The 253,237-nt window shown below is 44.2% G+C and overlaps 1 protein-coding gene and 1 pseudogene across 5 annotated transcripts; both read left to right on the plus strand.

Annotated features, from left to right (window-relative positions):
* Nucleotides 1-39,832: 39,832 nt before the first annotated feature.
* Nucleotides 39,833-241,050, plus strand: LOC309523302 (fragile X messenger ribonucleoprotein 1-like). Of its 4 annotated transcripts, XM_082207092.1 has the most exons (16): nt 39,834-40,084; nt 40,130-40,213; nt 91,905-91,957; nt 110,907-111,000; nt 112,324-112,395; nt 126,799-126,947; nt 151,460-151,553; nt 151,648-151,764; nt 152,632-152,802; nt 165,278-165,356; nt 166,548-166,657; nt 199,860-199,946; nt 206,819-207,014; nt 238,209-238,388; nt 239,019-239,098; nt 240,493-241,049. In XM_082207092.1, exons 2-16 carry the CDS (start codon nt 40,163-40,165, stop codon nt 240,652-240,654), a joined length of 1,695 nt encoding a protein of 564 aa, XP_082063218.1. In that variant the 5' UTR covers nt 39,834-40,084; nt 40,130-40,162; the 3' UTR covers nt 240,655-241,049. The 4 variants fall into 4 exon arrangements, with proteins under 4 accessions (XP_082063220.1, XP_082063218.1, XP_082063219.1 ...); XM_082207093.1 differs by having other exon boundaries at nt 39,834-40,213; nt 238,245-238,388; XM_082207091.1 differs by having other exon boundaries at nt 39,835-40,213.
* On the plus strand, nt 127,564-128,954 carry LOC309523305 (rab-3A-interacting protein pseudogene; annotated as a pseudogene). The gene has a single exon. The product of its transcript is annotated as a rab-3A-interacting protein pseudogene (transcript).
* Nucleotides 241,051-253,237: the final 12,187 nt, after the last annotated feature.

A 253,237-nucleotide genomic window follows, 5' to 3' on the forward strand; every position in this document is an offset into this window, starting at 1 on the left:
TACATGTTTGTTCGTGTGTTTGTTTGTTTGTTTGTATTGTGTATTGTTTGTGTTTATAAAAACTGTGAAAAACCAATAAAAAAATTTATTAAAAAAAAGAGTTCTGGAACTGATTCAAGAATTTGGTCAGGTAGCAGGTTTTAAGTTGAACAAGACGAAAACTAAGGTTTTAGAGAAAAATCTAACTGAGATCGAGAGAGATAAGTTTCAGAAGGAGACAGGATTAACACTGGTTAAGAAAGTGAAATATTTAGGGGTTAATATGACCACTAAGAATGTGAATTTATTTAAGGATAATTATGAAAAATGTTGGACTGAAGTGAAAAAGGACACAGAAATATGGTCAAATTTGAAGTTATCGTTGTTAGGTTGAATTGCTGTGATAAAAATGAATGTACTGCCAAGAATGCTGTTTCTGTTTCAAACATTGCAAAGTTTGGACAAAATGGACTGTTTCAAGAAGTGGCAGAGAGATATCTCTAGATTTGTCTGGCAGGGCAAGAAGCCTCATATAAAATTTAAGATATTAACTGATACTAAAGAAAGAGGTGGATTTGCCCTGCCAGACCTTAAACTTTATTATGAATCAGTCGCTTTTTGTTGGCTGAGAGAATGGATGCTTCTTGAAAATACTGACGTGTTGGATTTGGAAGGTTTTAACAATGTATTTGGTTGGCATGCATATCTGTGGTATGACAAGGTTAAAGCACATAAAGCGTTTAAAAACCATATTGTCAGGAAAGCACTGTTTAATGTCTGGATAAGATACAAAGACCTGTTAGAAAATAGAACCCCGAGATGGCTGTCACCAATGGAAGCAAAGACTCAGAAAAAACTCAATATGGAGGCCAAATGGCCCGAAGTATTGGGAAATTCTGGAGCAAGAGGGAGATAGACTAAAACTGCAGAGCTTTGAAAAATTAAAAAACAGAGTGCGAGACTGGCTCCATTATTATCAAATAATGGAGGCATATAATTTGGACAAAAAATTAGGCTTCCAGGTGGAAAAATCAAAATTGGAAACAGAATTGTTAGACCCCAAAGTTAAGAATTTGTCAAGAATGTATAACTTGCTGTTGAAATGGAATACTCAGGATGAAACGGTGAAATCTGCTATGATCAAATGGGCACAAGATGTTGGACATAACATTATGATGGCTGACTGGGAACAGTTATAGACCACAGGTATGAAGTTTACGGCATGTAATGCCTTAAGAGAGAATCTAATGAAAATGATCTATAGGTGGTACATAACACCAGTCAAGCTTGCAAAAATCTACCATTTGCCTGATAACAAATGTTGGAAATGTAAGGAGACTGAAGGTACATTCTTTCACCTTTGGTGGACATGCCCAAGGATTAAGGACTTCTGGGAGATGATTTATAATGAAATGAAAAAGGTATTTAAATATACCTTCCTGAAGAAACCAGAGGCCTTTCTCCTGGGCATGGTCAGCCAATTGGTGCCAAAGAAGGATAGAACTTTTTTTATGTATGCAACAACAGCAGCAAGAATACTCATTGCAAAGCACTGGAAGTCACAAGATTTACCCACCCGGGAAGAATGGCAGATGAAGCTGATGGACTACATGGAATTGGCGGAAATGACTGGCAGAATCCAAGACCAGGGAGAAGAGTTGGTGGAAGAAGATTGGAAAAAAATCAAAGTATATTTACAGAAATATTGTAAAATTAATGAATGTTAGAAGGATGCTGGAATGAAGTTACATGGTTTTAGCAGAAATGTTATAAAGAACTAAGTAAAAATAGATTGTTAATGGGCCAAAGTGTAAAATTTAAGGTCAGATTGTGTTAAGATAAATTATAGAACAAAAATTGAGAAAGATGGAAAGGATTTGCTGAAATAGCTGATTGAAGAAGAATACAAAAAAGGGAGGTGTGAGGAGGTTGATGATACAAGTAAATGAAAGGTAGAGATATAGAGATATTGGATGTGTTTTTTGAATGTTTTTGCTTTTCTTGTTGTTTTGTTGTATTGTTTTTTTCTTTTCTCTTTCTTTTTGATGTATTGTGAACTTTTTGCTGTTTTTTTTCTTTTTTCTGTAACTATTAAACTTTTAATAAATATCTTTAAAAAACAAACAAACTACACATAAACTCCATCGGGAGTTCAGCGGAAAAAAACGCAAATTGTATTCTTAAATTCTTCAGAGCACAAGGGGACTTCTTTGTCCCCACAGCTGTAAAATTATGCAAGGCCAAAACTTTGGCACAACTCCTGTATCGTTCCTTTTTGGGTCCGCCTTCCTCTGCTTTCTCCCCCCTTGAGAGAGTTCAATCTAGACTTCTTAGAGCTCTCCTCCAAGTCCCCAGATGTGTCTCAAACACATGGGTGAGATTGGAAACTGGGATGATGAGAGTGGAGGCTAGCATTTGCTTAACATCAATTTACAAATGGCTGACATTGAGTCTGCTCCCCCGAGGGATAGCCCCACTGATCCTCTGCTACCAATTCTAGTCAGGCTGGCAGACTGCAGTTCTGAACACCCTCCAGAAACTGGGTTTTGCCCCTCAAGCCCTTCTAAGTCTGGGCTTGGGCCAGGCAAAAGCTACAGTCAGGCAAAGAATATTAGATACCGAAAGACAACAGGACTGTGCAAGGTGCCCAGACTATAAAATTGGAGAAATCGAGAGATATATAGCCGCACCGGCAGCATATCTCTTCTTTCTCGTATCTAGAAATGCAAGAAGGGTCTTTACACTCGCCAGAAGCGCGGCTCTTCCCTCGCCGGTCCTGGATGGAGCCTTTAGAAAAGTCCCCTATGCCCAGAGACTTTGCACCTGTCCATTGGGAGAGATAGGAAGCCCAGAACACTTGTCCTTTAATTGTCCCTTTTACGAAGAGGCGCGCAGTAAGTTCATTGATCCCCTACTGGTGAGGCTCGCCTACCTCCCGCAAAAGCAAAAATTTGACCTTTTGCTGTTAGGCAAAGATCAGAAGAAGACCTGAATGGTCGCCAGATTCTGTGTACAAATCTGTAGGCGCAGACCATCGCCCAACTCAAAATAGTCCAGCATGAAAATCCCCAAACTCAGTTCCATGGGTGGCTCTGAGTCAACTCCCTGGGATAGTTTATTGTTGCACATTGTTTCTAAATTTATTGTTATACATTGTTTTAATTGTCTGTTTTAACCATATTTGCACATCAGTTTCTAATGCTGTGTCATCTATTTCAGAGGCTTCTACTCTGCAGCCTCTTATAGTTGTTTATTCAAACCCTGCCAGTGAGTCCAATTCTTTATGTTGTTTCTTCATATATGTTGTAAATGGTTCCCATTCTCTTTTAAAGTCTTTGTTATCTTTTTCATGCAATTTATCTGTTAATTTTGCCAGTTCTGCATATTCCATAAGTTTCCCTTGCCATTGTTCTTTCGTTGGCATTTCTTCTGTATTCCAAGCTTGTGCTAATAAATTTTTTGCCGCTGTTGTTGCATACATAATTTCCAATTTTCTTTTTAAAAATCTTGATCTAAAATTCCTAGCAGGAATGCTTCTGGTTTCTTAATAAAAGTCTTTTAAAACATTTTTTTTCCAATTCATTATATATCATTTCCCAATAATTTCTAACCCTTTTGCATTCCCACCACATATGATAAAATGTACCGTCTTTTTCTTTACATTTCCAACAGATTTTAGATCCCTTTTATACATTTTTGCCACTTTCTCTGGCATAATATACCATCTATACGTCGTTTTCATATAATTCTCTTTCAATAAGATACAATCTGTAAATTTTAAATTCACCTTCCACATCTTTTCCCAATCTTCCAGTTGTATATTACGACCTAAATCCTGAGCCCACTTTATTTGTGCTGACTTTACCATTTCATCCAGCGTTTCCCCATATAACAAGAGATTATACATTTTTTAAAGTAATTTTGTATCGCTCTCAATTACCTCTTTGAAAGTTTGACACTGTGTAGCTGAATCCTTTCTTATTGTCTTCCTTAAACTGTTCATTCAATTGTATGTGATGTAACCAACTTTGCAATGTAATCTTTAGCTCCTCATATTCTTTCAGCTTTAACCCCTTTTCAGCCTCTATTAATAGTTCTCTGTACATCAGGCAATTTTTTCTCTTACTAAGAGGTTTTAATGCTAATGCTTCCACCAGCAAGAGCCACCATGGAGTTTTTGTTTCTAAAAAAACTTTGTTTATTCCACACTTTTATGAGTGTTTTTCTTATTATATGATTATGAGTTGTGATTTTTTTCTTTCCCATACCATAAATATGAATGCCGACCAAATCTATTATCATGTTGTTCCAAATCTAATATTTCCTCTCTTTCTAATTTAATCTAGTCCTGAATCCACGTGATGCAAGCTGCTTCATAAAGCCTTTCCTCCTCCGCCCCCTGCTTCAACTCCAGGGCTGGCGTGCCACGCCCCTCCGCGGTTGGGCACCCAATAGGGAAGCTCGGCGGGGGCGTGGCTTGCTGCTCGAACGCAGCCGCGCCAGCCATCCCCACCATTGCACACACATTTTCTTCGAGTCACCCACCCTCCACTCCCTTTAGATTAGCTGTTCCTGAGACTTTGTTATGGACCTCTGGTTGGTCACCCTGTTTAACCAGGGGGCCTGGTAGGAGTTTTTTTCCAATTGGCAAAATTAGCCCGGCCTCTTGGTTTTTTTGGCCTACCTTGTAGCAACCGTCACAACTTTCGTGGTATTTGGCGGTTAGGCATTGGAATGTGCTGTTGGTGTTTCGGGGGGCAAGGTGTGGCCATCGCCTTCCCCGACAATTTTGGGTATTCCGCTAAAGGAATCCGGCGGTCGTGGATCCTGTCCGATGCCCGTGTGGCGGGGGGCCATGGCACGACCCTCGGTGACATCAGGAAGAGAGCCTATAGTTGGATTAGCATCAACAGGTTCCCCTACTGGTGGTTAACCCCTCCTCAGACTCACTCCTCTACGAGTGGGTTGAGTCTAATGTTCTGTGGTCCAATGCCTAAGCCATTACCTTCTCACATGCTGTAATCAATAAAGTTGTGGCCTTTACCTTACCCATTAACTTTACATTCTGTGTCCACGTGTCTTTATTCCCCAAGCGGGGATCGGGTCCTCGAATCACAATACAATTTTAGGTCTGGAAGAGAGAAGCCACCTCTATCTTTAGCATCTATAAGTATTTTGTATTTTATTCTAGGCTTTTTCCCATTTGAGACAAACTTAGTAATATATTTTTGCCAGTTTTTGAAGCAGACAAAGTTACTTATCGGTAGTGACTGAAATAAAAATAACATTTTTGGTAGTGCATTCATCTTTATTGCTGCTATCCTTCCCATCAGAGAAAGATTCATTCTGTTGCAAATTTCCAAATCTTTCTTAATCTCATTCCCAACTTTCTCATAATTATCCTTATATAAATTTAAATTTTTGTTGGTAAACCAAATTCCTAAATATTTGACTTTTTTTGTAAATTTCTCTTTTTGTGATCTCCTACAATTCTTTTTTCTCTGATTCCTTCATGTTTTTGTTAATATTTTTGTCCTGCTACTCACCCAAACTCTTGTATTTGCAAGTGCATGCAAATGCAAGGATTGTTGATGGAAGGGGATCTCTTCTGATTAAGTATATCTCGTGGCCTGTGGGAATGGGAATTATCAGATGTTTCTGAGGCATACGAATGCAAGTATGCCATCAGTTCTAAGGGCAAAACGAGACTGTGAAACACAAGATTGCCACAGGAACTTGCAGCAGGGCAGCAATTGTGACCTCCTTGTGGGAAAAGCACCACAGGGGCCAAATTTGGATTGGTACCACAGTGAAAGGGGAGAATGGGCTTCAACCTTCTCCCTGGCCCTTATTTAAAAACAATAATTATAATAATTCTTATTATTTATTAGATTTTTAAGCTGCTCTAGTCACCAAAGCGGGCTCAGAGCAGTGTACATAAGAAATTCAATAAATGTGATGGCCTGGGATTCCGAGTCTGAGAGCGATCCGGAGGAATCCCAGCCGGCACAGGAGTCCCCGCCTCCAGGGCCGGCTGAACTGGGGCAAGGCCTAGATGCTGAGGAAACTCAAGAGCAGGCACCAGGTGAAACCATTCTGGCCCCAGAGGTGCTGGATGACTCAGTGGCCACAGGTGAGCCTCCTTCAGGGCCCAGTAACCCTTCGGCCTCTCCTGATCTGCAGAGGCTTAGGGCAGAGAGGCGAAGGGAACTGGTTGCCCCCAGGAGGAGTGCTCGCCTTAAGGCCAGAGGAGGCGGGGCTCCTGGGGGTCGGGACCGCCCCTGACCTTAGAAGAGGATAAAAGCCCAGTCAGGCCGGCCCCAGGTTGCGGGAGCAACGTCGTTGTTGGCTTCGGACCTTCCTGTGTTCTTGATCTCTGCTCGGCCTCCTGTTCCTGACTATCCAGTACTCTTGTTCCCTGCTCGGCTTCCTGTTCCTGACTATCTAGTACTCCTGTTCCCTGCTCGGCCTCCTGTTCCCGTCCATCCGGTGTTCCTGCTACCTACTCAGCCTTCTGTTCCAGCGTTCCTGTTCCCCGCCCGGCTCTCTGCATCGGACCTCGCCCCTCTTCGTGTGGACTCTGCTACACTCACGGTACCTTACCCCTGGGACCAGCACAATAAAACAGATAGACCAAAAGACAATTCGACTCCAATAACTGAGGCACCCTTATTACCAGCTACTATCCCAGCAAGGGTAAGGATAAAAGGGGAAGAGGGAAAGGACCAACAGGAAGAGGCAAAGAGTGAGAAGAAAATAAAAAGGTAAAGGTAAAGGTAAAGGTAAAAAGGTAAAGGTAAAACCGCTGCTGCCCTCAACCATAGTGTAGCCTTTCAGACTTTTCCCATTGGTTGGGTGTGCGTTGCTCCCGGGCGGGAGGAAGGAGTCAATAGACACCAAGGGTTGGTTCAGAGAAAGAGTTTATTTCTGCTTTCCGGATAGCAGAAAGGCACTGTGTGATCAGTCACAGCGAGCACACTTAAGGAGCAGTTACATTCAGCTTATATCCTGATATATACTCAGAGTCGCAAAGTGATTTCATGCTCTTTATTCAGCTCATAGTGGTGAGGAGGAATGAATGAATGTCCCCTCAAAGTATCTGCTTTATATACATTATTTACACAATGGGCTGCACATGATTGGCTAATTCTGGAATTCTACTGTAAGCCAATCAGGTTGTGGATTCACTTATATCTGGAGCATGATTGGGTGGTTCCTGCCAACCAATCATACTGCTGCATTGTTCTAGGACCAATCAGACTGCTGCATTCTGAATCCTATTGTTCTAGGATCAATCAGACTGCTTCAGTTTGGATCCTATTCAACTCAGTACATAACATATCCCCTTCAGGTCCGCTTTCCCCCCTCCCCAGGAATCCAGCCTCATGAGTTTGTACACGTAAGCTTACACCCTTGAGCATGAACAGAAATTCCTGTTTCTGTACTCTTATCTTGGGGTAAGAAGGTCACCCAACTATAGGAGTACTCCTGGTGCCATCCCCGGGTGCGGGGGCTGACAGGCCTGTCTTGCAAGGTCTATGTGTTAGCGTGGTCAGGATATTTACAACCTATAAGATAAGATAAGTCCAGGTTTGGGTAAGAAGAAGAAGAAGAAGAGTTTGGATTTGATATCCCGCCTTTCACTCCCCTTCAGGAGTCTCAAAGCGGCTAACATTCTCCTTTCCCTTCCTCCCCCACAACAAACACTCTGTGAGGTGAGTGAGGCTGAGAGACTTCACAGAAGTGTGACTGGCCCAAGGTCACCCAGCAGCTGCATGTGGAGGAGTGGAGACGCGAACCCGGTTTCCCAGATTACGTGACTACCGCTCTTAACCACTACACCACACTGGCTCCTGGTGAAACAACTCGGTCTTACGAGCTCTACAGAACTGAGATAGATTGTGCTGAGCCCTGGTCTCATTAGACAAAGCGTTCCAAAGGCTCTGGCTCTGGTTGGGGACAACTGGATATGTTTTGGGCCAGGGACCACCAGTGGGTTGCTGTTAGTTGAGAGTTGTGCTCTTTGGGGGGTGTATTGGGAGATAATTCTAACAGATAATAAAGGTCACATACTGTTTAGGGCTTTAAAGGTTAGCCCCAAAACTTTGAACCTGATTCGATACTTGTCAGCTTTTTTCCGGAGCTGACAGAGGCTAGGAATGAGGCCAGACAAAGAAAGATAATAACACTGGAATGTGGGAAGGAGGACAGAGAGCAGGCAGCAGATGGCTACAGTAACCTGATCCCTGAGCATAGTGGACAAGGAAAGGGGGGCCAGAGCAGAGATATACAGACTAGCAGTTTGAGCTCAGAAACAGAGGGAGGGAGGCCAGGAATAGCCAGCCCAAAAACGCGAAGGCGCAAAAGGGTCAGTGAGAGGGAATTCACAGACTTTTGGCAACAGGACCTGGGGAAAGATGAATTCAAGATAGTGAGTGCATTCAGACTCGGCAAAAGACAAGGAAGGAACAGAGCAAGAGACTGTTTGATCACTTTAAGAACAAAAGCAGAAAGAGATAAAATTTTGAATCTGCACTACCAAAGAACCTTGGAAATTGAAGACTCATTTGTTGAGTTCTTTAAGGACATACCTAAACACATTTTGGATATAAGAGCTAACTATAAAGATATTGTTGGCCTACTTAGAAGAAATAAAATACTTTTCAGGTGGGAATTTCCCCAAGGTCTATCATTTAAATACAAAGGAAGGAAAATAAGAATAAGGACAGTGAATGATAAAGACAAGTTTTTGAACGACCACGAGGAGGACTTACAGAAGGAAGTGGAAGCAGGAGAGGAGCCGACTGCATCAGGAAAAGGAATTCTAGACATAGCAAATCTATCATTTGGACTCCCTGGCCCAGGGAAAGACACACTACCGACAGAAGAACAACAACAACTTGGTGCAGTTGGAGGGAAAGCTAAGTAACCTACCATGGCTCTGCAACTTTTAAGTTGGAATTGTAATGGACTGAACTCCCCTCGGAAGAGAAAATCTGTTTTTCATGTATTAAGGAAAGAACAATTGGACTTTATTTGTTTACAAGAAACACATGTAATGAGGTCACACAGGAAAATGCTGATTAACAAAAGATTGGGACAAGAATTTATTTCGTCGGACAAAGTCAAAAAGAGAGGTGTGGTGATATATGCAAAGGAGAAATTGCTACCGAAATTTATCTTTAAAGATGAACAAGGAAGATATTTGGCAATTGAAATTCAACTGCAAGGAGAGAAATTTTTGCTTGTAGGAGTATACGCGCCGAACGAGGGGAAATCTGAATTTTTTAAGAAGTTGCATGAGATCTTGTTGGACTATATGGACTATAATGTTGTTCTGATGGGCGACATGAACGGAGTAGTATCTACAAACATGGACAAGGCACAAAAACAGGTAGTCACCAAAGATGGTAGACTACATAAAACTTTCTTTGAACTAACTGACAATATGGACTTGATTGATATTTGGAGGATCAAGAACCCTTTGAGGAGAGAGGGAACTTTTTTCTCTGAAGCTAAGATGACTTGGACTAGAATTGACCAAATTTGGATTACTAGAGGAATGGCACCTAAAATAAAGAAAGTGGAAATCTGCCCAAAAACTTACTCGGACCACAATGCTGTAAAGATGGAGATGAACCAGATAACAACCGGCTTTTAGATGGAGGATGAATGACACCCTTTTTAGAGAGGAAGAAATATATAAGAAGGCCCAAAAAACTTTGAAAGATTATTTTGAAATAAATATGGCTACCAACGTTGAAAAAAGAGTAATCTGGGATGCAAGTAAAGCTGTGATGAGAGGGTTCTTGATACAACAGAATGCATTAAAGAAGAGAAGTCGAAGTGAGAAAAAAGATATAATTTTGGAGAAAATAAAAGAAGGGGAGAAAAAACTGAGAGCAAAGCCAAAGTCACAGGAGATCTTGAGAGAAATAAAACTATACCAAGTACAGTATATGGAATTAATGAATCAAGAAATAGAATGGAAAATTAAACAAATGAGACAGAAGACTTTTGAATCTGCGAATAAATGGGGGAAATTACTGGCTTGGCAATTGAAAAAGAGACAAAAATTAAATACCATCACAAATCTGGACGTAGACGGGAAAGAGGTACATAACCCAAATGAAATTAGAAATTGTTTCCAGAAGTACTTTAAGCAATTGTATGCACAAGGGCCACAGAATGAAATGGACATTGACCATTTTTTGGAAACAAATGGACTACAAAAAATTTCACAAGAAAGTAAGCTAATGTTGAACTGTAAAATATCTGATCAGGAGATAGAAGGGGGCCATTCAAAACATGCAATGGGGCAAATCTCCAGGGCCGGATGGTTTGACTTCCAGATACTATAGATCTTTGAAGGACTGGTTAATACAACCTTTGAAGGAAGTCTGCAACGAAATTTTGGAGGGGAAAGGGGCACCAGAAACGTGGAAAGAGGCTTATATTACACTCATACCGAAAATAGAGACTGAAAAGACTCAACTTAAGAACTACCGTCCCATATCCTTATTAAATGTGGATTACAAAATTTTTGCTGATATTTTGGCTAAGAGGCTGAAAAAAGTATTGATTGAAGAGATTCATAAGGACCAAGCGGGCTTTCTCCCGGGAAGACATTTATCTGATAATCTGAGGAATGTAATTGACATTTTGGAAAAGCTAGAAGTGAATATAAACACTAAAGCAGTTTTGATATTTGTGGATGCGGAGAAAGCCTTTGATAATATATCTTGGAGTTTTATGAAAAAGAACCTACAGGGTATGGGGGTAGGCCAAGGTTTTGAAAATGGTATAGGTGCAATATATTCTGAACAAAAGGCTAAACTAATTGTAAATAATGTGGTTACGGAACAATTTAAGATAGAAAAAGGGACACGACAGGGGTGCCCAATTTCCCCATTACTTTTTATATCGGTCCTGGAGGTTTTGCTGAATATGATTAGATGAGACCGGTTGATTAAAGGTATACAGGTCGGAGCTAAGCAGTATAAATTGAGAGCATTTGCAGACGATTTGGTTTTGACATTACAGGAGCCAGAATATAGTACTAAAAGAGTATTAGAATTAATTCAAGAGTTTGGTCAGGTGGCAGGTTTCAAATTGAACAAACTAAAAACTAAGGTTTTGGAGAAAAATTTAGCATCGATAGAAAGAGAGAAGTTTCAGAATGAAACAGGTTTGACTGTGGTTAAGAAAGTGAAATACTTGGGGATTAACATGACAGCTAAAAATGGAAATTTGTTCAAGGATAACTATGAAAAATGTTGGACGGAAGTTAAAAAAGATTTAGAAATTTGGTCAAATTTGAAGCTTTCCTTGTTAGGCCGAATTGCTGTTATAAAGATGAATGTATTGCCAATAATGTTATTTTTGTTTCAATCATTGCAAATTTTGGACAAAATAAACTGTTTCAAGAAGTGGCAGAGAGACATTTCTAGGTTTGTCTGGCAGGGCAAGAAGCCCAGAATAAAATTTAAAATATTAACTGATGCAAAGGACAGAGGTGGATTTGCCCTGCCAGACCTTAAACTCTATTATGAATCAGCGGCATTTTGCTGGCTGAAAGAATGGCTGCTTCTTGAGAACACAGATATTTTGGATTTAGAAGGTTTTAATAACGTTTTTGGGTGGCATGCATATTTGTGGTACGACAAGGTTAAAGCTCATAAAGCATTCAAAAATCATATTGTTAGAAGAGCATTGTTTAATGTCTGGATAAGATATAAGGATTTATTGGAAAATAAAACCCCAAGGTGGCTGTCACCGATGGAAGCAAAAGCCCAGAAAAAGCTCAATATGGAGGTCAAATGGCCAAAATATTGGGAAATCTTGGAACAAGGAGATAAATTGAAACTGCAGAGTTTTGAGAAACTGAAAAACAAAGTGAGAGATTGGCTCCATTATTACCAGATAATGGAGGCTTACAACCAGGATAAAAGAATTGGTTTCCAGGTGGAAAAAATCTAAATTGGAAACAGAACTGTTAGAACCTAAAGCTAAGATTTTGTCAAAAATGTATAACTTGCTGTTGAAATGGAATACTCAGGATGAAACGGTTAAATCAGTCATGATTAAATGGGCACAAGATGTTGGTCATAATATTATGTGTCCATTAAACTTTAATTAGTTTAATGTTAAGTAAACGTCCAGTGCGCTTCCAACGCCATAAATCCTATCTCAGCAGAGAATTTAGTGCAGCGGTTGAAGGAGGTAGGAGAGTACCTTTCAATGAAGAATCCTGGAGCAAGCACTTTGGAACTCAAAAAAAACCCCTTTATTTACAAAAGAAAAACACTGGCGATAAAGCACACATGCTTTTATCTCCGGCATAAAGAAAACCTTACTCTAAACTTAACTCATATCAGCAAACACGGGGGGAGGAGAAGAAAACACTCGGGTGAACTGACTATTTATACAAACTAACTCACATTCCTGGATACTTAATGACTTCCAGCTGCTCAGTGATTAGAGCGACTTGTTACCTCTTAACCCTTTAGTACCAACATTATGTTTGCTGACTGGGAACAGTTGTGGACCACCGGAATGAAATTTACGGCATGTAATGCCTTGAGAGAAAATATTATGAAAATGATATATAGGTGGTACATGACCCCAGTCAAGTCTGCAAAAATCTATCATTTGCCCGACAATAAATGTTGGAAATGTAAAGAAACTGAAGGTACATTCTTTCACCTTTGGTGGACGTGCCCAAGGATTAAGGCTTTCTGGGAGATGATATATAATGAACTGAAAAAGGTATTTAAATATACCTTCCTCAAGAAACCAGAGGCCTTTCTCCTGGGCATAGTCGGCCAATTGGTGCCAAAGAAGGATAGAACTTTTTTCATGTACGCTACAACAGCAGCAAGAATACTTATTGCAAAGTATTGGAAGACACAAGACCTACCCACTTTGGAAGAATGGCAGATGAAGCTGATTGACTGTATGGGACTTGCAGAAATGACTGGCAGAATCCGGGACCAGGGAGAAGAGTCGGCAGAAGAAGATTGGAAAAAATTTAAGGACTATTTACAAAAATATTGTAAAATTAAGGAATGTTGAATGATGCTGGATTGAAATTAAGTGGTTTCAAGCTGTAACTATGATAAAACGACTTTCTTTTTGTAAGCAAGAATTTAAAACTACAATAATTTAAGATGTTGAGATAAGGATTTGCTGTATAAACAATTCAAACTGGGTATACAAGAAGGGGAGGTATGAGGAGGTCGGGGAAATAAGTCACAAGAAAATAAGTTGTGAAATTTAAGTGTTTTTAATATTTTTATGTTTGTTTTTTCTTTTGTTTGTAAAAAAATGGAAACTTTAATAAATATCTTTTTAAAAAAAAACCAAAAGGGTCAGTGAGAGGAGGGGAAAAGAGCAAAAGCGAAAGGGCTCCCCCCCCCCCCATTGGCGGAAGAGGAAGGGATGGAGTTTAGACTCGACAACTGCAAACTTGGAGTCAGACATGGAGTGAAAGCGCTCCGGAGTGATTTATGTGTTTGAGCAATAAACCTGAGAGAATTACGACCGGTATCTCGTTTCTGTGGGAGAGCCAAGCCATTACAATACTCCACCTGGAGTCAATCCAGCAGATGAACTGCCAACTGAATGTTGGCTCTCCACAAAGTCCCAGTAAGAACTCGTGTGTGGAGGTAATGCTCCGCTTTGCGAAGGCAAACCTTGCACCAGACATGCAACAGTATGTCAAGGAGCATTGTGCCTGCTTTCCCTGACCTTTTGCCTTCCTGGCTAGAAAACAGGGTTTTCCACCTGACCGTTTGTCCTCTCACAAATTGTTTGCTAGACATAATGCTTGGCTGGAGCATGACCCGGGACACAGATGTAATCAAGTATCGGGGAAAACATTTTAGGGAAACACCTGCTGATACGTGTATTTGCTAATGCTGGAAATGTGCTTAGATGGAAATACGTCATGTTCAGGGTGGTTTCACTACTGTTTCCAACTGCTGACTTCTGCTAATAAAAGGAGCCTCTACAGAGCTAGCCGGCAACTTGTTTGGAGCAGTCTTGCTGGCGTGCTTCTGCACAGCTCACCGGCATCCAACCTCCTGTCATCCCCGTTATTCCTACACTCATGCACCTGCATTTTAGACCTTTTGGAGTTTTTGGAGCAGTCTGTCAGGAGTGCGTGCAGGAGCCGGGCCCTATGACTGGTAGGGCCTCTCAGGACTGGGGCCTTCCTGCGTTTGGCCTAGAAGGGCAAGGCGTGGTCGCACAGGTGAGGCCTGACAGAAGACTCGTAGCACCTGATGGCAAGGGCCGGGAGGGGTATATAAAACCAGCATTTTGCCTTGGCTTTTTGCCACAGCAACATGGTAGCCACCTAGCTGTGCTTTGGCTTCCTTACTCCTGGTATCCTGATTCTTGGACCCTAGGCTTCCTGACTCCTGGTTTCCTGACCCTCGGACTCTTGGCTTCTTGACTCTTGGTTTCCTGATTCGTGGAGTCTTGGCTCCCTGACCCCTGGACTGCTGATTCCTGACCTCTACCCCAGTCCTGACGTACCAAGCTGGGACTCCGACTGCCTGTAACCCAGACCGTGACAGTTTGCTGTGGCCAATCTATGTCCCGGCTGGGGTGCAAGATGGACGGTGCCCGGTCTACAGATCTCACCATGGTGCTGCAGAAGCTTCACACAGAGGTAGCTATACTCCAGGTGGAGGTTGAAGAGCTTTGAGCAGTCCCGGCTGTGGCCCTGGCTCGACGTGCCCCCGTCGTCCCATTGCCGGAAAGGTTCAGGGAGAGCGTGGGGCTCTTCAGGGTTTCGTAAACCAGTGCTGGCTTATGTTTGCCACCTGCACAGCACTTTCCCACTCCACAGAGCTGGGTGTGCTTCATGGTTAGCCTGCTCGCAGGTACGGCACTTTGCTGGGTCACTCCGTATCTTGAGGCCGATGACCCCCTGCTGGGGAAAGTGGACGACTTTATCATCACCCTGGAGGGCATGTTCGGGGAGCCAAACTGCGCCCAGACTGCTGAGTTGGCCCTGCAGAACCTCCGGCAGGGCGCTTTGCTTGGTTACTGAGCATGCCGCAGAATTCCATCGGTGGGCTGCAGACACCCTGTGGAATGAAACTTCCCGTTGGTTCCACTTCCGCCAAGGACTTCATCCACACCTCAAGGACGAATTGGCACAAGTGACCCCCCCCCCAGCAGCCCTGACAGACTTTATCACACTTTGTATTAACATTGATGCACGCCTGTCCAAGAGGGATTCCAAGCACCGCTCGAGGGGGCCCCCAGAGCCCAAGGCGGAGGTGGGGCTTGAGGAGGCACGCATGCAAGTAGGTGTGGCCCACCGCTCTCTCTCTCCAGCCAAGAGGAGAGCCGGAGGCAGGCCCTTGGCCTGTGCTTGTACTGCAGAGAGGGAGGCCATTTTGCGGCAGGGTGCCCAGCAAAGAGGTTCATGCTGGGAAACAATAAGCCCTGGCTGTGCTAGGAGGGGCTCAGCCAGGGTCCAGTCGCTGCGCACCCCATTTCCTGCTCCTTATCCGCATTCTCCTTCCCCAGGGGGGCATGCTGGTCCTGGAGGCAATGATTGACTCTGGAGCCTCTGGTGTCTTCATGGACATCAGTTTCACCAAGAAGTACCAGGTACCATCTGTGGTAAAAGCAGCACCTGTTCCAGTGGTGGGCCTGGACGGGAACCCCCCCCTCACATTGGGACCCATTACCCATGAAACCTGCTCACTGGCCATGTTGGTGGCACCCCGGCACCAGGAACTGCTAACATTTGAGCTGGCCCAGACCCCACATTTTCCAGTGGGAGCCTCTAGTTGGTCTGGCACGACCCCACCATTTCCTGGGCACAATGGATGCTGTCTTTCCCATCATCTTTCTGCCACGATGTCTGTGCCCAGCCCCCCATGTTGCCTCCATTGCAGCAGGAACCTGCGCAGCCCCACCGACCGGCCCCAGTTCTTCCACTTTGTATGGGACTGCCCCAGACGGGGCAGGACCACTGAAGGCCGGCCTAATACCAGAGCACTACCGGGATTTGGCGAATGTATTTGAGAAGGGGCTGAGGTGTTGCCTGTGCTGGTTATAGGGTTAACCTAGTAGTAATTCCACAGGTTATGGGTCATGGAAGATTCCAGCCTACGTTTTGTGCTGAGTGTGAGAAGGGAACAAAGCAAAGTCCAGCTCTGAGATCTTGCCTGAAGCTGAGGCAGTCATGATTTCGCTGGTGAAAGCGGAGCTTGCTGCAGGAAGCATCTTTGAAGCACTGGCCAGCAGAAAGCGTGAGTAAGCTTATAGCCCCAGGAAGATGGCTCAGGCTCAAGAGGCTTTCACCGTGCCTTTTGAAAGGCTGACTGGCCCCAATTGCGAGGAGTGGTCCATAAGGATGAAGTACTGGCTGTTGGGACAACAGCTCTGGCAATGCATGCAAACCCCATCGCCCCAGGCTGCTGAGAGTGCTACTGAGGCAGACATGGCATCTGCTCTGGAAAGGGATCAGAGTGTGCTGAGCATGCTAAGGCTGAGTGTGGACGCTTTGATGTTGCCTCATCTTGAGGGTATCAAGAAGGCCCTGGTCGCTTGGCAGGCACTGGAGAGGGCGTGCAAAGCCACAGGGGAGCCAAGGACCAAGAGGGGGCCAAAGGCCTGGTGGAGGCTGAAGGCCACATTCCTGGAAGCTGTTTCTACGCTTCGACACATCCATGGGATGGACAGGAAAGGAGGCATAGAGCTGAGAGGAAAGCAGACGCAGGCTGTTCCTCTGGAGGCTGTGCACCCAGGAGTGGGGGTGCAGGGAGAAGCAATGAGAGCTCTGTAAAAGCCTTTGTTTCCAAACACTGTTTTTGCTGTGGGTCCATGTCACATCTCGTGAGAGATTGTCCTGCAGAGGCTCAGGAACCCAAGGTCAGCCGGAAAGGAATGCAGATTAGAGACAGTTCCCAGGCGCAGAGGCATGGGAAGGTTGCCAAAGGCTCCATGTGAGGGGAAAACAAGGAGAAAACATCGTTGTATCATCTAGCTGCTTTGATGGCAGTAGTGAAATCATCCAAACAGGAAGCCAGCCTCTCCTTTATTGTTGACACAGGTGCGACGCACACTCTAGTGTCATCTGCTGGGCTTCTTCGGAAGTGCAAGACTGTGCAAAGTGGGAGATTTGCATTGCTGGCAGATGGAAGCAGACGCCCACTGACTCAGGCAGGGACTCTGTACTGTTCATTCCTGGACCATGAGGTTCAGGCTTTTGTGGTTCCAGAAATTACCAACTGTCTTTTATCTGTATCTGCTTTGGTAGCTGACAGTTACCGTGTCTGTTTTGAAAGTAACATGTGTTCTTTTTCCAGGGATGGGAAACACCTGTTCAGTGTTGAATGCAAGAATAGGCTGTTTGTGGTTGAGATGCCTATTGCAGTTGATGACCCCCCTGAGGTAACACAGGTGCAGTGCGCAAATGTCCCGCCACATGATGGGTGTGCCCACTTATGGCATCGCAGACTGGTGCATTCGTGTTGGAATTATGTCAAGAAGGCCCCAGAGTGTACAGAGGGGTGTAAATTAAAGGGATGTGATAAGTTTTTAGATTGCAGAGCCTGTAAGCAATCCAAGGTAAAAACATGCTCATATCCCAGATCTAGCAGAGAGACAAGCAAGCCCTTTGAGCTAGTCCATGCAGATTTGTGTGGCCCGATGTCAGTAGCCAGTCTGGGTGGGTCCAAATACGTTTTGCTTTTGGTGGATGATTTTTCGAATAACTCTTGGTTTTTTCAATTAAACGCAAAGGGGAAGCTGCTGCATTGATTAAAGACTGGATTACAGCGGTAGAATTGAAATAGTCTACAAAATTGATTAGCTTTCAGAGCGATAGAGGGGCAGAGTTTACTGGGTCTGCGCTGCAGAATTTCTTCCGCCAGAAGGGAATCAGTCACAGGTTGACAGCACCACACAGTCCTGAACAAAATGGTGTTGCTGAACGTAAGAACAGAACACTGCAGGAGGCTGTGGCTGCCATGCTGTTTGACGCAGGACTCCCACAATGCTTTTGGAGTGAAGCTTGGAAGGCTGGTGCGTTCACGCAGAATCGCGTGTCTAATTCTGCTGTAGGGGACACGCCCTATTTTCTGCTGCACGGTAAGAAGCCCAAGGCGCATTTCTTACGCGTTTTTGGCTGTGAGGCTTGGGTCCTCATCCCAAAGGCCAAACGCAGAAAGGGTGGCCCCAAGGTCCAGGAAAATGATCTTTGTAGGGTATGAACCAGGCACCAAGGGGTGGCAGTTTGCATATCCTGATGGCAACCAGTCCCGGCTGCTAGTGAGCAGCAGTGCTGAGTTTTGTGAGCACAGTGGGTGGACACGCATACATGGTAACCCAGATGTTCTTTCAGAACAGTTTCTTGACTCAGAAGAGGAGGTGGAGGTGGGAACTGATCCTGTTGCTGAGGAACAGAGTCCAGAGCAACAGAGCCCAAAGCAGGAGCGGCCCAGAACCCCTCCAAAGGCTACTGTCAAGTCTGAGCCAAAGAGTGAGCCATCCTCACCCACAGGTCCAGCTGTAAGGTTCAAAAGACGCAGCAGGTCAGAGGGTGAGTTCTCTGACACTGGGGATAGTCTGGTTGGCCCTAGTGGGTCAGAAGGGCGTACCAGAGCTCACGCTGAGGAGTTTAACCCGAACCACGAAGGGTAAACCACCTGACAGGTTTGAGGCCACAAGTGTGTGGGTTGGTGTGGCTCAGTGTGAACCTGAAACCTTTGAGGATGTTTAGAAACTGCCTCAGGAAGAAGCCAGCAAATGGCATGAGGCGATGCAGAAGGAGATGAGCTCAATGGAGTCTCTAGGTGTGTTCTCCCTCACAACGTTGCCAGCTGGCAAACAGGCTGTGAGCGGCAGGTGGGTTTATCGCCTTAAACCCACAGAATCTGGAGAACCACAGTACAAGGCTAGGCTAGTTGCCAGAGGGTTCACACAGCGGAAGGGGCTGCATTACACTGAGGTGTATGCTCCTACTTCCAGAAGTGAAACTCTGCGCATGCTCTTAGCTGTTGCTGCACAAAGAGGTTGGAAGGTGAACCACTTTGATGTTGGGATACTGCCAGGGAGACAAAGGCCATCATGCCCCCACGCCGTCTCCGGACGGTCCATCGATCTCCCGTAGAAACGCAGTATCAGTCAATTAGCGACACAAGCCTCAGAAACAGTATTCCACATTCCAAGGACTGGTGCATGCCCTTTGCAGAGTTCGCACAACGAAAGATGCACTCAGGAGAGCATTATTTACAACTTTATTCAGCGTTGGTCAGACCAAAGGAAAAAACATGACTGCCTGCCTGCGTGTCTCGGCACAGAGAGAAGACAACAGCTATATACAAAAACAGAAACTTCCTGTGAGCAGGAAATACGTAGGCTGTGACTCACAACAGCCTGTCCCCTTTTTAAGGTGGAACGGAAATATCCTAACAGATATCGCCTACTTGAACTCAGACCTCCAGGAGGAGTTGTACATGCTTCCTCCTCCAGGGTTTGAGGCCAAGGGGATAGGCATCGTTTGGAGGTTGCATAAATCGATTTATGATTTATGGTCAATCTGCCAGAAATTGGAACATGTGTCTGAATAAAGCCTTAGAGCAGTTAGGTTTCAAGAGAAGTGTTGCTGATAGCTGCCTGTACCTTAAAGGGTCAGGAGAGACACAGGAAGCGGTACTGGTTTTTGTGGATGATCTACTGTACATGGCCCAGACAGGTAAACATGTAGAGAAGTTTGCCAAAGAGAGGGGGTGCCACTAGGGGCGCATTGGAAGATGGCCAACAATAACATCTCTCCGACCCACATGAGGTAATTAAGAGGCTGTGATGGGAGTAAGCAGCCTCCCGCCCCCCCCCAAGTGAGTGGGGGGGACTGCCCTTGCCTGCTGTGCCCTATACCACCCCCAAACTCGAGGGGGTGGGGGCACTAGGCAGAAAGCCCTTGTGTGGACCTCGGCTCTCCTGGACGCTGTCTCTGATTCGCGCCTCTAGCTGCAGCAACTTCAAAAGAAACAATTAGGAGGAAGCTAATGCACATATTTCAAGGAAGAATGGGGAGTAAAGACTGCTAATTGAAGAGATCTCTGAGAAAGAAGACAGGTCGGATAAACAGGAATATATCATGAGAAGACACACCAAGGCTCGGTATGTCGGCAACGGGACTGGATGGGGGGGGGCTTTTCTTTCTTTTCTCTATGTGATTAACCAAGAATCCCCCCCACACACACACAAGTCAGAAATGCCGCTTAAATGACCTAAGCTGATGATTTAAGACTGTGTGGAGATAACTTTCTAACCAAAAGCATGTTTTAAGGAAATCGTGGAAAGTATAAGAGCTTTGGGATGACGCAGTAAAAAACAGCGTCGCCATTTTGGCAAGTTCTGTCGAAAGACTTGTGTCTCGGAGGAGGAATGGATCTGCTTTCATATTGCGGGCGAGCCTCTTCAGAGGACTAAAAGAAGGCGACAGATTTGCGAAGATTAATGATGGAAAGAGTGCTTTTATTTATGGAAGTGATGATATATGGAAACTAAAGGGAAGTTCTCTCTCTGCACATAACTGTCGCATTATGGGAAAGTATTGCTTCTTTTCTCTTGCATTCTGGGAAGTCTTGCTTCTAAGCTTTGTTTTGCTCACGCTGCACAAACTGTGCTGATGCTATGACATTCCATCATCACCCTGGTACGTTCTGTTCACCTTGAGTTCACACCATATCAATCTGTACATACCTCTCCTTGTACATTCCTTTTTCGTACCACTCTGGTACGGGCAGTCCGAACCCATGCGTGTGTAAACTCCGTGTTCCTTTTCCCAACCTTTAACCTGTCTATGACTAATGTCTTATATGCAATAATTAATGTCTTGTATGCAACCCTTGTTTTGAACTTATGTTAACCATTCAGCAACAAGCACACGTGGCAAACGCAGTAATATTCAATAAAAGGGAGTCTCCGAGGCTTGCTCGAGAGACGCCTCCCATATGACACCTATCTGCTCGTCTGTCGTTCATTTTCAACCCAACAGGAAACCATCTCGATATGGTGATTGGATGAACGGAAAAAATCACACAGGATTATAACTGGTGTTTACTTGCTTAAGGAGATTATCAGAAGAGATCACAAAGAAAAAAAGAAAAAGATATGAATAAGATGAGACGTGGGAACAGCAAGATAGGACTAGACAGAAATAGTAACATTATTTGGACAGATTTGTGGATATTAACGCAGCAGTAAGAAGATGATTGGAATCCCCTTCGGAACTTGAAATATGGGTACCCCCAACAAAAAATTTAAAATTCGGCTTTGTAATTCGGAATTTATGTGATGTGATTTGATTGATCGGTTAATAAAAATTATTTTTTTAAAAAAGAGAGAAGTTTGCCAAAGAGCTTGGTAAATGGTTCAAGCTCAAACACCTGGGAGCAGTCAGGACATACTTGGGCATGGAGGTAGCTCGAACTGAAGATGGAAGCTTTTTGCTCAGTCAGAAGGGTAAGACTGAGCAACTGCTTGAGAAGCTCCGAATGTCTGAGTGTGAAGGAGTTAGGACACCCATGGAGACTAGCAACGTGAAAGACAGTCAGCGAGTAGAACGTGCTGCGTTCGAAAATACTGAGCTCTTTCAGTCAGCTCTGGGTAGCCTAATATATCTGTCCCAGTGGAGCAGACCTGACATAGCGTTTGCCATCAATCTGCTCAGCCGGGAAGCTTCAAGCCCAAGTGTGCAAGCCTGGAATGGTATCAAACGGGTGCTGCGTTACCTACAAGATACCAAAGACTTCTGCCTTAAGCTGTCAGCCAAGGGCGACGTCAAGCTGACGTGCTGGGTGGACAGCGATTGGGCAAATCTGGCAGATAGGAAGTCCGTGTCCAGTATGGTGGTGAAATTCGGGAACTCTTTGGTTGGGTGGAGGTCCCGGAAGCAAAGTCTCATAGCGCTCTCATCTACTGAGGCTGAGCTCAGTGCGCTTTCTGAGATTTGCAGGGAATTGGAATTCTATGTGTGCTTGGTTCAAGAGATCTGCGGAAAGAGTTGTTCGCCTGTCACTGTTTTGGAAGACAATCAACCCTGTCTGAAGCTGGCAGAATCTGGGCAGTTTAAGGCCAGGACCAAGCACCTAGACATCAGTTTCCAGAATGTGTGCCAGAGCATTCGGGCCGGATTAGTTGAATTGAAATACTGTCCCAGTGCCCGGAACCTTGCTGATGGTTTTACAAAACCGTTAACTTTTCAGTGTCATGGGGAGTTCTGTGAAGGTCTGTGTTTGGGGTAAGTGGTGGTGCTTATTTCCCCCAGATGCAGGGCAAGAGGGGGTGTGGTGGTTATAGGGTTAACCTTCTGTATGTCCTACATCTGGGGAGGAGCTTCCTACGTAAACAGAAGCTGAAGTTTCTTTGTCTTTGTGAGACACTTTCGCTTTTGACCAGGAGAGAGACACACGCCATGTTTCCAAACTCCGATGGAGTTGTTTGTTGTTTTACCTGCTGATGTAAATAAAGGCTGTTTAGCTAGAAAGAAACAGTGTGCGGATTTTTCCTTTCCCTCACACGTCAAGCACTCGATGCTCGCTCTGCTGCTGCCTGGAAGATTTATGTGCAGAGGAAACGTGCCGGACCCAGGCAGTAATTCCACATTGTCACCCCATCGGACTTACGATTGCCCTATTGACTTGCATCTGGGAGCATAGATTCTCTTCGGCCACATTTATGCCCTGTCGGCTCCTGAGCTAGGGGCCCTTCGAGAGTACCTAGACAACAACCTTGCCAGGGGGCTCATTCACCCCTCCACGTCCCCTGCTGGGGCCTCCATTTCTTCGTTAAAAAGGACGGCAGGCTATGTCCATGCATCGACTACCGAAAGCTGAACCAGGTTACCATCAAGAATCGCTACCCCTTGCCGTTAATTCCTGAATTGAGAGGCTGCAGGGTGTGAAGGTTTTTACCAAGTTGGATCTACGTGAGGCATGAAACCTAGTTCGGATCCGGGAGGGGGACGAATGGAAAACAGCGTTCCGAACCCGGTATGGCTATTTCAAGTACCGAGTACCCTTTGGACTGTGCAATGCGCCGGCCACGTTCCAGCACTTCGTAAATGATGTTTTTCATGACTTACTGGACCGGTTCGTGGTTACGTACTTGGATGACATATTGATATTTTCAATGCCCCCAGAGGAGCATCGCCAGCATGTCCGTCTGGTCCTGCAGCGTCCTAGGCAGCACCGGCTGTATGCCAAGCTGGAAAAGTGTGCGTTCCACCAGAAGCGCATGGAGTTCCTGGGTTACATCATCTCCCCTGCAGGCCTCCAGATGGACCCCCGAAAGATGCAGGTGGTGCTGGACTGGAGCCCCCCACCAGGGATGTAAAGGGGGTGCAACGGTTCACCGAGTTTGCCAACTGCTACCGCTGCTTCATCCAGGGGTTTTCGCATGTGGTTGTCCCCATCTGCGCCCTGATCCAGAAGGATGCTGTGTTCCAGTGGACGCCAGCTGCACAAGAGGCCTTCGAGCTCCTGAAGGAGGCTTTTACCTCTGCCCCCATCCTGGCCCATCCGGACTCACAACTCCCCTTTATACTCAAGGCAGATGCCTCGGACCGAGTGATAGGGGCCGTGCTGTCTCAAAGGCAGGGGCCACAGCAGTTGCTTCACCCCTGCGCTTTCTTCTCCCATCAGCGTACTTCTGCTTAGCGGAATTATGATATTTGGGACCGTGAACTCCTTGCCATTAAAGTGGCGTTCGAGGAATGGCATCACTTGCTGGAAGGGGCCCAGCACCCAGTTCAGGTTCTCACAGTTCATCGGAACCTCGAACATTTCCAATCCATGAAATGCCTCAAGCCACGCCAAGCACGCTGGGCCCTGTTCTTCACACACTTTAACTTCCAGGTCACCTAGCATCCCGGTGCCCAGAACGGGAAGGCTGACGCTCTCTCCCAGAGGGATTTGGGCTCAGAGGGTGACGGTTCAGAGCCAGCACCCATGTTGACCCTGACCAATTTCCTTCAGGGAACCTGGGAGCAGGACTTTCAGGTGCAGGTTTGCCTAGCCATGCGCCAGGATCCGTTTGCCAAGGACTGGTTAGATACCGTCTCTGGACCGGAGGGTGCACCGCTTGATGTCTGGGATGGGTGTGTGTACCATTGCGGCCGGCTCTACATTCCAGAGGGGCCCCTCCGGACCCAGGTCCTTGAGAAGTGCCACGACATGCAAACCACCAGACATGGGTATGCAAAAACACTGCAGCTACTGTCCTGGGCCTTCTGGTGGTCAGGGGTTCGGTCGGACATTAAGAAATACGTGCGGTCCTGTGAGAATTGTGCTCGGACCAAGGTGCCATGACAGAGACCTCTGGGACTCCTCCAGCCATTACCCACCCCCCACAGACCATGGTCAACACTTTCTATGGACTTAATCGTGGACCTGCCGGTGTCCAAGGGACAGTCAGACATTGCGTGGTGAGTTCCCACCCCCACCAGTGGAAATCACAATTATTAAGGTTAATGGGCTAAATAAGGCCACAACTTTGTTGGTTACAGGTGATGATTGGTATTGGCTTAGGCATTGGTCCTAACAGACTATATCTGATTTCAGCCCGTCCGCTTGAAGTCCGGGAAGGGTTAACCACCAGTAGGGGGAGTCCTGCTGATGCACATCAATTAGGAACTCCCCCGGGGTCACTGCTTGGGGGCGTGCCTTAGGCCCTCACCTCCCCAGGCTTTGGACAGGGCCACACACCCCGGAATCCTTTATCAGACTACCCTTCAATATGCAGGGCAGGTTTAGATAAATTTATTGTCATTGTCCGTATATACACAGTATACACAACAACGAAAATCAAACACCCACCCAAAGACCGGGTGATGGTGCTACCTCCCCTCTTCCATCTACAAAACAAAGCAATGCCTAACCGCCACTCGAGCAAAAAGCTTGCTGCCAATACTCTCAAACCTGCAACCAATCCCTAATCCTGGAAGTTTTATCTGCTGGGATTGACTATGTGCTATTCTGTGCAGCTTCACACAGAGTCAATTAAGAGTTGGCCAACAGCCAAGGATGACTGAGCAGAGAGGAGTTATCTGCCTGGAGATTTGGGACCCTGGAAACAGCTTTAACATTGGTTGAGGTCTCACACAGGCATAATGACTTATGACCTTACTGACTAGAATGTGTTTGTTGGTCAGTGTGGTGTTCTGAGAGTTGTTTGGAGTTTAAGAGAGAGCTAGTTAAGATCCATATCTGTTCATGTGCATAGTAACTTGTAGAGTCTGCTGTAAATAATAAACATCTAAGTAACCAAGTTACTAGTAGCAGCGTTTTGTTCCTGCTTCATCCATCCTGCCTGCAACTGATTGCTTTCTGGAACTCTGCGTATGCTCTGCTAAGGTCCTGCAACAGGTCAAAGTTGCAAAACACCAATAATATCAGCCAACCACACACATTTCCTGCGTCGGAAAGATGCATGCCATCCTCTCGGTAGAGGGCCACTTTGCTGAACTGGATGTTGGGGTGTGTTAAGCCAAATTTGATCAGAAGCAGAGAGGGCCATGACGCAGGGATCAGAGTGAACTTGCAGAGCTGTAAAACAGTGGGAATACATTGCATACATCAATAGTAGCAAGTAAGGTAGGTTGGAAACATTACAGCATAGGTAAAGATGTGTTTGAGTCATAGAAGATCAGGAGATCAGCTAGTGAGGCAGTTCCACAGATAGTCAAAGCCTTCATTGGCAAAGGTAGGCATGGCATGAAAAGAAGCAGCATGGAGTCATCAGCAAGTTGGGCAAATATATGGCAGCAGTCAGTGAGGAAATGTCTCTGGTTGTCCAGGCTCGAGAGAGCTGATATTGTCCAACAGGAACAAGGGCTTGATGTCACCCAAGTGACTGAAGCGACTTCTTCCTGGTCTGCACTTGGTGGTACTACGTCTCTCTCGGATGGCGCTTTACTGGCATCTCCCATAGGAAGCTGGAAGCTTGGAGTTGGACTGGAGCCGGACTGGTCAGGCCATGATGCCAGACCATGCTGGAGAGCGAATCGCACACACCAAACTGGAACTCACAAGAGACCTGTAGGGGTAGAAATAAAAGCATAGCCTCAGGTGGCCACAAGGCCATGCCACTTCAGGTCCGCTGCAGATCCGGAAGCTGTTGATATAATAGTTGTTAGCTCGAGATCCTTGGACTTGTGGAGACGTCTGTCTGCTGGTGCAAGCCTGTCTGAATCAAAAGCAAGATGGTTAAATGAAAAACCGCAAGGTGTTAAATTTATGCTGGATGTTGCCTAGGGCCTACACTTCTCCCCCTTTCCTAATGTTTTCCAAAAGTGTCTTCAGGGAGCAATTGGCCCATTCCACACTTGTTTAACCTGTGGAATTACAGGGAATACTGTGGGTAAGAGAAATACTCACTGGATGCAGGATTGCTGGAAAAGATGTGAGCAATAAACAGAAACAAAAATTAGGATTGTTAGGCTTTTGGGCTTGGCCCATAACAGCAATATAGGCAATCATGTGCTTTGAGTTGTTATGAACCCTGAAAAGGTTTCAAGTGTGACAATGGACTGTGGAATATGGCTTAAAATGCACAGTCCCTTGGCCACAACTGCAGTGCTTCTGTGTCGCTAGGAAGTCACAGCATGTGGAAATGCTTGAGATTATGAAACAATGTGAGCAAGCTTTGAGATTAAGAGACTGAGCCAGCCGGGCTTGGGCTGGCAGTAAAGGTAACCGAAATTGTTCAGCTAATCTTTTTTTTTCCCTTTAGATGAAAAACATCAAAACTTTCAACCAAGTCTGTGAACAAGGCATTGGTTGCTAAGTTACGCAGAGGTGCATCCACCCTCTTATTTCCTGCAGAGCGCGAGCTGTGCAGGTCGTGCACGGATGTGGTTTACCACAAAAACTTACAGCATGCTAGCTGATGAGACACAGTAAAGAGAAAAATACTCAAATAAATTTTCAGCTACTAGCTGTATGATTCGAGGTAATAGCAATCTATGAATCAATTGATAGGCACATCGTGAGTCCAGCACCAACTTGAAAGGTGTGGCTGAAAAGTTTAGAAAACTAAAATCAAAACAGCAATTTCCGCTCATTGAGGTGAGGGAAACAGGGTGAGGTGGAATGAATTTAAATACATCACTCTACAGTTCCAGGAAGTTGGTACGCCAGCACCCCCCCTCCCCCATGCCCTGTCAGTAGATGACTTGGGGGATGGGTGCTGAGCAGCAGAGTTGATGAAGTCTGAGAGGAATGCGTAGGTGACAGGCAGGCAAGCATCCTTCGGTAAGTTAAAATATTTAATTCTCTTACAAACTGCGAGAGCAATTTGCCAAAGTACAGGATGTTGCATTAAGGTGACCACATCGGCTTGGTGAAAGGGCAGTGCAATAAGCACAAGATCGAAACCACAGAGCTGTAAAGCTCGAGCTCGCCCTTTCCTAATGAGATCTGCTACTGCTTCGATGTATGGATACACTTTTTTGGAGGCAATGCTGCTTTTTGTGCTCGTGGAAAATAAAGTGCTGCTGTGGGAGTGTGTGTGGTGATTAAGATCGCTAAATGCAAGCATCTAACAGGGTCTGATCCATCTACAAAGTGCTGTGCCAGTGAGGCATTTAGTTCAGCAGACATGTGCAATGGCTAGCAGTTCAGGGTATTTGTCTTGGAAAGGTTGCAGGGCTTGATCTACAAGGTACTGGCACAAGTTCGGACTGTTAAGCATACCCTGTGGCAGTACTTTCCACTGGTATTTTTTTTCTGGACGTTCATTGTTTAACACAGGGACGGTAAAGGCAAACTTCTCCCTGTCAGTGTTGGCTAGCGGTATGGAAATACCCTCTGAAGGGGCTTTTGCTTCTCTAGCAACTCAAGCAGAGGCTGAAATTGTGCAGTGAGTAATTTATAAAGGCTTGGGAAATTCTAATTGGGCAAGCAATAGTAGTAATGGGGGACTTCAATTACCCGGATATTTGTTGGATGTCAAACTCAGCCAAGAGCATAAGGTCAAACAGATTCCTTACTGGCCTTGCAGACAACTTCATTGTCCAGAAAGTGGGAGAAGCAACAAGAGGAACAGCCATTTTAGATCTGGTCCTAACCAATGTTGATGATCTGGTTAGTGGGGTAGAAGTGGAAGGATCATTAGGCACGAGTGATCATGCTCTTCTGAAGTTTACTATACAGCGGAAAGGAGCAGCCAAGCATACTAGGACTCAATTTCTTGACTTTAAGAAAGCCGACTTCATAAAACTTAGGGAAGTGCTGGGTGAGATCCCATGGACAGTAATACTAAAAGGAAAGGGAGTTCATGATGGCTGGGAGTTTGTTAAGAGGGAGATAGTAAAAGCACAACGTCAGGCAATACCAATGAGACGGAAACATGGAAGGTGCCTAAAGAAGCCAGGGTGGCTATCTAAAGAACTTTTAACTGAGTTAAGATTAAAAAAGGATGTGTACAAAAAATGGAAAAGGGGGGGAACCACCAAAGAGGAATTCAAACAAATAGCCAGCACGTGTAGACACAAAGTCAGAAAAGCTAAAGCACAGAATGAACTCAGGCTTGCTAGAGAGGTTAAAAGCAACAAAAAAAGGCTTCTATGGGTTTGTTCGTAGCAAAAGGAAGAACAAAGAAACAGTGGGGTCACTCAGAGGAGAAGATGGTGAAATGCAAACAGGGGACACAGAAAGGGCTGAACTCCTCAATGCCTTCTTTGCCTCAGTCTTCTCCGATAAGGAAAACAATGCCCGACCTGAAGAATTTGGAGCAAATGATTCAGCAAAGGAAACACAGCCCAGAATAACTAAGGAGATAGTACAAGAATACTTGGCCAGTTTAGATGTATTCAAGTCTCCAGGGCCAGATGAACTGCATCCAAGAGTATTAAAAGAACTGGCAGATGTGATCTCAGAACCACTGGCAGTCATCTTTGAGAATTCCTGGAGAACAGGCGAAGTCCCGGCAGACTGGAGGAGGGCAAATGTTGTCCCTATTTTCAAAAAGGGGAAAAGAGAGGACCCAAATAATTACCGCCCAGTCAGTCTGACATCAATACCAGGGAAGATTCTGGAGCAGATCATTAAGCAAACAGTCTGTGCGCACCTAGAAAGGAATGCTGTGATCACCAATAGTCAGCATGGATTTCTGAAAAATAAGTCATGTCAGACTAACCTGATCTCGTTTTTTGACAGAATTACAAGCCTGGTAGATGAAGGGAACGCAGTGGATGTAGCCTACCTTGATTTCAGCAAGGCATTTGACAAGGTGCCCCATGATATTCTTGTAAAGAAACTGGTAAAATGCGGTCTTGACTATGCTACCACTCAGTGGATTTGTAACTGGCTGACTGACCGAACCCAAAGAGTGCTCATCAATGGTTCCTCTTCATCCTGGAGAAGAGTGACTAGTGGGGTGCCACAGGGTTCTGTCTTGGGCCCGGTCTTATTCAACATCTTTATCAACGACTTGGATGATGGACTCAAGGGCATCCTGATCAAATTTGCAGATGAGATGACACCAAACTGGGACGGGTGGCTAACACCCCAGAGGACAGGATCACACTTCAAAACGACCTTGACAGATTAGAGAACTGGGCAAAAACAAACAAGATGAATTTTAACAGGGAGAAATGTAAAGTAATGCACTTGGGCAAAAAAAATGAGAGGCACAAATACAAGATGGGTGACACCTGCCTTGAGAGCAGTACATGTGAAAAGGATCTAGGAGTCTTGGTTGACCACAAACTTGACATGAGCCAACAGTGTGACGCGGCAGCTAAAAAAGCCAATGCAATTCTGGGCTGCATCAATAGGAGTATAGCATCTAGATCAAGGGAAGTAATAGTGCCACTGTATTCGGCTCTGGTCAGACCTCACCTGGAGTACTGTGTCCAGTTCTGGGCACCACAATTCAAGAAGGACATTGACAAACTGGAACGTGTCCAGAGGAGGGCAACCAAAATGGTCAAAGGCCTGGAAACGATGCCTTATGAGGAACGGCTAAGGGAGCTGGGCATGTTTAGCCTGGAGAAGAGGAGGTTAAGGGGTGATATGATAGCCATGTTCAAATATATAAAAGGATGTCACATAGAGGAGGGAGAAAGGTTGTTTTCTGCTGCTCCAGAGAAGCGGACACGGAGCAATGGATCCAAACTACAAGAAAGAAGATTCCACCTAAACATTAGGAAGAACTTCCTGACAGTAAGAGCTGTTCGACAGTGGAATTTGCTGCCAAGGAGTGTGGTGGAGTCTCCTTCTTTGGAGGTCTTTAAGCAGAGGCTTGACAACCATATGTCAGGAGTGCTCTGATGGTGTTTCCTGCTTGGCAGGGGGTTGGACTCGATGGCCCTTGTGGTCTCTTCCAACTCTATGATTCTATGATTCTAAGCAGGAGCAGATTTCAGGACCTAGTCAGAACTTCAAGTTGCTCTGCTACCAGGGCATATAAAGCATTTAATTTTCGCCCTGAGATTGGTCATTGGTCCATCCAAATAGCCTCTTGTGTTAGCCACTTTAACGGCAATGCTGAGACAAAAATCAGACATTGATTTCAAGGTTTGAATTTGGTTTCTGTAAAGCACAACTAAAGGAGAAGCTGGAAGGGTGTAGAAACCCCGCTTCTTGGTGAGTGACTGTATCTGTAAGCACAGGAAAAGAAGTAGCTGTGCAACAGACTCCCCTTAGCAGAGTCTGTGGACATGCTTGCGTTCTGAGAATGCCTATGTAGACAGAATCAGTTGTCCCTTTTGCAGAGATTACGTGGGACTAGTGAAGGATCAAACCCACAGTTCCAGGGAAAAGAGAGCCCCCTGAACTGAAATGGGAATGAGATGAACCTCCCCAGGCAAATTAAAAATGTTGTCTTCCTGCATAATTAGTTACAGCCCCGCATTGCCGTTGGTGACAGGTTTTTCAAAGATGTTACTGGCTGTGGGGCTATCTGAGCAGGAAAACATTCTCCCTTTTTTGGTCCTGGGTCAGAGGGTGACCCGATTACTGGCTGTTCCCTGAGTAACACAATGCACTTGCAAGCGCACTAGCTTTATGAGCTTGAAAGGCATCTAGGGCGCATGCAGAAATCACAGGAAACTGTTTCTGTAGCAATTGAGTTTGCAGGTTCACAACGACTTTCTTAAATGCCTGCAAAGAGCATGCGGCAATCAAAGGGAAACACTTTTGAGGCAGCTGCCTTTGCCTGTCCACAGTACTAAACTGTCCTTCTCCTGCCAGATGTTCAAAGAGAAGGTCTCGGGCAGCCTGCACACAGGCTTGATGCTCTGCAGCTTGGCGAAATTCACTAGGCCAAATGACAAACTGGCCAGGATTCAAGAGCATTTTCATTACAGATTTCCAATCATCAGGAATCAATACAGAGTTTGAGGACTCACCCTCCTCCAGTCCATGTGAATAGGTACTGGTCAAATCCAATTCATTATCGACTTTTTCCACCTTTCTGATTACAGAATAAGACAGAGGGTCCCAACAGCTAACTTGTTGGCCCTGACCATCCGGTGCCCTTGCAGCCGGACTGAGCATGTTTAGGTCAGCAAGCTCTTCCACAGTTAGGTGAGAAGATGCTTTTGCCTCCCTAACCATTTGCTCTACAGCGGAGAGATCTGCCTTCTGAGCCTTTACCGACTCAAGAGGCACCACTGGATCTGCCAAGCCAGGCAGACTTGAGGGCTGAAAAGAAGCATCAAGAGAAAGGTTGGGTTGAGATAAAAGGGGGGATTGCTGAGAACTCTGATAAACCACAGCTGTTGGCGTCTCAGGCACTGGCTGGCTAGGAGCTAGGCTCAGTGGAACTGCTTCCACCACCCTCGTCAGGGCGGGAGAAACAGATAGAGGGTTAAGAGAAAGTAGAGGCTGAACTGGCTGAGATGACTGCAAGAATCCGGGACTTGGGAGAAGAGGCAATGGAGGAGGACTGGAAAAAATTTAAAGACTATTTGCAAAAGTATTATAAGTTGTATGAAACATAAGATGACGTATGATTCAGAACGCTAGCCCCAGCAATGAAATTTAATTATTTATGAAATTGTTAATATTTGTGAAAGAACCAAAGTTTAAATGGGTTAAAATGATATCAGGTTATATTTTTAGAGTAAATGGAGAACAAGAGATTTAAACTTAAATTGCAATTGAAAATATAAAGAAATATATGAAATAAGGGTATAATTTGCTGATGACTTTATTATCAAGAATGCATTATCCGGGGGATGTGGGGAAGTCCAATGGAAATTTGAAAAAAAGTTATTGAAATGGAATCCTTTGTTTTCTTTTCTTATCTTTTCTTTTGTTCTGTTTTTCCTTCTGTTTTATTTGTAATTTGGAAAAATGCAATAAAATTATTATAAAAAAAAAATAAGAGAAAGTAGAGGCTGAACTTCTGCAGGGCTGAAACACTGAACCGCATCTCTGCAGAAGTGCCATGCCTGCAGCACTTGCACGGAAGCTCGTGGCTTCAAATGCAGGGTCTGCCCTATTTGCTCCCAGTCCCTGAGCTGGAGAGACCCGCTCTCTGGATACCAGGGACACCGGGCATCAATTTCCTTCAAGAGAGCATTAAGTGCCTTGCAGGAACAGGGATGCCGTGCTTTTGAGAGCAAATATTGGAGATCTTTACGATGTTGCAATCGTTGGGCAGACTGGGAACTCCCCATCCTTCCTTCCTTCGTATACTCACCGGGATCCTTATAGAGGATGCGAGGATGCATCTGTAGCTCTTGCCGAGTGAAGTGAGTAGTCTAGCCCCAGAGACGTTGAGCGCCAGATGAAGTGAAGGCCCAAGACAGGAGTTGATCATCATGTGAGCTGCGCACAGATGGTCTGAAGCGAGCTGCTGCCATTCCTGTGGAGCCTCCTTTTATTGAGACAAATATGCAAGCCAGGCAGATACATTTTTGGGCTGTGACCTTTACACATCTTCTGTCCCGAGATCATGGGGTGGTACAAAGCTATTTTGGCACCTGTTCCACAGCGTCTTTTTCCCCTTACACAGTGTATGACGAAGGAGACAAAAGGTCTCAGAGACAAAGGTTACAGACAGGACACCGCTGACTGCTGAGACCGCAAAAGGTGAGACATAGGTGGAACGATGTACAGACAGCTGTGGCTTGTCTGGGGGGGGGGGTTGCCCTGCACCCCAAGGTCACGCGTGCAGGCAGACTGTGGCTGCCTGCTGGTGGAGAGTGTGCTCCCTCCAGACCTCACTGTCCACTCCGCGATATCCCTACACACACCAGCGCCCCCTAAAGTAGACACCAAACCCCAGGGTACCAGCAGCGTCAGACTGTACCTGAAAAGTCTAAACACAGCATCAAATTGTCCTGCCACAAAGAAATGCCATTGTACTTATCCAGGAACTTTAACCAAACCTCCAGGTCTGACTTGACCGCTTTAGAGAAGCGCACTCTGTGTTGAGGAGCACGCAGTCCCACTGACAGCTTAGCCAATCACCCACAAAAGGGCTTCTTTTCCCCCTTGCCCTCTACCTTGGCCGGTGGCAGCAGAGAGAAGATGTCTACATAATCCCCATTCAGTATTTTAGTCCCTTTCCTTTGGGAAAGGTGATTACCCAAGATGACATCAGTGGATACGTTAGTGGACGTTTTTACATCCTCCACCAATGCTCTCCCCTTCCACTCCAGTGACCCGTTAAACGTTTTAAGGTGAGAGTTTGCCCTACTCTCATGCACCCAAAGGAGGCGTCCCTAAATGTCCGCCCCAAAACCCCATAACCATCCAAGGGGGCATCACTATCAGAATCTGAAGAAGTACCTGAATCATCCTCAGCATCTGACGGCTTACTTCTCTTGCTCTTCTTAGCCAAATGCTTCTTCTTAGATTTCTTCTTTCTCCCTTGCCCTTCATTGGTGACTGGATGCTGTTCAGCAGCTGCAGATGCTTCCTGTTGCCCCTGCACCTCTTCTTCCGATGATGTTTCGGAGTCACCTTCCGTGGCTGTAGACTGAGGTTGTGAATCCTGTAGAATACTGGGAAAGTCTGGGGTACACTGAGAAGCAGAAAGGTTAGAATTGGCAGAACGAGCCCTGGCCCCTGAGGAACTGGGATTGGCAGTGCGAGAAGACGAAGACTGTGATCGCATGTGGGGGTGCATAGAACAGAAGATGCTGCCTTTTGGGTTCTCTTGGAAGCCATTATACCGCCCTACAACAGACACCCCTAAATGCCAAACTTCTATTGACAGTTGGTCAAGCAGGCTAGGCACTGTCTAACACCCGCAAACCTGTGTTTTATTTATTTATTTAAGCCTTTATACTGAACTAAATAAATTGCCAGCAGTAATCCCCACTAGTCAAATAGATTTGCTTATGTAGCTGAGAAAGTATTTACTTATTTATACGCATGTCAAACTAGGCGTAACTGGGCTCCCTTACCAACCGAAAGACGGTGTGAGAGACTAAGCAAATCCAATGGTACCCCCAGGGGTTACACAGACTGTATAACGAGACCAAATATACTTTGAAGTGGACAGATAGAACAATCAGTCCGAATAAGACCGTGTGGGTCTACGAAAATAACCCCACAATGGCCCCAACAATCTTGAAATTAAGGCTCAATTATGCGTTGCAATACAAATCAACCTTAAGGATAAGTGGTGGCCCAAGGGGCTAAACAATTACAAGTAAAATTGATTATATTCCAAAAGCAGGTAAGTAAAACTGACTATATTCCAAAGCAGATCCAACGTCACAATCTCAGAACTACACAATTAGGTAACTGTAGCTTAAAGACCAGCATTAAAATTATGATGAAGGAAGGCCTAGGTGACCTTCACCCGTACCTATAATTACTTGTTGTAATTAAATTCTTAAAGGGTAGTAAGCAGTAATAAGTCCTTTTTTAATTAAACTGGTGTAATAAATTGCCTATAGATAAGATTAATTTGTCTATAAATTGCAAATTAAATTAAATGATTGTGATATGATTAATTGCAAATAAATTGCGCTGCTAATAAAATACTGATTGCATTGGAGCAATTAATTCCTTTAACTTTTTTAAGGACAATGAGAATGAGGAGCCAAATGAATATCAAATAGAGAACAATGCGATTGAATTGTGGTAGAGTTGGGAGTCGCTGCTTCCCAAGGTCACCCATGTTCACAAGCAAACTCACTGGAGAGACAAAAGCCACAGACCTAATAGCTTCCCTAAGGACAAAGCCAGAGGTCAAAGGTTCACTAAACAATGCTCCCTCCTGACCACGTGGTTCGTGGAAGGCAAAAATAAACAATCAGTGGCACCGAAGAGAAGCAGGAAGGGGGGGATCGGGAAGAATCTCAGGGGGCAAAATCTCAACAACAGGCTGGAGCCGTGTACAGGAAAAACTCAATCCCCACAATGCCCCCCTTAAGAGCACTGTAGCAAACGCTCCCTCCTGGCCACGTGGTTTCTTAAAAACAACATATACTGAAGCAGCTCCACACCAACACTCCCAGAAACAGGAATAAACGGTAAGGGGTTGGTGCTCCCCAGCGCGGATAACCTTTTTTAGGCAAAGACCCCGGGATTTTGGGCTACCTAGTGCCTCTCCAAATTCCTGAGTTATCTCCTCACAAGACCCTAGCAGCGATTCAAACCTTAAGCAAGTGCTGCAGCAGCTCGCTGTCTGTTCAGTATCCGGAAGCATTGGCTCCGAGCCACAAAGGGTCCTCGTGGCAGGCAGGCAAAGGAAGAGCTCCTGATGAGGAATCAGCTATTTCCGACCAGCGCTGTGCTCCCCGAACGTCTCCAGTTGATGGGACCGACTCGTGTGGCTACGGGCAGGCTTTTCTAAAAGGAGAGGTGCTCCCGTGCTCACAGCCACCACAAAAAAGCAGCTGGAGATCAGTCATGTCTGGAGCTACCTGCAGAACAGGAGGCACTGGAACCGCTGCAGAAAGAACCCCCCCCCCAAGTGATTACAGTTCAATACGTGACTTCAGCTCAGAAAGATCTTGATCCAAAGCGAGGAAATGCAAAAAGCAGGCACAGCTGGCAGGTGGCAAAGAGGGAGTTGTTCCCGGGCTGCGTCCTGCCTTAAATAGGGCAGGCCACACCTCCTGAGCCAGCCAATTGGCTGGCCAGGGGATGACGTGGCCAGGAATCCCCCGATCGTGCAGGGGCTGGTTCCAGCTGCCGCATGCATGTCGGGGCCGTGACACCAGAAACCCCACCTCCTCTGTAGGGAGGAAGTGGCTTTCTGGTGGTGGTGGATTCACTTACCAAGATGGCACACTTTAACCCGGTCTGAAGCCTCCCCACAGCGCAACCGACGGCCCGTCTGTTTCTTGAACGTGTCTTCTGGCTACATGGGCTCCCAGACACGGTAATCTCAGACAGGGGCTCCCAGTTCACATCCCGGTTCTGGGTGGCCTTTCTCAAGGGACTGGGTATCGAAAGGCAACTCTCCTCCGCGTATCCCCCACAAACAGATGGCCAGACGGAGAGGGTTAATCAAGTTTTGGAACAATATCTCTGCTGCTTCCTGAACTATTATCAGGATGACTGGTCAGACCTGCTGCCATTGGCCGAGTTTGCCTACAATGCCTTCCATGCCTCCATGGGACAGAGCCCTTTTTATGCCAACCTCGGGTACCACCTGCATCACCACCCCTGCACACCGGCGGCGTCTCTCATGCCTTCCACCAATGATTGGGTCTCCCACATTCAGGAGACACAAGCCGACCTGGTACAGCACCTAGAGAGCCAAGGCTAATTATAAGGGGCCCACGTTCCAGGTCTGGGACAAGGTCTGGCTGTCCTTGGAGCACCACCGTACCAGACATCCCTCGGCTAAGCTGGACTACAAGTACCAGGAACCTTTCCCCATCCTGCAGCAGATCAATCTGGTCGCCTACAAGTTGGAGCTTCCCCCCCTCTCTTAAGATCCACCCAGTGTTTCACGTATCCCAGATCAAGCCTTGCCATGCAGACTATTTTCTGGGTTGCTTTGCCCCACCACTGCCATGGGTCCAGGTTGATAGCCATGAGGAGTTCCAGGTCACCCAGGTCCTGGACTCGAAACGGCTCCATGGCAAACTCCACTATCTAATTGACTGGGTGGGCTATGTGCCTGAGGAAAGATCATGGGAACCAACCGACCTTGTGCATGCGCCTGCTAAGGTTTGGGCCTTTCACCGGAGGTTCCCAGAGAACCCCAAGCCTTGACCGGGGGTGGAACCCTGTTTTCCTATGGGGGGAGTACTGTCAGGATTGCGTGCAGGAGCCAGGCCCTCTGACTGGTAGGGTTTCGTAGGACTGGGGCCTTCCTGAGTTTGGCCTGGAAGGGCAAGGCGCGGTCGCACAGGTGAGGCCTGACAGAAGACTCATAGCACCTGGTGGCAAGGGCCGGGAGGGGTATATAAGACCAGCATTTCCCCCGGCTCTTTGCCATAGCAACACACTAGCCACCTAGCTGTGCTTCAGCTTCCTGACTCTTGGTATCCTGACTCTTGGACCCTAGGCTCCCTGACCCCTGGACTGCAGATTCCTGACCTCTACCCCGGTCCTGACGTACCAAGCCAGGACTCCGACTGCCTGTAACCCAGACCGTGACAGTCTCAAGGGTAGCCCTGCATATTTATTTATTATTTGCATTTATACCCCACCCTCCCCAGCTCAGACGTAGAGCAATTTAAAGTAGTCTAGTCTGCAGGAGACCGCTGCATGGATCACCATGGCTAGGTTGGAAAGGGACAGGTACGGTACCAACTGCCTAACCTGGCATAGATTTAAAAATGCCAGTTTGGCTACATTTGTGACCGGTGCCTCCATAGAGACAGAAGCGTCCAGGATCTCACCCAGACTCCTGATGGCGGGTACAGGAGACTATTGCGCAGCATCAAGAGCTAGGAGCTGGCAAACTGAACCAAAATCATTCCGGCCCAGCCATTGGACCCCCATCTTTAATGGATTGAGATTCAGCCGACTGTTTCCTCCATCCCGGCACACCCACCTAAAAATTGGCCAATATATCCAGGGCAGCATCTGGCCAGGGCCACAAAGCAGTAGATCCATGATTTTGGGGGTCAGATCTGTGGCTATGTACAAGATATTTGAATAAAGGGTGAATTTAGGGTGACCCAATGCAAGAACCCTGAGGATCCATGAGGATCCGTGCTTCGAAACCACGTTTTTGGGCCATGGTGTTGCCAGGAAGCCGTGGATCTGTGTTTTTTGTGGTGAAGGCTGTGCCCATGGCCATGTGTGATTTGACGGTGAGTTAGGGGTGCCCCAGGACGTGGGTGGCTCTGTGGTTTAAACCACAGAGCCCAGGGCTTGCCGATCAGGTGGTTGGCAGTTCGAATCCTCGCGACGGGGTGAGCTCCTGTTGTTCGGTCCCAGCTCCTGCCCACCTAGCAGTTCAAAAGCACGTCAAGTGCAAGTAGATACAGAAATAGGTATTGCTCCAGAGGGAAGGTAAATGGCGTTTCCGTGCGCTGCTCTGGTTCGCCAGAAGCAGCTTAGTCATGCTGGACACATGACCCGGAAGCTGTCTGCGGACCAACGATAGCTCCCTTGGCCAGTGTGGTGTAGTGGATAAGAGCGGTAGACTTGTAATCTGGGGAACTGGCTCCCAGAGAGCCAGTGTGGTGTAGCTGCTGGGTGACCTTGGGCTAGTCACACTTCTTTGAAGTCTCTCAGCCCCACTCACCGCACAGAGTGTTTGTTGTGGGGGAGGAAGGGTGATAAAGCAGGATATCAAATCCAAATTCCTCTTCCTGTTGTTCTTCTATAGAGCGATGATCGCGTAACCCCAGAGTTGTCCACAACTGGACCTAACGGTCAGGGGGTACATTTACCTTTCAGGGGTGTCCCAATGCAAAAAGCCTGAGGATCCACGAGAATCCATGCTTCGAAACCACGTTTTTGGGCCATGGTGTTGCCAGGAAGCTGTGGATCCGTGATTTTTGTGGTGCAGGCTGTGCCCATGACCATGATGTGTGATCTGATGGTGACTTTGGGCTGATCTAGTGCAGGAATCATGAGGATCTGTGCTTTGCAGCCATGTTTTTGTGCCATTGCGGCCCCACCAAACAGTGGATGCATGATTTTTGTGATGCTGCCTATAAACTAAGATGTCTACAGTATCATGGTGGTTTTATTTCATTTGAATGAAAAAATCATGAATTCATGAGGATCCGTTTAAAATCATCTGGATCCAACTTTTACCCAGTACCAATTTTGTTGGAAGGGTAAGTGAACTCTAAGAGATTTGTTAAGATGTGAAGCAGCATTGAAGATAAATAAATACAACAGGAATGTCCGACTTGAAAAAAATCACACATATTTTTAATTACGTGTATGTATTTGAATGCTCTATACGCCACTTTTCTTCACTAATAAAAATAATTCCCTTCTTTTTACCCCATATCAAAAACCCTCACTCAACAAAAAATGATTTAACACTTCCCCGCTCAGCATGCTACTAACCTCCGAATCGTTTCTTAAACCCAGGAAACTGCACATCGCGCCCCGTCAGTAGCATCTTTCAGAGCTTCCGCTCCCAAATGTTTCATTGGACAGATGTAGCATCACTCTTAACGGAGAGAAGGATTTGAGTTGTTGAAAGCAGCGAGAGGCCGTTCCATTGAGTGACTGTGGGCGGGCGAGAGCAAGTGAAAGAGTAGACAGGGGTGGGCGACAGCTCATCGACGCCGTTGGTCACTTAGGGTTTCAGCGTTCGGTAATGCTCTTTCTTGAGCACCAGAGAACGCTCGAAAGAGCGCGCTCACGTAAGTGAGCCGGAGTAATCGTGTGACTCCGACTCCTCTCCTTTTCTTACCCCTCCCGCCCCACGTCACATCTCCGGAACCCCGCTGTATCACGTGACGGCGCCAGTTTTTTTAATGTTTACGTTCGAAGCGGGCGGCTTGTGGCACTGCTCGTCCCCCACTTCCCTGCTCAGCAGCCGTTGCCGCCACAGCCTTCGACGCTGCGGGGTGACAATTTCACTTTCATTAAGGGCAGTGACAACGACGAGCTGTTAGGAGGTGGCGAAGGGGAAGCCGCCTCTCGGCCTAAATTGCCGCCGCCGCCTCCTGCACGCGCCAGTGAGGTAGACGGAAGGAGGCCACAAGAAAGGAGGAAGCCGGACGACAGGCCGTCTGGGCCGTAGGCCTCTTTTCACCTCCTGCTTTTCCACAACTCCCTCCTGTCCTGCCGCCGCTGCCGCCATGGAAGAGCTGGTGGTGGAGGTGCGCGGCTCCAACCAGGCCTTTTACAAGGTAATGAAATGAGGTCGTTTTCCTGGCGCGAATCGAGGAGTGAAGTGTTGACTCCTCCACTTCACTCTCTTTGTGCCCCGAGGGCCTAGAACGCCGCTGGGCCAGACTGGAAAACCGCCCCGCCCCTTTTCACACACACGTTTAAGCCTGAGGAGAACATTGGGGGGTAGGCAGAGAAGAGGTTCGCGAGGTGCAAGAGGAAACTGCGGCTGCCTCTGTCACACTCGTAATCTCCTGCCCCCCTTGGATCGACTTCTGAGAAGCCTGGCCCCCGAGAGCGGAGCGAACACCCCTTCTTGAGGTTTCCAGCAACTGGTATTCAGAAACATTACTACCTCAGACTGTGGAGTAATCGGTGGCAGGGGGTTGGAGTAGAGTTGCCACCTTTGGTCTGGCAAAATAAGGGACAGGTTAGGCAAAATATGGGACATGATGGGAGGGAGGAATTGGGGGACTAAAAATTGCTTTTAAGTAATTTCTGCACAAGGTAAAGTAATCGATTACAATGGGTTGTTTCCAGAGCAGGTCATACTCATAGAGGAGACCCAATGAAATTTACAGATCTACGTTAAGCAAGGCACATTAATTTCAATGACTCATACCCTCCCCACCTGCTGAATTTCTGCTTGTCAGAAGAATGGTAAATGTAGAAACCCGGTGCAACAAATTCTGTTTCTTTTCCTCACGGAGCTTTGTCTCCAACTTCCCTTTCCATGTAGCTAATGCCTTATACATTCACATGCATTCATCATAATTAAACAAGTTCATTTAACCACTAGGGTTACATGTGTGCTTCATTTTTGGACCTGTCCTTTATTTAAATTGATGCAAATATTGTATAAATAAAAACAACCACCGTTTAAGGCTTCACTCCTCTGCATACTTGAAAGTAAATTCAACTGAAATAATTGGGACTTATTTCTATTTTCAAAGAGTCAAGCTGAAAGTGAATTTAGGACTGTTATGGTTTCTTGCAAGGGAGTTTGAGTCCTCATCTGCAGTACACATCTAAAGCTCTTTAAATAGTCATAGGTTTTTGGGGAGAGGGGTTTTCTTTGGTACCTAAAAAATGGGTTTGCAATATCCACTGTCCCTCTTTATACAGCAGCCTAGTATCCTTCATTTCCCTGGTCAGCAGGAAAAAAATCTGCCAGCTTTAGTGCTGGCCAGCCTCTCCTCTCCTCTCCCCCCACCCAAATCACTCCATTCACTCTACTGGATTTAGTGTAACAGGGAGGGGTAGGGAAAGGAAAGGAAAGGAAAGGGAGACAGAGAATGCAGACAGGCAGGAGGGAGGCAACAGCGCTGGTAGAGATGGGAGGGAGGGAGAAGCTGAGTTCAGTGCTCACCTCAGCAGAAAAGGAGGGAGAAGAAAGCGAGGCAGAAATAAGGGACACAGCATTTCCCCTTGAAATAAGGGGCAATCCCTTATTATAAGGGACAGGTAGCAACCGGGGGGGGGGGAGGATGAGGAGTGAAAGCATATATAAACCCATTTCATCTGTATATAATTCTCATACATATATAGAGCCCTTTCACTGTTGATTTGTGGTTGTGTGTTATATGCATATATTCATGTGAATTTTTCAGTGTACGAGTACTTGTGTCTGAATTGAGCACCTGTTAACCAAATTGAGATGGGGAGGCTTAGGTTGATGAAAGTGTTTCTTCCTTTCTTTGGGAGTCACTTGTAGCAGAGTAAGATTCTCTTCCATGAGTGACTGTGGAGGCCAATTCTGGATGCACATGTCCTTCCACAGTGGGGACATAAGGTTTCCAGGTGGGAGTTTATCACAGTGAGGGTTTGCCAGACATGCCTTGTTTCTTAGCTTGTTTCTCCTTTTCACCTCCTTTTCAATATGACCAGTCCAACAAAGTTGATGTTGAATAATCATTGCATCGATACCGGTGATCTTTGCTTCTTCTAGTACACTGGCGTAAGTTCGCCTGTCTTCCAAAGTGATGTGTAAAATTTTTTGGAGACACTGTTGATGGAATTGTTTGAGGAGTTGGAGATGGCAATTATAAGTGATCCATGTTTCACAAGCGTACAGTAAAATTGGTAGTACAATAGCTTTATAAACAAGTATTTTGGTTCCCTTGCGAATGTCCCAGTCCTCAAACACTCTGCACTTCAATCGGGAGAAAGCTGCACTTGCAGAGTTCAGGCACCGCTGGATTTCAGCATGAATGTCGGCCCCTTTGGAAAGATAACTGCGCAGGTAGGAGAAGTGATCAACCTTTTCCAACGTTACACCATTAAGTTGGATTTGTGGCACTGCGGAGGGGTTGTTTTGTGCTTGTTGGTGCGGCACTTTGGTTTTTTGGATACTGAGTGATAGGCCAAGTGGTCCTCCCCTCAAGACCAGCTTCTGCTTAATCCAGCAGTCTTTTGCTCCTCTTTTACAGTAATAAAGCAGTTTTTGGAAATGGGGGTTGGATTGGAATTCCTCCACTACTTCTTTCTCCTCCAGGCGATCATCTCTCCCACTCCCCACACTTTCCCACCACCCTCTTGTTTCAGAAGAGAAGAGCCAAAAGAAGAGAAGGGGTGTGTATGGGTTTGTTATTTAATCAGAATGAGCTTTGCTTTGCGAGGGGGGGGGGAGGCTGGAAAGTTCCTTTCTTATGTAATGAGGCACTGGACGGTTGCTTTAGAGAGATTTGAGACATCCTCTCTTCCCCTAACCCTGTTATTTAGGAGGAACTGCTCATAGAACTATTTCTACTTCCCCTGCCTCTTCTCACAGCACCTCTCCAAATAATCTAAAGTTGCACATTTGTTTCACTTTCTCTCTCTAATTTCTTTCAGTAGTCTTAATGAATTTATATGCTTCTTAATTGTCAAAGCTGGCATCTAAGCAGCTGTCAGGCATAAAACCAATTACATACATACATACATACATACATACATATATGGGTCATTCCACGCCAAGTCCCTTGGTGCCATGAGCTCTCACGACTCTGGTATCTACACATAAACATTTTTTGAAGAAAATCTATGAGATAACCTCAGATTATTTTTAAGATTTGGGCACAGGAGAATTTTTTTAAAATTTCGATTTCCGCACAATTTAAGCTACTGCAATTTCTGCGTCAGTTTAGAAAAAACCTCCTGTTTCACTTATTTTTCAACCAATTGGGCTTATATTGGTATCAAAATAAAGCTAATTGTGGTCTCTTTCAAAATAAGGTATAAAAATGGTATTAAGTGCCACAGAAAAGGGTCACTGACTGTGCATCATACTTTTGTTGTAGAATGGGCTAACCATGTGCTTGTTATGTTTTAAAAATGAGGAGAGTGTTTTTTGTGGTTAAAAAATAAATTGATTTTGAAGCAAGTTTTTTACAAAAAAAGATTGTTATTTTGTACAGGTTTAAGGTCTCTTTGAGCCTGAAACACATTCGTGAGAATAGTTAAATTGTACTCTCTTATGTTACAATGTCATCTGATATACCGTATTTTTCGCTCCATAAGACACACCTGACCATAAGACGCATAAGTTTTTAGAGGAGGAAAGGGGGAAAGCCCCGTTTTTGGGGGGATCAGCTCACAGTTGTTGAGCTTACTTTGCAAAGGGAAAAAAAATCTGTTTCATGGGTTCTACAGCTTCTTTAGGAAAGGAAAAGGAGCTGTTTCTACAGTTTCCAGACAGATCAGCCAGTCACATGCAGCTGGGGAAACAAACAGCCTCCATCTGCACAACATTCAACAATGGAGGCCTGGGCAAGGGGGCAGGGCCAGAAAGGGAGCCAGCGATCAACCACACATTCACTCCATAAGACGCACAGACATTTCCCCTTACTTTTTAGGAGGAAAAAAGTGTGTCAACTATGGTATTTTAAAAATTAAGTTTTATAATGTAGCCTTACTGGAGTTCACCGATTGGGTCTGCGTTGCTCCGTGACGGGAGGAAGGAAGTCAAAACGACACCGAGTTGGTTCAAAGAAAGAGTTTATTCTGCTCTCCGGATAGCAGAAGGCACTTGCGTGGTGGGTCCACAGCAAAGTCCAAAGAAATGACAGGTTTCATGCAGTTTGTATACTCTCCAGGCATCCTCTCCCCCTTCCCAGCCACGTCAAATTGTATACGGAGGTTGACATCACATATGTTCCTGCTCTGGTACTCTCAACCATAAAAGGATCTTCCTTCTTGTACTTCTGACCGTAAAAGGATCTTCCTCTTCCTACTCTTATCTGGGGGTACGTCATAAACTCCGGGAACACGCTTTTGGCGTTTCCCCCGGACATTGGTCTTGTGCGTATTTTGTGGTTGGCACATAAGATAAAGTTTTGACGTGTTTTCGTTGTTCCCTGGGGAGCCAAGGTCCTGTCCTGATAAAGGACAGAACTGTTTATGCAGTTGTGTCCTTTATTGTGGTTTTTGCTCAACAGTTCAAGTTTTACGCATTTAAAAGTGCTCTCTTTTGAAAGAACAAAAAGGGGGGTTGAGTCAGTTTTTTAAACTTACTACACAGAAACCCATTCCTTCAATAAAAAACAAAATATGTCCTAGAGCTCTTTTTAATTTTATTGTGTAAAACACTTTTGCAATGATATGGTCAAAGCGCAAAAATCAATTTTTAAAGAAAATTATCCTGTGTCCAATTTTGGACAATTTTTTTTTAGCAAAATTAATTTGAGATTATCTCACAGGTATCTACACATAAAAAATAGAAGAAAATCTGAGTTGTGAGAGCACGGTCAAGAATTAAAATCAGGTGATTTGGCGTGGAATGACACACACACACACACACACACACACACACACAGCATGTAATAAATATGTACAATAACACAATTTCAGGGTCATTCCATATCAAGTGATCCAACTTTTTTACCTCATGTCATAGAATCATAGAGTTGGAAGAGACCACAAGGGCCATCGAGTCCAACCCCCTGCCAAGCAGGAAACACCATCAGAGCACTCCGGACATATGGTTGTCAAGCCTCTGCTTAAAGACCTCCAAAGAAGGAGACTCCACCACACTCCTTGGCAGCAAATTCCACTGTCGAACAGCTCTTACTGTCAGGAAGTTCTTCCTAATGTTTAGGTGGAATCTTCTTTCTTGTAGTTTGGATCCATTGCTCCGTGTCCGCTTCTCTGGAGCAGCAGAAAACAACCTTTCTCCCTCCTTTATGTGACATCCTTTTATATATTTGAACATGGCTATCATATCACCCCTTAACCACCTCTTCTCCAGGCTAAACATGCCCAGCTCCTTTAACCGTTCCTCATAAGGCATCGTTTCCAGGCCTTTGACCATTTTGGTTGCCCTCTGGACACGTTCCAGTTTGTCAGTGTCCTTCTTGAACTGTGGTGCCCAGAACTGGACACAGTACTCCAGGTGAGGTCTGACCAGAGCCGAATACAGTGGCACTATTACTTCCCTTGATCTAGATGCTATACTCCTATTGATGCAGCCCAGAATTGCATTGGCTTTTTTAGCTGCCGCGTCACACTGTTGGCTCATGTCAAGTTTGTGGTCAACCAAGACTCCTAGATCCTTTTCACATGTACTGCTCTCAAGCCAGGTGTCCCCCATCTTGTATTTGTGCCTCTCATTTTTTTTGCCCAAGTGCAATACTTTACATTTCTCCCTGTTAAAATTCATCTTGTTTGTTTTTGCCCAGTTCTCTAATCTGTCAAGGTCGTTTTGAAGTGTGATCCTGTCCTCTGGGGTGTTAGCCACCCCTCCCAGTTTGGTGTCATCTGCAAATTTGATCAGGATGCCCTTGAGTCCATCATCCAAGTCGTTGATAAAGATGTTGAATAAGACCGGGCCCAAGACAGAACCCTGTGGCACCCCACTAGTCACGCTTCTCCAGGATGAAGAGGAACCATTGATGAGCACCCTTGGGGTTCGGTCAGTCAGCCAGTTACAAATCCACTGAGTGGTAGCATAGTCAAGACCGCATTTTACCAGCTTCTTTACAAGAATATCATGGGGCACCTTGTCGAATGCCTTGCTGAAATCAAGGTAGGCTACATCCACTGTGTTCCCTTCATCTACCAGGCTTGTAATTCTGTCAAAAAACGAGATCAGGTTAGTTTGACAAGACTTATTTTTCAGAAATCCATGCTGACTATTGGTGATCACGGCATTCCTTTCTAGGTGCTCACAGACTGTTTGCTTAATGATCTGCTCCAGAATCTTCCCTGGTATTGATGTCAGACTGACTGGGCGGTAATTATTTGGGTCCTCTCTTTTCCCCTTTTTGAAAATAGGGACAACATTTGCCCTCCTCCAGTCTGCCGGGACTTCGCCTGTTCTCCAGGAATTCTCAAAGATGACTGCCAGTGGTTCTGAGATCACATCTGCCAGTTCCTTTAATGCTCTTGGATGCAGTTCATCTGGCCCTGGAGACTTGAATACATCTAAACTAGCCAAGTATTCTTGTACTATCTCCTTAGTTATTCTGGGCTGTGTTTCCTTTGCTGAATCATTTGCTCCAAATTCTTCAGGTCGGGCATTGTTTTCTTTATCGGAGAAGACTGAGGCAAAGAAGGCATTGAGGAGTTCAGCCCTTTCTGTGTCCCCTGTTTGCATTTCACCATCTTCTCTGAGTGACCCCACTGTTTCTTTGTTCTTCCTTTTGCTACGGACATACCCATAGAAGCCTTTTTTGTTGCTTTTAACCTCTCTAGCAAGCCTGAGTTCATTCTGTGCTTTAGCTTTTCTGACTTTGTGTCTACACGTGCTGGCTATTTGTTTGAATTCCTCTTTGGTGGTTTCCCCCCTTTTCCATTTTTTGTACACATCCTTTTTTAATCTTAACTCAGTTAAAAGTTCTTTAGATAGCCACCCTGGCTTCTTTAGGCACCTTCCATGTTTCCGTCTCATTGGTATTGCCTGACGTTGTGCTTTTACTATCTCCCTCTTAACAAACTCCCAGCCATCATGAACTCCCTTTCCTTTTAGTATTACTGTCCATGGGATCTCACCCAGCACTTTCCTAAGTTTTATGAAGTTGGCTTTCTTAAAGTCAAGAAATTGAGTCCTAGTATGCTTGACTGCTCCTTTCCACTGTATAGTAAACTTCAGAAGAGCATGATCACTTCCACTTCTACCCCACTAACCAGGTCATCAACATTGGTTAGGACCAGATCTCAAATGGCTGTTCCTCTTGTTGCTTCTCCCACTTTCTGGACAATGAAGTTGTCTGCAAGGCCAGTGAGGAATCTGTTTGACCTTATGCTCTTGGCTGAGTTTGACATCCAACAAATATCCGAGTAATTGAAGTCCCCCATTACTACTATCTCCCTTCCTTTTGCATGCTTGGCCATCTGTTCCAGGAAGGCATCATCTGTGTCCTCCGTTTGGCTTGGGGATCTATAGTAAACTCCCACAATGAGGTCTTTGTTATTCTTCTCTCCCTTAATTTTGACCCAAATGCTCTCACTTAGGCTTTGAGGTTCTAAATCTTGGATCTCTTCACAGGTATACACATCCCTGACATATAACGCCACTCCTCCTCCTTTCTTGTCTGGTCTGTTTCTCTGAAATAGATTGTATCCCCCCATTATTACATTCCAATCGTGGGACTTATTCCACCAGGTTTCAGTGATGCCTATTATGTCATATTTAGTTTGCTCTACCAAGTGCTCAAGCTCATCTTGTTTATTTCCCATGCTTTGCGCATTAGTGTACAGACATTGAAGTCCATTAATCATTCCCCCGTGTCCCTTATTTAAGGATTTTTTCCTCCCACCACTAGGTCTGCGTGCTGTTTGCTCCATTTGGTCTATGACATTTGGATGATCATCTGCATCAGTTGATAAACACCTACCTTCAGGAGCACTGTCTCCCTCCCCCACATTAGTCAGTTTAAAGCCCTCCTGATGAGGTTTCTGAGATTTTTGGCAAAAACATTCGTCCCAACCGTTGTGAGGTGCAGCCCATCGCTTGTTGTAATTGCAGAGTCCTGTACACAGTGGAATGATGAGCAGTACGTGCCACATGCTTAACTTTGCTTTATTTTCACTTCAATGTTGAGAGATTACAAACATGCATCTTGCCTCTGCGGGAGCAGAGAAGCAACCATCCTTCTCCTCGGAACAAAGAACTCCGAGAGAACTAGTGAAAAACAGGAAACCAGTGTACGTCACATCCAGTCTCCCATTCCCGTGGGAAAACCCAACAGTACTCTGACTGTGGAATGTAAACATTGTCTTGTGACATGCACTTCACTGCACAGTGAAGAAAGCAGAAACCAACATCGCTTGCCAGAAGTCCATCTTCAAGAAACTGCAGTCCGTGATCTAAGAATCCAAACCGTTCCTGTTTACACCATTTACGAAGCCAGCTGTTCACTTCCACTATTTTTCCCTCTCTCCCTGGGCCACGTCGTTCAACTGGGAGGACAGATGAGATGACAATTTGTGCATTTAGTTGCTTCAATTTCCTGCCGAGAGCCTCATAGTCTCTTTTGATCTTCTGGAGGCTATTGCTTGCAGTGTCTTTGGTTCCCACATGAACCAAGAGGAAGGGGTATTTGTCAGTGGGTTTTATGATTCCTTGCAGTCGTTCGATTACATCTTGGATCTTAGCCCCGGGGAGACAGCACACTTCCCGAGACATCTTGTCAGGCCCACAGATCACTGCTTCTGTTCCCCTCAGTAGGGAATCCCCTATCACCACTACATGCCTCCTCTTAGGTTTGGTTGGGGTTCTTCCGTGAGCTGTCCGTTCCAAGGTCTCCTGCACATTCCCTGAGGACTGACTTTGCTGCTCGTCATCCAATTTTCTTAATATTTTGTACACTTGTTGAATGATCAAAACTAAGTTTAAATCTAAATTTTTAATTTTTTATCCCATCCCATTTGAGTTATGAGGGTTTGAAATTTCAAAAAATTGACAATTTTGGCTCAGCCCAAAATTGAAATATTTCAAAACTAAAATGCCTGAAGTAACTGATATTATAGTTTGAAGTCTTGTTTATTCTGCAATATTTTACTCCAGGAAGAGCCACTTATCCTAAACAGAACCAAGGCAGACATGTATGTACAAAATATTTATAAAAACTGTGATCTCATTGGGATCCCAAAATTTTGCAGGTAGCTCTTAGAAATGTTAAAAAATCAATACATTTTGGGGGAAAATTTAATCATATGATATTTAAATCACTTTTTTAAATTTTAAGTTATGTGACTTAACTTTAAAATTTAAAGTAAGCCCACCATGTGACATATCATATTAAAGTCCATGAAGTTCTGAAGAGATTGGTGTTTTTCTTTTTGACATATCTCAATTCTGGGCTGAGCTTTTAAGGTTTTGTGTAGACTGGCAAGGTCAAAATTGTCATTTTTTTGAAATTCACTCACAAACGGGATGAGATAAAAAAATAAAATTTTAAATTTAAACTTTGTTTTGATCATTCAACAAGTGTTCAGAATATTAAGAAATTTGACATGAGGTAAAAAAATTGGACCACTTGATATGGAACGACCCAAGTAGTAGCTGCATTAACACACATCTATATTTTCGAAGCGCCCAAAGTCCATTCTCTACACTCTTCCATTGCTCATATCTCAAATCTTGCATGTGACTTCATATAAGAATAGCACAATCGTTAACCCACCAATGGCCTCCATTCATCTATGAAGATATTATTTTGTCCTCTTACTTTATCAGTCAGTTTTATAAGCCATTCTTCCTTATTTGGAGTCTCTTTATCTTTTTTCAAAATAAATATTTATTAAGAATTTTCCATTTCAAAAAGCCAAAAAGAAAAATACAGTTTACAATCCTTATTTTCTATAACATATTTCCCTGACTTCCCCGCACCTCCCCTTCTTATATTCCAATTCAAATTGTAAATTCAACAAGTTCTTATCCCCAATTTTTAACCTTTTTATACTTAATTAATTTTAAAAAACAAATTTTACCTTATAAACCTCAAAATTTATACCTCAGTACTCATTCTTAAATCCTTTTTTCTAAAGTCGACCCAAATTCCCTTCCACGAATTCCCCACTTTTCATACTGATAACAAAACAGAATAAAAAGAAAAAGACAAATTATAATTATACACCCTTTGGATCCCCAAACCCCACCCCATCCCCTTTCCCGGTTTCAATCCCCAACAAACGTTCATCAGTCTTAATCTGCTATCAGCCTGGAGATCTCACGTCCGAGGCCCTTAATTGTCTCTCAGTTCCTCTCTGCCGGTTTTTTTGAGTCCTTAATATTAAACACCAGATCTCGGATATGCTCTAACCCGATGGGGACAATGTTTCCTCCAGCCAGACCACTATACTTAGAAGTGGAGCCCAAATCTTGTTTCTTGCTCCTTTCAAGTCCAAGTGCCCCCAAAGCTCCATCTTTCACCTTAATCAAATTTGTAATCCTTAGGTCTTCAGATCTCCACTTAAAGAGATCTCTCCATTCTTCAGTCTCCAATTTGGACCAGATTTTCATCATCCAATTCTTGTTTTCCTTTGTAACCATCATGTCAGGACTCTGGCTCTCCTTTGTCATCTGCATCACCACATCTCCTCCTTCCCTTTCCTCAAAAACAACATGTGTCTCTTTCTCCACACACTCAAAGTTCTCAACTTTCTCCTCTTGTCCAGCTGCATGAACTTCCCGGATCAAATCCTTATCAAATTCAATGCACTTGTTTACTGTTAAGTCCAGGGTTGCAACGTTAGTAGCCAAAACATCAATTTGGCCTTGTAAGTTTCCCAAGAGAAAGAAAATTTCTGTACAATTTAGCTTGAGTTTTCCCTCCTTCAGCCATTCTTGTAATGTCCCAAAACCCCCTCTAGAGGGATTTTGGTTACTTAGTATTCCTTCCAGTTCAAATCCAAAAATCAAGTTAGTTTGTATCGGTTCTTCCTTATTTTCAACAAAGTATAACCAAATTGTAACAAATATAACCAGCAGAGACAATAGAAAACAAAGTTCGTTTTTTCCGTCTTGACAGCTAATTTGACAGCTGTCAAGCTCTTCGATATCTCTCCAACAGGCTTTCTCGCGGATCACTCCCGGGTCCGGGGGGTGTGTGTGTGTGACACTTCAGCTCCAAAAATTAGCTCTTATCCTCCAGTAAAAATTACTTAAACTGCCAAATCGTGAAATTAATATCTTTTGCCCAATAAGAAGGAAAAAATCCTCTCGACCTTAGTTAGTTAGTCCTTGCTTTAGATTATTTATAGGACGGGGAGACGGACTTCCTGTTTATGCCTTCCCCGATCGTGCCTAATTAAAAAAAAAAAAATTCCTTTAGAAATCCAATTTCCGTACTACTCACGGGTTGCTGCTTTAAAATCCAATTGTTCACAAGAAGAAGTCAGCGCTCTCCGACCATGGCATGCGGCCTCACTCCGTAGGAGAAGCAGTCGACTCAAAGCACCGCGCCGCTCACCCCGTCTCCCATTCTGAAGCCTTTAAAAAGGCTCCTTCACGGGTCGGGGGGGCGCAAATGGTGCCCGCTGAGTCACCAGGTTCACAGGCTTCACCGCCTGTGATTTTTAAGGGTCCCCGCGTTGTCGCAGTGGCAAGACCCAAATCCTGCGGAGCCGATTCCCTCCGGAGCTCAGAGGGAATCCGCCATTAGCCGATGGCGCTAACCCGGAAGTCTCTGGAGTCTCTTTATCTTTCCATTTCTGTGCGTATAAAATTCTAGCTGCAGTTGTTGCATACATAAAAGGTTGGTCAGGGTTTTTTTTTGGAATCTCTGTCTCTATTATCCCCAATAATAAAGGCTTTGGGTTTTTTGGGAAAGGTCATTTTATACATCTTTTTCAATTCATGGTATATCATTTCCCAGAAACCCATAGCCTTGCTACAAGACCACCACATATGATGATCAATCAATCAATCAATTTCTTTATTCGACCGATAGTCAGAGTTCACATATGATGAAATGACCCCTCAGGACCCCACCCCCCCCATTCCAACCCTATTTTGAGAAAAAGTTATGTGGCATTGTTTCTTGTAATGCAGCAATTAACATATTCGAATCAGCGTTCAGAATTAACCCCGCACCTGGCCCCGACTCTCAAAAGACTTATTCGTACACAATGATCCAAAAACACTTTGTGAATCTTTGTCTTATCATACCAAAAAAAATAAGCATGCCAACCAGACAGTCTTCCTTACCCTTTCAAATCCAACAATATAATATTTTTAAATAACAACAATCCTTCAGATCAGACAAACTGCTCCATAATATAATTTAAGATCTTGCAGTGAGAATCTACCTCTTTCCTTAAGATCCATTAATATTTTAAATTTAATCCTTGGTTTCCTCCTCTGCAAGATAAATCTAGATAACTTTTTGCCATTGTCTGAAGCAGCTGACATTACTAATTATTGGCATGGTTTGAAATAAAAAAAATCTTAGGTAATCTTTATGGCTGAAATCCTTCCCAACAGCGAAAGTTTCACCCTTCCCCATCTCAGTAAATCATGTTTCACTCCATTCCAGACATTAACATTATTATTCTGATATAACATTTCATTATTTGTTAGCCATGCACCCAAATATTTCACCTTTTTCTCCACCTTGATACCCATCTTCTCTTGCAACGTCTTTCTCCTGTTGATTCATATTTTTTACCATCATCTTTGTCTTACCCTTATTTACCGTATTTTTCGCCCTATAGGACGCACCTAGTTTTTTTGGGGGGAAATAAAGAAAAAAAAATTTAGCCCCCCCAGCCGCGGCTTCAGCGCGCCCCGCGCTCTGGGCAGTAGGCTGCTATCCGCAGCCTAGGGAGCTCTGCGGGAACTCCCGCGGGCTCCCCAGGCTTGCTGATAGCTTCCTGAAGCCTGGAGAGTGAGAAGGGGTTGGTGCTCACCGACCCCTCTCGCTCTCCAAGCTTCAGCGAAAGCCTGCATCCGCCCCATTAGGACGCACACACATTTCCCCTTCATTTTTGGAGGGGGAAAAGTGCATCCTATAGGGCGAAAAATACGGTATATAAAAACCTGCTAGGTCTCCAAACTGTTAAATCTCACTAAATACTGTTCTCATATTTTTAAAAGGGTTATCTTCAAATAAAACGTAAGTTGTCCACAAAGGTCCTTAGTTGATATTTCTGATGCCCTATTTGAAGACCTCTATTTTCTTTATTTTCTCTTACAATGGGCATCCTTGCCTTGTCCCTTTTGATATAGTAAACTTTTCTGATAAATTACCATTTGCTATAAAGCTGGCAAATTGCTTTGTATAGATTGCCCTAACCCCTCTCATATAACTTTCCCCAAAGCCCATGCATAAAGTCTTTTTGCCATTATTTCAGCAAATACATTATAATCTCAATTAAGCAAAGAAATGGGCCTATAGTTCTTAACTTGCGTTAAGTCTTGATCTTGTTTAGGAATCAACACAATATTTGCATTCTTCCAGGAATCTGGGATCCTACCCTTAATTAGGATATTGTTCATCAATACACACAAAGACTAGCTGGTCTTTGAACACTTTATAATAGACAGCAGTTAAACAATCTGGCCCAGGTGCTTTATTAATCTTAGCTTGACTTATTGCATTCTCTATTTCTGTTAAAATTGGGGCATTTAATATATCCACTTGTTGTTTTGACATTTTTGACAGGTTTCTGCTTCTCAGATATTGCTCTATCTTTTCTTTGTCTTCTCCCTCTTGTATATATGTTAGAATAAAATCTTTAAAAAATCCATTCTCACTGCCTTTTCATAATATGTTACTTTACCACACGTGTTTATTTTGTTTATAACATTTTCCTTCTTTTCCTTTTTTGACTTCCAAGGCAGTAATCTTTCTGGTTTGTTTGCAAATTCAAAATGTTTCTGCTTAAGGTATTTTAATTTCTGTTCCATTTCTTGAATAACCATCATTAAAAGTTGGGTTTGGAGCATTTTAATAGTGTTCATCGTTCTTAAATCTCCCGGTTTATTGATCAATATTTTTTCATGTATCTTTTGCTTCTTTGTTTCTTGTAAGTTTCTGTTGAAAAGCATTCTGTTGTATGAATGTTTCTCATTACCGATTTCTTCAACCCAAACCACATTCATATCTGTCTCTTTATTCATATTTAATAAAAAAAGCCTCAGTTTCATTGCCAAGCTCCAAACAAAGCAGCTTACTTACAGATCATACTATCCAGATCACCAGCAAAGCTACAAGTTTAACAGAATCACATGGAGCTCTTATCTCAAATGGTTTCCATAACCCTCTTTATCCAAAGCTACCCCTCACATGTTGGAGCATCCTAGTCTCAAGGACCTCTCAACACTAAAAAAAGCCACCAGGATTCCATCCACATTTTTCTTAGCTTATCATGACTGATATTTTAAAAGGAGAAGAATATGGCCAGAATATTAGATAAAACTGTGGGAAAACTCTGCAGACAAACATCTGCTCCCTCGGCCAGTAAAGCGAGATGAATGCCACAACCCCAGAGGCATCCGCAACTGGACTTAACGGTCAGGGGGTCCCTTTACCTTTACCTTTATACTAGACAGTCAATTCAGAGTAAAAGTGCAAATGAACTCTTTGCATAGTTGCCAAGTCATATTCTAAAGCAGATGAATATTTGAGTTGTGAGCAGAAGTTAAAAGTATTTTCTAAGCAGCCTTTTAGCATTTCCCATTTTTGTGGGAGATTGTAATGGGTTTAGGGGTTGCTCGTGCGTAAGTTGCCACCACTCCTGGCTAGGTTACCTGGTTGAACCCTTTCTGACTGAACAGCCTCTAGCATCGTGACTGTCTCAGTCGCTGCCAGAATCCGTCAGTGGGCGTTTCTTGAACTTCTTCCAGCACAAAAATTCTTTGACGCCTAGTCTCCCTGCGCGGAAGCCTTCTGCGCAGGGAGGGTGTGGGCAGCGGAGGACCCGTACTCTCTCCGCTGGTCTCCGGTGAGGAGTCTTGGAGCCTCCTCTCGAATTCCCCCATCTGCCCCCCTTCTCCACTGGTGTTACACTGATTTCCTTCCCCAGCAAATGGGCTGCCCCTTTCCCTACTGGGACCCTCTCCGGCATCCCTCTGGAGCCTTCCCTCCGCCTCTAGCTCCGATGGCAGTTCCCTGACATCCATCTCCCCCCCCCCAGGACCCCCTCCACCCCCGGTCCGACCTTCTGATCCAACCTCATCCCTTTCCTCGGCCGGCGATGCGGGGAATCCCCTGAAGGAGCTGTCGCCATCCTCTGAGGATTCAAAACCCGCTTCCCACCTGCTCCGAACTCTTGCCGTGGGGTGGGCCTCCCAGTCTGATTCTTCTCCCTCTGACACCTCCCCTCCCTCCTCTTCAGAGGCAGGAAAACCCACAAAGTCCTCTTTGTCGTCTGTGGTTCCAAATTCTTCGTCCCAGAATCTCGCTAGTGGCTTTGGTTTATCTGGGAACAGGCTGTGGAATTCTTCCACTAGATACCCGTCATTGATCGCCTCAGCAGGGACCCACGTGTTTTCTGACCCGGGTTCTCCTTCCCAAGCTACCAAGTACTCCACCTGGCGCCCTCACCACCTTGAATCGAGTATTTCCGTGGCTTGGTTGTGGTGTTCCCTCTCCTCTACCCGCGGGTGGGTGGTGACTCCTCCCTCCCACCCCAGAAATTCCCGCCCCTCCATGTACGGTGAGAGTAAGGACCTATGGAACACCGGATGTATCTTCATGCTGTCAGGCAACTTGAGCTTGAATGCCACAGGGTTCACTTGCTGTGTTACCTCAAAGGGTCCCAGCCGCCTCGGTTGCAACTTCTTGCACCCTCCCTTTAGGGGTAACCCTTGGGTTGACAACCACACTCGGTCTCCCACCCGTATGGCCTCCCCCTCCCGACGGTGCTTGTCTGCCTGCCTCTTGTAAACTTCCTTGGCCCGCTCCAAGTTCATCTTAAGTTGCTGGTGCAAGGCCTCCATTTCTTCCACAAACTGCTCTGCTGCAGGTACACTTCATCCTTCCTCCCCTCTCCCCGGGAAGGCCCTGGGGTGACACCCATAATTGGCCATGAATGGGCTCATTCCCGTGGACACATGTTCAGCGTTATTGTACGCAAATTCAGCCAGCGCTAGTTTCTCTACCCAATCGTTCTGTCTCTCGCTGACGTAGCAGCGTAGGTATTGCTGGAGTATACTGTTCGCTCTTTCTGCTTGCCCGTTGGTTTCCGGGTGGCGCGCCGTCGAGAAGCCCACCTCGATCTGCAGCAAGCTCTTGAGCTTCCTCCAGAACCGGGAAGTAAATTGTTTCCCGCGATCTGAGATGACCCTCGAGGGAGCCCCATGCAGCCTGAAGATGTGATCCACAAACAACCTGGCTGTCTCCTCTGCCGTCACCGCATGTGAGCAAGCTATGAAATGGCACATCTTCGTCAGGAGATCGACTACTACCATGACTGCTGTCTTCCCCCTTGACTTGGGCAAATCTGTCATAAAATCAATGGACACCACTTCCCAGGGTCTTCCCGGCGTGGGTAAGGGTTCCAGTAACCCTGCGGGGGCAGCCCTCTCCCCCTTTGCCCTTTGGCAGCGGTCGCACCCCCGTACATAATCCCGTACATCTTCCCTTACCCTTGGCCACCAGAACTGCCTGGTGACGAGCAGCATGGTTTTGTGCTGTCCAAAGTGCCCAGCTGTTGGGTTGTTGTGGAGCTGTTTGAGTACTTTCCCCCTCAAGGTCTCCCCTGGTACATACAGCGCCCCCTTATAGTACAGCAGCCCTTCCTTTTCCTCAAACCCTCCATGGTTTTCCCTTCCTTCTCAGAGTTCCCTGATTTTAGTTTGAGCGAACACGTCGTTTCTAGTATGCCCGGCCAGTTCTCGTTTCCCAACCAACGCTCCCCCCCACACCCATCGGTCCTCGGGGATCACGTGTCGGATCTCTGGCGGTCCCTCCCCTTCCATGTACTCCGGCTTCCGGGAGAGAGCATCTGCCCTTACGTTTTCCTCTCCCGGCACGTATCGGATCTCGAAGGAAAACTTGGAGAACTCCTGTGCCCACCGAATCTGTCTCTGGTTGAGTACTCGCACGGTCCTCCAGTATTCCAAGTTCTTGTGATCAGTACAAACCTGGATCTTGTGCTGCGCCCCTATTAACAGATGTCTCCATCGGCGAAACGCCGCATAGATCGCAAGCAGTTCGCGGTCATACACCGTATAGTTTTGCTCCGACTTGCTCAGCTTCCTCGAGAAAAAAGCACACGGCCTCCAGCCCTGCTTGGCCCCTGGCTGCAAAAGTACCACCCCAATGGCTTGGCCGGACGCGTTGGTCTCCAGCCTCATGGGCTTCTCAAGATCAACATGCAGGAGCTGCTCCTCCGAAGCGAACGCCTTCAGTCTTTCAAAGGATCGCTGGGCACTTTCTGTCCAGGCGAACTTCTTTTTGCTACTGAGACAATCCGTGATGGGCGCTGTCAAGTGGGCGAAGTTCTTGATGAACTTCTTGTAGAAGTTGCTGAACCCTAGGAACCTCTGCACATCCTTCTGGGTTTTGGGGGCCTTCCACTCCAGCACTGCCTGCGCCTTGCTTGGGTCCATAGCTAGGCCCTTGTCTGACAACTTGTACCCCAGAAACTCGATCTCTCTGGCGTGAAATTGGCATTTTCCCAACTTGACCCACAACTGGTGCTTCTGCAGTCTCTTCAGCACTTCCCTGACGTCTTTGACATGTTGCTTCTCATTGTCCGAATAGATTAAGACGTCGTCCAAAAAGGCTACGCAGTTCTTGTACAGCAGGGTCCTAACACGTGGTGCATGAATGCTTGAAAGCAGGCGGAGCCCGATTGTAATCCAAATGGCATGACTAAGTACTCAAAAGCCCCCAGGGGGGTGAACATGGTGGTTTTCCATTCGTCCCCCTCCCTTATTCTAATCAAATTGTATGCTCCCCTGAGGTCCAGCTTGGTAAAAATTTTCCCCTGCCTCACCCGTGTTAAAATGTCATCAATCCTGGGCATTGGGAAGGTCACGGGTTCTGATACCAGGTTTAACGCCCGGTAATCTACGACTAATCTAGGCTGATTTGTCTTTTTTGTCCACAAAGAACATCGGACTGCCCCCCACCGCCTTTGATTCCCTTATGAACCCCCTCTTCAGGTTCTTGTCAATAAACTGCCGCAACTCCTGCATCTCCCAGTCAGACATGGCATACAGCTTACCCACCGGCAGCTGAGCCCCTGGTAGTAAGTTGACTTGGCAGTCAAAGGGCCTATGGGGGGGGGTAGTCTATCCGCCTCCTTCTCGCTGAAGACTTCCTTCAGGTCAGCATATTGTGGTGGCACCTCCCCTTTTGTTTCCACCGCCAGCCCAGCCACCCTGGCCACTGTCATTCTTGGGGTCCCCCCCCGACAGTGTTCCAAGCAGTAAGCTGACCCAAAGGTGACTGACCGCTGATGCCATGACACTACTGGATCATGCAGTGCCAGCCAGCTCATCCCCAGTATTATTGGGGGCCCTGCCAGTGTGGTCACGTGAAAGGCAATGGTCTCCGTGTGCCTGGAAGCCCTCATTCGCATTGGCGGGGTCTGGTGTGTCACTTCCCCTCCCAGAAGTTCCCTGCCATCGATGGTGGTCACTTGCAAGGGAAAATCCAGGGGCAGCAGGTGTAGTTGGTGCTCCAGAGCGAAATCCCTGCTGAAGAAATTGCAGGAGCTTCCCGAATCCAGCAGCCCCTCAACCTTGACTGGGTACCCGTTCGGGAGCTCTAGCACCACTTCTATGGCTATAGCTGCCCTGGGGGGGGGGTCAGGCTGGGGCACTTCTATTGGTTGCTGGCCCGGCTGCTGGCCCCGCTGGTTGGCAGCCAGGCGTTGTCATTTCCCTGCGCCTGCCCTTCCTCCCCCTTCTCCTCACAGCCAGCAGCCCCCACCATCCCTTGCCAGGCCTTTCTTTGAGGGCAGACCTTGGCAAAATGTCCTGGCCGTTGGCAGAGAAAACACTTCTTGGTGGTTTTCCAATCCTTCCCCTCTTGCGACCTTCACTAGAGTTTGAAACCTCGCGCGCATGCGCGCCATTTATTTCCATTGGCTCAGCCGCCTGGGAAAGCTGTCTTGGTATTTCAGGAATGCGGTAGTCATGGCAACGTTCTCCTCTCACTTCGCGTTTCTCCTGAGCCTGCGCTTCCTGCCGCACTCCAATTGCAAGCACAGCCTTGGTCAGCTCGTCCTTCACCGTTGGGGACAACCCCTCCTCAAACAACATTTGAATAGGGTCAGAGTCCAGATCCCACCCGAGCCGGTGGATCAACATTGCAAAGCGCGACCAGTAGTCTCTAACTGACTGGCTCCCCTGCTTGCACCCCATCAGATCTCGCCGAGTCACACTTTGCTGCACTTCACTGGAATACATCGCATCCATTGCCTGGAAGAATTTCTTAAGGTCCCTCAAGGCATGATTTTGCGTCGCCATAAGGGGCCTGATCCATTCCTGTGCCCCATCCTCCAGATGCCCCACAATGTAGGCTGCCCAACGTCAGCAAAGTCATCATGCTGCAGTTCCAAAGCGTACTCTATTTCTGTTCGGAACGCATTGTAGTCCTGGGGTTTCCCCCCAAACTTGTGTACCAGCCCCGGTACCTTCCTTGCGATGGGGGTGGGTCTGACCTGTGCATCCTCAGTGCGTCTTTCGTCCAGCTGCGCCGTCAGGAGAGCTACATGGTCTGGTCTTGACCGGATGGATACTGGAATCAACAAGGGAAACCCACATGACCTGAAGGTGTTGCTGTGTAATGCTAGGTCAATGATTCATAAGACCACTGCCATCCATGACTTGACAGAGACTTGGTTGGATGAAGCAGATGGGCCTGTCTTAGCTGCTGCTTGTCCAGGTCATGTGGGCGGGGAGGGGGGTTGCAGTGATTTTTAGGAAGTCACTAGCTTGCATCAGGCGTCGTACTGGGAAGACCCAGTTTTCTGAGTGCATGTTCTGGAGGCTGGGCAATAGGGGCAGTACAGGATTCCTTTTGGTGTACCAACTTCCCCGCTGCACCAAGGATTCCCTGCCCAAGCTGCTTCAGGTCGTGGCGGATGTTCTCCTGGAGACCTAGTTTGGTTGTCCTAGGAGATTTTAACATCCATGCCGACACGACCTTACAAGGGGCTGTTCGGGACTTCGTGGAAAGCATGGCCTCCATGGGGCTGTCCCTGAATAAGTCTGGCCACAACTCATAGCCGCGGACATGCGTTGGACCTGGTGTTCACCTCTATGGATGTTGGTGATCTGACACTAAGTAAAAGCGAAACTTAAGAAGTTCCATGGTCAGATCACTTCCTGGTGCAACGGGACTTCTGCAGGGAGGTGGGACCAATTCGGATGGTCCGCCCCGGCCACTTAATGGATCCAGATGGTTTCCAGAGAGTGGTAGGGGATGCTTTATCCCATGTTGATGGCCTTTCAGCTGATTCCCTGGTGGCCCGCTGGAATGCCAGGGCTATCGACTGTCTGGCTCCAAAACGCCCTCTCCGATTGCATGGAGCCCGGACAGCCCCATGGTTTTCTTCGGAGCTGAGGGCGAGGAAACAATTGCTGAGGCGGCTAGAGCGTCAGTGGCGGATAACTTATTTTGAAGCTGACCGGACACGGGTTAGAGCTCAAGGTTGAGCCTACCAAGTGGCGATAGTGACGGCAAAGAAGACTTTCTTCACCGCCTCTGTTGCATCTGCAGAAAACAGCAGCAGGAGACTCTTTCAGGTGGTTCGCAATTTAATGGAGCCACCTTTACCACCAGGGCCTTGTAAAGACCCCAAGATCTCCTGCAATGATTTTGCAAAGTTTTTTGCAGATAAAGTTGCTCATATTTGGAAGGAGGTAGACACCGCAATGGGACCAGGGCTGGGGCAGGAGAGTGCTAGAGCCCTGTCTGGTCAAGTTGCATGGAATCAATTTCTATCCGTTACCCCTGAGGATGTGGACAGGCTCCTTGGACGCGTCAAACCAACCACCTGTCTCCTTGATCCTTGCCCATCCTGGCTAATAAAAGCAAGCCGGGAAGGGCTGGGCGATGGGCTCTGCGGGGTGGTGAATTCTTCCCAGATCCTCTGAAAGAGGCGGTCATTAAACCACTTCTTAAAAAAAAATCTTTAGACCCGGCCAGTATGGCTAACTATTGCCCAGTCTCAAATCTTCCATTCTTGGGCAAGGTGATTGAGCGGGTGGTTGCTAAACAACTCCAGACACGCCTGGAGGTTGCGGACCATTTGGATCCCTTCCAATCGGGATTCAGGCCTCATCATGGGACTGAAACTGCCTTGGTCGCACTGGTTGATGATCTATGGTGGGCTAGGGACAAAGGTGAGAGCTGTTTCCTGTTAGTTTTTGTTTCCTCACTGTGCAGCTGCTTGCAGTCACAGGACTGTGTTTACATTCCAGGGCTTCCAGACTATTGGAGTCTCACAGGAAAGGGAGATGGGATGTGACGTTAGTATTTTCCTGTTTCCTTTGTTCCTTTGCTTGCTTTCTTCAGTTGCTCTCTGTTCTCATAGAGAGAGGATGTATATTTCTTTGCTCTCTGCATAGTTTAGTAATAAAGCATAAAAATGTAGCTCATACCTATCTCATCCTTCCGCTGTGGTGTTGTTTTAATGCTCTGCTGGGAGGGCTTGGACGAACGGAGCTGAAATCCCAATATTTTCTAGTTCTGCTGGATCTCTCAGCGGCCTTTGATACAATCAACCATAACATCCTTCTGGGTCGTCTAGGGGGGCTGGGAGCTGGGGGCACTGTTATACACTGTTCAGAAAGTGGTGCGGGGGGATGAGAGTTCAGGTAGGGTACCTCAGGGTTCTGTCCTCTCCCCCATGCTTAGCATCTACATGAAGCCGCTGGGAGAGATCATCAGGGAGTTTGGACTAGGTGTCCATCAGTATGCAGATGATATGCAGCTTTACCTCTCTTTCAAATCAGAACCAGTGAAGGCGGTGAAGGTCCTGTGCGAATGCCTGGAGGTGGTTGGACGATGGATGGCGGCTAATAGAGTGAGGTTGAATCCTGTCAAGACAGAAGTACTGTTCTTGGGGGACAGGGGGCAGGCTGGTGTGGAAGACTCCCTGGTCCTGAATGGGGTAACTGTGCCCCTGAAGGACCAGGTGCGCAGCCTGGGAGTCATTTTGGACTCACAGCTGTCCATGGAGGCACAGGTCAATTCTGTATCCAGGGCAGCTGTCTACCAGCTCCACCTGGTACGCAGGCTGAGACCCTACCTGCCCGCAGACTGTCTCGCCAGTGTGTTGCATGCTCTAGTTATCTCTCGCTTGGACTACTGCAATGCGCTCTACGTGGGGCTACCTTTGATGGTGACCTGGAAACTACAACTAATCCAGAATGCGGCAACTAGACTGGTGACTGGGGGCGGCCGCTGAGACCACATAACACCTGTCTTGAAAGACCTACATTGGCTCCCCAGTATGTTTCTGAGCACAATTCAAAGTGTTGGTGCTGACCTTTAAAGCCCTAAATGGCCTCGGCCCAGTATACCTGAAGGAGCGTTTTCACCCCCATCGTTCTTCCTGAATGCTGAGGTCCAGCGCCTTCTGGCGGTTCCCTCCCTGCGAGAAGCAAAGTTACAGGGAACCAGGCAGAGGGCCTTCTCGGTGGTGGTGCCCGCTCTCTGGAATGTCCTCCCTTCAGATGTGAAGGAGATAAGCAGCTATCTTCTCTTTAAAAGACATCTGCAGGCAGCCCTGTTTAGGGAAGTTTTTAATATTTAATGCTGTATTGTTTTTAACACTTGATTGGAAGCCGCCCAGAGTGGCTGAGAAAACTCAGCCAGATGGACGGGGTATAAATAAATTATTATTATTATTATTATTATTATTATTATTATTATTATTATTATTATTATTATTCAATGTCTTTATAAACGGCTTTTACGAAGGAGTTGAGGGGATGCTCATCCAGTTAGCAGACACCAAACTGGGAGGTGTAGCTAATGCCACAGAAGACAGAATCAGGATTCCAGATGACCTTAACTGATGAGAGAACTGGGTCCAAACTACTTGTTTAATCGTTTCCGACTCTTTGTGACCCCATGGACGAGAGCACACCAGGCGCTCCTGTCTTCCACTGCCTCCCACAGCTTGGTCAAACTCATGTTCGTAGCTTCGAGAACACTGTCCAACCATCTCATCCTCTGTCGTCCCCTTCTCCTTGTGCCCTCCATCTTTCCCAGCATCAGGGTCTTTTCCAGGGAGTCTTCTCTTCTCATGATGTTGCCAGTGTATTGCAGCCTCAGCTTCAGGATCCATCCTTCCAGTGAGCACTCAGGGCTGATTTCCTTAAGGATGGATAGGTTTGATCTTCTTGCAGTCCATGGGACTCTCAAGAGTCTCCTTCAGCACCATAATTCAAAAGCATCAATTCTTCGGCGATCAGCATTCTTTATGGTCCAGCTCTCACTTCCATACATCACTACTGGGAAAACCATAGCTTTAACTATACGGACCTTTGTTGGCAAGGTGATGTCTCTGCATTTTAAGATGCTGTTTGTCATTGCTTTTCTCCCAAGAAGCAGTCAACTTTTAATTTCATGACTGCTGTCACCATCTGCAGTGATCATGGAACTCAAGAAAGTAAAATCTCTCACTGCCTCCATTTCTTCCTCTTCTATTTGCCAGGAGGTGATGGGACCAGTGGCTATGATCTTAGTTTTTTTGATGTTGAGCTTCAGACCATATTTTGCGCTCTCCTCTTTCACCCTCATTAAAAGGTTCTTTAATTTCTCCTCACTTTCTGCCATCAAGGTTGTGTCATCTGCATATCTGAGGTTGTTATTTTTTCTGGCAATCTTAATTCCAGTTTGGGATTCATCCAACCCAGCTTTTTGCATGATGAATTCTGCATATAAGTTAAATAAACAGGGAGACAATATACAGCCTTGTCGTACTCTTTTCCCAATTTTGAACCAATCAGTTGTTCCATAACTGTACAGTTCCATACAGTTGCTCTAACTGTAGCTTCTTGTCCCACATAGAGATTTCTCAGGAGACAGATGAGGTGATCAGGCACTCCCATTTCTTTAAGAACTTGCCATAGTTTGCTGTGGTCGACACAGTCAAAGGCTTTTGCATAGTCAATGAAGCAGAAGTAGATGTTTTTCTGGAACTCTCTAGCTTTCTCCATAATTCAGTGCATGCTTGCAATTTGGTCTCTGGTTCCTCTGCCCCTTCAAAATCCATCTTGCACTTCTGGGAGTTCTCGGTCCACATACTGCTTAAGCCTGCCTTGTAGAATTTTAAGGATAACCTTGCTAGTGTTTGAAATGAGCGCAATTGTGTGGTAGTTGGAGCATTCTTTGGCACTGCATATTGAGTGTAGCACCTTAACAGCATCATCTTTTAAAATTTTAAATAGTTCAGCTGGAATACCATCACTTCCACTGGCCTTGTTATTTGCAGTGCTTTCTAAGGGTCATTTGACTTCACTCTCCAGGATGTCTGGCTCAAGGTAAGCAGCCACACTACCTGGGGTGTACGAGACATCCATATCTTTCTGGTATAATTCCTCTGTGTATTCTTGCCACCTCTTCTTGATGTCTTCTGCTTCTGTTAGATCCTTACCACTTTTGTCCTTCATTATGGTAATCTTTGTACGAAATGTTCCTTTCATATCTCCAATTTTCTTGAACAGATCTCTGGTTTTTCCCATTCTATTGTTTTCCTCTATTTCTTTGCATTACTCGTTTAAGAAGGCCCGCTTGTGTCTCCTTGCTTTTTTTCGGAAATCTGCATTCAATTTCCTGTATCTTTCACTATCTCCCTCACAGTTTGCTTGCCTTTTCTCTCCCGCTGTTTGTAAGGCCTCGTTGGACAGCCACTTTGCTTTCTTGCATTTCCTTTTCATTGGGATGGTTTTCGTTGCTGCCTCCTGTATAATGTTACGAGCCTCCATCCATAGATCGTCAAGCACTCTGTCCACTAAATCTAAATCCTTAAACCTGTTCCTCACTTCTACTGTGTATTCATAAGGGATTTGATTTAGATTGTATCTTACTGGCCCAGTGGTTTTCCCTACTTTCTTCAGTTTAAGCTTGACTTTTGCTATAAGAAGTTGATGATCTGAGCCACAGTCAGCTCCAGGTCTTGTTTTTGCTGACTGTATAGAGCTTCTCCATCTTTGGAGAAACTAACAGAATGAAATTCAATAGAGACTAATGTCAGGTTCTGCACTTGGGCAGGAAGAACCAACTGCACAAAGATAAGTTGGGGTGTTATTGGGGGGAGCTCCCTACAACACTGTCTCCCTGTAGTCAATAAAGAGACAATGGGTGGAAAGGAATCATTTATTCAAAGCTGCAGCAATGAGGCTCCGTGAAATGCTTTCTCAAAGATTGAGCAAAAATCACAAGTTTCAAGGCACGTTATATACTATTTTGCACTTAGTTACAATTGAAATTTTTCAACCCCGATTGCAAATCAGGTTTATTATCAAACAAAAGCAATTGAAATAGCTCAACTCAATGGATGCTTCAAGTGGTTTCCCCCAAATTCAGCTGAAATTGCAACTATTTCAATTTCTTCTGTTTGATTTGCTGAAAGTCTGTAAATTTTGATAATAAACATTTGCAATAGAGGTTAAATAATTTCAATTGCAACTGTGTGCTATACCCATGTCCCACCCTCCACAGTCTTCTGATTGGTGGAAAATATATATGATTAGCAGAAGCTAAGTGTTGGCCATCTCTGACTGGCAGTCCCTTATATCTATTTGTTTCTCTAATTTTTGCTATCCCCTATTATGTAAGCTAAGCTTATGCTATTTTGACATTATTGGTGCAAGCAAACATAAACCTTTGTGATTAGTCTCCAGCTGGATTTCAGGGCACCTGGTTCCCATAAAACCAGTCTAAACAGGTGCTGTGGTTGCTCACTGCTTCAACCCCCTTCCTTCAGACCGTTGTACTTTCAATAACAGGAAAGTTCTAACCACAGGATTCCAGCTTACAAATGTAACGTTATCTAAGATCAGCAGCTGCTAGTTCAGCGAGGGGAATAAGCCTATGTGGCTTGCTCACTTTTCTATTGAGCCCTAGCACCAGACGTATGTGAAAAGGATCTACGGGTCTTGGTAGACAACAAGCTTAACATGAGTCAACAGTGTGATGCAGCAGCAAAATAAGCTAATGCTATTCTAAGCTGCATCAACAGAAGTATAGTGTCCAGATCAAGGGAAGTAATAGTATCACTCTATTCTGCCTTGGTCAGACCACACCTGGAATACTGTATCCAGTTCTGGGCTCCACAATTTAAGAAGGATGTTGACAAGCAGGAACATGTGCAGAGGAGGGCAATCAATATGATCAAGGGTCTGGAAAAAAGCCTTATTTGGAATGGTTGAGGAAGTTGGGTATGTTTAACCTGGAAAAGAAGAGAGTGAGAGGAGATAAGATAGGTTTCTTCAAATATCTAAAGGATTATCACATGGAAGATGGAGCAAGCTTGTTTACTCCTGTTCTGGAGGGCAGGACTCAAACCAATGGCTTCAAGTTACAAAAAGGAGATTCTGATTAAACATCAGGAAGAGCTTTCTGACAGTAAGATCTGTTTGACAGTGGAACAGACTCCCTTGGGAGGTTGTGAACTCTCCTTCCTTGGACGTTTTTAAGCAGAGGTTGGATGGCCATCTGTCAGGGCATGTAACCCCATCAAGAGCAGGCAACCTCACATCCATCTGGTCTAGGGAACTGCCCACTAACCGTGCCTCAGTCTTAACTGGATTTGAGCTTCAGTTTGTTGGCCCCCCATCCAGTCCATTACTGAGGCAAGACAGTGGTCCAGCACATCCACTGAAGTTGTAAAGGAGAAGTAGAGTTGTGTGTCATGAGCATATTAATGACCCCATACTCCAGAATTCTGAATAACCCCATTTGGTTTCCATTCTCAAGTAAGCTATGCTTATTGAAAGGGCTTGGTGAAGCCAATTTGAAGTTCAAGGTGCTTGAACAGTAAAGAGTGGTGATGTCATAAAAACATGTAAAAATGAAAGTTGTGACTAGGAAAAGATAAGTAAAAGACACATTGTCTTCCTTGGCTCCCAATATGACAGTCACTCTAATACTTGTCAGTAAATTGTATTGGGCAACAGTTCCATCAGAAATCATTTTTCTAGTAATTTGATCATTGCTCAAGTGAGTGTGTTTATGTGTATATGTGTGTGTATGTATACCGTATTTTTCGCCCTATAGGACACACTTTTCCCCCTCCAAAAATGAAGGGGAAATGTGTGTGCGTCCTATGGGGCGAATGCAGGCTTCAGGAAGCTATCCGCAAGCCTTGGGAGCCCGCGGGAGTTCCCACCGGGCTCCCAAGGCTTGCGGACAGCAGCCCTCAGCCCGAAACCCGGGGAGCGCAGTGGAGCGCACCCCGGGCTTCGGGCAGCTCTCCGCAAGCCTTAGGAGCCCGGCGCGACTTCCCGCCGGGCTCCCAAGGCTTGTGGATAGCAGCCTGCATCCCGAAGCCTGGGGTGCACTGAGCAGCGTGCCCCGGGCTTCGGGCAGAAATCTGCAAGCCTGGGGAGCCCGTGGGAGTTCCCGCCGGGCTCCCAAGGCTTGCGGATAGCAGCCTGTTCTGGGGGCTGTGGTCGGGGGAAGCTCGGGCTTCCCCCGCCCCAGCCCTGCGCCTGGGGAATTTCCCCCCCCCTTTATTCCCCCCCAAAAAACAACAACTAGGTGCGCCCTATATGGCGAAAAATACGGTATATATATATATATATATATATATATATATATATATATATATATGTATGTATTTTTATGAAAGATTTTCTTGGTTTACAAAAGTATGTGCAATCTCTCTCTCGCAATCTCTCTCTCTTTCTTTCTCTCTTTCTCCAAGTAACATTTTTAACAGATCAGTTTCATTTGTTGAGACATTAGGAAGAAAAGGGGGGGGGAAAGGTGGAGGGGGGGAAAGGTGAGTGGGGCTGGGGTCGGATGGCGATGTTTCAATTTTACTTAATATATGTCGGGTTTTGTGTCAGAATCGCTCGTGCAGGTTCTCTGCTATTCACTTGTGTTCCTTTGGTGGTGAGAGAGGTTGGGGTTGGCGTAGGGTGTGGTTGTTTGTTTGTGATTGGCTGTGGTGATCTTTGTTTTCATGTGTGAGTGGGGTAGGTGGGTGTTTTGGATCAGGTTTGCCATATTGATTAGTATGCTGTTGGTGGATTTTTGTCATTGTCTTGTTGGGCTGTGTATGTGATAAAGGGGAGCCATACTGGGGTGAAGGTGTCTTCTTCTGTTTGTCCTTGTGTCAGTTTCAGTTTATTGGTTAATTTTTCTAGTAAGGCTGTTTCCCATAATATTTGGTACCATTGGTCCATGCTTACTCCTGACAGGTCTCTCCAGTGTCTGTTTATGGTGTTTTTGGCTGCTGAAAGTAGGTGGGTTATGAGTTCTTTGTGGTGTAAAAGGGCATCATTGTCTTGGAAGATGTTTAGTAGGGCCAATTCTGGGGTGATTTTTTTCTTTTTTTAATCATTTTTATTGATTTTCCAATAAAAACATCCAATCAACATATCCACATCATAATCCAATTAAAAACAATAAACTAAAATAAAATAGATGAAATTACAGTCCAAATTGTTAATTATTAATTTTTCAGGGGTCCCCATAGTCTGGACCTCTGAAGAATATCTCAAATATCTTCGTTCCTGCCTCTTCTCGTTGTTTTCATATTTTCCACATTCTGATCTTCACGCTTTAAAGTTTTCCGTCCCTGTTTATGCAATTCTCAATCATGTAAAAAAAATCATATATCCTTTCATCTATCAAATACAGCTGTGTGTGTGTGTGTGTGTGTGTGTGTGTGTATGTGTGTATATATATATATATATATGCTTTCGTAGATTTTCACGGGTACAGGAATGCAGGTTTTGGTGTCTTCGGGTGTCTTCCCGTGTAAGAGTCGGGGTGTCTGGGCGACGTTTCGACGAGGTCTCACTCGTCATCTTCAGGCTGGAGCTTTCGGCTTCTTGTTACTGGAACAGAGTCTGTTCCAGTAACAAGAAGCCGAAAGCTCCAGCCTGAAGATGACGAGTGAGACCTCGTCGAAACGTCGCCCAGACACCCCGACTCTTACACGGGAAGACACCCGAAGACACCAAAACCTGCATATATATATATATATATATATATATATATATATATATATATATATATATATATTCAACTGTCTATTTACCAGTGTGGCTTTCCCTGACTTCATTCCAATCTTCCAATCCGGGCTGTTGTCCAAGTTTATCGTTTGAAGTTTAACGACGCAGCAACTCCCAAGTTGGTCCAGACTATGTCTGTTTATTCTCCAAATCCAATTATTTTATCAAACAGATATTTCCAGCTTATGAGAGTGACTTCGGAGACTGCCAGCCGTGCCGTGCTTTGCAACCCAGCGTTCTGCCGCTTGCACCTTGATGCAAGCTGACAATCTCGGACAATCTGTGGGTCTGTGAGACAGTCCTCCCCCACCCTGGGGAGTCTGCCAGGGCTAATTACCCCCATATCAGCCCTGAATTACCAGCATGGCTGGGATCAGTTCATATGGGAGTCAGCCATTTGTCATCGCCGGAAACAAGAAGCCCAATTCTGGGGTGATTTCTAATACTTGCTTAGTTATTTTACATATTTCTTGTATGGCTGTTGTCCAGAATAGTTGGATTTTGGGGCACTCCCACCACATGTGGAGGTATGTGCCTGTGGAGGTGCACCCTCTCCAGCATTTTGGTGAGGTTCCTGGGCGTATTAGCGCTAGTTTTCTTGGTTTTAGGTACCACCTGTAGGTGAGTTACAGAGTGAGTTCTTTTCGTTGATATGGATTTAAAGGGGTGTTTAGACCACATTCAGGTCCATTGAGTGGGGTTAATCTCATAGCCCATGTCATCCTCCCATTGTTTTTTGATTGCATCTAGGGGGTTTGTGGGATTTTGGAGTAGTATTTTGTATATTGCGGATACCATCCCTCTACCGTGTCCTTTTGTTGTTAAGAGGAGGTTTTCGAAGGTTGTCAGGGGTCTAGTTGCTGCTGATTTTACTGCTGGATTGTTTAAGAGGGCATGTAATTGGTGTTGTTCTAACAGAGGGCATTTGGGTGTCTTCTAGTTTGTCCTGTATTTCTTGTGTTGACAAAGGTTTGTTATTTTTCTAGAAGTCTATTATGCAATATAAGCCTTTGGTTTGCCAGGTTTTTATCTAGAGGTTTTATGCTACATGGTGTTATAATGGGTGGTACGCCAGGGGAATTAGTGGGGATGGGGTTGGGGATAGTTTGCCTATTTTTGTTTTCCATGCTTTGAGCATGGTCTGTGTGTACCTGTTAAATATGGGAATTTTCCTTAGTTTGTTTGGGAGGAGTGGGTATGCTGTGGTGCGGGTATTTTCAATTGTGTCCCTCTCTAGGTGTATCCATTGTTTTGTCTCATCTTCTAGTATATATGGGGTTATATGGCGTATTTGGTTGGCAATGTATATGCTTATATGTTGGGGAGTCCCCATCCTTCTTCTGAGGTGGGGAGGTGCAGGTATTTGGGGCTTATTCTTGGTTTTTTATGTGAGAAGATAAGAGTGTAGTTTTCTCTGCCATCCGCGGAGTTCAGTTGGGGGAATACAGATTGGGAGGGTTTGGAATAGGTAGGTTAGTTTTGGGAGGGTGATCATTTTGATCATGGCTATTTTGTCTGAGAGAGTGAAATTCATGTTGTTCCATCTCTTTAGGTCTTTGTTAATTTGTCGCCACAGGGAGTTGTAGTTGTGGAGGTACAATTTATTGAGGTTTCTGGTTATTTGTACCCCTAGGTATCTGAACTTAGTGTGGCAAAGTTTTTTTTTGGTGACATTAGTGAGTTCTTTTTGGGTGTGAGAAGGGGTGTTGAAGCACATCGCTTCTGACTTTGCAAAATTTACCTGTAGGCCCGACACCATTGCAAATGTGTTGAGTTCTCTGATTAGGGAGGTTGCTGTGCTTATGGGATCTGGTGTTGTGACCATTAGGTCATCTGCAAAAAGCCCTAATTTATAGGTTCTGCCCCTTATTTCCACTCCCTTGATGTCTGTGGCTGCTCAGATTCGGATTGCTAAGGGTTCCAGAGCTAGAATAAATAACAAGGGAGACAGTGGGCATCCTTGTTTTGTGCCTCTTTGGATTGCTATAGTATTAGAGTCCATATTGTTAGTTCTGCATTTTGCTGAGGCTTGGGAGTATATTTGTTTGAGGATTTGTAGGAAGTGGGGCCAAATTTCATGTTAGTTAGTACTGCTAATATGTATTTCCACTCCAAGCAGTCAAAAGCTTTGAGGATGTCTAGGGAGATAATTGTCAATGGGAGTTTAGTTGCCTTGCTGTGTTCAATCAGGTTCAGTACTTTCCTGATGGGATCTGTTATACAGTGGTGCCTCGCAAGACGAAAATAATCCGTTCCGCGAGTCTCTTCGTCTAGCGGTTTTTTCGTCTTGCGAAGCAACCCTATTAGCGGCTTAGCGCTATTAGCGGTTTAGCGGTTTAGCGGTTTAGCGGCTATTAAAGGCTTAGCGGCTTAGCGGCTATTAGCGGCTTAGCGGCTTAGGAAAAGGGGGGGGAGCAAAAAAAATCGCAAGACTCGCAAGACGTTTTCGTCTTGCGAAGCAAGCCCATAGGGAAATTCGTCTTGCGAAGCGCATCGAAAAACGGAAAACCCTTTCGTCTAGCGGGTTTTTCGTCTTGTGAGGCATTTGTCTTGCAGGGCACCACTGTATTGCAGCCAGGGACAAAGCCAGTCTGGTCTGGGTCTATTAACTTGTGTAGGAAGATTTTTAGGCGGTCGGCCAAGATTGATGTGAATATCTTGTAGCCTTGGTTTATTAATGAGATTGGGTGGTATGATTCTACTTTGAGGCTGTCTTTCAGTGGTTTTGGGATGGAGACTATTTTGGAGTGGGTCCAGGTTTTGGGGATGACCCCCCTTTTATGATGTCATTGAATAGGCAGGTCATATAGGGCATCAGGGGTTCTTTGAATTTCCTATAGAATTTAAATGTGTTACTTTTATTGTTGTTAGCCGCTCTGAGCCCTGCTTTGGCTGGGGAGGGCGGGTTATAAATAAAAAAAAAATTATTGTTATTATTATTAATTCTGCTGTGAAGCTGTCTGGGCCTGGGGCTTTGTGTGGTTTCAGGTTTTTGAGGACCGTATCTATTTCCTCTGGGGTGATAGGACTGTCCATGAATTCCTGTTCCTCATCAGTTAAGGTAGGTGTCAGATGCTGGGTGGTGGTTGCTTGTGAGTAACCAGGCAGGACTCTGACCTGTCTTTTACAGGTTTTATTGTGCAAACTATTTACAGTGCAGATACACAAGGTTCATGTCCGTCTTAGTCACTTGCAGAATCCGGGAGTGGCCCCCACATAAGAACTTAGACACCCCAAACCTCCGCCTCCCCTCCTTGCGTTTCACCCCTCTGCGCAAACTGGGCGACGGAAGTGGCATGTGTGCCTCCTGCCCAGCTGGGCTAGGTGAGGCACTTGGGCTCTCAGCAGCATCTTCAAGCCCTTCCCTCGCTTGGCTGGCCCCATCCCTCTCTTCTCCACTGGAGGTGTGGCTTTCCCCACCACTGGACGAGGAACTGCTTCTCAGAAGTTTCTGTGGCTCCCTGTATCCCAACGGCGTTGCCTCCCTCCCCTGTTCCGACAGCAGTCCCCTGACAGTAGGCATAGTCAGTCCTGTTAGAAATGTTCTGATTTCCTTCTCAGGTGGGCTATGGGAGATGTATAGGTTGGAGTAGAATTCTGCAAATTCTGAGGTTATTTCTTTGGGGGAGAATGTTATGTCGCCATCTTTTTTGGTGATGCAGTGTATTCTTGTTTTGAGTGCTTTTTTCCTACATCTATTTGCTAGTAGTCTGGAGTTTTTCCCTCCATAGTCATAGAAACGTTGTATAGAGTAGAGAATACTGATCATTGTTTTGTTGATTTCTAGGGAGTCTAGTTCTCTCCTTTTATGTTCTCTAAGTTTGAGGAGTTTTTTAGATGCTGTTTGTAGCGTGATGAGAGGGCTGTGATGTCTTGTTCTAGTTCGCTAATTTTTGAGGTGGTTTGTTTATTAAGGAATGCTTTCTCTTTTATGCAAGCTCCTCTGGTGACTGCTTGCATTGCATCCCATAGGAGGGGGGTTGTTATATTGTCTACATAATTTTCCTTGAAGTAGTTTTGGAGAGTTTTTGTGAGACTTATCTCTAATTTGTTTGTTTGTAGTTAGGACTCAACTGAAGGGCCATGATTGGGTGGTTTGTGTTCCCTGTCCTATTTTAACGGTGACTTCTACTGGGGCATGATCTGTGATTTTTATGTTACCTACCGGTATGTTCGTTGATTCCACTAAGGAGATCAGATCCTGTGTGAGCAGAATGCTGTCCAGTCTGGACACTGTACCATGGTGTCTGGATTGGAATGTATGGCTGGTGTCTCCTGGGTTTTGCTCACCCCAAATGTCATAGAGACCCCTGTTTTTTTAGCATTTTTAGTAACTTGTAGGAGTCCCTTGTTGTTGGGGGTTTCCGTCGGAGGAAGGTTGCCCATGGGGTTGTAGGGTGGATGTCTTTCAGGGATATACCTTTCATATTTAGATTGAGGTCCCCTGCTAGGATTGCTTCCTCTTCGGAGAAGGCAAGGAACTTGTTTAATGTTTTTTGGGTGAATTCTAGTTGTTTTGAGTTTGGGGCATATATGGAGCCGATTGTCAGTTTAGTTTTGCCATCTAGTGTCTCTTTAGCAAAAATGAATCTGCCTCTTTTGTCCTTTAGGACTGCCGTGGCTTTGAAGTTCAGGTCTCTACTGAGTATTATGGCTTCTCCGCGGGCCTTCCCTGAGCCAGTTGCAACCCATTGTTGACTGAAGCGGGGGTCACTCAGGAGTTTGCTCCCTTTGGGTGGGTTGTGTATTTCTTGTAGGAAGATGATGTGTGGTTTCATGGTGTTTATGTATGAGGTGGTACATTTTCTTTTGATGGGGTTTCCCAGCCGCCTCACATTTTTTTTTTTTTTTGGTAAGATATTTATTAAGATTTTTTAAAGTATAACAACAACAAAAAAATAAACAAAATAAAATAACAAAAATACAAAATAAAAATAGTTAAAAAATCACACAGATTTTCCATTACTTATTTTCCTTTAGCTTGTTTCCCGGACCTCCTCATACCTCCCTTTTTTGTATTCCACTTCCATCTGTTGGATCAGCAAATCCTTACCCTCTTTAATTATCTTAATCTTGATCTTAAAAATAATAGCATTAATTTTTTACCTATTTATAACCCTTTTTTCATATTCCCTTAAAGCATTACAGCTGAAAACCACTTAATTTCTATCCAACATCATTCTAACATTCATTAATTTTACAATATTTCTGTAGGTAATCTTTAAATTTCTTCCAATCTTCTTCCACCGACTCTTCTCCCTGGTCTCGGATTCTGCCAGTCATTTCTGCTAGTTCCATATAGTGCATCAGCTTCATCTGCCATTCTTCCAAAGTGGGTAAATCTTGTGTCTTCCAATACTTTGCAATGAGTATTCTTGCTGCTGTTGTGGCATACATAAAGAAAGTTCTGTCCTTCTTTGGCACCAATTGGCCGACTATACCTAGGAGAAAGGCCTCTGGTTTCTTCAAGAAGGTATATTTAAATAACTTTTTCAGTTCATTATATATCATTTCCCAGAAAGCCTTAATCCTTGGGCACGTCCACCAAAGGTGAAAGAATGTACCTTCAGTTTCTTTACATTTCCAACATATCGGGCAAATGATAGATTTTTGCAAGCTTGACTGGGGTCATGTACCACCTGTATATCATTTTCATAATATTCTCTCTTAGGGCATTACATGCCGTAAACTTCATACCTGTGGTCCATAACTGTTCTCAGTCAGCAAACATAATATTATGTCCAACATCTTGTGCCCATTTGATCATAGCAGATTTCACCGTTTCATCCTAAGTATTCCATTTCAACAGCAAGTTATACATTCTTGACAAATTCTTAGTTTTGGGTTCTAACAGTTCTGTTTCTAGTTTTGATTTTTCCACCTGGAAGCCAATCTCTCACTTTGTTTTTTAATTTCTCAAAACTCTGCAATTTCAATTTGTCTCCTTCTTGTTCCAAAATTTCCCAATATTTCGGCCACTTGGCCTCCATATTGAGCTTTTTCTGTGCTTTTGCTTCCATCAATGACAACCACCTTGGGCTTTTATTTTCCAATAAATCCTTATATCTTATCCAGACATTAAACAATGCTTTCCTGACAATATGATTCTTGAATGCTTTATGTGCTTTAACCTTATCATACCATAGATATGCATGCCATCCAAATACATTGTTAAAACCTTCTAAGTCCAAAATGTCTGTGTTTTCAAGAAGTAGCCATTCTTTCAACCAGCAAAAAGCTGCTGATTCATAATAAAGTTTAAAGTCTGGCAGGGCAAATCCACCCCTTTCCTTTGCATCAGTTAATATCTTAAATTTTATTCTGGGCTTCTTGCCCTGCCAGACAAATCTAGAAATATCTCTCTGCCACTTCTTGAAACAGTCCATCTTGTCCACAATTTGCAATGTTTGAAACAAAAACAGCATTCTAGACAATACATTCATTTTTATCACAGCAATACGACCCAGCAGTGAAAGCTTCAAATTTGACCAAATTTCTAAGTCTTTTTTCACATCCGTCCAACATTTTTCATAATTATCTTTAAATAAGTTCCCATTTTTAGCTGTCATATTAATCCCCAGGTATTTCACTTTCTTAACCACAGTCAAACCTGTCTCATTCTGAAACCTCTCTCTTTCAATCGGTGTTAAGTTTTTCTCTAAAACCTTAGTTTTTAACTTATTCAGTTTAAATCCTGCCACTTGACCAAATTCCTGAATTAGTTCTAAAACCCTTTTAGTACTAGATTCTGGCTCCTGTAATGTCAATACTAAATCATCTGCAAATGCTCTCAGTTTGTACTGCTTGGCTCCGACCTGTATACCCTTCTAATCATATTCAGCAGGACTTCCAGGACCGATATAAAAAGCAATGGGGAAATTGGGCACCCCTGTCGTGTCCCTTTTTCTATCTTAAATTCTTCTGTCACCACATTATTGACAATTAATTTAGCCTTTTGTTCAGAGTATATTGCACCTATACCATTTTCAAAACCTTGGCCTACCCCCATCCCCTGTAGGTTCTTCTTCATAAAGCTCCAAGAGATGTTGTCAAAAGCTTTCTCCGCGTCCACAAATATCAGGACTGCTTTAGTATTTATGTTCACTTCTAGTTTTTCCAAAATATCAATTATATTCCTCAAATTGTCAGACAAATGTCTTCCCGGGAGAAAGCCTGCTTGGTCTTTATGAATCTCTTCCATCAACACTTTTTTCAATCTCTTGGCCAAAATGTCTGCAAATATTTTGTAATCCACATTAAGTAGTGATATGGGACGGTAGTTCTTAAACTGAGTCTTTTCAGTCTCTGTTTTCGGTATAAGTGTAATGTACGCCTCTTTCCACGACTCTGGTGCCCTTTTCCCTTCCAATATTTCATTGCAAACTTCCTTTAAAGGCTGTATTAACCACTCTTTCAAGGATCTATAGTATCTAGAAGTCAGCCCATCCAGTCCTGGAGATTTGCCCAATTGCATGTTTTGAATGGCACCTTCTACTTCCTGTTCAGTTTTTTTTATAATTCAACATTAATTTACTTTCTTGATAATTTTTTTCTAATCCATTTGTCTTCAGAAATCGGTCTATGTCCATTTCTTTCTGTGGCCCTTGTGTGTATAATTGTTTAAAGTACCTCTGGAAACAGTTTCTAATCTCAGTTGGGTTGTGTATGTTCTTTCCTTCCACTTCTAGATTTGTGATGGTATTTAGTTTTTGTCTTTTTTTCATTTGCCAGGCCAGCAATTTCCCACATTTATTAGCTGATTCAAACGTTTTTTGTCTCATTTGTTTAATTTTCCATTCTATTTCCTGATTTATCATTTCCATATATTGTACTTGATATAACTTTATTTCTCTCAAAATCTCCTGCGACTTTGGTTTTGCTCTCAATTTCTTCTCACTTTCTTTTATTTTCCCCAAAATTTTGTCTTTCTTCTCATTTTGGCTTCTCTTCTTTATTGTGTTCTGTTGTATCAGAAACCCTCTCATAACAAGAAGAGTTTGGATTTGATATCCCGCTTTATCACTACCCGAAGGAGTCTCAAAGCGGCTAACATTCTCCTTTCCCTTCCTCCCCCACAACAAACACTCTGTGAGGTGAGTGGGGCTGAGAGACTTCAGAGAAGTATGACTGGCCCAAGGTCACCCAGCAGCTGCATGTGGAGGAGCGGTTCCCCAGATTACAAGTCTACCGCTCTTAACCACTACACCACACTGGCTCTTTGCTTGCGTCCCAGATTACTCTTTTTTCTACATTGGTGTTCATATTTATTTCAAAATAGTCTCTCAGAGTTTTTTGGGCCTTTTTATAAACTTCTTCATCCCTGAATAAGGTGTCATTCATCCTCCATCTGAAGGAGCCAGTTGATATTTGTTTCATCTCCATCCTTACAGCGTTATGGTCGGAGCAAGTTTTTGGGCAGATTTCCACTTTCTTTATCTTTGGTGCCATTCCTCTAGTTACCCATATTTGGTCAATTCTAGTCCATGTCATCTTGGCTTCAGAAAAGAAAGTTCCCTCTCTTCCCAGGGGGTTCTTTACTCTCCAAATGTCCACTAAGTCCATATTGTCTGTCATCTCAAAAAATGTTTTCGGTAGTCTACCATCCTTGGTACCTGTCTTTGTGCCTTGTCCATGTTTGTAGATACTACTCCATTCATGTCCCCCATCAAAATCAGATTATAATCCAAATAGTCCAATAATGCCTCATGCAACTTTTTAAAGAATTCAGATTTTCTCTCATTCGGTGCATAAATTCCTACAATCAAAAATTTCTCTCCTTGCACTTGAATTTCAATTGCCAAAAATCTTCCTTGTTCATCTTTAAAAATTAATTTCGGTGATAATCTCTCCTTTGCATATATCACTACTCCACTTTTTTTAACTTTGTCAGATGAGATAAACTCCTGTCCCAATCTCTTATTAATCAGTAATTTCCTGTGTAACCTTATTACATGTGTTTCTTGTAGACAAATCAAATCCAATTGTTCCTTTTTTAATAAATGAAAAACACTTTTTCTCTTCCGGGGAGAATTAAGACCATTACAATTCCAGCTTAACAGTTGCAGGGCCATGATGGGGTTATTTCACTTTACCTCCAGTTGCACCGAGTGTGTGTTCTTGTTTTGTCGGTGATGTCTCTTTCTCTGGACTGTGCAATCCAAAGGATAAGTTTGCTATGTCTAGTATTCCTTTCTCCAGTGCTTTTGGCTCTTCTCCGGATTCCACTTCTTTCTGTAGATCTTCTTCGTGATCTTTCAGAAACCTGTCTTTATCGTTGACTGATCTTATTTTTATCTTTCTTCCTTTGTATTTAAAGGATAGGCTTTGAGGAAATTCCCACCTAAAGATAATTCTGTTTCTTCTCAGCAGGGCAACTAGGTCTCCGTAGTTAAGCCTTAAATCCAGAAGATGTTTTGGAATGTCCTTAAATATCTCCACGCTTAAGACTTCCGGGGTGGCGCCACCGGCAGTGGCGGACTCCCTCTGAACTGGAGGGACTGGCTCCGCGGTAAACAGGGTCTTCTCCGCTACGGCAAAGTGGGGACCCTTTTAAAATCACAGGCGGATGAAGCCTGTGACCGTGGGACTCGGCGGGCACCTCTAGTGCCCCCCACCCGCTAAGGAACCCACTAACGGGCTCCGAAGTGAGGAGGGGGAAGCGGCGTGGTGCTGTGAGTCAATCGCTATTTCCGTGGAGCGAAGCCGCATAGCTGTTGCCGGAGAGCGCTGCCTTTTTCCTGGGACAATTTGGACTCTAAAATAAGCACCTGTGAGTACCTAGAGCTTGAACAATTGGATATCAAACAAAGATTTGTGAGTAGGACAGAATCGGACTTTAAAAAATTTAACTTGAATTTGGTACGGAATGGAAAGGGCTAAACAGGAAGTCACCCTTCCGTTCTTTTGCAAGCAGAACAAAGCAAAGGCAAGTTAAACTAGAGCTTAGAAAATCATCTTTAAAAGATTGGATTTCAACATTTTAAATTGTGAACCTTTTTTTTTTTTTGACTGTTTGAAGTGATTTTAAAGGGAAGTAATTTTCCTCCGTCCTGACCCTGGAGCGGGGTGTCAGGACTGACGTGGAAGTTCATTGACCAAAGACAACTGCTTTTTGACAGATAGTTAAAAGAAGAGAAATTTTGCGATTCTACTGCTCCCTTTCGCATTTTAAAGGAATATATATGGACGAAGTATCTCAAAAAAGGAAATTCTGTAGCAAGAATAAACATAAGTCTTCCCCCTAGGGGAAGCTTGTGAAATTGTAACTAACTCCAGGGAACCGACAGCTGTTACAGAATAACCGTGGGAACAAGTACGTGACCTTGTAGGACAATGCATTCAGAAGCCTTGTTGTGTGCTTTTTACAAAACAAATGCTCTACTGGAAGAATTACATGAAAAGGTGAACTGGATGGTGACTTTGACTAGAAATCTTCAACAGGCAGTGGAACATTTTGACCAGACAGTGGGAAAACATGTGGAGCCCACTCAGGATTTAAACCAGGAGTGTGTTTTGACAGAACAGGAGGTTGTGGCATTAAATCAGGAGTGTGTTTTGACAGAACACACCCAATAGGAGTATGATTCTTTGGATTGGACAAATGAATTTGGAAAAAGCCAGATCTGGAAAGGAAAAGCTTGGTGTGGTTTGGAAATGGGGGGCTGGATTGACCCCCCTATGTTGGGAATGTCTGGACTTTTTAAATATGGTAATGGGCTGCGAAATGTTTGGGACTACGGGGGCTCTCAATTTTGGATGGAATGCAGCGACGAATACGGAAAAGGGTCTGATCTGTCGAGAAGGGTTAAAAACATTGTCAAGTTGGAGCTACCACGAGCAAGAGACATTGTCAAGCTGGAGTTACCACGAGCAGGAGATAAGGGAAATTACAGCTACAAATATGAAGAAGAGCCGCGGAAGGGCCATGGAAGTGACTTGAGGGCCTCGGACATAAGGTTACCAGGTTAATGGGCTAGTCTGATGAGAATAAGGACTGACAAAACCCGGAACCAGGAGGAAGGGACGTTGGGAAAAAAATGGATTTGTTTGTACCTTTCTTTTTTCTTTCTTATTACTAGAATGTTTTATAAAGTTGATGAATGATAGAAAAAATGTTGGAAGAAATTACCTGGCTTTAGCAAAGACGCTTAAAGAATTATGAAAGAATATTATGATTATAAGAAGCTGGTAAGGTTAAGACTTAAGTTTTAAATTTTAAGGTTTATTCCATTATAGAAAGATAAGATCAAAATAGTCTAGGGTAATGTAATGACAGAATTTTATGAAACATGGAATGGAAAGGATTTGCTGGGATAATTAATAACTAGGATACAAAGGAAGGGAGGAGGAGGAAGTCTAAGAAAGAAGACTATGACAGTTAAGGGTCTGAAAATAATGAATTTGTTTTTAAATGTTTTTAAAGGTTAGGGTTTTTTGTATTTTTGTCACTTTTTTGTTTGCTTTTTATTGAATTTTTTTTCTTCTTTTTTCTTCTTTTTTACACGGTGGGAAGGGGTTTGCTTTTTTCTTTTTCTTTTTACTCTGTTAATTGTTTTTACTCTTTGTATTCCCTTTTGACTCTACTTTGTTTTTCTTTTTGTAATATATTGAAAACTTTAATAAATATCTTATAAAAAATAAATAAATATCTCCACGCTTGAGTCGTAAATTTCCAAAGTCTTTTAATAGTGCAAATTCAAAATTTTATCTCTCTCCTCTTTTGATCGAAGAGTGATCAAACAGTCCCTCACCTTGTTCTTCTTTTGTCCTCTTCCAAGTCTAAATGCATTCACTATCTTAAATTCTTCCTTCCCCAAATCCTGCCAAAAATCTGTAAATTCCTGTGTAAGAAAGTCAGCCAAATCGTCTTTCTCACGTTCTGGTACAGCCCTGATTCTTAAATTTCTTTGTTTCTCTTTCAATTCAATCATAGACAATGTCAAACCATGGTCCTCCAATATATACCGGTGGTATCTTCTCTTGAGTAGCAGTTGCTATATCTTTTGCTTCTTCAGCTATTTTTCGAGTCGAAGCAGATTCCTGTAATAGTTTTTCAATAGACTCTGTATTGGTATTCACCTTCTGTCCCAAATTATTAATACTTGTAGTATTCAGGTCAATTTTAACTGATGCTTCAGCTACTTGTTTATTTGTCTCAGCTACCTACTTAGCTAAATTTTCCAAAGATTCATTAATTTTTCCAAGTGCATGTGCCAAAACATCTTCAGACGACATAACTTTTGGTTTGACCTGTGGCGGAGCAGCCCCTGATGTTCCAGGTGCTCCAGATGTTGAAGCCCTTCGCTGTTGCACATTATCTGTCCGATAGGGTCTGCCAGACCTAGCAGTTTTTTCCTGCGCCAGCTCTATCTTTCCTCTCCCATCTGCCATAACACTCTCATGAGAATTCAAGGTCGCTCCCACAGTTGAAAGTTTGTTTTGAAATGGAATTTTCCTCTAACCCAGTTGTTATTGTAGCAATGTCAAACCTCCTCTAGGGGGACACAGTAACAGCCAAAGCTTGCAACTTTTAAAAGCGAAAATGGTCCTTATAAGTCCCCCGATTCACCGGTAGGCTTTCCACTAAGTGGCATTCCTTATCTAGGGGCAGTCCGTTCCCAGGTTTTAGGCAGCGGATTTTAACTTCCTTTCCCCCTCTTTTTTGCAGATAAATACAGTTCAATCCTTCCCCCCTCCTCTCCTGCAGTCCGGAGGGGAGACCGCTTTCCAGATGTTAAGATTTAAGTCTTTTTCCAAACGTCTTTCCAAGTTTCCGCTTACAGTCTCTTTGCTTTGATCTATTTACAAGAAAGGAAGGCAGACTTCCTGTTTATACCTTCCCGCTTCGGTGTCGAATTAACTTATTTTTTCTCCTTTTAAATCCAATTTAATCCTACTCACGGGTAGTTGCTTTCAAAGTCCAATTGTCCCAGGAAAAAGTCAGCGCTCTCCGATAACGGCTGTGCGGCTTCACTCCGCGGAAGAAGCAGTCAACTCTCAGCACCGCGCTGCTCACCCCGTCCCGCTCCGGAGCTCTTAAAAGGGTCCCTTCGCAACTTGGGGGGGGCGCAAATGGTGCCTGCCGAGTCCCCACGTTCACAGGCTTCCCCCGCCTGTGATTTTTAAAGGGCCCCCGCTTTGCCGCAGTGGTAAGACCCGATCCCGCGGAGCTGATCCCTCCGAGACTCAGAGGGAATCCGCCATTAACGATGGCGCTGACCCGGAAGCCCTCCCAGCCGCCTCACATTTAATGTAATTGCTTTTAGGCTAGCCATCTTGCTTATTTATTATGTAGGATGATTCCTTGCCAACCCATCTGGGTTGTCCTGCGTCTCTCACTTTGTGTTGTTTAACGAACCAATGGGGTTGTGCTGACCTAGAGTGTGGTGGGTAGAGGACTAGTGGGATTAGGATCAGATTTGGGTTAAAGAGTGGGGGATAGATTATAGAGAGTATCCTATATGTAGTCATATAGGTGTGTGTAAGGGGTATTTTGGGCCATCTGGCGTTTAGCCGGTTAGTCCTAGGACTCAGCTGGTGTGGATGGCCTTGTTTAGGGGCAGGCCATCCTGTTAGGATATTTCCGTTCCACCTTAAAAGGGAGCAGGCTGTTGTGTGTCACAAGCGGGCGTACTTCCTGCTCACAGGGAGTTTCCGTTTTGTATATAGCTTTTGTTTCTGTCTGTTTCCTCGACACAAAGGCAGGCAGTCATGTTTTTCCTTTGTTCTGACCAACGCTGAATAAAGCTGTACAGTGGTGCCTCGCAAGACGAAATTAATTCGTTCCGCAAGTCTCTTCGTCTTGCGAGTTTTTCGTCTTGCGATGCACGGTTTCCCATAGGAATGCATTGAAAATCAATTAATGCGTTCCTAGGGAAACTGCCTTCAGACCAGGTCCGGGGACAGTCTGTCCCCTGACCTCTTCTGAAGGCGGGGGGGGGAACAAGGGCTTTTCTTCCCACCCCCAGCAATTTAAAAAACCCCGGGACAGCGGAGGACTTCTCGCCCCCCCGCCCCCCCCGCCCGGCTTCGGAGCAGCGTTCCGAAGCCCGGCGGTGGGGGCAGGTGTTCCCGCCCCCCCGCCCGGCTTCGGAGCAGCGTTCCGAAGCCCGGCGGTGGGGGCAGGTGTTCCCGCCCCCCCGCCCGGCTTCGGAGCAGCGTTCCGAAGCCCGGCGGTGGGGGCAGGTGTTCCCGCCCCCCCCCGCCCGGCTTCGGAGCAGCGTTCCGAAGCCCGCGGTGGGGGCAGGTGTTCCCGCCCCCCCGCCCGGCTTCGGAGCAGCGTTCCGAAGCCCGCGGTGGGGGCAGGTGTTCCCGCTCCCCCGCCCGGCTTCGGAGCAGCATTCCGAAGCCCGGCGGCGGCGGGAGGAGGCGTTCCCGCCCCACCGCCCGGCTTCGGAGGAGGTCCGAGGACAGTGGGGAAGACGCGCTGCGCTTCCCCGCTGTCCCGGATATTTCCCTATGGGCTGTCGTCTTGCGAAGCAAGCCCATAGGGAAATTGTCTTGCGAAGCGCCTCCAAAACGGAAAACCCTTTCGTCTAGCGGGTTTTCCGTCTTGCGAGGCGTTCGTCTTGCGAGGTACCACTGTAAATACGCTCTCCTGGGTGAATCTTCCGTTGTGGAAACTCTGCGGAAAGGGCGTGCACGAGTCCTGGAATGTGTCTGAGGCCCGTGTCGCTAATTGACTGATGCTGTTCCGATGGGAGTCGAGTTCGTCCAGAGACGACGATGGAGGCCTGCCTGATGAGGCTGCCTGATGCCTCTGACTCCCTGGCAGTATCCCAACACATCCTCCCTGTCGTTTGCAATAGGGGGTGGTCAGTGAGACAGTGTTAAGTGTCTTTGTGATGCCAATGTTGGGTATAGTGTTCATAAGCAGTGTTGCCAATGTTATTAGCAACATGATTGGTATGCTGGGGTGGGGATGTGGGTGTTGGTATGCTCTGGTGCCACCATTGTGCTGATTGGGTGTCAGATTTTAGACTGTTTGTGGGTTGTTTTATTGAGGTTGGAGAAGTTATTTTTCCTTAGCATGGAGTAGGGGGTGCTGAAAGTGTGGGTTTTGGGTTGTTGTGTGGTAGGGAATGTGGTTTGAAGTCGTCTGGACTGGTGTTGGGGTGAGGTGCAGGGCTGAGGGGGTGTTGATGGTGTTGGCTATATTTATGGCCTGGGGGAGGGGGGGAAGGAAGGAAAGGGGGGGAATCACCAGTCCTTCAGTTTGAGGTGTTTTCTGGGTGCTTCATTCAGCTGTGGTTGTTGTTGTTGTAGGGTTGTCCATCTGTGATGTGTTGGTTTGGTTGATCTTGGTCTGTTGTCTTGTGCCGTATGTTCGGTGGGATGCTTTTGTGTGTGGTGGTGGTTGACTGTGTTGGTTTGCATTGTTGTGTCACTTCTGTTGCTTCTTTTTCCTCTTTACTGTCGTCCAGTTGTTTGGTGTTGTTTCATCGTGGTGGTCGTGACTCACTTGGTGAGTTTGTCAGTTGCCATTCCAGTGGAGGGTTGAGTTCGAGGTTCTTCAGTAGTTGCAGGGCTTCAGGTATGTTGGTAGCCATGTGTTGTGTTGTGTTGGTTGTTACTATGAGGCGAAAGGGGAAGTCCCATCAGTAATTGATCCCTGCTTGTTGGAGACACTGGGTGCATGGGCGTAGGTTTTTCCTCCAATTTAGGGTGTAAGGCCAATATGGGGTTGTCTCCGTATTGAAGGCTTGTTGAGTTTCTGAAGTTGTTCCATACCTCTTCTTTCATTTTGTAGCGTGTGAAGCATACAATGATGTCTCGTGGGGGGGAGGCGTTGGGTTTCGGCATAGGTTTTAGGGCTCTGTAGCCCTCTCCAGGTCGTCTACCTCGAGTGTCAAGTTTGGGATTGTATTTTTCAGCCAGCGTACAATTAGATCTGCTGGGCTTTTCTCCTCCACTTTTTCAGGAAAGTTGCGGAAGCGGAAGTTGCAGTGTCTACTACGGTCTTCAAGGTCTGCCTGTTTGATATTCATGGCTGCATTTTCCGTTTCTATTATTTCCAGGTGGCTTTCCATTTCAGCCAATTTATTATTCATACGTGTGTTTCTCCATTATTCTTTCTTGTATTTGGTTCTTGTTTTCTAGAGTTTCCATTTTGGAGGTCATGTCACTGAACGCTTTTAGTAGTTCTCTTAGTCTCATTTTCACTTCCTTCAGTTCTCGTTTTGTTGCTGGGTCGTTGTCATCTTGGGGGGAGGTGTTGTGTTCTCGTGCTGTTTGCCATCTCCCTGGTTGGTGTCATCACAGCCTCGCTGGTGTTTTTGGTTTCAGATCTACTTGGTGTCCTCTTGGAGCAGGGCGTGTTGTGGCTAAGAGTTGTGGTGGTGGTTCCTGGGTGTCGCTGAGCTGTTGAGCTGAACAAAGCATTGTTGACTGCTGGCTTTTACAGAGCGTCTGGATTAGGTGGTCATTAGTGTCCCGTCTGGGCTGTGCTTTAAGGGCTTCTTGCAGTCTCCTCAACAGTGTTGCTGGGGTGGTGGGGGCAGTCAAGCAGACGAGTAAGCCAACAGACAGACAGTTGACGTAAAGGGGTTGGTAGGCAGGGGTATGAGAGACTGATGGGGTGGGGCCAGAGGGAGGGTGTGTGTTTGGGGGGGTTATTCATGGGTGCACCTGTGTGTACATGTCTGTGCACGGATACTCACGAAAGGAGTATTGGGGTCCAGTTGAGGGTGGAGGGAGGGGTTAGGGGTTTGTGGTAAAGAATTAAGAATTTAAGGTTGGCAAGGGTGTGTTCAGGAACAGAACCCAACAAAGCAATGTAGAGGTTGAAGGTGAAAAAGGAGGGGAGGGATGGAAGTTAGAGTAAAGTAAAAAGGGGAGAGAGAAAAGGAGGGAAGGAGAAGAAAGAAAGAAAGAAAGAAAGAAAGAAAGAAAGAAAGAAAGAAAGGTGGGGGAGAGACAAAGAAAGATGAAAATACTTGGTTGCAGTGGTGGTTCTAGTTATAGTATGAGGTAAAAGACCACTGGGGAGGGAGGATTGCTAATGAAACTGTGTGGGGAGGTACGTGTATGTAGATTTTAGGGTTTGGAGGGTAAGAGGGACTAGAAAAGCAGACTAAATCAAAGAAGGAAGGGGGGGAGGAGATGAGGGATCTGAAGCTGTTGAGGTTGTGATGCCTGGCAGTAGTATTTGTATATCAAATGCCAACAGTAATAAAGTAGGCTTCGGTGCAGGGAGGGGCGGAAAAGGCTGGGGGTGACGTGACTTTTATGTTGGGGGAGGTACAAAGACCGACCACTCCCAGATTCTACTAGCGACTGAGCCAGCCATGAACTTACGATGCTCTTCACTGTAAATAGTTTGCACCAAGAATAAAGCCTGTAAAAGACAGGTCAGAGTCTTGCCTGGTTACTCTCGAGCAACCACACCAGCATCTGACAAAAATAAAACAAAATACAAAAAATAGGGAAAGTAAGTTAGAGAGTGGCAGATTGTCTGGTAAAAATAAAGTTAAAAAAAATATTGGGAAGGAAAGAGGACAACAGCAACAAAAATGTCCCACCCTATTTTTTGTGGGGGGGGGGGATAGAAAATGTGCTTTTAAGTAATAAATGGATGTATTTTAAAAATGGTAGTAATAGTAATTTAGTGAAAGGGCTGTAGACTTAGGGAAGGGGGGAAGAAAAAAAGGGTTAAAAATATATGAAAGGAGGAAAAAGATTTATATATTAAAAATAGAGGATAGAGTTAATGATAGTAACTCTATCATTCATATATATTTGTGTGTGTGTATATATATACGGAAAAAAATGTTTAAAAGGGGGAAATAAACAGCTGCGTGTCTTTTCACGGCTTCCCTTGCCCTCCCGGTGCGCGCTCCTACCTCTCCTCCTTTCCCTTCTTAGCGGCGGCGCTGGCGATAGGAGCAACAAGTGTCTTTCTTTGCCCACTATTTCTCTCTCCTCTTCTCCCCTGCGCCGGCTTCGGGATCTTCTTGGTCCTGGATCATTGCTGGGCAGTCGGCTGAGTGGCTGGGTGTCCTCGCTTTTGTTCCTGGCTCGGCCTGGGGGGAGGGGTTGGCAGCTCCCTCAGTTGGCGTGCCAGGCGCCCCCGGTGCCCTGTCGGTTGTGGCGGTGGCAGCAGCAGTCCCGGCAGTCTGGGAGCCAGCCAGGTAGCCCAATTGGTTCTGGCTGGCTTCAGGAGTTGCTCGCTGCTGTGGCGTCCGCCATGATGCCTCACTGGAAGTCCCTCAAATGAGTATATTTGAGTTTAGGTTATTGTTAGACAAATTATGTCCCAAGGATCTTTACCCAGAGGGCGTCAATTTACTATGTGTAAAAAAGGATTCTACACCACAATCAGGCATAACCAGATTTATTGTCGTAACAGTACTGCACAGGTGACCCCTCAACTCATGCTGTAAAGAAGGAGTATGAATTCCCGCTTGCATCACACATAATTTGTAACCTAAAACCGTTCGAATATTCCTCCTACAGTTCCTATTGGTTAAGAAATTGCAGTTTAGAGGCTTAACAATCTTCCTACATCATATGTCCCTCTATTATGTACCCCCACCAATAACATACATCCCATGTCCATTCAAATTAGCAGATTCTCAAACAGTGGTGTGTTCTATAATATTAATGAAGCGCTTGAGAATGCGTACTAGTTCTTAAACTATCATTTGCTACTTCTCCTTGTTATCTCAAGTCATCTCTAAACTATAAATCTATCACTCTCAGGGTCAGCATGGGCTTTTAACACATTGTTTCATAGATAACACCCTGTTTCTTAGTCTTAATTGCACCCTCTAACAAGGAAAGGAGTTTAGGGTGAATCCTTTGATTCAGCTAACTCCCAACATCTGCTGTGTCTCATTTTAAGTGTCTCCAGCAATTAAACTCAGGTTGTAAAACATTCTTGTGTGCAGATAAACAGTTCATAGAATCATAGAATCATAGAGTTGGAAGAGACCACAAGGGCCATCGAGTCCAACCCCCTGCCAAGCAGGAAACACCATCAGAGCACTCCGGACATATGGTTGTCAAGCCTCTGCTTAAAGACCTCCAAAGAAGGAGACTCCACCACACTCCTTGGCAGCAAATTCCACTGTCGAACAGCTCTTACTGTCAGGAAGTTCTTCCTAATGTTTAGGTGGAATCTTCTTTCTTGTAGTTTGGATCCATTGCTCCGTGTCCGCTTCTCTGGAGCAGCAGAAAACAACCTTTCTCCCTCCTCTATGTGACATCCTTTTATATATTTGAACATGGCTATCATATCACCCCTTAACCTCCTCTTCTCCAGGCTAAACATGCCCAGCTCCCTTAGCCGTTCCTCATAAGGCATCGTTTCCAGGCCTTTGACCATTTTGGTTGCCCTCCTCTGGACACGTTCCAGTTTGTCAATGTCCTTCTTGAATTGTGGTGCCCAGAACTGGACACAGTACTCCAGGTGAGGTCTGACCAGAGCAGAATACAGTGGCACTATTACTTCCCTTGATCTAGATGCTATACTCCTATTGATGCAGCCCAGAATTGCATTGGCTTTTTTAGCTGCCGCGTCACACTGTTGGCTCATGTCAAGTTTGTGGTCAACCAAGACTCCTAGATCCTTTTCACATGTACTGCTCTCAAGCCAGGTGTCCCCCATCTTGTATTTGTGCCTCTCATTTTTTTTGCCCAAGTGCAATACTTTACATTTCTCCCTGTTAAAATTCATCTTGTTTGTTTTTGCCCAGTTCTCTAATCTGTCAAGGTCGTTTTGAAGTGTGATCCTGTCCTCTGGGGTGTTAGCCACCCCTCCCAGTTTGGTGTCACCTGCAAATTTGATCAGGATGCCCTTGAGTCCATCAACCCTGTGGCACCCCACTAGTCACTCTTCTCCAGGATGAAGAGGAACCATTGATGAGCACCCTTTGGGTTCGGTTGAAAATAGGGACAACATTTGCCCTCCTCCAGTCTGCCGGGACTTCGCCTGTTCTCCAGGAATTCTCAAAGATGACTGCCAGTGGTTCTGAGATCACATCTGCCAGTTCTTTTAATACTCTTGGATGCAGTTCACCTGGCCCTGGAGACTTGAATACATCTAAACTGGCCAAATATTCTTGTACTATCTCCTTAGTTATTCTGGGCTGTGTTTCCTTTGCTCCAAATTCTTTAGGTCGGGCATTGTTTTCCTTATCGGAGAAGACTGAGGCAAAGAAGGCATTGAGGAGTTCAGCCCTTTCTGTGTCCCCTGTTTGCATTTCACCATCTTCTCCTCTGAGTGACCCCACTGTTTCTTTGTTCTTCCTTTTGCTACGAACATACCCATAGAAGCCTTTTTTGTTGCTTTTAACCTCTCTAGCAAGCCTGAGTTCATTCTGTGCTTTAGCTTTTCTGACTTTGTGTCTACACGTGCTGGCTATTTGTTTGAATTCCTCTTTGGTGGTTCCCCCCCTTTTCCATTTTTTGTACACATCCTTTTTTAATCTTAACTCAGTTAAAAGTTCTTTAGATAGCCACCCTGGCTTCTTTAGGCACCTTCCATGTTTCCGTCTCATTGGTATTGCCTGACGTTGTGCTTTTAGTATCTCCCTCTTAACAAACTCCCAGCCATCATGAACTCCCTTTCCTTTTAGTATTACTGTCCATGGGATCCCACCCAACACTTCCCTAAGTTTTATGAAGTCGGCTTTCTTAAAGTCAAGAAATTGAGTCCTAGTATGCTTGGCTGCTCCTTTCCGCTGTATAGTAAACTTCAGAAGAGCATGATCACTCGCGCCTAATGATCCTTCCACGTCTACCCCACTAACCAGATCATCAACATTGGTTAGGACCAGATCTAAAATGGCTGTTCCTCTTGTTGCTTCTCCCACTTTCTGGACAATGAAGTTGTCTGCAAGGCCAGTGAAGAATCTGTTTGACCTTATGCTCTTGGCTGAGTTTGACATCCAACAAATATCCGGGTAATTGAAGTCCCCCATTACTACTATCTCCCTTCCTTTTGCATGCTTGGCCATCTATTCCAGGAAGGCATCATCTATGTCTTCCGTTTGGCTTGGGGATCTATAGTAAACTCCCACAATGAGGTCCCTGTTATTCTTCTCTCCCTTAATTTTGACCCAAATGCTCTCACTTTGGCTTTGAGGTTCTGAATCTTGGATCTCTTCACAGGTATGCACATCCCTGACATATAATGCCACTCCTCCTCCTTTCTTGTCTGGTCTGTTTCTCTGAAATAGATTGTATCCCCCCATTATTACATTCCAATCGTGGGACTTATCCCACCAGGTTTCAGTGATGCCTATTATGTCATATTTAGTTTGCTGTACCAAGAGCTCAAGCTCATCTTGTTTATTTCCCATGCTTTGCGCATTAGTGTACAGACATTGAAGTCCATTAATCATTCCCCCGTTTCTCTTATTTAAGGATTTTTTCCTCCCACCACTAGGTCTGCGTGCTGTTTGCTCCATTTGGTCTATGACATTGAAGGGGCCCCTCCTTTGGGCTGTTTGTGAACCGAACCTCTTTGTTCACAGAACCTTGGTGTCTTAAGGCAGGCATGGTCATTTTTACTATTCCTTCCTTAAGAATAAAATTTATTTTTATTCATTTATTCCACAATTACTTAATTAATATTAGGCATGTAATTGTGTGCCCATCAAGTGTTTTTACAATGGAAACATTCAGTAGTTCTTAAAGGTTTTCTGTTTTAGGGCCATTACAGAGGGTTGCTTTTTCTGTGTGGGAGGACTTGTGAAAAGTTTCTAAATTACAGTTCAGTAGTTACATTTGCCCTCTATGGGTGTAATCTAGTAATGCTATTGCACAAATTACCTATTGTCAGGGACTGGAATGCAGAGGCTGAGGAGTGGGTGAGATTGCCTCCTCCTTCTGCTGTTGACAGGGAAGAGGGAGAGATTGTTGATTTACAGCCAAGCTATGAGCAAGATAATCAGGCAGAGGCTGGCGAACAGCTTAGTTATGAGGATTTAATAGAAGCAGGAACAGAAATGGGGCAGACTGTGGACACTTTGCTAGACAGCATAGATGATCTGCCTTCCCCTCAAATGTGAAGGTCTTTAAGGATACAAGAGCAGCGTGTGCAGAGGAATTTGTCAAAGGGAAGACTCCGTAGGAGCAGGTGTTGCTGGGAAAGAGGGAAGGAGGAGTCAGAGTGAGCAACGTCATGGTGGCAAAACATGAATTGTCTGTTATCATAGAGACTGAATAAATCATAATTAAAGCTATCTTGTTTCCTCCTGGCTCCTTGAAACCATCTGGAGAGGAGCGGGGGAATTGCTCAGGCCTGACACCTATTCACTATGTTCTAACTAGAAATGCTGTATGGTGATATTCAAATGCCCAGAAAATGAAGTGTAGTAAAGATGTTCTGGGGTGACTGGATGGTAATTCCACAATAATGGTAACTTTAAATCAGCATTTTTGCTGTAACGTATTAGTCATAATATGGATTTCATGTCTATCTTTTAGTAGCCTTCTGCATTTTCACTGTTACCTTCCATGCATGTAACATGCTTATGGTGTGCATAAATTCTTAGCATATTCAATAACCTACTATATTTTGCCAGTTAGTTACATTTAGAACAAGTGTTCTGAGCTTCCATATTGTAGCATTAATATTTGTAATTAACACGTTAATATTAATATTTGTTGTAAATTCTCTTTTGCAGGCTTTTGTGAAGGATGTACATGAAGATTCAATAACTGTTTCATTTGAAAATAAGTACGTATGGTCCTGCTACTGACTAGTATAGTTGTAAATGATGTAATTGTGAATTGTATATAATCTGCTAATGCAGTAGTATTGGGGTAGTGTATAAACTTAAATAAGCTAATACTTAGAGCTTGATTTGGATGTTTCTCGTGTAGCTTGCAGATGCTTATGGAGGTGATTGCATGCCATTGCTATGATTAATAATGAATAATGTTCTGAAACCTATTTATTTTTATGTTTAGCACTTTGTGTCAAGAATGTTTCATTGAAACATGTTTTGATTTTTAAATAATAATTTGTGTTAGCTTAAAATAGCACTTCAGGTGTTCGTATAAAGGGTCATTCCATATCAAGTGAACCAATTTTTTTAGCTCATGTCACCCAGTTTTCTGTGAGTGTCTGAGGGCCCGGGGCGGGGCCTGAAGCCTCACAAGGACTGCTCTGCTGCCCAGGAGGACTCCCCTGTGTGAGTGTCTGAGGGCCCTGCTCTTGCCACTTACCATCTGGCCTGGGGTGGGGCCTGACAGGCCTCACAAGGACTGCTCTGCTGCCCAGGAGGACTCCCCTGTGTGAGTGCCTGCTCTTGCCACTTACCATCTGGCCCAGGGCGGGCCCTGAAGCCTCACAAGGACTGCTCCTGCCACTTACTATCTGGCCCAGGGTGGGGCCTCACAAGGATGGTTGTTGCCACTGATGCTGCTGCTGCCCAGGAGGACCTGGAGGGGTGCAGAGTTCTTTTTAACATGTTTTAAAATTTTCCTTTTCCTTTAGATTTTTAATATATGGGGGTGGGATGGATGTTTGGGTGGGCTTGGGAATTTGTTAGATTTTGATGAATTTGTAATGTTTGCAGTTTTTATTTGTATTGTTTTATTGTTTTTTGGGTTGTTTTTTGTTTTTATTGTTTTAAGGTTTTATTGTTTTAGGCTGTGAAAGAATAACATTAATTGCCATCAATGGAGGCTACTATGAGGCTTGGGATTGCTACCGTGGAGGGGTGAGGGAGGTACGGCGGTGGGGCCGATGTTATAGGCGAAGGGGATTGAGATATGGATATACTCGTACCCCTTCCAATCTGCGCCTCATCCCGAGGGACGAGGGTAGGGTGAGCAAGGATTACTCACCTCCGTCACTGGTGATGTGCAATGCCAGGTCTATAGGCAACAAAACCGCCACCCTGCGAGATTTCTTTACCTCGCAGGGGGTCTACGTGGCTTGTGTGACGGAGACCTGGGTGCGCAAAGGGGAAACAGTTACCTTACGAGAGATGGCGCCCCCGGGTTTCTCCGTCCTCCACCAGTCGCGGACTGTGGGCCGGGGGGGAGGGGTGGCATTATTAATCTGGGAAGATTGTCCTTTCAGGGCTCTACCATCACCATCGATCCCCGGCATTGAATGTGTTGGCTTAGTGTGGGGCTCCGAGGAGAGCTTGGCTGTCTGGCTGGTGTACTGGCCACCTAGCGCACCAGCAGCCACCCTGTCAAGCCTACTGGAGGCGGTGGCCGGCTGGGCCTTGGAGTTCCCTAACCTATTGGTTTTGGGGGACTTCAACATCCATGCTGATGCCACTCCCTCCTCACAGGCTCTGGACCTGGTGTCTTCCATGGCGACACTAGGGCTCTCCCAGTTTGTTTCGGGCCCCACACATCAAGCAGGCCATGCGCTGGATTTGATCTTTGGCGTAGGTATAGATGTGATCATGTCTCCTTCGATGAAGGTGCCATGGTCTGATCACTACGCTCTGAAAGCCGGGATTGACTTTCCACCCCCACCCTGCTTACGTGGCGAGCCTATTTGGGCTCGCCTGCAGAGACTGATGGACCCTGATAGATTCCGCCAAGCCTTGCGGGACCTTGCTCCCCCTGGCGACTCATTGACTGAGCTTGTTGAGGGCTGGAATATCCAGCTCCTGGCAGCCATCGATGAGATCGCACCTAAGCGCCCTCTGCGACCCCGCAGAAACCGGGCTCCCTGGTTTACCGAGGAGCTCCGGAAAATGAAGCGGGACCTCAGACGGCTAGAGTGAGTATGGCGGGGTGCCCGTGACGGAGCCTCAAGAACATCTTATAGGGCTTTTATGAAAACCTATGAGATGGCCATGACCTCCCTGCCAATTTGGATACAATAAAGGAACTGGAGGCCCCTCGACTGTCCTCGGGTCCAGTATTGGACCACTTCGACCGGATATCCCCAGCCGATGTGGACAGACTCCTCCGAGCTGGAAAGCCCACCACCTGTCCTCTCGACCCGTGCCCGTCTTGGCTGATTAGAGCATGTCCAGACGAGGTGCAGGCCCTCCTGGGGGATATCATCAATTTCTCCCTTGGCACGGGGACTTTCCCAGGGAAACTGAAGGAGGCAGTGTGTGCTGGTCCCGAGGGGGAAAGGTACTAATACCGTATCCGAAGTTCAGTCCAGAGTCACTAGCAGGGTAGACGATCACTAGATGAGACGCGAGGTCCGAAACAGGGAGCCGGGCGGGGGAGCAGGAACGCTGGTAGGGCAGCAGCAGGAAGCCAGGCGGGTAACAGGAACACTGGTAGAGCAGAAGCAGGGAGCCAGGCGGGGAACAGGAACACTGGTGGGTCAGCAGCGGGCAGCCGAGCGAGGAACAGGAACACCGGAGAGTCAGGAGCAGGAAGCAGGGCGAGGAACAGGCACACCGGGAGTGCAGATCTAGGTTTGGGTAAAGCAGGTACTCCACAACGACGTTGCTCCCGCAACCTGGGACCGGGCTGCCTGACCTTTATCTTCTTCTAAGGCCGGGGGCGGTCCCGGCCCCCAGGAGCCCCGCCTCTCCTGGCCTTAAGGCGAGCACTCCTCCTGGGAGATACCAGTTCCCTTCGCCTCTCTGCCCTAAGCCTCTGCAGTTCAGGAGAGGCCGAAGGGTTACTGGGCCCCGGGGGAGGCTCACCTGTAGCCACTGAGTCTTCCAGCACCTCTGGGGCCAGAATGGTCTCACCTGATGCCTGCCCCTGAGGATCTGGCACAGGTGCAGGCTCCTCAGCATCTAGGCCTTGCCCCAGTTCAGCCGGCCCTGGAGGCGGGGACTCCTGTGCCGGCTGGGATTCCTCTGGTTCACTCTCAGACTCGGAATCCCAGGCCATCACACAGTGGTGCGCCCGCTCTTAAAGAAAGCATCATTAGATCCCTTAGATCTATCCAATTACCCCCCGGTTTCGAATCTTCCGTTCCTGGGTAAGGTGATTGAGAGAGCGGTTGCTGAACAGCTTGGTGAGTTTCTAGATGAAACATCGGCTCTGGATCCATTCCAGTCCGGCTTCCGCGCTGGTCATGGGACCGAGACGGCTCTGGTTGCCCTAACAGATGAACTTCGTAGACAGCTGGATCGAGGCGGGTCGGGGCTGCTGATTCTTCTAGATCTGTCAGCAGCTTTCGACATGGTCGATCACGAACTCCTGGACCACCGCCTTGTCGACGTGGGGATCTGGAGCACAGTCCTTCAATGGCTGCGCTCGTTTCTCTCTGGTTGGGGACAGAGGGTGGCGCTTGGGGGGGAATTGTCATCGCGCCACTCCTTGGTGTGTGGAGTACCTCAGGGTGCGATACTCTCCCCGATGCTTTTCAACATCTTTATGCGCCCCCTCGCCCAGCTTGTCCGGAGTTTTGGGTTGGGTTGCCATCAGTATGCCGATGACACCCAACTCTATCTGTTGATGGATGGGCATCCTGACTCGGCCCCAGACACACTGACCAGATGTTTGGAAGCTGTGGCTGGATGGTTACGTGGGAGCCGGTTGAAGCTAAATCCTTCGAAGACAGAGGTCCTGTGGCTGGGACGGGACGATATGGGATGGGGGGGGGGCAAATCCCATCTCTTGCGGGGGCGCAATTAGTGCCAGCACCGTCCGTTAAGAGTTTGGGTGTAATCTTCGACACCTCCCTTTCTATGGAGGCGCAGATTGCAGCTATAACAAAGGCGGCATTTTTCCATCTCCGCCAAGCTAAGCAGTTGGCCCCTTATCTCTCTCGCCCTGACCTAGCCACTGTGATCCATGCGACGGTCACCTCCAGACTGGATTATTGTAACTCGCTCTACGTGGGGCTGCCCTTGAGACTGACCCAGAAACTCCAGCGGGTGCAGAATGCTGCAGCGAGACTCCTTAAAAGGACTGAATTTTGGGAACCCTCTAGATGTGGGCTTGCCCCGCAGACTCCTGATCCTAGTGCTTTACAACAAATAGGCAGATCCAGAATTAAATGGTCCCCTTATGTTAATAACAATTTTGGTATTTGGACACAATCAATGGAAGGTCAACTCCTCTGGGCTGATCTGACTTCCCCAATTGACCATTATAACACATTAATCTGAAAACTCCAACCGTTATTGTCAAGACCCAGAAGATCTAACCAAAATGACTCCCCTACCAACAAAAAATGGTTTGACCACGAATGCACTCAGGCAAAACTTATACTCAGGGAATGCTTTAAGGTCTTCCAGCAAAATCCTAACCCTATCACTAAATTAGAGTTACAACTTTAAAAAAAGAACTACAAAGAGTTATTAAAAACCAAAAAAAGAACTGCAGACTCTCTCATCTGGCAGGCCCTCATAAAAGCGTCAATAGAAAAAGACAATTCCAACTTCTGGAAAATTATCTCCAGTCAAACCAAAGCTCCTAATGAGGGCACAATAATCCCTGCAAATTCATGGGAAGAGCACTATAAAGTGCTGTTTAGGGAACATCGTCCTTCTGCGCCGCTTAACATCCCCTTAGATAATGATACACCATGGCCCCCAACATCTGAAACTGAAATCACTTCGCTAATTCTACAAATGAAATCTGGCAAAGCCCCAGGAAGTGATTTCATTGTCGCTGAACTTCTGAAAGCGCAAATAAACTGGTGGGCCCCAGTCCTTGCAAATCTATTCTCATATATAGATAAGACAACTGAAATCCCTAAAGATTGGGGACTAGCTATAATTGTTCCCATATTTAAAAAGGGCAACCCCTCTGATCCATCTAATTATAGACCAATTAGTCTCCTGAATGTGATCTGTAAACTTTATACAAAACATCTATGCCTAAAATTATGTGAATGGTTAGATCATAATAACTTGCTAGAAATTGAACAAGCAGGGTTTACATCCGGACGTTCCACCATTGATCACTGCTTAGTGTTAGATTACTTTGTCTATAAGTATGCGAAACATTGGAAAAAGTCATTATATGCGGCCTTTGTGGACCTAAAGGCAGCATTTGATTCTGTATCCAGGAGTAGGCTCTGGGCCAAATTGGCCAATATGGGTATTAACAGAAGGTTATTACTTCTGATGATTAAGCTTCATGAGAACAATACCCTCCAGATAAGACTTGCACAGGACGGCAGACTCTCCAGAGAAATCCCAGTCCAAAGAGGAGTTAGACAAGGATGCCTATTAGCCCCATTCCTATTTAACATCTATGTTAACTCCCTGGTCACATGCTGCCGTGAAATTGAAACCCACCCCCCTGTGTTCTCTAACGGCAGAAAAGTACCAGTTTTAATGTATGCGGATGACGCTGTTCTTCTCTCTCAAACCAAAGTGGGTCTGAAACGTGCCTTAGGAAAGTTTAGTGACCAATGTAACACTGAACTGTTAACAATTAACTTTGCCAAAACCAAAATTGTACATTTTAACCGCTCCTTCAGGAAAGATAATTGGAAACGCCATTGAACAGACTAAGACCTTCCAATACTTAGGCATTACTTTCTCTTATAATACCAAATTCTCAACACACTTGACCACATCAGCTATATCAGCAGAAAGAAGTGCAAATGCTATCCTTAGATTATTCAGAAGGAAAGGAGCTGGCTTCTTCCCGATGGCCCTAACAGTCTTTCAGGCAAAATCTTTAGCCCAACTTCTATATGGCTCTCAAATTAGCCCCTCTGCCAACCTTAAGACCCTTGAAACAGTACAATCTAAATTCTTAAGATCATTATTTGCTACCCCTAAGTGTACACCTAATGCAGTCTTAAGGCAAGAGGCAGGACTGCCCAGAGTGGAATTAAAAGTCTGGGAACAAGCAATATCCCTCTGGCTGAAAATCCATTACAATCCTAAGGGTCTATTACCTTGCTTCCTGGCCGCAGTTCCCTATCCTCCTTGGCTTATGCAAATAACTAACAAGATCAAACAAATTGGCCTAAACCCTGAAAATCTTTTTATTGGAACTTTGAACAAGGCAAAAGCTATTATCACTTGGAGACTTTATGATATCGAATTACAACAAGAAGGCGCCCCACTCCTGGAGACGTATAGATGTTTAAAAGCTTGGCCTAATTTTGCAGCTGCCCCTTACTTAACTAACATCACTAACGAAGCCTATAGATGGGCTTTCTCTAGAGCCCGCTTTGAGACAATGCCCTCAGCAGTGCTGTACGGCAAGTTCACGCAGGTTCCAATGCATGTGTGTCTCTGCCCTTGTATGTCTAATAAGGTAGAATCTGTCACAGACATTCTTCTATTTTGCGAATTTTATAGTGAAGAACGAGTTCAACTTATTTTACCGCTTCTATCAAAATTTATACCCCTTCAATATTAATTGGAATCCTCCCCTGAAATTCTTCGAAAATACCTCCTGGAAGATTCCTCAAGCTCAATATCATATGAGGTGGCTAAATTTTGCACTTTAGTAATTAGGAAGCGTAAATCTCTTCTGTTGAATGGCACACTGCGAAGTTCCCTTGTGTAACCTTTTTTCTTTTCTGAGGTTGTTGCTGATTTCTTGTTGTCTGATCTTGTGGTGTTTAGTGTCACTGGCTTTGGCCACAATAAATAAAAAACTAAAAACATGTACACACATATGAACACACATGTACAAAATATTAAGAAAACTGGATGACATGAGGTAAAAAAAGTTAGGATGATTTGGAATGACCCAAAGTTGTGCCCCTCCCCATTGGAGTTCATTCAAGAAGCTATTGGGCTATGACTATTACTCGTATACCTTGAAGGTGGGGATTGTAGGTGGTGAATTCATAAAGCTTGAGGCATTTTTTTAAAAAAAAAATTATAATTTTTTAAAATTAAATTTCCAATTAACAAACCAATCATATCACATTAATTCCAAATTATACCAATACATAATAAACTCCAAATATTTAGCCGAATTTTAAATTTTTGTTGGGGGTACCCATGCTTCAAGTTCAGAAAGGGTCCAATCATCTCATATTTCTGCTGCTTTGATGTTCACAAGTCCCATCTTCCATCTCTTTGTTGTTATCCTTTACAAATCCCATCTTCCAATCTTCTTGTTGTTATCGTTTTTCTTCTTAATAAATAACCTCTGAATTATCTCCACAAGCGAGTTGAAGCAAACATTATTATTGTCCTGTGTGGGTTTTCACGCTGATCCAAAAGTCCTGTTCAAACGGTAGGCGTCATTTCGACAGTTCCCATAAAATACAGTCTAAGCGTCTGCTCATTAACTTTCCCAGACCAGTTGCTCCATAAATCAGCCTTTCCAGGGGAGTTTTTGCCAAATCAGATGTACAGTTCAAACATGATAACAGAACAGTGGCTCGCCTCCCCCTTTGACTGTAAATCTCACAACAAAGTCTGTCTCATAATGGCGGTTCCCAATTAGAACTGCGTCACACCAAAAGCCTTTCGTTTCCTTTCCAGATCTTCCGCAAAACAAAGCCTTTGGTTAATAATTTTGTTTCCATACAGTTTATTTTCCCATCTCACTTGCTATCAATCATGTGGCGGTTCTTCTTGGGGGAGGGGGTTGTTAGGTAAAAAGCTTGAGGCATTTTAAATTGGAGTTACACAACTCAAATTAGTCATTGGTGTTAACTTTAGAGGCCCACATTCATACATGAACCATTAAAACATTGTGTTTACATTAGGCATAATGCAACTAGAGAAAACATGTCTAGAAGTTATTCCTCTGTTTCAGGGTTGCTGTTGTTGTTGTTTGGTTGTTGTTGTGGTTTTTTTTTTGGGGGGGGGAACCAACAAGCAAGCCATACCACAAACATCACAGCTCTTATCAGACTAGTAAAACATAAACTATCTCATGGCATGTATAACACGTCGACCGCGAGCCTGGGGTTATTTCTGGTCAATCACAGGACCTTTCTCTGCAACCTCAGATGCTGCAGTAGCAGCCGCTGCCGCAGCAGTAGCTGCAGCCGCTGCCAGTCTCCACAGCAATGCAACCCTGAGCAGCGGCCACGGGGAGACAAAATCGGATAAGGGGGTGCTGCTGGAGACGGAGGGAGGTGCAAGGAGGAGCCGTGTGTAAAGGAAGGATGTATAACACTGGTCAACAACAAATTTGTTGTCTGCGTTTTTTCAGTTGATTTAGGATGAATCTGATGCACTGAATCCAAAAATCACATTGGTTTTGCTCAATCAGGTCAAGTTTTTGAGCTATGGCCACATGTCTTTTTTATGTTTTTGTTCACATGTACGCTTGTGTGGAGCATTTTAGAAGAAGTTGGTGGGGGTAAAATGCCATGTCGAAGAATTGTTTTGATTGGAAATGATTATTTTAATGACAAGAAGTATTCATGTCTGATAGTTCTGGGTGATTATGTCGAAAAGGAATCAGTTTGAAGTCATAAAACCTCGAAATCTTCCATAAATTGGTGCGGCTGGGATCAACAGAAAGAACCGGAGCAGCCTCAAGTATCCTGATCTTCAATCAGCACGTCGTCCTGTAGCTCATTGTGATGAAATTCCAGTGCCTATCTTCGGAGAACTTCCTGACATTAGTGACGAAGATGCCTCCAGTGTTGAAGGACATGAAGAAGAAGAAGTGGTTCTTGAAGATGATGCTCCACATCCATTTTCCCAAAAGGAGTTGAATGATCTAGCTCGCGACCTCAGCTTGTCAAAGGACGCTGCCGAACTGTTGGCATCCAGATTGAAGGAAAAAAACCTCCTCTCTGACAGTGCTCGCATCAGCTTCTTCCGCAACAGGCATCAAGAGTACCTCCGTTTTTTCTCGGAAGAGAAGGACTTGGTGTACTGTGCAGATATTGCACAGCTTCTGCTCAAGCTTGGAGTGCCACAGTACAAACCCAAAGATTGGAGACTGTTCATTGACAGCAGCAAGCTATCACTGAAATGTGTTCTGCTATACAACGGCAACCAGTTTGCCTCTATACCCCTGGCTCACTCGACTACACTGAAGGAGAACTATGAAGCGGTGAAGTATGTGCTGGAGAAAATTGGTTATGATCAGCATAAGTGGTTTATTTGTGTTGACCTGAAGATGGTGAACTTTTTGTTGGGACAATAGTCTGGCTTCACCAAGTACCCATGTTTTCTGTGCATGTGGGATAGTAGGGACCGTGCTCAGCATTACACAAAGAAGGATTGGCCTGTGCGGGAGGAATTGGTGCCTTGCAAAAAAAGAACGCCATCAACGACCCTCTGGTGGACAGAGACAGAATACTCTTCCCACCGCTGCACATCAAGCTCGGCTTAATCAAGCAGTTCACCAAGGCTCTGGATAAGGATGGTGACTGCTTCACTTACTTGTGCCAGGCTTTTCCAGGATTGACCATGGAGAAGTTGAAAGCTGGCATCTTTGACGGTCCTCAGATCCGTCAGCTCATCAGAGATCCAGAGTTGGGAAACTCAATGAACAAAGTGGAACTGGAAGCGTGGAAGGCATGTGTTCTGGTAGTGAAGAACTTTCTTGGCAACAATAAGGCCAGAAGCTACGCAGAACTTGTCAACAACATGATGACTGCTTTCAGAAACCTGGGCTGCAACATGAGCGTCAAGATGCACTACCTATTTTCACATATGGACCGGTTTCCTGAGAACCTGGGTTCAATGAGTGACGAGCAGGGGGAGAGATTCCATCAGGACATGAAAGAGATGGAGACCAGGTATCAGGGTCGCTGGGACGCAGTCATGATGGCTGACTACTGTTGGACTCTGAAGAAAGACCTCCCTGCCGCTGAGCATTCCAGGAGTTCCAAGAAATGGAAGTTCAAGCCCTGAAGTATGAAAAATGGTGAAGCAACATGCAATTTATGTGTACTTACCTTTATCAATGTTGGATAAAAGCAGCAATGCAAAAGCCAGCTGCAGGTGGCTGGAAAGCAAAACAGGATGTTGATGTGTGGAACTGTACGGTTGGGAAAAAGGGGGAGTCTATTCTCTGTACTGAGCACCGGATGTTAGCTCAGAGTGTCATCTGACCTGTGCTGGAAGTACAGGGGCGGAGTTGTGACTCTTCTGCTGGAGTCTGGAAGGTGCAGTCACATTTTTATGTACTGCTGAATGACAGGAATAAAAGACATGTCAAAAGACTCCTGTCTGTCTCTTTCCCCTCCCTGGGGGAATGCAGGGAGGGAGAGAAGTCCAGAGGGTGTGTTCTTCTCACGTCTGACGAGGAGAATCGCCGATTTACGACCTTGCCTGCTGGGAGACGCAGACGGGAAGGTCAACAAGTATCTCACTCGGTTTGCCCGGGGGAGGCCAGTTACCTCTGACTGTGAACTGAGATACTGACATATGGCAGCATTCGGCTGGTTGCGATTCATCGAACATATGCATGAGAGGCTGGTGAATTGTCCTCCTCTGCTCCAAGGGAGAAAATAGCGTCTGAGAGCAGCCAGAAGCTGAACAGATGGCTGGACACCGAGAGAAAAGGTGTTTTCCAAGCAACGGAGCTCAAGGTATGCTGCATTTCAGGCTAAAAGTGTGAACGCAGATTGATTTATTCTCTGGTTCACGGGAGCTGTGTTTGGGAAAAACAACAGCTCCGGGAGAAGAGGCCTGCGGCTTGGAGGCTCAGCCTGCATTCCACGAATTCTTGTGGTTGAGATAAGCTTTCCTGTATGCACAGTTGCTAAGCAACGCCCGTCAGAGACGTGGAAATTTACTGGCTGCGCAGATGGCTCTAAGAGAGGGCCTGGGAAGAGAAAGTTTGTTTTGGCTAACTTCGATACTGTGCAAGGACTGAGAAACAGCTTGCATTTTGCCTGCCTGGAAAGGCAGTAAACAACCCAGCAAAGGCTATTGGAGTTTTAGCAAGGCTGGAAATTGAGAAAGAGGCTTGGCTTCAAGATGGATGCCAAGAAGGGGGGAGGCCTGCCTTACCCACCTCCCTTAAATAATGACAATTATTCATCTTGGTCTGTAAAGATGAAGGCCCTGCTGCAGAATCAGAGGCTTTTTGAGGTAATTGAAAACCCCATCCCTGCAGCACCAACCAGAGGTTGGGAATCACAGAACGTGAGGGCCAGGACTGCTATAATTCTGTGTGTCTCAGATGAGCAGCTAGTGCATATTCAGCATTTAGAATATGCGAAAGAGGTTTGGGATACACTACGTACAACACATCAGAGAGATGCTGGTTCTTCAGCGTTGCTGTATTTTGAGAAATTGACCAATCTGAGACTAGCGCCTGATGGAGATGTTCAAGCACACCTGACAGAGATGAAGTTTCTGCGTCAACAGATGGTGGAACGCAATTTCCGTCTACAGGAGGAAGTGTTTTGCTTCATGATGATAAACAGCCTTAATAAGACTTACAAGGTTGTTGGCAGTCAGCTTGGTTCCCTACCTGCGGCAGACCTGACTTCGGAGAGAGTGTGTGCCGTCGTTCTGAATGAACACGACCCACTTGCTGCACTGGAAGTGAAGGACAGGGGGAGGGAAGAACAGAGTTCTAATCTCCCCGCTGCTGGTGCTACTGGAGAGCATGCTGTAGCATTGAGCACTGTCCGATGTTACAATTGTGGACAGACTGGGCATCTACAGCGAATCTGTAGAAAGCCACGCCAGTCAAAAGGAGCCAAGAGCAGCTCTGCGAAGCCTGAGGCGTCAGGCAAAAGCCGTACCAAGTGCCAGGTGAAACCTGCAAAGGCTATGATGGCGAAAGGAACCACGCCAGATGTTGGGAACGCGTTCATAATCGACACGGGTTGCACAAAACACATGTGCCCACACAGAGAACTGTTTTCAACGTTGAAGAAGCAAAGCTTCGCTGTGAAACAGGCCAACGGTCAGGAGCTGAAAGCGACCGGAATTGGGACTGTGTATCTTGAGAGTCTGAACTTGACTATAAACAATGTTTACCTGGTTCCAGAACTGAGATTTAATCTGCTGAGTGTGTCGCAGATTGCAAAGAAAGGACTGAAACTGTCCTATGATGCTAAAAGCTGCAAGATCTACAAAGATGGAGAACTGTATCTTACTGCCAGAGAGAAAGATGGACTGTATTTGTTGACTTTTGATCAAAGTGATTACATGAAATGTAATTCTTCTGATTCTAACATAATCTCTCTTGCAGGTGTGACCAAGGACGCCAGGAAGGTGACCAAGAAGGTCGACAGAGCATTTCAGCGGGTGTATGCTGATGTGATTGGTCCTCTAGAACCATCTAGGGGCGGTGCACGATTTTACCTTGTGTGTGTGGATTGTTTCACTAATTATTCTTGGGTTTTTGTGATGGAAAAACCGCAAGAAACCTTAGAAAGGTTTCAGGAGTTTTGTGACAAGGTTAAAAATATGCATGATGCTAACATTGACTGTCTCTTCACAGATGAGAAGCCAGTTTTTCTGTTACAGAAGTTTCAGAAGTTCCTGGATGGAAAAGGGATAGACCACAAAGTTGCTGTTTCGGCCGAAGCATGGAACAGGGGGGTCTGTGTGAGGGTGAACAAAGAATTGCAAAAGGGGATGCATGCGCAATTGCTGAGTTCACATTTGCCACATGAATATTGGGCGGAGTCGCTATTGTCCTATGTTCACGTGTGGGTGAGAAAAGTCTCAAAAGAGTTGGGAAGTTCTCCTTTTGAGAAGCTGTTCAATAGAAAACCTTCTGTTGCCTATTTCAAGGTTTTCGGGTCTCATGTGAGAACAGAAGCTCCAGGTGGAGTAAAGAATGCCAGAGGCATTTTTGTGGGATATGAAAAGGGTCTCTACAGAGTAATTTTGTCTGAATCTGGTCAGGTGATTCTCACAAAGTTTCTGGAGAGTGCTCCTGAACAGGAGCGGGTTATAATACACACATTTCCCACAGATGACAATTCAGATGATGATGATGATTTTTCTGATTACACAGATTACAGTGGTACTGATGATGATAGTGATAGCTCAGAGAGTTCAGTTGTAACAGTCATTGAGAGGAAATCTCACACAATGGATAGACCTTCACAGGTGAAGGAAGAACCACTGTTTGCCATTGCTACTGGTTCTCAACAAAGTCCAGAGGTTGAACCAGTGAGCAGAGAGGATCAGCACCTCATACGCAGGTCTGAGAGAGTTACAAAAGGTGTACCACCAAAGAGGTACTCAAAAGAGTTTGTTAACTTAGCTGTTGCATGTGTTGCTATTGTTAACAACTCAAAACAGGTTGAAGCAGTGTCTAAGTCAGAGACAAAGGCACAACAGAGAGTAGCTAGCCAAGGTAATGCAGAAGCACTCATTCCTTGGAAGCCAGACAACCAGAGAGGTACACTGGTGAAACCAGTGGTAGGGAGTTCCAAGGGTGGAACTGAAACAACAGGGGACTGTTATGTGTATAACAACTGTTTGTTTTCTTCTCTGGATCATGTTTTGCCTATTGATGCTTTTGGGGGAGATTGTGGGATAAAAGCAGCAATGCAAAAGCCAGCTGCAGGTGGCTGGAAAGCAAAACAGGATGTTGATGTGTGGAACTGTACGGTTGGGGAAAAGGGGGAGTCTATTCTCTGTACTGAGCACCGGGTGTTAGCTTAGAGTGTCATCTGATCTGTGCTGGAAGTACAGGGGCGGAGTTGTGACTCTTCTGCTGGAGTCTGGAAGGTGCAGTCACGTTTTTATGTACTGCTGAATGACAGGAATAAAAGACATGTCAAAAGACTCCTGTCTGTCTCTTTCCCCTCCCTGGGGGAATGCAGGGAGGGAGAGAAGTCCAGAGGGTGTGTTCTTCTCACGTCTGACGAGGAGAATCGCCGATTTACGACCTTGCCTGCCGGGAGACGCAGACGGGAAGGTCAACAAGTATCTCACTCGGTTTGCCCGGGGGAGGCCAGTTACCTCTGACTGTGAGCTGAGATACTGACAATCAAAGCCCACCATTCAGTTTACAGTGAACCTGACCTGATGGAGAGAAACGGATGCCATTTCCTGATTCAGCAGTGCAAAAATACCCTAAATCAGTTGTAGAAATCTAGACAACATTCAATAAGTAAAAAATTGTTCCCCAGTGTAATAATTGATGCTTATGCACCGTATAATAATTGATACTTATGTATAAAACTACATTTGACATTGAAAGAAAAACAAAAACAGATACATTTCCCAATCTACTATAAAAACTACTATAGAATTTTAGCAGCTACACAGCGCCTTCTACTGCGTCTACAGTGAGTTTCACCAAGCCATAATTTTAACCTACCTCATTTCATTCACTGAAGAATGACTCATTCATAATAACTGCCAAATTGTGTCTTTCCTTGAAACATTGTATGTTCAACCTCTCACATTAACTTACTTGGAGTAATAAGTCATAGAAAGCCATTTTACAGAGACCATAAATTTTATTACTTGGACAAGGAATGATGTAATATTTAAATCCTGTACACTGTTGACTCTGAAACCCAAGTCCCAACCCTCCTGGATGTTCCTTCTGTTGGTAATCAAGCCTTTATCGGGAGAAGCTGGCAACTCTCCCAGGCACCCGGCTTGATCTCCGGTGACCTCCCTGGCTGCATTCCCCAGCAAACACAGGCTAGGTCTCTATAGGCGACCTCCCCAGCGTGGGAAGAGCACACCCACTCTTTCCTGCTCCCCCGGCAGGGGAAAGAGATAGGTCAGAAATGTCTTTTTACATGGCTTTATTTCTGACTCTTCAGCATTACAGAAAACATGTCTGCTCTCTTCAAACTCCAGCAATCAAGTGACAAAGGCTTCCTGTACATACACAAGAGGAAGTTCTCAAATTTCACTCTGAGCAAATTTTGGTGCATCGCTCTGTGAACTGACTGTCCCACTGTTTCCCACAGACAGTCCCAACATTCCCATCATGTGATGTTTTCAAGCTAGCAGTTTGCAACTGCATTGCTTCCATATCGTAACACCTTCCTTACATCTCCAAAGTAGGTGTCTCCTGCAGATTTCCTGTGAAGGACAATAACAAGTGTTTGCTAGCATGTTTCTTAATGATTATTAGGTTGTAAACAAGGCAAAGACCAGCAGGAAGGTGTTTGAGGCAACAGACAAGAAACCATCCATGCCTGCTTCTCCTTTTGTCTCCCTGTATTAACAGTTGTATAAATACTAATAAATCACCCAGACACCCAAGGAGGTGTTAATGACTTACCTGTAACCTGTGAACTTACCTGTAACTCTATCCGATGTACCTCCTTTCTAATGATGTGTTTCTGATGTATGATTGACGCTCTTGTTGGGCGGACCATGTAGAGATTCGCCTGTGGATCAGATATTAAAACATTTCTGGTTTTGAATTTTTTTTTTTAATTGGCCAGTAGCACCTTAGAGACCAACTAAGTTTTTTCTAAGCTTATACCTAGAACAAACTTTGTTGGTCTCTAAGGTGCTACTGGACAATTATTTATTTATTTCATTTATTTCAACTGCGTCAGACCAACACAACTACCTACCTGAATAGAATTTCTGGTTTCCTTTTGTTTGGGGTTCTCCTCCCTCCTGCGTGTGGTGAGTGGGGACCCAATTGCACCAGTTTTTGTTTCTGGTTGGCCTCCGTTCTCTCTGACTGATAGAGACCTTAGAAGGGGCTAAACGGGTCTCTGGAAACCCCATAAGGGAACTAGACAATTTTCTTAAAACACTGCCATCCCTTATTTCAGAAGAGAAGGTGTGCACGGGTTTGTTTTTAAGCAAAATGAGCTTTGTTTTGGGAGTTGGTAGGGGGAGAGATGCTGGCAAGTATGGTTGATGTGGGAAGGGAATCAAGGAAGAGTTGAGGCGGGGTTGCTTTGTTGTTGTTTTAACTCCTATTTTTCCAAGTTTGCTTCATTCCGTTTGTGAGCTTTCCTTTCTTGTTTATGTAATGAGGCACTCGAAGACTGCTTTGGAGAGGTTTGGGACCTCCTCTCTTCCCCCAACCCCCATTATTTAGGAGGAACTGCTCCTAGAATTATATTTCTACTCCAAATAATCCACTTTCCCAACTCCATTGCACAGTAGTTGCACATTTGTTTCACTTTCTCTCTCTCTCAAATTTCAAGTTCAGCATCATAGTAATCATAATCCGCAGAATTTTTATTAATGAATTTATATGCTGCTTGATTGCTGAAGCCGACTTCTAAGCAGCTTGTAAGTATACAGTTGTACCTTGGTTGTCGAACGGAATCCGTTCGACTTCCAAAAACGTTCAAAAACCAAGGCACGGCTTCCGATTGACTGCAGGAGTTTCCTGCACTCAATCGGAAACCATGGAAGCCGTGTCAAACGTTTGGGTTCCAAAGAACATTCGCAAACTGGAACACACTTCCGGGTTAGTGATGTTCGGGAGCCAAAACGTTCAAGTCACAAGGCATTCGAGATCCAAGGTAAGACTAAAACCAACTACAAAATAATACAAAAACTTGTAAATAAAAATGTGCAATAAAACAATTTAATTGAAACATTAAAATAAGCATCCAAGTATTAAAAAATACAGTAAAGTAAGCATACTTGAACAGTACAGCAGTTAAGAATTAAAACAGCAATTTAAACAATTTAAAATTAAAGATAGTAACAGTAATAAGTATTTGCATTGTGCTCAAGTGTTCAGTTGTTGCAGGTATGTATTCTTTTAATCCTTATGACACCCCTGCCAGATATGCCAAGAGACTCAGAATTCTAACTGAGTTACTGTACCTTTGGCAGTTTGATGATAGGCAGAATTCAGAAGTCAAACTACTGGAACCTCCCCATTTCAGACATACAGTGATAGAAGAAGCATCACCTGTTGAATTTCTGTCTGATGTGCATATGCTGCAGCCATAGGTGTTCACCAGGAAAAAGAGGGCAATCCTATACTCAAAAAGTTAATTAGAACATGTTACATACCTTTCTGTTACAGCTGCCAAGCTGACTGAAAAACCCACATTCAAAATGGGCATTCTGAACATAGCTGTCAACTTTTCCCTTTTCTTGCGAGGAATCCTATTTGGAATAAGGGAATTTCTCTTTTAAAAAAGGGAAAACGTTGACAGCTATGATTTTGAGAGATATCTAGTTGTCTAGTGATAGTAGTTTTTTAAACCAATTTCTGTTTGTTTTTCTTTCTTCTAAATGGACTTGACATGATCAACAAATTCCAGAGGGATAGGCTTGTATTGTATTGCAAAATTCATATACCACCCTTTCTCCTAAAGGAATATTATGGCATTTTTAAGACTTAACACATTTAAGCTCACTTTTGTCAGACTGCTGTATGCACCTGTAGCCAACAAATGTTTGTTTTGTTTATGCCACATTAGTGTAAGTCTAACATCTTGTTTTATTGTGAGTAATCCCTAATACTGGAGCCCCATCAGTTGTATTTACACAAGAAAACACTCTTGAGTGGACATCGCAGCCATCAAGTGAGAGAGGAAGGGTTGTGCTTTCATTAATCTGTTAATGTTTTAAGAGATTCTCAGATTCTGGATATTAAAAGTAAGTTCTGCAAAATGTGTTACCATTTACATAGTTTGCCACAGTAAATGTGGCATCTCAGGTACCCAGAATCTTTCATGTAGCAGGATTTTGAAGGCTCAGCTGTATAGGCGGTCCTGCAAAAAAACAATTATCTTGGGAATGGGGGAATGGAGTGTTCATAAGCATGGTGCTAGAGAGCTACCACTCAAAAATAATGAATTAGGTTGCAATCCCAATCCAATTTGCTTGGGAGTAAGCCCTTTTGAATTAAGTAGGATTTATTTCTATGTAGAAATGGTTAGGATTGTGCTGTTAGGCCCATTCTTCCAAGATAAGACATATTTAACTTTGACTGCAGTACTTGTTGAAGCTGCAAGGTAACCTATTGGGTTAAGAATATATATATATGTGTGTGTGCGCGCGCGTTCTTTCTCTCTCTCTCTCTCTCTCTCACACACACACACACAAGCATATATATATACACCAGTGTTTATAAATGCTTATGGCTGGCCTCTATTGCTGAGGCTGAGCCCCATTTCCTTGTGGTGTTCAATTAGCAATAGCTATTAAAAATGTGTTATTAAAAATGTGTCACTGATGTGAAATGTCTATTAGTTCATGTGTTTCCAAAAATAAGATTGCTGTAATTGGTAAAATGTGTGACTGAATTGTACAATTTATTAATGTTGACAATATGCACAATTTATTTTTTGCTTTGTAATCTTGCGAAAGAAGAAAAATGCTGACTAGACATTCCGTTGTGGCACCCGTAACCTACATTTAAGGGGCCATTTGGCAAACAGCTTACATATCTCGAGTTTCCAACACTAGTTATGTTGTGCTGGTTTGCATTAAACTTTGCCAATGAAAGACAAAGGAAATTAATCTAGGAGCAATGAGTGAAACAGTTTCTGGTTACTTTTTTTTTTAAAGTCTTCTAATTTATGGAGTATTTCAGGATTATGAACCCATCTCTTCCCTTCTCTTTCCAAGTTAGTTAGGTCATTGAAGACTCTTGATAATTTTGAATTTGTTCAGGTTATTTCAACTCACAGGGTTGGGTTCCAGGTGAGTAATCATTGGCCACCATTCTTTAATGATGATGTGTACTTTTTGCCTTCCTTGCTTCAGTTACATAATGGTTAGAGTGTTGGACCTGGGAGAGCAGGGTTTGAATCCTCACCCAGCCATGAAGCTTACTGGGTGACCTTGGGGCAGTCACCACTCTTAGCCTAACCTACCTCGCAGGGTTGTTGTGAGGATGAAGTGGGAGGAGGAGAACCATGTACACCACCTTGAGATCCTTGGAAGATAAAGGTGGTATATAAATGTAATAAATAGATGAATAAAAATAATATCTTAGGTGTTTATTTTGTATTTCAGCTGGCAGCCAGAGAGACAGATTCCATTCCATGATGTTAGGTTTCCTCCACCTGCGGGGCACAATAAAGATATAAATGAAAGTGATGAAGTTGAGGTAAGGAGTCCCTTCTGGGGAGGGAATGGAAGGGAGAAGATTTAGTTGGCTGCCTTATGCTGAAATGGGAGGTTGGGCACTATGTGAGATTGATGGGGAGGGTGTTTTTTGGTAAGCAGTACAAGCAAATGTGTATCTACTCACAAACAAGCCCTACTGAAGTCAATGAGACTTACTCCCAGGAAAGTAGAAGTAAGTTTAGTTGAACTCAGTGAGGCTTATGCATGCATAGATGCAACTTGACTAGTAAATCACTTAAACTACTCTTAAATTAGTTGAAAATATATTAAATATGGAAGTTTATTTAATATTTTTATTAAATCTACTACTTCATTACATTTTAAGGCCCTCCATCGCCACAGGGAGCCTCGTCAAGGCCCTTGGCTGCTGCGTGTAAGTGTGGCGCACCCTCCGCCACTGCAGGGAGGTACGGCAGGACCCTCTGCCACCGCGGGGAGGCGTGGCATTCATTATTAATTTTTATGAAACGCGGTGAGGTGCAGGATGTCTTCTGCTTAACATGCATTGTTGTGTTGAGGTTCAGCAGCAATTAAAGCAGGATAGAACACGCAATTGAAAGGTGCCCCATACTTTGTATTGTGTAGTATTGATATCTATGCTCCTTATGCAACAACAGCATCAACAACAATAATTTTATTATTTATACCCTGCCTATCTGCCTGGGTTTCCCCAGCCACTCTGGGTGGCTTACAATACGTATAAAAACATAGTAAAACGTGAAACATTAAAAACCTCCCGATACAGGGCTGCCTTCAGATGTCTTCTAAAAGTAGTGTAGTTCTTTATCTCCTTGACATCTGATAAGGAGGGCATTCCACAGGGAGGACGCCACTGCCGAGAAGTTCCTCTGCCTGGTTTCTTTGTAACTTCACTTCTTGCAGTGAGGGAACGGCCAGAAGACCCTTGGAGGAAGACTTCAGTGTCTGGGCTGTACGATAGTACTCTGTAGCAGTCATGTTCAAATGTAACAAGCAAAAGATTTCTGGAGGGTTCAGGGCAGTTGTAAAACATGCAAGCTGTTCTACAGGAAGCAAGGTTATTGAAATACACAGCTAGAAAAGTTCAGTAAAAATATCAGTAGCTTTAGGAGTATGGAAAGACCTTGCACATTTAATATATCAGAATGGTTGTGGTACTGGGACTCACTGGTAGCTTAGGGGCCTATAAATAATACAAATATATATTTTTAGCTCCTAATTGCCAATATAGTGGGGACATTATTATTATTGTGTACTGTCTTTCCATTAGATAACTGTCTTTATTTCATAATGGTATGATGTTCTACACTAAGATTTTGTTTAGGTTTATTCCAGGGCTAATGAAAAGGAGCCATGTTGCTGGTGGCTGGCTAAAGTGAGAATGATAAAGGGTGAGGTAGGAATATATTTATTTTAATATTCTGATATTGACATGTTATGTTTAGCTTCGGATTTTAAGTTCTTGTGGGTCTCTTTTCAAGTACTGCTTATTTATTGGACATTGTTACTAGAATCGACAGTGGCAATGGAAATTATTATCAAAATTGACAGACTTTCAGCTGTTTGCAATGAGCAGATCAAACAAAAGCAATTGAAATACCATATTTACTTGAGTCTAATCTGCCATCAAATCTAATGCGCACCTCAATTTTCAGAACCCTGTAACCAAAAAAAGTATTTGCTGTTGAATGCCATGCACATCAACAAAAGTGCACTCTTTGCAACAATGAGTCAGTGCTTGTTTCAAGAACAGAGAGGCTGCATCTTTTTTCCTGCTCCAAACAGCTTCCCCCACAAGTAAAAAATAATAATAAGAGGCTTTTCCTGGTGCAAAAGGGAAGGAGTGGGGTAGCAAAGAGAACCAGGAAGCAAACCCCTGACCCTCCACCTGCAAATCTGATGGATGCATGGAGAGGAGTGGGCAGAGGAGTGGGCGAAGGCAGCCAAAACAGATCTTTATTATGGTTGTAGACCAACAAAAGGAGGGAGGGGTACAATAATTTAAAATCCTTAAAAAGTTAAAAACCCCCTAAAAGGAGTTAAAACAGAAAGTGTATATAAAAGTCTATAAGAATCCAAAATAGGCTAAGAGAGTTAGTGTTTCTCAACCTTGGGTCCCCAGATGTTGTTGGACTACAACTCCCATCATCCCTGAGCTCTGGCCTTGCTAGCTAGAGACGATGGGAGTTGTAGTTCAACATCATCTGGGGACCCAAGGTTGAGAAAGGCTGGAAGGGTTAAGAACGTTAGACAAGAGTGAAAGGGTGTAATAAATAATAACAATAATAACAATAACAACAATAATAACAACAATAATAACAATAATAACAATAATAACAATAATAACAATAATAACAATAATTTATACCCCGCCCATCTGGCTGGTGGCTCCCAATTGAATATTAAAAACACAATACAGCATTAAACATTAAAAACTTCCCTAAACAGGGCTGCCTTCAGATGTCTTTTAAAAGTAGGATAGTTGCTTATTTCCTTGACATCTGATGGGAGGGCGTTCCACAGGGCAGGCGCCACTACCGAGAAGGCCCTCTGCCTGGTTCCCTGTAACCTCACTTCTTGCAGTGAGGGAACCGCCAGAAGGCCCGCGGCGTTGGATCTCAGTGTCTGGGCTGAACAATTGGGGTGGAGACGCTCCTTCAGGTATACAGAACCGAGGCCATTTAGGGCTTTAAAGGTCAGCACCAACACTTTTCTCGGAAACGTACCGGGAGCCAATGCAGGTCTCTTAGGACCGGTGTTATATGGTCCCGGCAGCCACTCCCAGTCACCAGTCTGACAGCTACATTCTGGATTAATTGCAGTTTCCAAATCACCTTCCAAGGTAGCCCCATGTAGAGCGCATTGCAGTACAAGCGAGAGATAACTAGAGCATGCACCACTCTGACAAGACAGTCTGCAGGCAGGTAGGGTCTCAGCCTGTGTACCAGATGGATCTGGTAGACAGCTGCCCTGGACACAGAATTGACCTGCGCCTCCATGGACAGCTGTGAGTCCAAAATGACTCCCAGGCTGCGCACCTGGTCCTTCAGGGGCACAGTTACCCCATTCAGGACCAGGGAGTCCTCCACACCTGCCCGCCCCCTGTCCCCCCAAAACAGTACTTCTGTCTTTTCAGGATTCAACCTCAATCTGTTAGCCACCACCCATCCACCAACCTCCTCCAGGCACTCACACAAGACAGTCACCCCCTTCACTGGTTCTGATTCACAAGTGAGAGCCCAGGGGTCTGAACACTCATCCCCTAACACCACTTTCTGGACACGGCCCAGGAGAAAGGAGTGGAACCACTGTATAACAGTGCCCCCAGCTCCCAGCCCCTCTAGACGGTCCAGAAGGATGCTATGGTTGATGGTATCAAAGGCTGCTGAGAGATCCAGCAGAACTAGGAAACAGCTCTCACCTTTATCCCTAGCCTGCCAGAGATCATCGACCAGCGCGACCAAGGCAGTTTCAGGCCCAGTAAAAAGTTAGTATATAAGAATATAGCTATCAGTCTACAGAGCACTCTAATACGAGTGGTCATTATATCTAGTTTGTGGCACAGGTCATCATCTGACGAATTTTTGAGCACTGCTGTGCAGAATCTGGCAACGTTGTATTTTGTAGCAGGGTTGGTATCTGGAAGCAGCAGGGAGGTATAGAATTTTCCTGTGCGCCCTGGGTACTTATGCAGTAATGGTAAGATGAGGCTAGTACGAATGTCTCTGTAATAAAGATACTGGAGAAGCACATGCTCTGTTGTTTCTATTTGTCCAGAATCACAGGGGCATTGTCTCTCCAGGTAAGCAATCTACCTTTATCGGCCTTCAAGGACAGCCGAGGGGAGGGCATGACATCGAGCCAAAGTAAAGGTCCTCCGGTTTTTAGGGATTTCGAGTTTAGCTAGATATGCCATAGGGGAGGCAGAATACCTGGAGGATCCATTGGCAATAAAAGTTGGGGTCCTGGCTAGATCCAATTGGCGTTCAGTGTCTGCAACACACTGTTTTATGAGAGCTTTGGCCTGTTCGTATTCCATGCTGAGTAGAGGACCTGGAGAGAAGCCTAGGGTTGAGATCTTTCTTGCCACAGCCTGTTTCCATGTGGATTGAAAATCATCATTCATAGTTAGTGGGACAAGGCCAAGGGGAAATAAAGAAAGTCTGAGCCAGTAGTTGAGTATCGTCACCCACACTCGAGCCTCCACTTTTATGAAACCTGTTTCATAGAATCATAGAATCATAGAGTTGGAAGAGACCACAAGGGCCATCGAGTCCAACCCCCTGCCAAGCAGGAAACACCATCAGAGCACTCCTGACATATGGTTGTCAAGCCTCTGCTTAAAGACCTCCAAAGAAGGAGACTCCACCACACTCCTTGGCAGCAAATTCCACTGTCGAACAGCTCTTACTGTCAGGAAGTTCTTCCTAATGTTTAGGTGGAATCTTCTTTCTTGTAGTTTGGATCCATTGCTCCGTGTCCGCTTCTCTGGAGCAGCAGAAAACAACCTTTCTCCCTCCTCTATGTGACATCCTTTTATATATTTGAACATGGCTATCATATCACCCCTTAACCTCCTTTCTCCAGGCTAAACATGTTTCTAGTCTCAGGGTGGCATTAGGACTCATTTTGGGACTTGAAGGGCTGATCTTAGAAATTTGGATTGTACAAGTTCTAGGGGTGCAAACTTGGAGAAAGGGGCCCAGCTGGGCACCATAGAGAAGTTGTACTATTGGCTAGGCTTCAAATAAGTTGAGTGCTGCAAGTATATAGTGGCCACCTCTTGTTTTAAGGAATTTAAGGATTACAGATTAGCTTCTCTGTGCAGTTTCAGCAACATGTTCCCCATGGGCTTTCCTATTGCCGGTAGAGTGAAAAACTACCGCCATGTATTCGAAACAAGAGACCTGCTCAGTCTTGTGGTCATCTAACGGTTCATAGGCCTTTTGGCAAATGCCATGATCTTAGTTTTCTGATAGTTGAGTTCTAGCTGGTTCTCCTTGCAATACTGTGTTAGTGCTCTCAGTGCTCTTTTGAGGCCAATAGGTGTTCTTGAAAGTATTGCTGCATAGAACAGAACAGAAATGCGTCTTCCAGCAAGCTTTGGGGAGTGAAAATTTATGTTGTGAAAATGGCCCACCATGGAATTAATGTAAAAATTAAATAAGAGTGGGGCCAGTATGCAGCCTTGCTTGACACCTTTCTCTTGGGGTCCCTTCCAACTCTACAGTTCTATGGTTCTGTAATTCTAAGTAAACATGGGCTGTGCATGTATAGCTTCTAGGATCACCCCAAACTTCTGCATTTAAGATCTTATTGGTGGGAAAGCGCATTAACGTTCGACAGAGACCAAAGTCTGCGTCGAGGGGCGTTGGGTAAAGAAGCATGGAGACAGTGGGTGGTGATGGTGTGGACTTGGGATTCAAAGCAGGGTTGGATTTTTATATTTTATTTTTTGGGGGGAGCGGCAGCCCAGATAGCCATCGAATAACAGAACGGTCTGTCTCTTACCCTTGAGGACAAACAGCAAGATGCAGAACTAGGGCAGAACAAGTGGTGGTAAAGGAGCCTGCCCTCCATCTAATCTAATGTGCACCATTTTTTTTTTTTTGCAGCGTGATTTGGCAAAAAAAGGTGCACATCAGACTCAAGTAAATACGGTAGCTCAACACAACGGATGCTTCAAGTAGTTTTGTGGGATTATGATGGCGTCCGGCACATTTCTGCTGCGCCACTGTGCTCCTGTGCCTAGCTCTCTTCAGCTCTCTCTTAGCTTAGTCTCAGCAGAGTTCCGCAGCGGGAGAAACTGTTGCCGTGTGTGAGTAATAAATCAGACTGTACGCAGGCTTCTTGCTTATCTCCAACAGTCTTTAATCGCGTAGAAAAACATCATAAATTAGCCCGGCGAAAGAGCAGACATCCTCTCGCCTCTCGGTCAAAACCGAACGAGAACTCACACACAGAGAAACACTCCCGTATGTGAAACATAGCCACGCCTCAGAATGTGAGACGTCACTCAGAACTGTTTAACCCTGTAAGTTCTGATTCTCCTCACACCCCCTCTCGTCTCGCATCCTGAGGGGAACTGCGAACACACATCTACAGACCTCTTTGAGTTCAACTCCCTTCCCATTGCCTCTTGCCCCTTTCTGGCTTCTGTCTCAGGCAACTGTTGAACCTCCTCAAAACTCCCAGGTTCGCACTGTGCGAATCCAACCCACGCGCTGGTGACCTGAAACCTCTCAGGTGGCACCCCCTTTGTTGTGCGTGTGGAACGTCTGAGCACAGTCTCAGGTGCTCCTTCTGACCCATTGGGGCCAGCAAGTGTGTCTCCTACACCAGAAGACTCCCCCTCTGACTTACTGCATCTTCGAGCCTTCTGCACTTTGCTAACGGGAGACGAAGGCTCACTCTTGGGCTCTCTTTTAACAACCTGTGGAGATGCCCAACCCTGTTCTTGACCCTGTTCAGAGACTTGGTCCTCATCAACAGGTTCAGCTTCTGCCTCTCCCTCCTCTTCAGAATCAGACAGACATTCTGAGAGAATGTCAGGACTCTCATGGAGCCTTGACCAACCATTCTGCTCACAGAACTCAGCATGTTTGCTGATTAGAAGTTTGGACTGATCACCTTCTGGATATGCAAACCTCCACCCCTTTGTCGCAGGCTCATATCCACAGAAGATCATTTTCTGGAACCTCGGGTCACCTTCCTTTCGTTGAGCCTTTGGCACAAGCACCCAGGCTTCGCAACCAAACACACGGAAGAAATGCACCTGCGGTTTTTTCCGGTGCAACAAGAAATACGGTGTGTCACCTATAACAGAGCTATAGGACCTGTTCATCGTGAAGTTGGCCGTCCTCCAAGCCTCCCCCCAAAAACCCTGAGGCAAACCGGAGTCAAACAGTAGAACGTCAGCAGCTTCAGCCAGTGTCCTACTCCTGTGCTCTGCTACGCCCCTCTCCTGAGGAGAAGTAGCAACCGTCAACCTGTGACGTATTCCCTTCTGGCGGAAAAAACTCTGCAGAGCAGACCCAGTAAACTCTGCACCTCGGTCACTCTGGAAGCCCTGCACCTTGGTGGAAAACTGTAGTTCCACCGCCGCAACCCAGTCTTTGATCAGTTGCGCTGCCTCGCTTCGCTGTTTCAGTGAGAAGAACCAGCCATTCTGGCTAAAATCATCTGTCAGCGTCAGCACATACCTGGCCCCGCCCAGACTCGGCCTTGGCATGGGACCACAAAGGTCTGTGTGCACAAGCTCAAAAGGCTTTGTGGTTACCCTCTCCGTTCTGCGATAACTGCACCTTTTTACCTTTGCCCTTCTGCATGCCCTACAATCTAGGGATTTACCACATGCTTTCATTTTGCAACCTTTGGGGCAACTTCTGGATATCTTCCCAACAGCCATGCGACATTTTTCTGTGCCACAAGTGAACACACGAATCATGAGTGGGAACATTAGCACACTTCGCCTGTGCTGTCTCGGTGTCCCCCTTACCCTCCAGAGGTGTCTCCAGAACAAAGAGGTTGTTCTGACATGCAACACTGACCAGTTGTCTCCCACCCCTGGAAATGGAACAGACATCATTTTCAAAGCAAACCTTATAACCCTCCTTTACAAGAGCAGGTACAGATAAAAGACAACAATGCATTTCTGGCACAACGTAGACCTCCAGCTCTGCCTGTAAAAAAGAAACAAACACATTTCCCACTGTAGTAAAATGTCTCTGTGATCCATCAGCAAAAACAACTGTTTTCCCAGTTGAAACAGTCCTGCAGTTCCGCATTTCGCCACTAGGTGGCGCTGGCATCAGGTGATGGCTGGCTCCTGAGTCGATGACCCAACGCAGCATTCTGCCCTCACTGGAGTTGTCCCGCAGCGTTGCCATGGAGGCAGCTAGGTGATAAGAACCGTCCTCACTTCCTGTGTCACGTCCTCCCTTCGCATTCCCACGCTGGCCTCCTCTCCTGGACTGGCTGCCATGGAAACCTGGCTGACAGCCATGGGAAGCGACCTTGGAGACATCCTGCCTGGCCTCTCTGGCTCTCCGCGGGCAGGAACGACGCAGATGGTCAACTGACCCACAGACAAAACAACGACGAATGGAAAAAGCCTGAACTGTGTCTTCTGCTGGCCTGGCCCCCCCTCTCCTGCAACCGGCAGGGCTCTCTGTGCCAGCTCGGCCCCCTCTGACACGACGTTCCTGTTCGTCACACAAGCGTCCAGTCACATACTGGAGCGTAAGATCTGCAGGATTCATTGATTCCAAAGTTAGACACAAATTGTCATAACTTTTGTCCAAGGAGCTGAGCAAAATATAAACTTTCAGTTCCTCAGAAAAGTTAACTTGCAACAGTCTCAGCTGGTTGAAAACAGAGCATCTCAGTCACATGCTGTCTGATGCTGTCACCTGGACGCAGCTTCATCTCAAACAAGCGTCTAGTGGTGTGGATTTTTGCCCCAGCTGTGGTCCTGTGGTGCACTCTCTCTAGTGCCTGGTAGGCCTCATGAGCAGTCTCCAGCCCCTCTACCAAAGGCAGCTGTGAGCCCTCCAAACTGAGCACTATAGCTCCCAGGGCTTTCTGGTTTCGCCTCTGTGAGACATGTGCAGCTGCTATATCTGCTGCTGCTGCACCGGCTGCAGCTTGCTGTGGGAGCTCTTGGACTGCCCCCCACAGACCCTTGGCTACCAGCCAGGTCTTCAGCTTCCTGCTCCACTCCTCCCAATTTTTGCCATTTAATTTTTCGAAAGGGACGGAGTATGATTCCTGGCCGTCTGCCATCTTCTCCCCCGGGGCTGAGCCTACTCACATAACAGCAGCTCCTCCTGGCACCCGGTCCTGAAGATGAGATCTTCCCCAGCAAGCCTCACTGCCTTAAACGTTTGGCAGGGCTCTAGCTGGCTTCTCCCACACACAGGCACGACGTGGCAACAGCTTCCAAAGCTTGGCTGACTTCCATAACCTGTGGGATTATGATGGCGTCCGGCACATTTCTGCTGCGCCACTGCGCTCCTGTGCCTAGCTCTCTTCAGCACTCTCTTAGCTTAGTCTCAGCAGAGTTCCGCAGCGGGAGAAACTGTTGCCGTGTGTGGGTAATAAATCAGACTGTACGCAGGCTTCTTGCTTATCTCCAACAGTCTTTAATCGCGTAGAAAAACATCATAAATTAGCCCGGCGAAAGAGCAGACATCCTCTCGCCTCTCGGTCAAAACCGAACGAGAACTCACACACAGAGAAACACTCCCGTATGTGAAACATAGCCACGCCTCAGAATGTGAGACGTCACTCAGAACTGTTTAACCCTGTAAGTTCTGATTCTCCTCACAAGTTTCCCCAAATTCAGCTGAAATTCCAACTTATACTGGCTTCTCCAACCCCTTCAACCCCTTCATAGCAAGCATCTTTAGTACTTAGTAGTGCCGCATTTTGCTGCTATGACCTACTTCAAACGAGATGCATAGCCAGACAGCGGCCTCCAGTTCAGTAATATTCTTGGGTTTGCATGCTGCAACCACCTTCTTCAAATCCCACCAGAGATTTTCTATGGGGTTCAAGTCAGATGACACTGATGGCCACTGTAGAACCTTCAAGGACTTCTGCCTTGGTGGAATTTGAGGTACAGTGGTGCCTCGCAAGACGAAATTAATCTGTTCTGCGAGTCTCTTCGTCTTGCGGTTTTTTCGTCTTGCGAAGCACGGCTATTAGCGGCTATTAGCGGCTTAGCAGCTATTAACGGCTTAGCGGCTTTAAGAAAAAGGAAGCAAACTCGCAAGAACTCGCAAGACATTTCGTCTTGCGAAGCAAGCCCATAGGGAAATTCGTCTTGCGGAACGACTCAAAAAACGGAAAACTCTTTCGTCTTGCACGTTTTTCGTCTTGCGAGGCATTCGTCTTGCGAGGTACCACTGTATGCTTGGGATCATTGTCCTGTTGGAAGGTCCAATGACACCCAAGCTTCAGCTTCCTCACAGATGCCATGATGTTTCCTCCTAGGATTTCCTGATATTTCAATGAATCCATCCTGCCTTCCACACGCTGCATGTTTCCAGTGCCAGAGGATGCAAAAGAGCTCCAGAGCATCACCGAGCCACCACCATTCTTCACTGTAGGCAGAGTGTTCTCTTCAGCATATGCTTCATTCTTCTTCCTCCAGACATAACGCTGATCCATGGGGCCAAAAAGTTCCAAGTTTGTTTCATCGCTCCACAAAACAGAATCCAAAACTTATGTGGCTTATTTATATGTTTTTGAGCATACTGGAGCCAACTTTTCTTGTGCTTTTGGGTCAGTAGTATTGGAGTTCTAGCAAGGAAACCTTCTGTGTTTAGTACGTGCCTTACTGTGCTCACTGCCACCAAGTCTTGCTGCAGCTCTTATGCAGTAACTGAGGGTTTTTCCCAGCCTGCCTTCCCAGAAGTCTGGTTGCTGCTGCAGATAGCTTCCTTTTTCTGCCCTTTCCAGGTGTAACCACTGTTCCTTTAACTTTGAGCTTGCAAACTATGCCTCCAGCGGTGTCTCTAGGAACATTCAGTGCCTTCGCTACCTTTTGGTATCCTCCTTTTTTGTGAAGGACAGTGATCTCTTCTCTTCTCTTCTCTTACCTTTTTGGACCATTCTCTTGACTTAACTATATTTCTAACATGCAGCCAAATGTAACACTCAGCAAACCCTTGATTAGTTGCATCAGGTGTGCTTGAGACAACACCTGTTGTATTTGTGATGTTCTGAGGGATTCTATTCAGGGGGTTAAATAATAATAATAATAATAATAATAATAATAATAATAATAATTTATTATTTGTACCCCGCCCATCTGGCTGGGTTTCCCCAGCCACTCTGGGTGGCTTCCATAGAAACCAAAAAAACACACTAAAATATCATACATTAAAAACTTCCCTGAACAGGGCTGCCTTAAGATGTCTTCTGAATGTCAGGTAGTTGTTTATCGTTTTGACATCTGATGGGAGGGCGTTCCACAGGGCGGGCGCCACTACCGAAAAGGCCCTCTGCCTGGTTCCCTGTAGCTTTGCTTCTCGCAATGAGGGAACCGCCAGAAGGCCCTCGGCGCTGGACCTCAGCGTCCGGGCAGAACGATGGGGGTGGAGACGCTCCTTCAGGTATACTGGGCCGAGGCCGTTTAGGGCTTTAAAGGTCAACACCAGCACTTTGAATTGTGCTCGGAAACGTACTGGGAGCCAATGTAGGTCTTTCAAGACCGGTGTTATGTGGTCTCGGCGGCCGCCCCCAGTCACCAGTCTAGCTGCTGCATTCTGGATTAGATGTAGTTTCCGAGTCACCTTCAAAGGTAGCCCCACGTAGAGCGCATTGCAGTAGTCCAAGCGGGAGATAACTAGAGCATGCACCACTCTGGCGAGACAGTCCGCGGGCAGCTGCACTGGATACAGAATTGACCTGCGCCTCCATGGACAGCTGTGAGTCCAAAATGACTCCCAGGCTACGCACCTGGTCCTTCAGGGGCACAGTTACCCCATTCAGGACCAGGGAGTCCTCCACACCAGCCCGCCCCCTGTCCCCCAAGAACAGTACTTCTGTCTTGTCAGGATTCAACTTCAATCCATTAGCCGCCATCCATCCTCCAACCGCCTCCAGGCACTCACACAGGACCTTCACCGCCTTCACTGGTTCTGATTTGAAAGAGAGGTAGAGCTGGGTATAATCTTCTTCTTTGGCGATCACTTGTGGCCAAGTAAGATTGTCTCCCATGGACATGGCATGTCTGTAAGTGACTGTGGAGGCCAATTCTGGACCCGCATGTCCTTCCACAGTGGTAGCATAGGTTTCTAGGCAGGAGTTGATCATGGTGAGGATTTGCCAAAAGTGCCTTCCTCTGAGCACGTTTCTCCCTTGCATCCTGAGTTCAAAAGTCTTCAAAGGCCATGACACCTTTGGTAAAGGCTGTTCTCCAGTTGGAGTGCATGCAGGCCAGTGTTTCCCAATTTTCCGTGCTTACAGGTGAAACTCGGAAAATGAGAATACCGTGGAAAAGTTCATTTTTCCAGTTGTTGTTTAGTCGTGTCCGACTCTACGTGACCCCATGGACCAGAGCACGCCAGGCACTCCTGTCTTCCACTGCCTCCCGCAGTTTGGTCAAACTCATGCTGGTAGCTTTGAAGACACTATCCAACCATCTCGTCCTCTGTCGTCCCCTTCTCCTTGTGCCCTCCATCTTTCCCAACATCAGGGTCTTTTCCAGGGAGTCTTCTCTTCTCATGAGGTGGCCAAAGTACTGGAGCCTCAGCTTCATGATCTGTCCTTCCAGTGAGCACTCAGGGCTGATTTCCTTAAGAATGGATAGGTTTGATCTTCTTGCAGTCCATGGGACTCTCAAGAGTCTCCTCCAGCACCATAATTCAAAAGCATCAATTCTTCGGCAATTTATTTCAGTAATTCAACTTAAAAGGTGAAACTATTATATGAGATAGACTCATGACATGCAAAGCGAGATATGTCAAGCCTTTATTTGTTATAATTGTGATATTATGGCGTACAGCTGATGAAAACCCCAAACTAACAATCTCAGAAAATTAGAATATTAAATGAAATCAGCAAAACAAGGATTACAAATAGAGCAATATTGGACCTCTGAGAAGTAGAAACATGCATATGTACTCAGTACTTGGTTTGGGCCCCTTTTGCATCAATTACTGCCTCAATGCGGCATGGCATGGATGCGATCAGCCTGTGGCACTGCTGAGGTGTTATGGAAGACCAGGATGCTTCAATAGCAGCCTTCAGCTCTTCTGCATTGTTCGGTCTCATGTCTCTCATCTTTCTCTTGGCAATGCCCCATAGATTCTCTATGGGGTTTAGGTCAGGCGAGTTTGCTGGGCAATCAAGCACAGTAATCCCATGGGCATTGAACCAGGTTTTGGTACTTTTGGCAGTGTGGGAAGGTGCCAGGTCCTGCTGGAAAATGAAGTCAGCATCCCCATAAAGCTCGTCTGCAGAAGGAAGCATGAAGTGCTCCAAAATCTCCTGGTAGACGGCTGCGTTGACCCTGGATTTAATGAAGCACAGTGGACCAACACCAGCTGATGGCATGGCTCCCCAAATCAACACTTCACACTGGACTTCAAGCATCTGGCATTGTGTGCCTCCCCATTCTTCCTCCAGACTCTGGGTCCTTGGTTTCCAAATGAGATGCAAAAGCTGCTCTCATCAGAAAAGAGGACTTGGGACCACTGAGCAACAGACCAGTTCTTTTTTTTTTTTCTTTAGCCCAGGCAAGATGCTTCTGACGTTGTTTCTTGTTCAGGAGTGGCTTGACAAGAGGAACATGACATTTGAAGCCCATCTCCAGGATCCGTCTGTGTGTGGTAGCTCTTGATGCACTAACTCCAGCCTCAGTCCACTCCTTGTGAAAATCCCCAACACGTTTGAATGGTCTTTTCCTGACAATCCTCTTCAGGCTGTGGTCATCCCTGCTGCGTGTGCACCTTTTTTTTCCACACTTTTCCCTTCCGCATAACTTTCCATTAATCTTCTTCGATACTTTGGGAACATCCAACTTCTTCTGCAATTACCCTTTGAGGCTTTACCTCCTTATGGAGGGTCTCAATGATAGCTTTCTGCACAACTGTCAGGTCAGCAGCCTTCCCCATGATTGTGCTTCCTACTGAACCCATTGCAGGTGTTATGGATTGAATAGCTACTTCACCTTTTCACAATATTCTAATTTTCTGAGATTGTTAATTTGGTATAAGACATGCTGGAAATGCGGTGAAGTAGGGGGAGATCTTTACCATATGTGGTGGTTATGCAGTAAGGTGAGGGTCTTTTGGGAACTAATTTATAATGAGCTTAAAAAAATATTAAAATACACTTTTCCCAAGAGACCTGAGGCATTTCTGCTGGGAATAATGGACAAAGAAATAAAAAGTGAGGATAAAACAATATTCCTCTACGCCACCACAGCCGCAAGAATCCTGCTGGCACAAAATTGGAAATCGGAAACTGTACCTAGCATAAGTGATTGGCAGGTTAAAATGGTAAATTACGCCGAGCTGGATAGACTAACAGGCAGATTACGAGACCAAGATGAACAGAAATTCAAAAAAAATTGGAGTAAATTCTGGAATTATATTGGAACAGACTTATAAGATGATCTGGCGGGGAAAGAAAAACTCTATCAGTGACAATCCTAAGATTAAAAATAAATACGTAACCATAGAATTTATTAGAAACTTACCAAAAGGGTGGAGGGAAGTCAAAGACTCGACAGAGTATAAAGTATTTTTTATTTTTATTTTTTATTTCTATGATTTTGTATGTTCAATTCTTGTTTGTATAGAATGGGAAATGGGAATAACAATTTATGTTAATCTGTTTGTTTATATATTTGTTTGCTCTTTATTAAATATGAATAAAAATTTAATAAAAAAAGAGAGATTGTTAATTTGGGGTTTTTATCAGCTGTACGCCATAATATCACAATTATAACAAATAAAGGCTTGACGTAACTTGCTTTGCATGTCATGAGTCTATCTCATATATTAGTTTCACCTGTATACAGCGTTTTTTATAGATATGCATTGAGAGCATATTTAATCCTCTCTTGTTGTCAGCCTGTATTTCGCTTTCCATTCTTAAGTTGGGAATAGAGTAGTTGCTTTGGAAGACGATAATCAGGCATCTGAACCACATGACCCATCCAACGAAGTTGATGTTGAAGAATCATTGCTTTGACACTGGTGATCTTTGCTTCTTCCAATACACTGTCATTAGTTCACCTGTCTTCACAAGTGAGATATATTTTTTTTTTTGAGATACTGTTGATGGAATCTTTCGAGGAGTTGGAGATGGTGTTTATAAGTGGTCCACGTTTCACAAGTGTTGGTAGTACAGTAGCTTTGTAAACAAGCATTTTGGTTTCCCTGCAAATGTCCCGGAGAAAGGTGCACTCACAGAGCTAAGATAGTGCTGGATTTTGGCATCAATCCCTGCCCTTATGGAAAGATAATTGCCCAGGTAGGAAAAGTGATCAACATTCTGTTCAGGGGGTTAAGACTGGAGAAACCAGTATTGTAGGAAAAACAGAGATGGCAGGAGGTTGGATGCAGGTGAGCTGTGCAGACGCACGCTGGCAAGCATGCTCCAAACAAGCTGCCGACTAGCTCTGCTGAGGCTCCTTTTATTAGCAGAAGTCAACAATCGGAAACAGTAGTGAAACCACCCTGAACTTAACATATTTCTTTCTAAGCACATTTCCAGCATTAGCAAATACACATGTCAGCAGGTGTTTCCCTCAAAGTTTCCCCCCAATACTTGATTACGTCTGCGTCCCCGGTCATGCTTCAGCCAAGCGATATGTCTAACAAACAAATTGTGAGAGGACACAATTTCAGAGGAAAAACCCTGTTTTCTAGCCAAGAAGGCAAAAGGTCAGGGAAAGCAGGTGCAACGCTCCTTGACATACTGTTGCATGTCTGGTGCGAGGTTTGCCTTCGCAAAGCGGAGCGTTACCTCTACACAGTGTAAGTTGCAATTTAAACTGAATTGGGGGAAACCACTTGAAGTATCTGTTGTGTTGAGCTATTTCAATTGCTTTTGTTTGATTTGCTCATTGCAAACAGCTGAAAGTCTGTAAATTTTGATAGTAAACCTGATTTGCAATGGGGGTTGAATAATTTTGATTGCAACTGTAAGTTTACATACTGAAGCAATATAAAATAGTTTATCCCAAAAGTAAAATACAGACCCCCTTCAGAGTACACTTGTAGCATACATCACTTCTCAGTTTAACAATGTCTGAGACAGTTTTGTCCTTTTTAATTAGTTTTATGTAATAGAATATGCAGCCTGTGATGCTACCTACAATGAAATTGTCACAATTGAGCGCCTAAGATCTGCAAATCCCAACAAACCTACAACAAAGGATACATTTCATAAGATCAAACTTGATGTGCCAGAAGATTTAAGGCAAATGTGAGTATAGAGGTCTTTTATAAATAATTTTAATCAACTTTCTTAAGTTTGTAATACCATTCGAAACGTTTTCATCCCATTATAGTTGTTGTTGTTGTTGGGATACCAATGGTGGAAGTTGCCAAAATATCCAAAACATAGAAAACCTTCCAAAGTGGGCTCCTGTGTCAAGAACAGAGATTGAGAACCTTATAGCCCAACTAAAACAGGGGAAAGCCCCAGGAGAAGATTTAATTCCTGCTGAGGCCATCAAAAACACCTTGGAGTTTTGGACCCCTATTCTGGCTTCACTATTCACCTGCATTAATACACATCCCCAAAGACTGGGGACTTTCAATCATTGTCCCAATATATAAAGAAAGGAAGAAAGATGATCCAGCTAATTATAGGCCAATCAGCCGCCTCAGCATAATTAGTAAATTGTATGAAATGGAAATTTCAGGGCTGGCTGGAACAAGAAAACATACTTGCAGAGGAACAAGCTGGATTTAGGGAAGGCTGTTCTACCATTCACCAATGTTTAGTACTCCAACATCTAATCGAGAAATACTTCTCTCGTAGCATAGTTTCCCTTTTTGCTGTCTTTATTGACTTTAAAGCAGCCTTTGACGAGCAGTGCAGGGAGCCGCCGCCGCCTTTAGCAGGGAAGCGTCTCGCTCGGCTTGGCAGGACTTCATATGATGAATCTTTTATTATGGCCAACGACACCCTGGAAGGTTTTCACGAAGTGAATCTAGCCTCGCCTACCACTCCAGATCTTCTAGGAGTGTATGAATCCAGTGATTGTGAACAAACTACCTCACCCACGGTCATCTACCGGCTTCATGCCTCAGCTGTGTGCTCCACGCCAATTCAGCTGAGTGCCCTGAACGTCTTTGATCTTCCTACACAACCCATCTATTCATCTCCTAGGCAACTCAGTTGTGCAGAAGCATCAGGTATCAGCATCAATGTTACAGAAACCATTCCTTGTTCTACCTCAGGACTCCAAGGTGTGTCGTCCAAATATGATAATTCCAGAAAGGCAAGCAGCAATGCCGAGAGAGAATTTTTGTCGGGAGCAACCATAACAGACTCCACTGAAGGAAGTGATGATGTTTTGGGACTGAGCACAGTCTGTCTCACCTACAGAGCCCATCTGTTTTGGAAGTCAAAGAAAAGGGCTATGAAAGATTAAAAGAGGAGCTTGCTAAAGCTCAGAGGGAGCTGAAACTGAAAGATGAAGAATGCAAGAGGCTTTCTGAGGAAGCACACAAAATGGTGAGGGAAGCAAACATAAAGCAGGCGACAGCTGAAAAACAACTGAAAGAAGCACATGAAAAAATTGATGTACTTCAGGCCGAAGTAGCAGCCCTGAAAACGTTAGTGCTGTCCACTCCGCTGACGTCGCCCACAAAAGAGCTTCAATCTAGCGGAAAGACACCCTTCAAAAAAGGCCATGCAAGGAACAAAAGTATGAGCAGTGCGATAGGGGTCAGCAACCAGGATGTCGCCATGATGCAGCCAATTGTGAAAGACTGCAAAGAGGCTGACTTAGCTCTGTATAACGAATTCAGATCCTGGAAGGATGATCCCACTATGGCATGGCCTTTCCTGGATAAAATCTATAAGGAAGATATCTTTCCGTTTTTGACCTTCTCAAAAAGTGAGCTGGCATCTGCCGTCTTGGAAGCTGTGGAAAACAATACCTTAGGTATTGAACCAGTTGGCTTGCAACCTGTTTGATTTGTGAAAGCTTCTGCAGTTGAATGTGGAGAACCAAAGAAATGTGCTCTCAGTGGACAAAGTAAAACATGCAAGCATAGAATCAAGTTGGGGGACTCAAGCAACTATTACTATATTTCTTCTTTCTGTAGATATAGGATTACTTCTGTATGTAACTTCTTCACGTACATTTGATATATACAGCAGGGGCTTGTGAAGCAGCAAGATGTGAATCAGAAGTTTTGGGAGGTTATTCAGCTGAGGAAAGAGATGTCACTGGCAAAACTTGGATATTACAAGGAAGAGCTGTAACTGCTACATTTCTGGTGCTTGCATGTGCTTCCATAAATGTACGTATCTTCAGAGTGGTTCAAAATCCTTGTCACGACATTGATATTTATTTTGAAAAGGGTCCAAGGCTTCTCCTTCTGTGCAAATTGCCCTACATACTTTTGGAGTTCAGCAAGATTATTTTATTTTAGGATGGACATTATTGTTTCGTTTGAAAGGAAGGCAAGAGGATTTTCAGGTGTACTATAGTGATTGTAACTTTAGCAGTTGAGAAATGCAGGTTTGATGCTGTTCAGATATTATGTTCATTTTTGTGTTCTGGAGAGTTTATAATGTAGGATTTCAACTTAATAAAAGTTAACTAAAAAAAAAAAAAAGCAGCCTTTGACACCATATCCAGAGCTAAATTATTGGAAAAATCAGAGGCCTCTACACTTGACAGGCACTTGCTATATTTAATACACATGAAGGGATGTGGCTAAAAGTGCAACGTAACTTCCAGGGCCATCTCTCCAATGCTATTGGAACTGAGAAAGGTGTCAAATAAGGGTGCATACTGGCTCCACTCTTATTTAACTTCTATTATTAATGATATGGAACCTTATCTGCATAATGTGAACTTCCCAGTTGCTGGATTGTCACCTTGTCGTGGTGAATGGGCTTGCATGTTCCTATGACCCTTGTGAGCAAAGGCGTCGGGAATCTCGTACTCCCAGCAGGGTCACCCAAGGCGGTAAGGTCAAAGGGAAGGAGCTAGACAAAGAATGATCCAAGAAGTCCTCAACGGCAGAACAGGCGGATGATAACAAGTGGTATGTTACAACAGCTATGAAGACGGATGAAGGCTACAGCAGATAGGAATCTACCGGTTTGTTGTGACTACTTCATGCCATCGGAACAGAGCCCTACTGTGAAGACTATGTGTTGGTCAGTGTGCACTGATCTACGCACATAAAACAAATTCACGCACAGGCGTCTTCCAAAAACCCAACCCAAGCCCCAAAAGTCCCATGGCGATCGGCAAATGGTAACGGGGGGAGGATTGTGAAATATGGAAGCCCCTAGTCATGAACCAGCACAGTCGTTCTGACTCAAGGAACGAGGCAGTTGAGCAGCTCGGCAGCTGTATCCATGACTGAGCAGCCCTTTTTAGGATCCACTCTGCTCATCCCAAAAACGGGGAGGGGCTAGAAAAGGTGTCCTAAACATAGTCTGCCTCCCCTTTCCCCTGACTGGATTACCGCACGCAGTGGGGTCACCACCTAGCGGTCGTAAAAGACAATTGAACTTTGGAACATGGAATATATGGACTTTGTCAGATAACACAGACAGTGAGCATCCTGAACGCAGAACTGCCATCATTGCAAGAGAGCTGCAACGTTTTAACATCAATATTGCAGCGCTTCAAGAGATTCAAAGAGAAGGCAAGGGACAAGTGAAGGAAGAAAAAGGAGGCTACACTTTCTTCTGGAAAGGTCTATCTGAACAAGAACATTGAATACATGGGGTAGGCTTCTCTATCAGAAACGACCTTGTGAAGCTCCTGTCAGAAGTTCCTACCGGCATTAATGAGCGACTCTCAACCTTTTGAATAAAGCTCACCAAAAACCAACAGGCTACTATTATAAGCACTTATGCACCATCACTGGATGCCGACGAACACATTAAAGAAAAATTTTACTCTCAGCTATATACCGTCCTATCAGAGACGCCTAAGGAAGATAAAATTATCCTGCTGGGTGATTTTAATGCAAGAGTTGGGCAAGATTTCAATCTGTGGCCTGGGACTATTGGGAAAGAAGGAATTGGCAACATCAACCAGAACGGAATCTTACTTTTGACGATATGTGCAGTGCACAACCTTGTTATTACCAACACACTCTTTCGACAGAAAAATAAATTTTAAACTTCATGGAGGCATCCTCGGTCAAACCATTGGCACCTCTAAGACTATGTTATTGTCCATGCTGAAGATCGACGTGATGTGCTCCTTTCCAGAGCTATGATGAGCGCCGATGACTGCTGGATAAATCACCGACTAATACACTCCATGATGGCTATCAAGATTATACCTCAACGCAGGCTTCAAGGAAGGAAACCAAGGCGCAAAATGAACACTCAAGCCCTTCAAGATCCCATTAAGCGGCATTGCTTCCAAATGACTCTTAAGGACCATCTGCTTTCAGAATTCCCTGATAACATCGAGGAACACTGGACCAAGCTAAAAACATCCATTATTGCAGACTGTGAACAAACTATTGGATACCAAACCAAGAAACACCAGGACTGGTTTGATGAGAATGACAGTGAGATTGAACGCATGACTGACAAGAAAAGGAAGGCCTTTCAGATCTGGCAAAGAGATAGAAACTGTGCCACGAAGAAAAAAACCTATGCCAACGCTAAGGCTGAGGTTCAAAGAAGAACCAGAGAACTAAAAAACACCTGGTGGATAAAAAAAGCTCAAGAGATCCAGCACTTAGCCGACACTCATGATTCACAGAGTTTCTTTAAAGCCACAAAGACCGCCTATGGGGCAATAAATCATGGCATATGCCCCCTACGCTCAGCAGACAGTATCACACTTCTAATAGATAAAGAAGCTATTGCACTGCGCTGGAAAGAACATTACCAACATCTCCTCAACCGTAACTCCCCCGTAGCTGCTGAGGTCCTCTTACAAATTCCGCAAAAACAAGTTAGAGATGAGCTTGCAGTATCTCCAAATCTGGGAGAGTTGTGTACAGCTATTAACCAAATGAAAAACAACAAAGCCAGTGAACCTGATGGGATACCTGCTGAAATCTTCGAAGTGGGCGGAATTGAACTTAAACAACAACTTCACAAGCTCATCGAAAAAAATTGGGAAAGAGAAGAGATCCCAGCAGACTTTAGGGATGCCAAAATTATCAATCTCTTTAAAAATGGTGACAGAACTGATTGTGGAAACTATTGAGGCATCTCTCTGTTAGCTGCGGCCGGCAAAATTCTTGCAAGGATCTTAGCAAACCTTGTCTCAACAATATCCGAGGTGACCCTTCCTGAATCCCAAAATTGTTTTCAGCCTTCTAGGGGGACAGTGAACATGATTTTCACAGCTCAACAGCTTCAAGAAAAATGCAGAGAGGAAAACCAACCCCTGTATATGGTGTTTATTGACCTGACTAACGCTTTCGACATTGTAAATCGTAATGCCCTGTGGACTGTGGACTGTCCTCCTGAAAATTGACTGCCCAGATAAATTTGTAAACATCATTTGGCTCCTCCATGATAACATGACAGCAACAATCGCAGATAACTATGGCTTTCAAAGTGAACCATTCACAGTGGGATCTGGTGTTAAACAGGCTTGTGTTATTGCCCCAACTCTATTCATTATTTTCATTGCCATGATCCTACACTTTGTCGAAGGGAAATGCCCCACCAGAGTAGAAATCATATATCGAACAGATGGAAAGCTCTTCAATCTGAGTAGGCTGAAAGCAAAGACTAGGTTACCGTAACTTCTGTCATAGAGCTTCAGTATGCTGATGACAACGTAGTGTGCGCACACTCAGAGGATGACCTCCAAACCATCCTAAATATCTTTGCAGAAGCTTACGAAAAGCTTGGCCTATCACTCAACATCCAAAAAGCCAAAGTGCTGCACCAACAAGTACAAAATAACCCTTCTGCAGCACCACAAATCCAACTCAATGGTGTAACTTTGGAAAATGTCAACCACTTCTCCTACCTAGGCAGTTACCTTTCCACAAGGGCCAACATTGATGCCGAAATCCAGCATCGCCTGAGCTCTGTGAGTGTGACTTTCTCCCAATTGAAGTGCAGAGTGTTTGAGGACCAGGACATTCGCAGGAAAACCAAAATGCTTGTTTACAAAGCTATTGTACTACCAACCTTACTATATACTTGTGAAACATGGACCACTTATAAATGCCATCTCCAACTCCTCCAAAGATTCCATCAACGGTGTCTCCGAAAAATTTTACACATCACTTTGGAAGACAGGGGAACTAATATCAGTGTACTGGAAGAAGCAAAGATCACCAGTGTTGAAGCAATGATTCTTCAACATCAACTTTGTTGGACTGGTCATGTTGTACGGATGCCTGATGATCGTCTTCCAAAGCAACTAGTCTATTCCGAACTTAAAAATGGAAAGCGTAATGCTGGTGGTCAACAAAAGAGGTTTAAAGACTGTCTCAAGGCAAATCTTAAAAAATGTAGTATAAACACTGACAACTGGGAAACACTGGCCTGCGAGCACTCCAATTGGAGAACAGCCTTTACCAAAGGTGTCATGGCCTTTGAAGACTTTTGAACTCAGGACGCAAGGGAGAAACGTGCTAAGAGGAAGGCACACGCTTGGCAAATCCACACCGTGATCAACTCCCGCCCGGAAACCAATGTCCCCACTGTGGAAGGATGTGTGGATCCATAATTGGCCTCCACAATCACTTATGGACTCATTGTTAAAACCGTGTCTATGGAAGACAATATTACTCGGCTACGAGTGATCGACAAAGAAGAAGAATGTGAACTTCCATCCCCAAAATTGGCAGGGAAGCATATCGCAGTCCTGCTGTATGCAGATCATACAGCAATTCTTTAAAGAACACCTATAGGCCTTAGAAGAGATATGAGAGTATTCACAGTATATTGTAAGGAGGGCAAATAAGAACTTAACTGTCAGAAAACTAAAATCATGACACCTGCCCAAAGGCCTAAACTTCTCTCATGGTATATTGATGGCCACAAAATTCTTCCGGAAACAGAAAAGCCCATGTTGATTATTCAGTTGAGAATGCACAGAGAAGCTCAACTGCCATACTTAAATATTTTAGGACCAAAGGTGGACATTATAGACCTGCAGCCTTAAAACTGTTTAAAGCCAAGTTGGTTGCACGGTTTTTATATGGTGCCCAACTAGGCTCCTTCACTAATCTCACATTATTGGGAGTAGTACAATCTAAGTTCCTAAAATCAACTTTTAAAGTGCCAGAGTATTTCTCAAATGCTACCTTATGTCTTAAAACAGAGCAGAGGGTGTGGATGGCCATACTTAACTTCTGGCTATCTTTTTACCAATAATGATAATAATAATTATAAAAATATAATTATCTCCATAGGCAGTTGGACCGAGCCAGGTCGGGGCTGTTGATTCTCTTAAGATCTGTCAGCAACCTTTGACATAGTTGATCACGAACTTCTGGAACGCAGCCTCACCAACATGGGGATTTGCGGCACAGTCCTTCAATGGCTGTGCTCGTTCCTTTCTGGTCGGGGACAGAGGGTGGCGCTGGGGGGGGGGCAGGAAGCTGTCGTCACGCTACTCCTTGGTGTATGGAGTACCACAGTGTGCAGTTCTCTCCCCAATGCTTTTTAACATCTTTAAGCACCCCCTTGCCCAGCTTTTCCGGAGCTTTGGCTTGGGTTGCCACCAGTATGCTGATGATGCCTAACCCTATCTGTTGATGGACGGCCACCCTGACTTGGCCCCAGACACACTGATCAGATGTTTGGAAGCCGTGGCTGGATGGCTACGGGGGAGCCGGATGAAGTTAAATCCTTTGAAGACAGAGGTCCTTTGGCTGGGTCGGGACGATATGCAGTTGGGGACCTAACTCTCGTCCCTTGCGGGGGCGCAATTAGTGCCAGCGCCTTCCGTCAAGAGTTTGGGTGTAATCTTCAACACCTCCCTTTCTATGGAGGTGCAGGTTACAGCTACAACAAAGGCGGCATTTTTCATCTCCGCCAAGCTAAGCAGTTGGTCCCTTATCTCTCTCGCCCTGACCTTGCCACTGTGATCCATGCGACAGTCACCTCCAGGCTTGATAATTGTAACTTGCTCTACGTGGGGCTGCCCTTGAAACTGACCCAGAAACTCCAGCGGGTGCAAAATGCTGCGGCGAGACTCCTTACGGGGGCCTTGCCGCGGGAGCACATTCATCCGGTGCTATACCAGCTGCACTAGCTCCTGGTGGAGTACAGGATCAGGTTTAAGGTGCTGGTTTTAATAATAATAAAACTGGCTGGGTTTCCCCAGCCACTCTGGGCAGCTTCCAATAGAATATTAAAATACAATAATCTATTAAACATTAAAAGCTTCCCTAAACTGGGCTGCCTTCAGATGTCTTCTAAAAGTCTGGTAGTTGTTTTTCTCTTTGACATCTGGTGGGAGGGCGTTCCACAGGGTGGGTGCCACTACCAAGAAGGCCCTCTGCCTGGTTCCCTGTAACTTGGCTTCTTGCAGGGAGGGAACCGCCAGAAAGCCCTCGGCACTGGACCTCAGTGTCCAGGCAGAACGATGGGGGTGGAAACGCTCCTTCAGGTATACCAAACCGAGGCCGTTTAGGGCTTTAAAGGTCAGCACCAACACTTTGAATTGTGCTCGGAAACATACTGGGAGCCAATGTAGGTATTTCAAGACAGGTGTTATGTGGTCTCGGCGGCCGCCCTCAGTCACCAGTCTAGCTGCCACATTATGGATTAGTTGTAGTTTCTGGGTCACCTTCAAAGGTAGCCCCATGTAGAGTGCATTGCAGTAGTCCAAGCGAGAGATAACTAGAGCATGCACCACTCTGGCGAGACAGTCTGCGGGCAGGTAGGGTCTCAGCCTTCGTACCAGATGGAGCTGATAAACAGCTGCCCTGGACACAGAATTAACCTGCGCCTCCATGGACAGCTGTGAGTCCAAAATGACTCCCAGGCTGTGCACCTGGTCCTTCAGGGGCACAGTTACCCCATTCAGGACCAGGGAGTCCCCCACACCTGCCTGCCCCCTGTCCCCCAAAAACAGTACTTCTGTTTTGTCAGGATTCAACCTCAATCTGTTAGCCGCCATCCATCCTCCTACCGCCTCCAGGCACTCACACAGGACCATCACCGCCTTCACTGGTTCTGATTTGAAAGAGAGGTAGAGCTGGGTATCATCCGCATACTGATGAACACCCAGCCCAAACCCCCTGATGATCTCTCCCAGTGGCTGCATGTAGATGTTGAAAAGCATGGGGGAGAGGACAGAACCCTGAGGCACCCCACAAATGAGAGCCCAGGGGTCTGAACACTCATCCCCCACCACCACTTTCTGAACACGGCCCAGGAGGAAGGAGCGGAACCACTGTATAACAGTGCCCGCAGCCCGTCTAGACGGTGCAGAAGGATGTTATGGTCGATGGTGTCAAAAGCTGCTGAAAGATCCAGCAGAACTAGGAAACAGCTCTCACCTTTGTCCCTAGCCCTCCGGAGATCATTGACCAGTGCGACCAAGGCAGTTTCAGTCCCATGATGAGGCATGAATCCCAACTGGAAGGGATCCAAATGGCCCGCTACTTCCAGGCGTGCCTGGAGTTGTTCAGTAACCACTCTCTCAATCACCTTGCCCAAGAATGGAAGATTTGAGACTGGGCAATAGTTGGCCATATTGGCCGCATCTAAAGATGTTTTTTTAAGAAGCGGTTTAATGACAGCCTCTTTTAGCGGGTCTGGGAAGGCTCCCTCACAGAGAGAAGCGTTTAAAACCCTGCGAAGCCCATTGCCCAGCCCTTCCCAGCTAGTTTTTATAAGCCAGGATGGGCAAGGATCAAGAAAACAGGTGATTGGTTTCACTCGTCAAAGCAGCCTGACTACATCCTCGGAGGTAACAGATTGGAATTGATCCCACACAACTTTAATAGAGAGGACTCTAGCACTCTACAGCCCCAGCCCTGCTCCCACAGTGGAGTCTACCTCTTTCTGAATCTGAGCGACTTTATCTGCAAAAAACTTTGCAAAATCATTGCAGGAGATCATGTGGCCCGTACTGGGCCCCAATGTAGCAGGTGGTTCCGCTAAATTGCGAACCACCTGAAAGAGTCTCCTGCTGCTGTTTTCTGCAGATGCAATAGAGGCAGTGAAAAAAGTCTTCTTCGCTATCACTACCGCCACTTGGTAGGCTCAACACTGAGCTCTAACCCGTGTCCGGTCAGCTTTAGAATGAGTTATCGGCCACCGGCGCTCTAGCCGTCTCAGCGATTGTTTCATTGCCCTCAGATCCATGGAAAACCATGGGGCTGTCCAGGCACCATGCAATCAGAGAGGGCGCTTCGGAGCCAAACAGTCAATATCCCTGGTTAGCTCCACATTCGAATGGTCCACCAAGGAATCAGCTGAAAGGCCATCAACATGGGATAAAGCATCCCCTTCCACTCTCTGGAAACCATTTGGATCCATTAAATGGTGGGGGCAGACCATCTGAATCGGTCCCACCTCCCTGCAGAGGGGAAAGGTCGCGGAGAAGTCCAGTTGCTCCCTTAAGGTCTGCAAATAATAACACTCTGAAGATCCCAGGCCCCAGGGAGATTAAACTGACCTCGACCAGAGCCAGGGCCTTTTCGGCTGTGGCCCCGGCCTGGTGGAATGCTCTCTCACAAGAGACCAGGGCCTTGCGGGATTTGACATCTTTACGCAGGGCCTGCAAGACAGAGCTGTTCCGCCAGGCCTTTGGTTAGGGTTCAGTCTGGTTCTTTTCTTTCTGTAGAAGAACAAGCATTAAAGAGGTCCTAGCCTGCTCACAGGTCCTTTATAAAACCAGTGGTAACATTTGGTCCTGGAGAATATTAACCACTCTCAATTTTACCTGTGGACTGCCATCTGCCCAGATTTTAATTTGCTCTGAACTAATTTTAAGATGTATTTTAATTAATTGGTTGCCTGTTTTATGCCTGTTTTGAGAGTCTGAAGGGCAGCAGTTGAAGAAGGAGCAAAAAGGGTTTTCTTGTATGTGTGTGTTTCTTTGTGGCTGGTTAGCTGTTTTCCCTGTGTAAAGGTCAGAGGGGGCAGGGTTTCTGTTGAGGCAGGGGATTAGCTGTGGGAGGAGCTTATCAGAGTCTGAAGGGCAGCAGTTGAAGAAGGAGCAAAAAGGGTTTTCTTGTATGTGTGTGTTTCTTTGTGGCTGGTTAGCTGTTTTCCCTGTGTAAAGGTCAGAGGGGGCAGGGTTTCTGTTGAGGCAGGGGATTAGCTGTGGGAGGAGCTTATCAGAGTCTGAAGGGCAGCAGTTGAAGAAGGAGCAAAAAGGGTTTTCTTGTGTGTGTGTGTGTTTCTTTGTGGCTGGTTAGCTGTTTTCCCTGTGTAAAGGTCAGAGGGGGCAGGGTTTCTGTTGAGGCAGGGGATTAGCTGTGGGAGGAGCTTATCAGAGTCTGAAGGGCAGCAGTTGAAGAAGGAGCAAAAAGGGTTTTCTTGTGTGTGTGTGTTTCTTTGTGGCTGGTTAGCTGTTTTCCCTGTGTAAAGGTCAGAGGGGGCAGGGTTTCTGTTGAGGCAGGGGATTAGCTGTGGGAGGAGCTTATCAGAGTCTGAAGGGCAGCAGTTGAAGAAGGAGCAAAAAGGGTTTTCTTGTATGTGTGTGTTTCTTTGTGGCTGGTTAGCTGTTTTCCCTGTGTAAAGGTCAGAGGGGGCAGGGTTTCTGTTGAGGCAGGGGATTAGCTGTGGGAGGAGCTTATCAGAGTCTGAAGGGCAGCAGTTGAAGAAGGAGCAAAAAGGGTTTTCTTGTATGTGTGTGTTTCTTTGTGGCTGGTTAGCTGTTTTCCCTGTGTAAAGGTCAGAGGGGGCAGGGTTTCTGTTGAGGCAGGGGATTAGCTGTGGGAGGAGCTTATCAGAGTCTGAAGGGCAGCAGTTGAAGAAGGAGCAAAAAGGGTTTTCTTGTATGTGTGTGTTTCTTTGTGGCTGGTTAGCTGTTTTCCCTGTGTAAAGGTCAGAGGGGGCAGGGTTTCTGTTGAGGCAGGGGATTAGCTGTGGGAGGAGCTTATCAGAGTCTGAAGGGCAGCAGTTGAAGAAGGAGCAAAAAGGGTTTTCTTGTGTGTGTGTGTTTCTTTGTGGCTGGTTAGCTGTTTTCCCTGTGTAAAGGTCAGAGGGGGCAGGGTTTCTGTTGAGGCAGGGGATTAGCTGTGGGAGGAGCTTATCAGAGTCTGAAGGGCAGCAGTTGAAGAAGGAGCAAAAAGGGTTTTCTTGTGTGTGTGTGTTTCTTTGTGGCTGGTTAGCTGTTTTCCCTGTGTAAAGGTCAGAGGGGGCAGGGTTTCTGTTGAGGCAGGGGATTAGCTGTGGGAGGAGCTTATCAGAGTCTGAAGGGCAGCAGTTGAAGAAGGAGCAAAAAGGGTTTTCTTGTATGTGTGTGTTTCTTTGTGGCTGGTTAGCTGTTTTCCCTGTGTAAAGGTCAGAGGGGGCAGGGTTTCTGTTGAGGCAGGGGATTAGCTGTGGGAGGAGCTTATCAGAGTCTGAAGGGCAGCAGTTGAAGAAGGAGCAAAAAGGGTTTTCTTGTATGTGTGTGTTTCTTTGTGGCTGGTTAGCTGTTTTCCCTGTGTAAAGGTCAGAGGGGGCAGGGTTTCTGTTGAGGCAGGGGATTAGCTGTGGGAGGAGCTTATCAGAGTCTGAAGGGCAGCAGTTGAAGAAGGAGCAAAAAGGGTTTTCTTGTATGTGTGTGTTTCTTTGTGGCTGGTTAGCTGTTTTCCCTGTGTAAAGGTCAGAGGGGGCAGGGTTTCTGTTGAGGCAGGGGATTAGCTGTGGGAGGAGCTTATCAGAGTCTGAAGGGCAGCGGCGCGCGCCTAGCGGCGCGCGCAGTTATACCCATCTTTTAGATTTAGGGGAGCTAGTCTCAAACGTTTGTTGGGGGAGACCTAGGTTTTTTTTTGTGTGTGGGGGGGAAGTTATTTGTCCTGTCCTCAAGCTTTTTATGATGGAGGACCTCTGTAGCCACCCCCAACGACACGATCTCAAGATGGAAGGGGAGGGAACAGCTGCAGTCGCCTGTGATTCCTGCGCAATGTTTGCCATCTTGCCAAAGGTTGCAGGCAGCTTTACCTGCAGCAATTGCATGTTGATTGCCCTTTTAAAAGACAAAGTCCAGCAACTGGAGGAACGTGTAGCTACGCTCCAAAGAATTAGAGAGCTGGAGCTCTTCTTGGAAGCAACAGAGCACACCGTCTCCACCAGGGAGGAGACAGGGGACTCCCCTGAGAAGGAGGCTAGTTCACCAACACAGGAGCCAGATATATGGAGAAACGTGACTCAAAGAAGTAGGAGGCCCAGGGTTCACTCTGATTGTTTAGAAATACACAATCGCTTTGAGGTCCTCTCCCCTAGCATGGAAGACGAAGAGCAGACTCCATTTGAGGATCTCTCCCTCATTACAGTCGATCAGGTACATGAAGACGAGCAGCAAAGTCAGTCCTCAGGGAATGTGCAGGCGACCTTGGAACGGACAGCTCACGGAAGAACCCCGACCAAACCCAAGAGGAGGCGTGTAGTGGTGATAGGGGATTCCCTACTGAGGGGAACAGAAGCAGTGATCTGTGGGCCTGACAAGATGTCTCGGGAAGTGTGCTGTCTCCCCGGGGCTAAGATCCAAGATGTAACTGAACGACTGCAAGGAATCATAAAACCCACTGACAAATACCCCTTCCTCTTGGTTCATGTGGGAACCAATGACACTGCAAGCAATAGCCTCCAGAAGATCAAAAGAGACTACGAGGCTCTCGGCAGGAAATTGAAGCAACTAAATGCACAAATTGTCATCTCGTCTGTCCTCCCAGTTGAACGACGTGGCCCAGGGAGAGAGGGGAAAATAGTGGAAGTGAACAGCTGGCTTCGCAAATGGTGTAAACAGGAACGGTTTGGATTCTTAGATCACGGACTGCAGTTTCTTGAAGATGGACTTCTGGCAAGTGATGGGCTGCACCTCACAACGGTTGGGAGAAATGTTTTTGCCAAAAATCTCAGAAACCTCATCAGGAGGGCTTTAAACTGACTAATGTGGGGGAGGGAGACAGTGCTCCTGAAGGTAGGAGTCTATCAATTAATGAAGATGATCATCCAAATGTCATAGACCAAATGGAGCAAACAGCACGCGGACCTAGTGGAGGGAGGAAAAAATCCTTAAATAAGAGACACGGGGGAATGATTAATGGACTTCAATGTCTGTACACTAATGCGCAAAGCATGGGAAATAAACAAGATGAGCTTGAGCTCTTGGTACAGCAAACTAAATATGACATAATAGGCATCACTGAAACCTGGTGGGATAAGTCCCACGATTGGAATGTAATAATGGAGGGATACAATCTATTTCAGAGAAACAGACCAGACAAGAAAGGAGGAGGAGTGGCGTTATATGTCAGGGGTGTGTATACCTGTGAAGAGATCCAAGATTTAGAACCTCAAAGCCAAAGTGAGAGCATTTGGGTCAAAATTAAGGGAGAGAAGAATAACAAAGACCTCATTGTGGGAGTTTACTATAGATCCCCAAGCCAAACGGAGGACACAGATGATGCCTTCCTGGAACAGATGGCCAAGCATGCAAAAGGAAGGGAGATAGTAGTAATGGGGGACTTCAATTACCCGGATATTTGTTGGACGTCAAACTCAGCCAAGAGCATAAGGTCAAACAGATTCCTCACTGGCCTTGCAGACAACTTCATTGTCCAGAAAGTGGGAGAAGCAACAAGAGGAACAGCCATTTTAGACCTGGTCCTAACCAATGTTGATGACCTGGTTAGTGGGGTAGATGTGGAAGGATCATTAGGTGCGAGTGATCATGCTCTTCTGAAGTTTACTATACAGCGGACAGTAGCAGCCAAGCATACTAGGACTCAATTTCTTGACTTTAAGAAAGCCGACTTCATAAAACTTAGGGAAGTGCTGGGTGAGATCCCATGGACAGCAATACTAAAAGGAAAGGGAGTTCATGATGGCTGGGAGTTTGTTAAGACGGAGATAGTAAAAGCACAACGTCAGGCAATACCAATGAGACGAAAACATGGAAGGTGCCTAAAGAAACCAGGGTGGCTATCTAAAGAACTTTTAACTGAATTAAGATTAAAAAAGGATGTGTACAAAAAATGGAAAAGGGGGGAAACCACCAAAGAGGAATTCAAACAAATAGCCAGCACGTGTAGACACAAAGTCAGAAAAGCTAAAGCACAGAATGAACTCAGGCTTGCTAGAGAGGTTAAAAGCAGCAAAAAAGGCTTTTATGGGTATGTTCGTAGGAAAAGGAAGAACAAAGAAACAGTGGGGTCACTCAGAGGAGAAGATGGTGAAATGCAAACAGGGGACACAGAAAGGGCTGAACTCCTCAATGCCTTCTTTGCCTCAGTCTTCTCCGATAAAGAAGACAATGACCGACCTGAAGAATTTGAAGCAAATGATTCAGCAAAGGAAACACAGCCCAGAATAACTAAGGAGATAGTACAAGAATATTTGGCTAGATTAGATGTATTCAAGTCTCCAGGGCCAGATGAACTGCATCCAAGAGTATTAAAAGAACTGGCAGATGTGATCTCAGAACCACTGGCAGTCATCTTTGAGAATTCCTGGAGAACAGGCGAAGTCCCGGCAGACTGGAGGAGGGCAAATGTTGTTCCTATTTTCAAAAAGGGGAAAAGAGAGGACCCAAATAATTACCGCCCAGTCAGTCTGACATCAATAGCAGGGAAGATTCTGGAGCAGATCATTAAGCAAACAGTCTGTGAGCACCTAGAAAGGAATGCTGTGATCACCAATAGTCAGCATGGATTTCTGAAAAATAAGTCATGTCAGACTAACCTGATCTCGTTTTTTGACAGAATTACAAGCCTGGTAGATGAAGGGAACGCAGTGGATGTAGCCTACCTTGATTTCAGCAAAGCATTTGACAAGGTGCCCCATGATATTCTTGTAAAGAAGCTGGTAAAATGCGGTCTTGAAGGACTTCCGGAGGCGGCGCGAAGCAAGTAATGGCGGTCCTCTTTGCGCTGCGAAGAGGGGCTCCGCAGAAAAGGGTCGTTCGCTGCGGCAAAGCGACGACCCATTAAGAAAAACCACGAGCAGAGTGAGCTCGTGGCCGTGGGATCCGGCGGGCACCAAGAGCGACCCCCGAAACGAAGAAGGGACCCCGTAAGGGGTTCCAGAAGCGCGGAGGGGAAGCGGTGCTGTGGGTTCATCGCTCTTTCTGCGGGAGTGAAGCCGCGCGGCTGTTACTGATGAGCGCCGACCTTTCTTCCTTCTACATTGGATTACAAATCAACTACTCGTGAGTAAGATTTACTCAAAATTGGATTATAAATTTATGAATTTGGCTGAAAGCGGGAGACGAGAAAAGGGAAGTCCGTCTCCCGATGATGCTTAGTGATCAAAGGCAAAGATCTGACAAGCTGGAAGCAGCACAGAGAGGCTTTTAAAGTGAGAGACATCATACGCCTAGAGAAGTCGGAAACTGAAGGAGGCAAGTTACTTTTATTTTCCTGTTATTTTCTGTACTTCATCTGGGGACTTTCTCCTCTGCTAGACTTTTAAAAATCCTAAAGATTTTAAAACCCCCAGTCTCCGGACTTGCAGCGGGACAAAAGGCTATTTTGCGGATACATTTACAAATCTGAAATGGATATTTAGAGGCATTACTGTTGGATACAACTAAACAACTGTACTTTGCACCTTTTAAGAAACTTGTGGCAACATTGTGAGAGCTCTGCCAGAGGGAAAAGGTCTTTTCCAAGGATTACTGTTAATTTACCTAACTGAAGGAACTTTAATGGCGACTGAAACTTTGTTTCTTCTTTCCTGAACTGTAACATTACTCCCTCTAGTGGAGTTTGGGATTTACAACTCTCTGGGAACCAACTTTGCTTTGTCTCTCTGTGGTTTGATTGTTTACTCCAAGGCCTGTCTTTCTCATGAAACTTTTGACAGTTTGACCTTGAATCCAAAGACAGGTGTGGAATGAGCGACAGAGTGAAAACAAGAGCTGCGTCGAAGGCAGGGAAAGGCAAATTGACACAAACAACCCTGTTTTCTCAGGGACGTAGATCTTCAGTCCCTGCTGTTTTACAGACTGCACCCTCACCAACAACTCCAGCTGAAGAAGCTGAACAACCAACAGGTGAGGATATGGCATCTGGAGGATCTAACACTTTGCTAGAGGAAATGCTACAACAATTCGCAATTTTGAATAAAAAAGTGGATGATCAAACTGCAAAAATTGATTTAGCCACATCCTCAATTACCAAACTTTCAGAACAGGTGGCTAAGCACTCACAAGATATTGGTAATTTAAACGACGTAACATCTGAAAATCGAAAATTGGCGGAGGCTGCGATTGGGAAAGCAGAAGCTGCAGCCAAAGGAGTGGAGGAACTGAAAGGAGAGGTTAGGCCGCTCCACAAACATATTACGGACCAGCAGGCCTACCTGTCTTTGGTGGAATTGAGAAACAGGGAAAATAATTTGAGATTACGCTCTATCCCAGAGATTGAGAAAGAGGATTTGACTGGCTTTCTAGCGGCAGAATTTTCCAAATTCTGGGGTATAAATCAAGACATAGACTTCAAAATAACGACTGCATTTAGATTGGGAAGAGTTGCCGGGAAGGACAGGCCTAGAGACTGTTTGATCATTTTAAGGACTAAACAGGAGAGAGACAAGCTACTTGATTTACATTTTAACAAAGCACTTGTGATCCAGGACAGAAGAGCACAAATTTACAAGGATATTCCTAAACAATTACTAGACCTAAGAGCTAACTACACGGACCTAGCTGGACTTTTGAGAGGTAACGGAATACCTTACAGGTGGGAGTTTCCACAAGGCCTTTCATTTAAATACAAAGGAAAGAAGATAAAAATCAAAACGAAAGAGGACAGCCAGAAGTTCCTACACGATCACGGAGAAGACTTACAGAAAGGAGCGGCAGCTATTTGGCCACCACCAGAGTTAGGAAAAGTGTTACCACCCTCGGATTCGGACAAAAAAGAAGACACCCAACAAGAGTAACAACAGATTGACACAAGATGTCTCTGCAGCTGTATAGTTGGAACATTAACGGCGCGAATTCCCCAGAAAAACGCAAAAGGATCTTCCATATCTTAAAGAAAGAGAATTTGGATATAATTTGTTTGCAAGAAACCCATGTGACCAGGCTACACAGGAAGGTGTTAACAAATAAAAGATTAGGCCAAGAATTTATCTCATCAGACAGAGTCAAAAAGAGAGGCGTGGTGATTTACGCCAAAGAGAACCTTTCACCAAAATTTTTGTTTAAAGATGAACAAGGAAGAATCCTGGCTATTGAAATTTCGACCCAAGGAGAAAAAGTTTTGATATTGGGAATCTACGCACCAAATGAGGGGAAATCAGAATTTTATAAGAAGCTACATGAGACACTACTGGACTATCTGGACTATTCCAACATCATTATGATGGGAGATATGAATGGGGTTGTCTCTACTTTGATGGATAAGTCACAGAATCAGAATCTGACTAAAGATGGAAGACTACCAAAAACTTTCTTTGAACTAACTGACAATATGGATTTAATCGATCTATGGAGGACGAGAAACCCCCTAGGTAAAGAAGGAACTTTCTTTTCTGAAGCCCACCTGTCATGGACAAGAATCGACCAAATTTGGACAACTAGAGGGCTGGCACCTAAGACTACAAAAATAGAAATCTGCCCAAAGACTTGCTCCGACCATAACGCTCTGAAAATGGAAATGAGATTTACTACTGCCGATTCCTTCAGATGGAAAATGAATGACAACCTGCTAAGAGATCAAGAGATTGTAAAGAAGGCCCAAAAAGTTTTAAAGGACTACTTTGAAATCAACTTAAATACCTCGGTGGAAAAAAGAACAATCTGGGACGCGAGTAAAGCTGTCATGAGAGGGTTTCTGATACAACAGAATACGATTAAGAAAAAACTCTGGAATGGTAAAAAAGACAAGATATTGGAGAAGATAAGAGACGGTGAGAAAAAACTAAGACTGAATCCAAAATCAAAAGAGACTCTAAGAGAAATTAAATTCCACCAGTCACAATATGCGCAACTGATTAACCAAGAAGTGGAATGGAGAATTAAACAAATGAAACAAAGATCATTTGAGTCGGCAAATAAATGTGGGAAACTGCTAGCTTGGCAGTTGAAAAAGAGACAAAAATTAAATTATGTTACCAATCTAGAAGTTGAAGGAAAGAACATCCAGAAACCCGGAGAAATTAGAAAGTGTTTCCAGAAATATTTTAAAAAACTGTACACACAAGGATCCGAGGATGCAGCCGAGATAGAACAATTTTTGAAAGAAAATGGCCTTCCAGAACTACCTCAAGAGAAGAGATCAATCTTGAATTGTAAAATAACACAACAGGAAATTGAGGATGCCATTCAGAATATGCAGTTAGGCAAATCTCCAGGACCTGATGGACTCACCTCCAAGTATTATAGGACGTTAAAAGACTATTTGATACAACCACTAGAGGAGGTTTGCAACCAGATTATGGGGGGAGGGAAGGCACCAGATACGTGGAAAGAAGCATTCATCACATTGATACCTAAAGTGGAAACTGAAAAGACTCAACTTAAGAACTACCGTCCCATCTCACTCCTAAACGTGGATTACAAAATATTTGCAGATATTTTGGCTAACAGATTTAAAAAAGTACTAAATGAAGTAATTTATAAAGATCAGGCTGGCTTTCTCCCAGGTAGACATTTGTTTGATAATACCAGGAACATTATTGATATCTTGGAACTTTTACAAACAAATATCAACACCAAAGCAGTGTTAATCTTTATTGATGCGGAGAAGGCCTTTGACAACATTTCCTGGAAATTCATGAAGAAAAATTTGGAAGGGATGGGAGTGGGAAGGGGGTTTGAGAATGGAATAGAAGCAATCTATTCAGAACAAAAAGCTAAGTTGATAGTGAACAATGTGGTGACAGAAGAACTTCATATTGAAAAAGGGACACGACAGGGGTGCCCCCTATCCCCTTTATTGTTTATTTCAGTCCTGGAGGTTTTGCTGAACATGATAAGGGAGGATCGGCAGGTACAAGGAATACGGGTCGGAGCGAAACAATATAAACTGAAAGCATTTGCAGATGATCTGGTTTTAACACTACAGGAGCCAGAACCCAGTACAAAAAGAGTTTTGGAACTGATCCAGAAATTTGGTCGGGTGGCGGGTTTTAAGCTGAACAAGCAAAAAACTAAGGTGTTAGGGAAAAATTTGACGGCTATGGAGACAGAAGGGTTCCAGAAAGAGACAGAACTAAATATTGTTAAAAAAGTGAAATACCTGGGAGTTAATCTGTCTTCTAAGAATTTGAATTTATTTAAAGACAACTATGAGAAATGTTGGTTAGAAGTTAAAAAAGATTTAGAAATTTGGTCAAGACTGAAATTATCCTTGTTAGGTCGAATCGCAGCTATAAAGATGAACGTTTTGCCAAAGATGTTGTTTTTGTTTCAGGCCTTGCAGATTGTGGACAGAGTGGAATGCTTTGGAAAGTGGCAGAAGGACATCTCTAGGTTTGTCTGGCAGGGCAAAAAGCCCCGAATAAAGTTTAAAATATTAACTGATGCAAAAGAGAGAGGGGGGTTTGCCCTGCCGGACTTAAGGTTATATTATGAAGCGGCGGCCTTCTGCTGGATGAAAGATTGGATTTTACTAGAAAACACTGATGTCCTAGATCTGGAAGGCTTTAACAATTCGTTAGGTTGGCATGCGTATTTGTGGTATGACAAGGGTAAATCATATGGAATGTTTAAAAACCATATTGTCAGAAAAGCAATATATATGGTCTGGAAAAAATACAAAGACTTATTGGAAAGCAAAACTCCGAGGTGGATTTCACCAATAGAGGCCAAAGCTCGGAAAACAACCAATATGGAGGCATACTGGCCGAAATATTGGGAAATAATAGAAAATATTGGAGGTAATTGGAGACTGCAGAGCTTTGAAAAATTAAAGGATAAGGTGCAAAATTGGCTGCATTATGCCCAAATTAATGAGGTTTTTAAGTTAGATAAAAAAACAGGTTTCCAGGTGGAAAAATCGAAACTTGAGACAGAGTTGCTTGAACCAAAGACCAAGTTATTATCGAGAATGTATAACTTGCTGCTTAAATGGAACACTCAGGATGAGACAGTTAAATCAGCAATGATAAAATGGGCTCAGGACATTGGTTATAATATTATGTCTGAAGACTGGGAAAGGTTATGGACCACCGGTATGAAATTTACTGCATGTAATGCTTTGAAAGAAAACATTATGAAGATGGTATACAGGTGGTACATGACCCCGGTTAAGCTAGTTAAGATATACCATTTGTCCGATAACAAATGCTGGAAATGCAAGGAAGCTGAGGGGACATTCTTTCACCTCTGGTGGACCTGCCCAAGACTGAAGGCCTTCTGGGAAATGATCTACAATGAGTTAAAAAAGGTGTTCAAGTACACCTTTCCCAAGAAACCAGAGGCCTTTCTTCTGGGCATTGTCGGCCAGAAGGTGTCTAAAAAGGATAGAACTTTTTTTATGTATGCTACAACAGCAGCAAGAATTCTAATCGCTAAGCATTGGAAGACCCAAGATTTGCCCACACTGGAGGACTGGCACTCGCAATTGATGAACTACATGGAACTAGCCGAGATGACTGCAAGGATCCGGGACTTGGGAGAAGAAGCAATGGAGGAGGACTGGAAAAAATTTAAAGACTATCTGCAAAAGTATTATAAGTTATATGAAACATAAGATGTCGTATGATTGGGAATCTAGCCCCAGTAACGAAATTTAACTATCTATGAAATTTGATAAGATTTATGAAAGAACCAAGATTTAAATGGGTAAAAATGATATTATGGTATACTTTTAGAGTATATGGTGAGTAAGAGATTTAAATCTAAATTGTAATTGAAAATATAAAGAAATACACGAAATAAGGGTATAATTTGCTGATAAATTTATTGTCAAGAATGCATTATGCGGGGGACGGGGGAAGTCCAATGGAAATTTGAAATAAGTTATTGAAGTGGTCGTGTTTCTTTTCTTTTTTATTTTCTTTCTTCCTATCCTTTTCTTTCTATTCTTTGATTGCTTTGTTATTTCTGTAAAAAATGTAATAAAAAATATTATAAAAAAAAAAATAAAATGCGGTCTTGACTATGCTACCACTCAGTGGATTTGTAACTGGCTGACTGACCGAACCCAAAGGGTGCTCATCAATGGTTCCTCTTCATCCTGGAGAAGAGTGACTAGTGGGGTGCCACAGGGTTCTGTCTTGGGCCCGGTCTTATTCAACATCTTTATCAACGACTTGGATGATGGACTCAAGGGCATCCTGATCAAATTTGCAGATGACACCAAACTGGGAGGGGTGGCTAACACCCCAGAGGACAGGATCACACTTCAAAACGACCTTGACAGATTAGAGAACTGGGCAAAAACAAACAAGATGAATTTTAACAGGGGGAAATGTAAAGTATTGCACTTGGGCAAAAAAAATGAGAGGCACAAATACAAGATGGGGGACACCTGGCTTGAGAGCAGTACATGTGAAAAGGATCTAGGAGTCTTGGTTGACCACAAACTTGACATGAGCCAACAGTGTGACGCGGCAGCTAAAAAAGCCAATGCAATTCTGGGCTGCATCAATAGGAGTATAGCATCTAGATCAAGGGAAGTAATAGTGCCACTGTATTCTGCTCTGGTCAGACCACACCTGGAGTACTGTGTCCAGTTCTGGGCACCACAATTCAAGAAGGACACTGACAAACTGGAACGTGTCCAGAAGAAGGCAACCAAAATGGTCAAAGGCTTGGAAACGATGCCTTATGAGGAACGGCTAAGGGAGCTGGGCATGTTTAGCCTGGAGAAGAGGAGGTTAAGGGGTGATATGATAGCCATGTTCAAATATATAAAAGGATGTCACATAGAGGAGGGAGAAAGGTTGTTTTCTACTGCTCCAGAGAAGCGGACACGGAGCAATGGATCCAAACTACAAGAAAGAAGATTCCACCTAAACATTAGGAAGAACTTCCTGACAGTAAGAGCTGTTCGACAGTGGAATTTGCTGCCAAGGAGTGTGGTGGAGTCTCCTACTTTGGAGGTCTTTAAGCAGAGGCTTGACAACCATATGTCAGGAGTGCTCTGATGGTGTTTCCTGCTTGGCAGGGGGTTGGACTCGATGGCCCTTGTGGTCTCTTCCAACTCTATGATTCTATGATTCTATGATTCTATGATTCTATGTTCTTTGTATATTGTGTTAGCTTTATGATGTTAGCCACCCTTAGCCTGGCTCCAGCCGGGGAATGCGGGGTACAATTTCTTTCTTTCTTTCTTTCTTTCTTTCTTTCTTTCTTTCTTTCTTTCTTTCTTTCTTTCTTTCTTTCTTTTCTTTCTTTCCTTCCTTCCTTCCTTCTTTCCTTCTTTCTTTCTTTCTTTCCTTCTTTCCTTCCTGCCCTTCTGACTGGGTTTCCCCAACAATTTATACCCCATATGGCCTTGTCCCCCTAATTATAAAGGATGACTTTCCAACAACATGGAAGAGAACTCTAGGTCTTGGCCTGCAGCTTTTACTTGGCATGGGCTATGAACAGGCCAAAGAAACCATTAAACTGTGTGTGGTTGATACAGAACATCAGTCAGATCTAGCCAGGTCCCCAAATTTTATTATCAGTGAAACCAGTAGGTACCTCACCTCTCCAATGGCATATTTAACCAATCTTGAAATACCAAAACAGCAAAGAGCTTTCACTCTGTCTCTTTGCCAGGCTCTCCCTTCAGCCATCCAGGAATATTGTTTTAGGAAGACACCTTATGAGGAGAGAAAGTGCCCCTGTGGCTCTGGGCACATAGAAACAACTGAACATGGGTTTTTTTCCATTGCCAGTATTATACTAATATACATGCCAGGTTTATTCTGCCAATAATACACAAATTTCCAGGACACACAGGGCAATTCTATATCTCCTTACTGCTCCAAGATATAAACCCGGATATAACATACACAGTTGCCAGATATTGTGCGGCTATACGCCGGAGGATGGTATGTGCCACATGATTTATGTGCTTTTATGTGTTTTTATCTTATGCTGGTCTATCGTAATTAAGAGAATGAGTATGTCTATCCCCTACTTCTACAGTTGCCCTATTGCCTATTTAGCATGCTTTATTTATGTATGTAGATGCTCTTACCTTATGCTAGTCTGTGGCCATAATAAATTCTTCGTTATTTTACCAGTAGGAGACACTTGATATAATGCAAATTTGTTTAAAAATATGTTGCAACTGAGCTAGTTCCTGCAAGTCCTGACAGACATTGTGGACAGCAACATGACATTTAATTATAATATTTTATTTATGGCAATACAGTTAATATGTCAAATTGTGTTTGCCACTATTTAATTGCCTATGCATACATCGACTAGTTTAACCTAACTAGTTAAATCCAAAGAGAAATATTTAAGTATAAGTCATACCTAATGGTGAAGGCTTGTGAATTATTTCAGTGTTGGTCACTTTTAAAGATGTCACATTGCAGACATGACTTTGAGCTTTTTTTGCTAGACTATGGCATTTCATTGTTGAAAAGTACACCAGAGCTCTTCTCTTTCCTCGCCCTGTGGTGCATTGCATACTAGATAATACTTGTTTTCATTGCAGTTCTATGACTGCTTTACAACAATATGGTTTCATTAAATAAACAGTTCTGAATTTTTTAAGTACTTTGTGTTTTAGGTGTGCTAAGGAATCTACGCACAAGGACTTCAAGAAGGCAGTTGGGGCGTTCTCAGTAACATATGATTCTGAAGCCCATCAACTTATAATTTTGGTAAGTATTTCTGCTGTTGAGATGTACTCAAACTGTCTTACATTGAATGTGATAGTGATCAGAGATCTATTCTCTCCCCCCCCCCATTCTTTAGTCTATCAATGAGGTAACAATGAAACGTGCAAATATGCTCATTGATATTCACTTTCGAAGTCTTCGCACCAAGTTATCACTGATAATGAGAAATGAAGAAGCAAGCAAACAATTAGAGGTACTGTATCAGTTTGTATCTGAAAAACTATTATAAAACTCCACTAATGTATTTGTTGTACTAGTCATCTCTGTAGAGTCTCTTTTTTGGTGGGTTCTATGTAGAAATGGAAAAATAAGAATTTAACAAAGAAATGATCCATAGTAAAAATACTGAGAGAATGATGCTGAAAACAGTTCAGGCATATTATTCATTTTAGCTTATTAGCCCACTCTGTCCCAAAGAGGTAGATAATGCTTTCATATTTAATTCAGTGCTAGCAATAGCCCTTGAGATAGGTTACTGTAGTTTCCATTTAACCTACTGGAAATTGAAGTTGGCTCACTTGTCCAAGAATAACCATTGAGTCCATATACCGTATTTTTCACCCTATAGGGCGCACTGGCCCATAGGGCGCACCTAGTTTTTTGGGGGGGAAATAAATAAATAAATAAATATTTTTCCCCCCAGCCGCGGGGCTGGGGTGGGGGAAGCCCGAGCTTCCCCTGACCCCAGCCCCCAGAACAGGCTGCTATCCGCAAGCCTTGCGGACATCTGCCCGTAGCCTGCTGCCCGCAAGCCTTGCAAGCCTGGTGGGAACTCCCGTGGGCTCGCAAGGCTTGCGGATAGCTTCCTGAAGCCTGCATTCGCCCCATAAGACGCACACACATTTCCCCTTCATTTTTGGAGGGGGAAAAGTGTGTCCTATAGGGCGAAAAATACGGTAATTTGAACGCAACTTAACATTTGAAATGGTGAATACCCTAAAATGCTAGCCGATTACATGCACATAACTGCTTTGCTACTTTAAGTGATTTTATTTGGTACTTTTTAAGGGGTTCTCAGTGAGTGAATTTCAGTTCTAACCAAGAATGCATCTTTCTACAGAGTTCAAGGCAGCTTGCTTCACGATTTCATGAGCAGTTCATTGTATGTGAAGATCTAATGGGTCTGGCCATTGGCACTCATGGTGCTAATATTCAGCAAGCCAGAAAAGTACCGGGTGTGACAGCTATAGATCTTGATGAAGACACTTGTACATTCCATATTTATGGGGAGGTGAGGTGCATCTGTTTTTTGTGAAACTGATTCTAGGACACTGCAACCCTTTAACAGCCATACACACACACACACACACACACACACACACACACACACAGTATTGCACATATACATAAATCAAAATGCACAAACTTAAACAAAAAAGGAAAATACAAAAACTTAAGTAGAGAGAGCAAAAAAGAAAGGAGTAAAAGCAGAAACACCAGAAAGGAAGAATTTATATCTTAGATGTTAGATTTATATCTTCTTATATCTGTCAGCTTTGTGAGTTCCAAGTACTCGCACAGTTTGCACAACCATTCTTCTTTGGTGGGTATATGATCTTGCTTCCATGCTGCTTCCATGCTGCTGACGTTGCATAAAGAAATAGTCTTGTTTTCACTTTAGGGATATTGTTTGTCAAAATTCCCAAAAGAAATTCTTCTGGTTTTTTGTTGAATGTAATTTTTAATAACTTCTTCATCTCCTCATAGGTTGTGTCCCAGAACTTTCGCATCTCTGGGCACGCCCACCACATATGGTAAAAGGTTCCTACTTGATTTTTGCACCTCCAACACTTGTTATGAGTTTTATTAATTTTTGCCAGCTTTCCAGGGGTCCAATACCACCTGTATTGCATTTTCATGAGATTTTCTCTTATTAAGTAACAAGCTGTAAATTTTATATTCTTTGTCCATAGTTCTTTCCATTTATGCAATTCAATTGTGTGGCCTAGATCTTGTTCCCATTTTATCATAACGTCTTTGATTTCTTCATCTTTTAACTGCCAATTTAACAGTAACTTACACATTTTGGATAAAGTCTTTTGATTATTATATAGGATTTCTTTCTCCAGGTTCAATATTTCATTATCAAAACCCTTCCATCTTTTATCTTTTTCAAAGACTGCTTTTAATTTACAATACTCTAATCAAGTTAATCCCATCTTTTTTATTTCTTCAAGGTTCTTTAATTTTTGGGTAATTACTTATTTCCTCTACCAAATCCCTATAAATTGGCCAATCATTGCTCATATTCTTCCTATGGGCTGCTATCAATTCAGTGGGTGAGAGCTACCATTGTCTTGTAACCATTAAAGGTTTATTTCTCTCCCAGACATTATACAATGCTTTCCTTACAATGTGATTTATGAATCCCCTATGTGATTTCATTTTATCGTATCCTAAGTACCCGTGCCAGCCGAAAGCATTGTCCCAACCCTCTAAACCCAATATCTCAGTGTTTTTTTAGCACTATCCGATCCTTTATCCAGGTCCAGCATGACGCGCAGCGTAAATTAATAATGCAGAGTTTTAAAGAATAAAAACTTTACTGAATTAAAATAAACTTCTTCATAAACAACATGGTTCCAAACAGTTTGGCTGAGATTATATACTGACTCTGCTTACAACTGAAGCAGACAGACTCTCACTGACATCTTACAGAGAGCACAAAGTGAAACTGGCTGCCAATTCACATGTCAGTGACTCAACAGTTAGCAGTTAGGCCTGAATAACTTTAGTAGGCCCAAATGATTGTGCAGTCCCAACACTTCCCAGCCTGCTTTGCTGCTTCTGCTCTCATGTGTCTTTGTCACATGACACAGCATGCCGCTTCAAAATATAATCTGAGATCTGGGACTGCAAATCCCCCTCCTTAACCTCTGTTAACAATTTGAACTTTATGCATGGTTTTTTTCCTTGCCAAATAAATTTAGCAAGGTCTTTTTGCCTGTCCTTAAAACATTTTATCTCACTGATTATGGGTAGTGTTTGGAATAGGAAAAGCATCTTGGGGAGAACCATCATTTTGATGATAAATACAATATTCTTCCCCACAGGGACAGATTTAGTTTTCCCCTAGTCTCTAGTTCTTTTTTTATTTCTTTCCATCCCCCCCCCCCCGCATAACTATCTTTATACAGATTTATGTTCTTATTATTAATCCAGACCCCCTGGTAATTTGCTTTGCTAGTTATTTTAAGTCCCGTTGCTTTTTCTAATTCATCTTGTTCTGTAGCACCCTGCTTGTGGTTAACGCTTAGCTGGAATATTCAACGCAGCAAAAGAGAAATTAAAATAATAATTTATTTGTCAGACAAATGAATGAGAGACACAGTGGTATATGGTTACCAAAGCTCTGCCCACTCCAGCCCTGATGGCCAGCACTTATATTTCCTCATCCCAGCCCCCTTGCTCCTCCTTTGGCTGCCTCTGTCCAATCAGCCTGGTTGAAATTCCTATTGGCTGTTTGCTAGAACCAATCATAAAAGATACACCCATTTCCTATTACCTTTTATGGGAGACAAAGAGCTATATTTCCTTCTATCCATAAATGGCAGACAAGTAGCCATATATCTTACATTTGCCTCGACAAGGCACCTTAATTATCAGATCATCTTTGCCCTATTGCCCTATTCACTCCAAAACAGATGGCTAAAACAGATGGCTCATGGTTTTAAATTTTTTTCTTAAACAGAGATCTTGGGTTCACCTTCTCACACACCATCAATGAAATAAGAATCTAACATAAGAATCTAACGTTTCTTACTTTCTAAATCCTTTGCATACTTACATTTAAGCCAATATATTTCATACATAACATATATAGATTTTTAGAAGAAAAGGCCTTTTCAAAGTAAAAAGGAACTTAGTAAAAACAGCTTCAAAACAGCTTCAGAGAGAAGCCTCTTCGGTTTACAACCCCCTTTCAAGCCAGCTGCTGTTCCCATTAGCTCTTGCCATTTAACCTTAGGAAGATGTGGCTCGAGTCTGATGGGAGGCACATGGTATTTTCTGTTAAACAAAAAATTTCACTATTTACCAACTCTTAATTAGTGTTTTTGCAGCTTGATTGTATTCTGTAATATGTAGGATCACTGTAACCTTTGCTCCCAGCCTGTAATTTCCTTTTACAACTTTGAGGTACTGCTATAAATTAGAGGGGCCCTGTTTAGGAAGATAAACAACTGCCAAAGCACCCAGCCAGCTGCTTTATGCCTGGCATGAAACACACAAGCATCTGCAAATATATCTTTTAAGCTCATTTTAAAATACAAGCCTTGATCAGATGCCTCAGTTCTTCCTTACATACGTTTTTCATTAAAAGCTTGGATTTATCTCTGTTAATTTAAACCCTGAGACTTCCCCATATTTTTCCATTTTTAAAAGGGTTTCTTGTATACTTTCCATAGGGTTTTCAGTAGTAATAATCACGTCATCAGCAAAGGCTTTGACTTTGTTGTACCGAGTTCCTAAATTTATACTTGTAATCTTTGGGTCCTTCCTTATTGCTACTAAAAGTGTCTCTAAGATGGTGATAAATAGGAGTGGGGAGAGGGGGCAACCTTGTCTTGTCCCTCTTTCAATATTAAATTCTTCAGTAATCTTGTTATTTATAATCAATTTTGCTTTCTGATTGGCATAGATAGCCTTAATTCCATTTGTTATTTTATTTCCAATACCCATTCATTTGATAGTTTTCACTAGGAAGTCCCAAGAAACCCTATTGAAGGCCTTTTCTGCATCCACCAGTTGCAGCAAAAAGTTACCATTTTGCTAGGTTTCATTTCTACATATTCCAAGAGGTCAATTATTATTACCCTTGTATTTTTTTTTATGTGTCTGCCCAGCAAAAATCCAGCCTGATCACTATTAATTATTCTATTCAAAAAAAGTTTTAATCTATTTGCTAGTACTCCAGTAAATATTTTATAATCTGTATTTAATAGTGATATTGGCCTATAATTTTTGATATTTTCCAAGTCTGATCCCTGCTTAGGTATAAATGTTATTAAGGCCTCCTTCCATGAACATGGAATTTTTCTTTCCTCAAATATATTGTTCATAACCCTTTTCAATTTTGGGAGAATTACCTCCTCTAATTTTTTGTAGTAATTTATTGTAATCCCATTTGGGCCTGGTGATTTGCCAATCTTCATTTTCCTTATAACTTGTGCAATTTCCTCTGTTTCTATACTAAAATTTAAATAATCATATTCTTCTTTTTCAATTACTGGTAATTGTTTTTTTTAACAAATATTCCTTTATTTTGTTATTGTCTTTTTGTTCCAATTCAATCAATTTTTTAAATAAAATTTTTGCTTTAATTTTTTCGGGGTCAGTTATTTCTTCACCTTGGTCTGAGATTTTATTTATAATTCTTTTTGTATGTTTTTCCTTTGTCAACCAGGCCAGCATCTTGCTGGGCTTATTAGCTGATTCGAAATACCTTTGTCTCATCCATTTAATTTTATTTTCCACCTCCTTATTTAATAAATTAAATATATGAGATTGTAGTATCTTTATATTTTGAATTATTTTCCCGTTTTGGGGGTTTTTAATCAATTCTTTTTCATTATTTCTTATCTGTCTGGTTATTTCTTGAATATTTTTGTCTTTTTTATTTTTTATCCTAGACATTTGTTGTATCCCAAAGCCCCTCATGTAAGCTTTACTTGCATCCCAAATTACATTCATGTCTGCGTTTTGTTTTTCGTTTATTTCAAAGAATTCTGCCAATGTTTCTTTCGCTCTTGCCACTAATTGTTCATCTCTCCATATCTCATCATTCAGCCTCCATCTTCCCCTTGTTTGTTTTTTAGTTTTCATATGAATTATTACCGGATTATGGTCTGAGATTGTTCTGCTCAGGATTTCTGCCTTTTCCAAATTAAGAGTCAACCCTTTCGAAATCCAAATTGTGTCTATCCTCCCCCCCCCCCGATATTTTAGCTTCAGAGAAATGTGTAATATCCTTCTCATTGGGATGCTTCGTTTTCCAAGTATCATATAGGTTAAATTTTTCTATCATTTTAATTGTATTTCCTGTACCAGTGGTTTGCAACCAGTGACCAAGGCACCCTGAGGTGCCTTGAATGATGGTCAGGGGTGCCGTGGGCAATACTGGCCTCTGCCCTTCTTTCCTTCCCTCCCTCCTCTGATGACCTCTCATGTCTCTGCCTCCCAAAGGCTTGCACAGCTGTTTGTTGCAGCAGCCCTTGGCTACAAGTTCAGCAGGTGAATAGTGTCTCTGGGGCTGGCCAGGGGGTGCTGGTTGCCAGGAGCTGAAGTGGCCTCTAAGTAAGCAAGCAAGAGGGAGAAGGAGCTCAGCCAGCCAGCCAGTCCGTCATTCCTTGCTGTTGGAAATGGATAGACAAGGAGGACTTCCGGTGGAGCGCGGAGCCTGTTGCAGGCGAGGGTTCTTTCTGCGGAGAGGGCCCTAGCTTCTTCGGCCGATTTGGGAGGTTTTGAGGGCGAAAAAAACCTCCTGTCAAGCCTCTGGAGGGTGTCCAGAGGTCCAGGTGCCCAGCAGTGCCATGGTGCTGTCCGTCCGGTCACCAGGTAGCCTTTGAATAAAGGTGAAGAAAGCGACAGAACGAGCGGCGGGCAATTGGGCAGCCATTACAGTGGCGAACCAGCGAAGCCCCGAGCCTGCAGGGATTAGCGCCCCGCTCTCGATACAAAGAAACTCGGATACAGAAAGGAGCGCTGAAAACAACGTGAGAGGGGAAAAGATAAGGAAGTATCTGAGTAGAAAGAGAAGAATCCGAGTTTAGCGTCAGTTTGACTTCATTGAAAAAAAGACGCAGCGCGGCATGCAGAGCCGAAAGAGAAAGTAAGTTACCGCTAGCGGCTACTGTTTCCGTCTCTCCCGTCTACTCAAAGTTAAAAAGAAACTTTCTCCGAAGGTAAAGGAGAAAGAGAGATAGCTGAGGGAGAGCAGAGTAGTGCCGTGACAGAAGAGAAAACCCAGTCGATACAGCAATTAAGGCAATCGAAATATAAAGAGGACTACTGTTAAGATTTATGTGAAGAGTTTAAGATACTGAGAAGATTTTTCCAACGCTATACTAAGCGGGGGTGGAGCGGAGTTTCAGACGCCATATTAAGTGGCTTTAAAAGACGCAGAGAAAGGGAAGATAAAACACTCTGAAGTACTCTGGGTCGATGTTCTGGGATTCTCTTTTTGTTTACCATCCTTCCTTTTTACCTTAGTTTATAAGACACTGAAAGAGTGAGGAATATAAGGAGGGCAGCTGAAAAAAAAACAAACAAAAAACTAATTAACTAAGAGCCCTCCTCTCAAGCTTGAAAGGGGCTGACTCCCCCCGGTGGTGTAAGTCAAACATTACATCCCAATTCTGGAAAACCTCAGTTGAGGTTCTTTAGGCTCAGTGAAATATAAGAAGATAACTGGACTGCACCCTTTGATCTGTTTAGTATGGACATATTTGATTAAGGATAACTAATATAAATATTGATAATTACACTCAAATTAACATTTAAATTTGGAGTACCTTGGAAGCTATAAGTGGAGTGCCCCCAATACCTTTGTCATCTTCACCTGGATTATATTGGGATGTAGAATTCTACAAATCAATACTTTGTTTATCAAAGCGTTTGGTTGGATTAGCCCGAATAGGGGCAAGAAGACTGCAAACAGGACATCATTAGAATTGATAAACAATTAATTTCCCTCAAATTTCAGGAAGGAGGGACAACATCTAAGCATATTAGGTCAAGACGAACGGTTAAAGAAGTCGGGTTTCGTGGTTTCTTTTTTGCTTTTTGGTCATTTGTTATTATATGCTGTTATTCTATACAAGGTGGTTCATACTATTTTTGGTGGTTAACCCAATAACCTAACTGCAAGTATAGGAATATTTGTATAGGAAGGACAGGATAGATAAAAAATACTCAGTGGAAATACACGATATTTTGAGGCTTAAGACAATGTCGCACACTCAAAAAAAAGGGGTAGAGGGGGGAACCCCAACAGATAGGAGAGCTTCAAAACAAGAAACAGAATTTAGAACAGAAATATTGAGGATGTTTGCAGAAATAAAACAAAGCGAAAAAAACTTAGAAACAAAACTGGAACAGGTGGATAATAAAATTGGGAAAATGGACAAAAAGATTGAGGAGACAGTAAGTGAATTGAAAGGACAGATTAAGGAGGTCTCAAAAAGAGTGGATGAGGGATTAAAAAAGACTAAGCAGGAAATGAAAGAAATGAAGCGGGAAGAAGAAAAAATGAGAAATGAGATAGCAGATCTAAATAAAATACAGGAAGAAATAAAAGACTCATTGCAATGAATGAACTAAAACAGAGAGAAATTAATTTAAGATTGAGGCAAATCCCGGAAGTACAAAATGAAAATATAAAAGAAAGACTAATAAAGGAAATAGCGCAGTGGATGGAGTTGGCGGAAGAAGATGTGGCGAAGACAATACAAAACGCATATAGAATGAAAATCAAATCAAGTAAGGTAAAGAAATTTCCAGGGGACTGTTTAGTTACATTTAAAGATAGAGAGATGAGAAACCTGATTTTGCAAAGGAACAGAGAGAAGAGATTATATATTGATGGAAACTACATAATTATAATTAAAGATATTCCAATAAGGTTGCTGAAACGAAGAGAACCCTATAAACCACTAGTGCAACTGCTTAAGAAGAACAGGATTGATTTTCGATGGGAATTTCCGGAAGGTGTCTCATTCTTCTACAAAGGAGTCAAAAGAAGATTGACTAGCCCCGAGGAAATAGGAAAGTTTACAAGAAGATACAAAGAGCTTCAGCAGGGAGAGGAGGAGCCTAAAGGAGCAGAAGGCGGACTAAGACTGAGGGAGGAACCAGAATTGGGAGAAGAAGAAGAACAGAACGGAGGAGAATTAGAGGAAGACGAAGAGGAGGAAGAAGGAGAAGAGACAGAAAGGATATAGGTTAACACTCAAACTCGATTCGTGGTAAGAAATATGACATTAAAATTATGGAATTGGAATATTAATGGAATGAACGATAAGAAAAAACGGAACGGAATTGAACGTATTCTAAAAAAGAAGAATTTGGACATCATATGCCTTCAAGAAACACACGTGGCCAAGAAACATAGGAAAATTCTTATCAATAAGAGGTTAGGGAATGAATTCATATCCTCGGATAAAGAGAAAAAAAGAGGTGTAGTACTCTATATCAAAAACAATATCGAATCCCACCAACTATTTAAGGATGAGGAAGGAAGAATAATAGCAGTTCGTATTAAATGGCAAGGCGAAACATTGATAATAGTCGGGATTTACGCACCAAATGGAAATAAAACAGAATTTTTTAGATTATTGGAAGAGAAATTATTTGAACACATGGATCAAAAAATTATAATAATGGGAGATATGAATGGGGTGGTCTCAACTGAAATGGACAGATTAAGAAAAACGAAGAAAAAAGAAGGAAAGTTACCTAAGACATTTTTTGGAATGATTAAGAACTGTAATTTAGTAGACATATGGAGATTGAGACACCCTTTGGAGAAACAATTCACATATCATTCAGAACCGAATCAATCGATGTCAAGAATAGACCAAATATGGATATCGAATGAGCTGACACCAAGAATTAAAAAAATTGAAATCCAGGCCAAAGTTATTTCTGACCATAACCCAATAGTAATGGAGATGAAGGGAGCTGAAGAACGAACTTTTAGATGGAGACTGAATGATAACCTATGGGATGATCAAAAGTTTGTTGAAAAAATACGGAAGAAACTATTTGAGTATTTTCTGGATAATTTAGATAAAGGGGTAAAATCAAGTGTGGTATGGGACGCGAGTAAGGCAGTAATGAGGGGCCTTTTTATTCAACAAAATGTGTGGAAAAGAAACAACAAAGAAAAAAGAACTAAAGAGATTTTGAGACAGATCATGGACAATGAACAAAAATTGATTAAAAAACCGAACAATGAAAGGATATTGCAGGAAATAAAGTCCCTCCAAACTCAATTCGCAATGTTAATAAATAAGGAGGTTGAGTGGAATATCAAAAGGCTAAGACAGAAAAACTTCAAATTCGCCAATAAGTCAGGAAAATGGCTTGCTTGGCAAGTCAAAAGGAGGAAAGAACAAAACACAATTAATAAAATACAAATAAACGGAGAAGAAACAACTGACCCGAAAGGAATTAGAAGAGGATTCGTGGATTTTTATGAGCAACTATATAGGAATAAAGAAAGGGACAACAAAAGAAAAATAGAAAGATATTTAAAAGAAAAGATGGTGAGGAAGATTTCGATAGATCAAAAAGAAAGGCTAAATGCCCCAATATATAGAGAAGAGGTAGAAGAAGTGATAAAAGAATTGAAAAGAGGGAAAGCTCCGGGCCCAGATGGGTACACATCGAGTTACTATAAAGAAATGAAAGACACATTGATGACCCCGCTAATCGATGTAATGAATAACATCCTAAAAGAAAGAGACATTCCAAGCACATGGAAGGAGGCATTCATCACAATAATCCCAAAGCAAGATTTGGATCTAACTCAAGTTAAAAATTACAGACCCATTTCCTTATTAAATACGGACTATAAGATCTTTGCCGGAATTCTAGCCAAAAGGTTAAAAAAGATATTAACAAAAATTATACACGAAGACCAAGCGGGCTTTCTACCGGGCAGGCAAATAAAAAACAACACAAGAAGTATAATTAACTTAATAGAGTATTTATCTGATAGATGTGACAAACCAGCCAGCCTAATTTTCGTAGACGTGGAGAAAGCCTTCGATAATGTAGTCTGGGATTTTATGTTGAAAAATTTGGAAATTATGGAGGTGGGCCAAGAGTTTTTGAATGGTATAAAAGCAATTTATACAGAACAGAAGGCGAGACTGATAATAAATAATGTTATTACTGAAGATATAAAAATATCCAAAGGAACAAGACAGGGTTGTCCGCTTTCGCCGTTGCTTTTTATTGTGGTCCTGGAAGTCTTACTAAATGCAATAAGACAAAATAAACAAATTAAAGGGGTAACAGGTTCAAATGAGTACAAAGTTAAAGCTTATGCTGATGATGTGGTTTTAACGGTGGAAGAACCTATAGAAAGTATAAGGGAAATTTTGGAGGAGATGGAGAAATTTGGGGAGTTAGCAGGATTTAAATTGAATAAGAGTAAGACAAAAATGATTGTTAAAAATCTAAATCAGGATAAGATTGAATTAGTACAGCAACGAACAGAAATTGAGGTCGTCAAAAAGGTTAAATACCTGGGACTCTGGCTTACCAATAAAAACATTGATTTATACCAAAACAACTACACCCCGGTTTGGAATGGAATTAAAAAAGATCTGGAGGTCTGGGCCAGGATGAAATTATCATTCTGGGGAAGAATATCTATGGTCAAAATGATGGTGCTCCCTAAATTGTTATTTTTTTTCCAAACGATACCCATAATAAAAGGTACAAAAAACTTTAAATAATGGCAAAAGGTGATTTCTAGATACGTCTGGGAAGGAAAGAAGCCCAGAATTAAATTTAAGTTACTAACAGATGCAACAGAAAGAGGGGGCTTCGCCCTACCAGACATGAGATTGTATTACGAAGCAGCATGTCTGTGTTGGATAAAAGAATGGGTAAAGTTGGAGGATAAAGAATTATTAGACCTGGAAGGGTATAACAACAAATTTGGGTGGCATGCTGTCAGGGGATGATTAGCTGCTTGTGCTTAAAATTGTGCCCCTTCAGAGTTTGTGCGGCCCCACAAACCTCTGTGTGTGACAGAGCTCCTCAGACATGTCTGCTCTAGTCACTAGTAGAGTCTGACAGTGGCTGCCTGCGGAAGCGCTTCCAGCAAAGAAGTTCCTTAACGGAAACGCGTCTCCTGGACTCACGACGTGGCAGCTTCTGGCGAAGCATGGGTCTCCCTGCAGTTGCTTCTGACACCTCCCCGCTATTTTCGCTGGATGTGTCTCTCACCCCTTTCTCTCCCCTGCTGTTTCCTGCCTGGGCTGCTGCGTCTCTCTCAGCATTACTGAGATCCTCCTCCAGAGACCCCTCGCTCCCCCTACTGGTCCCTGCTTTGGCTGCTGACTCTCTCCCAGTCTCTGGGAGCCCTACCAACTCCCTTTCCTCTGATGTCAGTTCCCTGACACATGCGTACCTGTGGAGGGACAAAAAGAGAGTGCATAAGGGATTTTGTAGCCACATCTTCAAGGGACCACTAATAGAGGTCTGGGACAGATACAAAAATATACTAGAACCGAAAACCCCACATTGGTTATCCCCATTGGAGTTGATAAGTGTAAAGAAAGTTAATATGAGAGAAAAGTGGGGCAAGTATGGAGAAATGGTTACTAATGAAGGAGGGAAGTGGAAAGTAAAACCATACGATCAGGTTAAAATATTCACATATGATTGGCTGCACTATTTTCAGATAAATGAAATATTTAAAAAAGAGGTGAAGGATAGGGGTTACGAGGAAAAGGAATCGACATTTCAGAAAGAGATAATAAACAACGATTATAAAAATCTGTCAAAAATGTACAAAATATTGCTAGAGTGGAATACGAAAGATGAGGAAGTAAAATCAGTGATGGTACAATGGGCAAGGGATTTCGGCTACAACATTCAATTGGAGAATTGGGAAAAATTGTGGAGAGTGAATATAAAATTTACGGCATGTGCGTTACTGAGGGAAAATGTGATGAAGATGCTCTATAGGTGGTATATGACACCCGTAAAACTAGCTAAGATGTATAAGGTAGATAACAAATGCTGGAAATGTAAACAAAAAGAAGGGACGTTCTATCATCTATGGTGGGAGTGCAAGAAAGTTAAAAGCTTCTGGGATGAAATTTATAATGAAATGAAAAAGATGTTAAGTTATACTTTTGTAAAAAAGCCAGAAGCCTTCTTATTAGGTATTGTGGGAAAGGACATCAAAAGAAAGGATTGTAAACTTTTCCAGTATGCGGTAACGGCAGCCAGAATTGTGGTAGCCCAGAAGTGGAAGCAGGAAGAAATCCCAACGGTAGCAGAGTGGAGAATAAAACTGACTGAATATGCCGAGTTGGACAAATTAACAGGGAAAATCAGATATATTAAGGATGAAAAGTTTATTGAGGACTGGGGGAAATTTGTGGGTTATCTGGAGAATAAATGTTTTGTGAATACAACGCTAGTGGGATTTAAAGAGGCACTGTAAAGAACCAATAAGTATTGCTCAATAGAAATAATGTACGAAGGGAGGAAAGAACGGCAATATGAAAGAACGGAATGTGTTATAAAGAAACAAATACGAATGAATGTCAATGACGTTGAAGGAAGTTCAAAATGTATGAGATGTACTAAATACGGATATAATGTATAAATAATGGGAAATTAATAAAATTTTAAAATGCAAAAAAAAAAAAAAAAGGAAATGGATAGACAAGTCCCAGGCCCCTGTGAGGCAGTGTGAGGAGGCACCTCTCTCTGGAGTGGGGGCAACTCAGAGACCAGGGGCGGCAGCAGCAGCTGCCTGGAGGACTCGCAAGGAGAGGGAAGGAGGCTGAGGGAACACTCCACAAGGGAGGGTGTTCAAAAAAGGGTGAGAGGCTGCCAGCTGTGCAGGCAAGGGTTGACATAAGTGGGCTCCTGAGCCCCATAGGGGTGCCGCAGAAAGAATGTAGTTTGTCAAGGGACCCGTGGACTCAAAAAGGTTGAAAATCTCTGTCCTGTAGGATCAAGATGCAGTGAAGAAGGCAAGAAGTTATCTTGAATTTGCTGAAGATATCATCCAAGTCCCCAGAAACCTAGTAGGTATGTCAATTTGGGCTGTGATTTCAAAGTCAAATCAGTGATTTGTTTTCTTAGAACGATCAGAGAACTATTTGAAAGCATGACTATTTTATTATTTAAGTTTCAGTTGTGATACATGTGTTAAGGTTTCAGATAAAATCCTAACAATGTGAACTATTTAAAGTCCATGCTTATCATCTTAGAACCAAATGGTGACCATTTATCAAACAGATTTACGTTAAAATATGCCTTTTAATATAAAAACTGTGAGGGAATTCACTTGGCTTCTGGATTAGACATTATGAATGACATAGGAAGTAATACATTTTATGTTCTTCTGCTACCAAAGCTCTGCAGTGTGTTCAATTCTTGAAATATAAATACTTGACTTTGCTAACTAAAGAGCATAATATTTACTTTACATCTTATTGAGAGATTCTATATTGTCCACTGAATAAATCCTTGCTTATCCAATGTTGTGCACATTAAAATCTGGAAGACTTGCCTTTGTTTAATTGAAGTAAGTGTTAACATGTATTGCAGTTTGTCTCCAGTTATGTAATTAATTTATTAAAATATTCATACACTGCTATATCCTGAAAGCCAAGCAGTTTTCAGCATACCTATATATAATAAAAGCACATTAAAAATTTGAGGCCATCAGTTACTGTTATGGAAAGATGTATTCTTAATTACCTTCTTGTACAGAGTCAAACAGAGATCTGCCTCTTGTATTTAACCAGAAGTTTTAGGTAGTGCTCCTAGGTTGTATAAAGACTCCAGCTATAGTAACTGAGTAGCATGCTTGCTTGTTCAGGGATATGTGATTGAAATTACTGTTATTAAAATGGTCCTTTTTTCTTGATGTAAATCATGATCTTAAATATATTGCCTGATTTGAATTAAGATGAATAGACATTGCTGTAAAGAAGCATAAGTATGATGATTAGTGAAGCACTGTATGTATGTGTGTGTGTGTGTGTGTGTGTGTGTGTGTGTGTGCGCGCGTGCGTGTGCGTGATTATCAATCACAGGCAAGCTTCTAAGTGCCCTCAACCAAATTCACTTACAAGCCCCCTGGAAGGGTGTGCAAAGCTACTGCATCAACACATGGCTGAAACTTTCAAATGGTTGATGAAAGATGTTCTGTGCTGGTAATTTTACTAACCTGATCAAACCCCTAAATTCTAGATGTTCTGTATGTCTTAATAGGAAAAGTTATAGGGAAAAACGGAAAACTCATTCAAGAGATCGTGGATAAATCAGGTGTTGTAAGAGTCAGAATTGAGGCTGAGAATGATAAAAATCTTCCAGAAGAAGAGGTATGTGAAATAAACAGGACTTGGTTTATATGCTGTTTTAGATTCAACAAGGAAGCACTGTGCATTTCTGTTATAAAACCTCTACTTACTGGTTCTAAGTACTTGTCATGAGTTTTAGTGTAACGCTGGCCAATTACATGCATACAAGTTACAAGAAAAGAGATTTTGACTAAACATTTGAAAGAACTTTTGGAAGTTAAGAGCTGTTTGACAGTGGAATGGACTCCTTTAAAAGGTGGTTTTAAAGCAGAGGTTGGAAGGCCATCTTTCATTTATGATCTAGTTGAGATTCCTGCCTTGCAGGGGGTTGGACTAGATGACCCTCAGGGTCTCTTCCAACTTTACAATTCTGTGATTCCATGGCTACTGAATTTATTTGGTACAGTGGTACCTCGGGTTAAGAACTTAATTCGTTCTGGAGGTCTGTTCTTAACCTGAAACTGTTCTTAACCTGAGGTACCACTTTAGCTAATGGGGCCTCCTGCTGCCGCTGTGCCGCCGCTGCATGATTTCTGTTCTCATCCTCAAGCAAAGTTCTTAACCCGAGGTAATATTTCTGGGTTAGCGGAGTCTGTAACCTGAAGCGTATGTAACCCGAAGCGTATGTAACCCGAGGTACCACTGTACTATCAACTACATGTATAACTGAGCACTTATGGGCCTATTTTTGGATCAGTCCTACACAACGTGTAACCCACCATGACTGCTTGTGTGAAGCTTGTTTGACAAGCACCAGGAGCTCAGTCATCTGGTTGTAGTTTGGGTAGGGTGGCAGGGGTTAGCTAAGTGTATCACAAGTAGGTTCAGACTTCACTGAATTGAATATGCCTCACCATTTACATTGGTAGCATGGGTGCAATCCAGAATCTCATGGTTGCCTTGTGTTTCAATTAAAAGGAAATTCACAGTTCAAGTAAAAGTACTTGTGTAGTGATAATTTCTCTGAACCCCCTTTTTTTCCTTAGATTTCCTTTATCGTTATTTTTGTTTTACAGTTCTTTCTTTGTCCACACGTGTTTCCCCCCACAAAAAACCCTTTCCCTTACTCTTTACGTTTGGTTGTTCTGCTTATTTACCACCCTTCTTTTATTCCTTAGTTGTTTACTTAATAAATTTTCCAGAGCCGGTGTCATTGCCACAGTGCCAATGTCCATTCCTGCCTTCAGGTGCAGTGGCCCTCTTTCAGTGAGATCCTTTTCTTAGCCTAGTGGCCACCGCCATTTTTCTGAGGTTACAGCTGTATTTATTTGTTTCGTTTTGGTGTGTGTGTTACTTATGTGACTCGTGGTGTGGCATTTGCATTCTCCTGCCCTGAATTAAAAACGACTTGGCCACCTCCTCCCGGTTCGCTGTTTTTAGACCATCATTCCTATTCCATCCCTGCCTGAGTATGGCAAACAGAGTGTGTGGTTTGACATAAGGCTTTTGCCTTTCTTTTCTCCTGGCCCCATGGAGTGGCATGTTAAAACTTTTGGAACCGTCTGAACCTTCGAAGTGCTTTCGCCTGTTGCACAGCTTAGCAGAGTACCGCAGCGATTGTTGAGCAACTCTTGAGATTGCCCAGCTGCACGACTAGTAGGAACAAAAACTGCTGACCTAGTAACTTGGTTCTTGTTTTATTATTTACAACAGCAAACATACAAGCTATTCACAAGTTACTATTTACAACACGACTTCTTAACTCTCAGCAACTCCTCAGCACTAACCACGCCACACTAACACTCTCCAACACACACCAGTGTTATAGGTCATGCTTATATAAGGAACTCAGCTGCCTGGAAATCATGGATTCCAACATGGCAAACTGAGTTGAGTGTTTATTTGGTGAAAATCAGAGGCTGTTTGTGTATTTGTGTGTCTGTCTTTGCTGTTTTAATGGCCGCCATGGAGGACACTTGTGGCTTAAGCAGCCCACCTACAAAAAAGCAAAGCAAAAACTGAAGCACTTAGTGTCCTCTAAGGCCAGGGGACGTGCTAAGACTGCTCCCCCAGGCCTTCCAAGGAAGCGTCTTTCTTCCATAATTTTACATCAGTCCCAGGCTCACAATACAGCCTCTAAAGTGCTTCCATTCAGTTGAATACTAAGACTATACCGACACCTGCTGGTGAGGCACAGATTGACGCTTTATCTGATTCTGAGCCAGAATTCTTAGGTTTTTCTGAGGAACAGGAACAAGAGTGTCTTGATCCCTTTCCAGTCACTCACGGTGCTCCATCCCCCATTTCTCAAACCTTTCCAGCCCCATTAATTGAGCAGTTGAAGGAAGCCCTTATATGGGGGGGGCCGCTAGGGGCGCCTTGGAAGATGGCCGACAATACCATCTCTCCGGCTCACACGAGGTAATTAAGAGGCTGATGATGGGAGTAAATTAGCCTCCTGAATTCTTCCCAGGGGATGGGAAGATGCTGCCTCGTCTGCAGTTGCCAATAAATCACCCCCGAGTTTGAAAGAAGGAGGGGGTGGGAGCACTGGACGGAAAGCCCTCGAGTGAGTTTCTGGATCTCCCGGACGCTACTTCTGAGTGCGACCCTATTTGCATTGCTTAAGATAAAATAATTGGAGAAAAGTAAATGCACATGTTTCGAGCGAAGGAAAGGGTATTCTAACTGCTAATTAAATCTACCTCTGAGAAGTCAAGAGTGATGGGATGGATTGAACAGAGGACTACATCAAAGAATCACAGCTATGTTGGTATGTTGAAACGGAACGGAAAGGGGGGAAAAACTTTTTTCTTTTTTAATATGATTTACCTAACAAGCCCTCCCCTAGAAGAGCCGTCACATGATTGATAGCAAGTGAGATTAGAATATAAACTGTGTGGAAATAAAAATATTAACTAAAGGCTTTGTTTTGCGGAAGATCTGGAAAGGAAACGAAAGGCTTTGGGGTGACGTAGTTACTAATCGGGATCCGCCATTATGAGACAGACTTTGTTGTGAGATTTACAGTCAAAGGGGGAGGCGAGCCACTGTTCTCTTATCATGTTTGGATTGTACGTCTGATTTGGCAAAAACTCCACTGGAAAGGCTGATTTATGGAGCAACTGGTCTGGGAAAATTAATGAGCAGACGCTTAGACTTTATTTCATCGGAACTGTTGAAATGGCGCCTGCCGCTCGAATAGGACTTTTGGATCAGCATGAAAGTCCACACAGAAACATAATAATGCTTGCTTCAACTCGCCTGTGGAAACAACTCAGAGGTTATTAAGAAGAAAAAAGATAACAACAAGAAGATTGGAAGATGGGACTTGTGAACATCAGAGCAGCAGAAATATGAGGTTATTGGGCCCTTACTGAACTCGAAGCATGGGTACCCCCAACAAAAAATTTTAAAATTCGGCAAAATATTTGGATTTTATGATATGTATTGGTATAATTCGGATTAACTAATGTGATATGATTGGATTGTTAAATGGAAAACTTAATAAAAATTATTTTTTTTTTTAAAAAAAAGGAAGCCCTTATTGCCTCACTGTCCTCTGAATTGCATTTAAACTTGCCTCCAAAGAAGTAGCCTAAGTCAAAGGAAGCAACCCATTCTGTTGTAGTTGGATCTTAGGATTTCTTCTCCTAACCCCTTCAACTCTATGGGAAAAGAGGCTGAGGATGAGTTTCCTATTCCTTCCTCTCCATCCTCTTTGCTAGAAGCAAAAGTTGATGATGATTAGAATGATGGTTCTGTTCAAGACGAATCCCTTTATATAAGAATATTCCAAGAGTCTAGTGCCCCCATCCTGAAACGTAAGATAATGCACGCATTAGAATGATCGACTCAGCCTGACAAAATGTCAGCCTCAAAACCAGAGAGTGAGGTGTCTGTACTAATTAATAGTACAGCTAACCTCAGCTAACTTTATGTTGGTGCCCTCAGTATTGAAGGCGGTTGTTAAGTCTGAGCTCGATGCACCTATGCATTCTAGAAAGAATACTGCCCTGGCTGACAAGTTATATGATTTGGATCCTGAGTTCATTGCACATATTAAGACCCCTGCCAGAGTCAGGCATCTCCCTCCCGGGGGACCAGATGACGAGATGAAAGATTTAACATCTGGTCCCCTGGGAGGGAGATGCCTGACTCTGGTACGTGACTGACAGGAGGCTGGAGTTTGCTCCATGTAAAATTTATGAAACAGTTGCCTTTTCCTTAAGAGCTTCCTGTGTTGCTTCATCACGTGCCCAAGCATGCATTGTGTGGCTTGAGGACTTACTGTAATCTCATCCCCAAGATGCAGCCCATCAACGCCAAATTCTGACTAAGCTAAAGGCCTTTATGACTGATGCCTCTATGGATTCCATTCAATTTTCAGCTAGAGCAGTTACATCCCAGATAATGGCTAGATGCACCTTGTGGCTAAAGAGTTGGAATGTGGACGCAGCGTTTAAGGTGAACCTTTCTACCATTCCCTTTTCCGGCGGTCACCTTTTTGAGGAAGGGGCATTGAAAGATGTCCTTATTGAATCAAAGGATAAAAGGTAAGTTTTGCTAACTCAGAGAGATGACAAGCAACCAGCCCATCGTTTCTCACCAAATGCTTCTCAATCTCAGTCCTTTCGCCCCTTTCGAACCCAGAAGAGACAAAGGGACTTTGCATTCCGAACCCAGCCCTTTCGTCATCGTTTTCAAGGGAGGCAAGGGTTCCAGCAGTTCCAGACTTCCTCAAATGCAAAGACAACCAAATAACGAACCCAATGACGTCCCATGTGTTTGTCGTCTTTCCAGCTTTTTCCTGCCTGGCAAAAGTCTGTGTCTGACCACTGGGTTCTGAAAATTATTTCAGAAGGTTACCTAATAGACTTCATTTCGGTTCCTCCCGATCATTTCATCCCTTCCGTACTACCAAAAAACAAACTTCGTCTTCAAGCTGTTTGGTCTTCAATTCTTCATCATCTTTCCATGGGAGCTATAGTTCTAGCTCCTTCACACCAGTGTTTTTGTGGTCTCTACTCCATATTCTTCGTTGTTCCCAGAAAAGCACAGAAGAAATGGCACCCAATTCTCTTATCTCCTAGTCAAAGCGCCAACCTTTCATGAAGTGCTTGCCCATCTACAACTCACCCTCTGCACCTTGCAAGACCATGGCTTCCTAATCAACAGAGAAAAAAGCTGTCTAACGCCTTCTCAAAAGAATCCTCCATCTCAGGGCCCTCTTGGTTACAGTGAAGGGGGAAGTGTCTCTCCAAAGAGGGATAGCCAAGATCAAAGCAGCAGCATCTCCTTTAATCTCATCGAAACATCTAGCATCGGTCTTCAGCCTCTGTGTGTCAGCTTCGCAGATTGCACCCTCGGCAAAACACCATGCCTGCACCCTGCAGTGGACTCTACTCCCTCATCAGTGGGCCATTACCCACAATTGCTACAGGTGTCTATCACCTCATCTCAAGTTCTTCATGTGTTGGTGGACCCGCACGGAAAATCTTCTGAGGAGCACCCCCTTCAAGGACCCAATCAGAACTCTAATCACCACAAACACGAGTCTCCAAGTTTGGGGAGCTCACTGTCAGAACCAGTTTATTCAAGTCCTGTGGACAAAATCAGAAACACCTCACTCAATCAATTAGCTGGAGTTGCATGCAGCCAGAATGGCGCTCATGCACTTTGCTCAACAATTCCATCTCAAACATGTTTTGATTTGGACGGACAGCTCCACTGTCAGGTCGCACACCGTTCATCAAGGTGACATGAAATCTGGTCCCTCTAGAAAGAAGTGACACTCCTGTTCAACCGGGCCAAACGTCTGTCTGGCCAAATGCAAGGTGATTCTTTTAAAATTAGATTCAGAAGCAATAAAAATTCAAGTGGGTGAGAAGATTACAGATTTTATTCTAAACAGCAAGTAAAATATACATTACCAAGTAGGACTTCAATCTGCCACTGAGAAGCCCTGAAGAAGTGGCAAAGTGGCCCCCAGGTAGCCATCGATGCACAGCTCCACAGCCAACAGCCTTTGCACGAACTTCTGACTGCCATGCTCAAAAGCTAGATATTTTATAGATGCTGTGCCCTGTTATGGCCAGTACAGGCTCAGCTACGAGCCTCTCTACATCAAAGACAAAAAGCCAGGCCATACATCAAAGGCTTTTACTGACCAGTGCCATTCGCCAACAGACCACACATCAAATACTTTTTTACAAGGGCTAGAGAAAGTAATAAAACATAGATAACCAGAGCCAGGAAGAGTTGACCATGTCAGATCACTAATCTCAAAATCACAATAATCTTCCGGAATAAGTTTCCCATACAAGGTCACCACCTCTCCCTGACAGCAGAGCACACTGCCGGAGACTAAAATGCCCAGGCAGATTGGTTAAGCTGCAAACGGATGGACACAGGGAAATGGATGTTGGGCAGACTGATTTCCAATGGTTTCAAACCCTTTGGGATCCTCTCCAAGTAGACCTGTTTGCGACCAAAGTGAATTGACAGTTGCCCCATTATTTTCAAGGTTTCAGGACACTCAGGCGGAGGCATGGGATGTCCTGATAGCTCCCTGACCATGGGGCCTGCTTTCACCTTCCACCTTCCCTCCTCAATTGATCCTACCATGTGTTCTTCACAAGGTCAGACAAGAGAAGGCGCAATTACGTAGTTCTAGTTGCTCCATTTTGGCCTCACAGGCCATGGATGACAGAACTTCAAGCCCTGTCAATCACTCTGCCATTCCTTCTGCCTCTCTCTCCAATGTTGCTGTGACAAGGTCCACTACTATATCCCTCTCCTCAGTGGCTGAAACTGGTTGTTTAGCATTGGAGCGCTGCTGCCTAAAGCACCACGGTTTAGATGATCCAGTTGTTTCAACAATCCTAGCCTCCAGATGCCCTTTGACGAAACGTCTTTATCAATCTACACAGACAGTCTTTGCGTCTTGGTGCTCAGAATCTGGCCTGCTACCTCACAATATATTGATTCCAAATATTCTTCGGTATCTCCAACATGGACTACAGAAAGCTTAAGGCCTAATACTCTCAAAAGACATGTCTCATCCATTTCCTCCATTCTGAGTGCTACTGGTAGGCTGCCCTTATCCCAGAACTGGTTAGTCAAACGCTTTCTCAAGGGTGCGGTACATCAACACCCATCATTGGCACATCGCTTTCCCACCTGGAATTTACACTCGGTCATCACAGCTCTTCAGAGACCTCCGTTCGAACCTCGTATGTCTTGTACCCCTGAGGATCCTTTCTTTCAAAGTTCTCTTTTGGTGGCAATCACTTCGGCACGCCGAGTGTCAGAGTTTTCAGCCCTTTCTACACCTAAACATCTTTGTATTTTCCACAAGGATAAGGTGGTGCTATGTTCAGACCTTTTCCTTCCTTCCAAAGGTGCTATCTAGATTCCACGTCCAACAAGAACTGATTCTCCTGACTTTCTGTCCGCATCCAAAACATCCTAAGGAGCAAGCCTGGCACTCCCTGGACATGTGCAGAGCTCTAAAAGTCTACCTACATCATACGAAATCCTTCCGGAAAACTGACACTTTAAGTTTTCAAAGCAACCTTAGTGAGGTGGATTAAGACCTATATTTTCATGGCTTATGATTCCCTTAAATTACCCTGTCCATCTCACGTTCTGGCACATGTTGGACATTTGTAGGGCAGCCACCTGGTCATCACCTTCCACCTTACCAGACATTACAAATTGGACCAGCTGTCCACAGCTGTGGTGGCCTTTGGTCTTAGTGTATTGCAGAGATGGGACCCGCCTGAAGTGGTGACTCCGCTGTGGTGTGTCCCATTCCATTGGCTACGACACCCCATGAACTAAAAAGAACAATTGGTCTTACCTGAAGTGTAGTTTTGGGAGTGGGGCATCATATCCAATGGACCCCACCCTAAGGTGCTCTACTGTACACTGGGGGGAGCATGGCCTATCTTGAGTGCCAGTTGGTCATGTTCCTTGTGTTGCGTTTCCTTGCCTTTCAGCTACTTAGCAATTTAGAGATTTTATTATAGAAATTTCCAGAGCTGAGGAAGGGGGAAGTAGGCAGATCCCCTCCCCCCTTTAGGGACTCCATTGGTACTTTCTGCTTGGCGAATCTGGAAAACTGAGGGTGTCCAGCCTGCTTCCCACAAGTTTTTGCTCCTGTCTAGTGTCTCACAACAGGGTGGACATCCATTCCATTGGATACGGCGCCCCACTCCCCAAACTACACTTCAGGTAAGACTAATTTTTTTCTTTATGATTTTATCAGTCTCTCACATCGTTGTGGAGGAATTTTGACCCACTCTTCTTTACATTGTTGCTTCAGTTCATTGAGGTTTGATGGCATTTGTTTATGTACAGCTCTCTTAAGGTCCTGCAGAGCATTTCAACTGGTTTGAGGTCTGGATTTTGACTGGGCCATTGCAACACCTTGACTGTTCTTTTTCAGTTATTCAGTTGTAGATTTGCTGGTGTGCTTGGGATCCTTGTCCTGTTGCATGACCCCATTTAGGCCAAGCTTCAGCTATTGGGCAGATGGCCACACATTTGACTCTAGAATACTTTGGTATACAGACTTCCGGTTTCCAGCCATGGTATTTGGCTGTTTTCCCAGGACACTGGACCCCAATTGTACAGGTTTTCAGGGATAATATGGGGGTAATTATCCCTGCTGACCTGCCCCCCCCCCCAGGGCAGGGGGGGGATTGGCTGTCACCCGTGGTTCGTCCAATAACTGCTGCTCGCTACAGAATGCGGGGGCAGGGACACTGGGTGTGGAGCACTGCACAAATTGGAAACTCTCCAGAGTCATTGCCATGAGCAGAAGGAGATAAAAAAGACCTGCTAAATAATTCAGTCCCTGGATGCCAAAGCTTTGAATTGAAAAGGACTTTCATCGTTGCGCTTCAATTTAAGTGAGGTGAGTGGTTGTTTCCTTTTCTACATTTGCTACTCATGATTTGCCGAACCTCACTAAGAATTAACTATCTAAGTGGAATGCAGGAGGAACTGTAAAATTAATTTGGTGCTGGGTTGCACAGTTCTCTGTGGAGAGCCCCAATTAGAACTGGCAAAAACAAGATCAGATACGAAGGAGGCTCGGGCTGAAAAAAATGGCGGTGGCTGTGGTGCAGGAGAAAAAGAAACAGCCTCTGGGGGTGGGGAGGACATTCAACGGTTTATAATTGGGGAATATTTCACGTTAAAAAAACCTGCATTTGCTTGCATGGGCTTTTCTAATTTATGGTGTAATGTGAAAGTGAGGGTGAATCTTTTATTTTGGCTGGCTTCCCTAGGGCCCTGGGGAGCAAGCTTGGATCTTAGAGGAACTAAACTAAACAATCACCAAACAATTATTGAAGTATACCTCACGGCACTGTTTTTCTACGGGAGATTCACAGAACACTAACTTGGAAAACTAATTTGGAACACTACAGAAGACTCATATTTGGAACATTAACTCATTAAAAGACTTGCAAGATTGCTGCATCATAAATCTTATTAAAAGAAGGAGAGTTGGAAGAGCCTGGAAGATGAAATGGTGAAATGAAAGATGGGGCCACTGAGAGGACTTCGCTGAAAATCAATTGAATGATACCAACCTAGAATAAACTGCCTCCTGCATGTTAATAGAAATATGGATTTGTTGGACATGATAGAATCATACACCAGGGACTGTGAAGATAAAACAATGGGTTAAAATCGGACTTATGAAATGGGGGAAAAACAAGAGAGAAGATTGCAGGAACAAGTGAAAGAGATTTTCTCCTGACATCCAGAACATGGGAAGTTCCCTTGAAATGTTTTAATTTGGAATGTATAATTGGCTTTATTGTTTGTATTATGATGTGGCAAGATTCATCTGATTTGTTACCAGCTGGAATGTTATTAATTGAAAATTAATAAAAAAATATATTTTTAAAAAATAATACTTTGGAATACAGAGGAGTTCATGGTTGACTCAATGACTACAAGATTCCCAGGTCCTGTGGCTGCAGAACAAGCCCAAATCATCACCCCTCCACCACCATGCTTGACAGCTGGTATGAAGTTTTTGTGTTTGGTTTTTGCCAAACGTGGCGCTGGACATTATGGCCAAACATCTCCACTTTGGTCTCGTCTGTGTAAAGGACATTGTTCCAGAAGTCTTGTGGTTTGTTCAGGTGCAACTTTGCAAACCTAAGTCATGCTGCCATGTTCTTTTTAGAGAGAGAAGGCTTTCTCCTGGAAACACTTCCAAACAAACCATACTTGTTTTGTCTTTTTCTAAGATTTAACATGCTAACTGAGGCATGTAGAGCCTGAGATGTAACTCTTGGGTTTTTTGCAGTTTCTCTGAGCTTGGGGTGAATTTGCTGGGACGTGAATTTGCTGAGATGTCCTCTCTTGAGAAGATTGGCAACTTTCTTGAATGTTTTCCACTTTTGAATAATCTTTCTCACTGTAGAATGATGGACTTAAAATTGGTTGGAGATGGCCTTATAACCCTTCCCAGTTTCACGGACAGCAACACTTGCTTCTCTAAGAGCATTGTGTTGTCTTTCCTCATTGGCATTGTGTTAAAACACATCTGAATGCTCCAGACCCGCAAACTGCTAAAACTTCGGCTTTTATAGAGGTGGGCATACTTGCTGATGATCAATTAAGCAAAGGCATTTGATTAGCAGCACCCGTCTGCTACTTTGCCTCTTAATTCTTATGAAAGGAGTAAGGGTGTACTTAGTTTTTCACACATGATTTTTCCATCTTGGCTTTATTTCTGTTAAATCATGACACAGTGTAATATGTCATGTGTTGTTGTTCATCTGAGGTTGTATTTACCTAATTTTAAGACCTGCAAAGGAACAAATGATTGCTATTGTGTCCTGATATGTAAAACCACAAAATTCAAAGAGGTAGCACTCCCCCCATGACTGTAGATGTCAAATAGCATGGGAAACAGGATGGAACCCTGTGGTACACCACAGGACAACTCCCATAGTACTGAACAGTAGCCTCCCATGATTACTTTCTGGAATTGACCCTGGAGGCAGGAGTGGAACCACTGAAGTACAGTGCTCCCTACCCCAATCCCTCACCCTCTCCAGTGAAGCATTAATCACTGGGACCCACCCAGTGTTTTCATTTTGTATTTTTATGTTGGTGAACTGCCCTGTGATCTACTAAGTCTCAAACAAAGTTTGAGGCTATGAAATGCGCACGTGATCTCTTTGGAAGACTCCTTTATCTTGCAGCAGTTCAACAATGGGACATTGGAAAAGTGATTGAATTTCCACTCACACCAGTTTCCCTGTCTTTAGGCCAAATTGGAAGATCTCTGAATAAAACCGATAAGAGCAAACTTGTGCATAAATTAAAAGAGTATCAAAACTCGAAGTAAAGAAAATCCATGGTCTGTTCATGCTGTTATATATGATGCAATGTTTATGGTACATAGCAATACGTGTGTGCCCTGTATAGTACATAGCATGATACATAGCATGAAGTTTCCTACAACCTATGGAGATGTAGCATACAAACTACTAGAAAACATTTGCATCACATCCACCGAAGAGGTTCACCTGATTTGTGATACGTACATGACTCCTAGCATAAAATATACTGAACATGGCAATCACTATGGGCCAGCATTATTGGGCAACATAATAGTGACAGGACCAGAACAGAAAGCTCCAAAAAAAACCCCTCAAGAGGTCTTGCTGAAAAATTCATTTAAGTCCTCTCTCGTTGCTTTCATTTGCAATGAATGGAAAAATGAATGGAAAAAGGATAAGTACATAAATATTCTAGGTGAAAGAACACTGTACGTTGCTACTGAAGATACATGCTATCGACACAAAAGACAAAACACTGTTATGAACTGCATACAAATTCCTGAACTTAAGTGTCATCACCAGGAAGCTGATACATGCATAATTTCCCATATCCAATACATAGCTCAGCAACATAACTCAAAAAGAAAAATTGTCATTCGAGCCAATGACATGGACATTCTTGTTATGCTGGTTTACCATCAAAGTAGACCAGTATAAAGTAAGCAGCACATAAGCTTACTTTATACTGGTCTACTACGAGAATATACTTTGGCCGCCTCATGAGAAGAGAAGACTCCCTGGAAAAGACCCTGATGTTGGGAAAGATGGAGGGCACAAGGAGAAGGGGACGACAGAGGACGAGATGGTTGGATAGTGTTCTCGAAGCTACAAACATGAGTCTGACCAAATTGCGGGAGGCAGTGGAAGACAGGAGTGCCTGGCATGCTCTGGTCCATGGGGTCATGAAGAGTCGGACACGACTAAACGACTAAACAACAACTACTACTACTACTACTACTACTACTACTACTACTATGAGAATTGGCAGCATAGGTTCATTTCTGGTGTACCATCAAAGGCACTTCCAGAACTGTAGTGTGTGGATGGAAAGTGGATTAGCAACAAATAACACAAGACGTTTTATAGATGTTACCAATATTGCAGAAGATCTTGGTAATGATTTGGCTTTGGCACTACCTGGCTTCCATGCATTTGCTGGATCGGACTTTACTGCATCTTTCACTAGACAAGGAAAGATTAAACCTTTCAGGATAATGTACAACAAATACGAAGTTTTTTGCAAGTGTAGGAGAGGAAGTGGAACTCACAAATGAGTTATTTACTGGTGCAATACGTATGTGCCCTGTATAGACAGTCTGTTTACGTTTCCGAGCACAATTCAAAGTGTTGGTGCTGACCTTTAAAGCCCTAAACGGTCTCGGTCCAGTATACCTGAAGGAGCGTCTCCACCCCCATCATTCTGCCCGGACACTGAGGTCCAGCGCCGAGGGCCTTCTGGCGGTTCCCTCATTGCGAGAAGCAAAGCTACAGGGAACCAGGCAGAGGGCCTTCTCGGTAGTGGCGCCCGCCCTGTGGAACGCCCTTCCAGCAGATGTCAAAGCGATAAACAACTACCTGACATTCAGGAGACATCTTAAGGCAGCCCTGTTCAGGGAAGTTTTTAACGTTTGATATTTTATTGTATTTTTGGTTTTTATGGAAGCCGCCCAGAGTGGCTGGGGAGGCCCAGCCAGATGGGCGGGGTATAAATAATAAATTATTATTATTATTATTATTATTATTATTATTAGTCACACAAGCAAGATACAATTTGTTCAAAATAAAATGTGCTGCAGCGACAACCTTTACAGAAGATTCAAGGTATTGATCCCACTCTTCTTCCCCTGTCAAGAGCTGCTATTTGTGAAAAGTTAAAAAGAAGCAATGCTGTTGCACTAATATGGAAGAAAGCTAACCAGCAAAACCCATACCACGGAATTGATCTGGTGAAACATGGGTGGTATTTATGTAATGGGAATTACAAAATTCAGTGGTTTGAAGAACCTATGTGCCCTGAGTACCTTGATGTGGTAAATGATGAAGGCTTAGAAAGTGAAGAAGAGGATGCATACAGTAGTGACAGCAATGAAAGTGATGACTAAGAGAACCGAAAGACTATTAACAATTATTTGGCAGATAGAGGACTTCCAGTCTGCCTGGGAAGTGGGATTGCGGCGCGAAGCGGTTCGTCCTGTTAAAGACGTCTGTTTGGGCTACTTTGGACCTGTAGGGGAAGCGCTAGGGCTACGCGCTCCCCTGAAAAAGCCCCACAGAAGAGTGGGGTCTCAAGGGGACCAGATGAAATGGGGTAACTCGCTGCAGCTTCTCTGCTTTCTTGCTGCTGCGTCTGCAGCGAGGAGGGGGGGGGAAGCGGGAAGCGGCTTGAGTCCATTCACGGTGATATCGCAGTCCAGTAGCTGAAGCCACAAGTCACCGCCAAAAGCAGCTGATTTTCCAAACAAGGTAATCAATGCCAAAACCTTTTAGATATTTTATTTAATAAAATTGGACTTTAAAATTAATTTGGAGAAGATGGAAACTAAATAGGAAATCAACTTCCGTTTTCTGAATGACAGGCTCTGCAAGCAGAGATTTGTGAATGAGAGACGAGATGATGATGATAATAATCATAATCATAATCATAATCATAATAATTTGTTTATACCCCGCCCATCTTGGGCGGCTTCCAACAAAACACTAAAACACAATAACCTATTAAACATTAAAAGCTTCCCTAAACTGGGCTGCCTTCAGATGTCTTCTAAAAGTTTAGTAGTTATTTTTCTCTTTGACATCTGGTGGGAGGGCGTTCCATAGGGCGGGTGCCACTACCAAGAAGGCCCTCTGCCTGGTTCCCTGTAACTTGGCTTCTCGCAGGGAGGGAACCTCCAGAAGGCCCTCAGCGCTGGACCTCAGTGTCCGGGCAGAACGATGGAGGTGGAAACGCTCCTTCAGGTATACCAAACCGAGGCCGTTTAGGGCTTTAAAGGTCAGCACCAACACTTTGAATTGTGCTCGGAAACATACTGGGAGCCAGTGTAGGTCTTTCAAGACCAGTGTTATATGGTCTCGGTGGCTGCTCCCAGTCACCAGTCTAGCTGCCACCTTCTGGATTAGTTGCAGTTTCCGGGTCACCTTCAAAGGTAGCCCCACGTAGAGCGCATTGCAGTAGTCCAAGCGAGAGATAACTAGAGCATGCACCACTCTGGCGAGACAGTCTGCGGGCAGGTAGGGTCTCAGCCTGCATACCAGATGGAGCTGATAAACAGCTGCCCTGGACACAGAATTGACCTACACCTCCATGGACAGCTGTGAGTCCAGAATGACTCCCAGGCTGCGCACCTGGTCCTTCAGGGGCACAGTTACCCCATTCAGGACCAGGGAGTTCTCCACACCCGCCCGTCTCCTGTCTCCCAAAAACAGTACTTCTGTCTTGTCAGGATTCAACTTCAATCTGTTAGCCGCCATCCATCCTCCAACCGCCTCTAGACACTCACACAGGACCTTTACTGCCTTGACTGTTTCCGATTTGAAAGAGAGGTAGAGCTAGGTATCTTCTGCATACTGATGAACACCCAGCCCAAACCCCCCGATGATCTCTCCCAGCGGCTGCATGTAGATGTTGAAAAGCATGGGGGAGGGGACAGAACCCTGAGGCACCCCACAAGTGAGAGCCCACGGGTCTGAACACTCATCCCCCCCCCCACTTTCTGAACACAGCCCAGGAGGAAGGAGCGGAACCACTGTGTAACAGTGCCCCCCGCTCCCAGCCCGTCTAGGCGGTCCAGAAGGATGTTATGGTCAATGGTGTCAAAAGCCGCTGAGCGATCCAGCAGAACTAGGAAACAGCTCTCACCTTTGTCCCTAGCCCGCCGGAGATCATTGACCAGTGCGACCAAGGCAGTTTCAGTCCCATGATGAGGCATGAATCCCAACTGGAAGGGATCCAAATGGTCATCTACTTCCAGGCGTGCCTGGAGTTGTACAGTAACCACTCTCTCAATCACCTTGCCCAAGAATGGAAGATTTGAGACTGGCGATAGTTGGCCATATTGGCGTCATCTAAAGGATGTTTTTTTAAGAAGCGGTTTGATAACCGCCTCTTTCAGTGGGTCTGGGAAGGCTCCCTCGCAGAGGGAAGCTTTCACCACCCCGCAGAGCCCATCGCCCAGCCCTTCCCGGCTAGCTTTTATAAGGCAGGATGGGCAAGGATCAAGGAGACAGGTGGTTGGTTTCACTCATCCAAGCAGCCTGTCCACATCCTCGGAGGGAACAGATTGGAATTGATCCCGCGCAACTTGACTAGACAGGACTCTAGCACTCTCCCACCCCGGCCCTGCTCCCACGGTGGATTCTACCTCTTCTCGAATCTGAGCAGCTTTATCTGCAAAAAAACTTTGCAAAATCATTGCAGGAGATCATTCGGCCCGTACTGGGCCCCAATGTAGCAGTTGGGTCCGCTATATTGCGGAAGAGCCTTTATATAGCCATTAGAGCATCTTTTACTACTTTAAGCTCTACTCTGACAAGCATCCAGAGACTCCAGTTCTGTGGGATTTAATAATTTTGACTGAATTTCAGCTATTGCCTTTTGGAACTTGGATGGAAGATTTTTGTGATCTCTGTGAGTGGAAGGCTGAGTGAGCAGGCAAGCTCTGTGCTGGTTTAAGATATAGAGACTTGGCAAACAGTCTTGGAACAAGTTAAAAGGGCCCTGGAATTTTGCATGTACAACCGAAGCTTGGCAGGCGAACACTCTGTTGGACTTGGAGAGTAACCCCAGGGAGACTGAATGCCTTGAAGAGTGTGGCGTTGACTTGGAAGGAGGAAGCTGTATAGTGGCTTTTTCCATATTTACATTAAATGAAGACCAGCGCACTGCATATGGAATTATAATTATAAGGACTGGACCTTGCCACTCACTGGCTTATAATAACAATAATAACATTTGGATTACAATTGCCATTTTTATATGGTCGCTTTTGGATTATAAAATATATCGAGCTTATTTGGAATATAGCTAGAACATATTTCGAATACAATATTATATAGAAAATTGGATCCCGAAGAAAAACTTATTCCGTCTACCCACATTGACTAAAGTTCTTCAACAGCTAACTCTAAGTAACCACCCGTTTACTAGGTGATGCCAACATCTTGCTGGTTTTCTCCCTCCTCCCCTTTATGTTTCTTTCTATTTCTGTTTTTCTTGCTTTTTCATTTTTTTTTATTGGCTGTTACTGGTTGATATTCTTAAACAATTTTAACTTTGTATTTTTAATTAGCTTTACTTTTTTTGTGTATTAAGAGGTGTCAGGGCTTTGGGAGGTAAAGAGGCGAAGTTACTGGAAGGCTTGGAAGTGGAATTTTCCAACTCTGAACCTTTCAGTGGGAAAGAGATAAGAGTAAGTAGCTCTGACCTTGAAGTTGGGGTGGGGGTGGGCTGAAGTAATTGTTTTGAGAACAGCTATGATGGAAAACTGTCCAACGAGGCCTTACAAATAGCGGGGGAGAGAAGGCAAGCAAAATGCGAGGGAGATAGTGAAAGATACAGGAAATTGAATGCAGATTTCTAAAAAATAGCAAGGAGAGACAAGAAGGCCTTCTTAAACGAGCAATGCAAAGAAATAGAGGAAAACAACAGAATGGGAAGAACCAGAGATCTGTTCAAGAAAATTGGAGATATGAAAGGAATATTTTGTACAAAGATTACCATAATAAAGGACAAAAGTGGTAAGGATCTAACAGAAGCAGAAGACATCAAGAAGAGGTGGCAAGAATACACAGAAGAATTATACTAGAAAGATATGGATGTCTCGTACACCCCAGGCAGTGTGGTTGCTGACCTTGAGCCAGACATCCTGGAGAGTGAAGTCAAATGGGCCTTAGAAAGCACTGCAAATAACAAGGCCAGTGGAAGTGATGGTATTCCAGCTGAACTATTTAAAATTTTAAAAGATGATGCTGTTAAGCTGCTACACTCAATAATAGTAATAGTAATAATAATAATAATAATAATAATAATAATAATAATAATAATAATAATAATAATAATTTCACTTGTCCAAGCAGCCTGTCCACATCCTCGGAGGCAACAGATTGGAATTGACCCCATGTAACAGGACTAGACAGAACTCTAGCACTCTCCCACCCTGGCCCTGCTCCCACGGTGGACTCTACCTCCTTCTGAATCTGAGCGACTTTATCTGCAAAAAACTTTGCAAAAGCATTGCAGGAGATCTTGGGGTCCCTACCAGGCCCCGGTGGTGCAGGTGGTTCCGATAGATTGCAAACCACCTGAAAAAGTCTCCTGCTGCTGTTTTCTGCAGATGCAATGGAGGCGGTGAAGAAGGCCCTATTCGCCGTCGCCATTGCCACTTGGTAGGCTCGACGTTGATCTCTAGCCCGTGTCCGGTCTGATTCAGAATGAGTTTTCCGCCATTGGCGCTCTAGCCGTCTCAACGATTGTTTCATCACCCTCAGCTCCGGGGAAAACCACGGGGCTGTCCGGGCTCCATGCAATCGGAGAGGGCGCTTCGGAGCCAGACAGTCAATAGCCCTGGTTAACTCCGCTTTCCAGCGGGCCACCAGGGAATCAGCTGAAAGGCCATCAACTTGGGATAAAACCCCCTACCACTCTCTGGAAACCATTTGGATCCATTAAGTGGCGGGGGCGGACCATCTGAATCGGTCCCACCTCCCTGCAGAGGGGAAGGGTTGCGGAGAAGTCCAGTTGCACCAGGAAGTGATCTGACCATGGCACTTCTTTTGTTCCGCTTTTAGTTAATGTCAGATCACCAACATCCGTAGTGGTAAACACCAAGTCTAAGGCATGTCCGTGGCTATGCGTTGGGCCAAACTTATTCAGGCACAGCCCCATGGAGGCCATGCTTTCCACGAAGTCCCAAGCGACCCCTTGTAAGGTCGTTTCGGCATGGATGTTAAAATCCCCCAGGACAACCAAGCTAGGTGTCTCCAGGAGCATATCTGCCATGACCTGAAGCAGCTCTGGCAGGGAATCCTTGGTGTAGCGGGGAGGTCGGTACACCAATAGGAATCCTGTACTGCCCCTATTGCCCAACTTCCAGAACATGCACTCAGAGAACTGGGTCTTCCCAATAGGACGCCTGGTGCAGACTAATGACTTCCTAAAAATCACTGCAACCCACCCTCCCCGCCCACATGATCTGGGTTGCTGTGCGTAAGAGAAACCTGGTGGGCAAGCAGCAGCAAGGACAGGCCCATCTGCCTCATCCAACCAGGTCTCTGTCACACATGCCAGGTCAAATCCCCCATCCGCAATCAGGTCGTGGATGGCAGTGGCTTTATTCATCATTGACCTGGCATTGCACAGCAACACTTTCAGGTCATGTGGGTTTCCCTTGCTGATTCCAGTATCCTTCCGGTCAGGACCAGACCTGGAGGCAGGGATAGTCCTCAAACAACGACTAAACCTGCCTCCTCGGTAATGACATGGTCTGGTCTTAGCGTAACTCCTCCTCCGGCCCGTGATCACCGAGATCGGGTGTCCCAATACATTGCCTCCGGTGGAACCTGCCCCAGCCATTCTATTGGCTGAGGCCCACTCCCAGGCAGCCCTGCCAGCAAGTTTGGAAAATTCAGCAGTGGCCAGAGGATTGGAGAAGATCAGTCTACATCCCAATCCCAAAGAAGGGCAGTGCCAAAGAATGCTCCAGCTACCGCACAATTGCACTCATTTCACACGCTAGCAAGGTTATGCTTAAAATTCTACAAGGAAGGCTCAAGCAGTATGTGGAACGAGAACTCCCAGAAGCGCAAGCTGGATTTAGAAGAGGCAGAGGAACCAGAGACCAAATTGCAAACATGCGCTGGATTATGGAGAAAGCTAGAGAGTTACAGAAAAACATCTACTTTTGCTTCATTGACTATGCAAAAGCCTTTGACTGTGTCGACCACAGCAAACTATGGCAAGTTCTTAAAGAAATGGCAGTGCCTGATCACCTCATCTGTCTCCTGAGAAATCTCTATGTGGGACAAGAAGCTACAGTTAGAACTGGATATGGAACAACTGATTGGTTCAAAATTGGGAAAGGAGTACGACAAGGCTGTATATTGTCTCCCTGCTTATTTAACTTATATGCAGAATTCATCATGCGAAAGGCTGGGCTGGATGAATCCCTAGCCAGAATTAAGATCGCCGGAAGAAATATCAACAACCTCAGATATGCAGATGACACAACCTTGATGGCAGAAAGTGAGGAGGAATTAAAGAACCTTTTATTGAGGGTGAAAGAGGAGAGTGCAAAATATGGTCTGAAGCTCAACATAAAAAAAAACGAAGATCATGGCCACTGGTCCCATCACCTCCTGGCAAATAGAAGGGGAAGAAATGGAGGCAGTGAGAGATTTTACTTTCTTGGGCTCCATGATCACTGCAGATGGTGACAGCAGCCACAAAATTAAAAGACGCCTGCTTCTTGGGAGAAAAGCAATGACAAACAGCATCTTAAAATGCAGAGACATCACTTTGCCAACAAAGGTCCGTATAATAAAAGCTATGGTTTTCCTAGTAGTGATGTATGGAAGTGAGAGCTGGACCATAAAGAAGGCTGATCACTGAAGACTTGATGCTTTTGAATTATGGTGCTGGAGGAGACTCTTGAGAGTCCCATGGACTGCAAGAAGATCAAACCTATCCATTCTGAAGGAAATCAGCCCTGAGTGCTCACTGGAAGGACAGATCATGAAGCTGAGGCTCCAGTACTTTGGCCACCTCATGAGAAGAGAAGACTCCCTGGAAAAGACCCTGATGTTGGGAAAGATGGAGGGCACAAGGAGAAGGGGACGACAGAGGACGAGATGGTTGGATAGTGTTCTCGAAGCTACCAGCATGAGTTTGACCAAACTGCGGGAGGCAGTGGAATACAGAAGTGCCTGGCGTGCTCTGGACCATGGGGTCACGAAGAGTCGGACACGGCTAAACAACAGAAAAATTATGGGGAAAAGTAAACAGAAATCGACTGTGGCAACAAGACAGAAATCTGGAGAGAAGAGAAGGGTCTCTGCTCAGGAGGATACAGGAAAAAATGGCTAAATCTGACTTTTCAGTACTTAATGGCTTTACATTTTGCAGAATTTAAAAGGGGAATGGATCAGTCAATGGAGAAATTAACTAGGGAAGTAAAAGCTGACACTGAGAAAAATACTGATGTGCTCTCACAGAAATTTGACAAATTAGATGAAAAAGTGAATTCTTTAGAAGTCAAAATTGAGAAATTGGAAAAGTCAGCGGCCAGGTGGAGGACATTAAAACAGAACAAGGGGCCATGGGGGGCCTCTGTAACAGACAGAATGAACTGAAAGAACAGTTGCTGCTTCTACAATTAAAGCAGAACGCTAACACTGTTTGATTACCAGAAAATTAAAAAGAGCAAAGCCTTGCCATGTACTTGAGCAAGATCTTGGCAGATTGGATGGGGGGTTTAGGACAAGAGCGTCGAGAAAGAAGACAGCCTGCAGACGTCTTAGTAACCTTTGTTACAAAAAGAGTGGAGGATGCAATCCTTCAAAAAATATTACGAAGGTCTGCAGGTTGAGGGTAAAAAGGTTGACATATTTCCGGAAATCCCCTTTAAATTAAGAATTAGGAGACAGAGGTACAAGATCCTGACAACAGTCCTTAGAAAAAGTGATATAAAATACAAATGGGAATTTCCAGAAGGAATTTCCTTTACCTACAGAAAGAAAAGATACAGGCTGGTGACGGAGAGTCAGGTCCATGAATTTATGGAAAAACATGGCAGGGACCCTGAGTTCAGAGATAATAATAATAATAATAATAATTTATTATTTGTACCCCGCCCATCTGGCTGGGCTTCCCCAGCCACTCTGGGCGGCTTCCACAGAAACCAAAAAACACTAAAATATCATACATTAAAAGCTTCCCTGAATAGGGCCGCCTTAAGATGTCTTCTGAATGTCAGGTAGTTGTCCATCACCTTGACATCCGATGGGAGGGCATTCCACAGGGCGGGCGCCACCACCGAAAAGGCCCTCTGCCTGGTTCCCTGTAGCTTTGCTTCTCGCAATGAGGGAACCGCCAGAAGGCCCTCGGCGCTGGACCTCAGTGTCCGGGCAGAACGATGGGGGTGGAGACGCTCCTTCAGGTATACTGGGCCGAAGCCGTTTAGGGCTTTAAAGGTCAACACCAGCACTTTGAATTGTGCTCGGAAACGTACTGGGAGCCAATGTAGGTCTTTCAAGACTGGTGTTATGTGGTCTCGGCGGCCGCCCCCAGTCACCAGTCTAGCTGCCGCATTCTGGATTAGCTGTAGTTTCCGAGTCACCTTCAAAGGTAGCCCCACGTAGAGCGCATTGCAGTAGTCCAAGCGAGAGATAGAGCATGCACCACTCTGGCGAGACAGTCTGCGGGCAGGTAGGGTCTCAGCCTTCGTACCAGATGGAGCTGATAAACAGCTGCCCTGGATACAGAATTGACCTGGGCCTCCATGGACAGCTGTGAGTCCAAAATGACTCCCAGGCTACGCACCTGGTCCTTCAGGGGCACAGTTACCCTATTCAGGACCAGGAAGTCCTCCACACCAGCCCGCCCCCTGTCCCCCCAAAACAGTACTTCTGTCTTGTCAGGATTCAACTTCAATCCATTAGCCGCCATCCATCCTCCAACCGCCTCCAGGCACTCACACAGGACCTTCACCGCCTTCACTGGTTCTGATTTGAAAGAAAGGTAGAGCTGGGTATCATCTGCATATTGATGGACACCCAGTCCAAACCCCCTGATGATCTCTCCCAGCGGCTTCATATAGATGTTAAAAAGCATGGGGGAGAGGACGGAACCCTGAGGCACCCCACAAGTGAGGGCCCAAGGGTCTGAACACTCATCCCCCACCACCACTTTCTGAACACGGCCCAGGAGGAAGGAGCGAAACCACTGTATAATAGTGCCCCCAGCTCCCAACCCCTCTAGACGGTCCAGAAGGATGTTATGGTCAATTGTATCAAAGGCCGCTGAGAGATCCAGCAGAACTAGGAAACAACTCTCACCTTTGTCCCTAGCTCGCCGGAGATCATCAACCAGTGCGACCAAGGCAGTTTCAGTCCCATGATGAGGCCTGAACCCTGATTGGAAGGGATCCAAATGGTCCGCATCCTCCAGGCGTGCCTGGAGTTGTTCAGCAACCACACGCTCAATCACCTTGCCCAAGAATGGAAGATTTGAGACTGGGCGATAGTTGGCCATACTGGCCGGGTCTAAAGATGGTTTTTTAAGAAGCGGTTTAATGACCGCCTCTTTCAGCGGATCTGGGAATTTTCCCTCACAGAGGGAAGCATTCACCACCCCGCAGAGCCCATCGCCCAGCCCTTCCCGGCTTGCTTTTATTAGCCAGGATGGGCAAGGATCAAGGAGACAGGTGGTTGGTTTCACGCGTCCAAGCAGCCTGTCCACATCCTCGGGGGTAACGGATTGAAATTGATTCCATGCAACCTGACCAGACAGGGCTCTAGCACTCTCCCGCCCCAGCCCTGCTCCCACAGTGGTGTCTAGCTCCTTCCGAATATGAGTGATTTTATCTGCAAAAAACTTTGCAAAATCGTTGCAGGAGATCTAGGGGTCTTTACAAGGCCCCGGTGGTAAAGGTGGTTCCGTTAAGTTGCGGACCACCTGAAAGAGTCTCCTGCTACTATTTTCTGCAGATGCAATAGAGGCGGTGAAGAAAGTCCTCTTCGCCGTCGCTATCGCCACTTGGTAGGCTCGACGTTGAGCTCTAACCTGTGTCCGGTCAGATTCGGAGTGAGTTTTCTGCCACCGACGCTCTAGCCGTCTCAGCGATTGTTTCATCGCCCTCAGCTCCGAAGAAAACCACAGGGCTGTCCGGGCTCCATGCAATTGGAGAGGGCGCTTCGGAGCCAGACAGTCGATAGCCCTGGTTAACTCCGCATTCCAGTGGGCCACCAGGGAATCAGCTGAAAGGCCATCAACATGGGATAAAGCATCCCCTACCACTCTCTGGAAACCATTTGGATTCATTAAGTGGCGGGGGCGGACCATCCGAATCGGTCCCACCTCCCTGCAGAGGGGAAGGGTCGCGGAGAAGTCCAGTTGCACCAGGAAGTGATCTGACCATGGCACTTCTTTGGTTTCACTTTTACTTAGTGTCAGATCACCCACGTCACTAGAGGTGAATACCAGGTCTAAGGCATGTCCATGACTATGAGTTGGGCCCAACTTATTCAGGGACAGCCCCATGGAGGCCATGCTTTCCATGAAGTCCCGAGCGGCCCCTTGTAAGATCGTGTCGGCGTGGATGTTAAAATCCCCTAGGACAACCAAACTAGGTGTCTCCAGGAGAAGATCCGCCACGACCTGAAGCAGCTCTGGCAGGGAATCCTTGGTGCAGCGGGGAGGTCGGTACACCAAAAGGAATCCTGTACTGCCCCTATTGCCCAACTTCCAGAACATGCACTCAGAAAACTGGGTCTTCCCAGTAGGACGCCTGATGCAAACTAATGACTTCCTAAAAAGCACTGCAACCCCCCCTCCCCGCCCGCATGACCTGGGTTGTTGTGCGTAAGAGAAACCTGGCGGGCAAGCGGCAGCAAGGACAGGCCCATCTGCCTCATTCAACCAGGTCTCTGTCACACAAGCCAGGTCAAATCCTCCATCCACAATCAGGTCGTGGATGGCAGTGGTTTTATTCATCATTGACCTGGCATTACACAGCAACACCCTCAGGTCATGTGGGTTTCCCCTGTTGATTCCGGTATCCATCCGGTCAAGGCCAGACCCGGAGGCAGGGATAGTCTTCAAACAACGACTAAACCTGCCTCCTCGGTAATGACATGGTCTGGTCTTAGCGTAACTCCGCCTCCTGCCCATGATCACCGAGATCGGATGTCCCAGTGCTTCCCCCCCTGTGAAACTTGTCCCAGCCATCGTGTTGGCTGGGGCCCCACTCCCAGGCAGCCCTGATCCCGCCCCTTAAAAACAAAACACAAACTACACAGAACCAATAAAACAACAGAAAACAAAAACAGAACAATTATACTAAAATTAATCCCCAACCAAATGTCCATCCCACCCACCCACCCCCAACAAAGGAAAAAAGGGGAAAAAGAAATACAAATTTAAATTGCCACCGACTGCTTGAGGACATTTTAAAACACATTAACCACTTGGAACAGGGAAGCAATTGCAGAACACTTCCCAGCTTCCCCAAAAGTTTGTTCCAAATAAGGGCCTGGGCCACGCCCCCTGGGCCAGTTGGAAAAGGCCCTAGAAGGAAGCAGGCCCTGCAGTCCTCACCCAGCCGATGGTCCGAGGCTTCCCTGCAGCAGGAGTCCCTTTATAGCTGGGAGAAAGGGCCTGGGCCACGCCCCCTGGGCCAGTTGGAAAAGGCCCTGGAAGGGAGCAGGCCCTGCAGTCCTTACCCAGCCGATGGTCCGAGGCCTCCCTGCAGCAGGAGTCCCTTTATAGCTGGGAGAGAGGGCCTGGGCCACGCCCCCTGGGCCAGTTGGAAAAGGCCCTGGAAGGGAGCAGGCCCTGCAGTCCTCACCCAGCCGATGGTCCGAGGCCTCCCTGCAGCAGGAGTCCCTTTATAGCTGGGAGAGAGGGCCTGGGCCACGCCCCCTGGGCCAGTTGGAAAAGGCCCTGGAAGGGAGCAGGCCCTGCAGTCCTCACCCAGCCGATGGTCCGAGGCCTCCCTGCAGCAGGAGTCCCTTTATAGCTGGGAGAGAGGGCCTGGGCCACGCCCCCTGGGCCAGTTGGAAAAGGCCCTGGAAGGGAGTAGGCCCTGCAGTCCTCACCCAGCCGATGGTCCGAGGCTTCCCTGCAGCAGGAGTCCCTTTATAGCTGGGAGAAGGGGCCTGGGCCACGCCCCCTGGGCCAGTTGGAAAAGGCCCTGGAAGGGAGCAGGCCCTGCAGATGGGACAAGAGATTCGAAAAGCCCCCTTGATCAGCAAAGGGAGGCCTTGAAACATCTGGAGGGAGCAGTAAGCGGAGAAACCGGTTTTTTAAGCAAAAATGATAATGGCAAATCTTAAAGAACTGAGTTGAAATGTGAATGGATTGAATAAGGAAGCAAAAAGAAACAGGATTGAACATGTAATTCATAAATCGTAGATATAATTCGTCTTCAGGAAACACACATAGCAAAAAACCATTAAAGAGTTTGGTTAATAAAATGCTAAAATAATAATGCTAAAAGACGTGGTGTAATAGTTTATATTAAGCCTGCACTTGAACCCAAACTAATCCAAAAAGATGACAAAAGGAGAATTCTAGTGGTACAAATTATAGTCCAAGGAGAAAAGATATTATTGGTAGGAATATACACACCAAATGAAAATAGATCAAAGTTCTTTCAAAAATTGGAAACAGATCTTCTGGAGTTTGCAGATGAGAAGATAATGGGAGACTTAAATGGGGTTTCTGTGCGCTGCTCTGGTTCACCAGAAGCGGCTTAGTTATGCTGGCCACATGACCCGGAAGCTGCGGACAAACGCCAGCTCCTTGGCCTATAAGAGTGAGATGAGGGCCGCAATCCCAGAGTCATCCGCGACTGGACCTAACGGTCAGGGGTACCTTTACCTTTAAATGGGGTACCATCATTAGAGATGGATAGAACAATTAGGAAAAAAGATACCAAAGAAGGTAGGCTACCCAAAACTTTTTTTGACATGACAGAGACATTGAAGCTAATAGATATCTGGAGAGTAAAACATTTGTTTGACTAACAGTTCACTTTCTTCTCTCATGTAGTACAGTGGTACCTCGGGTTACATACGCTTCAGGTTACAGACTCTGCTAACCCAGAAATAGTACCTCGGGTAAAGAACTTTGCTTCAGGATGAGAACAGAAATTGTGCGGTGGCGGCGCAGCGGCAGCGGGAAGCCCCATTAGCTAAAGTGGTGCTTCAGGTTAAGAACAGTTTCAGGTTAAGAACAGACCTCCGGAATGAATTAAGTACTTAACCCGAGGTACCACTGTAGTGCCCGACTGGATGCAGTTTGGATTTCAAAAGAATTAGAACTAAAAGTTCAAACAAATTGAAATAGATCCCAGAACATTGTCAGGGTTTCCTCTTTCCGGCTGTGGGAAATGGCTGACTCCCATATAGTCAGATCTCAGCCGTGCCGGTAATTCAGGGCTGATATGGGGGTAATTAGCCCTGGCATACTCCCCAGGGTGGGGGAGGATTGTCTCACAGACCCACAGATTGTCCGAGATTGTCAGCTTGCATCAAGGTGTAAGTGGCAGGACACTGGGTCCCAGAGCACGACACGGCTGGCACTCTCCGATGCCATTCTCATAGCCGGAAATATTTGCTTGATAAAATGATTGGATTTGGATGATAAGCAGACTAGCCTGGACTGAAGAAGACTAAGGGAAAACCTCCAGAACTGTACAGTTCCTGGTGTTTAAGCTCGGACTTCAAAGAGGTTCTCATCATGGCGTGTGGATTACGGAGGTGTTTGGTATGTCTTTTTTCTCTTCTTAACATCTACAATTGGTTTTCAATTCTAAGCCTCATTAAGAAACTTAATTTTTTTTAAAAGAGAGTACAGATAGACTTCTATTTATAATTATTTAACTCTGCAGCTTTACTTAGACTTGAAAGACTTGATAAAGATAAAAGAAGAAAGAAGATAGTGTTTGTTAATATGACGCAGCATGGAAAAATGAGAATCTCTCCCTTTTCGAGAGAAGCAGGAAATATTTGCTGGCTGACTTTGTAATGCCTGGAGATAACATACTGTATAGTGCAGCTGTTTGCAGAAGTTTTTCATTATGAGCGAGAGAGAAGGCTGAATGGATGTCTAGCAGCCCCCCCTCTAAGGCCCGGAGGGGGGATTGTGTGGTCTCCGAGAGGCTGATTGATCGCCAAATGACTTATATCTGTGGAATACAGCTCATTTACATTGCATTATTGCAAACAGTATGCTCAACAATTTACAGTAATAACAGTGTGGGCACAACTATGTTATTAAATCTCAAACAAAAAGCTTGGACAACAGTCCGGATTGGAATGATTTAACAACTTGGGAGTTGCTTCATCATTAAACTTCAGACAATAGACTTGGACAACAGCCCGGATTGGAAAATTGGAATGGAGTCAGGGAAAGCTGCGCTGGAAAATAGACAGTTGAAAAAATATATATACACAAATAAAGCTATATTCGACGGACGAAAGGATATATGATTTCTGACATGACTGAGAATCTTAGAGCCAGGGACGGAGAACTTTAAAGCGTTAAGATCAGAAGGCAGAAAATATGAAAACAATGAGAAGAGGCAGGAACGAAGATTTGGAGATATGCTTCAGAGCACCAGACTATGGGGAGCCTGGAAAAATTAATAATTACAATTTGGACTATAATTGGCTGTTTTTTAAATTTTAGTTTATTATTTTTAATTGGATTATGATTCGGATATGTTGATTGGCTGTTTTTATTGGAAAATCAAGAAAAATGTTTTTTTTAAAAAAAGATCCCAGAACACTGTCGGATCATAATCCTATAATAATGGAAATCCAGAAAGAAAATCAATCCACTTTTAGATGGAGATTGAATGAAGAATTACTAGATGATAATATTCTGTTAGAAAAAGCAAAAAAAAGTGTCCTGGGAGATTATTTTGAACTAAATTTTAATAATGGAACCAGGCTGCAAACAGTGTGGGACGCGAGCAAAGCAGTTATGAGGGGAGTGTTTATCCAACAAAATTCAATCAAGAAGAAGGCAAGAGAAAAGAAAAAGAAAGAAATTTTAGATGAAATATTAGGGAAAGAAAAAGAATTAATAAAAAAAACCTAATAAGGAGATAATTAAACAGGCACTTAAATGGTTACGAATTCAATATTCAATGGTGATCAATGACGAAATAAATTGAAAGAATTAAAAGGATGAAACCAAAGTATTTTGAACATGCCAACAAGCCAGGGAAATTATTGGCATGGCAAATGAGGGAAAGCGAGCCAAAAAACTACATAAATAAGATAAAACATAATGGCAAGATCACTGATAAACCAAGGGAAATAAGGGAAGCCTTTACTAAGTATTTTATAGACCTTTACAAAAAAGGAACGGAAAAGACCCTGATGGAAGAATATATAAAAAGTAGTAATCTCCCAAAAATAAAAGTAGAAATGCTAATATTAAATGCCGAAATTACATTGCAGAAAATATTTGAAGCAATAAATCAAGCAAAGACAGGTAAATCTCCAGGACCAGATGGAATATCAGCAAAATATTATAAAAAAATAAATGAACAGCTTGTGATTCCCCTAAAGGATATAATGAATGAGGTTTTAAAAACAGGGGAAGTCCTGGAAACATGGAAAGAAGCCTATATAACATTAATACCAAAACAAGATTCAGATATAACATTAGTAAAAAATTATAGGCCTATCTCATTATTAAATAATGATTACAAACTGTTTGCATATATTCTTGCTAAAAAAAAACTTGGGAAGAATATATACATCAAGATCAAGCAGGATTTTTTCCAGGTAGACAAATAAAAGATAATATTAGAAATGTTTTTAACATAATTGAATACTTGGAAGTATGAAATGAAAAGCAAGCAGCTCTGATGTTTATAGATGCAGAAAAAGCATTTGATAATGTTTATTGGGACTTCATGAAAAGAGTTCTTGAAGAAATGGAATTTGGAGCAAAATTTAATAAGGGAATACAAGCCATATATTCAGAACAGAATGCAAAATTAACTATTAATCAGGTGATAACAAACCAATGTAAAATACAGAAAGGAACTAGGCAAATGTCCGTTATCACCGCTTTTGTTCATTCTGGTCCTGGAGGTCTTGGCAAGGAATATCAAAGCAGACAAAGAAGTAGTAGGAATAAGAATAAAGAAAAGTGAACATAAATTAAAAGCCTTCACGGACGATTTGGTTGTTATGGTTGAAGATCCAAAGAATTCTTTCCCTAGAGTAATAGAAAAAATCCAAAAGTTTGGACAGGTGGCAGGTTTTAAATTAAATAAAAGTAAAACTAAATTGTTAGTTAAAAATCTCAAAGAATTAGAAAAGAGTTATCAGAATCTATTGATACAGAAACTACTAATCTTTAATATTACAATATTTGCTCAAATAATCTTTAAATTTCTTCCATCTTCATCTGCCATTCTTCCACAGTTGGTAGTTCTTGTGTTTTCCATTTTTTGGCTATTAAAATTTGTGCAGCAGCTTTGGCGTACAAAAATACCTTTACATCTTTCTTGGGCAGTTCAGAACCTAATATTCCAAGGAGAAAGGCCTCCGGTTTCTTTACAAATGTATATTTCATCATATTTTTTTTAATTCATTATAAATCTTTTCCCAGGAGTCTTTTACCTTGGGACAGGTCCACCACATGTGATAAAAAGTACCTTCTTTTGCTTTACATTTCCAGCGTAAATTATCACAGTTATGATAAATCTTAGCTAATTTAACCGGGGTCAAGTACCACCTATACATCATTTTCATAATATTTTCCTTTAACATCGTACATGCAGTAAACTTAACCCCTTTCTTCCAAAGCCTCTCCCAATCTTCCATCATTATATTGTGTCCCACATCTTGTGCCCAATCAATCATAACCGATTTAACTTGTTCATCTTTTATGTGCCACTCCAATAACAAATTATACATTTTAGACATATTCTTAACATTAGTGTCTAACAACTCCGTTTCCAATTTGGTTTTTTCTGTTGCAAAACCATTTCTCTTATCAATCTTAAATAATTCAATCTTAAATAATCTCTTATCAATCTTAAATAATATTGAAGCCAATTCACATTATCCTTAATTTGTTCAAACAGTTTTAATTTAAATTAAATTAAATCCAAAGGGATATTATAGATGATAATACTAAATTACTGAAGAAGACGTATAGTATACTTTTGGAATGGGAAACTAAAGATGAGGAGGTTAAATCGGTAATGATTAAGTGGGCACAGGATATACAGTGGTACCTTGGGTTACATACGCTTCAGGTTACATACGCTTCAGGTTACACACTCCGCTAACCCAGAAATAGTGCTTCAGGTTACGAACTTTGCTTCAGGATAAGAACAGAAATTGTGCTCCTGCAGCGCGGCAGCAGTGGGAGGCCCCATTAGCTAAAGTGGTGCTTCAGGTTAAGAACAGTTTCAGGTTAAGAACAGACCTCCGGAACGAATTAAGTACTTAACCCGAGGTACCACTGTAGGTCATAACATACAATTTGAAGATTGGATAAGGCTTTGGAAAATGAATGAATTTTAAATTTACGGTTTGTATATTGCTTAAAGAGAACTATATGAAGATGATGTATGTCACATCAAAAAAATTGACAAAAATGTATAAAACAGAACAAAAGAACTGTTGGAGATGTAAAGAAGGGGAAGGTACATTTTATCATATGTGGTGGGATTGTAAGATTATAAAGAAATTTTGGGAAATGCTTTAAAATTGAAAATAATGTTTAAAGTAATGTTTGTTTAAAAAAAACAACCTTTTTTGCTAGGCATTCTAGGAAAAGATATTCCGAAAGAGAAACAGACATTATTCATGTATGCTACAACAGCAGCAAGAATTTTAATAGCGCAAAATTGGAAGACTGGAGAAAGATCATCAAAAGAACAATGGCAAGAAAAATGGATGAACTACACAGAGTTAGCAAAGTAAATGGACAAATTGCAAGAAAAGGACAAGAGTGACTTTGGAAAAGAATGGGAACCTTTTACAACATACTTACAGAAACAACAACAAAAATGGACTCAATGGCAGGATTTAAATGAATGTATACAACTTTAATTACAAAGAACAAGAAGACTTAACATATTGACAAAATAATATTATATTTAAACAGCTGAATGTAACATTTTATGTAACAAACCAGAAATGGAAGTTGAGGGAAGTCATTGGGGGGGGGGCACTGGAAAATGAATGTTATTGATATTGGATTTTGTTATGAGAAAAATAAAATTTATACACACACACACACAATTATTTTGCAGATTGTGAAAAATTCATTTATAATACTCATTAAAATATTCATTATTTGATTTCAGATTCATTAATCATTATAGTCTGTGATTTATAATAGTCAAATATAATAGTCTAAGTGTTTCAGTAAATAAATACATTTTACTCATCTGCTTTATGCTCATTTTTTAGTTACACTGAGTGACGTGTGGGGTAAAATACTCATTTCTGGAGTTCGAAACTAAAAAAACAGAAAGCTTAGATGTTATGTAAAATATTGACATAACAAGCTTTTGTTATTATTAAATTAACTTGATTTTTTTTAAATAAAGCCTCTGCGGCAGACCATTGATAAGTTACAGCCGTTTCAATGCCTCGAAGTGAAAATGACATGGCGGCCATATTGATGACATCATATTTCATACCCCCACCACTGATATTTACTAAGACTGCCATATTTTGTTTGTATAGGTAGTAGGCTTTCCAAAAAACACCACCACCACAGCGCTTTTGGCATTTCTAGGGTAAATAAATCTGGTCTAGCTCTTGGTCTATGATGGTCTGTAGAATGATAACATGATTTGACTCATTGAATGTGCCTCATGTGGGGTACTTTTCTGCCTAATTCAGAAGCTGCAGCTGCAAAGGGGTTCGTGGGACACCTAGCTTTATAGGCATTAAAGCAGAGTTGAGATCAGCAGCTGTTGCTTGTTAGCTTGTGAGCGAAATTAAAAGTTTTTTTGTTGACATTGAAAGCAGTAAACAACCTGGGACTAGGATATGTAGCAGACCACCTTCCATGGTACAAATCAAGCTCAATTTTAAGATCTTTTGAAGATCTTCACAACCAACAAATTGATACTTGCTGACAATGTGGAAGTGGTACTTTTCGGTGATAGCACCCACCTTCTGTTATCCCCTCCCTAGGTAATTCATGCGGTAGAGACAGTACTGACCTTTAATCAACTTTTTAAAACTTCGTTGACCCACACCTTCCTCAACTCTGAGTCTTAATATTTTTTCTTTTGTACACTGCTTGGATTTATTTGTGATATATTTTGTTTTATTTATTCCATAAAATTTATATACCACTTGATTGTAGAAAAAAGCTCAAAGTGGTTTACAAAAATTATCACTAAAATATTTACAACCATAATTTAAAACATAGATAACGTTAAAACCACAACAGAGTAGACTAAAACAAATTAAAACTCATACAAACTTTCTAAACCTCTGGATAGGCTTGTCTAAATAAGAATGTATTCAGCTGTTTTTATCAGGAAGTTTTATTGAATAAATGTTGTATTTTTATATAATTGTATTGAATACTCCAAGTGAACCCACTGAAATGGTCCGTTAATTTCAGTGGATCTGCTCTGGGCGGAACTTAGTTGGAAAAAACTCTTAGTTTCTATGTAAACCACTTGGATAGTGTTACTTTCTTATTTGCTTGTAATATTTTATACTACTTAATATTATAACATGCATAGGTCTTGGCTGCCATCTGGAAAGTTTGAGTATTCATAGTGCTTACTAGTAATCAGGGCTTTTTTCCAGAAAAAGAGGCGCCAGAACTTGTTGACCTTTCTTTAGGGGAGGACCTTCGCCCACTTGCCCCACTGCCATGGCAAAAAACCCCCAAACTGTCATCTTACGGTGCTGGCCTTCTCTGTTGCTCAGCCCCAAGCTCAGTGCCAGGGAATGGCACCACAACACTACAGGGGTGCTGGAACGCACCCAAGAGGTGCCGGTGCTCAATTCTGGTGAGTTCCGGCCGAAAGAGGTTTTTCCTGCTGAAAAAAAAGCCCTCCTAGTATTGTTACTCTGAATTGTTTTACTAATGAAATTGCAATTTGCATGGAATCAAGTTACACATTATGTAGTGGCATTAGTTGCATCACCTGAAGACCTCTGATTCAAAACTTTATTTCTAGGGAATGGTTCCTTTTGTCTTCGTGGGAACCAAGGACAGCATAATGAATGCCACAGTTCTTTTGGATTATCACCTCAACTATTTAAAGGTGAGGAAAGGGCATCATACTATGTTGCCTTTTGGGAAAGTGGAAAAACTGGCTTTAAAGCAAAGCTTTAAAGTGGTTTTTCAGAGTTTAGAAGTGAATTCAAATTCCGTGGTTAAATTGTTCTGTTTTTTTTTTCTTTAACTCTTAACTGAATGCTGAGTGATTATCATATTTTTCTCAAAATGGTTTTAGAAGAAGTCAAACCTCTTCAAGATGCCTAGCTTACTTTTGGGCCCAGGGTTAAGATCTACCTGTGAGAGAGGACTTTCCTTTTTTGTTTGTTTGTTTATTGATTTTCCAATTTACACATTACATCTATACAACTCTTACCTTATTCTTACATAGACTTCCCAGCTTATCTTCCATTGGTATCCTTGGTTTGCTACAACTCCTTACATTTTTTCTTTTCGCCTCTTGTCGTTTCCCTCTTATTTTCCTTTGTCTTGTCTACCGTTGCTCATACACTTATCCTGCTTCCCAATTAAACTTGATGCCGCTCCCACTCGCCTCTTGTTTTCTTTTCCTCATAATTTCTTATTTTGGCCGTCAAGTCTGCTAACTTGAGAAATTTTATTAACTTCTGCAACCATTGTTCCTTTGTCAGAACAATCATTTCTTTCCAATTTTTTGCATAAGTTATCCTTGTGGCCGAGGTTGCATATAGAAATAGGTTCCATAATTCCTTAGGCATATCTTCCCCAATTATTGCCAGCAAGAAGGCTTCTGGTCTTTTAGCGAAGGTGAATTTAAACATCTTTTTGAGTTCCTATCATTTCCCAATTTTTGCCACCACATATGATATAGAGAACCCTCTTTTTCTAAACTTTTCCAACATACATTGGATCCTCTCTTATTGGCATCAGATATCATCAATACACCATCTTAAAGATGTTCTCTGCATAGCAGGCTGAAAATTTTATCGTTCTGTTCCATATTTTTTCCCATGCTGAAAGTTCAATGCTATATCCGATATCTGGTGCCCAGTGTATCCTTGCCTCTTTCACAAATTCATCTTCTGTTTCCCATTCAAGTAGAGTTCTATACAGTCGTACCTCGGAAGTCGAACAGAATCCATTCTGGAAGTCCATTCGACTTCCAAAACGTTCAGAAACCAAAGTGTGGCTTCTGATTGGCTGCAGAAGCCCCATCGGATGTTCGGCTTCCAAAAGAACATTAGAAAATCAGAACACTCACTTTCCGTTTTTGATCGTTCGGGAGCCAGAATGTTTGACTCCCAAGGTATTCGGGAGTCAAAGTACAACTGTATACTTTAATTTTTATTTCTTTTTTGTTATTTCCCCAATACTAATTTTATCAAATTCCGATCCACTTTCTACAAATCCTTTTTCTTTATCTCTTTTACAGATCTCGTTTCTTTGGAAGTATTGGAACCAGTCTGTGACTAGTCCCATCGTTTCTCTTTTTTAAAGTCTTTATATGTTCCCCAGTTTACCTCCATGTTCAACTATTTTTTACTGCAACCACCTCCGTTGGAGATATCCAATGTGAGATCTTCCTTTCTAACATTTCTCTGTGTTTTGCCCAAGCATTATACACACTCCTCCTGATCACACAGTTAAAAAACCCTTATTTACTTTGGTCTTCTCATAATACAAATAATTGTGCCATCCAAACCTTAGGTTAAATTGCTCCAGATCCAGAGTTCCTGTGTCCTTTAATTCCACCCACTCCTTCATCCAGACTAACCATGCAGCCTCATAGTACAATCACAAATCAGGAAGTGAGAAACACCCTCTATTCCGCTCATCTATTAGTATTTTGTATTTTGTTGTTGTTTAGTTGTTTAGTTGTGTCCGACTCTTCGTGACCCCATGGACCAGAGCACACCAGGCACTCCTGTCTTCCACCGCCTCCCACAATTTGGTCAAACTCATGTTGGTAACTTCGAGAACACTGTCCAACCATCTCATCCTCTGTCGTCCCCTTCTCCTTGTGCCCTCAATCTTTCCCAGCATCAGGCTCTTTTCCAGGGAGTCTCCTCTTCTTATGAGGTGGCCAAAGTATTGGAGCCTCAGCTTCAGGATCTGTCCTTCCAGTGAGCACTCAGGGCTGATTTCCTTAAGACTTGATAGGTTTGGCTTTTTGCCTTACCATATAAAGTTTGTTAAGTCCTTTTTCCATTGTTTAAAACAATGAGTGTTACTGATCACCGGCAATGATTGAAATAAAAAAATCGTTTTTGGTAATATGTTCATCTTGATTGCCAATATTCTTCCCATCTTAGATAAATTCATGTGGTTCCATTTTTTCATATTCTTCCTTATTTCTGTCCATATTCTTTTAGAGTTATCTTGAATAAGGCTTAAATTGTTAGATGCAAGCCAGACTCGTAGATATTTTACTTCTCTACGATTCCTGATGTGTCCCCCCCAAAAAATTCTCTTTTGCCTTCTTTTCCATGTTTTTGATGATCACCATTGTTTTTTCTTTATTAATATAGAATCCAGCAAGGTTTCCAAACAGTGTTATAATTTCAATTGTCTTCGGGATGCTTTTCAGAGGGTTTTCTAATGTCAAAACTACATCGTCCGCAAACGCTTTTAGTTTATAGTTCCTTTGGCCCACTCAAATCCCTATAATTTCATTATTTTCTCTAATTCTTCTAGCAAGAACTTCTAGGACTAAAATGAATAGCAGCGGTGATAACGGGCATCCCTGCCTTGTACCTTTTTGTATACTGCGTTCTCCTGTTACACCGCCATTGATGTTTATGTTTGCCCCTTGTTTTTGATAGATTGCTTTAATTCCATTTACAAAATTTTCCCTAAATTCCATAATTTCTAGTATCATTTTTCTAAACATCCAGGAGATGTTATGAAATGCCTTTTCCACACCTTGGAAGAGCAGTGTGGCTTCTTTATCATTTCTTTTCCCCATAAATTTAATTATTTTTATTGCATTTCTTACATTATTCCTTATTTGTCTGGCAGGTAAAAAGCCTGTTTGGTCTTCATGGATGAATGTCTTCAATATTTCTCTTAGCCTTTTAGCCAAGATTGCTGCATAGAGTTTATAATAATTATTTAATAGGGAGATTGGCCTAAAGTTTTTCTGGTGGTGTATGCCTTCTTCCCCTTGTAGAATTCCATTCATCACATCCTTCAATGGGGATATAATAGCTTCTTGAAATGTTTTGTAATACATAGGTGTAAGACCATCGGGACCAGGTGATTTGCCTATTTTCGCTTGTTTAATTGTGATGTTTATGTCTGCCATTGGAATTGGTTCATTCGATACTCTATTTGCTTGGGAGATTACATTTATTGAGATACCTATATATTGCCTCCTTGTTTTCTTCTACCTTTCTATACAGTTTGGTGTAATATTTTTGGAATTCATTTCTTATGTCCTTTGGATTAAGTATTATTCTATCTTCTATTGTAATCTTATTTATAGTGTTTGGTTTCCTCCCCCTTTTGAGTTGCCATGCTAGAAGTTTCCCAGGTCTGTTTGCCGATTCAAATTGCTTATGTTTCAGCGCTTCAATATTTTGCTCAACTTCATTTCGCATTATCATGGCAAATTGTGCCTGGATGACTTTCAGTTGCCAAGTAATAGTGATATTTCCTGGTTTGTCCATCTATTTCTTTTCTTGAGTTAACATTTCTTTCATTTATATTTGCTTCTCTTCCTCTCTTTTCTTCCTATAATATACATTCTGTTGGATAAAGAACCCCCTTACTACCACTTTACTAGTGTCCTATACTGTTCCTTTGTTAATTTCATTATTTAAATTGAGCTCAAAATACTCTTTTAGTATTTCAGATTCTTTCCGAATTACTTCTTCCTTCCTTAGAAGGTTCTCATTTAATTTCCACCTATACAGTGTCTCCCCTTCACCTTTTAATGTCATTTTAATTGGATTATGGTCAGATAGGGTTCTTGGAAGATTTTCTGTATTTTTTAATTCTAATTATAAGTTCTTTAGACAGCCAAATAATATCTTTTCCTGTATGGACCTTTTTTGGATGAGAATAATCTGTAACATCGCAGGGACGCGGGTGGCGCTGTGGGTAAAACCACAGTGCCTAGGGCTTGCCAATCGTATGGTCGGCGGTTCGAATCCCCGCGGCGGGGTGAGCTCCCATCTTTCGGTCCCAGCTCCTGCCCACCTAGCAGTTCGAAAGCACCCTTAAGTGCAAGTAGATAAATAGGTACCGCTTTATAGCGGGAAGGTAAACGGCGTTTCCGTGTGCTGCGCTGGTGCTGGCTCGCCAGAGCAGCTTCGTCACGCTGGCCACGTGACCCAGAAGTGTCTCCGGACAGCGCTGGCCCCCGGCCTCTTAAGTGAGATGGGCGCACAACCCTAGCGTCGGACACGACTGGCCCGTACGGGCAGGGGTACCTTTACCTTTTTAATCTGTAACATCATGCTTTGTAGGGTTCTTATATCTCCACCCATCTATTAAGTCCATTAATTGGATCATTTCAAAGAAGATCTTTAGCAATTTCCCCTCTTTAGTTAGGCCTTGCTTGCCCGTTTTATCTTGTTCTGGTGAAATCATCCCATTGATGTCTCCCATTATGATTAGTTTGCCATTGTATATCTTAAACAGTTTCTCTTTTATTTTTTTAAATAGAAGTCCAGTTTGCTTTCATTTGGTGCATAAATTCCCACTAAGAGGATTTTCTCCCCATCCACTGTTATCTCTAACACCAATATTGTTCCTTCGCCATCCTTCGTTATAAATTTGGGTTCCAATTTGGGATTGACGTATATCACCACCCCTTGCTTTTTAACATTTTCCAAGGCAATGAATCATTTTCTAATGCTTTATTTATTAGTAGTCTTCTACCTTTTTGGAAGGGACGCAGGTGGCACTGTGGGTTAAACCACAGAGCCTAGCATTTGCCGATCAGAAGGTCGGCGGTTCAGATCCTCGCGACGGGGTGAGCTCCTGTTGCTCAGTCCCTGCTCCTGCCAACCTAGCAGTTTGAAAGCACATCAAAGTGCAAGTAGATAAATAGGTACCGCTCCGGCGGGAAGGTAAACGGCGTTTCCATGTGCTGCTCTGGTTCGCCAGAAGCGGCTTAGTCATACTAGCCACATGACCCGGAAGCTGTATGCTGGCTCCCTCGGCCAAAAAAGTGAGATGAGGGCCGCAGCCCCAGAGTCGGCCATGACTGGACCTAATGGTCAGGGGTCCCTTTATCTTTATCTTCCTTTTTAGACTCAGTGTTTCTCCCACACACGACATGACTCGGCAGTAAATTACTTCAGATTCATTAGTCCATAAACAAGCCTGGTTGGAGCTTAGCTATTTCAGCCCTCACTGGATGATTGAGTTGCCGGGACTAAACTCCTCCTCTTTCCTTTCCCTCAACACGAAAAACCCCACTTCCGCTTTTTCCCAGTCCCACGCTTCTCAGCCATTCTCGTGAGCCTACGAGTTTGGGGTGATTCTACCCTTCCTAATTCTCCTTCTGTGTCATCCTCAGAGCTTGCCAGTGGATTGTCTATGCTCTGCATCTCCCTGTCTTTCTGTGTCTAAAGGTCAAATTCCTGTTGCTAACTGCTTCTCCCCACTCTCTTAGTAATTCCCCTCCTTCTTCTGTCTTGTCTGCCTCTTCTCCACTTGTCAGAACGTCTACTTTGTAAACATATTACATCTAACTTCTGCTTTAATAAGTAGTTTGCAATTTTATTTATTTTTGACTTCACATTTAAACCATTTACATTTCATTAGAAGTTTTAATTCATTTCTTATTTCTATTTCCTGCCTATTCCCATTCTTGTTCAACTTCTGCCTATCCCAAGGCCTTCCTATATCTTCTCAAGAATTCTTCTGCCTTAACAAATTCTGTAATTCTATACTGTTTTACTTTATAAGTGAAAATCAGTCCTTCTGGAAATTATCACCTATATGGGATTGCATTCATTTTTAATGCTTCCGTCAAAAGTTTATAATTCTACCTCTTATTTAACAGTCTGGTGGGAATCTCTTTCAGGATTACTATCCTCTGTCCTTTGTCCAAAAAGCACTTCAAAATAGCGAGTGTGTTTTTTCTGGATGGGGGTTAAAGATGAGGACTCCCCCCTTTTTAATGGGGGGTTTGCAACTTGCACTTGCACTCTTTTGTTGTCTGCTCACACTCACACAGGCACATAGTTCTATTCCCCCCACAATATTTCAGTTTTCCAATCTTTCCTCCACCTTGTCTAGTTTTACAGGTCATTTCCCCCTCACCCCAATTTTAAAATTTGCAATTTGTAGGCTTCCCCCCCCCTCCGTCCACCGGATTTGCAAGTAGATTTTAAGTTACTCCAGTTACTCATGAGCAGCTGCTCGCCATGTAGCTTGTTAACAGTTCAGATAAGTCTCCTTCTAAATTTTCCTCTAGTTCCACCACTCTTTTATCCCCAGTTTTCCCCCTTTCCCTTTGAGCAGGGTTGTTTTTGAAAGGGATTCTGCTGCTGCTTAGTCTGCTTTGAGGCTTTCTGCCCCAGAGGGAATGTGGTTCCCCTGCATCACCTCTCAACCTTCTCACGATTCCTTCCAGAGCTCTCCTGCCCTGTTGGGGTTCGCTGGGTTGTGTAGAGCCCCGATTACACTCCAGGGTTTCGGGGGACTCATGGAGCCCATGCTTCCCCCCTCCCACACCTGTGACAGCTCAATTTCACCTGGAGCGAACTCACCGAGCTGCAGGTTCCTTCACGTAGCAGACCGGAAGTGCTGGACTGTGCATTATTCTTTTTCTTTCTCTTTTTGTTCAGGTTTTGTATTTTATTGTAATGTATTATGAAAAGTCATAATAAAATCATATATAAAAAGATACCTACCTTACTAAGTCATTTAATGAGATTGGTCAAAATGGCAACAACTTCCTGTAACTCATTTCTCTGTGTATAGGAAGTGGATCAACTACGTTTGGAGAGATTGCAAATAGATGAACAGCTTCGACAGATTGGGGCCACTTCTAGACCACCACAAAACCGCACAGACAAAGAAAAGGGATACATGACTGATGATGGCCCAGGTCTTGGAAAAGGTAGCCAACCCTACAGAAACAGAGGACATGGGAGGCGTGGACCAGGTTATGCTTCTGGTAGGTCACTTGGAATGTTCCAACTTCTCTCAACTCTGATCTGCTAATTTCTGGAATTCTTGTAAAGCAAACAGTAAATGAGGTTAAGCATGTCTAAAAATGTGAATGAGCTGCAGAGATTTAAACAAATGTGTATTTTGTAAATAATAACTGTGATACCTACTCTGTTAGTTGCCAGGTTAATTTAGTTATCCACCAAGTCAGTGAAATACGATACAGACTAAACTTCTGTAAAGTTATAATCATGGTAGTGTTACTAACATACAGTATTCCTTTTGAGTTGAAAGTAATGTTTCAATTTCAAATACACTAATTTCTCATCCAGTAAGAAGAGTGGGATTACTTGAAAAGAGATTACCTCTTCCATTATCCATACTTGGTTGGCAGAATTCTCATTTGTTGCTGTGTAACCAACTACAAACACACCAAAACTAGCTTTTATCTTAACCTAAAATTGTGATATTGTCAGGTGAAATGTATTGGTCAATGCCTACAAATTGTTATGAACATAGTTCTGTCTACACATGCTTACCAGATGAAAGCCACTTGAAGTAGTCTTAACAAGCCATTTTCCTGCAGGGAGGAGGGGATCCTTGGATGGGTTCCTCCTGGTCACTCCACTGGGCAGGAATATGCAAATTAGAGCTGTTCTTACCTCACAGTGGGAGGGCTACTTCTCCAGTTTCCTTCCTGCCTTGCGGGTTCAGGTGACAGAGCTCCTTTCTGTCATCTTATTCTGAGAAGATCTTTACTTAGAAAAAAATCTTGAAGAAAAACTGAGTAGAGAACAGAGAGGGAGATAGAGAGAAATGCCCAGTTAGCCAGAACATGATCGTGGTTGCTGGTGGAGGTGGCAGGGACCGCCAACCAGGATACTCTTAAGTCCTTGGAACCAGCAGTCAACAGAGAAAATATGACTATGGAGGGCAGTGGGGAACTTTGTGTTCTCCCGCTTGATCATTGATGGAGTCACACTTCATCTGGAGTTCTACCAATGGATTTGACATGTGGTGGTACAAGGTTCAGGGATCTTTAGGTTTCTCTTCTTTGGGGTTTCATGAGGCTTCAGCCTTAGTCATTGACAGGGCATAGTTGCCTTTCTTTTATGCATTCTATGCATTCTTTTGCATTTGCTTAAGAAACTCCTGGTGGAAGCACCATTAGTAGAACATAGTTTCTTTTTTAATAATTATTTTATAATTATTAAAGGCATTTGCAGATGATTTAGTGATCATGATATAAGACCCGATTAGTTCATTAATAAATAATTATAATAATTATTTTATAATTATTAAAACCGTGATTAAAAGAAAAATAGAAAATAAGACGTTTTCATACCATATTAAATTCATATTTTGGGATTCCTCCGATCCCTTGACTTCCCTCCATTCCCTCCCCCAGTTCTTTTGTGTAATTTTATGTTATACATGTCCAGAGTTTTCTTACCTTTTAAATATTTCCAGTTTCAAACATTGTCCTTAATATTACAAGTGTTTTTTAAAACTCTGCTGTGGTGTTAACTTCTTTACAATGCTTTTGTAAATATGCAACAAACATTTTCCCATTTTTTTTAAATATTTGCCGTCCTCTTGATTTCTTAGTCTTCCAGTTAATTTGGCCGTTTCAGCATATTCCATTAATTTACGTTGCCAATCTTCTTTAGTTGGGACTCGTTCTTCTTTTCATTGTTGGGCTATCAATGTCCGTGCGGCTGTTGTTGCATACCTAAATAAACTTTTATATTCTTTCAGTATATCTGTTCCAATTATACCTATTAAAAACGGTTTTTTACCAAAGGTTATTTTAAACATTTTTTTCAATTCATTATAAATCATTTCCCAAAAGCTTTTTATGACTTTACATTGCTACCACATATGGTAAAATGTACCTTCTACCTTTTTACACTTCCAACACTTATTATCTTTTGTTTTGTACATTTTTGATAGTTTAGCCTGTGTTAAATACCATCTATACATCATTTTCAAATAGTTCTCCTTAAGTCCCGTACATGCCGTGAATTTTATATCATTTCTCCATAATCTTTCCCAGTCTGTCATCTGTATATTATGGCCGTTTTATCATTACACATTTGACCTCTTCATCCTTTGTCTCCCATTCCAACAATATATTATACATTTTTGATAATAATTTATAATCACTTTCTATTATTTCTCTCTGAAATTTTGAGATTCCATATGCAAATCCTTTCTTTTTATCATTTTTAAATTTTCCACTCACAAAAAGATCGCTGTGGATGAAAACAGCAACACAGAGAAAGCTCCGTCTTCCCTTCCAGAGATAAAACAACAATGGAGGGAGGGGTGAGGGGGTGGGGCAGGAGGCAGTTTTACCGACGCTAAGGAAAGGGAGCCAGAGATTGACTGCGATCTACCAAAACCTCGCGGGGATCTACCAGTAGATCGTGATTGACCTGTTGGACATCCCTGTTCTAGTAGATCTTTATATTTTTCCCGAACTTTAAAGATCACCTTTCTTATTATATGATTCTGGAAGCTTCTATGTACCTTGGCCTTCTGATACCACAGATATGCATGCCATACAAATCTATTGTCATGTCCTTCTTAATCTAGTAAATCTACATTATTCAATGTTATCCAATCCCGTATCCAGCACAGACAAGAGGCTTCATAGTATAGTTTTATATCTGATAGCGAGAAGCCTCCTCTTTCTTTAAGATCTGTTAATAACTTATATTTTATTCTTGGCTTCTTGCTTCTCCAGATAAATCTCCCATTACTATCATTTTTCATACGCATATTCCAATAGGTTAGTTTCGAAGTTTTTTAAAAAAAATCTGATTTAATTTGGCACATATATTCCAACTATGATTAACTTTTCACCTTGTGGTATAATTTCACAGCTATCACCCTTCCTTCTTCATATTTAAATTAAAATTATGGCTGTAATTTTGACATAATATAAAACACAACTCTTCTTTTTTTTGTTTTGTCTGAAGTTAAATTCCATTCCCATCTTTTTATTTATCAGTATTTTCCTATGGTTTTTTGCCACGTGTTTCTGGCAAACTATGTCTAAATTTTGTTTTAATATTACATGTTCAGTTTTATTCCTTTTTATTTTATTGTTCAATCCATTTACATTCCAGCTTAATATCCTCAAATCTGCCATTGTTAGTTTTAAAGTCTTGTCTTTTCCCGTTTACCTTTTTTCTTTTCTTTTTACTCCCTTCCTCTTCTTCTGTACTATTATCTGTTACGTCTGTTTTCTGTCCTCCTACTGCTCCTTCTGGCAGTGTTTCCCTTCCTCCCAATTCCTTACTGTATTTTCTCCCAAAAATTACCAGTTTCAATTGGATTTCTAATTCTATGTTTTTTCTCCTTATATGTAAATGTGAATCCTTCTGGGAACTCCCATCTATACCATATGTCATTCCTTCTTAAAGCATCAGTTAATACTTTATAATTCATTTGTTTTTTACAAAGGGGGGAAAGAATTTCCTTAAACAAAATTATGTTTTGGCCTTCAATTTGCAATCTCTTATAATCTCTCCCCACTACACCTCTGGCAAAACAGGACAAATGAGGTCCCTGATCAGGAAGCTGGCTCTTTGCTAGCCAACGATCCTCACTTTGCAGCACATGCCCCTCTAATACTTCCAAAGGGACAGAAAGAACTAACAGCCCCCCAACCACCCCATGAGGGAAAGAGGGACTGACAGCCAACAGACAGCATAAAGCCACTCTCCAAATTTGGAATGTAGCTGGATGGGCTGCATCTATCAGGGATACTTGTTTCACTGACTTTTTATCTCAACACCACACCCTTTTGATTCAGGAGACCAGGACCAGGGATGATATACCATTAAATCAGCAGTTCTCAACCTGTGGGTCCCCAGATGTTGTTGGACTACAACTCCCATCATCCCTGAGCTCTGGCCTTGCTAGCTAGGGGTGATGGGAGTTGTAGTTCAACAACATCTGGGGACCCACAGGTTGAGAAAGGCTGCATTAAATGGATATCATTCCTTTACAAGGGAGGCCAGCATGGGGCTTGGGATCACCACCATCAAGGGGCGAGGGAGGTATGGCGGTGGGAGCAGATATTATAGGCAAAGGGGTTTGAGATATAAAGATGCTCGAACCCCTTGCAATCTGCGCCCCATCCCGAGGGACATAGGTAGGGTGAGCAGAGATTACCCTCCTCCGTCATTGGTGCTGTGCAATGTCAGGTCTATAGGCAATAAAACCGCCACCCTGCAAGACTTTTTCACCTCGCAGGGGGCTGACCTGGCTTGTGTGATGGAGAACTGGGTTCGCAAAGGCAAAACAATCGCCTTGCATGAGTTGGCGCCCCTTGGTTTCTCTGCCCTTCACCAATCACGGACTGGGGGTCGGGGGGGGAGGGGTGGCGTTAATCCGGGAAGATGGTTTTTTCAGGGCTCTGCCAGCGCCATCGATCTCTGGCATTGAATATGCTGGCCTGGTGTGGGGCAACGAGGAGAGCTTGGCTGTCTGGCTGGTGTACTGTCCACCTAGCACACTGGCAGGCACCCTATCATGACTGCTTGAGGTGGTGACTTCCGCTTTTGAGATGGAGGCGTGAGCAGACATGCTGAGAAGCTGCGTGGCAAGAGTGCAAGGAGAAGCATAAATTAAAGGTGATTAAAACCTATTTAATGATTCATGGACTGGGGGAAGGTTTTGGAGGGAACGTAAGGAAAACTTTATCCGAGCTTATCAACACTTTACCAGCTGGGGAGTATCAAATTTCAAAAAGATGCTGCGGGCTTGCGGAGGGCTAGAAGTCCAAGTCAAATAATAATACGGTCTCAAAACAAATGAAGCGAGATGCATCAGTTCTAACAGAGCATTGGAACTGGAGCAGGAAAACCAAATAAAAATGTTGGAGACGCAGGAGATGATTCATCTGTTAAGGTCTCTTAAAGAAGACATAGGGGCGCTTAAGACAGAAATTTCAGCAATTAAACAGTACACTTCACAAATGAGAATTGATTTACAAGTCTTAACATCGCGTATGGATACAATTGAACAGCGCGTTAATGTCTTGGAGAAAATTTCATTTGCAGCTCAGAACCAGACCGACAAATGCTTACTCCAATTGGAATCTGAACTTACAAGGAACAACCTTAAACTTATAGGTTTTAAAAACCATCTATCTGAAGGAATTCAGGCAATTGAATATACAGTGGTGCCTCGCAAGACGAAATTAATTCGTTCCGCAAGTCTCTTCGTCTTGCGGTTTTTTCGTCTTGCGATGCACGGTTTCCCATAGGAATGCATTGAAAATCAATTAATGCGTTCCTAGGGAAACCGCCTTCAGACCAGGTCTGGGGACAGTCTGTCCCCGGACCTCTTCTGAAGGCTGGGGGGGGGGGACAAGGGCTTTTCTTCCCACCCCCAGCATTTTAAAAAACCCTGGGACAGCGGAGGACTTCTCCGCTGTCCGGGGCGATTTAAAAGCCCCTGGGAAGGCAGGCAGGGGGGACAAAGACTTTCGCCCCCTGCCCGCCTTCAGAAGGTGTCCCCGCCCCCCCTCCCCACTTCGGAACAGCTTTCCGAAGTGGGGCGGCTGGGGCAGGCGTCCCCGCCCCCCCTCCCCACTTCGGAACAGCTTTCCGAAGTGGGGCGGCTGGGGCAGGCGTCCCCGCCCCCCCTCCCCACTTCGGAACAGCTTTCCGAAGTGGGGCGGCTGGGGCAGGCGTCCCCGCCCCACTTCGGAACAGCTTTCCGAAGTGGGGCGGCTGGGGCAGGCGTCCCCGCCCCACTTCGGAACAGCTTTCCGAAGTGGGGCGGCTGGGGCAGGCGTCCCCGCCCCCCCGCCCCACTTCGGAACAGCTTTCCGAAGTGGGGCGGCTGGGGCAGGCGTCCCCGCCCCACTTCGGAACAGCTTTCCGAAGTGGGGCGGCTGGGGCAGGCGTCCCCGCCCCCCCCGCCCCACTTCGGAACAGCGTTCCGAAGTGGGGCGGCTTCGCTCCCGACCCCCAGCATTTTAAAATCTCCCCGGGACAGAGACTTCTCCGCTGTCCCTTGGAGATTTTAAAATGCTGGGGGTCGGCAGCGAACGCTTCGCTCCCGCCCGCCAGCATTTTAAGATCGCCCGGGGCAGGCGGGGGGAAGGCAGGCGGGGGGAGCAAAGACTTTTGCCTCCCGCCGGCCTTCAGAAGAGGTCCTCTTCTGAAGGCCGGCTGTGGGCGAAAGTCTTTGCTCCCGACCGCCAGCATTTCCCTATGGGCTTTCGTCTTGCGATGCAAGCCCATAGGGAAATTCGTCTTGCGAAGCGCCTCCAAAACAGAAAACCCTTTCGTCTTGCGGGTTTTCCGTCTTGCGAGGCATTCGTCTTGCGGGGTACCACTGTACTGTGAACTGTTTAACGGAACTGTTGGAGCTACAACAACTGGATTTAAGGATGGAGATAAATGGTGTTAAAAGTTTCCCATTGAAAACCAAGAAAGCAAGAGGGGAAACATTTATAACATAATTCAATTTTTGCGCTAAGGGTGTGAGATGATATCCTTAAAAATTTCCGGTGAAAATGAAATGCTAAACCCTTTGAATGGAGGGGAAACAAAATTTCTATTTTCCCAGACTATGCTCCAGTGGTGGCAGAAAAGAGACGACTATTTGCCCCTGCTCGTAAGCTAGAAAGGGAATTAAAAATACAGCAGTTCACAATATTCCCTGCTACTTTCTGCCTAAAGATAAACAAACTGTGCCGCTTTCAAAATCATGACAATGTGATATCCTATTTACAAGCAATAAATGTCTTGGAGAAAATTTCATTTGCAGCTCAGAACCAGACCGACAAATGCTTACTCCAATTGGAATCTGAACTTACAAGGAACAACCTTAAACTTATAGGTTTTAAAAACCATCTATCTGAAGGAATTCAGGCAATTGAATATACAGTGGTGCCTCGCAAGACGAAATTAATTCGTTCCGCAAGTCTCTTCGTCTTGCGGTTTTTTCGTCTTGCGATGCACGGTTTCCCATAGGAATGCATTGAAAATCAATTAATGCGTTCCTAGGGAAACCGCCTTCAGACCAGGTCTGGGGACAGTCTGTCCCCGGACCTCTTCTGAAGGCTGGGGGGGGGGGACAAGGGCTTTTCTTCCCACCCCCAGCATTTTAAAAAACCCTGGGACAGCGGAGGACTTCTCCGCTGTCCGGGGCGATTTAAAAGCCCCTGGGAAGGCAGGCAGGGGGGACAAAGACTTTCGCCCCCTGCCCGCCTTCAGAAGGTGTCCCCGCCCCCCCTCCCCACTTCGGAACAGCTTTCCGAAGTGGGGCGGCTGGGGCAGGCGTCCCCGCCCCCCCTCCCCACTTCGGAACAGCTTTCCGAAGTGGGGCGGCTGGGGCAGGCGTCCCCGCCCCCCCTCCCCACTTCGGAACAGCTTTCCGAAGTGGGGCGGCTGGGGCAGGCGTCCCCGCCCCACTTCGGAACAGCTTTCCGAAGTGGGGCGGCTGGGGCAGGCGTCCCCGCCCCACTTCGGAACAGCTTTCCGAAGTGGGGCGGCTGGGGCAGGCGTCCCCGCCCCCCCGCCCCACTTCGGAACAGCTTTCCGAAGTGGGGCGGCTGGGGCAGGCGTCCCCGCCCCACTTCGGAACAGCTTTCCGAAGTGGGGCGGCTGGGGCAGGCGTCCCCGCCCCCCCCGCCCCACTTCGGAACAGCGTTCCGAAGTGGGGCGGCTTCGCTCCCGACCCCCAGCATTTTAAAATCTCCCCGGGACAGAGACTTCTCCGCTGTCCCTTGGAGATTTTAAAATGCTGGGGGTCGGCAGCGAACGCTTCGCTCCCGCCCGCCAGCATTTTAAGATCGCCCGGGGCAGGCGGGGGGAAGGCAGGCGGGGGGAGCAAAGACTTTTGCCTCCCGCCGGCCTTCAGAAGAGGTCCTCTTCTGAAGGCCGGCTGTGGGCGAAAGTCTTTGCTCCCGACCGCCAGCATTTCCCTATGGGCTTTCGTCTTGCGATGCAAGCCCATAGGGAAATTCGTCTTGCGAAGCGCCTCCAAAACAGAAAACCCTTTCGTCTTGCGGGTTTTCCGTCTTGCGAGGCATTCGTCTTGCGGGGTACCACTGTACTGTGAACTGTTTAACGGAACTGTTGGAGCTACAACAACTGGATTTAAGGATGGAGATAAATGGTGTTAAAAGTTTCCCATTGAAAACCAAGAAAGCAAGAGGGGAAACATTTATAACATAATTCAATTTTTGCGCTAAGGGTGTGAGATGATATCCTTAAAAATTTCCGGTGAAAATGAAATGCTAAACCCTTTGAATGGAGGGGAAACAAAATTTCTATTTTCCCAGACTATGCTCCAGTGGTGGCAGAAAAGAGACGACTATTTGCCCCTGCTCGTAAGCTAGAAAGGGAATTAAAAATACAGCAGTTCACAATATTCCCTGCTACTTTCTGCCTAAAGATAAACAAACTGTGCCGCTTTCAAAATCATGACAATGTGATATCCTATTTACAAGCAATAAATGTGAATAAAGAGCCAAGGTGAAGTGTAAGGGGGCTTCCCCCCTCCTCTCTTACTTGACTTGGAACAGGGCGGGGCAGCCACCCTCCATTTTGAAGCTCTCTTTCAACTTGACTTTCCTGCATGTAGAACCACTGACTCATGTTGATTCACCCCCTGAACAAAGTTTCCTTGGTATAGAGCTATGAAACTCCAGGTATATTAGCAATTTAATAATGGTGGTGGTACAATAAATATCACTATAAAAGCTGAAAGTCCGTGGAGATATTGATTTGTCATTTAATAAGTATCAAACTAAGTAATATCTGTTGTTTTCTTATGTATATAAAGTGCTCCTTCATGTGCCAAGTTAAAAGCTCCTGACTATTATATATATGTGAACCTAGGAGCTCAAAGGGGTGAATGTTTGCGTTTCCTACAGAGCGGAAGTCGTGCATTTGTTTTTTCCCCCTTCTTTTTTTTGTTCTTTTCTGTTCTTTATCTTTGTTTTATTGTTGAGTGTATTAAGTAGTTTTCTTTTTCTTTTCTTACTGTTAGTGCTGATATTATATTAATAATTGTTGGCTATTGGTATATATTTGAGCCTACCCTTTCAGAATCCTTTTTACTGTTGATAGAACTACTTTCCACCTTTCTCTCCTTTCTCTCTACTTCCTTCTTTGAAAATTTTCAAATAATAATTATTTGATTGGGAATACTTAAAGTTAATTTCAGTGTTTATATAAACGTAGCGGGTAGCGTCTGCCTTATATATACTTAGATATGTAAGAATGATAATTATTCATATATTTTGTAATCCATATGTTAAATATAAGCATGGTTAATATATGACTCAGGTTTTTAGTATATTTGGTTTATATTAGGCCTTCCAAACAATTTTGCTGAAGATAAAATAGAGGACTGGAAAGCTTACAGAATAAAGCCATAATGAGAATTATAAGTATGAATGTCAAAGGAAAATAAAAAACAAATCCTAACACTCAAATATCTCCAGTCATTAAAGGCTGATATAGGTCTATTACAGGAAACACATTTGACAGAACAAGGGGCTCAAACTTTGAAAAGTCAATGGGTAAAAGAAGTTCTTTCAACAAACTTAGACGAAAATGCCAGGGGAGTCACAATTTTATTTAGGAAAGGCTGGCCTTATGAAATACAAGATATAATAAGAGAGGAAGATGGTCGATGCTTAATAATTGTAATTAAAACAGAAGGGACAGAAATAGCAATAGTAAATGTCTATGCCTCAAACACTGATGACCATAAGTTTATTCACAACTGCTTTAAGAGATTACACTTTCAGCACTTGCTAATGGGTGGAGACTTTAATGAAATTTTAGATCCACAGATGGATACCACCTGAGTAGCCAGGAAAAAAAGGACAAAGGTTAGAGAGACAGTTAATAACTACCGTATTTTTCGCTCTATTGTACGCACCGGACCACAGGACGCACCTAGTTTTTAGAGGGGGAAATCAAGGGAAAAAATATTCCCCCCCCAGCTCCAAAGAGCAACGGACAGGCAGCATCTTTAGCCTTGCACAACGGGATGGATCGTGCCCGCTGTCCACCGGGGCTGGACTAGATGACTCCTGGGGTTCCCTTCCAACCCTGCAATTCTGTGACCTCGGAAGTTGTTGGGGGTCTCCACCACTGGAGGCTTTTAAGCAGTGGTTGGGGGACCATCTGCCTGGCGTTCTTTAGCTGTGATTCCTACATTGTGAGGGGGCTGGGCTAGATGACCCTCAGGTGGCCCTCCCAACTCTATACAGTCCTACACTTCTGCGTCAGGAGATCCACAGCCACTTCACACAATGCCCACTCCCAATTTTCATTGGAGAGACATGTGGCTTCACTGTCTAGGTAGGTACCCCCCTACCTGCCACTCTTCCCTCACCCCACTTAAGCCGAGGGAATTCCTGTCCAGAGAAGCTCCCAGGTGAGGCAAGGGTTAAGATCTACCTCTGGTAAATGGCTTTGTATCCTCCCTCTTTCCCTTTTCTCTTCTTCTATGCTAGTTCCTTCTCTTGTGTGTTGTTTAATCTGTTTTTATTGTATACTAAAATAAAAGCTGCAAAGTTTCCTTTTTTATAATATTCCCCCCCTCCAAACTAAAACATTGATCTAGATAAAAACACTGATCCAGAGGGAAATAAGGGGGTGGAGAAAGGACGAAAAAAGAAAAAGAGATAGAGATAGAGAGATTTTTAAAAAGTTGGCTTCTTTAGCCTTGTGCAGCCTCCCGCGGCTGGAGAGGCGTGCTAGGGAAACGAGGAAGCCCGGGTAGCGAGCGGGATGGATCGCTTCCTCTTTAGCCTTGCGTAGCCTCCCGTGGCTGGAGAGGCGCGCACGGCTAAAGAGGAAGCCCGGGCAGCGAGCGAGTGGGATGGATCGCGCTCGCTGCCCGGGCTTCCTCTTTAGCCTTGAGTAGCCTCCCGCGGCTGGAGAGATTGCGCAAGGCTTTTCTAGAGGAGGGAGAAGGGACTGTCTGGCCGCGTCAGTCCCTTCTCCCTCCTGGGGAAAAGCCCGCAAGAGCCGCGCAAAGCTTGTGTGTGGCTCTTGGGGGCTTTTCCTGCTTGCCTTCTCTCCTGCATTCGCTCCATAGGACACACAGACTTTTCCCCTTAGTTTTTAAGACGGAAAAACTGCGTCCTACGGTGCGAAAAATACGGTATATGATACAGTGGAATTTAGTGGATTCATGGAGACTGCATCATCCTAAGGAAAAATCATATACATATTTTGCAGAAATTTATAAAACCCAGCCTAGAATTGACTTTTTTCTAACATCAGCATCATTACATCCCTTTACTAGTCAATGTGACATTGATATTCCCATTATAGCTGATCACTCAGCAGTAATACTGGAATATAATTTATCTAAAACCCAGGAAGGTATGAGGAGATGGTATCTTAATATAGCATTATTAAATGAAAAAAACTTGATTCAATATATAACACAAGAAGCACAAATATGTTTTAAAAATAACTCCAAATCTTCAACATCAAGACTGATGGAATGGGAAGGATATAAAGCTTACATCAGAGGGAAGAAAAAATCCTTCTCTGCCAACAAAGCCAAGCTGCAAAGATTAAAAGAAAATAATCTAAAAATTTCTTGAAAAACACTATGGGGTGATATGGCAAATAACCCATCTACGGTTACATATGAAAGAATACAACAACCAACATTAGAACTGAATAATATACTAGCTCAAAAAATTGAGTTCAGCCTACTAAGTCTAAGACAAATATATTGGGAACAGGGAGAAAGACTGACAAAAATTCTAGCTAATCATCTAAAACAAAAGAAAACGAACCAAATAATACCCTTAATAAGAAATGAAAATAACCGCAGCAACCTCATCAGTAGATATCAATAATGAATTTGGGTTACAGAAAGTTGTTCAAAACTTTACTCAAACAGGTTTTATAAAAACAAGACAAGACAAACAATAGATTTGATAAATTTAAACAAAGATGAACAAGCGTTTATGATATTGTCATTAGATGCAGAAAAGGCTTTTGACAGAATATATAAAGAATGCATAGGGTTTGTGTTACGTAAATTTGGTTTCTTATAGAATACTGTAATTGGATTAAAATGTTTTGTAAAAACCCAACGTCACGGATTGTTACAAATGGAAGAATTTCGAATTTGATTAGTTTAAATCGAGGAACGAGACAAGGATGTCCTCTTTCTCTGTTATTATTTAATCTCTGCCTGGAACCATTAACAAGAGCAATAATTCAGGATGAGCATATCAAGGGTGTAAAACACAACAAAGATGATAGCCTTTTATTTATTTCAAAACCAGAAGATACAATTCCAAAAACTATGGAGAAAATAAAAACCTTTGGCAGAATATCGGGATATTCTATAAATTGGACAAAATCAGAGATTTTACCAATTGGGCCAAGGGCTACATTGTATAGAAAGCATCAATTTCGGATGTGCAAAGACTTTATTAAATACTTGGGTATAATGATATAGACCAAATTGTAAAATTAAATTTGAATCAAATTATAAATGAGATTTCTTTTGATATTGAAAGGTGGGGACCTCTAAACCTTTCCCTTTGGGGAAAGGTTAATGTACTCAAAATGAATGTGGTTCCAAAGCTTTTATACACCCTTAGGGGATTACCAATACATATTCCCAAATGTTACTTCCAAAAAATAAATCAGCTATGTAGATCGTGCCTGTGGGGTACAAAAATATCACTACATAAAATGCAACTTCCAACTAAGGAAGGTGACTTTGGTCTCCCAAATCTGGAACTATATCACCAGGCCTACCTTCTGAGTAAGACTAGTGCTTGGAGAGCTAGCAGGAATCTCAATTGGGCTACTCTGGAATATAGTTTCTTTCAATCTCTTGTAGGGTGGACTAAACGGCTCCAATTTTATGAAATATCCTATTATCCTGGAGACTATTAAAGCACCTATAAAAATTTGGATGAATAAAAATAAAAATAATAAGGCTGATCCCTATCAGCATGAGAAATTAACAATATGGGCCAACCCAAAATTAAAAATTGGAAATCAAGTAATAATTTGGCAAAATTGGATGGAAAAGGTATTTTGACATTGAATCAATTAATTGATGAAAATTACAAATTTGTGGAATATAAGACTTTGCAAGTAAAGTATGGATTAACCAGTGAAACACAATGGCAATACATCCAATTGAAACATATGTTGGAAAGGCAGTTTGGCCCTCACGCTATAGCAGCATCGGGAACACCCATGCTGCTACAAGATTTAATCTCTGCAACAAAAACAAAAAACTCCACACTTGCGCTATATCCAACCCTACTCAACAGGAAGAAATATGATTTAGAATATGATAGACAAAAATGGAGTGAAGAGTTAGGGGTACAGATAACAAATGTCAAGTATAAAATCAACAGAAATAGCCTCTATGGATCTAAGACTAAGACTTATTCAACAGAAAATAATATTCAGAGTCCACTGGACTCCAGCAAAACTATACCAGAAGAAAATAACAAGTTTAGTCAACTGCTGGAGATGTGGGAGTAAAAATGCGAACTTAGTACATATGATGATTAACTGCCGAATGATAAGATCATTTTGGTGTGAGGTGAGGATATTTATAGCAAGAGTAATAAAGAGAAATTGTTAATTAGTGAAATTGAATTTAATTCTAAATTATATTCCGGAAACGTGGGAGATTACAAGGGCCCCCCCAAAAATATGGGGAAATTAATCCTGTGTCCAGTCAGGCTTCCCCTGCGCAACTTTGTTCGGGAGCTGACCTGGCAGGAAGAGCAGAGTAGCAGCGGTCCTGCATCCGTGTGAGATGAGGGATAAATCAAGTCCAAAGACAGTTCGGTTCTTATCTCTAGAAGCGTTTATTTACAAAGCAATAAATCCATCAGAACATTCCGGCATCTCTGTGCTCAAAGCACACACACAGCCTTCTGAGCTGCGTCTCAGTCAGAACCGAAAGCACTTCTGAACACTGACACAGACTCACTCTGACGCACTTCCCTGCGTCATGCTCCTCCCAGATACAGGACACCACGGAGTTTTAACCCTGTCAGTTCCAAACTCCACATCCCCTCTTGTCCTGCATCTGGGGACAATAGCCAACAATGCTTTCCCCATACACAGACCCTCACAGAACTCCTCGTGCTTCTGGAAGGTTAATGGTTTAGTGAAACCATCAGCGAGGTTCTTAGTTGAGGGACAGTATTTCAGAGCAACTAGCCCCTCATGAACGCTCTGACATACATTCTGGAAACGTATGTCCAAATGTTTGGTCCTCGCCTTGAATTGCCCTGTCTCAGCCAATTTGAGGCACGGTTGATTGTCTTCATGCACCACAACGGGCAGACAATTCTCTCCACAGATTTCCTCGACCAAACACACATAGAACTCCAACTCTCTGCAAACCTCTGATAGCGCACCGAACTCAGCTTCAGTAGATGAAAGCGCTATGAGACTTTGCTTCCGGGACCTCCACCCAACTACTGAGTCCCCAAACTTCACCACTAGGCCTGACACTGATTTGCGGTCCTCAAGGTTAGCCCAATCCGAATCCACCCAGGCGGTCAGCTTGACACCGCCCTCAGCTGACATCTTGAGGCAAAAATCTTTGGTATCTTGCAGGTAACGTAGTACCCGTTTAATACCATTCCAGGCCTGCACACTAGGACTTGAAGCCTCTCTACTGAGCAGATTGACAGCAAACACAATGTCTGGTCTGCTCCACTGTGACAGATACAACAGACTACCCAGAGCTGACTGAAAGAGTTCAGTATTTTTGAACACAGCGCGTTCTACTTGCTGACACTCCTTCACGTAACCAGTCTCCATGGGTGACCTGGCACCTGCACAGTCAGACATCCTGAACTTCTCAAGCAACTGTTCAATCTTACCTTTCTGGCGAAGCAAAAAGCTTCCATCACTTGCTCTTGTGGTCTCTAAGCCTAAATACGATTTGACATCTCCAAGCTGCTTTAACTTGAACCGTTTTCCAAGCTCCTTAGCAAACTTTTCCACCTGTTTACTTGTCTGTGCCATGATCATGATATCATCAACGAACACAAGGATCACTTGCTGTGTCTCTCCTGACCCCTTCAGGTACAGGCAACTGTCTGCAACACTTCTCCTGAAACCTAGCTCTTCCAAGGCTTCATGTAGGCACATATTCCAATTCCTGGCAGATTGGCGTAATCCATAGATGGATTTGTGCAACCGCCACACGACGCCTGGCTCACTGCCTTCAAACCCTGGAGGAGGAAACATGTACAACTCCTGGAGATCTGAGTTCAGGTAGGCGACATCTACATCAAAATGGTTCACCTTCCAACCTCTCTGTGCTGCTATCGCCAAAAGCGTTCTCAAAGTCTCTGCTCTTGAGGTCGGCGAAAAGACCTCTGTGAAGTGGACACCCTTCCTCTGTGTGAATCCTCGGGCCACTAATCTTGCTTTATACTGTGGTTCTCCAGCTTCTGTGGGTTTAAGTCGGTAAACCCACCTGCAACTCACAGCTTGCTTTCCAGCAGGCAGCTGTGTGAGTGAGAACACACCAAGAGACTCCATTGAGTTCATCTCCTTCTGCATCGCCTTACGCCATTTGCTAGCTTCTTCCTGAGGCAACTTCTGAACATCCTCAAAGGATTCAGGCTCACATCTAGCCACACCTACCCAGACACTAGTGACTTCATACCTTTCAGGAGGCTTACCCTTGGTTGATCTTGCTGACCTCCTCAGCGTGAACTCTGGAACTGCGCCTGATTCACCTGGATCAACCCTACCATCTCCTGTGTCAGAAACTTCCCCCTCTGACCTGCTGCGCCTTTTTGGCCGCACAGCTGGGTCTGCTGGCGAGGATGGCTCACTCCTTGGCTCAGACTTGACCGAGACCTGTGGAGGGGTCTTGGGACTCCCTTTTGGAGAGATCTGGAGCCTCTCCCTTGGAGATCCTGGCTCTGGGCTCTGTGGCTGTGGACTGTGCACCTCAGCAACAGGTTCAGCCTCGTCCTCCTCCTCTTCCTCATCTGAGTCTAACAGAACATCCGGGTTCCCGTGTAGACGTTTCCACCCACTCTGCTCGCAAAACTCAGCACTGCCGCTAATAAGCAGCTTAGACTGGTTGCCAGTAGGGTATGCAAAACGCCACGCCTTTGAACTCGGCTCATAGCCTACAAAGATCATCTTCCTAGATCTTGGCTCACCCTTTCTGCGCATGGCCTTTGGAATGAGGACCCAAGCCTCACAGCCAAACACTCGCAGAAAGTCTGTTTTTGGTTTCTTCCCATGAAGCAGAAAGTACGGTGTGTCTCCCACACTTGAATTGAACACCCTGTTCTGAACAAAGCATGCTGTCTTATAACTCTCAGCCCAAAAGCGCTGTGGCAAACCCGAGTCTGCCAACATAGCGTTCGCTGATTCCTGTAGGGTCCGAAGCTTTCTCTCCAACCCCGTTCTGTTGCGGAGAATAGGGAGCAGTCAAACGATGAGTGATACCTTTCTGCCTGAAAAACGATTGCAACGCAGAACCTGTGAACTCCCCCCCCCCCCCCGCGATCAGATTGAAAGGAAATCACCCTGGTAGAGAAACGCAGCTCTACCGCTGTGATCCAATCCCTGATCAGTGCAGCCGCCTCTGACTTCTGTCTAAGTGTAAACAGCCAGGTGTGTTTCGAAAAATCATCAATGAGAACCAGAATCCATTTAGACCCAGCTAAAGAAGGTGTTGGCATGGGTCCTGACAAATCTGCATGCACAAGTTCAAAGGGTTTACTGGTTCTCCTCTCTGACCTGGGGTATGTGCATGTTGTGATCTTTGATTGCTTACAGGCTTGACAATCTAGGTATCTGTCACATGCCTTGAACCTACAACCAATTGTGTTCTCTGCGGCTTTTTGTACATACAACCACGATGCATGCGCAAAGCGTCTGTGCCACAAGTGCAAACAATCATGGTGTGGTGGGACATTTGCACACTGCACTTGGGCATCTTTAATGGACTTTCCACTAGCCCCATTTTCCACCAGCCCCATTTTACCAACAGCCCCATTTTCAATAGGCATCTCCACCAGAAAGAGCCTGTCTTTCCTCTCAACACTGTAGATCTTCTTCCCATCCCTGTAGAAGGAACACAGATCGTTAGAGAACAGAACATCAAAACCAGCAGCCATAAGTTCTGATACACTTAAAAGAGAATGTGCAAGCTCTGGAACCAAATAGGCTTGCACCTCAGAATCTATAAAAGAACAGTATAAAAACCCAGTTTCAGTCAGTGGTCTCTGAGACCCATCTGCTAATGTGACGTAGCGTCCAGTTTTAACTGTCTTGCAGTTCCTCAGGAGCCCTCTGGAATTCACGAGGCAATGAGAAGCTCCCAAATCGATTATAAGAGAGAAAATGTCTCTCTGGCTGTTTTCCAAAGATGCCATGGCGTTGCTCGCACCCCCACCGGTTGCCATGGCCACAGCCTCCCCCCGACTAAGGCTTTCGCAGCTTCCCAGAGACACCATCGCAGCTGTGAGATGATAAGACGCCTTGTTTTTGTCTCTCTCCTGGCCTGCTGCTTTCCCACGTCTCTGCTGGGAACCAGCCCTGGAACCGCTGCTTATCTGCTTTGTTGACATTCCACGCCGGCCAGTGTCCTTGCCGCCATCCTGCGCCTCTAGCGGACAATTGCGGACCAGATGTGTGTTGCTGCCACACCGATAGCATCTCTTGGAAACAAAAGCTCTTACACAGTCCTCGCCACTCCTGGCTGCTGCCCCCTGCTCTTTCTTGGGGTGCAGCCTGTGCCCTCTTTCACAGCCCTCTGGCGCTTTGATTCTTCGTCAATCAAGCATCCGCTAATATATTCGATCGTAAGATCCTGCGGCGGCATCGTTTCCATCGTTAGAACCAAGTTCTCATAACTCCTGTCCAAAGAGCTTAAAAGCGTATAAGCCTTAAGTTCGTCTGGGAAGGGCACATTTAGCTGACGCAGCTTACTGAAGATAGTCAGCATCTGAGCAATGTGATCCCTTATTGGTTCCCCTGGGGACAGCCTCTTCTCAAACAGAGAACGTATCACATGGATCTTTGCCCCAGTTGTGGTCCTCTGATGTATTCTAGTCAGAGCGGACCAAATCTGATGACAGGTACGTAAGCCATCAATATGAGGGAACTGCAACGCTTCTATCGCCATCACCACATGGGACATGGCCTTCTTGTCTTTCTTTGCCGCCATTGAAGCCCTCTCCACATCTGCAGCTGCTGCATTGGGCCCGGCCTGAAACGGATCGGCTTGCGTGCATTCCCATAGCTGCTTTCCCTCCAGCCAATAATACATGCGCTTACTCCAATCCTCCCAATTGGCCCCATTCAGTCTTTCGAAGGGGATGATGAAGCTCTCATGGCCTTGCTGAGCAGCAGCCATCTTCCTCCCCCCGGGGCTTTAAGCGTACTCACGCGATTGCCAGCTAGCTGGACCTCCGAAGCAGCCGTTTCCTCTTGGCTCCGCTCTCCAGCAGCCTCTCCCACTGCCCTTCCTGGCAGGAGCTCAAAGCTGGCAGTCTTCCTCCCTCCTCACACATGTCAGGAAACACGGAACCTCCATAACCTTTGGGGAAACTAAGCCTGCGTCCAGTCAGGCTTCCCCTGCGCAACTCTGTTCGGGAGCTGACCTGGCAGGAAGAGCAGTGTAGCAGCGGTCCTGCATCCGTGTGAGATGAGGGATAAATCAAGTCCAAAGACAGTTCGGTTCTTATCTCTAGAAGCATTTATTTACAAAGCAATAAATCCATCAGAACATTCTGGCATCTCTGTGCTCAAAGCACACACACAGCCTTCTGAGCTGCGTCTCAGTCAGAACCGAAAGCACTTCTGAACACTGACACAGACTCACTCTGACGCACTTCCCTGCGTCATGCTCCTCCCAGATACAGGACACCACGGAGTTTTAACCCTGTCAGTTCCAAACTCCACAGTACCATGCTATATTAGAAGCAAAAAAACTTGTTTTGATGAATTGGAAGAGCCGCAAAAAGATTGCATTGAGCACATGGATTGATAATTTGTACAGATTAGCTACATACGAATGAATTGCATGTTGTCGCAAATTAAGAAAGGATAAATATGAATAATCTGGAAGGAATATTTAAGCGATAAGGCAGATAGTGGTGGGAGGTAGGGGGAGGAGAGAAAGGTGGGAAAATGTTAAAAAGGTATATGAGTATTCAAATCTGAATTGTCAAGTTGTGTTATTAGTGTTATGGTTTTTGTTGTATGTGTCTTTTGCGGTTGTTGTTTGTATTGAAAAAATTATTATTATTATTATTTTTAAATGACTGCTTGAGGTGGTGGCAGACTGGGTCTTGGAGTTCCCTAACCTATTGGTTTGAGGGGACTTCAACGTCCATGCTGATGGCACCCCCTCCTCACGGGCTCTGGACCTGGTGTCTTCTATGGCGACATTAGGACTCTCCCAGTTTGTTTCGGGCTCCACACACCAAGCAGGCCACACGCTGGATTTGATCTTCGGCACAGGTATAGATATGATCATGGCCTCCCCTGTGGAGGTGCCGTGGTCTGATCACTACGCTCTGAAAGCCAGGATTGACTCCCCCCCCCCCCCCCGCTTGGGTGGCGAGCCTATTTGAGTTTGCCCGCGGAGGCTGATGGATCCTGATGGATTCCATCAGGCTTTGCGGGACCTTGCTCCCCCTGACGGCTCATTAGATGAGCTTGTCGAGAGCTGGAATAACCGACTCTTGGCGACCATCAGTGAGATCGCGCCTAGACGCCCCGTCGAAACTGAGCCCCTTGGTTTACCGACGAGCTCCGAAGCTGGACCTCAGACGTCTAGAGCGAGTATGGCAGCGTGTTCGTGACGGAGCCTCAAGAACATCTTAAAAGATACTTATGAAAGCCTATGAGATGGCAGTTAAAGCTGCTAAGAAGACTTACTTCTCAGCTTCCATTGCATCCACTAGCTCTCGCCCGGCACAACTTTTTAGAATAATTAGGTCCTTAATGTCCCCAGAGGAACAACAAAATTTAAATACTAATCTGACACATAGCTATGAGGCATTTGCGAGCTTTTTTGCGGAAAAAGTCTTGCTTCTCTGCTGTGACCTCCCTGCCAATTTGGATACAATAACAGAACTGTTCTTGGGTCCAATATTGGACCACTTCAATCAGATACTCCCAGCCGATGTGGACAGACTCCTCTGAGCTGGAAGGCCCGCCACCTGCCTCCTTGACTGTACCCGTCTTGGCTGATTAGAGCATGTCCAGACGAGGTACAGATCCCCCTGGGTGATATCATCAGTTTGTCCCAGGGGAGTTGAAGGAGGCAGTGGTGTGTCCGCTCTTAAAGAAAACATCTTTAAGAGCTATGCAAATACTACCTGGTTTCGAACCTTTCATACCTGGGTAAGGTAATTGAGAGAGCGGTTGCTGAACAGCTTGATAGGTTTCTGGATGAAACATTGGCTTTGGACACATTTCAGTCTGGCTTTCGCCCTGGTTATGGGACCAAGGCGGCTCTGGTCACCCTAACAGACAATCTTCGTAGGCAGCTGGATTGAGGTGGGTCGGGACTGCTAATTCTTTTAGATCTGTCAACAGCCTTTGACATGGTCCTCCATGAACATTTGGACCACCGCCTTGCTGACATGGGGTTTCAGGGCACAGCCCTACAATGGCTGCACTCTTTTATCTCAGGTCGGGGACAGAGGGTGCTGCTAGGGGAGGAGTTGTCATCACGACACCCTTTGGTGTGTGGAGTGCCGCAGGGCGCAATCCTCTCCCCTATGATTTTAAACATCTTTATGCGCCCCCTTGCCCAGCTTGTCCAGAATTTCAGGCTGGGTTGTCATCAGTATGCTGATGACACCCAACTGTATCTGTTGATGGACGGCCATCCTGACTCAGCCCCAGACACACTGACCAGATGCTTGGAAGCTGTGGCTGGATGGCTACGTGGGAGCCGACTGAAGTTAAATCCTTCGAAGACAGAGGTCCTCTGGCTGGGTCGGGATGACATGGGGTTGGGGGGCCTAACTCCCATCCCTTGTGGGGGCTCAATTAGTACCAGCGCCCTCTGTTAGGAGTTTGGGTGTAACCTTCGACGCCTCCCTTTCTATGGAGGCGCAGGTTGCAACTGTAGCAAAGGCGGCATTTTTCCACATCCGCCGTGCTAAGCAGTTGGTCCCTTACCTTTCTCGCCCTGATCTTGCCACAATGTTCCATGCGATGGTCACCTTCAGGCTCAATTATTGTAATTCGCTCTATGCGGGGCTGCCCTTGAAGCTCACCCAGAAACTCCAGCGGGTGCAGAATGTCGCGGTGAGGCTCCTTACGAGGTCCTCGCTGCTGGACCACATTCATCCAGTGCTATACCAGCTGCACTGGCTCTCGGTGGAGTACAGGGTCAGGTTTAAAGTGCTGGTTTTAACCTTTAAAGCCCTATACGGCCTAGGACCCTCGTACCTACGGGATTGCCTCTCCTGGTATGCTCCACAGAGGACCTTATGGCCTGCAAATAACAAGACTTTAGAGGTCCCGGGTCTCAAGGAGGTTAGACTGGACTCGACCAGGACCAGGGCCTTTTTAGCCCTGGCACTGGCCTGGTGGAACACTCTCTCACAAGAGACCAGGGCCCTGTGAGATTTGACATCTTTCAGCAGGGCCTGCAAGAAGGAGCTGCTCTGCCAGGCCTTTGGTCCAGGCCGAGTCTGACCCCCTTCTTTCCATGAAACCCTGTATGTAACCCTTTCTATCAGCCCATATGGGACCAGCACAGGTGACCGGGCCTGACGAATATTTAATATTCTTACCTTCATGGCTGTGATTTGTGGGTTGTCCACTTAATTTTATTTTGATTTCACTGTGATTTTGAGCTGTATTTTAATCAGTTGTTTGATTTTGTGTTTTTAATGTATTATATATTTGGTGTTAGCCACCCTGAGCCCGGCCTTGGCCAAGGAGGGCGGGATATAAATAAAAATTATTGTTGTTGTTGTTGGTCTGGAACATTCTATCTTTAATAGCTTCTGAATTCAAAAATACCAGGCAGTCTCCTGGCATTTTCCTCATCCGCAGCATTTTAGATTTAATTCTATAGATCTTGTCCACAGAGTTGTCCAGGATTTATTTATCCAGTTCCAGCCATGTTGCTAAAGCCTCAAGTATTCTTTTAAGTCCTGCTCACCTTCTTCTGGCACATTTCTTAGGCAGACCACCAGTTCCTTCTGCTTCATTTCTGCTACAGCCATAGCATCCCACATTATTTCCTGAGTTACATAGACTCCTTGTACCTCTACCTTCAGTTTTTCCTGTTCCCTTTTCACCCCTTTCACCTCCTCCTGTGTATGTTTGGTTTCTCCTCCCTCCCTTTTAATCCTGTTTCTACCTTGGTGGTTCTAGCATTTTATTCCTTCATTTGTCCCTTAATTTTTAACATTGTTTTGGATTTTTTTTCAGTGTGTGTAGCTAATGAATTTACAGTCTTTTAAAAATCACTACTAATCTCCCTTTCAAATTCTGCAAAAAGATCTTCCAGTTCAGATCTTGTGTCTTCCTGGATGGAGGGTTTTCTGCCTGGTGTTGGCGTTGGTACTTTTTTCATTGCCGTATCTGCTCTTTTACTTTACAGCAGCCATTTCCCAGCCTTGGCTGACTTGTTTTTACAGCTAGACAAACACAGCATAGCTTCCCCACCAAGTGCCATGCTGCTTGGCCTTATCAGGCCTTGTCAAGATCACTTCACAGAGCCTAAAACATACTCTGTTTCACTTCAGTTCATACTATAAAACATTCATACACTTGTACTTTATCTTAATCTAAAATGTAAGGGTGTAAGTTGGAAAAGCTTAATGCAATATAGGTATTAGTACTTAGTAGTACTTATGTTGTATCAAAAAGAGTGATAGCTGAGTAATTGACAGTACATAACCGTTTTTTACGCAGTATATATGGAGAAAGAAAAGTAAAATAGTCCAAACCGTAGGTTCTTTCAAATCCACTTGGTTTAAAAGCTTAAAAATAAAATAAAATAAAAAGAGGAGCAGGTGATTCAGTTCCCTTCATAGATAGTTCAATATCCAGTAGAAATATAGATCAGTGTTCCCATATAATTGTAGTTCCAAAATAATTGAAAGAAGTTTTGACAGAATTTAATGTGTAATCCAGTCTTGCTTATTAAAAGTTGACACGGTGTTGACCCCAGGATCTCCAATTTCTTCAAGAGGGTATTAACACCCTTCCAAATTAATGGAAGTGTCTCTTTCTTAATCCCTTCTGTCTCCAAGTTCAATATTAATATATTACAGAGTCTGTGTCAAGTTCAAATGCACTTTCAAGTTCAGGTCTATTGTTCAAGTTCAAGTTAACAAACATTTTAAAGGTCTGTAAAGTATCCAGATTGGTATTTAAAGAGCTTTGTAAAATCCTTTGTCCTAGTCAGCCATTAGCTGTTTTAACTTTCTAGGCTAGTCTGCAACTTTTTCACTTGTAAAGTTTTTCATGCAGTTTAAATACCCAGAAACGGGAGTGGACTTCCTTTTTATCCTGTTTTGCCGAATTAGTAATTAACAATTAATTTCCTTCTCACCTTGCTAATCAGCTTGAATTGGAATGGTAGGTGTTGATGGCTGGTTCAGAGACTTTGCTCTGCAGAGCCGCACTGGTGCCTAAATCGCCGGCTTTTCCTCAGCTCCCCCCCCCCCCACTCCTTTCAGAGCAGAGGCAGAGACTGGAGCCCGAGCTGCCGATGCGATCCGCAGGACCGCTAGACACCTCAAACTTTCCTTTGAGGCTTTTTGGGTGATAACGCCGAGGCTGGTGCCTCCCCCCCAATGTAGCGTCACCCGGGATTCTCTGGTCTCCCTTCATGCTGATGTGACCCATATCCAAGGACATGAGCACATGACTAGCAGAGTTCAAACAGAAGCTTAGCCTTAAGGAGTAACATTCTAAGCCTAATTTATTGCAAATTAAATCAAACAGAACAGAACAAAGAAAAACATGGCTTCTCTCTCTGTCTTCCTCGGAGAAAGAACTGCAAAAGCAATAGCTATGCAGAGCAGAAACAGCATATCTCCCTTTCCACTCACAAGATTCCAATAATCAGTGCTGGAATGTAAACAGACATGTGACATGCAACAATCCCACACATCTGCAGTACGGGAGGAATGGAATTCTCAACATCCTCCCCCATTTCATGTAACCCGCTTCAGTATTTCAGCCTAACTGCAACTGCTGTACATAAACCTGAAGTTGTTCCGTGTCAACAACTTTTGACAACAGATCTGCAGGAATTTCCTTTCCTGGCATGTAGGACACCTGAATGAGTCCTTTCTGTATACACTCTCTTGCACAGTGTAATTTTATCTGCAAGTACTTGGTTCTTTGCTTACATCCCTCAGAAGTTAGCAAAGACAGACACAACCTGTTGTCTTGGTAAACCTGTATAGGACATCTTACATTAACTCTCATGTCCTCAAACAGTTGCAACAACCATTCACAATCCAAAAGTGAATATGACAGTTCAGCTTCACAAGAACTTAAGCTCACTGTTGTCTCCTTCTTGCACGACCAGTCAAACAGACACTGGTTGTACATGTAGCATACCCCGGAAGTGCTTTTGCCATCTGTGATGTCACAAGACCTCCAGACTTCTGATTAGTGAATTTCAGTCTGTAGTGCATGGTACCCTTCAGGTAGCATGCTATGCGCTTCAGTGCTTTCCAGTCCTTAACCGTAGGATTGTTGGCGTGTCTGCTCAGGAAATTGGTGCTGACAGCAAAATCAGGTCTTGAACACCTGGCAATAAAATTTAGTTTACCTAGAACACATCTGTACAGTGTAACATCAGAAAATGCTTCATCAGTATCATCTAACTGAAAACCTGTCACCATTGGTGTATCCACAGGGTTTGCATCAACCAAGTTCAGTTTGGTTAATACATCAGCAATTTTCTGTGATTGGTGTACCATGATATCAGCTCCCTGGTTTCTATCCAACTCCAGAGAGAGATAGTTGGTTACCTCACCAATATCCTTCATGTCAAAATGCTACTTCAGTTGAGCTAGGGTGCCATTGTATAAGGCCTGATCTTTCCAAAATAAAAGAAGATCATCAACAAAACATACACAATACAGTTTGTTTTGCCCCTCCTCTTTGGCAAACACACATGGATCTGCTTTGCCTTGGTGAAAACCTAGAGAAAACAATGTCTCTGTTAGTTTAGAGTTCCAACACCGGGCACTCTGTGTGAGACCATATAGGGATTTCTTAAGAGCACAAACCAATCCCTCCTTTACCCATACTCCATTAGGTGGAAGTATATAAATTAATTCATCCAGGTCTCTGTACAAAAATGCTGTGTTCACATTGTGATGCAAAACGTTTAGTTTCTTCTCTGCAGCAATTTTGAGCATAAGCCCAATGTTCTCATACTTGACGGTGGGTGAGTAGGTCTCATGATAGTCTTGACCTGGTACCTGTGAAAAACCTTGGGTGACCAATCTGGCTTTGTGCCATTCTGGTCTGTCTTGGCCTTAAAGACCCATTTGCTATCAACCAGCTTCATCCCTGGTACCAATGGAACTAGTTCCCATGTTTTGTTCCTCTCTTAAGGAATCAAGTTCAGCCTTCATGGCATTTAACCATGGCTCAGCATCCTCTGAGGTTAAACTCTGGACCTCTTGGAAGCTTGAAGGTTCCCAAACCTTCTCTGAGTTACTAACAACAGCTGTATCTGCTTTGGCTGTTTTAGCAAACTCCTCAGCATACCTTTTGGGTTGTTTACCCTTTGTTGCGTACTATATGCAAGTCTTCCATGCTAGGCTTCTCCTCTTTAAGAGAATGGTGGACAGTGGTTCCTCCAATTCAGTGTCAGACCCTTCAGACGGTCTGAGAGAGGCTTTCGCACTTTTGTAGTCTGTCGTGTCAGATTCACTGTCAGCAGCAGCACTACCACCTCCCCCTGAACTAGCAATTGAACCTGTGTAATCATCAGATTCTTCACCCTCATCAGCATTAGGGTGACTTTGGAAGAGTCCCGCATTGTCTCCCCACTTTGCATTGTACTGAACACTTCTGGTGAATCTTACCATCTTCATGTCAGACATTAGCACTCTGTATGCACCTTTCTTGTATCCCATAAAAATACCATGCAAACCACGTTTGCTGAGCTTGCTGCTCTGAGGAGTGTGAACCCACATGTCAGAACCAAAAATTCTCAGGAGCTTGACAAATGGTTTCTTACCAAACAGCTTCTCATAGGGAGTGCATCCTACTGGTGAAGAAATTCTGTTATACACATATGTGAAACAGTTCAGAGATTCAGCCCAATATGAATCAGGCAAATTTGCATCATGCCCTGTAGGGGAGTCTGATTTGCCCTTTCACAGAGACCATTCTGCCATGGTGCTATGGGATTGGCAACATCATGCTGGATTCCCTTCTCAGCTAGAAAAGCCTCAAATGGCTGAGAACAGAACTCCCTGCCCCGGTCAGTGAAAAGACAACCCACCTGTCTTTTGTGAACATTTTGCAGCCAAGCACAGAATTCCTGGAATCTAGGAAATGCTTCTGACTTCTGCTTAAGCATGAAAATATGAATATATCTGGAAAACTGATCTATCAGTACCATGAAAAATTCTGCCTTGCCTAATGATGGCTTTAGTGGACCAACAATGTCTGCGTGCACAATCTGGTAGGACTCCTTGGCTTCCCTGCCAGATACCTTACCCTTTGGAGCAACTCTGACCTTGTGTTCTGCACATGATTTACATTTCATGTGAAATTTGCAGGGTTTAATAGACACCCCCTGGACCAGATCAGGCATCAGATGACCCAGTCTTCTGTGGTGGTCGTGGATACAACCTGCATGTAAAATTTTGTTAGTAGACACAGCATGATATGTCTCACTATTTTGCATATCAACACCAACAGCATCATCATAAGAATAAGACAACAAGAACAAGCCATTAACACAGTCAGCATATAAAATGTCCTTTCCGTTGTTCCTGATGGTGCATTTCTGTTTACTGAACTTAACAGTAAAGTCTTGCACTGTCAGCTGAGAGACGCTCAGTAAATTGTCCGCCAAATCTGGAACAAAAAGCACGTTGTGAATCGTGGTCCACCAACTTGGATGCAAGACAGTTCCGATGCTTTCCGAATGCAACGACTGACCGTCTGCCTGGTGCACAGTTCCCTTCTGTGGCGTAAACGTGACAAACAAATGTTGGTCTCTGCAAAGATGGTGTGTCACCCCAAAATCTATGATGAAAGCTTCCTAGACTGTTGGATTGGAACAGTGTGTGACCAAAGCCTTGTGTTACGCAGGTTTAGGCTTGCCAGAGCTCTTGCTCTTGCTCTTTGAGCCTTTACAGCCTTTGCCAGTTTCCTCTTTGGCCTTTGGGCGTTGTCTGCAATCCCTCTGCATGTGCCCCATTCTGCCGCAAGAGAAACACCTCACTGCTTTCAGAGCTTTGGCGCCATCTAGTGACTGCATCATTGGTTGGGGTGACAAGGCAGTCAACTTCCCCTGAACACAACCTGCAGCTTTTCGGCGATCATCCTCATTTTGGAGAACCGCACATACATGTTGCGCTGTCAGATCGGCAGTGGGTAAGACAACCAGCTGTGAAGCTATGCTATCAAACAAACTGTCTAACGAATCCAGGAGCAGAAAACAGAACAGAGATTCCGGGATTTCAATCTGTCTCTGTAAACAGACATGTGACATGTAACAATCCCTCACATCTGCAGCACGGGAGGAATGGAATTTTTAACACGTGTTACCTCGACGCTTCCCCCATGGACCTCTGCAATGCTGGGCTTGACAGAGCTGTCAAACCCACTGTCCGTCCGCCATTCGCGCCGACCCAGAAGTAGAACTTAGTTTCTACTGTTCAGTATGTGTGATTAGGCTAAGCCCTGCACATATATCTTGACACTTCGCTATTGAATTATATATATGCTTTAAATACAAGATAATTTTTTCTTTACAGTGGTACCTCAGGTTAAGAACTTAATTTGTTCCGAAGGTCCGTTCTTAACCTGAAACTGTTCTTAACCTGAGTTACCACTTTAGCTAATGGGGGCCTCCCACTGCTGCGCGATCTCTGTTCTCATCCTGAAGCAAAGTTCTTAATCCGAGGCTCTACTTCCAGGTTAGCGGAGTCTGTAACCCAAAGTGTTTGTAACCTGAAGCATCTGTAACCCGAGGTACCACTGTATTCTTTTCTTTGACAGATAGTCTGTGTGGAAAGTTATGAAAAGGTATCTAATAGAATCAAATATAATAATTTTTTTTCTTTATTACTTAAGAGGAAAGAGAAATCTTTGAGTCTCCCTGTAGTCCATTATGTCCCTTTGAACTACAGTTCAAGGGGGGTGATGTGTCAGGGACTGGGTGGATGAGGAAGAGTGGTGGCAGCCAGTTGCACAGGAGATGCCTGAGGGTGACACTGGAAGGAGATTTTGAACCTGGTTCAGACTGGTGGGACAGGGAGGAACCATCAACATGTGAAACCAGCAGGAAAACATTAGAGCCAGAGAGTGGGGGTGAAGGGGAGAGGCTCAATGTAGGCACAGACTCTGATAGGGAGAGTGCAGAGGCTGCGTCTCCTGCTTGGCAAGACAGTCCTCTTCCTGGTTCTTTCCCCCTTTCTCAGCTCAAGAACAGAGGGTAGAAAAAAGAGCAAATTGATTAAGTAGAGCTGAGTCACAGTGGAAGACTGCTGAGAGAGACTTGTGTCCTGGCTCTCTGGGTGTGAAGCAATAAAAGTTAATTGCCTACAAGTCTCGTGCCAACTTCTGATTTACAGCATCAAGCCTATTCTGGCAGCCTGACATGATGGCAGGCACTACACAGGCTCTTAGGTTGAGACAAGTTCTACCCAGGGCACAAAGGTGTGAAAAGCTTCATGTTACAGGGGAAGCTTTTTTCACAGATGTCAAAACATTTTTGAGTATTGTTACCGAGATTGACACTGCCCATTAGGCACGTTCTTTCTCCTCTGGTTGGAGAATTCAAGCTGGTACCTCAGGTGATATCATCAGCTTATGTTCATCTCACGTTCTGGGCCTAGCTACAGGACATGATGGTGTCATGCCATGACTTGCTCTGGTGGTGGTTTTCTCCCTCAGTCCCTTCAGCAGCTTCTGCTTCCATTCCAATATTTCTCCCCCTGGTTGATGAGAATTCAGGTAACTATTCCAGATCCAGTGAAGAGGGAGTTACAGTGGCAGGAATTATTCCCCAGTTATTGAAGGTAATAACTCTGGAGATGCAGAGATTGATCCTGTCTACTGATGCCAGTCTGAGTTGGCATGCTCATCTCAACTAGGGGACAACAACCTAGACTTCTGGACCATTTACCTTTGGGTGTAGTTGGTTGGATGTTCAGGGCAGCCGTTGGTAAGGGCCTATGTGAACCTCCCACTGCTCCTCATTCAGTTGGCCAGTGGAAGACCTCGACACACACCTAGTCATTGCACAGTTTTTGTCATTCATCTTGTGCTTTCCATGTCTCTGCAGCGAATAGATTTTGTATTGTATCGTGGCTTTGGGGCTCGCTATTAGCTTTCCCTCTTTTTACTCTGATTCCTCTTGTGATCCAGGAGATTCAGCAACTGTAGGCTTAAGTGGTCTTTGTGGCCCTATTAGGACTGGGGAGACCACAGTTTGGGGGTCTAATCATTCTTTCTGTGCGAAACCTGTGGATTCTTCCAGTCCAGGAGGATCTGCCATTGCAAAGCTCAGCTGTGCACCTGCAGCTGGTCATTCATTATCTAACAGTCTGACAGATGAAAGGCTGTCGCTGTCTCAAAATGGTAATTTCTGGAGTGTTGTCTTCCAAGATGGCTTTCTGTAGTTTCATACATAGCAGCTCATGTAGGGTCTATCTGACCTGGCATTCTGCTGCTGGGATAGATTTCTTGGAGGAAATCCACAGAAATCAGGACATTATTCTGCCTTCCTTCCATCCTTCCTTCTGAGCGTGAATGGCATTCGCTGGATCTCCATAGGGATTTACCTAAAGAGAACAGAGTCCTTCCTGTCATCTGACTCTGTTTGTTTATTTTCAGCCTCAAACAATGGGGAAGAAGGTATCGTCAGCTCTTCTGTTTTGTTGGCTGCATCACCAAATGTTACGAAATCTCTGGGTCTGCTATTCTGCTGCTGTCATGGCTTGGTTGACAGCTTCAACCCTTGTTAAACATTGTAAGCTGGATGTTTACAATTCTGCCAAACCATCCTTCGGCAAGAGGGTATTACAATAGGTAGTTTCCCAGTAAGGAGGCAGGCCCACCCCACCCCCCTCAGCTGCCACCATCATCAGGTAATCTTTGTCATCCAAGGATCCCCTCCTCTCTGGAAGAAAGTGTGACATTGGACCTACCATGAAGGTTCATTTTATGCAGGGAATGGAGGGGATCCTACTTGCCCTAGGAGATTTGAGTTTGATCTGTGCTGAGGGCTTCCTCCCACCCTTGTTTTCTTTTCTTGGTTGTTCTCTCTCTAACCGGGTATCGGTGGTTCATTTGGGGAGTTTTCTCTATTCTGTTCTTTGAGACAGTTACTTTTTGACCATTTGATCTCTGCTGTATGCTGCAAAGTGATGTTTCTGAGAGTGCCTTCAGTTTGGAACACTCATTTTTAAAGGTTTGTGTGTAGGTTCTTTACTTGAGCATGGATACCTTCAACTGGAGAGGTCACCCTCCCACTGCAAGGTAAGAACAGCTCTAATTTGCATATTCCTACCTAGTAGAGTGAGTTGGAAGGACAACTCATCTGAGGAGCCCACCATTCCTTGCAGAAAATGAGCCTTCACAGTAGGTCCAGTGCACATTCTTTATGTTGTCATTGTGTGGAACAGCCACCATGCATGTAACATGTAATCAGGACCTTTACTGCACCTATCTCAAAACAGTTGTGTTTTTTTTAATAAAAAAAAATCCTCATAGAATTAATTCATTCCAATTTTTGACACTAGTGAATAGAGCTGAGATCCCTTTTCTGAAATGGATAAACTGGTTAAATTAATCCAGACTAGAACTTTTACATTGTCCTCACTGCAAAATACTACAGCAGCAATCATAAATTCTTTCCTTAGAGAGAGACTAGTTTTAACTGGTGGTTTTTTAGTTGGTTTTTTTCACTAAAATATCATGAAAGTAGACTATGGTATGTCTTGGTTTATTTAAACTCTTGTTAGGAGCTAATTCTGAAGCATCCAATGCTTCTGAAACAGAGTCTGATCACAGAGATGAGCTTAGTGACTGGTCATTAGCTCCAGCAGAAGAAGAGCGCGACAGCTACCTTCGCAGAGGAAATGGGCGAAGGCGTGGTGGAGGTGCACGTGGTCAAGGAGGAAGAGGTTGGGGATGTTTCAAAGGTGAGTATATGATGATGGTGCTGAATGGCAGATGAGCTATTAGGACTCTTACTCAAGCCCCTGTGCAGCAGGTATATGTCTGAAATGAAAGAATGAAGTCTATAGATTTGCAAAAAAAAAAAAAAAAAAAAATGTAAGAAAGAAACTCTTTAAACTGAATAAGAGCAAAACCAAATCACACCAGAACTATACTTCATGCGAACTGAGGAATGATAGAGCCAAAGTAGCAACTGGCATTTCCAGAAGCAGGAGAATACAGAGAAGAAAGACAAAGCAGTAGTGAGAGTTGTCCGCTCACAAGGAAGCCACTAAATCCAACCTGGTTGCTTCCTACACAATATATATCCTGAAAATTGCACAGCCTAGGATTTATCAAGCCAGGTTTGCTATAGGACCCTAGCCTAGGTGGGTGTGCCTCCCACCCCTTTTCCTAAATGTTTCTGTGATTTTTGTCTGTCCTAATGTGTCAACATTGGTTTTTGACTAGAAATGTAAGAAATTCCATTATCTGCATTTGTATATAAGTTTTCTACCAGTGTACTCAGTGCAGTTTATTGTTTTAAAAGGAAATATACAAAAAACAAAGCAATAACATGGAAGACCTTTCTAAAATCCAATTTTGATGTGCAGGAAATGAACAGTCACGGACAGATAACCGTCAACATAATTCAAGAGATACTAAAGGGAGAACAATGGATGGGTCACTTCAGGTAAAAGAAAATGCTCTCTGTACTATCAGCATCTGCATTCATGGAGTTGCTCTTGGCAGTCATGGAGTGATGAAGTCATGCATACTCATCCTTGTCTGCACAAGAGTTTGACACCCCCCCAGCTACTGTGTTTAAACCAGCCATTGAAAGTTGCTTCATTAACAGCATAGTATGTTAACCAGTGGTCATTGTCCACTGACTGAATAAATCCATCAGCAGAATGGACAGCGTGGAACATTTTTTTGGCAATTTCCTCTTCAGTCCCCTGTTACCCCTAAATGTACATGGGTAAAGGGGACACCTTGAGCTGGAGCCAGGAATGGTGGGAATCACCTAAAATTGCAGCCTGCCTCCCTTCTATTGGTGACTACTTTCCATCAGTGAACAGACACCATTGGATACCACCCCAAATTATTTTACAGTGGAACCTCTGGTTACGACGGGGATCCGTTCCGGAGGGCCTGCCACAACCCAAAAATGGCACAAGTTGAAGTGCCGCGTCTGTGCACGTGCAGCGCAATTTAGCGCTTCTGCGCATGCGCGAGTGGCGAACGCGGAAGTAACCTGTTCTGGTACTTCTGGGTTTGCCGTGGACGTTCGCTGAAGCGGACGCAAGTGGAGGCGGACGCAGAACGAGGTTTGACTGTACTTCAGTTTTTAAGATGCATCATTTCCAAAGGGTTAAGGAGAGTAATACTTTGGACCAGCTGACATAAAAACTCTGAAATGCATTTAATTAATCTTATTTCAAAAGAAACAAACACTGTTCAAGTTTTACTACTAAATGCCTACATGTAAAAAATAAGCTTGCATCTTGTTTGAAAGGTAAGTTTTGTTGGATTTGTCTAGAAAACGAATTCTGCAAAATAACTAATAGCTAGGATATATAATGTTGAATTAAATGTTGCAGAAAATGCTGATCTTTATACAAGCCTTCACACCTTAACACTGTTAAAAGTACTTCACTTGGATTCTTCTTAACTGTACACTTCTAGAATACAGTGGAACCTCGGGTTACGGCAAGGCTCCATTCCGGAGGCCCCGCCACAACCCGAAAATGATGCACGTCGAAGCGCTGCATCTGCACACGTGGTGCGATTTAGTGCTTCTGTGCATAGCGCGATTTAGCGCTTCTGCGCATAGCACGATTTAGCACTTATGTGTGAGCAGCAAACCTCGAAGTAACCCATTCCAGTACTTCCAGGTTTGCCGCAGACGTTCGCAGAATCGGATGCAAGCAGAGGCTGACGCGGAACAAGGTTTGACTGTATATTTCATTTGCGGAAGGCAGGGGAATAACTTTTTTTCTAAGAAATGCCCTCCAACAGCTCTTCATACGTGTCCCTTTTTAAATTATCAAATGATTATGCTTTATATAACCATATTTGTTTCAGATTAAAATTGACTGCAATAGTGAAAGGAGTGTCCACACTAAAACAGCACAGAATACGTCCAGTGAAGGTAGCCGGTTGCGCACAGGTAAAGATCGTAACCAGAAGAAAGAGAAGTCAGACAGTGGGGATGGTCAGCAACTGTTGGTGAATGGAGTACCGTAAAATTGATAATTGGAGTAGTCATATTTCCTACACTGTTTGAGTAAAACTTATTCCACATTAGAGAAACTTAGTAGGCCAAAGACAAATAGTAAGCAGGATGGCACAGGCATGAAATGAATATTAAAAAAATCGTTTTGCCTTTTTAAACATCAGCATACAGTTTCCCCAAAATAAAATGTTATACTTGCATTAAAAAATACCTTGAACTTCTGAAAAAATGCTTTCAATTACATATTGCATTTCAAATGATGAAAGAATCCTTTTGCTTGTTTTAAAAATACTGAACTCTGCAATAGTATTTCTGTTCAGCTGTACCATTTTAACGCATCTAGTTAATCACTGCTAAATTTCAAATTTCAGAATAAATAGTGTTTGTGGTAATCAAATTGGGCTTCTGTTTTCAATCCATTAAAAGTTCCTAATTTTAAACATTAAAAAGTTATGTTTTATGTCTTGTGTCAGTTCACATTTTGATTCACTTTGTCAGTATTTCAGTGAACCTCAATATACATGTAATATAACTAAACTGTCATTTTCATAGCAAAAAGTTCTATGAACTGTGCCTTTTTTATATCTTGCCAGGTAGGACTACTGTATTTGGATGCAGAAATCAGGGAAGATGAGTTGGAAACACTAAATGTACAATATATGTAGCAAAATTTCTCCAACAATTAGTACTTTAATAGAAGAATGCAGGCTTTCAATAATGTTTTCCTTGCATAAACATCAAGTAAGGCAGTTTATAAGAATAAGAAATTTATTTTGCACTGAAGATACTGGCAGTTTATGTTACTGAGATTGTATGTTTCGTTTTTGTTTTCTTTTTAGACAAGACAGGATAAGTTTTTTAAAGACATTCCCATTTGTGACAAACAAAAACAATTTCTGGATAGCTCAGTGGGTTTGAGTGTGGTGCTGATAACACCAAGGTTTGATCTCCATATGGGATGACTTCATATTCTGGGACTGCAGGGGGTTGGACTAGATGATCCTCAGGATCCCTTCCAACTCTCCATTTCTATGATTCTAATTCATATTTACCGAGGGAACGAATTGCAGCTTGTTCATAATCTAGTAGTGTGTGTCTGCTGTTTGGCCAGAGGACCCATTTAAAGAATAGCTTTCTTTTCAGTTCCCCTACAGTTTTTGGTATAGTTGAAATTTGGAATCTATCTCAGACTATAGAGGAAGTTTATTGCTGTATGTGAAACTTGGGAAAATTCAGGGATAGCATAGCTTAACAGCCTTGGAAACAGAACAGTCTTACAAGGTCTTGTATACAAGTAGATTCAAAACATGTGACTGAAACTGGCATTAAGTTTAGTTGCCCATAATAGGGGGTTGGGAGATTCTTTCTGTTTCTGATCTTAAATGAAGTTTACTTGCAAAAAAGCAGTATAACAGGACCTTCTTTTTTTGGGGGGGGGAATGGATCTTCATTTTAAGCTATTCTATTTTTATTAAAATTACTGCAGTAGGCGTGTTGCTGATTATGTACAGATTTGTACAAACCTTGCTACTGTCTCTGTTGTGCATTATTGTTTCTCTGCTTTTAAATTTTTTTCCTTGCATACAAACAAGTATTTAAAAATGGTGCAACCTGCATACAACTTAACAACTATTTAAAAAATGTCTTAAATATTGCCAAACATTAAACGTTGATTTCTAGTTATTTATTTTTGAGGGAATGTATAGTATTTGAAAACTGAATTTGGTACCTTCCACATATCTATAAGGTGTTTGGTTTAAAATACTGTAATGAACCAAGGAAGAATGACCTAGTTATGTCATTGCTCTTGGGCATTATTATCTGTACATATTCACTACAACAAATTATATTTTCTGTTGACATTTGTTTGCTTTATAGTGCAATATATTTTATATGCAAGCTGTTTCAATAAAGTTTGGTCCTCCTCTACTAATGGATGCTAATGCAATCTTTATAAGTGATTACTTTCAAAATCAACTTTGAAACTATTTTATTTTTGTGTTAAATTGGAAATACTGTTTACTCCAGATGTGTGAAAGCTGAAACATTTTCAGTTTAAAGAATTTGCCTGATAATGTGTCGTTACTGGTTAAATTGTACATCTTTAGCTATTATATGCACTAATTTTACATTCAAGGTTGGCTTTTGTAAGTTGCTAACTAGATTTGACTTACTAAAACTGTAATAGGTTAATCAAATTTTCAAATGACATTTTTGCTCTTTAAATGTGAATCCCTTTCAAAGTAAAAAATCCACTGTTTTTAAGTACTCATACATTTTTTTTAAAAAATGTAAACCAAATTGAAAGACTCATTTTGAAAATTGTGTGTTGCGTGGCTATTCCCGCCCCCTCCCACTGAATGGAATAAATAAAGATACAGGACCAGAATTTAGGTTAATGGGCGAAAAATGGCCACTTCTTTATTGATTACAGGTAAAAGCGGTATTGGCTTTAGGCATTGGCCCTATCAGACTAACCGGTATAACCGGGAAGGATTAAGCACCAACAGGGGGAGCCCCCGAGATGCACATCCCTAGGCGCTCCCCGAGGGGTTACCGCTTGGGAGCACGCTTTAGGCCCTAGCCTCCATAGGTTTCGGACGAGGCGACGCCCCCCGGAGTCCTTTAACGAACTACCCTTCAACATTTGGGGGAGGTGATGGCGTTCCTCCCCCATCTCATTTGCATAATAATACCCCTGCCAATGCCTAACCGCCACACAAGCCAGGCTCACTGCCAATACCCTCAAACCTGTAACCAATCCCTGATCCCCTGGAAAATGTCAGCAAGCCAAATATCATTACCAGCATCGGAAAGGTGCACGCCATCCCCGCGGTAGAGGGCCTCCTCGCTAAAATGGATGCCTGGGTGCTCAATGACCCGCCCACCCATCGCGGCCACTCTACGCGCCACCGAGCGGTCCAGGATCCTCCTGGCTCTATTCACAGCCACCGGGTTTTTGGAATCCCTCCACACGCGCCTCTCAAGCAGAGATGACCAGATAATCGTTAGGTTCGGATAGGAGGCCCGCAACTCCCCCAGATCATTAAGAATATGCCACATTAAGTCCACCCCCTTTCTGTAAGCTAGGTCGTTCTTGCCCAGTTGGATGACCACCGCCTCTGGTGGGCCTTCAACAGCAATTCTTTTTGTAACTGCTGGGAAGAATTCTTCCCAGCGCATTCCACGACGCATGATCCAGGAAACTTCAACATTGTTTGGAAGCTGCAACTCGCACCAGCCCCTGGCAACCGCACACACTCTTGCCCAGTGGACAATGCTGTGGCCGATGATCCACAGACGCACAGTCCCGACAACTGAAAATAAAAGAGAGCAAGAGAACCAGGTCAGTGGGGCCGATGGAGGAAGGAATGTTAGCATGTCTTCCGGATGTATCCCCTGTAAGCGTTCGACTTCCACCGCCCCATGTCCATTATCCTCTCCGCCGGTAAACCCATGTGCACGGTGGTGGTCGCGGCCCCGATGCGGAAGGAATGTGCGGCGTACTCCTCAGATGGGAGCCCAATGGCAGCGATTGCCTTGCGCATAACCCTCGTAAACTGATGCTTTGACAGGCGAGAGCCATCTGCGTGTATGAAGAAAGGGCCACAGGCTTTAGGTCTTAAACACAGGAACTTTCTTGCGTCCTTTACTGGGCAAGGGCTGGCCTTCTGAGTAGCCTGTAGGCGGATTAGGGCCCCTCTACCAAGCTGATCAGTCTTTGAACTGCGAATTTTTAGGATTACTTCGGAGCTAAACAAAGTCACGTCCTCCAAGAGGAGCCCCGTTATTTTTAACTGGTTGGTCCTCACAGACCACCTCGCCTATGCGCAAGGCGCCAAAGAATGCGAATGAAAAGGCTGTGGAAAATAACCTGGCCTCATACCTGGACCAACAAATGACCCTGAGCTTCTTACGTATTTGCATGAGTATGTCGTAAGTTATGGGTCTTCTGCTGTCAGAGCTAGGAGGCCGAGACCTACGCCAGCCCTCCAGCATCTTCCGCACCACGAAGTGTGCACAGGGGTCGACTGAGAACAGAGCTTTGGAGAAGAACGATATTGCTGTGGAATAAATATTTAGGGTTTTGGGGGCCCGCCCTAGGTCGCGAAGGCGCACAAGGTATTCTATAACCTCCGACTTAGTCGGGAGCCTGCCTGGTTTTAAAAGCCCTTTCTTCTGGCGAAATGATGTGAAATCTAACCACGCCTTGTTATAGGATCTTAGTGTTGAGGGTGCGACTGATGACAATACTCCCTTTATCGCTTCTCGTTGCCAATACTCCAGAGGTGCTCCGGAAACGGCTGCGGCAGCTGCTGCGCATCCGGCGCCAATAAGCGAAAGCGATCTGTGGAAACGAGACAGAGCATCCGCAACGTTATCAATACCTGGTACGAATTTGGCAGAGGCATATAAGTTTAGCCGAAGGCAAGATAGGACAAAATACCGTAAAAGCGATGCTACTCTAGGCGAACGGGAAGATTGCTTATTTAAGACAGACACCACTGCCTGGTTGTCTGTCCAAAAGCAGACCCTGCGGTCTTTAAATTGCTCGGCCCATAGATGAATTGCTACTACGATAGGGAAGAATTTTAAGAATGTTAAGTCGCGTAGTATGGGTTTGCCCTGCCATGACGAGGGCCATCGCTGTGTGCACCACTGACCTCTGAAGTAGACACCAAACCCCAGAGAACCTGCTGCGTCTGAATGGACCTGGAAGTCGGATTGAAGGGCCATGCTATCTTGCCAAAGTGAAATTCCGTTATAGCCATTTAAGAATTGCAGCCAGACCTGGAGATCCGACTTTACTGCCTTCGAGAGGCGCACCCTATGATGTGGCGACCGTAAATCTGCTGACAACTTTGCCAGCCGTCCACAGAAGGGGCGACCGGGTGAAACCACTCGGCACGCAAAGTTAAGGTGGCCCAAGAGTGATTGAATTTGCTTGAGGGTAACCTTTTTTAAGGGCAATAGCTGTGAAATGAGCTCCTTAAGGGTGACCAATTTCTCGGCAGGAAGGCGAGATGTTTGGGCAATAGTGTCGAGCTCAATGCCCAGGTAAGTCATCGTAGTGACTGGTCCCTCAGTCTTTTCATTCGCTAAAGGGACCCCCAGCTCTTCCGCCATGGACATGAAGGCCTGCAGCAAGGCCATAGAGTCATTAGCATTACTTGCTACCAAAATAAAATCATCCAAGTAATGCCCCATCCCTTCAGAACCAGATTTAAATTTCAGTGCCCATTCCAGGAAGGTGCTGAAAGTCTCGAAAGCAGCGCAGTCAATTGAACACCCCATTGGCATTGCTTTATCAATGAAATAAGCTCCCTGGAATTTAAAGCCTAACCAACGATAGTCTTCAGGGTGGACCGGGAGGAGGCGAAATGCGGATTCGATGTCGCATTTGGCCAGAAAAGCACCCCTGCTGAAACCCTGAACCAGTTTTACAGCTTGATCAAAGGATGCATATTTCACCGTGCACAGCTCCTGGGGAATAGCATCGTTAACTGAAGCCCCCTTTGGGTAAGAAAGGTTATGTATCATCCTGAATTCCCCAGGGGCCTTTTTGGGGACAATGCCGAGCGGTGAAATATGCAGCTGATCAATGGGAGGTTCTGCAAATGGACCATCCACCCTACCGGCCAAAATTTCCTTCTGAATCTTTTTCATCGCTATGTCTGGTCTCTCCAAAACTGACTTCTGATTGGGGGGGGCAACTGGAATTGGGGGTGAAAGCAACTGGAATTCTGAACCCTTGGGAAAACCCATCCCATAGGAGAAGGGCGGCTTGCCTATTAGGATATAGATTTAACAGCATTCTTAGGGGTTGGAGCTTAATCGGGGAGTGAGCTAGGTCGAGAGACAAATTAGTAGCGATTTCCTGCTGCCCCGTGGACGGGTCCTGACACACCTGAGGGGGCACCCTGGTTTCCCTGGTGGAGGTGACCCCTGCTCCCCCGAAAGGGCTGCTGCTTGCTCTTGTAGCAGTTGATAGCCGGGTGGCTACCTAAACACTTATCACATTCGTGCAAGTACTTACAAGAGGTGCGCTGGCAGGCCCCTTTATTGAAATCCCAGCAGTGCTTACGCTGTTTTGTGTCCACCTTACCAGATTTTGCTTGGTCGTGTGTTTTCTTTTCGATGTAAAGCCCCACGTGCTCCATCCAGTAGTTATTGTCCCTCTGATCCCAGCGCGTGGAGGACAACAGCGAGGCATTCCTACGAAAATCCTCGCCGTACGAGATGGCAGCCTCATCTCCCGCTAAATCCTGAGCCCTTCTCACGTGCGCCAGATAAGATGCAAGGTGCAACCCACGTTTTGGATAACATCCTAACACTATCCCCATGAATACCTGGTAGCCGTTGAGCCAGTTCTCGAATGTACACTCCGCCCGAGGGGATCTATATCTTTTCTTACCAAAATGCCGCTTTTTCTCCCCTTTTCCCTTTATTTGTGCCGGCGGTAGCAACGTGAACATACCTATGAAATCCCCGTTCAATATCTTATCCCTTTTTCTCTTAGAAAGGTGATTACCCAAGATAAAGTCAGTAGACAAGTGCGTTGAAACTTTAACATCTTCCACTAACGTCCCATCTTTCCACTCAAGAGTACCGTTAAAGGTTTTCCGGTGAGAATTGGCCCTCCTCTCATGAATCCACAAGGGAACACCAGTCTCTTCGCCCTCCCCCCAGTACATTTCCATGGGAGCATCACTATCATCCTCAGAAGAAGAGGTACCTGTCTCATCCTCTGAATCGAAGTTGTCCCTCCTGCTCTTCTTAGACACGTGCTGCTTCTTGGCTTTCCGCTTCCCTCCGCGGGTGCTGCTGTCTTGCGGGGCTGGGTCATTGGGAGTTGACACTGCCTGCTGCGGGGGTAACTCCTCATCTGAAGATGACCCCTCCGACGGACTGTGGTGAGCTGGAGGATCCTGGAAAACACTAGGGACGCCAATTACCTCCCGGGTTGTATTAGATGGGGCGGCACTAGGTTGTTTAGACTTCCGTGAGCTAGCCTTGGATTTCTGTGCACTGGCCTTGGCCTTCTGCGCACTAGACTTGGCCTTCTGTGCCCGTTCGGTTTGTAAACGTGTTTGGGGGCGACTGGGAAGCCCCATGCCTTGATGTGACGTGCTAGCCACGGCTGAAGAGGGGCCAGCCTGGCCCTGTTGGCTGAGGCGGGTGTCGGGGATGCAATCTTGTGAAACCTCCACTATGGTGGAAGCAGGGGCCACAGGAGGCCTGCATTGCGCGTAAAATGTTTGAATCGCCGGAAAGAATTGAGCTAAGGCTTGCGGGTTACAGGGTGCGACGGGTACTAGCGCACCACCCGTCTGGGATGACTGGGGATTGACCCTGTTTGCCATGGAGTCGGCGCTTTTTGAACAGCCACTCACTTATGTATGTATGTATAACTGCCTATTTAGTTATTATTATTTATATTATTTATATATCTATATCTATATTTCTTTTTATTATTCTAATTATTATAAAATTATTATTTTATTATTTTATTATTTATTTATTTATTTATTTACTATTTATTTATATATCTATATTTACTTAAATATTTATTTTAAATTCACTTAAAGCTACTGCTGCGATTATTAAGCAGTTGTTAAGGTTGATATGTATCCCAATCAAAAGGACTCAAAGAATAGCACTGCAGCTGAAGCGCAAGGCCTCACCAACCTGGTAATAAAATTTTCTGTTTAAATTGTGCCAAGAGTTACCAAGTAAATATCTCAGTTGCTTGGCCAGAAAATGAATTGTTTGACATGATAATCAGATTTAATTATTTATATCCAGCAGCGAACTAAAGTAAATGAATCAAATATTTATCTGCAAAGCAGTCTCCTCTAAAGTAGACTGGAATGAAAATAACCGGCAGCTTAGGGTAAAGTAATGCAGTTGCAAAGCAAGCCACTTAAAACCAAGCAGTGTCTTTCACTCAATAAATTCGACTAAGAACTACCAATGAATTATTCAAAGACTTTTAAGCAAAACCAATGAGTTATTTAAAACGCAAAGACAGCCCTTCCTGCGGCAATCTTGAATGAATTATTAAAGCAGGCAGAGCAATGAAATATTAATGTATAAGGCAGCGCAAAGAAAAGGATTAAATGAATCACGGCAGCACAGCAAATTAAAGATAAATGATACGGTCAGAGATGCTGGCCTCACTTGAAAGAATTAATCCACCTAAACAGATCAGAAATGCTGGAAACTGCAAGCAACTGTTCCGGAAAGTAATCTTTTCAAGAGAAAAAGAGAGCCCTTGCCCGCAATGATGCAGTAGCTCCTTTATAGCTGCCAGGCAGCTGCCGGTAGCTTGCAGACAAGGGGATGCCTCACCCAAAATGGCTACTCCCGGGACCACGTGGTCCACACAAAATGGCGCCCGCCTCTTCCTGTTACCTGGGCAACCGTGCACGCCTCAATTAAATTACCTGCCGACTGAGATTGTGCCGAATTTAGCTGTAAAAGTTAGGGAAACGGGAGCCCAGCCAGAGACCTACATTTATTTATTTATTTATTTATTTATTTATTTATTTACGCCTATTAGCCCATAAAGTATGTACAAACATAAAAGCACAGAGGCATAAGGACCGATATATTCGACACCAAAGGGTGAAACATCACGGTACTAGGGTGGGTCATTCAGCAGAGCCAGATAACAGCTTGGGGCCCGGCGAGCTCCAAGGGACGGATCCCAGAAAAAGGAAAAACTGAAGACGAGATCCGACATGCACTCTCTTCATAACTGACCGATTAGTTTTTAATGTTGTTGTTGTTTTTGGTGGTTTTTGTGTGTGAGATAACCGCATTCAGGAATCTCGCCACCAGCAGAGTTACAGAAGGATCTGTATCCTGCAAAAGTAGTGCGGCATGTGACTCAACAGGCCTGCCAACCAAACGCAGTAAAGCAGGACCCAGGAATTTAGTCCTGGCTATGCTATGTAGGGGACAGTTGAACATTATATGTGGAAGAGATTCAACAGTTTTCCCGTCACACACGCATAGCGGAGACACCAAACCCTTGGAAAATCTGTGGCTCAGCAGGTTCGATGGAAGGACATTGAACCTTGCACGAATAAATGCAAGTCGGTGTGGTACAGATGATAGAGATGACATGTATGATGGAAGGCCAAGTGGTGGGGATATTCCGTGGTACCTGGGGGAGCAGACACCCCCACCCCCGGCGAGGTTGTGTTGATTTTCAATGTCTGCTAGTCTTTGCTCAATAAGGCTTTTGGCTGAGCGTAGGTTCATCTTTAAGGAGTCCGCTGGGGAAATTCCGATGCTCAGAAGTTTGGCATGGATTTTTCCTACCCACGGATTGACAAAGTCGTCCCGCCAGAGGCACTGAAAAAGGTAATGGTCAGGAAGCCTATGCCAGCTGGACAGCCAATAACCAAAGACTCGCTTCCAGATGACAGTCTCCAATGTTGCAATCCTTAACTCCAGACGTATGGCTGCGTTGCTCACACACATGGGGAGTTTCAGGAGGCGACGGAGAAACTGATTCTGCAATGTCCCCAACGATGTTAAATTGGACCCTGGGGCCCAGAGCAGGGCAGCATAACAGAGGGTGGAAACCACTTTTGCATGGTACACCTTCAATGCAGAAGGGATGTGGGAGGCTCCATCGGCCGCAAAAAATTGGAGTAGAGTATAAAGTATTGTTTTCCCTTTGTTTAGTAAATACTGTATCTGTGGCTTCCAGCTTAGGTTGTAGTGAAAAAAGACTCCCAGGTATTTAAATTTGAAAACCTGTTCTAATTTGACTCCATCTAACTTCCAGCTGTAAGTTTTCCGAGACCTGGTAAAGACCAGGACTTTAGATTTCCCATGATTAATTGTCAGATGGTTGAGTTTGCAATAAGCCGCAAAAGTCTTTAGAGCTCTGCATAAACCGACTCTAGAGTAGGAAAGGATCGCTGCATCGTCGGCATATAGGAGCAGAGGGCAGCGAAAATCAGCTAGGCGGGGGGCATGAATGTTGGCTTGAGACTCATTCAGAAAGAGCTTCATATCGCTAATAAACAAGTTAAAGAGGAGTGGGGCCAAAATGCAGCCTTGGCGCACACCTCTATTTATTGGGACCTCGTTGGATAGGTTTCCCGCCGGCGTGAGTCTCACTCTAGCCGACGACCCGTGGTGTAATTGGGTTATAAGCCATAACAGCCTTCTATCTATGCCCCATCTCTCTAATTTCTTCCATAAACAGTTTCTTGGGATACTGTCGAAGGCGGCCTTTAGGTCTATGAAAGCGACACATAGGCGCCCCCGACTCGGGGCAGAATATTTTCTGGCAAGATGATACATAATTACCATATGGTCAGTGGTCGAATAATTGATCCTAAAGCCCGCTTGCTCGTGGCCAATCAAATTTGAGTCGTTTGCCCAATGGGACAGCTTAGCAAAAATTTTGCATAGATTTTCCCAATGATAGACAAAAGGCTGATGTTCCGATAGTTCTCCGGGTCAGCAGGGGGACCCTTTTTATGGACTGGCACGATCACAGCCTCCTTCCATGACCTAGGGATAAGCCCCGTAGAATTAATTGCGTCAAAGACTTTGGCCAGGATTTCAGCCCACCACCTCGGTTGCGCAACAATGGCCTCAGCAGGGACTAGATCCGGCCCGGGGGCTTTGCCCGTTTTCAGATCTAATATCAAGTCCATTATCAGGTCTGGGTCGGTAGAGGGCCACAAAGGTAGGTGGTCGGCTCGGAATTCCGTGGATGAGTTGGATTCCTCTGCCAAGGAGAAATATTTACTCAAGAATTGTTCCCATGTGGGCGCAGGGATAATCGTCAGTGGGTACTTCCTTCCTCTTTTGTTTATCAAAGCCCAAAATTCCTGTGGTCTGCGGGATCTAGAGGCTGCAATCAAGGCTCGCCAACGCTTTAGATACCACTCACGTTTGGCCAGCCAGAGACCTGACTCTTAGCAAATGGCAATGGTTCCTTGGCGCTTCTCTTAAAGCGGGAAACTGCTGCGCTGTATCCGCGAAAAGCCACCGGTGTCGTATTGACCCCCACCAAAAAACCCCACAATTATCCTTCTTTAATCCTGGAAACAATAAGAATGTTCTGCCGCCCGCTCCCAGACGCGCGCCGGTGTCAACTTAAGAACAAACCCCCGGTCCCCTGCGCCTGCGAACCCCCCACAATTTAGCTCTGGGTGAGCACACCACCCCACCGATGCAGCAAACCTCCCGTGAGCACTGCCGCAGCTCACGACCGTGGTCTCCGGATCCCAAGTGGGGCCGAGGCAAAGAGGCAAAGAAACGCGGTGTCCGCTCTGAAGCCGAAGGTCCGCTGCGGCTCCTCAGGGATGGCAGTGCTGGAGCCGGAGTAGGTCCCTGATACCTTTGCCCGTCCGGAATAAAAGAGATGCAAAGAAAAAACTAGCTGAGAGGGAGGCAGCACACAAAGGATCCCGTGGCTGGAACGGCAGGCGCGCCGAGGGGAGCGCAAAGATCAAATGGTTTTGGAACGCTGCGAAGGAAAGAATCCTAAAGCCGAAGAAAAGAACACGCGGCCGCAAAATATAAAATAACCAGCTCGTAAAACGGAGACCAAAACCGCAGCTGCTGAAAGAAAATAAAGGGGCGAGCATGGGCTGCCCCAACCTTAAATGCCCCTTACAAGTCCCGCCCCCGCCGCCAGCCGATTGGCTGGCGCGGTGAATGATGAATACTAATGACCCCGGGATTGCCTAGGTCCCGCGGGGCTGCAGCCAGCCCCGTGAGGGTGTGAATGGGGCGTGAGCCCGCAACCCCCCCCCCTCCGGATGTCGGGAGTGGCATTACAAAGGTTTAAAGTGTAGCAAATGTCTGATGTTTGGGTTCACTTCCTTACTAGTAACTTCATATATTGTCTAAAGAATTACAATTATTTTGAAAAAAATAAAGGGTTTTTTGAAGACTGAAAAATATTTGTGAATTACCATAAAATTCGAATACAGTATAAGATAGCCTCAATAACTTGAAATACAATATCAAAATGATTATTTCTCACATTATTGTTGTATAAAAGACAGGAAGAATGAAGAGAAAATGCTGACTTATTTCCTTAAACAAGGTTGTTTACTATGCTAGTAAAATACCTGAACACCACTCACCTAATGTGGGAGCGTGACCTTGAAATACTCATATTTAGATGCCCAGTAAATGTCTTCCACAAAATGATTCAGCTTTTACATTTTCTACCACATAATTTATTATTTAAACTATATGCTACTTAACTACAATAGTCTTAAGTGGTTTGCAAAGTTACAGTAGAAAAAATAAAACTGAGTTAAAACTCTGAAATCAAGCTTCAAGTAAAATACTTCTGTATATGCTGGAAGTTAATTAAGGACAGGACCTGTCTTTCCCATTGGCTTTAACCAAAAATTACTAGGGCGTTTTTAGGGGGAAACTCTGTTCTTACTGTTGGTCCAATAAAGGATTTCATGGGATTGTTTATACTGACTACTAGTTCAGGTGTGAGGAACCTTTGGCCCTCCAGATTTTGCTGGGCTACAACTTGTGGGATAACCAGTTTCATATAACCAATGTGCTTAAGTCTAATTAATGCATGGAGGG

Source organism: Podarcis vaucheri, assembly GCF_965113315.1.
Source record: "Podarcis vaucheri genome assembly, chromosome: W".
Lineage (NCBI taxonomy): Eukaryota > Metazoa > Chordata > Lepidosauria > Squamata > Lacertidae > Podarcis > Podarcis vaucheri.

Coding starts and splice junctions, on each gene's coding strand:
- LOC309523302 (XM_082207092.1), top strand. CDS start 40,163: ATGGAAGAGCTGGTGGTGGAGGTGCGCGGCTCCAACCAGGCCTTTTAC. Junction 40,214..91,904: donor CCAACCAGGCCTTTTACAAG/GTAATGAAATGA, acceptor TCTCTTTTGCAG/GCTTTTGTGAAGGATGTACA. Junction 166,658..199,859: donor AAAATCTTCCAGAAGAAGAG/GTATGTGAAATA, acceptor CTTTATTTCTAG/GGAATGGTTCCTTTTGTCTT.